The 288358-nt window shown below is 42.1% G+C and overlaps 10 protein-coding genes across 23 annotated transcripts in view; 2 read left to right on the top strand and 8 right to left on the bottom strand.

Annotated features, from left to right (window-relative positions):
- The window catches only part of slc24a2 (solute carrier family 24 member 2), a 20035-nt gene extending 4765 nt beyond the window's left edge, over positions 1 to 15270 (bottom strand). Inside the window, exons 1-8 of the mRNA XM_061829783.1 lie at positions 15138 to 15270; positions 11624 to 12735; positions 5764 to 5802; positions 5562 to 5673; positions 4894 to 4980; positions 4212 to 4288; positions 3995 to 4135; positions 54 to 143 (exon numbers count right to left, since the gene is read on the bottom strand). Coding sequence (XP_061685767.1) covers positions 54 to 143; positions 3995 to 4135; positions 4212 to 4288; positions 4894 to 4980; positions 5562 to 5673; positions 5764 to 5802; positions 11624 to 12526 — 1449 coding nt within the window. The 5' untranslated portion in view covers positions 12527 to 12735; positions 15138 to 15270. The remainder of the gene's footprint in view (positions 1 to 53; positions 144 to 3994; positions 4136 to 4211; positions 4289 to 4893; positions 4981 to 5561; positions 5674 to 5763; positions 5803 to 11623; positions 12736 to 15137) is intronic.
- Positions 15271 to 18625: 3355 nt separating this feature from the next.
- Positions 18626 to 24988, bottom strand: LOC133506019 (sialic acid synthase-like). Its single transcript, XM_061829708.1, has 6 exons — positions 24718 to 24988; positions 24361 to 24576; positions 24175 to 24274; positions 20899 to 21053; positions 20549 to 20815; positions 18626 to 19164 (listed from the first exon to the last, which is right to left on the bottom strand). The coding sequence occupies exons 1-6, from the start codon at positions 24847 to 24849 to the stop codon at positions 18949 to 18951; spliced, it is 1086 nt and encodes a 361-aa protein (XP_061685692.1). The 5' UTR covers positions 24850 to 24988; the 3' UTR covers positions 18626 to 18948.
- Positions 24989 to 25086: 98 nt separating this feature from the next.
- Positions 25087 to 36523, top strand: LOC133506021 (uncharacterized). 3 transcript variants are annotated; one of them, XM_061829713.1, is made up of 7 exons: positions 25087 to 25219; positions 25527 to 25736; positions 26623 to 26756; positions 26848 to 27116; positions 27224 to 27391; positions 28700 to 28865; positions 36387 to 36523. In XM_061829713.1, the coding sequence occupies exons 1-6, from the start codon at positions 25157 to 25159 to the stop codon at positions 28825 to 28827; spliced, it is 972 nt and encodes a 323-aa protein (XP_061685697.1). In that variant the 5' UTR covers positions 25087 to 25156; the 3' UTR covers positions 28828 to 28865; positions 36387 to 36523. The 3 variants fall into 3 exon arrangements, with proteins under 3 accessions (XP_061685697.1, XP_061685698.1, XP_061685694.1); XM_061829714.1 differs by lacking the exons at positions 28700 to 28865; positions 36387 to 36523 and adding an exon at positions 27472 to 27604; XM_061829710.1 differs by lacking the exon at positions 36387 to 36523 and having other exon boundaries at positions 27224 to 28837.
- Positions 36128 to 40200, bottom strand: LOC133506020 (sialic acid synthase-like). Its single transcript, XM_061829709.1, has 6 exons — positions 39337 to 40200; positions 38797 to 39012; positions 38383 to 38482; positions 37937 to 38091; positions 37582 to 37848; positions 36128 to 36516 (listed from the first exon to the last, which is right to left on the bottom strand). The coding sequence occupies exons 1-6, from the start codon at positions 39466 to 39468 to the stop codon at positions 36325 to 36327; spliced, it is 1062 nt and encodes a 353-aa protein (XP_061685693.1). The 5' UTR covers positions 39469 to 40200; the 3' UTR covers positions 36128 to 36324.
- Positions 40201 to 84205: 44005 nt separating this feature from the next.
- Positions 84206 to 98791, bottom strand: clta (clathrin, light chain A). 2 transcript variants are annotated; one of them, XM_061830415.1, is made up of 6 exons: positions 98490 to 98791; positions 97615 to 97643; positions 96283 to 96400; positions 92974 to 93085; positions 91519 to 91572; positions 84206 to 85161 (listed from the first exon to the last, which is right to left on the bottom strand). In XM_061830415.1, the coding sequence occupies exons 1-6, from the start codon at positions 98665 to 98667 to the stop codon at positions 84990 to 84992; spliced, it is 663 nt and encodes a 220-aa protein (XP_061686399.1). In that variant the 5' UTR covers positions 98668 to 98791; the 3' UTR covers positions 84206 to 84989. The 2 variants fall into 2 exon arrangements, with proteins under 2 accessions (XP_061686399.1, XP_061686401.1); XM_061830417.1 differs by lacking the exon at positions 91519 to 91572 and having other exon boundaries at positions 98490 to 98787.
- Positions 98792 to 101515: 2724 nt separating this feature from the next.
- gne (glucosamine (UDP-N-acetyl)-2-epimerase/N-acetylmannosamine kinase) lies at positions 101516 to 131943 on the bottom strand. 3 transcript variants are annotated; one of them, XM_061829626.1, is made up of 14 exons: positions 131826 to 131943; positions 123536 to 123604; positions 123015 to 123163; positions 122045 to 122291; positions 121134 to 121338; positions 120877 to 121029; positions 120364 to 120576; positions 120182 to 120269; positions 115690 to 115900; positions 112555 to 112684; positions 112255 to 112476; positions 110553 to 110735; positions 103889 to 104005; positions 101516 to 103587 (listed from the first exon to the last, which is right to left on the bottom strand). In XM_061829626.1, exons 2-14 carry the CDS (start codon positions 123587 to 123589, stop codon positions 103352 to 103354), a joined length of 2208 nt encoding a protein of 735 aa, XP_061685610.1. In that variant the 5' UTR covers positions 123590 to 123604; positions 131826 to 131943; the 3' UTR covers positions 101516 to 103351. The 3 variants fall into 3 exon arrangements, with proteins under 3 accessions (XP_061685610.1, XP_061685609.1, XP_061685611.1); XM_061829625.1 differs by having other exon boundaries at positions 131767 to 131900; XM_061829627.1 differs by having other exon boundaries at positions 103452 to 103587; positions 103856 to 104005; positions 131767 to 131900.
- cplx2a (complexin 2a) lies at positions 131117 to 186832 on the top strand. Of its 3 annotated transcripts, none has more exons than XM_061829630.1 (5): positions 131117 to 131213; positions 162765 to 162892; positions 163873 to 163966; positions 177276 to 177454; positions 185314 to 186832. In XM_061829630.1, exons 3-5 carry the CDS (start codon positions 163936 to 163938, stop codon positions 185503 to 185505), a joined length of 402 nt encoding a protein of 133 aa, XP_061685614.1. In that variant the 5' UTR covers positions 131117 to 131213; positions 162765 to 162892; positions 163873 to 163935; the 3' UTR covers positions 185506 to 186832. The 3 variants fall into 3 exon arrangements, with proteins under 3 accessions (XP_061685614.1, XP_061685612.1, XP_061685613.1); XM_061829628.1 differs by lacking the exon at positions 131117 to 131213 and adding an exon at positions 132026 to 132231; XM_061829629.1 differs by lacking the exon at positions 131117 to 131213 and adding an exon at positions 132050 to 133243.
- A 540-nt stretch (positions 186833 to 187372) lies between these two features.
- tmod1 (tropomodulin 1) lies at positions 187373 to 218269 on the bottom strand. Of its 2 annotated transcripts, none has more exons than XM_061830740.1 (13): positions 217966 to 218269; positions 214598 to 214629; positions 214422 to 214511; positions 213730 to 213864; positions 206462 to 206618; positions 201499 to 201615; positions 199299 to 199388; positions 197908 to 198038; positions 197681 to 197788; positions 194978 to 195121; positions 194322 to 194466; positions 193354 to 193461; positions 187373 to 190006 (listed from the first exon to the last, which is right to left on the bottom strand). In XM_061830740.1, exons 4-12 carry the CDS (start codon positions 213850 to 213852, stop codon positions 193358 to 193360), a joined length of 1119 nt encoding a protein of 372 aa, XP_061686724.1. In that variant the 5' UTR covers positions 213853 to 213864; positions 214422 to 214511; positions 214598 to 214629; positions 217966 to 218269; the 3' UTR covers positions 187373 to 190006; positions 193354 to 193357. The 2 variants fall into 2 exon arrangements, with proteins under 2 accessions (XP_061686724.1, XP_061686723.1); XM_061830739.1 differs by having other exon boundaries at positions 193362 to 193461.
- Positions 218270 to 223127: 4858 nt separating this feature from the next.
- tdrd7a (tudor domain containing 7 a) lies at positions 223128 to 269336 on the bottom strand. 5 transcript variants are annotated; one of them, XM_061829876.1, is made up of 24 exons: positions 269190 to 269334; positions 266939 to 267078; positions 266761 to 266858; positions 262767 to 262971; positions 261200 to 261344; positions 260999 to 261110; positions 260765 to 260839; positions 260051 to 260085; positions 256048 to 256088; positions 255481 to 255657; positions 254647 to 255336; positions 254297 to 254493; positions 247987 to 248176; positions 247683 to 247794; positions 246926 to 247137; positions 244987 to 245121; positions 244695 to 244778; positions 235348 to 235482; positions 232009 to 232119; positions 230069 to 230228; positions 229826 to 229947; positions 227977 to 228167; positions 227734 to 227894; positions 223128 to 224436 (listed from the first exon to the last, which is right to left on the bottom strand). In XM_061829876.1, the coding sequence occupies exons 3-24, from the start codon at positions 266838 to 266840 to the stop codon at positions 224201 to 224203; spliced, it is 3606 nt and encodes a 1201-aa protein (XP_061685860.1). In that variant the 5' UTR covers positions 266841 to 266858; positions 266939 to 267078; positions 269190 to 269334; the 3' UTR covers positions 223128 to 224200. The 5 variants fall into 5 exon arrangements, 4 of the variants coding, with proteins under 4 accessions (XP_061685860.1, XP_061685859.1, XP_061685861.1 ...); XM_061829875.1 differs by having other exon boundaries at positions 266939 to 266993; positions 269190 to 269264; XM_061829877.1 differs by lacking the exon at positions 269190 to 269334 and adding an exon at positions 268767 to 269095 and having other exon boundaries at positions 266939 to 266993.
- Positions 269337 to 269606: 270 nt separating this feature from the next.
- Positions 269607 to 287314, bottom strand: stra6l (STRA6-like). Of its 2 annotated transcripts, none has more exons than XM_061829879.1 (18): positions 287177 to 287314; positions 286149 to 286221; positions 279018 to 279118; positions 278236 to 278366; positions 278041 to 278161; positions 277901 to 277946; positions 277688 to 277813; positions 277439 to 277512; positions 275962 to 276070; positions 275725 to 275878; positions 272861 to 272936; positions 272686 to 272767; positions 272555 to 272603; positions 272358 to 272475; positions 271535 to 271654; positions 270938 to 271101; positions 270369 to 270512; positions 269607 to 270282 (listed from the first exon to the last, which is right to left on the bottom strand). In XM_061829879.1, the coding sequence occupies exons 1-18, from the start codon at positions 287215 to 287217 to the stop codon at positions 270044 to 270046; spliced, it is 1968 nt and encodes a 655-aa protein (XP_061685863.1). In that variant the 5' UTR covers positions 287218 to 287314; the 3' UTR covers positions 269607 to 270043. The 2 variants fall into 2 exon arrangements, with proteins under 2 accessions (XP_061685863.1, XP_061685864.1); XM_061829880.1 differs by having other exon boundaries at positions 279018 to 279085.
- Between the last annotated feature and the right edge of the window lie 1044 nt (positions 287315 to 288358).

Here is a 288358-nt window from a genome sequence, read left to right as displayed (position 1 = left end):
TCTAAAATAGACAGGGTAGAATAAGAAAAAGTGTGCGTGTGTGTGTTGGTTACCTGATGAGCCCACCACACCATCAAGTAGGAGAAGAAAGCAATCCAAGAGATGGAGCCAAGGAAGGTAATGGGGAAGAACCTTTCTGAGGACTGAAACAACATAGAGGATATTATTGTTCAGTTGTAGTACATGACATATATACATATATAATAAGGTATTACTTAAATGTGCATGGAAGTACACAACTTTAAGCGTTCAAATTTGACATACAGTATGTGATACAAGAGAACATTATGACTTATTGCAATGCTTCTCGAACTTTTTGAAACAAGTACCAAAAAAAAAAAAAAAAGCTATCTAAGTATCACCAAACGCATAAGTACTGGTATCGTTTTAATGTTTGTTTGTATTGCATGTTTTAAATGTTGGAAATTTAATTTTCAATGCATGCATCATAACATGGTACTCAGACACCAATTTGGTAATAAATTTGCATTCATTCTTCAAATTTGTATCTTTTTGCTGTATTAAATTGCTATCGAGTTTAAAAATTAAAAATGAACTATTATACAGTACATACACATACAATCAACAGATGTTTTATACACCAGAACCCTACATAGTGTGTATTATGATTCATCATTATGTGGTTACTTATGACTGTCAATATTATCACAGTTCCTACATTAATAACACTACATCATTAAACTACATGCATTATTTACAATTTACAAACATGCAACATCTAAATCTGTTTTTCTCACTTAAATTAGATGTAAAAATATGAATGCCTCCTCCGTGCTGATAGTTGTTTTTGTTTCTACTTTGTCATTAGAACTACATTATTAACAATGTTTGTGTTACTTTTGCTGTTGAGAAAATTTTCCCCTCACAGGATGAAGAAAGTATTGATTTACAACCCCAATACCAATTAACTTGGGATGTTGTGTTAAACCAATACAAACAGAATAGAATGATTTACAAGTCATGTGCAACTTATATTTTATTGAAAAGACTACAGACATTTCTTGTTCAAACTGATAAAACTTTATTGTTTTTATCAAATAATCATTAATTTAGAACTTTATGGCTGCAACAGATTCCCAAAAAGCTGTGAAAGCTGGCAAAGAAGACTGATAAAGTTAAGGAATGCTCATAAAACGCCCTTTTGGAACATCCCACAGGTGACGAGGCTAAGTGGGAACTGGTCGGTGCCATGATTGGCTATAAAAGGAGCTTCCCTGAATTCTTAAGTCATTCACAGGAAAAGATGGGGCGAGGTTCACCTCTTTGTGAACAACTGCATGAGAAAATAGTCAAACATTTTAGGGAGGAATTTAGGGATTTTATCATCTATGGTCCATAATATAAACAAAAGTTTTAGAGATTCTGTAGAAATCACTGCATGTAAGCGACAAGGCTGAAAACCAACATGAAATGCCCATGACATTGCATCCCTCAGGTGGCACTGCATCAAAAAAAACGACAACAACACCAATGTACAGTATAATACTACGTGGGCTCACTTCAGAAAGCCAATGTCAGTAAATACAGCGCTACATCCGTAAGTGCAATTTAAAGCCCCACTGACATGAAATGCGTGATTTTTAGTATGATTTTATTTATTTTTTTAAAAAGGCAGCTGGAATGGACCCATCTGTTTTTTCACCACAAAACATGATTTGGATGTATATGGCTTTTTGTACCTCCCGCCATGAAAATCCTCTCAAGGGATTTGTTTTTGAAGAAGAAGCAGGAAGTGACGTTAACAGCTGCAGCAGATTCAGGCAGGCTCGTGTGTTTATACTAGTTTTACCTGCTGGGACGTAGTTGTTCCTTCGTGTTAGCCAAAATGCCGTCTCGTTGTATTGCTGAATATTGTTCGTACACTCGGGAGGATGGATTTACTTTTCATATGTTTCCACGAGACCCGGTTCGTCATTAAAAAATGGATTGCACAGGTGCAAAGGACAAGAGCTTTGTGGGTTCCAAATGACAGGTGTGTATAGAGCGACTAAAAAAAAAAAAAAAAAAATAGTTGGGGGCGGGGCGTAATCCTCTCAGAACGTGACAAAAGATCCGCGTACATAAGTCAGGGGTGGTAAATGTGTCGATGTGCCCATCGGCGCCTCGTCCGCCGAGGACAGCGGCCCGGGGGCTCATACATACTGTCGGGGAGTCTGTTGTTAGTTAGAAGTGATCGGCATATCATCAAAATATAGTTCAAAACGATAGGGTAATATTGCCCCGGTCACTTCACTCGATTGTGAGATGTTCTCTTCTTCGCAAAGACCTTCCGTGTCAGAACAGGCGACGGAAAAATCAGAAAATCTCTGTCGTTCCTCTCCCATAGCAGGTGCCACTACGTGTTTTCAATGGCGACTGTACAAGTGTGACAGCTGTAGCAGGCAATACATCTACCACTTGGATGTCGAGTGAGACTTCCACAACTTTACGCATGGATGCCACGCTCTCCGCGCATATTTATTTTTTCGTATCGACATTGAAGTGAATAATCTTGTGTATTTTTCATTACAATCTCTATTTTACAATGTATGTAGGGATGTCAGTGGGGCTTTAAAACTCTACTATGCAACGCAAAAGCCATTTATCAAGCACACACAGAAACACTGCTGGCTTCTTTGGGCCTGAGCTCATCTCAGATGGACTGATGCAAAGCGGAAAAGTGTTCTGTGGTCCACATTTCAAAATGTTTTTGGAAATGGTGGACGTCATGTCCTTGGGACCAAAGAGGAAAAGAACCATCCGGACTGTTATGGAAGCAAAGTTCAAAAGCCAGCATCTGTGATGTGCAACTTACACATCTGTGAACCACGGTCCGATTTTGCACTTTATAATGCATCACATATTTTGAATGGGAGTGAGATTTGGATTGCCAACAGGCTAGTGCAATACTTACAATCATTTACTATGAAACCACGCAGATCTAACACATGCAGAATAGCATTGTCTTGCTGAAATATACTACGACATCCCTGAAAAAGATATCACTTGGATGGCAGCATATGTTGGTCCAAAACATTTACATACTTTTCAGCTTTAATGACAAGTTCACGGATGTGCAAGTTACCAATGCCATGGGTCATATGGGTGACAGATGGTGACTTTTTAATCTTGTGCTGACCTCGATGGTCCTTTTCCTCTTTGGGCCAGATGGCACGATGTCCGTAATTTCCAAATTTGAAATGTGGATTCCTCAGGCCCCAGCACACTTTTCCACTCTGCATCAGTCCATCTTGGATGAGCTGAGGCCCAGAGAAGCTGGTGGCGTTTCTGGGTGATGGGTGATATGGCTTTCATTTTGGATGGTAGAGTTTTAACTTGCATTTGTAGATGTAGCAATGTGTTTTTGTGCCTGCATGGCAATATCCTTTACATAATGATACTGTTTTGAATGCAGTGCCGCCTGAAGGATCCAAGGTCATGGGAATTCAATGTTGGTTTTTGGCCTTGTTGCTTATGTGCACAGATTTCTCCAGATTCTCAGAATCTTTTGACAGTATGGGTGAAATGTTTAAATTACTTTCAATTGTAGTTTGAGGAACGTTGTCTTTAAACTGTTCAACTATTTTCTCACACACTTGTTGACAAAGTGGTACACCGGGCCCTTGCTTGTAAACAAACAAGGCCTTTTGAGGATGCTCCTTTCATACCCAATCATAACACCCGGCTTTTTCAAATTAACATGTTCACCTGTTCAATGTTCCAAACAGGTGTTTTTTTTTTTAGCTTTTCTCAACTTTTCAATTTTTTTTTTGTGTCTGCCCAATACTTTAGGAACGTGTTTCAGGCCTCGAATCTAAAATGAGTGAATATTTGCAAAGCAAAGGAAACCAAACCAATAGTCAGCTTGACCATCAAATATATTTGTAGTGTATTTTATAAAATCATCGTATTGTTTTAATTTGTCTTTTACAACAGTATTTATCAATCAATGCATCTATGCTGTGCCTAGGTCTGCATGCAAGTGTATTGTCACCTCTCTCCTGACATCAGGCAGTGTGAGCCAGAGAGGAAAGACAATGGGTAGGATGAAGAGGTAGGTGAGGCGTTTCCTGGTGGTGTCAGGCCAGGCCAGGCTCAGAGGCTGATCTTCGTCTTCCTCCTCCTCCTCGCCACCCTAATGGAGAGCTCACTTCATTATTCATTATTATTCATTATAAGATCCAAACTGTAGCGAGGCGCAAAAGTCATACCTCGTCTCCAACGACACCATTCATTGGAGGAGTGACTTCCACTGCCACCTTTGTACTCGTGGCAATGTTTTTGATTACTTGATGAAGAACACAGAGAGACATGATGGAATAGAACATGTGAAATAAATCATTGTAAGTCCAGAAGAAGTGCCATATTTAGATAAATACTGTACATTGGTAGTCAAGTGTACAAACAATGAATCAGGTCAAAGCGCTAACGTTATCCACTGCAATAAGTCAGACTGTGGCCATGTCACACTAGACTAGACGCAACCAACCAAAGTAAACTTTCATTTTCATTATTCACTCATTTTTTACAGTGCTTAATTTAGGTAACTGGAGCTCAGTCCACTTTGGAACTTCATTTTATTTCATGTATCAAATACAAAGACGGGTGGTTACCGCATCCGCCTCACAGTTCTGAGTTTGGGGTTTTGAATCTGGCCTCTGACTTTCCGGTGTGTAGTTTGCATGTTGTCCCTGTGCTTGTGTGGGTTTTCTCCAGGTACTGGGGCTTCCTTCCACTTCCCAACATCATCTCTCTCAGGTCAATTTAAGACTCTAAATTGTACGCTGGTTACCAGTCCAGCGTGTACCCCACCTCTCGCCCAAAGTCAGCTGGTATTCCATCCAGGACACCCGCATCCCAAGTGACAACAAAAGTATACAAAATGCAACTTACCAACACCGTTGGCACTGACAGTTTGATCTTCTTTACATTTCTGTTTTGCCATTTTGTGAAGGATTGATGCCTTCTCCTTGAATCGTCCTGAGACCGGTACAAGAGAGTTGTTTTGTGATTGCATTTTTGCATTATTGGAAACGTTTTATTTATTAATTTAATATTTATTTTGGGGTGAGGGGGGTAAGGAAAGAATACAGTAACTGTCTTTTGTTTAAAAATTCTTAAAATACTTCTTATAATGCAGTATTTTGAGGCATTGATTTTCCAACCTATTATTGTTGTATGTGCACCTGTGTAAAAGTACATTGGACCATATAGAGAGTTGTTCCAAATCCTACAGTGATGAAATAACTCATACACACTATAATGCCTGTGGTATTTGATGTATTTTTTTTCCTGTTTGCAGCCATATGAGAGGCAGCCCATAAATAACATAAGGTACGTTATGGCTTTTGCACAAGCCATTCCCCCCATTTGTTAGAAGTGTAAATTCACGTTTTTGAATGAGCATTCGTATCTTTCTAAAAGCAGAATTTCTGAAGCTGCTTGAAAATATCCTGTGAGGGAGTGTTCCTAACATTGTGGTATGTAATTATCTCCATGTACTAAAAACACTTTTCAAAACCTGGAATTTTTTCTTGTTCAAATGTTTGAGTGATGCGCACCTTCATTGCTCAGCGGATCCAGCGTGTGTATCATGAGTTGGAAGATGCTGTTTCTCATCAATGAGTTGTGCAGTGAAGCGCAGCTCCCTTCCCTCTGTAATCTTGGCTTGGCCTATTAAATGTAAACATGAACCATTTAGAATATTCTTTTGAAAAATAAAAACATCAAATAATAACTTTGCACACACCAAACCAGACTCACCATCAGTTTGTTCTCATCATCCGCGGGCGGAGTGTTGACCTGCCAAAAGAAACACATAGGGACAATAATGTTTCTGTTTTGTTTCCTCTAAAATAGTTTCATAATTCCTTCCATAATTCCTGCTTATCCTCACAAGGGTCGCGGGAGTGCTGGAGCCTATCCCAGCTGTCGTCGGGCAGGAGGCGGGGGTTGCCAGCCAATTGAACGGTACATAGAAACAAATCCATAAACAGAAAATAATTTTTGTAGGTCTTGACAGTCGTCACCACTTCGGGCCCATTGTGGCACTTTTTCATTTGTGAGTCAAATTGAAGTGAAATTGCCTTTGCGTGCATTTTAAATTTCAACCCTTGCAATATTTTATTTAAATTAATTTTGCCACAGTCCTGTTACCTATATATATGTTTTTTGTTCATTCTTAAATCACTGTAATACTCCGAGTGTCAACATGCTCTTAGCATTACAGTAATGTCATCCTAAAAAGTATCTTCTGTTACTTTCAGTCTTGTTGCTGCGATAAGGGGTTTCAGTACAAAAAACAATGTAAACATTTTGAAACAAAAATAAATAAATAAATAAATAAATAGATAAATAAATAAATAAATAAATAAAGAAGTAAATAAAACAACCAAAATAATTACAAGCAATTTAATATGTGCATGATCAGATTTAGAGTTGGAAAGAAAAAAAAAAAACAAAATAAAAAATTAAGTTTATTTGAGAGTGTTACAACAAGCAACCACAACCATCTGCTCTCACATTCACGCCAATGGATAATTTAATTGTCAATGAACCTATAACGCATGTTTTGGGTATGTGCGAAGAAATCAGAGTACCTGGATTAAACCCGGGCAGGCACAGGCAAGGAAAATATGCAAACTCCACACAGCTAAACCCCCGATTTTATCCCAACTGTGAGAAAGATGCCTTAAATATGTGTGGCTGGTACTGGCAGTCTTCATGAGTCCTTGATACCTTGAAATAAGGCTGGTATCGGTGCAGTGCCAATGCCTGGTATCACTGCATTTGACTAGGTTACTGATCAAGTACGTAGGTATTTTCCAAGTGAGGTACAACAACTTGTGTTGGTGTTGTCGGAACAGAACTCTATTATAAACCGTGGATCCGTTGAACATTTTTTAATATATATTTACATGAAATTTAGGAAATTTTCAAATGTCCCGGCGGCACGGTGGGTCAGCTGGAAAGCGTTGGCTTCACAGTTCTGAGGTCCCACCTCTGTGGAGTTTGCATGTTCTCCCCGTGCCTGCGTGGGTTTTCTCCAGGCACTCCGGTTTCCTCCCACATCCCAAAAACATGCGACATTAATTGGACACTCTAATTTGCCCCTAGTTGTGATTGTGAGTGTGTCTGTTTGTCTCGATGTGCCCTGTGATTGGCTGGCAACCAGTTCAGGGTGTACCTTGGCTCCTGGCCGTTGACAGCTGGGATAGGCTCCAGTGCTCCCTGCGAAAGTTGTGAGGATAAGCGGCTAAGAAAATAGATGGATGGATGGATGGATGGATGGATGGATGGATCAAATGTCCCTTAAAATAGCACCTAATTTGTCAGAAATTTATTATTATTATTATTAGATGGCAGAAGGTTAAAATCAACCTGTGTATCTACAGTACCTGTTACCACAAATGCAACATAAAAGGTCATGGCTTCCTCGAAGTATAATGGTCTCTGTGTTCTGTATTCCATAATGAGCAAGTCGATTTGTGAGTAAATCAAGATGAAATCATCATCATTTCATTATTCAAACTTTTTGCGATTGTTTTGTTTGCTGGTGAACCATGAGATCATTCTAATGTCAAATGTGTGCCTAGTCCCTATAAAGGATAGCAAAGACTGGCGCACAAAGCCTGATGTGATAATATTTGTGTGTGCCCAAGTGTAATGTTGATTTATTGAAATAATGTCCGTGTTGCGCATTTTGTGGGAGTGTGAGAGAGAACTACGGGATATGTGTTTGCTGTCGTCACTGCAGGTAAGAAGATGTTAAAGGGATCAGAAAGGATTGGTGTCTTCCGTGCTATCGGGAAGAAAACCACCAGATTCCCGCTTCCTTTTTGACACAGAAACTGAAGTAAATGTTTTGGTTCAATCTCCTAAAAGCATCTCCAAAGAACATAACTTCAGGACGTTATAACTGGAATTGAAGAGAGGTCTTCTTGTCCTCCCCCCTCTGTGTTCGGCAGTTACTCCTGCTACCGTTAGAGCACATGTGACTATTATTAGTGGCTCTAATGGGATTCAAGAGTATTAACCTGTGGGATTATTTAGCAGTGACCATTACATGAGGACCGCTGGACATCGAGTGCCTTGCAACGAAAATGGAAAAGCTCTTTTTGGTGGTTATGTTACGTAGTCAAAAGTAAAGCCGATTCCCAGAAGGCAGTAAAAGCCACAGATCATTTCAATGTGCTCAAAACTTTAAAATATACTATAAAATACGGAATAAGAGTAGATAGGATCATAACAGACATTTTCTGAGTGTGACAATATTATAAATTATCACCACACAAATCATGAAAAACAAGACTAGACCCCCAAAACACACACACACAAAACAAAACAAAACCCAAAAAAAGCAGGCCATGCTACTTGGGTGCAGTTTTTTTTTTTTTTTAATCAGCCACTGTTAGATGATCACTGGAGGGGAGAGTTTGGCAGAGTAATCCTGCAAATCATCAGATGAAAGCATCCATCCATCCATTTTCTGAGCTGCTTATCCTCACAAAGGTCATGGGAGTGCTGGACCCAATCCGAACTATCATCGGGCAGGAGGCGGGGTACACCCTGAAATGGTTGCCAGTCATTCGCAGGGCACATGGAGACAGACAACTGTCGCACTCACAATCACGCCTCAGGGCAATTTAGAGTCTCCAATAAATGCATGATTTTGAGTTATGGGAGGAAACCGGCGTGCCCAGAGAAAACCCACGCAAGCACGGGGAGAACATGCAAGCTCCACACAGGTGGGGCCAAGATTTGAACCACAGTCCTCAGAACTGTAAGGCCAACAGCCTAATAGGTTGTGCCACTGTGCCCCCAGTTGAAAGCATCAATTGGCATTAATTACAACCATAATGATGTTTGTATCAATGTATTTTTTTGTCCGCCTTTGTTTGACCTTGTACAACGTCACACAGTACGATGACACTACATAATTTGGACTTTCAATGCGAAATGATTGGAAAAGTGGATGTCAAGTGATTAGATCCCTGAGTGTGTTATTTCAAGGTCAATCCACAGACAGCAAAAAGCCACGTGCAGAACAGACCCAGTCATATCGCCACAGATGAACAAAAGTGAAGAACCATCTTCACAATGTCATCAAGAAGACAAGATGTGGTGAAGAAGCAAGTGATGATGTGAGAGACATACTTAAATTAAAATTTAAATTGCAAAGGAAAATTCAAGTTGAGGAAATGTGGCATCTTTTACAATACTTTTAACACAATGCCTACTGATTAGTTGAACCCAAGTGAGGATGTTTTGCTGTTACATCACTCCCATTCTGAGAGCTCACTGGTTTTGAGCACCTGGTTTCTAAAAGTAGACACTAAAGATGAAGTCTTATGTCAGAACGAAGAGCCCATGGCCTGTCTCTGTGTGTCTGGTACTGTTTTCCGAGTGACACAGGTGGAAGCATAAGACCGACACTTACATCCTTGCACAGACGAATTCACTTGAGTTGGACTCAATTACTTAATTACTTAATTACTGAGCAGTGTATCAACACCTCGTGTGTCCCCGGTTCATCAGCCTGTTTGGCCCCAACGTTGGCATCAATGGAAACATGTGAAGAAAAAAAAAACAAGCTGTTCACACTTTCTGTTCATGACTCTTAGATGTATTTGATTCACGTTTTATAAAACAAAAGTGCCTCAAAACGTAAATCCTTGATCTGTTTCTAAATACATTAAAAACCTCTGAAGATAATTGCTGATAATGTGCAAAGACGGAGAACAGTGTTGTATAGTATTGTTGAGATATGTTTTAAAACTATTGTCATGACATCTAGAGGTTGGGGCCTACACATTCCCTCCCCCACTGTTTAAAGATCAACTGCCCTTATTCCATGTACTGGCCGCTTTTACACAATTCTCCCACTTCTACCAGTCGCGTGGATTTAGCCAGTATGCCCACAACTCAAAATAACATCTTCACTGGAGTGCAATGTGTTTTGTGCTATGTGAGCTACGTCTCTGCAGTAGTAAGACAGTGGCAAACTGCACAGGATGCACTGTAACCCCCAACCCCCCGGATTCTCCCCGAGCCAGAAAGACAATGGTTAGAATACGTGGCGGAAACCCACCAGTCACACGCATTGCGGGTGATGAGGAAGAAATGTGGGTACCGGGTTGCAGCCCTCGTCAGTCTACAGTGCTGCGTGCACCATGGATGATTCCCCCAGACCCATTTCTCAACGAGACACAGTTAACGAGTCCCTCGTCAAATAACAGCCTGCTGAATTTCTTGGAAACAAAGAGGCAGAATGACTCTGCAACCCGTGAAATGTATCGCTCCTCTCACAGGCAGAGGAGCAGCATATTTGAGATAGAGGTAGAGTGTTGACAGCTAGAGGTGGGATTTTCAAAGAACCAAATGACATGCACACAGCCCCTGGAAGCTCAAGAATGTTTCAATTGTTGATCATTTGGGAACCTGATTTCGCATGCTTTGCGATATATATATATATATATTTTTTTTAGCCATTATTGATTTTCCAGCTTTTTCACGGTACTTTTTTCTTTTGGTGTATTGAATTCACAAGATATAATTTTGGCCCGTTTCAAGGCACTTTAAACTAAAAGTACAGATTAATACTCGAAACCTGGGCGGCATGGTGGAGCGACTGGTTAGAGCATCTGCTTCACAGTTCTGAGGACTGCAGTTCAAATCCCGGTCCTGGTCTACGTGCCCTGCGATTGGCTGGCAACCAAGTCAAGGTGTACCCAACCTCCTGTCCAAAGATAGCTGGGATAGGTTCCAGGACTCCACTGACCCTCAGAAAATGGATGGATGGACTACAAACCAATTCATGTAATTCGTGTCATGGATTGGTGACCATGTAATAAGGTAACGTATGGATGGATTTCAAGATAACCAGAAAGGTTTATAGGATGGATAAATAAGATACAGTGGATGTTAAATGAGTGCAGTGATGGATTTATGGATTTAGGGATGACTAAACTGATGGATGGTTTTGGGGGTCAGAGGAATGACAGATGGATTGACGCACAGTCTGTTGTAATGCATGGAGTGGTGGATCCAGAGAAACGGATGAATAGTTCAAAGGGTTGCATCCGGGATAAAAAAAAATGTATAGAGGGAGAGCTGCAAAGGTGGATAGATAGAATTAGGGGGAGAATTGAAGAATGAGTGAACGGATTGATGGATAGATGATGGGATAAAGGGACTGACAGGTGGATTTAGGGGCATTTGGTTCGATAAATGAAGAGATGATGGATGGATGATGGATAGATGGCTGAAGAGAGATGGAAGGATTAAGGGAGTGACAGATGGATTCAGAACAGGTAGTTTGATGAAAGTACAGTTTCATGGGTGGAAATATGTATGGACAAGTGATGGAACAGATTGATAGTAGGCTAGAGGCAGGGATGGATGGATTGGTGGATGAATCAATGCACATACAGAAGACTGGATGAAAGAAGTGATGGACAGATAGTAGGCTGGGCCAATGGATGGAATAATAAACTGATTAATGACAATCAAACAGATATAGGTGGTGGGATAAATGGGTGGATGGATTAATTGTTGGTTGGACAGTTAGATAGCTGGTAGCCTTGAATTGATGTGTGGGTGATGGTTGAATGAATGGACATACCTTGGGTGCAGTCTCCATTATGTCCACCTGGTTGGTGCCCAGCTGTCTTTTGATGATCATTTCTACTTTGGCGTTAAACTTCATGAACGTCACATAAGTGGCGTAGCACATGAGGAGGCCAATACTTTCCGTCAGTGTGATTTGATTATCCAGAAAGAAATAGATGAGCATGAGCAAGCCAACAATGTAGAAGGAGACGTCTCTGAACAGAGGCCACCAGGTGAGGTTCAGCACCTCTTTGGAGAAGAGGGCGCACATCCCGATCACAAACAGGATGTTAAAGACGGCGGAGCCAACAATGGTGCCAATGCCCACGTTACTGTGGGATATGAAGACTCCTATGACGGAGGTGAACAGCTCTGGAGCTGAGCCACCTGCTGCCATAAAGGTGGCTCCTGCTACATCATCAGAGATCTCCAGCTTTTCGGTAATGACAGTCAGGGCCGGGACAAAGAATTCATCACACACAATGGCTAAGGCTATAAACATGTACAACATGCCAAACATGTGAAACACCACAAAGCCTTGGCGTCTGTCCTCGATGCTAAAGTAGTCTGTTGGGTAGTCCCCGTGATTCATCTCGATTTCTGATGTTTGCTGAGCCCCGGGGTCGGAGACATTCTGGTGCTCCAGGAGAGTTCTTTGGGGCATCTCTCCATCTCTTGAACCCTCAGATTCTGATTCACTGGGCACCCCCGTGGTGACAAGAGACAAGGCACTGCTTGAACACACTGTGCATACCACCACCAGGCTGAAGACAAAGCCAAGAATTCGCCCAGGCCGCAGTTTTCTCTTCACACTCTGGTAGTGGTGCCTCATGCAGCTGCGAGGAGGTCTGAGGAGGAGAAAGGAGCTGGACGAATCCATGATGTTGTGACTTCTTCTTGGTAGAAAAGACTCCATCTTCTTTTGTTGTCAGGCAGAGAGCAAGTATCTACAATCCCCCCCACCCAAAGATAGGTTGGTGGTGTGTTGGCTTCAAGGGTGGGGGTCTGACAGGCCACACCGGTTCACCGATCGGTTTGCATGTTGCGTCTCCCTTTAAACCCAATGGTGGCCCTTCAGTCGGATTCCAGGGTCTAGCCCATTTAAAGGCTTCCTCATATTAATCCCTGGACATACAGAGACACAAACAAAATATTTGAATTCTATTGTTAAGAGAGTTCCCAATACAGTAATATATACAGTGGAAACCAGATGTTTACATGCACTATATAAAAAGAAAATTTTTTTCTGTCTAAAATGAGTAAACGTTTTTGTTTTTAAAGTAATAAGAATCAACCAAATTATTTCTATTTGCTCAGTGCCAGAATAATGAGAGAATTATGTTTTTTTTAAAAGACAAATTTTCATTACTTTCTTCAAAAGCAGAAGTTAATATTCATTGCATTAGTATTTGATACTATTTTCTTCGAACGTTTTGACTTGGTACAAAGGTTTTGTATATCCTTCCACAAGGTTCTTAATATATTTGGCAGAAATTTTGGCCCATTCTGCCTGACAGAACTGGATTAACACAGTCAGGTTTGTAGGCCACTTTGCTCCTTACACATGCTTTGTCAGATAGGCCGATACATTTTCAATAAGGTTGAGAACAGTGCTTTGCAAGGGCCACTTCAATACATTGACTTTGTTATCCTCAAGTCACTTGTTGCCAGTTTTTGCGTCATGGTCCATTGGAAGGTCCATTTGTGCACAAGGTTTAACTTCCTAGATGAAGTATTGAGATATTCGTATTTCCAGATTGTTCTTTCTTTACGATGCCATCTATTTTGTGAAGTGCACCAGGTCTCCGGAGCAAAATCACACGTTGCTCAAAGATGTAATGGTGTTGTCAGTCTAGCAAGCTTTTCTCTATTTCCTCCCAATGTAACAATGTTCAATTTTAGTTTCATTTGACCACAGGATATTTCTCCAAAACTGTACATCTTTGTAACAGTGTGCACAGTTTTTTTTTTCTTTTTTTCTAGTATGTTTTCGTTTGGAGTACAATAATGGCTTTTTCCAGGCAGAGTGGGTTTTTCAGCCTATGTCGGTACAATCTTCATTTCACTGTGGATAATGATACACTGTGAGCATCTTAAGCCAGCTTCTTCCTCAGGTGTTCTTTTTCTTTTTTCTTGGATTGAGATCCACATATCAAACCAAAGGATGTTCATCTTTTGGACATAAAACTCGGTGCCTTCCAGAGTAGTATGACAGACATTCCCATTGTGTTTCTACGAGGGTTTAATTGAACAAACAAACATGGCACCTTCAAACTGTGCCCGAGGATGAACCAAACTTGTCCAAGTCAACAATTCTCTTTGCGATTTCTTTTGAGTTTCCTATGATCTTACACAAACGGGGAATGTGTTTCAGGCGTGCCGAGTTCACATACATCCATAACTGTGTCTCTAATAAACTAAAATATTGTAAATAAATAGCTGGGTTTTCCCAAAGTGTTTCAATGCACAGTAATATTACTATATGTAAACCTCTGATTTGAAGAAAGTAATGCAAAAATCCCCGAGAACACACACAACTACGTCAGTCATTATCATGGAGCTAAGTGAGATGACCAAAATGTTAGAAAGACTTCTCCAAATGTATGTGGTTGCCCACCAAAGCAACTACGTTTTCACAATAATAAGGATAATGGTAAGTTACTGTAATACCTCTTTGACAATGTCAAATCTGAGCATTATACGGGCTAAGAGCAATTTTGTGGTGCTTGATTTGCTGTCGGTCCCATTTTGTGTATGAAATAGGGGGTAAAAATACAGATCTAAAATACTGCATAAAATGTTCAATCAAACATAGTCTATTTTAAAGGGTTATTGTGATTACTAAATACTCAAAAGTAAACTGCATTTGCAATAAAATTAGTTCAAGGTGGCACTGAACTTTTGAAGCTTAGATGTGTTTCAAATTAAAAACCAGAGAGTTGTCATGACTACAAAATCACAAAGCTTGAATGGAAAAGACAGTAATAGATTTTTTCTCCCAAACATAATAAAATGGAGGTAAACTGAGAGTGCATTTTCAATGCCAATTTTGGGCATTGAGTGTTCATTTTTGGCCTGCTTGCATTCAGGTGGGGTTAAAAATGACCATATTCTGTGACTGCAGCAGCCTTCTTAACATTGTGGTGTGAACCTGTCAGCATCTTCTGACATTAGTGAAAGCTTATTAGGAGGCTGACTAATCCCTGATAAGACATACTTAGATAAGCCACAGAGCCATCACACTGCTGGTGCCGTGCTAAGTTAAAAAGCAGACATCGACACAGATCAAATGTTAATTTTAGGGCACAAACTAAAAATAATGTGTAAGGATAACAAGCTGGGAATTTTTTTAACCCCCTTAACTATTCAGCAGTCAGCATCTTACCAAAACACCAACATTTTTTATTAAAAGAAATGCCAGTCTCGAAATCACGGAAGTATATCAGACCAACAGCGAATACAATATTAAAAAATGAAGAGCACACAAATATGCAGAAAAGAAACTGTACCTACGTGGAAATCCTCACCTGAGTTGGAGGTTGCTCAGCCAGGTGGCCTGAAGATGTAATAATATTCCACTCAATTCACTCCCCAAGAAAATATGTTCCTATTGATTATTTCATCCAAAGGTGCCAAAGGGTAATTGTCCGTGAGTTCTTCCTCCCTGAGAAGAAGTTCCAAAGCGAGCAAGCCAAATGCCGAATCCTAAGTGCTCGTCCCTCCCTCCATCCCTCCCCCCCTCCTTGTCTGTTCCTCCCCCTTCGATGCTGCTTTTCTCCTTTCTGTATCTCCCATGTCCTACCCTTTCCTCCCGTTCTACATTCAAGCGAAATCCAACGTTGGTCCCGTCTCTCCACCCACCAACCCTTCCCACCTCCTCCCACCACCACCACCGCCACCGTGGCCTCTCTTCATCCTCACACCCAAGTCGATGGGTGTTGTCACCCTCAACGAGCTTACGGTGTGATAAAGCTGTGGCCTATCGTGCCATCAGATGACAGGCAATGCCCTGGAAAACCATCCCAAGTACTCTAGTGTACTCTGATGCAACAGGGGAGTTCAACTGGTACAATGCACAATTTTACTGAGAGCGGGGGTCGGTCATCAAACTTTTTGAAACTGAAAGCTATTTCTTGGTTATGGATGAATGCAAAAGGCTACCACCACTTTTAACAACACATTTGTTTAAATTACCTTCAAATGATCACCTGAGCACCTTTCTTAGAAAACCATAATGTCCCATTACCGGTGAGCCCATTTAGACATTTTGCCCTGGTGCTCTACCATGTTGGTGACCCCTGATTTAGAGCAGAGGTCAAATAAGATTATGCAGATCTTGAATTACACAAGCAAGAGGGGGGAAAAAAACATCATGGAATCACAGCCTTGGGGAGTAAGAAATTAAAAACCTAAATAGAAGAAGAAGAAGAAAAAAAAATATATATATATATATATGCAGCTAAACATAATGGATGAAGTATTCATACAATTAAAAAAAAAAAAAACATTTTAAATACAAAAAAAAGTGAATGTTGAATGTTGCATGCTTTTGTCCCCAAAACACAGAATACTGTAGGATTTAAATAATCTGGTCTTTTGTTTTATCTTCCACTGTTCCTATCCGATTAAACAGGAGCATTCTAGCCTCTCACTTTCACTCACCAGCAAATGTTGCTGTGGAGGGCTTAGAGGAAGATTGGCTCTACCTGAGCCTCCCAGGACAGCTGTAAAAATCCTGTACCATCTGGGAACACATTTACCGTAAGTAGGAGAGGACAAACCCATTTATCCTCACCTCACTACTGTGTGTATTCTCATGCTGGAGAATAATGACGTCACTGTCTGCGGTGACTTTTTATTTGATGAATGATGTTTGAAGAGAGTACAGTGCTCTATTCGGGCCACAGTTGCTAAATTAAAGCCTATGCAGAGTCCTGTCCGGGCTAAAGGTGTTACATAACCCAGCAAACTAAGCCAACCTTTCTTCAAAGAAGCCCAAGTTATAATGGATCAGCTGCATGACCTGAAATAAAAAAATAAGTCTCTTTCCATGCAAGAGAAATCACACGTCACCCTGCGCAGCACAAAAATGATGCAAGCTTTTAATTTATCCTGTTTAAATAGATCTGTCATTGCTGGAGTCACCTTTAAAATGGCTCCTTTTAATTACTGCAAATAATTTGAAAAAAGATCTATGTGGAAACCATCAGACAACAAGACCACAAGAAAATGAATTCAATGCATCATTGAGAATTTTAGGATGAGGGAGTGCTCACTTTGGTTGGCACAATGCATTGCATTGCAAAAAAAATAAACCCACCTTCCATATCAGTGGTAAATGCAGGCCTTCACTTTCAATAGATTTGTTTCCATAATTCATTCATCCATCCATTTTCTGAGGGGCTTATCCTGACAAAGGTTGCGGGAGTGCTGGAGCTTATTCCAGTGGTCATTGGGCAGGAAGCAGGGTACACCCTGAACTGGTTGTCAGCCAATTGCAGGGCACATACACACAACAATCGCACTCATAGGAGTGCCCGGAGAAAATCCACGCAGGCACGGGGGAAACGTGCAAACTCCAAACAGGCGGGGCGGGGATTTGAACCCCAGTCCTCAGAACTGTGTGGCCAACACCCTACAGGTGCTCCACCGTGTCACTTTTTCCAAAATTAATTCATGTAATTGACTAATGTAAATATTAGACAAATAAAATGCTGTTTTAGAATCATGACTTTATTTATTCAAGGAAAAAAAGGTTACCTGTTCCTGTGTGAAAAATTAGTGTCCCCTCTGCACATAGTTGGTTGGGCCATTCTCAGCAACAACAAGCCAAATCAAGTGATTTCTCTAACTGGCAATGAGTCTCACATCTCTGAGGAGATATTTTGGCCCACTCTTCCTTGAAGAATTGTTTGAATTCAGCCCCACAACTTAGTGAAGATAAATGATGCCTCAACTGAACGGGTCTGGAATTAATCAGGCTTGGCTGTGATCAGTAGAAAATTAAAAAGTGTGATGCGTCACAATTCATTATGACTTAACAATGCCAGAAATTATTTTCACACAAGGCCATGTAACTTTGAATTTTTTTTTTTCTCAATACTAAATGAAATCACTATTTAAAAGCAGCATTTTACGCTCACTTGTCTTATATAATCTATTTGCATTTGACGATCTTAAACTTTAAAGTAGGGTTAGCAGGGTGTTTCAGCTGGAAAGCGTTGGCCTCAGTTTTGAGGTCCCAGGTTCAATGACCTGTGTGGAGTTTGCATGCTCTCTCCGTGCCTGCGTGGGTTTTCTCCGGGCTCTCCGCTTTCCTCCCACATCCCAAAAACATGGAAAATTAAAGGGCCGCCCGCTATCATGAAATGGATGATTTTTAGTATGTTATTAATGAAAAAACGGCAGCCGACATTGACCCATGCGTTTTTTTCACCACGTGTTTTCAATGGCGATGTTCAGGGTGATGTCACGGACAGGGATGCACCCAATATGGCGACCACTTGGATGTCGTCAAATGACACTTGCGCAACTTTTCACATGGATGACGCGCTCTCCGCTCATATTTATTTTTTCGTATAGACGTTGAAGTGAATAATGTTATATGTAATTTTCATTACGTCTATTTTAGAATGCTTATTGGGATGACACTTGACCTTTAATTGGACACCCTAAATTACCCCTAGGTGTGATTGTGAGTGCGGCTCTTTGTCTCGATGTGCCCTGCGTTTGGCTGGCAAGCAGTTCAGGGTGTACCCCGCTTCATGCCCGTTAACAGCTGCGATAGGCTCCAGCACTCCCCGCAACCCTCATGAGGATAAGCGGCTAAGAAATTGAATGGATTGTTGTTAATACAGGTCAGTGCTTTCGTGTTTAGGCCAGTAGAAGATCTTGCTGGTCCTGACCTTACAGAAGTTGTTTGTTCCACAAATTAGGTAACAGCGGTAGGAGGCCAGGTTCTTGGTGGAAAACGAGTAATCTTGGTAGACACCCAAAGATTCAGTGACTTCTTTTATGTGCATCTTTTAATCTTTATTTGGCACAAACAAATAGACATTGCATTATACAAAAAAAAGGCAATGCAACATTTTAGTGCATCTTGTTGATAATTAGCAGCATCCTTCACAATCTGTGACATTAGCTTCTATTCATTGCAGTTGTTGATTAGTTTTTCTTCAGTCTAATTGTGTGGAAAACACCCACCCTACACTTGTGCCAGAAAACACTTCTCGCTTCCTTCCCCTAATTAGTGCAACTATCCAAAAGCAAATCACCCACCAAATTACACATGATCAAAGTCCTCACCATTCAAGTGTTTCTCCATCGCAAATCTCTCATCTAGCCAGAGCACTTGGCCTTCTTGCCATAGCTGTCCACCACCTCTGGTAAGACACTCTCATCTTCACTTATATCCGCTGTGATAGACTTGCCAACCAACTGGAATATGTCCTCAGCCGCCACACCCATGGGCTCGGCCACCTTCACTGCCAACATGTCCAGACTGAGGACGGTTCCTTTGGTGAGCTTCATCTTGGCCACCACCGACTTCCCCAGCTGGAGAAAAGGAATCATGTCTTGACTGATTGCATTCTCAATGTTGTTTGCACTCATGTGCAACAGTTATCAACAGAAAGTCTTTGTCATGTTTTAATGGCAAATGTCTTATCAGGGTCAGGGAGCACTGGAACTTATCCCAGTTAACTTAGGGTGAATCACACCCTGAACTGGTCGCCAGTCTTTCATAGGGCACATCTAGACACAGACAACTGTTTGAACTCACATTCATACAGTCACTTGTGTGGAAACTGAACCCATGCTAGACACAGCAAAGTCAAGAGAGTGTACCAATACACCATCAGTGACAAGTCTGAATTCAATATTGTGCAAGGTTCTGGGGAATTCAATTTAGCCCTTCTACTAAATGTTCAGGATGTGCAATTGATTCAGTTTCCTTAATTCAAATTAGTGTTACACCAAATGTATTACCAAACTGAGGTAGTTTGATCACATGGTACCTTTTTTTTTTTTTTTTTTTAAAATCATACCACGATGTTTGGGGGTTTTCTCCAGGTACTCCGGTTTCCTCTCACATCCCAAAAACATGCAACATTAATTGTACACTCTAAATTGACCCTAGGTGTGATTGTGAGTGCGTCTGTTTGTCTCGATGTGCCCTGCGATTGGGTGGCAACCAGTTCAGTGTGTACCCTGGCTCCTGCCCGTTGACACCTGGGATAGGCTCCAGTACTCCCTGTGAACCTTGTGAGGATAAGCAGCTAAGAAAATGGATGGATGCATCAAATGTCCCTTAAAATAGCACCTAATTTGTCAGAAGTGTATTATTATTATTATTAGATGGCAGAAGGTTAAAATCAACCTGTGTATCTGCAGTACCCGTTTCCATTGATGCAACATAAAAGGTCATGGGTTCCTTGAAGTATAATCGTCTCTGTGTTCTGTATTCCATAATGAGCAAGTCGATTTGTGAGTAAATCAAGACGAAATCATCATTTCATGATTCAAACTTTTTGCGACTATTTTGTTTGCTGGTGAACCATGAGATCCTTCTAATGTCAAATGTTTGCCTTGTCTCTATAAAGGATAGCAAAGACTGGTGCACAAAACCTGATGTGATAATATTTGTGTGTGCCCAAGTGTAATGTGTATTTATTGAAATAATGTCAGTGTTGCGCATTTTAAATATTACACAATCAGTTGTCCACATAACATCCCATTATAAATTCAAATTATAGTCACACATAAATTCAAGTATAAATATAGCACCAATCCGAACGTAGACACACTTTCAAATCTTATTCGATGAAAAAATGTCCTAACTTTTGACTCTAGTATTTGACTCATGAACAGTCATTTAACTGATGTATTTCTCTTTTAATGCTATCACGCCCCAATGTCCTGCAGAGTGAAAATATCGCACCTTGTCACGGCACGGCTTCTCACAAGGTAGCATCTTCTTGAGGCCACTTCCCAGTGCTCTCTCCACCAACCGGATGGAGCGAACCAGCTCGGACAGTTCAGAAGGCTCCAGAGATGCCTCGTGGTCACTTCCCTTCCAAGTCTTGTCCAGTGTGATGTGACGCTCTACGACTTTTGCCCCAATTGCAACAGCTGCCACTGAAATACTGATTCCAGACTCATGGCCAGAATACCCGATTGGGATATCGGGGAATTCCTTCTGGTACTCCTGTTGATGACGAGTGATCATCAGATAAACTATGCATCTACAATATCATTTTATCAGGTTATAGTCATTTCTGTTGCATTTACTGTGATCACTCTGAGGTTAACATCCTCAGGCTCAAGCGGGTAGGCACTAGTACACTGCAGGATGGCAAAATTTTGATTGTGTTCCTTCACAGTCTTGTACACACGACGCATCGTCTCGATGGACTGCATCCCACTGGAAACCACCATTGGACGTCCTGGCACACGCATAAGAAGTGGATCAACATAATGTTAAGTCATATGAAAGTGAACTTATTTGATGGATTTCTTCAGATCATGGCTATCTTCTTAATTGGGGCTTCTTCTTCTTTTCCTTTCGGCTTGTCCCGTTAAGGGTCGCCACAACATGTCATCTTTTTTCCATCTAAGCCTATCTCCTGCATCTTCCTCTCTAACCCCAACTGCCCTCATGTCTTCCCTCACCACATCCATAAACCTTCTCTCTGGTCTTCCTCTCGCTCTTTTGCCTGGCAGCTCCATCCTCAGCACCCTTCCACCAATGTACTCACTCTCTTGCCTCTGAACATTTCCAAACCATCGAAGTCTGCTCTCTCTAACCTTGTCTCCAAAACATCCAACTTTGGCTGTCCCTCTAATGAGCTAATTTCTAATCCTATCCAACCTGCTCACTCCAAGCGAGAACCTCAACATCCTCATGTCTGCTACCTCCAGTTCTCCTTCCTGTTGTTTCTTCAGTGCCACCGTCTCTAATCCATACACCTTGGCCAGCCTCACCACTGTTTTATAAAATTTGCCCTTCATCCTAGCGGCGACACTTCTGTCACATAAAACACCAGACACCAACCGCCAACTGTTCCACGCCGCTTGGACTTCACTTCTTTACCACACTCTCCATTGCTTTGTATGGTTGACCCCAAGTATTTGAAGTCGTCCACCCTCACCATCTCTTCTCCCTAAAGCGTCACTCTTCATCCTCGGCCCCTCAAATTCATACACATATTTGGTTTTACTTCAGCTAATCTTCATTTCTCTTCTTTCCAGTGCGTGCTTCACCTGCTCCCTGCTTTCACTGCAGATCACAATATCATCTACGAACATTATAGTCCAAGGGGATTCCAGTCTAACCTCATCTATCAGCCTATCCATTACCACCACAAACAGGAAGGGGCTCAGGGCAGATCCCTGATGCAGTCCCACCTCCACCTTAAATTCCTCTGACACACCTACGGCACATCTCACCGCTGTTCTGCTGCCCTCATACATGTCCTGGACCATCATAACATATTTCTCTGCCACACCAGACTTGGGCATGCAGTACCACAGTTCCTCTCTTGGTACTCTTGTCATTGGCTTTCTCGAGGTCTACAAAGACAAAATGTAGCTCCTTCTGACCTTTTCTGTACTTTTCCACAAGCATCCTCGAGGCAAATAATGCATCTGTGGTACTCTTTCTAGGCATAAAACCATATTGTTGTTCGCAGATACTTACTTCTGTCCCGAGTCTACCCTCCACTACTCTTTCCCATAACTTCATTGTGCGGCTCATCATCTTTATTCCTCTGTAGTTTCCACAGTTCTGAAAATCACCTTTGTTCTTATTCTTGTTCTTTTTTGTCGTCCACCTACATGATCTGAATTTCTACCTACGCCTTGCAGATTAACATTTCCAGGTGCGGGTGTAGGAAGCTCGGGCCACTGCCTAACCGTTAAGGAATTCGTATGATGAACGCTCATATATGTTTGGCACAGTTTTACGCCAGATGACTTTCCTGACACAACCCTCAGCATTAATCCAGGCTTGGAAACGGGCAACAGGTAACACAATATTGTGCTTCTCAACGAGCTGCAGATAATCAAAAAGAAGAAGCAAACAAATAAACAAAGTCAGCACATGAGATACACAATTCACTTACTACCTCATCTATGTTAAAGTTAATGTCAAATGAAAGCAATCACAATATACACACAAAGGACATGGCCATTTAAAGGATACGTGGATGGTAGGGATTCAAACCACAGTGGCCCTAACTCTAGTAGTTGAAGGTTGAGATGGTTGATGTTTGGTCCTCGTTGTATACTCTACGTAGGTAATGTCGTTAGCACGCTAAGCTAACGTGGGCCGAGCAGCTTCAATGCAAACGATACGGCACCAATTTGGGTACTAATATGTACTAAGATAAGACTTGTAAAATTTCCTATAAGTCCATACGGCCCCCGACGTACAAGTTATGAAGTTACTCACATTCGACGTTTCTTCAACATCCGCGAATTGATCACAGACCTGTGTGTCATCCCCTAAAATCGGTGTTTCTGAACGTCTATTAACTCCCAAACAAACAAAATGTCAAAAGTATAAATAATGAAATAATGATGAGATGGCGGCACTGTGGCGCAGCTGTAAAGCGTTGGCCTCACAGTTCTGAGGTCCAGGGTTCAATCGTGGCTCTCTCTGTGTGGAATTTGCATGTTCTCACCGTGCCTGCGTGGGTTTTCTTCGGCCACTCCGGTTTCCTCGCACATCGCAAAAACAAGCATTAATTGGACGTCTAAATTGCCTGTAGGTGTGAATGCAAGTGTGACTGTTGTCTGAGTCTTTGTGCCCTGCGATTGGCTGGCAAATAGTTCCTGCCCGTTGACAGCTAGGATAGGCTCCAGCACTACTGCAACCCTCATTAGGATAAGCAGATAAGAAAATGGATGGATGGATGCATAATGATGATATCATCTAAATTTACTCAAAAATGAACTTGGTATTTATGTGCCATGACTTATTCTGTTGTATGAATGGCAACAGCTCAGTAGTGTCATTATGTAGCTTCTCCCATCTAGTGGATGAGCATTTAATGGTTCTGTCTGTGAGTGTATGTTGCTGGCATACATAGACAAAAAAAATGTTACGGAAAATAAATGTCTCCCTCAAATAGATTCCTTCATCTTCCCTTCAGAAAAACAACAACAATGTTGAACAATAGAATTATTGAGTCTTTTGTTCACGTGTGGAGATTTAGGAATTCACTTTTGAGCCTTTATGAATGCTGCCAACCAAGACGGCAGCATCTACCAAAGCATTTAAACAGTCTTTTAGATGAAAGAAACGGTGTGGACCTGGGTGTTGAACTAGTTTTCAGCATTGATGACACAACAGTACCTGCAATGTCAATTAGTCTTCCAATAGGCTCTGACATGTTATTGCACCACAATGTTGTGCACATATCATTCACGCAGCCAATTCCCAAACTGCAAATTCACTTAAAAGGAAATTCTCATTTCAAATGTGTAAAAATTAATTCTGCAACCGATTAAAAAAAAAATCCCACAATCACAAGTTGAGGAAATGCTGTAATTTGATTTTCCCACCTTTCTTAGCAGTCTTTTCCAGGTAAGGGAAGTTGTTGGTGTCTCCTGAGCCCACTTTGAAGAAAGGCACATTTAACTCATGCAGGAACTCTACTGCCATCTAAGATGTGCAAATATTTAAGATGAAATGTATTCATTGTATATTTATTCGAAATGTAAGACTTGTATTTAAATTAAGTGCACTACCTCATCCATCCCTGAGGCAGTGAAGAAGATGCCCACTTCTTTGGCATACTTCTGCAGCTCCCTGTACTGCTCATGGCTGAACTCCAGGTGGCGCTTGTGTTCACCATATGTTTCCCCCCACGAGTTTTTGGTTTTGTAAGGACGCTCTAAGGCACGTTTGTTGAACTTGTACTCCAGCTCACTCTTTTGAAACTTGGCGCAATCGGCACCGCAGTCCTGTCAAAGTGCAAGTATAAAATGTCGTTTATATTTACAAGGATATGAATCTAGCTAAGCGTAACATCTACAAGCACTACAACAAACCTCACAATGACGGTGACACCAAATCAGCTAGCATATCCACGTAACATTGATTACCTTTGCCATTTTGATCATTTTCTTAGCGAGCTCGATGTCTCCCTGATGGTTTTGTCCAATTTCAGCGATAATGAAGCACGGGTGGCCGACTCCGATCATCCTACCGGGACAAAGTTCAAATTTTAAAGGCATGTTGCCGAGAGAATAGAGAGGAATGTTAGTACTGTTGAATGAAATTGATCGGAGTGGAGAGACGAGTTGCTGTTCCCAAGAAATCAGGAAGACCAACCCGGAACAGTTACTGTGATGCACATCCCGGAAGCGTCTGGACTTCCGGGATATTTCCGGGATGTGAGGTGAGCGAGTTTTCTTTTCCTAAGATGATCAGGGTAAAACGGCATTGAGTGCACGACACGCGACACCATCGCTGGGAAGAGGTACAAGTTGTAGGGAGTATTTCGCGCCATTAGGACACGCTGTCATTATTCACTGCAACATCATGCCGCGGTGTTTACACTGCAAGCAGACAGAAAGTGGGAACACCAATTGTCAACCTTTGGAGGTAAGGACTACACTTAATGCTCTAAGAATATTAACGTTCAAATAGATACGTTTACATTGTGATAGCTAATTAACTGGATGCACTTTGCTATGCATATGGCCGTTTGCGAAAATGCATGTTTTCTTCAGAAACCAAATATAGTTTCCTTGCAGGATTTAGGTATTATTGTGCCATGATTGAAGTGTGTCAAATAGAAACTATGATTTAATTGTGTTTGATGGGCTATGGATGGTCGTAGAGATGGATGTTTAATCTATTGAGGTAATGTTCGTGTTGTAACTTTAGCTATTCTTTTTTTTTCTTCCAGAAACTGCTACCTGAGGGCTATGAACATTTAGTCTGCACGTATCAAAACATTGCTGAAGGACAATTTAGGGCCCAAATTAAATTAAGAATTACTACCGAAGACGAGGTACACAAATGGCTGGAAGATTTCCAATCATCCTCCCTGCTGACATGGAGGAAGTCTAAAACATATCCACAGCACTTACACACAGGAGGTCAGAACGCCTACAGGGTAAGTTTTGCCTTAAACTATGAACATACCTGCATGTATTTCTCTCGCCGATGTAATCATTTAGGGCAATTAAACATCCTTGGAAATCACAGATTCATCGAGGCTCCCACATCAAATAAGTACATAGGTTACAGCTATTATTGATATACTGTTATTACATACAATCAGGTTTCAATAATTTAAATCCAATAAAGTACTTGTAGAAAAATGTTTTAATAGAGACTTCACAATTGTATATTGTATATTTATGTGGGTTTGCACAGATAATATTACCCTTCATATAATTTACCTTGTTTGATACATTATGGCTGTTGACTGAAAAATACAATTGAGCTGTTCAACAGAAGGGAAATGAATTTTTTTTTTACATTTTACAAATTGGCAACCATGCTGCAGTAAATAGTGGGGGGAATTACTTTTGAATGCATCAACCTTTTCTCAATAAATATGTTTCCAATCATACTATTCACACAATATTAGTATTATATTAGTAAAACACTTCAAGAGTGAGAGGGGCCCGCATATGTCTTTATGTATGGATCATTTCCTAATTAGACGTATTTATGACAACAATATGTTCAGATATGGGCTAAATATGCATGACCTCAGGGATCTCCATATATTTGCATAAAGGGGAATCCTACATTTTCGTCAGTGAGTCAGAGTGATGTCAGAGCAGTGATCTGACAGTCATGCCAAAACAGTTGGCGTGACGGACACACAGACACACAAGCTCTGCACGTTTTAAACAGCGACCTTCGGTCACGACGAATGGTGCAGTTTTGAGGTGGAAACATCATGGCATGTAGGCGTTTCTCATCACATGTCCCTAGTGCGCAGCCAGTTTGTTTAAATGTACATTCATTGTAATTCCCTTGTGTCTAAGGTGGATTTGAGATGTCATCACAAATGTGGTTCAAATTCGAAAGCTGTTCCAAAAAAGACCAAAAACACATCATGTTGTGCCACGATGTACTTGGTCCTGAAACGGGAAATGCATAGTAAAAACAGATTGTCGAGGTAAGATGGGGAACTGAAACTAGGCACTGAAAAGGTCTAACACTTGGAAAATGTTTGTTTACTGATCTATGCATTATGTGTTCTCATGTAGGTCTCAGGATCCTCACATCAAGGATGGCTACCTATTTAATATCAATCTCAGACATGAGCACAATCACCGACTGTTTTGCTCTGCTTCTATGAAGAGGCGAGACGTCTCATCGGAGACCATCGACAAACTTAAACTGCTCTTTGAGAGTGGCCATTCCCCTTCCGCAGCACTGGAAACGATCAAGCATGACCTACAGGATCAGGAAGGCAACGATTCTCAGGGGGAGAGCATAGATGAGGCCCCTTCAACTGGCAGCTCTAAAACCTCAGGTCAGTGACAATGGTATGCCAATATGTTATAGTGATGTTCCTTTTTTTTTTTATAACAATCAAGGCTATTGATCAGATATAATTGGTGTTCTGTGTTTTTCCCAAAGGCACATCATCTGGAGAAGGCCTGAAGGCAGGTTTGCAGCAGTTCTACAGAACAATGACAAAAAAACTGGAACATGACCCTGAAAACTTCACAGCTCCAATTCGTGCCTTTCTGGAAATCAGCAGCAAAATGAATGATAGCGCCATCATATCCGCTCTGCATTGTTTTGGTAAGGTGCCACAGGTCAAATCTGTCATGATATCGGCAGTCTTCAAAAATGATAGGCGTACAACCAACTGCCATTGCCAGAAGAAAGGCAGCAGTCGATGGGAGACGAGCTTTGATTCCTGGGCGACCCCCCAAATCCTCAAGAGAGGAGCATCAGGATACAAAGGAGAATCGGAAGAAAAGTGCACCTCATTCCCTGGCCAAATGTGTAGATGACAACACATGTCTTGGTGGTCATCACTAATGTTACTGGCTTCCATTTTCTTGAGCTTTTGTATTTGTTCAGAAAGTTCATAAAGTTGCCTAATAGCACATGATTACCTGAAAGAAGAGGTGCTCCTAACTTTTGAAGCAGCTCAGGTCCTGTTTGGAGGCCCTGTTTTAAAAACAAACGCTCAAAATCATTTGATAATAAACATCTTGTATTGTGAAAACTGCATTCTGGCGATAATTGTGGTGGTGGTGGTAGTGATGATGATGATGATAATAATGAAATGAGATCTACACTATTTAAACTAGCTACACATGCAGTGTGTATATTATGTGGTGTGGTTGTAGTCTATATTCCATTATCCTCAAAGACATTACTCATGCACTGTGCATAAGTATGGCCAATTAATTTACATGATTGCATGATTACATGTATGTGGCCTATGAGATCTAGGAAAATATAAAAAATATTTGTATTGGACATTCATGAAACGGTTAAAAGGACATTTCAGAGTGTTATAAGGAAACAGTACAATGATTAAGCAGAATTTGTTATGGGCTGATACATTCATGATATGAAAGACAACAAAGTGCATTATTAGGTTTTGGGCTGTGAGTGATTCTAGCCTATTATCCAGCGATTTTTGTTCTTAAAGTAATTGCAGTAGCAGCTGTGTACCTTTCATGACAGAAACGCATCTAAGTGTATTTTGGGGTTTACAGTGATTATAATCATTCTAACTGCAATGATGCATTTTGATGTGTTTGCTGTCATGAAAGGTGCTATTGTACTGCTGCTACTACTATTACTACTAATAATAATCATAATAAAATTTGCCAGAAAATATATATTTTTTCTCTACTGTTACTCTAGCTACTATTACTATAAAATAAGGCAAAAATAAATATATGACGAATTTATTGATTATTATTAGTAGTAGTAGTAGTAGTAATAGTAGTAGCAGCAGTGGTAGTATAGCACCTTGCGTGACAGCAAACACAACTCAAAGTGCGGCAGCATTAATGCGTTTAGGGCTGTGATAATCATATTATCCATTGGTTTGTAATAGCGCGGATAATCAATATGATTTTCTTTCAGCCACCGAAGGAGGCGCACTCGAGGTAAAAGCGAGGTACTTTGCAGGGACCAATCAAATGGCTCGGGGGCGCGGTTTTCCCCTGATCGTCCTAGGAAAAGAAAACTCGCGTGCGGTGAGCTGGAGATGATCAACGACCGGAAGCGTTTTGCCGCCACACTTCGACGGGTGAGTATGTACACTCAGGAATGACCGCCAGCCAAACGCTGGCCACTGTAGACAGCCAACCGTTCACGCTTACATTAACAACAATGACAATAACGTGCATGTTTTGGAATGTGGGAGGCAGCACACGACCTGGATCTTCGTCCTCATGTTCTTCCCCCATAGATGACTGAGACGTTCAGCTGAAGTCGGGAGTGGGTTCTTGTTTGTTTAAGCGGGTTGCGGGTTCCAGTCTAACAGGTCTTCATGGCCATTCTTTTAACGCTGGTGGAAAACCACACACAGAGTAAGGCTTGTTTATTTAAGCAGCGTCATTTGAACAGCTGTTTTGTCTTGATGAGACCACCTTAAGCAAATCTATATAACAGCACGTCTGAAGTACAGAGTGTGATTTCCACGCCATCGAGACTTCCCAAGGTGACGTTTCTTGAATGCAGATTTGTCACCAATCGTTCAATTAATGTTAACTGGGCTCCCAGTTTAGTTTAATGTAATGTAATGTGATAAGTGAGTGTTCGGTTAAATCTGCAAAAGTTCATTTCTTATTAAATTCCCCATTTATAAATCTTACTCATTCCTCATGCTCCCAAAAAACTAGTAATTCAAGCCAAAGTGTGAAGGCAGCATGAATTTGCAGAGGACAGCAGTGTAGAGTTGCAGTCATGTATATTAGAAGCAAAGCAAATTTATTTGTACAGCGCATTTCATATACAAGGTAACTCAATGCGTTTTGCATGTTTAAAAGCCTTTAAGTACATAAAAAACACATTTGAAAAAGTACAATTAAAATAGCTTTTCGTGCAAGAAATATCATTGAAAAGTGGAAGTACTCAAAAACGCATGAGAAAAAATTTGAAATCACTCACACTTGGGGCTGACGTCACCTCTGTTGGCAATTTATTCCACTTTTTGCAGCATAACGGCTGAATGCTGCTTCACCATGTTTGCTTTAGACTCTGGACTCCATTATTAAACCTGCGTCACTCGACCTCTGAGCCCTACTTGGTTAGTATTCCATTAGCATTTCTTTCATGTAATCAAGACCGAAAGCATTTAGTGATTTATAGACCAGTCACTTTAACTTTAAAATCTATTCTAAAACTGAATGCAAGCCGGTGTAAAAACTTTAGAATTGGAGTTATATGACCACTTGGTTCTGGTCACAACCTGAGTTGCAACATGCTGAATGGGCTGCCGTTATTTAATGTTCTTTTTGGGGAGCCGAGTCAGAAGACCATTACAATGGTCAAGTCTACTTAAAATAAAAGCATCGGTAAGCTTCTTGTGGTGTGTTTAAAATATGCAAGCCTTCATTCTCGACATGTTCTTCAGATGGTAAAAGCAGTTTTAGTATTTGATTAGTTATGACTGTTGAAGGTCAGGTCGGAATCATATCAGAACACAAAGGTTTCAGACTTGGTCTTTTTTTTTTTTTTTTTTTTTTTTAAGATAATGCATTCAGGTATTAACTAATAGCAATTCTCTTTATTGCCAAAAAGGATTGTCTCAGGTTTATTGTGGTTTAGTTGGAAGAAAATTTGGGCTCATCCAGGTATTTATTTGCTTTAGACAGTGGCACAAGACCTCAATTGAACTGTAGTTATCTGGAGACACAACTACATATAACCGTCATCTGCATAGTTATGATAGAACTAAAGTTCTGTGAAATTTGACCTCAGGATAGCATATACAGGCTGAACAGGATGGGTCCTACAACTGACCCTTGAGGAACCCCATATGTCATTGCCATTTGTTCAGTTTGAGCAGCTTTTGCTTCCGGTCCTCAAACTGGTAGCAGTTTAAATAGGAGGCTCTGGCCAGGCCGATAGTAATTCAATAAATCCTGCTGAATTTGAACTGAATGTTGTGAATACTTGACGTGGGACGCTCCTGGCGATGACTTCAGTGGACTAAAATCACCATCTGTGCAATCTTAGTACCCACGTCTTGCAAATCCTACGTATCGTATACAACGAGGATTGTGAGTTCACAAGAAGTTGGGCGAGTGGAAACGTCAACTTAAACTTGCTTATCGGCCTAGTAATCCTTAGCTTAGCTTGCTAACAACAAGACGCGTTTGTGATCTATTCGTTGATTTTGAAGAAACATCAAACATGGATTCAACCAACTACTAGAGTGAGAGGCATTGTGGTTTGAATGTCTTCCATCCCCATATCCTTTATATTTTCACACAGGTAGTATGTGATTTGTGTACTTTGTGTGCTGACTGTGTTTATGTGATTGCTTTCATTTGACCTTAACTTTAACATAGCTTAGGTAGTATGTGAATTGTGTATCTTATGTGCTGACTTTGTTTATTTCATTGCTTCTTCTTTTTGACTATCTGCAGCCCGTTCAGCAGCACAATATTGTGCTACCTGTAGCCCAGTCCAATGCAGATGTGCCAATGCAGAAGTGGCGTAAAACTGTGCCAAACATATTAGCGTTCATCACACGAATTCCATAACGGTTAGGTCGTGGCCCGGGCTTCCTACGCCCGCCAATGAAAATGTTAATCTGCAAGGCGTAGGTAGAAATTTAGATAATGTAGGTCGAAAAACAAAAAAAGAGGAGGAATACAGCTTCGTCGACAGAAAAAGAAGAGGAATGCACAGACCATACAACTGTGTGGAGGGACTTTGAATGTTGGGACAATGACAGGAAAAGCTCAGGAGTTAGTTGATATGATGATTAGGAGAAAGGTTGATATATTGTGCATCCAAGAAAGCAAGTGGAAAGGGTGTAAGGCTAGAAGTTTAGGAGCAGGGTTTAAATTATTTTATCATGGAGTAGATGGGAAGAAAAATGGAGTTTGGGTTATTTTAAAGGAAGAGCTGGCTAAAAATGTCCTGGAGGTGAAAAGAGTATCAGATCGAGTGATGATGATGAAATTTGAAATTGATGTAGTTATGAAGTTATGTGTATAAGTTATGTATAATGTGGTTAGCGGCTATGCCCCACAGGTAGGATGTGACCTTGAGATGAAAGAATTTTTGGTAGGAACTAGACAAAGTAGTCCTGAGCATCCCAGAGGGTGAGGGAGTTGTGATTGGTACAGATTTCAATGGACATTTTGGCGAAGGAAAGAGGGGCGATGAAGAAGTCATGGATAAGTGCGGCATCCAGCAGAGGAACTTTGAGGGTCAGATGGTGGTGGACTTTGCAAAAAGGATGGCGTTAGCAGTGGTGAACACTTATTTCCAGAAGAGAGAGGAACATAGCGTGACCTCCAAGAGTGAAGGTAGATTATATCTTGTGCAGACAGGCAGGAGAGTACTTGGGGTGTCTTCTGATAGGAAAGCGGAGAAGGAGACTTGGTGGTGGCCCCCAAAATACAGGAAGTCATCCAAGGAAAGAGATTAGTGAAGAAGAAGTGGGACAATGGAGAGTACTGAGGAGAGGCGTAAGAAATACATTGAGATGCGTCATAGGGAAAAGGTAGCGGTGCTAAACAGCTAAAGGCTAAACAAGGCACATGACGACATGTACACCAGGTTGGATACAAAAGAAGGAGGAAACAATCTCTACAGATTGGCCAGGTAGAGGGCTATAGATGGGAAGGATGTGCAGCAAGTCAAGGTGATCAAGAATAGCGATGGAAATATGTTGACTGGTGCCAGTAGTGTGGTAAGTAGATGGAAAGAGTACTTTGACAAGTTAATGAATGAAGAAAATGGGAGAGAAGGTAGTGTAGAAGAGGCAAGTGTGAATGACTGGGAATTGGCAATGATTAGTCAGGGGAAAGATAGAAGGGGACTGAATAGAATGAAAAATGTTAAGACAGTTGGTCCCACATACCAGTGGAGGTATGGAAGCAATTTGGTGACGTGGCTGTGGAGTTTTTGACCAACTTATTCAATAGAATACTAGCGGGAGAGAAAATGCCAGAAGAATGGAGGAAAAGTGTGCTACTCCCCATTTGTAAGAACGAAGGCAATGTTCAGAACTGTGGAAACTACAGAGGAATAAAGATGATGAGCCACACAATGACATTATGGGAAAGAGTAGTGGAGGCCAGACTCAGGACGGAAGTAAGTATCCGCGAGCAACAGTATGGTTTCATGCCTAGAAAGAGTACCACAGATGTATTATTTGCCTTAAGGATGCTTGTGGAAAAGTACAGTAAAGGTCAGAAGGAGCTACATTGTATCTTTGTAGACCGAGAGAAAGCCAATGACAGAGTACCAAGAGAGGAACTATGGTACTGCATGCGCAAGTCTGATGTGGCGGAGGAATATGTATGAGGGCAGCAGAACAGCAGTGAGATATGCCGTAGATGTGTCAGAAGAATTTAAGGTGGCGGTGGGACTGTATCAGGGTTCTGCGCTGAGCCCCTTCATGTTTGCGGTTGTAATGGATAGGCTGACAGATGAGGTTAGACTGGAATCCCCTTGGACCATAATGTTCGCATATGATATTCTGATCTGCAGTGAAAGCAGGAAGCAGGCGGAGGAACAATTAAAAACATGGAGGTACACACTGGAAGGGAAAGGAATGAAGATTAGCCAAAGTAAAACAGAATATATGTGCGTGAATGAGAATGGCGGAGGATGAAGAGTGAAGCTCCAGGGAGAGAGATAACAAGGGTGGAAGACTTCAAATACTTGGGGTCAACCATACAGAGTAATTAAGAGTGTGGTATAGAGGTGAAGTCCAAGCGGCGTGGAACAGTTGGCGAAAGGTGTCTGGTGTTCTATGTGACAGAAGTGTCGCCGCTAGGATGAAGGACAAAGTTTATAAAACAGTGGTGAGCTGTACATGGTGTACGGATTAGAGACGGTGGCACTGAAGAAACAACAGGAAGCAGAACTGGAGGTAGCAGACATGAAGATGTTGAGGTTCTCGCTCGGAGTGATCAGGTTGGATAGGATTAAAAATGAGCTCACGAGAGGTACAGCCAAAGTTGCATGTTTTGGAGAAAAGGTTTGAGAGAGCAGACTTCGATGGTGTGGACATGTCCAGAGGCAAGAGAGTGAGTATATTGGTAGAAGGGTGCTGAGGATGGAGCTGCCAGGCAAAAGAGCGAGAGGAAGACCAAAGAAAAGGTTGATGGATGTGGTGAGAGGGAGGACTGTGCGTGTTAGAGAGGAAGATGCACGAGATAGGCTTAGTTGGAAAAAGATGACTGACACGCTGTGGCGACCCCTAACGGGACAAGTCGAAAGAAAAAGATTTGTTGAGATTGAGCAATTCAGCATTTTTGGTTACAAAGTAGCTCCTTTCCTGCAGGTAGTACCTAAACCATTTGTTGAACGTTCTGTTTAATCCAACCCACATTTCCAACAGGTTTAGGAGTATATTATGATCTACAGTATCAAAAGCTGTACTGAGATCAATAAGGACCAAAATTGACACCTTTCCTGAGTCTGTCTTCAACCTTACATCATTCAGCACTTTGATAAGAGTAGATACTATACTGTGAGGAGTTTGGAAACCTGATTGAAATGTGTCAAAAAGTCCGTTTAAATTCAAGAAATTGCTGAGTTGATTAAAAATAATTTTGTCAACAATTTGAGAGGGATTAGAGATGGGTCTATAATTTGATAACACAGAAGCGTCCAGTTTTTTTAGAAGAGGCTTAACAGCAGCTACTTTCAGGGCTTTAGGAAACGCGCCAGACTGAAGTGAGCCATCAGTTATTTGTTGCAAATCACCTAGCACAGATTTCACAATAGTTTTGACAAAGTCAGATGGTTTTGAGTCAAGACCGCTCGTTGATGGTTTCAGCTACTGAAGAATTTTCGCTAGCTTTTTGGTCAACTGTATCAAATTCTGACATGGTAATAGAGCTTTCCCTGGGTGGCTTCAGATGGAGTATCATTGTATCATTTTGCTTATTTGTGCTGATATTTAACCTGATGGATTGTATTATTTCACAAAAATAACAGGCAAACTCATCATATTTATCATTTATTACTCAAAGTTAACATGCTCTGTTGTGGGGACTGGTGTAAGCATGTCATGTTAGTTTGGCATACATTGAAACTCATTCTATCTGCATACATAAATAAAATACAAGCATCTGTCTATTATTGTACAATCTGATGTAAACGTACTACACAGCATCTTTCACCTAATAAATATAGACTACGGATGTCCCGCCCGAAGTTTTGTCCGATAATAATTGACTAATTTTGTATTATGGAATCCAATAAAATGATTGACCGAGTGATAACAATATCATACTGAGAACAATAATCAGGTAGGTATGAGAAAAACTGACCAGTTATTAACCAGAGGGTTGCATAAAATAACTGCTGTGCACGTCTTGACCTCTGAGGGGCAGTGTGTTGCATGCAATGGGATACACAGTAACAAAGAAACTAGAACTCATGATCGAATATTATTACACCTCCATTTTCACAGTTTGAAGAATGTATTCCAGAATATCGTTATTTGGCCTCTTTGTTTGTTCACCAATATTCAGTATTTTGGGAAATATAAGTGCCGCAAGTCTGATGCAAAATTTTCATGAGCTCATCAGTGGTGTTTTTCATTCATTGTTAGTTTTGAGTTAGCGTTTTTTTCTGAGCAAAAATGAAGAAATTAAGTCTGTGATGTATTTGAACATCCAGCAGGTGTAATTATTTTATGTAAGTTTGGATTTACAATGAACTGAACCTGGAGTGTCAAATTACTTTCAGGAAGCACATTCAAATGCGCAAACATACACGATATACATAAACATTTCCCTCCATTCACTTACTCAAATAATCTCAGTGAGTTCATCCAAAAATATGTATGTGTCTGTACACATAATAACATAAAACAAGGGGGTGTCAAAGTCCTTTTTTTGATGCGCCACATTGGAGTTACGGACTCCCTCAGAGGCAGTCATGCATCTATAATTGGCTAAATATATCATTACGTATACAGTAGAACCCTTATTTTCGTATACTCTATTTTTTAGAGGATTCTGTTTATACCTCATTTTCTCCAAAAGCTTGTCCTGTTTTTTGGGGGGGGTTTTTTCACATCCGCTTGGTTTTCAGACAGTTGAACACAGTCCGAACACCTAACATATCGGTCTGCCTGCATCAATTCCCCCTCTTCTCGGTGTATTATTAAAAAAGAAAATGATTTGAAATTTTGGCCACGGGACAAATGTATTTACATGGACCACATGAAGTCATGCGGCCATGAGTGTGACACCTGTGAATGTTTACTCATCCATCTCTTCTCTTTTTCTCCTATCTTGGTCATGGTCGCAGGGTATAAAAGTCCATCTGTTCTGTCTTCTGGGAAATAAGGGCACAGTAGCAGACTTTTTTTGTTTTCAATCTTCATTTAATGCATACAAATGATCAAACCAGCAATGAATTTGTATAGTGAGCAATGATCATAATCATGAAGCAAATTTGTATAATCCATTCTCCTTTTTGTGAAATTGGGAATTAACTTTTGACTCCTGGGCAATCAATACAATAATGTGTGTTCGTCTGTAGCTCGTTTTTGACAATCGCTACAGGCCGTCCACCACCTCTGGGATGACGCTCTCATCTTCACCCACGTCTTCTTTTACAGACTTGCCAACCAGCCGGTAGATGTCTTCAGCCGCGACACCCATGGGCTCGGCCACCTTCACTGCCAACATGTCCAGACTCAGGACGGTTCCTTTGGGGATCTTCACCTTGGCCACCACAGACTTCCCCAGCTGGAGAAAAAGGAGCAGGTAATAATTTTTTCCTTTTGTAGGCGAACGAATGTTACTCTTTTAGCAACCTAGTATTCATCAAGTAAAAGACTGTGGAGACAGACCAAAAATTACAGATGTAATGTTCTTGTTGGTTTCGGAGTATTATCAATGGTGTTCACTGTGTTCTTACAAGAAAGCATTGATATTCAAGGTTAAGGATGTCCCTTTGCTTGTACATTTTTTCATCAATATAATTAAAGCTCTGCTGAAAAAACAAGAGGATAAAACTGTGTAGGCATGACGACTCAAATAGAGAAAATGGCATTCAAGTAGTTATTGGTTGACTGCAGAGGCGAAGCAAGCTGAGTGAAGGTGTGTGGGACGTGTCGCTGTTCTACCCTGCCAATGTTGAATAGCCACATGCTCAAAAAAAGGCAATAACATTGGGAAAAGTGGACCAATTTTTTCTTCCACATGTGGCTGTTGCGGAAAAACCTTTAGAAGAGTCACCTTTTATTGTCACGAGCAAGCACACAAAATGCCCTGAGTCCAAGGGATGTTGGCACATGATCCAGTCGGGGTCTTGAAACTAGCTCCTCCACGGTGGAAGATGATGATGATCTTAACTAACTTATTGTAGCTATTTAATCCTTTCCAATTTATCCGTACTGTTTTCCCCTTCAGGTTTGTTGGTTGCTTCTTCCTTTTACTCTGTTTCTAGTTGGAGTGCTTGAGAGTTGTAATTACTGCTGTGTGTTCTTTTTTTTGTTTAATTCTGATTTCTCTTCACGATATGTCACTAAGCTGCTAATTCAGTTCTATTGACAATTCCATTAACATTGTACACATTGGCTCCTTCTCCCAACTCGAATCCCTCTCCAAGGGTCTGTTTGAGGGTTTTTTTTTTTTTTTTTGGAAAGCCTCGCTTGCATCGCTTACTGCTTCCACATATGGTTGGTTTCAATGTTTGAAGTGCATAGTTCTACACATGCTCAATTTGTCAAGTGCCATGAGCTCACTTCTGTTGGGAATTGGCACTACAAAATAAAATACATAATATTTATTGAGCTAACAATGTCTCACCTTTCTATGGAATGGCACCTCGCAGGGCAGCCTCTTCTTGACGCCACTTCCCAGTGCCGTCTCCACGAGTCGGATGGAACGAATCATCTCAGCCAGTTCAGCGGGCTCCAGAGACCCTGCGTGGTCACTTCCCCTCCAGGTCTTTTCGAGTGTGACGTGACGCTCTATGACCTTAGCCCCAAGGGCAACAGCTGCCACTGAAATACTGATTCCAGGCTCGTGGCCAGAATAACCAATTGGGATATCGGGAAATTCTTTCTGGAATTCCTGTGAAAACAAGTGGTCATAAGATAAAGCATGCTTCTACCGCGTCGTTTCATCATATTGTAGTATTTTTCTCGCCCTCTCTATTTACTGTGATCACTCTGAGGTTGACATCCTTAGGCTCAAGAGGGTAAGTGCTGGTACACTGCAGGATGACAAAGTATTGGTTGTGCTCTTTCACCGTCTTGTACACCCGACGCATCGTCTCGATGGATTGCATCCCACTGGACACCACCATGGGACGTCCTGACACACAAAAGAGAGGTTTGTCTAATATGCATAGAATAGAACGTTCTGTGTGATTTTAGCGTTGGGCTGATTTTGCACCACCTGGATCAGTTTACAATCCACATGTATTAAGTCACATACCAAAATGCTTAAATAAAACACTATACTCACAAGATGTGCTAAATGTATTCATGTATATTCATGGTTCTGTGAACTCAGCTTGTGACGGCTTAAGAAGCTACAAAAGCTCTGAAAGCCAGCGTCAGAGATGTAAACTGCAGCACCTTGAAATCTAAGCAAAGCAATCACCTTTCTTGGCAGCCTTTTCCAGGTAGGGGAAGTTGTTAGTGTCTCCTGAGCCCACTTTGAAGAAAGGCACTTTTATCTCATGGAGGAACTCGACTGCCATCTACAAGTGCAATTGTTCAGGTGAAACTTCATTTTCAAACCTTGTGCCACTTTAAAGAAATAATTCTGTTGACCATAATTATATATTCAGACCAATGAAAAGATTTTAAAAATGAAAGAGGTAGGACAGGAAGAAGCATAGTGTATTAAGACCTGCCCTCTTTTGTAGGAATACAAATAAGTGAAGTTTCCCACAGAAATTTCTTATTTATATATGAATAAAAATGCAATGTTATTTTGTCATCAGCTTTATTCAATTGTCGAGGTAACTTGTAAGTCTCAAAAGCTGCAAGTCGATGGCTGCAATTGCGCTACCTCATCCATCCCTGAGGCAGTGAAGAAGATGCCCACTTCCTTGGCATACTTCTGCAGCTCCCTGAACTGCTCATGGCTGAACTCCAGGTGGCGCTTGTGTTCACCATATGTTTCCCCCCACGAGTTTTTAGTCTTGTAAGGACGCTCTAAAGCACGTTTGTTAAACTTGTACTCCAGCTCACTCTTCTGGAACTTGGCGCAATCGGCACCGCAGTCCTGTCAAAAGTAAGTACAAGTACGTTTGGAATAGAGGAGACATGGTTTCTTTTGTTAGGTTTTTTTTTGTTTTTTACATTCACAATACTTATAATGATTATAGCATCATTTTTTTCTTTATTTTTTTTTAATTATGCTCAGCAGGCTTGGTTCCTGATCATATAGTATCAGAGATGAAATAACTTGTCCTCTCCGTAATGTATAAAGCTACAAAAATCAACTACATATTATTTTAAAATGATACATTGCCAATTATGTTACTTGTTGCAATCGACAGTGAAAGATGTATGGTAAAATGAAAACAGAAAATGAGTCACTTATTACCTTTGCCATTTTGATCATTTTCTTGGCTATCTCAATGTCTCCCTGGTGGTTTTGTCCAATTTCAGCGATAACAAAACATGGATGATCCCCTCCGATCATCCTACCTGGGCACAGCTCAAACATTAAAGGCATGTTGTTCTTACCGAACGAGTTTGAGGCCAAGCCTGAGACAGAGACGGGTTATCTCGAAACGAATTCGAGATGTTCCTTTGCCGAAGGAGGACGCAATGCGTAGTAATTCCCTATTTAAACCTGCAATGGGCGTAGCTATGATTTCCTTTCGGAGGTGTGTGTGTGTGTGTGGGGGGGGGGGTGTTAAGTTCCCCGGTTTTGTTTTCACAAACAGCTTTTTCGATCAGAATAGTTTCTGTCGTTGTCACGCTCATGGATTATTGGATAAAATCCGCAACGCAAAAATGGAGAAGCTCGGGCAGTATTACCCAAACCTCAAATGGGATGATATATAAATAATTACATCAAAAACACAAATGGGATGATAAGATTTTCAGAGTTTGAGGTAGGCATAAGTCATCCATACTCATTTTAGTGACAACTGAAGGCAGTTTTCAGACACTGAGCAACGTTAATCTTTTTCTCCTTTATGAGGGTTTAGCCACCACAAAATTTGTAAGATCAGCGTACTTGTTTCTAAATGGAATGTATTAAAATGATTCAACTTAAATCTTGTCACTTGCCACCATCTTATCTGCTCCGCTGTGTTTGAACTTTTGGCTTTATCAGTTTTTTTTCACAAGTGCTGTGGTGCTTTGATTATCCTCAGGTATCATGTTATTGGACATAAACTGTACTTTGCCTCACGATCGAGTACAATGCAACTGTAGATTTCTTACTCGTCTTCTAGAGCCACCCAGTCAGCAGCATTCCTGAGCTCGTATTGTATTTGTATTTTGTCTTTACATACATGCACTGGTCAGTTAGCAGCTTCCTCTTTCATTCATTTCAGTGAATAAAGCTTATTGTGTAATCCATCCATTCATTTTCTTTGCCGCTTATCCTCACAAGGGTCGCGGAGCGTATCCCAGCTGTGAATGAGCAGGAGGCGAGGTACACCCTGAACAACTTGTCAGCCAATCTCAGGGCACATTGAGACAAACAGCTGCAGTCACAATCACACCTAGGGGCAATTTAGAGTGTCCAATTAATGTTGTATGTTTTTGGGATGTAGGAGGAGACCCACACAGACATAGGGAGAACATGCAAACTCCACACTGGCGGGTCTGGGATTGAACCTGGGACCTCAGAAGGCCAACACTTTCCACCTGAGTGACCATGCCACCTTTATTGTGTAATGCCCTGTGCAAGCGTTGTTAGTGTACGTGCATTCAAAAATTTGTGACAGGTGGAGCAACTCGAATTTGACATGAGTTTGAATGTGATTGGTTACTCTTGGTTAACATAAGCACAACCTACGTATAAGAGGGGGTGTGTCCTTGTAAAACCAGATAGATTTGGAAAAAAAAAAAAAAAAACTTTAGGGGCTCGTATTGGTGCCACACCAAAAACAAAAAAAGGTCGCTACCACATTATAATATGGTTAATTATACCTTATAACGTGAATCATTTCACGTTATAATATAATTCATTTCACATAACATGAAATGTTTCATGTTATAACAAGATATGCTCTACATTTTAACGTGGTTTGTTTCATGTTATACTGTAGCTTCATTTCATGTTATAACATAGAAAATTATAAAATGTCAACCCTCATCAAAAAAAGGCAATTACTTCCGGTTCGGGTGGGCAGAGACCTTTTAGCGTTACATATCAAACATATACAGTCCTGTATATCTACCCAGGTCTTCTATAATACTTCTTCCATACTAAAAAAAAAAAAAAAAGATTTAAGATTGAAAAAGAAGATGTACGTTCATCGGGCTTTGACAAATTGGCTATACCAGGGACCTGAACCAGAAGTTATTGCTTCGAATTATTGTTTCTCCAGGATGGATAGCTCGGCTCATTAAAAAGGTTTGAGTAACTTCTATTTCATGCTTGGGTTGAGACATGGAGAGATTTTGGAGGTATTGAGCTCAGTGGAGAGCTTTGTAATAAGTGTGCGCACTCCCAGATGTCATTTAAAATGCATGAGACTGTTCAGGAGGAGGAATCAGTCCAACCCCCTGGAAGTAGAGTAATTTCTAATTGATGAGCTGGAGGGGCATGGAAGGCTCCACTGGTACAAACTACGCCATCTCCACTGCATCCAAGCCAGATATGTTGTGATCCAGAGCACCGTGAGTCATCTGCTTAAGTTTTTAGACCCCCGCGGTGTTGCGCAAAGGCGGAGAAAGCGCTTGACCCAATGTACGGGCCTAATTTTTTGCGGCACGTTGACTCGTACGACAAACTAAAGCCTTTTAGTCTTTCCATCAATGGAGCCATTTATGGCTTTTCAAGGGTCATTGTTTGGGTCCAAGTCAACAGATGATTTGCAGTGACGTCACCCCTAACACCTGTATGTTTACAACACCATCTTGGACGGCAATATTGTGTCTGCATATCATGGCAGACTCGTCATCGTCAGACCTAAACTTGACAGTTTTATCAGATATTGTACAACAGTTGGGCAGTTGTCACAACGATATAAAGAAAACATACAAGCAATCGTGTCAATCCTAATTGACCCCTCCGTGGATATTGCGCAATCCGCATCACTGACCAATCAGAGGCCAGAGATCTGCATAGACCAAAGCCTGTTTTTGCTCCCGCCATTTTCTCTGACAACATTGAATGGTCTAGTATAGGTTTAGTTTGCGTTTTATCGCGTATTTGGGTTATTTAACAAAAAATATGGTTAAGAGGTGAAGTCACGGACTTTGTAATCGTGACGACAGGTATCCTGAAAGGCTAGTTGGTGGAGTTCGATTCGTACCCTTTCCAAAACCGAAGACCCAGTACGAAAAATGCCTTTGATGGATCAAACTTTGTGGAAGACCGCATCATCAACTAAATCCATCTAATATCAACCGGAACACATGTTTGCACGAAGGTATGCCCTATATTTGATTTTCAATACATGTCTCGTATAAATCAATTCGAAGTTCTCCGCTAGCATAAAACTGCTGCGTGTGAACGATTGACACACTTATTCTTTGTTGAACGATATTTAGCGACGATCGGACTGCACAAACGTATTGATTTCTTGCTGCCTCGCGGCCAGAAGCTTAACCAGACGGTGTTTGCACTGTGGTGTTTACATAATTCACCCGCGGGACCTCGAGCTGGGGTGCGGGGTTCCGCACGGACTGTTTTTGTTGTTGCGCTTCCGGAGAAAAGGGGAACAGAGTTCCCGCCGTTTTGCGAGTAGTGTTTTTGATGTCAAACAATAAAGCAAGTTCTGTTCCTGTGTCCGACACTCCGCCTCCGACTCCTTTTCTCCGGCGCTACACTGGTGACCCCGACGTCAGTCCCGGCGTTTTCGAGACTGAAACGAACATGGCAACCGCCAACCTCAAATTGCCGGAGTTTTGGGAGACGTCCGCGGCAGCGTGGTTCGCAAAGACGGAGGCTCAGTTCGCCCTCCGCGGGATCTCAGATGATTCCACGCGTTACTACCACGTTGTCTCAGCACTCGGGAGCTCAACGGCGGCCAGAGCAGGGAACTTCATCACCTCTCCCCCGGCCCGAGATAAGTATGCTGGGATCAAGGCTCACCTTCTCAAGGTTTTTGAGAGCGTGCCCAACGTCTCTTGGCTATTAATGGACTAGGGGACAGCAAACCTTCCGAACTCATGGAAATGATGCTAAACCTGCTGGGCACGGAAGAGCCCAATTTCATTGTCATGGAACTGTTTCTCAGGCATATGCCACCGCATGTTCAGACGGCGCTCGCGAACAGTACTGTCACTGAGCCCCGGGCCCTGGCCGAGGAGGCCGACCGTTTCTTCTTGGCAACCCAGCGCTTCTCCCCTGAGACGCTGGCCGCGACGCGCAGTTACTCACCTCTGGGCGCGGGGGCGGCATCCAGCAGGGGCCCCATTGCCACCGACTGTCGTGCTGGCACAGGCTTGTCCTACTTCCATGCCCGTTTCGGTGCAAAAGCGAAGAGGTGCCGCGCCCCTTGCAACTACGACGTGTCGGGAAATTCCAAAGCCGACGCTTCGCAGCGGCTGTGAGCGTGGGGGCGAAGAGCCGGCTGCTGTTCGTCTAGGACATCCTTTCCGGGCGCAAATTCCTTTGTGACACCGGCGCCCAGAGGAGCGTCCTGACGGCCTCTGCGGAGGACGCCGCTGGCGGGACTCATGGGCCACCCCTAGTGTACGCTAATGGCTCCCCTATCCGCTCTTATGGCATAAGGACTGTGGACTTGTGTTTCGGGAGTCAGTGCTTCAGATGGGACTTTGTCACTGCCGATATCTCGTTCCCTCCCCTCTGTGCTGATTTTTTTTTTTTGTGCCCACGGGCTGCTGGTGGATGTTAAGAGGGGCCGTCTGGTGGATGCACTGACGTTTTCCACGGTCGCCTGCATCCGCAATGAGGCGACTTATGGTGGTCTCTCCAGTTCGCTATTGGACGGCACCAAGTACCAACTCCTCCTTGGTGAGTTCCCTGGCTTGACACTGCTCACTTTCTCCTCTGCCACGACTAAACATAAACATGGGGTCGAGCACCACATTGAGACCAAGGGCCCCCCGATTCAAGCGAGGGCCCGACGGCTTGACCCCGAGAAGCTAGCAGTCGCTAAGTCCGAGTTTGCCAACATGGAGCGTCTGGGCATCGTCCGCCGCTCGGATAGCCCGTGGGCCTCGCCACGACACATCGTCCCGAAACCGAGTGGCGGGTGGCGACCGTGTGGTGACTACCGCCGCCTTAACGATGCCACTACGCCCGACCGCTACCCTGTTCCACACATTCAGGACTTCTCAGCCCACCTGGCAGGCAAAATCTTGTTCTCCAAGGTCGACCTGGTGCGCGGGTATCACCAGGTTCCCGTGCACCCCTCAGACGTTCCCAAGACAGCTGTAATCACTCCGTTTGGACTGTTCGAGTTTCTGAGGATGCCGTTTAGTCTTAAAAACGCGGCACAATCTTTCCAGCGTTTAACGGATTCTGTCCTCAGGGACTTGCCATTTGTGTTCGTCTATTTGGATGACATCCTTGTCGCCAGCTCCTCGGAGGATGAACATCTGATGCACCTCCTCGAACTCTTCGCAAGACTTGAGCAGCATGGCCTGATCATCAACCCGGCGAAGTGTGTTTTCGGGGTGCCCTCTATCCAGTTCCTCGGGCACCTCATAGACAAGAACGGCGCCGCCCCCCTTGCGGCAAAGATGGAGGCTGTCTCCGCATTCCCCCGACCTCGCTCGGCTCGGGGCCTCCGGGAGTTCCTGGGGATGGTGACTTTCTACCACCGGTTCATCCGCCGGGCGGCCCACATCATGCGCCCGCTCTATGAGACTCTTAAAGACAAGGCCCCCAACCGGGACGTTGAATGGACTGCCGAGAGGATGGAAGCCTTCGAGGCTACGAAGGCCGCGCTGAGTCGTGCCGCTATGCTGGCCCACCCAACCCACAGGGCCCCTGTCGCTCTCACTACCGATGCATCGGACTACGCTGTTGGAGCCGTATTCGAACAGTGGGTCGGCGGCGCCTGGCAACCGCTTGCCTTTTTCAGCCGTCAGCTGGTCCCCAGGGAGCGCAAATACAGCTAGTTCGATAGAGAGCTCCTCGGCCTCTGGCTGGCGATCCGCCACTTCCGCTCCCTATTGGAAGGCCGTGAGTTCACGGCATATGTGGACCATAAACCCCTCACTTTCGCCATGTCCAAGGTGGCCGAGCCGTGGTCCGCCCGCCAGCAACACCAACTGTCATTCATCTCTGAGTACACTACGGACATCCAACACATCGCCGTAAAATCGAATGTGGTCGCGGACTGCCTCTCCAGGGCGATCGTCGGCACTGTGCATTTGTCCCGACTACTCCCGCATGAACGCAGACCAGGCCAGGGACCATGGGGTGCAGGCCCTCAAGACTTCTGACACGGGTTTGCGCCTGGAAGAAGTCGCGGTTGGTGACTCGGGCGTCAGGTTGCTGTGCGACCTCTCGGCTGACCAGCCTCGGCCGCTGGTCCCTGCAAACTGGCAAAGAGCTGTTTTCGAGGCGGTCCACAACCTCTCCCACCCCGAAAGGAAACAGTCCGTGAGGCTGGTGGCCCAGAAGTTCGTGTGGCGCGGTCTCAAGAAAGATGTGCAGGCCTGGGTCGACTCGTGCGTGGCCTGTCAGCGGGCTAAGGTGCATCGCCACACAAAAGCCCCCTTGGAGCCCTTCGCTGTCCCCGAGAGGAGGTTCGACCACGTCAACGTCGACTTGGTAGGTCCACTTCCTCCCTCGCACGGATTCACCTACTTGCTCACCATGGTGGACAGGACGACCCGCTGGCCCGAAGCCGTTCCCCTCTCCTCAACGACAACGTCGTCAGACGTGGCCCGGGCATTCATCGGCACGTGGGTTGCACGCTTCGGGACACCGTGCGAGCTTTCCTCAGATCGTGGCCCTCAGTTTACCTCTGAACTCTGGAACGCAGTCGGTGAGAGTTTGGGGGTCAAGCTGCACCGCACTACCGCCTATCACCCCCAGGCGAACGGTCTTTGCGAGCGGTTCCACCGCTCCATGAAAGCAGCCCTGCGTGCCGGCTTGACGGACGGCAACTGGTTGGATAAGCTCCCGTGGGTCATGCTCGGCCTCAGGTGCGCCCCCAAGGAGGACCTGTTGTCCTCATCCGCCGAACTCGTCTATGGCCAGCCACTGCGGGTCCCCGGCGAATTCATCCCGGACGCCACAGCGCCCTGGTCCGCAGCCAGGCAACGGTCCTCCCTGCTGGAGGCCGCAAAAGGGTTTGCGCCGGTTCCCACGTCGCAACATGGCACCCCAGCTGCCCGGCTGCCCCGTCACCTGCGCTCTGCGGATTTTGTGTTTGTTCGTCATGACGCCCACCGTGGACCTCTCCGCCCCCCATACGACGGGCCGTTCAGGGTCCTGGAGCACGGGGATAAGAGCCTGCTCGTGGACATTGGCAGCAGACCCGAGACTGTTTCCGTGGACTGGGTCAAACCCGCGCACCTGGACATTGCCCAGCCTTTGGGGTTGGCCCTCCCCCCGCGCCGGGGTCGTCCCCCTTTGCCCTGTCCCCCTACGCCTGCCGGGGTGCCCTTGACCCCACCTGAGCCCTTGTCCCGTGACTCAATGGACACTGTGGCCCCGCCCCCCTCGGCCCCTACAGTGCACACCCGCCGGGGTCGGGTCATCATCCCTCCACGGCACAAGGATTTTGACTATGGGTGAATTCTGGGGGGGCTTGTGTGGTGTTTACATAATTCACCCGCGGGACCTCGAGCTGGGGTGCGGGGTTCCGCACGGACTGTTTTTGTTGTTGCGGTTCCGGAGAAAAGGGGAACAGAGTTCCCGCCGTTTTGCGAGTAGTGTTTTTGATGTCGAACAATAAAGCAAGTTCTGTTCCTGTGTCCAACACTCCGCCTCCGACTCCTTTTCTCCGGCACTACAGCACGAAGATATGCCCTAAATTTGATTTTTAATACACGTCTCGTATAAATGAATGAGACGTTCTCCGCTGGCATAACACTGCTACGTGTGAATAATTGACACACTTATTCTTTGTTGAGCGATATTTAGCGATGATCGGACTGCACAAACGTATTGATTTCTTGCTGGCTCGCGGCCGAAGGCACCGACCACCCTACAGCCACAGCTCCCACGTGATGCCGTCGGCATGGAACATGGTCCACTCGACTCCATGCCCTCTCTGTCCTGTGTCCATTGATAATAAAACAATTATGAATTTTATGAATCCAACTCTTTACCAGCTGATCCACCATGCCACAAGATATATAAATATATACACACACATCCATCCATTTTCTTGGTTTTGTTTTTCATCCCTGATTCTTGAATTGAAAAGCTTGTATGAAGTTTCCAAAGTATCTTGACAGACACAATAAACAGCCCAATTTAATATTTCCAATTTATAGTGATAGAATTGCATGAAATCTGAATCTTTCGGCGCTCATGTTTGATTAAACAAAAGCCACTTGCTGGTTCCCTCGGCATAAAGAGAGTAAAAAGTTCCACACGAGCAAGAACAACAGTGATGACTAACTCATCCGAGATCTTATCGCCTTGGTACAATACTGAAATTCTCACCGCTTGCGTGTCAAGGACACAGAAATGTCAACATAACAGTTGAATGTGGCATTGCTGAATAAACTTTTACGGCGTTAAAACAAATTAAATACAATCAAATCATGGGTTTGTACGGATCAGTTATCTCTGAATTGAAATAAATCTCATTATTTGGGCACTAGACAAATAAAAACACTTAAAATTATGTCAGGGGGTCTCTTCAATGTCCCTCAATGTCCATTAAAATGACAGGTCACGATTAAGAGTGTTGTTTCCTAGGTGAAAATATGTTAATTGATTGTTATACATAAAGTACTTGGAAAAAAATGGAAAATAGTGTAAGCGATTGTGCATCTTTATTCAACAACCAGACCACACTGCTCAGAGGTCCTTTCTCAAGTCACACATGGATGCATTCTATTCTTTCCTTTCTTGACTTATCTGTCATCATCACTGCATGTTGTTTTAAGTGGAGCCCAGAAGTACAACCTGAACTTGAGATGCCACCGGCGATGATGGCCTACACGGTTAACCAAACCTGTTTTCAGAGAGCAGCCCCTGAGAGCGAGGAGCTCAGATACATGCCACATGATTCTGAAATCATTAGTAGGAACCTCAACAACACTCCCACTCTGTTTGCTGCTGTTAACAAGATTACAGACCCCCGCCCCCAACCCCCAACAAATCAGATAGCGCCAGAACTTGTAACTTCTTCTTCTTCTTCTTTTCCTTTCGGCTTGTCCCGTTAGGGGTCGCCACAGCGTGTCATCTTTTGCCATCTTAGCCTATCTCCTGCATCTTCCTCTCTAACCCCAACTGCCCTCATGTCTTCCCTCACCACATCCATAAACCTTCTCTTTGGTCTTCCTCTCGCTCTTTTGCCTGGCAGCTCCATCCTCAGCATCCTTCTACCAATATACTCACTCTCTCGCCTCTGAACATGTCCAAACCATCGAAGTCTGCTCTCTCGAATCTTGTCTCCAAAACATCCAGCTTTGGCTGTCCCTCTAATGAGCTCATTTCTAATCCTATCCAACCTGCTCACTCCGAGCAAGAACCTCAATATCTTCATTTCTGCCACCTCCATTTCTGCTTCCTGTTGTTTCTTCAGTGCCACCGTGTCTAATCCGTACATCATGGCCGGCCTCACCACTGTTTTGTAAACTTTGCCCTTCATCCTAGCAGACACTCTTCTGTCACATAACACACCAGACACCTTTCGCCACCTGTTCCAACCTGCTTGGACCCGTTTCTTCACTTCCTGACCACACTCTCCATTGCTCTGTATTGTTGACCCCAAGTATTTGAAGTCGTCCACCCTCGCTATCTCTTCTCCCTGTAGCCTCACTCTTCCCCCTCCACTTTTCTCATTCACGCACATATATTCTGTTTTACTTCGGCTAATCTTCATTCCTCTCCTTTCCAGTGCATGTCTCCATCTTTCCAATTGTTCCTCTGCATGCTCCCTGCTTTCACTGCATATGACAATATCATCTGCGAACATCATGGTCCAAGGGGATTCCAGTCTAACCTCATCTGTCAGCCTATCCATTACCACTGCAAATAGGAAGGGGCTCAGAGCTGATCCCTGATGCAGTCCCACCGCCACCTTAAATTCCTCTGTCACACCTAAGGCACACCTCACCATTGTTCTGCTACCATCATACATGTCCTGTACTATTTTAACATACTTCTCTGCCACACCAGACTTACGCATGCAGTACCACAGTTCCTCTCTTGGTACTCTGTCATAGGCTTTCTCTAGATCCACAAAGACACAATGTAGCTCCTTCTGACCTTCTCTGTACTTTTCCACGAGCATCCTCAAGGCAAATAATGCATCTGTGGTACTCTTTCTAGGCATGAAACCATACTGTTGCTCGCAGATACTTACTTCTGTCCTGAGTCTAGCCTCCAGTACTCTTTCCCATAACTTCATTGTGTGGCTCATCAACTTTATTCCTCTATAGTTCCCACAGCTCTGAACATCCCCTTTGTTCTTAAAAATGGGAACTAGAACACTTTTCCTCCATTCTTCAGGCATCTTTTCGCCCGCTAGTATTCTGTTGAATAAGTTGGTCAAAAACTCCACAGCCATCTCTCCAAATTGCTTCCATACCTCTACCGGTATGTCATCAGGACCAACTGCCTTTCCATTTTTCATCCTTTGTAGTGCCTTTCTGACTTCCCCCTTAGTAATCATTTCCACTTCCTGGTCCTTCACTCTTGCCTCTTCAACTCTTCCTTCTCTCTCATTTTCTTCATTCATCAACTTCTCAAAGTATTCTTTCCATCTATTTAGTACACTACCGGCACCAGTCAACACATTTCCATCTCTATCCTTAATCACCCTGACCTGCTGCACATCCTTCCCATCTCTATCCCTCTGTCTGGCCAACCTGTAGAGATCCTTTTCTCCTTCTTTCGTGTCCAACCTGGTGTACATGTCTTCATATGCCTCTTGTTTAGCCTTTGCCACCTCTACCTTTGCCCTACGTCGCATCTCGATGTACTCCTTTCGCCTCTCGTCAGTCCTCTCAGTATCCCACTTCTTCTTCGCTAATCTCTTTCCTTGTATGACTCCCTGTATTTTGGGGTTCCACCACCAAGTCTACTTCTCCCCTTTCCTACCAGATGACACACCAAGTACTCTCCTGCCTGTCTCTCTGATCACCTTGGCTGTCGTCGTCCAGTCTTCCGGGAGCTTCGGTTGTCCATCGAGAGCCTGTCTCACCTCTTTCCGGAAGGCCGCACAACATTCTTCCTTTCTCAGCTTCCACCACATGGTTCTCTGCTCTACCTTTGTCTTCTTAATCTTCCTACCCACCACCAGAATCATCCTACATACTACCATCCTATGCTGTCGAGCTACACTCTCCCCTACCACTACTTTACAGTCAGTAACCTCCTTCAGATTACATCGTCGGCACAAAATATAATCTACCTGCGTGGTTCTACCTCCGCTCTTGTAGGTCACTATATGTTCCTCCCTCTTCTGGAAATAAGTGTTCACTACAGCCATCTCCATCCTTTTTGCAAAGTCCACCACCATCTGCCCTTCAAAGTTCCTTTCATGGATGCCGTACTTACCCATCACTTCTTCATCGCCCCTGTTTCCTTTACCAATATGTCCATTACAATCTGCACCAATCACAACTCTCTCGCTGTCTGGGATGCTCAGAACTACTTCATCTAGTTCCTTCCAGAATTTCTCTTTCAACTCTAGGTCACATCCTACCTGTGGTGCATAGCCGCTAACCACATTATACATAACACCCTCAATTTCAAATTTTAGTCTCATCACTCGATCTGATACTCTTTTCACCTCCAAGACATTCTTAGCCAGCTCTTCCTTTAAAATAACCCCTACTCCATTTCTCTTCCCATCTACTCCGTGGTAGAATAATTTAAACCCTGCTCCCAAACTTCTAGCCTTACTACCTTTCCACCTGCTCTCTTGGATGCACAGAATATCAACCTTTCTCCTAATCATCATGTCAACCAACTCCTGTGCTTTTCCTGTCATAGTCCCAACATTCAAAGTCCCTACACTCAGTTGTAGGCTCTGTGCATTCCTCTTTTTCTTCTGACGCTGGATCCGGTTTCCTCCTCTTCTTTGTCTTCGACCCACAGTAGCTGAATTTCCACCGACGCCCTGCAGGTTAGCAGTGCCGGGGGCGGGCGTTGTTAACCCGGGCCACGACCGATCCGGTATGGGATTCTTTAGATGAACGCTCATATTTGTTTGGCACAGTTTTTACGCCGGATGCCCTTCCTGACGCAACCCTCTGCATTTATCCGGGCTTGGGACCGGCCTACAGATTGCACTGGTTTGTGCCCCCATAGGGCTGCATTTGAACTTGTAACAGCTGATGAAATTACCTTGTATTTAAGTGAGAAAAATACAATCCAGGAAGTCAAACGTCAGCACAAATCAGCAAAATGACAAAACAGTTCTACATCTGAAGCCACCCAGGGAAAACTCCATTAACTCAGCGGAATTGACCCCTCCGTGGATATCGCGCAATCCGCGTCACTGACCAATCAGAGGCCAGAGATCTGCATAGACCAAAGCCCGTTTTTGCTCCCGCCATTTTCTCTGACAACATTGAATGGTCCAGTATAGGTTTAGTTAGCGTTTTATCGCATATTTGGGTTATTTAACAAAAAATATCGTTAAGAGGTGTAGTCACGGACTTTGTAATCGTGACGACAGGTATCCTGAAAGGCGAGTTGGTGGAGTTCGATTCGTACCCTTCCCAAAACCGAAGACCCAGTACGAAAAATGCCTTTGATGGGTCAAACTTTGTGGAAGACCGCATCATCAACTAAATCCATCTAATATCAACCGGAACACATGTTTGCACGAAGGTATGCCCTATATTTGATTTTCAATACATGTCTCGTATAAATGAATTCGAAGTTCTTCGCTAGCATAACACTGCTGCGTGTGAACAATTGACACACTTATTCTTTGTTGAGCGATATGTAGCGATGATCGGACTGCACAAACGTATTGATTTCTTGCTGGCTCGCGGCCAGAAGCTTAACCAGACGGTGTTTGCACGAAGATATGCCCTAAATTTGATTTTTAATACATCGTATAAATTAATGAGACGTTCTCCGCTAGCATAACATTGCTACGTGTGAATGATTGAATGAAATCAGAAGCATGGCGTCTCTCTCAGTTAAGAATGTATTTGTCACGGACGAGACTCGGGGGTGGACCCAAATGCACGACTCAGGTGAGAGGTAAGCAGTGCGGAATAAGCCTTTATTCGTTCCAATGTCGGTTACCAGGGAGTCAGTCCAAACAAGCAGCAAGATCAGTAACGGCAGGCTTACGGGGTAGGTCGGGAGACAGGCGTTGGTCGGTACACGGGAGGTAGACGTCAGGAGTACGGTAGTGCGGGAACGAGGCATGAGAGGCAACGATCTAGCAGAGTCTCTGTCGTCCCCCAGGTCCTATATGTACTGGGTCTAATCGGAGGTCATGAGGCGCAGGTGTGACCCTTCCGATTAGACGGCCACGCCCAGCCCTGGCTGGAATCCAGGATCATGACAGTATTGTATTTAGAATCTATAATATATCGTTGATTTGAATGAAATCAGAAGCATGGAGTCTGTCTCAGTTCAGAATGTATTGTATTTAGAATCTATAATATATCGTTGATTTGAATGAAATCAGAAGCATGGAGTCTGTCTCAGTTCAGAATGTATTGTATTGTATTTGCCATTTTTACTGTTTGTCTTACGTGAGCGCACGTGGCGTGATGTCACTTCAGGAGGCGTGGTTAAGTGCCCTGTACGGAGGGGTCAATTGCATGCCTTTACATAATTTTACTAGTTTTATTGATTTAATTTGGAAGCCAGATCTACATTATATGGACTGATTTCGTCTGACTTCACACACCTTCTGGTTTAGAAAACGGTCGCCATTTTGGTTGGGTGAGTAAGGAAACCGTAGCTAAGCAGTAATTAGTTCAGAAAGGCATATGAATGGGGTGCACTGCTATGTTATCGGTTGCTCAAACAAAGGTGGGCGTTGTAAAGCGTCTTTCTTTCGACTGCCAGCTGTGATCCAGAACCAGTGGAAGAAAACTGAGCAGTTATCAACCAAACTGTGACAACTGTGGCTGTCTTGTATCAGCTTAGCCGATCTAACAGCCAAATAATTCCCTCATGTCAGAGTTTGCTTGGAGCATTTTATTCTTGGTAGGTATTGGATTCATTTTAGAATTTCATACCTAGTTAGCAATAACCAAGTTCTGTGAAGAAGAAGTATTCTTTAGGGTCAAGGGCTACATAATACTTGTGTGTGAATCCTGAATGGCTCTCAAAATCTGTATTTTCTGTCAGCCCATGAAAGCAACTAAAACTGAATTGAATTCCCACGAGTACTCTATAATAGATCTATCTCTATAATAGAATCTGTAATATATATCCTATCTATTATAAATCTCTATAACAGATCCGTCTTAATTGTTATTTCATTGTTTCACATATTCATTTTGCACTTGCTTTTCTTATCCCTCCAAAGTGATGGTGATGTGCACGTTTGCAAAAATGAAAGTAATTATAATCATCTACACCTCTTTCGTTGTATTATCAAAATAATTTAACAACGTTGACTGTAATCACGCCAATGACTACTTTAAACAGCATTCATTCAGAAATGAAGTAGCCTCAGCCTATATATTTACAGTGCCTTGTGAAAGTATTTGGCCCCCTTGAACTTTTCAACCTTTCGCCACATTTCAGGCTTCAAATATAAAGATATATATATATATATATATATATATATATATATATATATTTTTTTTTTTTTTTTTTTTCAAGAATCAACAACAAGTGGGACACAATGCAAAACGATATGTTTGGCATAAAAGCAACACAGCTCATCACCCTGAACACACCATCCCCACTGTCAAACATGGTGGTGGCAGCCTCATGGGTTGGGCCTGCTTTTCTTCAGCAGAGACAGGGAAGATGGTTAAAATTGTGGGAAGGAGCCAAACACAAGACCATTCTGGAAGAAAACCTGTTGGAGTCTGCAAAAGACCTGAGACTGGGATGGAGATTTATGTTCCGACAGGACAATGATCCAAAACATAAAGCCAAATCTACAATGGAATGGTTCACAAATAAATGGATCCAGGTGTTAGAATGGCTAAGTCAAAGTCCAGACCTGAATTCATTTAAGAATCTGTGGGCAGTGCTGAAGACTGGTGTTCACAAACACTCTCCATCCAACCTCACTGAGCTCGAGCTGTTTTGCAAGGAAAAATGGGCAAGAATTTCAATCTCTCGATGTGCAAAATTGAGAGCTGCAGCAAAAGGTGGCACTACAAAGTATTAACGTAAGGGGGTCTAATAATATAGTACACCCCACTTTTCAGGTTATGTGTTAAAAAGTTTAAAATATCCAATCAATTGTCACGACCCATCGATACGGAGGGACGACCCAAATGCAGGACTCAGGAGATGCAGAGGTAATTCGGGAAAAACGTTTATTGTTCCAAGGCCGGGGATGAGGCAGACAGTCAGGTGCAGCAGCGGTAGTCAGGATGTCAGGCGTAGAGGGCAGGTCCGTGGGCAGGCAGGAGTCGGTACACGGGAGATCGATCAAAGAAGGCATAAGTGTCAAAGGAGTCAGGTCCGGCAGGACCATGACAGAACACCCCACCCCCCAAAGGCACAGCTCCCAGACATGCCTAAACGAAAGAAACACGGACAAAAAAATTTACAAATCCAGGCGCGGGAGGAAGGGGGTCCAGAGAAGGGCATCCCCCCAAACCCCAGTCTGTCTGGTGGCCATCCAGGCCACCAAACGTGAGGCGTCCGGCTGGACAGGTCCGGAAGACGACCCGGACGCCAGGCACCAGGATTCCCACGGAGCAATTCAGGTTGGCGGCCTCGGGGAGGAACCCAACGGCGAAGCAGGAACCAGAGCAAGGCATGCAACTGCTTCGGGCGAAGACCTCCCACGTCGTGGTTGCGAGATGACCAGGGATTGGTCGCCGCTGAGGCTAGGCCAGGAGGCAGCCATGGACTGGTCACCAACGAGGCTCGACCATGAGGCCAGGTCATGAAGCAGCTGGGAACCAGCAGGAGCGAAGAGGATTACGGAGAGAAGGACCAAAGCCATAACCGCCACAATCACTATCACTGCCATCCCGAAGCCTTTCCAGTTCCGGGGTGGCCCATCAAAACTCCCCAGCTCCTGTCGCCGTCGAGACAGGTGCGTGGGACGACCGCGGACCGGTCACTGAACGAAGACGACTCGGGAGCTGGGGCAAACTGACTGGGATTAAAGATCGGGCGAAGAGATTCATAGTCGAAATAATCTGAGTCATAGTCAGGCACCTGGTCATATAAATCAAGGTCCTCCTCATAGTCCGAAAAATCAGAGTCCAAAAGAATATGAGGTGCTGGACGGGTCGTGGTCGGGACGTATTCATAGCGTGTGATACAGAAGAGGAGGACATCATGGAGCCTACCTGGATCGGACAGGCTTGGTCCTCCGGCAGTCGGTCTACCTTGCGTCGGTCCCGGCGACGCTGGGTCTTTCCTGCTAGGTCCTGTTTTGGCCAGATCGTTCTGTCACGACCCATTGAGACGGAGGGAGGACCCAAATGGAGGACTCAGGAGAATTTGGGAAAAACGTCGGGGATCAGGCAGACAGTCAAGTAGCGCAGCGGTAACGAAGACGTCAGGCGGAGAGAGCAGGTCCGCGGGCAGGCAGGAGTCGGTACACGGGAGATCAATCAAAGAAGGCAGAAGTGTCAATGGAGTCAGGCTTACGGGTTCGGTCGGAGAACAGGCGGAGGTCAGATTCTGTATCTGTTGAGCACAACACCTATAACAAAGTCAGGAGATAGAGGGTCATCACTCTTGTCAATTAAAATGTATAAAAGAATGAGGAAAAAAACATTTTATTCAATGTAATAAATTGACCCTTGATTATAAGTATTGCAGCTCCTAGTCTCCTATAGATCTATTTGGAGCCAGTGTCATTGAAAACGGCTACCCCGGTCACGGCTACCCGTCCCCTCACCACCACCACCAACATACATACTGTATGTATAGAACATGTACCTGCCAGAAATGAAATGCTTGCTGCACAGTCGAGAGTAGGCGCCCAGTTGTCCCTCTTCATGGAAGATAGCCATCTGTCGCACCTTTCTTTGTTGGCTGGGAAAAGCTAAAAGTGTATACCAGACCCCTTTTTCTGTCTGTTCTTACAACCATAAGCCACACAAAAAATACCACGGTAAAAAGGCGGTAACACGCTTATAAGCAAGTCAATATTCACAAAAAGATCACTTAAAAAACACGAGTTGTATTGTAGTTCTGCCGTCCAGAATGGAGTCGTAAACCAAAGTCTCATGACGTCACGTGCAAACTATCTATTCAACAATCAGCAACCCCAAGATCATCGCTTGTTATTTCATATCTGAAGTTGAGAAAAGGATGGGGATACCTGCCAAAATTCACACAGATTTGGGGACAGAAAAAGTCACAGTGGCAGAGACCCCTTCACTAGAATAGGGATAAGGACCACCACATCGAGAACTGCTTCATTTCTGGCCAGAGTCATCACAATCAGAGGATTGAAAGCTGGTGGGCCTTTTTGAGAAAGTATCACGCTCACTTCTGGATGAACCATCTTTAGGATCTCAAAGACAATGGTTTTCGTGAAACTTCCTGGACAAACAGCTTGTATTGTTTACTTGCCTGAACGTCATTGAGGGTGGTATCATGTATATAAGTTAAATAATTATCCATCTATCTCATTGCTGTATGTTTATATAGCTCTCTCTCTCACTCTCTCTCTCTCCCCATCCCCCTGCTCCTTTTATATCCCCTTTCCCTTTTAAAAATGTAAATATTCACATACATAGGGTAGGTCCTTCCATTTTTTTCTGACCTTTAGCTTGTTTTTACCTTCCAATTCTGTTTGTCTGTATTCATTCCTCTCCCGAGTACCCATACTGTATGTACAGTACTGTATTTCTTTTGAGCTGTTTTGTATCCTCTGCCTCATTGGAACATTATTTTTTTCTTTTAAATTCAATTTTCTATTTTTAAAAGAAAGGCAATCTCTCCTTCCTGTCTTCCTGCCTCCTTCACTATCAAAAAGACAGTACAGTCAGCAGTATGTTTTAAAGTGTGTCTTCTGCTCACATTTAGTCAGGACTGTATAAATCCCTCATGCCCTCAGTTAAACACTGGATTGTAATTAGATGTTTGAAGCATGCCATCAGTTAACCTTAAGTGAACCTTGCTGTTACTGGAGACCAGGATGTAGGCAATGTGCCAGTTATTACCATCTTAAATTGGTTTAGTCATTATGATGCAGATATCCATGTTAACATGAAAAAATGGAAATGGGAAAACATAAAAAGGAAATGCAGCCCAATGGGGGCACGAACCAGTGCAATCTGTAGGCCGGTCCCAAGCAGGGGTTGCGCCAGGAAGAGCATCCGGCGTAAAAACTGTGCCAAACAAATATGAGGATTCATCTAAAGAATCCCATACCGGATCGGTCGTGGCCCGGGTTAACAACACCCCCCCCCCCCCCCCGGCACTGCTAACCTGCAGGGCGTCGGTGAAAATTCAGCGACTTTGGGTCGAAGAAAAACAGGAGGAAACAGGATCCGTCGTCAGAAGAGAAACGGGAATGCACAGAGCCTATAACTGAATGTAGGGACTTTGAATGTTGGGACTATGACAGGAAAAGCTCAGGAGTTGGTTGGCATTATTAGGAGAAAGGTTGATATACTGTGCATCCAAGAGAGCAGGTGGAAAGGTATAAGGGCTAGAAGTTTAGGAGCAGGGTTTAAATTATTCTACCACAGAGTAGATGGGAAGAGAAATGGAGTAGGGGTTATTTTAAAGGAAGAGCTGGCTAAGAATGTCTTGGAGGTGAAAAGAGTATCAGATCGAGTGATGAGACTAAAATTTGAAATTCCGGGTGTTATGTATAATGTGATTAGGGGCTATGCCCCACAGGTAGGATGTGACCTAGAATTGAAAGAGAAATTCTGGAAGGAACTAGATGAAGTAGTTCTGAGCATCCCAGACAACGAGAGAGTTGTGATTGGTGGAGATTGTAATGGACATATCGGTAAAGGAAACAGGGGCGATGAAGAAGTGATGGGTAAGTACGGCATCCAGGAAAGGAACTTTGAGGTAAAGATGGTGGTAGACTTTGCAAAAAGGATGGAGATGGCTGGAGTGAACACTTATTTCCAGAAGAGGTAGGAACACATAGTGACCGACAAGAGCGAAGGTAGAAGCACGCAGGTGGATTATATGTTGTGCCGACGATGTAATCTGAAGAAGATTACTGACTGTAAAGTAGTGGAAGGGGAGAGTGTAGCTCGACACCATAGGATGGTGGTGTGTAGGATGACTCTGGAAGTGGGTATGAAGATTAAGAAGGCAAAGTTAAAGCAGAGAACCATGTGGTGGAAGCTGTCAATGGAAGAATGTTGTGCGGCCTTTCGGAAAGAGGTGAGACAGGCTCTCGATGGACAGCAGAAGCTCCCGGAAGACTGGACTACGACAGCCAAGGTAATCAGAGAGACAGGCAGGAGAGTACTTGGTGTGTCTTTTGGTAGGAAAGGGGTGAAGGAGACTTGGTGGTGGAACCCCAAATACAGGGAGTTATACAAGGAAAGAGATTAGCAAAGAAGAAGTGGGATACTGAGAGGACTGAGGAGAGGCGAAAGGAGTACATTGAGATGCGACGTAGGGCAAAGGTAGAGGTGGCAGAGGCTAAACAAGAGGCATTAGAAGACATGTACATCAGGTTGGACATGAAAGAAGGAGAAAAGGATCTCTACAGGTTGGCCAGACAGAGGGATAGAGATGGGAAGGATTTGCAGCAGGCAAGGGTGATGAAGGATAGAGATGGAAATGTGTTGACTGGTGCCAGTAGTGTGCTAAATAGATGGAAAGAATACTTTGAGAAGTTGATGAATGACAAAAATGAGAGAGAAGGAAGCGTTGAAGAGGCAAGTGTGAAGGACCAGGAAGTGGCAATGATTACTAAGTGGGAAGTCAGAAAGGCACTACAAAGGATGAAAAATGGAAAGACAGTTGGTCCTGATGACATACCGGTCGAGGTATGGAAGCAATTTGGAGGGATGGCTGTGGAGTTTTTGACCAACTTATTCAACAGAATACTAGCGGGCGAAAAGATGCCTGAAGAATGGAGGAAAAGTGTTCTAGTTCCCATTTTTAAGAACAAAGGCGATGTTCAGAGCTGTGAGAATTATAGAGGAATAAAGTTGATGAGCCACACAATGAAGTTATGGGAAAGAGTAGTGGAGGCTAGACTCAGGACAGAAGTAAGTATCTGCGAGCAACAGTACAGTACAGTTTTGTTTCATGCTTAGAAAGAGTACCACAGATGCATTATTTGCCTCGAGGATGCTAGTGTAAAAGTACAGAGAAGGTCAGAAGGAGCTACATTGTGTCTTTGTGGATCTAGAGAAAGCCTATGACAGAGTACCAAGAGAGGAACTGTGGTACTGCATGCGTAAGTCTGGTGTGGCAGAGAAGTATGTTAAAATAGGACAGGACATGTATGGTGGCAGCAGAACAATGGTGAGATGTGCCTTAGGTGTGACAGAAGAATTTAAGGTGGAGGTGGGACTGCATCAGGGATCCAATCTGAGCCCCTTCCTGTTTCCAGTGGTAATGGATAGGCTGACAAATGAGGTTAGACTGGAATCCCCTTGGACCATGATGTTCGCAGATGATATTGTGATATGCAGTGAAACCAGGGAGCATGCAGAAGAACAATTAGAAAGATGGAGACGTGCGGGAAAGGAGAGGAATGAAGATTAGCCAAAGTAAAACAGAATATATGTGCGTGAAAGAGAAAGGTGGAGGGGGAAGAGTGAAGCTACAGGGAGAAGAGATAGCAAAGGTGGAGGACTTGAAATATTTTGGGTCAACAATCCAGAGCAATCGTGAGTGTGGTAAGGAAGTGAAGAAACTGGTCCAAGCAGGTTGGAACAGCTGCCTGAAGGTGTCTGGTGTGTTATGTGAGAGAAGAGTCTCTGCTAGGATGAAGGGCAAAGTTTACAAAACAGTGGTGAGGGCGGCCATGATGTACAGATTAGAAACGGTGGAACTGAAGAAACAACAGGAAGCAGAACTGGAGGTGGCAGAAATGAAGATATTGAGGTTCTTGCTCGGAGTGAGCAGGTTGGATAGGATTAGAAATGAGCTCATTAGAGGGACAGCCAAAGTTGGATGTTTTGGAGACAAGATTCGAGAGAGCAGACTTCCATGGTTTGGAAATGTTCAGAGGCAAGAGAGTGAGTATATTGTTGGAAGGGTGCTGAGGATGGAGCTGCCAGGCAAAAGAGCGAGAGGAAGACCAGAGAGAAGGTTTATGGATGTGGTGAGGGAAGACATGAGGGCAGTTGGGGTTAGAGAGGAAGAGGCAGGAGATCTGCTAAAATGAAAAAAGATGACACGCTGTGGCGACTCCTAACGGGACAAGCCGAAAGGAAAAGAAGAAAAAGAAGAAGAGGATGTTAACATGAAGAACTGGGAGAGAATAAGATTATACACAAACACACACACAACAGGTGCAAATCTATTTCAATATATACAGTGGCTTGTGAAAGTATTTGCCCCCCTTGAACTTTTCAACATTTCGACACTTTTCAGGCTTCAAACATATGCTGATCAAACGCTGATAAAACGTTACTGGTACCATGATCTCTGTCTGGGTCTTGAGCAGACAAGAGAACAGTACCATCAGAAAGTCTCTTGTAACTGCTATATACTCATACAGTGCCTTGTGAAAGTATTTGCCCCCCTTGAACTTTTCAACCTTTCGCCACCTTTCAGGCTTCAAACATAAAGATATAAACTTACATTTTTTTCCTCAAAAATCAACAACAAGCGGGACACAATCATGAAGTAAAATGAAGTTTATTGGATATTTTAAGCATTTTTAACCAATAAAAACCAGAAAAGTGGGGTGTGCAATATTAATTAATTGCATTAACACTTTGTAGCACCACCTTTGGCTGAAATTGGGATATGACTCTTATCAGTTTTGCACATTGAGAGACTGAAATTCTTCCCGATTCTTCCTTGGAAAACAGCTCAAGCTCAGTAGTGTTTGATGGAGAGCGTTTGTGAAAAGCAGTCTTCAGCTCTGCCCATGGATTCTCGGTTGGATTCAGGCCTGGAGTTTAACTTGTCCATTCTAACACCTTCTTCTTTTCCTTTCTGCTTGTCCCGTTAGGCATCTCCACAGCGTGTCATCTTTTTTCCATCAAAACCTATCTTGTGCATCTTCCTCTCTAACACCCACTGTCCTCATGTCTTCCCACACAACATCTATCAACCTTTTCTTTGGTCTTCCTCTCGCTCTTTTGCCTGGCAGCTCCATCCTCAGCACACTTCTACTAATATACTCACTTTCTCGGCTCTGAACATGCAGTCCAAACTATGGAAGTCTGCTCTCTGTAACCTCGTCTCCAAAACATCCAACTTTGGCTGTCCCTCCTAATGAGCTCATTTCTAATCCTATACAACCTGCTCACTCCGAGCGAGAACCTCAACATCTTCATTTCTGCTACCTCCAGTTCTGCTTCCTGTTGTTTCTTGAGTTCCACCATCTCTAATCCGTACATCATGGCCGACCTCACCACTGTTTCGTAAACTTTGCCCTTCATCCTCGAAGAGACTCTTCTGTCCCAAAGAACACCAGACACCTTCCGCCAGCTGTTCCACCCTGCTTGGAACCAATTCTTCACTTCCTTACCACGCACACCATTGCTCTGTATTGTTAACCCCAAGTATTTGAAGTTATCCACCCTCGCTATCTCTTCTCCCTGGAACTGCACTCATCCCCCTCCGCCCCTCTCATTCATGCACATATATTCTGTTTTACTTCGGCTAATCTTCACTTCTCTCCTCTCCAGTGTGTGCCTCCATCTTTCCAATTGTTCCTCTGCCTGCTCCCTGCTTTCACTGCAGATCACAATATAATCTGCGAACATCATGGTTCAAAGGGATTCCAGTCTAACCTCTATTGTCAGCCTATCCATTACTACAGAAAACAGGAAGGGGCTCAGAGCTGATCCCTGATGCAGTCCCACCTCTACCTTAAATTCTTCTGTCACACCTACGGCACACCTCACCACTGTTCTGCTGCCCTCATACATGTCCTGGACCATCATAACATATTTCTCTGCCACACCAGACTTGGGCATGCAGTACCACAGTTCCTCTCTTGGTACTCTGTCATAGGCTTTCTCTAGGTCTACAAAAACACAATGTAGCTCCTTTCGACCTTCTCTGTACTTTTCCACGAGCATCCTCAAAGCAAGTAATGAATTTATGGTACTCTTTCTAGGCATGAAACAAAACTGTTTCTTGCAGATACTTACTTCTGTCCTCAGTCTAGCCTCCATTACTCTTTCCAGTAACTTCATTGTGTGGCTCATCAACTTTATTCCTCTGTGGTTTCCACAGCTCTAAACATCGTCTTTGTTCTTAAAAATGGGAACTAGCACACCTTTCCTCCATTCTTCTGGTATCATCTCTCCCGCTAGTATTCTATTGAATAAGTTGGTTCGAAAACTCCACTGCCACCTCTTCAAATTGTTTCCATACCTCGACCGGTATGTCATCAGGACCAACTGTCTTTCCATTTTTCATTATCTTTTGTGCTTTTCTAACTTCCTCGTTACTAATCATTGCCACTTCCTGGTCCTTCACACTTACCTCTATCCTATTCTAATTTCTATCTCATTTTCTTCATTCTTGAACTTCTTTTCGGTATTCTTTCCATCTATTTAGCACACCGCTTTCACCAGTCAACACATTTCCATTTCTATCCTTAATCACCCTTACCTGCTGCACATCCTTCCCATCTCTATCCCTCTGTCTGGCCAACCTGTAGAGATGCTTTTCTCCTTCTTTCATGTCCAACCTGATGTACATGTCTTCGAATGTCTCTTGTTTAGCCTTCGCCACCTCTACCTTTGCTCTATGTCACATCTCAATGTATTCCTTTCACCTCTCCTCGGTCCTCTCTGTGTCCCACTTCTTCTTTCCTAATTTGTTTCCTTGGATGACTTCCTGTATTTTGGGGTTCCACCACAAAGTCTCCTTCTCCCCTTTCCTGCCAAAAGACACCCCAAATACTCTCCTGCCTGCCTCTCTGAATACCTTGGCAGTACTATTCCAGTCTTTTGGGAGCTCTTCCTGTCCATCTCGTCTTTCTCAGCTCTTTCCGAAAGGCCACACAGCATTCTTCCTTTCTCAACTTCCACCACTTGATTCTGTGCTCTACGTTTGTCTTCTTAATCTTCCTACCAGAGTCATCCTACACAACACCATCCTATGCTGCCGAGCTGCACTCTCCTCTCCCATTACCTTACAGTCAGTAACCTCCTTCAGATTACATCATCTGCACAAAATATAATACACCTCCGTGCTTCTACCTCCGCTCTTGTAGGTCACTCTATGTTCCCGTCTCTTGTGGAAATAAGTGTTCAGTACTGCCATTTCCATCGTTTTTGCAAAATCCAACACCATCTGACCCTCAAAGTTTCTTTGCTGGATGCCGTTACTTACCCATCACTTCTTCATCGTCCCTGTTTTCATCGCTAACGTGCATTGAAATCTGCACCAATCACAACTCTCTCTGTGTCTGGGATGCTCAGAACTACTTCGTCTAGTTCCTTCCAGAAGTTCTCTTTCAACTCGCGGTCACTACCTGTGGGGAAAAGCCGCTAATCACATTATACATAATAGCCTCAATTTCAAACTTCAGCCTCATCACTTGATTTGATACTCTTTTGACCTCCAAGACATTTTTAGCCACCTATTCCTTTAAAACAACCCCGACTCCATTTCGCTTCCCATCTACTCCATGGTAAAATAATTTAAACCCTGCTCCAAAACTTCTCGCCTCACTCCCTTTCCACTTGCTCTCTTGGATGCACAGTATATCAACCTTTCTCCTGATCATCATGTCAATTAACTCCTGAGCTTTTCCTGTCATTGTCCCAACATTCAAAGTTCCTACATACAGTTGTAGGGTCTGTGCATTCCTCAGAGCCTCCTTGTTTAGCTGCCACCAGTTCGGGAACCATTCTCACACATGGATACATTTATTTGTGAACCATTCCATTGTAGATTTGGTTGTATGTTTTGGATCATTGTCCTGTTGGAAGATAAATCTCCATCCCAGTCTCAGGTCTTCTGCAGACTCCAACAGGTTTTCTTTCAGAATGGTCCTGTATTTGGCTCCATTCATCTTCCCCTCAATTTTAACCATCTTCCCTATCCCTGTTGAAGAAAAGCAGGCTAAAACTATGAGATTGCCACCACCATGTTTGACAGTGGGGATGGTGTGTTCAGGATGATGAGCTGTGTTGCTTTTACGTCAAACATATCGTTTTGCATTGTGGCCAAAAAGTTTGATATTGGTTTCATCTGACCAGAGTACCTTCTTCCACACATTAGGTCTGTCTCCCAGGTGGCTTGTGGCAAACTTTCAACAATATTTTTTCTGGATAACTTTGACAAATGGGTTTCTTCATGACACTCTTCCATAAAGGCCAGATTTGTGCAGTGTACAACTGATTGTTGTCCTATGGACAGACTCTCCACCTCAGCTGTAGATCTCTGCAGTTCAACCAGGGTGATCATGGACCTCTTGGCTGCATCACTGATCAGTCTTCTACTTGGTCGAGGTCAAAGTTTAGAAGGATGGCCAGGTCTTGGTAGATTTACAGTGGTCTGATCCTCCTTCCATTTCAATATGATTGCTTGTACAGTGCTCCTTGAGATATTCAAAGCTTGGTAAATCTTTTTGTATCCAAATCGGGCTTTAAACTTCTCCACAACAGTGTCTCTGACCTGCCTGGTGTATTCCTTGGTCTTCATGATGCTCTCTGGTCTTTAAACAAAACCCTGAGACTACTACAGCAGGTGCGTTTATACGGAGACTTGATTACACACAAGTGGATTCTACTTATTATCATCAGTCAACATTGGATCATTCAGAGATCCTCACTAAATTTCTGGAGTGAGTTTGCTGGACTAAAAGTAATAGGGCACTGTTCAGGTTTTTATTTGTTCAAAAAGTATAAAATATCCAATCAATTTTGTTACACTTCACGATTTTGTCCCACTTGTTGTGTATACTTGATAAAAAAATAATAATTTTATGTCTTTGTTTGAAGCCTGCAATGTGGCGAAAGGTTGAATAGTTCAAGGCAGCCGAATACTTTCACAACACACTGTATTTTGTTCCTTGTTCTGTAAATGTTTGACACACACACGCACACACCACAAGGTGCTTTCAGTGTATTGCATTGTGATGTTCTGAATCCAGTATATGGACAACTTACAGTACTTCCGCATTCGCCAACCCAGGTGAAAGCACTCCCTTCTCGCTCAGGTAAGAGGAGAATGGGGGACCATATAAATCAAAAAATACGAATAATGTTTCTGTAGGTGAAATGCATGTGGTGTTGGTTTTTGGGCACTCAACAATTGAAGTTTACAGGTGTGTGTGTGTACTCCTATGCAGTATATTATTCCATCCATCCATCCATCCATCCATCCATCCATCCATCCATCCATCCATCCATCCATCCATCCATCCATCCATCCATCCATTCCTTTCTGAGCCACATATACTCACAAGGGTCTTGGGAGTTCTGGAGCCTATCCCAGCTGTCATCAGGCAGGAGGAAGGGTACACCCTGAACTGCAGTCACTGTGATTTTACAGGTGCGTATGCGCCCGCGCTCCATCGCACCTGCAAATCTCCACAGTCAAGCACGAAAAATCACGTCCGTAAAATTTGTTACGAGTAGAAATACATAGATATTGAAAGACGTCGCTTATTTTCTGTAGTCTTGAGCAATGTTCCGTCTAAGCTACGCAATTGTGCACTTGAAGCACACACTCAGCGCACATGAAAACCGATCCACCGCAGTGAACCACAGCCTGACGTGTTTTTTTTTTTTTTTTTTTTTTTTTTAACACAGAAGCACACGGTCTTTAACAATGAGGTGCTGCTCAGCCTACTTCGACTTCCGAGATTACAGTGAAGAAAATAAGTATTTGTACACCCTGCTATATTGCAAGTTCTCCCACTTAGAAATCATGGAGGGGTCTGAAATTTTCGTTGTAGGTGCATGTCCACTGTGAGAGAGATCATTTAAACAGAAAAATCCAGCATTTTTTTTAAATGATTTATTTGTGTGATACAGCTGCAAATGAGAATTTGAACACCTGAGAAAACCAATGTTAATATTTGGTACAGTAGCCTTTGTTTGCAATTACAGCGGTGAAATGTTTCATGTAGTTGTTCACCATGTTTACACACACTGCAGGAGGGATTTTGGCTAACTCCCCCACACAGATCTTCTCTAGATCAGCTTGCTCCAAATATTTTCTATTGGGTTTAGGTCTGGAGACTGGCTAGGCCACGCCAGAACCTTGACATGCTTCTTACGAAGCCACTACTTGGTTTTCCTGGCTGTGTGCTTCGGGTCATTGTCATGTTGAAAGACCCAGCCACGACCCATCTTCAATGCTCTGACTGAGGGAAAGAGATTGTTCCCCAAAATCTCACAAAACATGGCCGTAGTCATTCTCTCTTTAATACAGTGCAGTCGTCCTGTCCCATGTGAAGGAAAACACCCCCAAAGTATAATGGTACCACCCCCATGCTTCACAGTAGGGATGGTGTTCTTGGAATGGAACTTATGATTCGTCTTCCTTCAAACACGGTTAGTGGAATTATGACCAAAAAGTTCAATATTGGTCTTATCTGACCACAAAACTTTCTCCCATGACTCCTTTGTATAATCCAAATGGTCATTGGCAAACTTAATTCGGGCCTTGACATGTGCTGGTTTAAGCAGGGGAACCTTCCCATGAATGCATGATTTCAAACCATGACATCTTAATGTATTACCAACTTTGGAAACGGTGATCCCCAACCCATTCCCGCCGCTGGTCGAACGCGAGAAACATGGCCGCGGTCATTCTCTCTTTAATACAGTGCAGTCGTCCTGTCCCATGTGGAGAAAAACACCCCCAAAGTATAATGGACCACCCCCATGCTTCCCAGTAGGGATGGTGTTCTTGGAATGGAACTTATGATTCGTCTTCCTTCAAACTTGGTGAGTGGAATTATGACCAAAAAGTTAAATATTGGGCTTATCTAACCACAAAACCTTCCTGACTCCTTTGTATAATCCAAATGGTCATTGGCAAACTTAATACAGGCCTTGACATGTGCTGGTTTAAGCAGGCGAACCTTCCCATGCATGCATGATTTCAAACCATGACATCTTAATGTATTCCCAACTTTGGAAACGGTGGTGCCAGCTCTTTTCAGGTCATTGACCAAGTCCTGTTGTGTAGTCCTGGGTTGATTCCTCACCTTTCTAAAGATCATTGAGACCCCATGAGGTGATATCTTGCATGGGCCTCCACTCCGATTCAGATTGACTGTCATGTTTAGCTTCTTCCATTTTTTTAATGATTTTTCCAACAGTGGACCTTTTTTCACAAAGCTGCTTGGCAATTTCTCCGTAGCCCTTTCCATCTGTCTCGAATTATACAATTTTGTCTCTGGTGTCTTTGGACAGCTCTTTGGTCTTGGCCATGTTACAAGTTAGAGTCTTACTGATTGTATGGGGTGGACAAGTGTCTTTATGCAGGTAACGACCTCACACAGCTCTATTGCACCTCATAACCAAATACTGTACGATGCAGCATTGAGATACAAACGGAATCAGTTCAGCGACTATGCTCTGATCTCAAAACACTCGTATCTCTATTCAAATGTTTCCAAATACAATGAATCCATTTTGAGAAAACACGAGTTTCAAATTGTAAAATATACAAGAGTCATAAAAACAAAATACAAGGAAATGTAAAACTGTTAACTGGTTTTCTGACATTAAATCAAGCCAAAACTCCCACACAGACACACCCTCAAAAACTGGTTTCATATGATTTCCTGTCTTGTCTCTCTCTCTCTCTTTCTCTTTCGCTCCTGCCACCACACAGCAGTTGTTTCTCAATTTTGGGCTCTCGAGGTAAAGCATAATCTTGACTGATGGGTGGCCTGTATCCCAAAAAACCTGCGAATCGGCACGAGACACTACTGTGACTGGTACTAGACATTAAAAGCGGATTAGAGGTTGGCAGAAAATATGTACCTTTACATAAATCTCCCAATTTCTGGAAGCTGATTCCAAAAGCCAAATCCATGGTGAAATTGGGTCTGAATGATGAGAAAACTGAAACGGCAAAGGTCCACTAGAATGCAAAGCATACTACAGCGTGACTCAACTCTGGTGGTGAAGTGTTATGACATGCGTGTACGTTTACGCTAATAAAACGGGCATGCCCGTATTATTAGTAATGATTTGACTGTGACTGCTGATGAAGTAATTGTGAAGTGCAAAACACTTTGATGGCCCAAACTTACAGTGACATTAGCTGATTACATTCAATCACTTTTCAATCATTTTACTTACTTTTTCAAATATATTCATGCATCCATTTTCTGAGCCGCTTCTCCTTGCAAGCATCATGTGACTTGATCAAATTTAAATAAATACAGATTTTATTCTTTGTTCTGTAAATGTTTGACACAGACACACAGCACCTCCAAATCCGAGACTATGGTCCTCAGTCAGAAAACCCTAGCGTGCCCCCTCCGCGTCGTGGATGAGATCCTTCCCCAAGTGGACGAGTTCAAGTATCTTGGGGTCTTGTTCACGAGTGGAGGAAGAATGGAGTGGGAGATCGAGAGATGGATCGGTGTAGTGTCCGCAGTGATGCGGACTTTGTTTCAGTCTGCTGTGGTAAAGAGAGAGCTTAGTTGAAAGGTGAAGCTCTCAATTTACAAGTCGAGCTACGTTCCTACCCTCACCTATGGGCACGAACAATGGGTCGTTACTAACAGAACAAGATCCCAGACACAAGCGGCCGAAATGAGTTTCCTCCGCAGGGTGTCCGGGCTCTCCCTTAGAGATAGGGTGAGAGGCTCGGTCATCTGGGAAGTGCTCAGTGTCAAGTCGCTGCTCCTCCGCATTGAGAGGAGCCAGATGAGGTTGCTGGGGCATCTCATCTGAATGCCTCCTAGATGGCTCCCTGGTGAGGTGTTCTGGGCATGTCCCACCGGAAAGAGTCCCAGGGGACGACCCAGGACACGCTGGAGAGACTATGTCTCTCGGCTGGCTTGGAAACGCCTTGGGATTCCTCCGGAAATGGTGGAAGAAGTGGCTGGGGAAAGGGAAGTCTGGGTATCCCTGCTGAAGCTACTTCCCCCACGACCTGACCCGGAAAAGCGGTAGAAAATGGATGGAGAATGTTGATTGTTAAATGACATTGATTAACAGGAGAGTGGAATTTGGTGGGGCAAAAAGCCCGATAGGACTCTTAAGCTTGACGGCATCCTTCACCGCTGGTCTCCACCAACAGCTTCAGGAATTATCACCACGAGAGGCACCGACCACCCTACAGCCGCAGCTCCCACGTGATGCCGTCGGCATGGAACATGGTCCACTCGACTCCATGCCCTCTCTGTCCTGTGTCCATTGATAATAAAACAATTATGAATTTTATGAATCCAACTCTTTACCAGCTGATCCACCATGCCACAAGATATATAAATATATACACACACATCCATCCATTTTCTTGGTTTTGTTTTTCATCCCTGATTCTTGAATTGAAAAGCTTGTATGAAGTTTCCAAAGTATCTTGACAGACACAATAAACAGCCCAATTTAATATTTCCAATTTATAGTGATAGAATTGCATGAAATCTGAATCTTTCGGCGCTCATGTTTGATTAAACAAAAGCCACTTGCTGGTTCCCTCGGCATAAAGAGAGTAAAAAGTTCCACACGAGCAAGAACAACAGTGATGACTAACTCATCCGAGATCTTATCGCCTTGGTACAATACTGAAATTCTCACCGCTTGCGTGTCAAGGACACAAGAAATGTCAACATAACAGTTGAATGTGGCATTGCTGAATAAACTTTTACGGCGTTAAAACAAATTAAATACAATCAAATCATGGGTTTGTACGGATCAGTTATCTCTGAATTGAAATAAATCTCATTATTTGGGCACTAGACAAATAAAAACACTTAAAATTATGTCAGGGGGTCTCTTCAATGTCCCTCAATGTCCATTAAAATGACAGGTCACGATTAAGAGTGTTGTTTCCTAGGTGAAAATATGTTAATTGATTGTTATACATAAAGTACTTGGAAAAAAATGGAAAATAGTGTAAGCGATTGTGCATCTTTATTCAACAGCCAGACCACACTGCTCAGAGGTCCTTTCTCAAGTCACACATGGATGCATTCTATTCTTTCCTTTCTTGACTTATCTGTCATCATCACTGCATGTTGTTTTAAGTGGAGCCCAGAAGTACAACCTGAACTTGAGATGCCACCGGCAATGATGGCCTACACGGTTAACCAAACCTGTTTTCAGAGAGCAGCCCCTGAGAGCGAGGAGCTCAGATACATGCCACATGATTCTGAAATCATTAGTAGGAACCTCAACAACACTCCCACTCTGTTTGCTGCTGTTAACAAGATTACAGACCCCCGCCCCCAACCCCAACAAATCAGATAGCGCCAGAACTTGTAACTTCTTCTTCTTCTTCTTCTTCTTTTCCTTTCGGCTTGTCCCGTTAGGGGTCGCCACAGCGTGTCATCTTTTGCCATCTTAGCCTATCTCCTGCATCTTCCTCTCTAACCCCAACTGCCCTCATGTCTTCCCTCACCACATCCATAAACCTTCTCTTTGGTCTTCCTCTCGCTCTTTTGCCTGGCAGCTCCATCCTCAGCACCCTTCCAACAATATACTCACTCTCTTGCCTCCGAACATTTCCAAACCATGGAAGTCTGCTCTCTCGAATCTTGTCTCCAAAACATCCAACTTTGGCTGTCCCTCTAATGAGCTCATTTCTAATCCTATCCAACCTGCTCACTCCGAGCAAGAACCTCAATATCTTCATTTCTGCCACCTCCAGTTCTGCTTCCTGTTGTTTCTTCAGTTCCACCGTTTCTAATCTGTACATCATGGCCGGCCTCACCACTGTTTTGTAAACTTTGCCCTTCATCCTAGCAGACACTCTTCTGTCACATAACACACCAGACACCTTTCGCCAGCTGTTCCAACCTGCTTGGACCCGTTTCTTCACTTCCTGACCACACTCTCCATTGCTCTGTATTGTTGACCCCAAGTATTTGAAGTCGTCCACCCTCGCTATCTCTTCTCCCTGTAGCCTCACTCTTCCCCCTCCACTTTTCTCATTCACGCACATATATTCTGTTTTACTTCGGCTAATCTTCATTCCTCTCCTTTCCAGTGCATGTCTCCATCTTTCCAATTGTTCCTCTGCATGCTCCCTGCTTTCACTGCATATGACAATATCATCTGCGAACATCATGGTCCAAGGGGATTCCAGTCTAACCTCATCTGTCAGCCTATCCATTACCACTGCAAATAGGAAGGGGCTCAGAGCTGATCCCTGATGCAGTCCCACCGCCACCTTAAATTCCTCTGTCACACCTAAGGCACACCTCACCATTGTTCTGCTGCCATCATACATGTCCTGTACTATTTTAACATACTTCTCTGCCACACCAGACTTACGCATGCAGTACCACAGTTCCTCTCTTGGTACTCTGTCATAGGCTTTCTCTAGATCCACAAAGACACAATGTAGCTCCTTCTGACCTTCTCTGTACTTTTACACTAGCATCCTCGAGGCAAATAATGCATCTGTGGTACTCTTTCTAAATGAAACAAAAACTGTACTGTACTGTTGCTCGCAGATACTTACTTCTGTCCTGAGTCTAGCCTCCAGTACTCTTTCCCATAACTTCATTGTGTGGCTCATCAACTTTATTCCTCTATAGTTCCCACAGCTCTGAACATCCCCTTTGTTGTTCTAAAATGGGAACTAGAACACTTTTCCTCCATTCTTCAGGCATCTTTTCGCCCGCTAGTATTCTGTTGAATAAGTTGGTCAAAAACTCCACAGCCATCTCTCCAAATTGCTTCCATACCTCTACCGGTATGTCATCAGGACCAACTGCCTTCCATTTTTCATCCTTTGTAGTGCCTTTCTGACTTCCCCCTTAGTAATCATTTCCACTTCCTGGTCCTTCACTCTTGCCTCTTCAACTCTTCCTTCTCTCTCATTTTCTTCATTCATCAACTTCTCAAAGTATTCTTTCCATCTATTTAGTACACTACCGGCACCAGTCAACACATTTCCATCTCTATCCTTAATCACCCTGACCTGCTGCACATCCTTCCCATCTCTATCCCTCTGTCTGGCCAACCTGTAGAGATCCTTTTCTCCTTCTTTCGTGTCCAACCTGGTGTACATGTCTTCATATGCCTCTTGTTTAGCCTTTGCCACCTCTACCTTTGCCCTACGTCGCATCTCGATGTACTCCTTTCGCCTCTCCTCAGTCCTCTCAGTATCCCACTTCTTCTTCGCTAATCTCTTTCCTTGTATGACTCCCTGTATTTTGGGGTTCCACCACCAAGTCTCCTTCTCCCCTTTCCTACCAGATGACACACCAAGTACTCTCCTGCCTGTCTCTCTGATCACCTTGGCTGTCGTCGTCCAGTCTTCCGGGAGCTTCGGTTGTCCATCGAGAGCCTGTCTCACCTCTTTCCGGAAGGCCGCACAACATTCTTCCTTTCTCAGCTTCCACCACATGGTTCTCTGCTCTACCTTTGTCTTCTTAATCTTCCTACCCACCACCAGAATCATCCTACATACTACCATCCTATGCTGTCGAGCTACACTCTCCCCTACCACTACTTTACAGTCAGTAACCTCCTTCAGATTACATCGTCGGCACAAAATATAATCTACCTGCGTGGTTCTACCTCCGCTCTTGTAGGTCACTATATGTTCCTCCCTCTTCTGGAAATAAGTGTTCACTACAGCCATCTCCATCCTTTTTGCAAAGTCCACCACCATCTGCCCTTCAAAGTTCCTTTCATGGATGCCGTACTTACCCATCACTTCTTCATCGCCCCTGTTTCCTTTACCAATATGTCCATTACAATCTGCACCAATCACAACTCTCTCGCTGTCTGGGATGCTCAGAACTACTTCATCTAGTTCCTTCCAGAATTTCTCTTTCAACTCTAGGTCACATCCTACCTGTGGTGCATAGCCGCTAACCACATTATACATAACACCCTCAATTTCAAATTTTAGTCTCATCACTCGATCTGATACTCTTTTCACCTCCAAGACATTTTAGCCAGCTCTTCCTTAAAATAACCCCTACTCCATTTCTCTTCTACTCCATAATTTCCTCTCCCCTACTACTCAGTCTCTGGTCATAACTCCTTTCCATCCCTCATCCACAGAACTTCTATCACTAATTTACTCTTCTCTGTATGCATCAATTCATATCATTTCTCCTAACTCATGTCATCCAACTCCTGTGCTTTTCCTGTCATAGTCCCAACATCAAAGTCCCTACACTCAGTTGTAGGCTCTGTGCATTCCTCTTTTTCTTCTGACGCTGGATCCGGTTTCCTCCTCTTCTTTGTCTTCGACCCACAGTAGCTGAATTTCCACCGACGCCCTGCAGGTTAGCAGTGCCGGGGGCGGGCGTTGTTAACCCGGGCCACGACCGATCCGGTATGGGATTCTTTAGATGAACGCTCATATTTGTTTGGCACAGTTTTTACGCCGGATGCCCTTCCTGACGCAACCCTCTGCATTTATCCGGGCTTGGGACCGGCCTACAGATTGCACTGGTTTGTGCCCCCATAGGGCTGCATTTGAACTTGTAACAGCTGATGAAATTACCTTGTATTTAAGTGAGAAAAATACAATCCAGGAAGTCAAACGTCAGCACAAATCAGCAAAATGACAAAACAGTTCTACATCTGAAGCCACCCAGGGAAAACTCCATTAACTCAGCGGAATTGACCCCTCCGTGGATATCGCGCAATCCGCGTCACTGACCAATCAGAGGCCAGAGATCTGCATAGACCAAAGCCCGTTTTTGCTCCCGCCATTTTCTCTGACAACATTGAATGGTCCAGTATAGGTTTAGTTAGCGTTTTATCGCATATTTGGGTTATTTAACAAAAAATATCGTTAAGAGGTGTAGTCACGGACTTTGTAATCGTGACGACAGGTATCCTGAAAGGCGAGTTGGTGGAGTTCGATTCGTACCCTTCCCAAAACCGAAGACCCAGTACGAAAAATGCCTTTGATGGGTCAAACTTTGTGGAAGACCGCATCATCAACTAAATCCATCTAATATCAACCGGAACACATGTTTGCACGAAGGTATGCCCTATATTTGATTTTCAATACATGTCTCGTATAAATGAATTCGAAGTTCTTCGCTAGCATAACACTGCTGCGTGTGAACAATTGACACACTTATTCTTTGTTGAGCGATATTTAGCGATGATCGGACTGCACAAACGTATTGATTTCTTGCTGGCTCGCGGCCAGAAGCTTAACCAGACGGTGTTTGCACGAAGATATGCCCTAAATTTGATTTTTATACACGTCTCGTATAAATGAATGAGCGTTCTCCGCTGGCATAACACTGCTACGTGTGAACGATTGACACACTTATTCTTTGTTGAGCGATATTTAGCGATGATCGGACTGCACAAACGTATTGATTTCTTGCTGGCTCGCGGCCAGAAGCTTAACCAGACGGTGTTTGCACGAAGATATGCCCTAAATTTGATTTTTAATACACGTCTCGTATAAATGAATTCGAAGTTCTTCGCTAGCATAACACTGCTGCGTGTGAACAATTGACACACTTATTCTTTGTTGAGCGATATTTAGCGATGATCGGACTGCACAAACGTATTGATTTCTTGCTGGCTCGCGGCCAGAAGCTTAACCAGACTGTGTTTGCACGAAGATATGCCCTAAATTTGATTTTTAATACACGTCTTGTATAAATGAATGAGACGTTTTCCGCTAGCATAACATTGCTACGTGTGAACGATTGACACACTTATTCTTTGTTGAGCGATATTTAGCGATCTTCGGACTGCACAAACGTATTGATTTCTTGCTAGCTCGTGGCCAGAAGCTTAACCAGACGGTGTTTGCACGAAGATATGCCCTAAATTTGATTTTTAATACACGTCTCGTATAAATGAATGAGACGTTCTCCGCTAGCATAACATTGCTCCGTGTGAATGATTGAATGAAATCAGAAGCATGGCGTCTCTCTCAGTTAAGAATGTATTCTATTTAGAATCTATAATATATCGTTGATTTGAATGAAATCAGAAGCATTGAGTCTGTCTCAGTTCAGAATGTATTGTATTGTATTTGCCATTTTTACTGTTTGTCTTATGTCAGCGCACGTGGCGTGACGTCACTTCAGGAGGCGTGGTTAAGTGCCCTGTACGGAGGGGTCAATTTGATACAGGCGACCAAAAAACTGTTGAGAAAACTGTTCAGCAACTCAAACCATCAACGAGCTGTCTTGACTCAATACCGTCTGAATTTTTCCAAACTATTGTGAACTCAGTGCTAGCTGATTTGCAACAAATAATCGATTGCTCACTTCCGTCTGATGTGTTTCCCTAAGCTCTTAAAGTAGCTGCTGTTATGCCTCCTCTAAAAAAAAAAAAAAAAAAAAAAAAAAAACTGGACCTTTCTATGTTAGTAAGATCTAAACCCATCTCAAATCTATGATGGGCAAAATTGTTGAGATTTTTTTTTTTTTTTTTGATCAACTCAGCAATTCCTTGAATTTAAATGGACTTTTTTGGACACATTTCAATTAGGTTTCCGAACTCATCACAGGACAGAAACTGCTCTTATCAAAATGCTAAAAGATGTAAGATAATATAAATTTGCTTTGCTTTTTTCTACGTACAAGTGTCATAAGCAATCTCCACATATATATTGAGGGGCGTGTTTCTTTTGGGATAATCACTGACATCATGTACGTAAAAAATTCAAGTGAACATGAGAGGGGAAAGATTTTTTTTTAAAGGTCAAGTGTCATCCCTATAAACATTCTAAAATAGATATTGTAATAAAAAATATATATGATATTCACTTCAATGTCTATACGAAAAAATAAATATGAGTGGAGAGCACGTCATCCATGCGTAAAGTTGCAGAAGTGTCATCCAAGTGGTCACCATATTGGCTGCGTCCCCTGTCCATGACGTCACCCGGATATTCGCCATTGAAAACACGCGGTGGACCCTACTATGGGAGACGAACAGACCCCTTCTGATACGGAAGCTCTTTTCGAAAAGGAGAAGACCACACAACCGAGAAGTTACCGGGTTAATATTACACTATTGTTTCGAGCCATATTCAGATGACATGCGATCACGGCCAAACCGCCTCCCGCCCGATCCACTTCCGCGGCGGAGATGAGCTATCGCGGCTCATCGCAGCAGGCCGGTGTGGCTCATTTTCGGCGGCAAGGTGGCTTATCATGGAGCCGAGCTGCTTTAGGGCGTTGTTCATATTTTTTTAGTAGCTGTATACACACCTACCTGTCATTTGGAACCCACGTGGCTCTTGTCCTCTGCACCCGTGCAATCCATTTTTCACGACAAACTGGGTCTCTTGACAAATTACGAATGGTAAATCCATCCTCCCGAGTGTTCAAGCAATGTCCAGCAATGCAACGAGCCGACATTTTGGCTAACACGAAGGAACAACGAGCTACCTTCCCCCAGGTAAAACTAATAGAACAAACAAGTCCACATGATGGCGGTCCCGCCATGTAGGTCACTTCCTGCTTCTTCTTGAAAACAAATCCCTCGAGAGGATTTTCATGGCGGAAGTTACAAAAACTTGTATATGTCAAAATCATTCTTTTGTGGTGAAATAAACGCATGGATGACGTTTTTTCATTTATAACATCCTAAAAATCATCCATTTCATGACACTTGACCTTTAAGGATGTGCAACTTTTTATTCTGACTCTTAAGTGTAAAATTGGCTTGGAAAACCAGAGACTAACCGATTTTTCAGCTCTTGTTTCTGTCTTTAATAAGCCAAAGACATTTTAATAAATTTCAATGGGATCTTTTTAAAATAGCTGATCAGCTTTTAGAATTTCTTACCAACAGAGTTTAAACTGGGCCTGTCATGAAATGGATGATTTTTCGTATATTATTAATGAAAAACCCACAGCCAATATGGTCCCATGTGTTTTTTTCACCACAAAACATGATTTTGACGTATACAGCTTTTTGTAACTCCGTCCATGAAAATCCTCTCAAGGATTTGTTTTCGAAAAGAACCAGGAAGTGATGTAAAGGACAGACCCGCCCTCAAGTGGACTCGTTTGTTTCCATTAGTTTTACCTCCGGGAAGCTAGGTCATTGTTCCTTCGTGTTAGTCAAAATGCCGGCTCATTGCATTGCTGTACATTGTTTGAACACTCTGGAGAATGGAATTACCCTTCATAAATTTGAAAGAGACCTTGTTTGTTGTGAAAAATGGATTGCACGGGTGCAGAGGACGAGAGCTTTGTGGATTCCAAATAACAGGTAGGTGTGTATACAGCTACTAAAAAAAAAAAATTGTTTATGGCGGACCACATAATCGGTGTCTCTCATAACGTAGCAAAAGATCCGCGCATGAGATGTGTCGATGTGCGCATACAGCTGCTAAAAAAATAAAAATGTTTAGGGCGAACCACGTAATCGGTCTCTCTCATAACATAACAAAAGATCTGCGTGTGAAATGTGTCGATGTGCGCGTGGCCCAGCCAACAATGTCTCACTCAGCCTCGTCTCGATAGTGTTCATCGCGTACTGCGGCGACTTTGAACAAACTCCAAAAAGCAGCATAGCTCGGCTCCACCTCCTCCTCATATGCCACCGCAAAATCAGCCACACCGGCTGAGGTGCCTCGTTCGGTGGTCACAGCTTCTGCGAAGCCCGCGCGTCGGGTTTTGCGATGGGGGCAGCCCTGAAGAACCCAGCCGAGAATGAGTTACTCAGTCGCGTGCGCGCATAAAGCGCCCCGGCTCGACTGTGTTGCTCAGTACTGCGGCGTCTGTGAACACCCCCCTGAAGCAGCACCGCTTGGCTCTGTCATAAGCCTGACCTGCCGCCTGCGATGAGCTGCGATGGCTCATCTCCCCCGCGAAAGTGGATCGGACGGGGATGCGGTTTGGCCGTGATCGCATATCATCTGAATATGGCTGGAAACAATAGTGTAATATTGCCCCGGTACCTTCACTCGGTTGTGTGGTGTTGTCAGAAGGGGCGTCGGAAAAATCTGAATATCTCTGTTGTTCGGCTTCCATAGTAGCAGGCACTGTGCGTTTTCAACAACAGAAGTGACGATGACGTCAAGGACAGAGGACTCGACTAATATGGCGACCACTTGGATGTCGAGGGACACTCAACTGCGCAACTTTGTGCATGGATGACGCAAGATCCGCTCACATTTATTTTTTCGTATGGACATTGAAGTGAATACTGTTATATGTATTTTTCATTACCATATCTATTTTAGAATGTTTATAGGGATGACAGTCCCACTTTAAGCACCAGGCTTCCGTGTGCAGGTTCGCCCAAACATTGTATCCCATCTCATCAACATTACTTTTCATAATGTACGAGTACATTGCAGTCAGAGGAGGCTTTCTGATGGTACTGCTCTCCTGTGTCTGCTCAAGACCCAGACAGAGATCAAGGTACCAGTAACGTTTTATCAGCATTTGTCCAATGGTGTGACAGTAACCCTCTGGATCTCAATTTTAGAACAAGTCAGAATCAGATTTAATGGTCAAGTGTGTAAAAACAGCAAGTGACTGTTGTTCAATCATAAAAAGAAAACGGCAATGTGTTGGATCCATTGTAAATGTTTGACAAGAACACGGATGTGGTTGGATAGCAAGTTCAACAAAAGAGTTATTGCGGTTCTTCAACTCCTTTCAAGACACTGATACATTTTTATCTTAATCAGAACACCTTTTTACCTTTTCTTTTATCTCCTGGTTCAGTTGGACAAAAGAAAAATGCCTAAACAACATTGTCTTAAGTGTGCTCCAAGATCATTTGAGTGAAGCAGAGAGAAACAGGGAGCTGAAAAAAGCCACAAGTTTATGACAAGCTGTGTTCACCATGTCTTTTATGACCTTGTGAGGTGAACACACACATACACATGGCGGACTCAAAGGTACCAACTACTTTGCAATCTCACTACGAACACAAAGTCGTCAGTGACATATTTGTCTCTGAAATGTAATGGAGATGGGGGGAAAAAAGTACCGTCATGAAAGAATATACTGGAGTAAATTAAAGGCAATCAAAATTTGTATCCAAGTGTTAATTTCCAGCACTGGCTGTGATTTATTCATTTGTGTTTTCAGTTTGTTCAGTTTATTACTGCTAATTATTTTAATTATATTATTATTAATAATAATAATTATCAGCTCATCATTTTAAAGAAAATACATAATAAACACAAATATACATGAGTATGTAGTCATTCTCACAAAATGTGTGTTCTATTTGCGGCAACTGGTTAGAGTGTTGGCCTCACAGTTCTGAGGTCCCGGGTTCATTCCCGGCCCTGTCATGATCCTGCCCCTTCAGCACGAGCGGTGCGGCTGCGCTAATTGGGAGGCACACACCTGTGCCTCATGCGGCCTGATCATCCCCCGTATATATAGGACCCGGTGACGACTGGTCCTCTGCCAGTTCGTTGAGCTTTATGTCCCGTTCCAGCACTCTCGTATCCCTGACTGAACCTGTGTGTACCGACCTCCGTCCGTTCTCTGACCAACCTTGTAAGCCTGACTCCTTGACACTTCTGCCTGCGTTGATTGTTTCCCCGTGTACCGACTCCTGCCTGTCCGCTCATCTGTTGTCTTCGCCCGACGTCACAACTACCGCTGCTGCACCGGACTGCCTGCTGGATCCCCGACCTCTGCGTACAATAAACGTGTCTCTTCTTGAACTACCTTGCGTCTTCCGAGTTCCTGCATTTGGGTCCTACCTCTCGTTCCGATGGGACGTGACAGAAAGCTCAACGAACTGGCAGAGGACCAGTCGTCACCGGGTCCTATATATACGGGGGATGATCAGGCCGCATGAGGCACAGGTGTGTGCCTCCCAATCAGCACAGCCGCACAGCTCGTGCTGAAGCGGCAGGATCATGACAGGCCCCGCCTGTGTGGAGTTTACATGTATTCCCCGTGCCTGCATGGGTTTTCTCTGGGCACTCTGGTTTTCTCCCACATCCCAAAAACATGCGACATTAATTGAGCACTCTAAATTGCCCCTAGGTGTGATTGTGAGTGGGCCTGCTGTTTGTCTCTATGTGCCCTGTGATTGGCTGGCAACCCATTCAGGGTGTACCCTGCCTCTTGCCCGATGATAGCTGGGATAGGCTCCAGCACTTCCGTGACCCGTGTGAGGATAAGCAGCTCAGTAAATGGATGGATGTGTTCTACCTAGCAATTTAATGTACTCTTTCTGCTGTAACAAATAAAGCACATATTGCAGGCACCCAGCACATATTTTTTTCCAAGTGTTTTTGCCCAAGCTGCCTTTAAAAAAAATAAAAATAAAAAATGGCTGAGCTATGGCCCAGGCCCACTACAGAAGTGACTTTACAAGGGCTATTTAACTCTTAACTTCACAGAGCCCAGTGCCTTGTGGGTGGCCCCTCAACGTTCACCCAGTGGGCCGTAACTGTCCTCGGGTGCAATGAAGGTGGCTGCCCAGTGAGTTGCAGCGGCGGGCCTTCCGGCAAGCAGTTTATCAAGATGTACTCAGCTTAATAATAATAATACAACATAAAAAGAAAAAGGGGGAAAACAATGGCTCAGTCTTTCTGTGGGATGCAGTGCTAAATGGCCTACAGTCCAGTACTATTCCTTAGCCTAGAGGTCATTGCCTACAAAAATTGTTTGTTGGATTGTTATATCAGCAAAAGTACTACAAGCCTACAAGCCGCAACTTTTTTTTCACACGCTTTCAACCCTGCGGTTTATGCAGTGACGCAACTAATTTACGCATTTTTTTTCCTAACGGCTGGAAGGGGGCACTCGAGTGGAAAAGGTAAGAATGAGACCGCTGGGATACAGGTCCCGAGGAAGTGACTTTTTAAGGCCCTGTTAGCGCTGCACTAGTGTTAGCGTGTTGCTGCTGTGTGTCAGTGATATTTACCGGTAAGTTTTATTTTAACCGGCCCTGTTAGCGTTAGCACTACCGTTAAACTCTTTCTGTGTACCGTCTTTCTTTGTAAGTATCTCGTGTTTCAATGTGGGCACTTGCGGCTTTTACACAGCTGCGGCATACGTATGTACTAAAAGGTATTTCGTTTGCAAATATACTCGGTGAGGCTTGTAACCAGGTGCTCGCTGTATGCCGGGAATCACGGTACTTCATGGGTCTCCCCTCCCCCCTTCTATCCAGTGCATACTGACCAAAACAGAAATGTTGTTGTATAAAAGGAAGTCCTCACCTCTTGTGTGCCACCACTGCAACATGGCGGCTGCAAGACTTTGTTCCATTGCTGGTTGTTGAGTTTCCAAAGGCCATAGAAAAAAATAGTTGGAACTTACTACTACTTACTTACTTACTACACCTATGTGTCCAATCCTTTCTGCCAAGTTTGAAGTAAAACACACCAGTTCGAAGGGATCAGCACAGTTTAGAATGCTTGGAGGCAATGATAGGTGACCACGATTCTTTCACTGCCAATTGACTTTCCCTAGCCACTGGTCAGGTGTTCCTTTTTCTCTTGGAAACCCAAAGGAACACTCGCTACTGCCTGAACCACTCGCACAACCAAATGCCATATAAGAAATAACTAAATCATACAACAAACATGAGGAGTGTAACAACAGCACACACCACCAAATGAATAGATAGAGCCAAGGTACCAAGGCACATTCTGGACCATATTTGTATATTAACTGCTGTTTACAGTGAGGAAAATAAGCATTTGAACACCCTGCCATATTTCAAGTTCTTCCACTTAGATATCATAGAGGGGTCTTACATTTTCATCATAGGTGCATCTCGACTCTCAGAGAGATAATCTAAAAAGAAAAATCCAGAAATCATTGATTTTTGATTTGATTTCATGATTTTTTTAAACAATTTATCTGTGTGATACAGCTGCAAATGAGTATTTGAACACCTGAGAAAACCAATGTAAATATTTGGTACAGTAGCTTTTGTTTGTAATTATAGAGATCAAATGTTTCCTGTAGTTGTTCACCAGGTCTGCACACACTGCAGGAGGGATTTTGGCCCAGTCCTCCACACAGATCTTCTCTAGATCAGGCAGGTTTCTGGACTGTTGCTCAAAAATACGGCGTTTCAGCTCCCTCCAAAGATTTTCTATTGGGTTTAAGTCTGGAGACTGACTAGGCCACGCCTGAACCTTTATATGCTTCTTACGGAGCCGTTCCTTGGTTTTCCTGGCCGTGTGCTTCGAGTCATTGTCATGTTGAAAGACCGAGCCACGACCCTTCGTCAATGCTCTGGCTGAGGGAAAGAGGTTGTTCCCCAAAATCTCAGCAGGGGAACCTTCCGTGCCATGCATGATTACAAACCATGACGTCTTAGTGTATTACCAACAGTCACCTTGGAAACGGTGGTCCCAGCTCTTTTCAGGTCATTGACAAAGTCCTGTCGTGTGTTCCTGGGCTGATTCCTCACCTTTCTAAGTATCATTGAGACCCCATGAGGTGATATTTTGCATGGGGCTCCATTACGATTGAGATTAACCGTCATGTTTAGCTTCTTCCATTTTCTAATGATTGCTCCGACAGTGGACCTTTTTTCACTAAGCTGCTTGGCAATTTCTCCGTAGCCCTTTCCAGTTGTGTGGAGTTGTACAATTTTGTCTCTGATGTCTTTGGACAGCTCTTTGGTCTTGGCCATGTTACAAGTTTGAGTCTTACTGATTGTATGGGGTGTAGAGGTGTCTTTATGCAATTAACGACCTCACACAGGTGCATCTGATTCAGGATAATACATGGAGTGAAGGTGGACTTTTAAAGGGGGACGAACAGGTCTTTGAGGGTGTAAGAGATGTTCCTAGAAAAACAGCTAAGACAAGCCTGAGGACAGTAGAGAGTGAACTCAAACCAACCAAGATTGTCTTTCTCACAAGGGACAGATAAGAAAGAAACACTGTGTGAGTGAGTTCCCTCAGACTGCCAAAGTGGTCGTCCCTGTCTGCTCTTTTTATTGCATTCTCAGGTCAAAGGGTTACATGGTTACACATTGAAAATGCTGACACAGATGGTTACACCAACAGCACATAGACACTAATGTACATGTTTCTTCAAGACTGCAAGTGTGTCCTGATAAACCCACAAGAGATAATGCATGGTCTTGTTTAAAGACATGTTTATGGCATTTGGGGGTATCCTCTTGTGGTAGAGGGGCGTTATCTCCTCCCAGTGTTGAGGAGTATCTGCTTAAGATCAGAAGGGAAACATGCTTAGGTTAGGATGGAGACATCGCTTCCCAGTGTTCAGGAGTATCAGCTTGAGGTCGGCAGGGGGGCATCGCCTCCCAGGTGTCACTGGGTCACACTTCAAGACATGCATGCAGCTCACAAAGAGAACAATTCATACTAAGACTAACAGAAACAAGCGCATTTTAAAACAATCCTAACCTCAACTATAGTAGTAATGATTTACCTTACGCTGTGGCGACCCCGAAAGGGACAAGCCGAAAGAAACTTACTTTTTTATCATGATAACTACCATAGTAATAAATTCCTTATCAGAGGGTCACAATTCTAGCTGATAGGTGTTCAATTTCAAAGTGGGAGAACCTGCAATATCGCAGAGGGTGTTCAAATATTTTCTTCACGGTATCTGCTATCATCACTTCACAATGCTGAAGTGGTTAGGAAATGGGAGGGATGGGAAGGGGAGAGCCAGCAAACTCCAAACATTAATGTCAGAACAGAGAATTGAACCCCAAACTGTGAGGCAGACATGATCGCCACTATAGTTGTTGCTTCAAAATTCAACAAGACAAGACACTGACTTGCAAACACTTCAAACAAGAACTACCTGACGTGCCAGGTATAGCAGTTGGAGTACAATAAAACATTCACTTCAAAGGCAATCATTTCAAAATGAAAGGAGAGTCGAAAAACAGGATGACAGTTTTGATTCACTGTTTACTGACATTGAAACAAGTGGGCAATGGACATGCTTGTTCATACAACAGCTGACAATTTAGTTCTTCAAACTGTCAAATTTTACAACATGTAGGTCTTATGTTCTGTGTATATATAGTGCCTTTGTTATATTTACATAGTGGAACACGGACAGTGTGTGCGCGCGCACACACACACACACACGTCTGAATTATGTACTCGACCATTTTCACAAAAAGATGCATAGATTGAATACAACAAGCTGACACTACACAGACACTTGAAACCTTTTTTTTTTTTTTTTTTAAATTTGGTCCTTAAACAGAAAGAAAAACAATCTTTGCAAACTTCCAAGTATGGCTAATGACAACATGATGTGATATTAAAAAAAGGTGTCTAAAACCACCAACCTTACAAGGGCCATGAAGTTTGAGGGGTTACAGCACAGTATGATGGGATTGGTATCATTTGCTGGCTATATGAACCCAAACAAGGACTTGCATTTAAATTGTACGTGGACACAAAAAAATACGCTGTGACAAATCAGTGCTTTGATGTTCCATGGCTATTCTTAACAGGTCTGTCAGAAGTAGAATACAGTACCCCTCCACTAAAGGGGGGGGGAAGGAGAAAAAAAAAAAAAAAAAAAAAAAAAAAAAAGATGTACACTAAAAGGGTATGGACAGAAGGAAGGAATGCCACCTTTTCTTCAGAATACAAATGTTGGTCATCAGCTGTTGGTTGCATTTGCATTGATGATCATTTTGGATTGGATAAATTGCAGCCTAGCGCACAAGCGGGGCCTGCTTCAGGGAAATGAGGACGGAGCGCATGCGCGACACGTCTTTGGCTTGCTTGCTGGACTTGGGGTTGAAGTCACACAGGCGAGCCACCCGCTCCCATTCCGTGCCGGGATTGTTCTCATCCATGTCTGAAATCATGGCCTCCTCAGCCGCCCTGCACCCAACGGGGGGAGGGGGGAAATAGAAACTTGTCAAAAGGCAGAAAAGGTGATATAAAGATGAGAACAAAAATATTTAACAGGCTCTGAAAGATACTCCTCTGCTGATAACCAGGTTGCAAAAGTCCCAATGGGAATGTGGGCATTGATTTGCCAGCGATATTAAATGTAGCTAAGCTTTTGTCTTGGAGCTATGATGAGACTATTCATTCATCTGAAAGTAGATGTTTGTAGTTAGGCTCAGCAAGAGTATTTACAATTTTTTTGGTTCATTTAAATATGTGCCAGATGTAGGTAAAACCAAACTTTTTTTCGTTTTACTGAATAGAATGGTATGCGTAACTGTCAGAAGAGTAACGTATGGTTAAAGTATGTTTATTTGTATGTATAAAAACAACACTCCTCCAATGCAAGCACCCGTCATGCAGAAATGAATATTTCTGATTCAATCAATTGGTTCAGCAGAGGCTACTAGAGAGCATAATGCACAGATTTTTAGCATTCTGCTTAGAAAGACAGATATAACAATTATAATCACCCCAATACTCTTCCTTTACACAACACAGCATTTAGTTGTATTTGTAATTGGGTACAATAGAAAGGTTTGTCTTAAAAACTGATGAAACATCCAAAAAGAAAAAGTGGCACTTGTAGGTGTGGAAAAGCTATTCTGTGGCTGCATGATTGTAATTTCTAGACATTGCAGGAGCTAGTTATAGAGATGACACTCATCACTATAGCTGGCCGATTAAAACGAAACACTGTTGCCAAGTGTTTTGTTTGGCGCTTTTAACCAAATCCACACACAGTGGAAGCAATACAGGGCCTTAGCCATGCATGGAGCAGGAGGGCAGGTGTGTGTTTGGAGAGGTGGCATAAACATTTAGTTGGATTTGAGATGTACACAAATTTTAAAAATCATTTCAAGTGTTCCCAAACTAAAACACACGGTACGAACATTAACTATTAAGCACAGCAAGGGAAAACTGGAGTTGCGTTTTTGAATCGGTGCCACAATATTATCGAACATTAAGGTACAAACGGATATAAACCTTAAGCCTGACCCACATACAAATACTGGACTTACATCAACCTCCTAGGTCAACTAAGGGCTACAACACATTACATAAAGCAAAAAATGGGGATGAGGAGCAAATCAAACTTCACAGTCACAACGAACACAATTCACATCACCAAAGGGGCAATATACACAACACATGAAAAAGTATTGGCTCCCTTTGCAAATTCTTAAATTCCAGCATGGTTTCCTGCCTTTAATGTTTAAGATCAAACAAATGTAAATACCCGCAAAAAATAACCTAAAATCAAGAAAATCCTGTTTTAAAATTCTTTTACTTGGAGGGAAAAATATATTAAAAGCTACCTTGTGCTAAATCATCATTTAACTGTGGCTTATCGGATTTTCTTAGTTCATATTAAAAGTTCCATATTTAGACCTCCATAGATTGACTAAAAAGGATTTTGTATACAAGTGTCAAATTCCATTTGAAAATAAATCCTAATCCAAATTTGGTTTAAGACTAACGCCTTTTCTCTGACTGGTTGCTTCCATGTAGAAAACCCACCAATAAGAGCACGTTATATTGACAGCGCTGGCTTGGGAGTGGAAAGGGAAGGTGGATATATAGACTGATTATCTGATTTCATGCCCCTCAGCAGAGAGAAAAAAAAAGGTCCTTTGGTAAATATGGGACTTCAATTGACCAAAACCATGCCTGACTACCTCCAGACTTATTCAAATCAATAATTAATTTCAACAAAACTTGTCTGACAAAATGAAGTCTGCTACAAGATCTAAAAATGAATAACTTGCTGTGATTGATGGAACCATGAAATGTAATTTTGACCAGAAAATCTTGAAAGAGAATGTCCGTCAGTTTGTGACCTCAAGTTGAAGCGCACTTGGGTTCTGCAGCAGGATAATTATCCAAAAACACACCAGGTAGTTCGGATGAACTTAAAAAAATGGCTTTGGAGTGGCCTAGTCCAAGTCCAAACTTGAATCCAATTGAAATCCTTTTGCACGACCTTAAAGAGGCCATGCATGCATGCTGCTGTTGAATTTAAAAAAATTCTGAAAAAAAGAATGGGCAAAAACCTCTCTACAGTACAGGTGTCAAACTCAAGGCCTAGGGGCCAGATCCAGCTCGCCACATTATTTTATGTGCCTCTCAAAGGCAATTCTAGTCTGTCAACTTCCATGAGTCTTGTGTGAAAATTTGCAGTAAAATTTCAAATCGTCATGTATCATAAATGATAATGACTTTGAGATATTACAAGCATTTTTGTGTTGCCAAACATGAATAGTTAAAAAAAAAAAACATTACCTTCAATTTTTAAATCCAACACGAGCTGTTAAATTTCATGTGTAATATGATGAGACAATTAAATATTGTTCTGGCTTCACAGTCATAACAGTCCTTTGAGGCCGAACCAGTTATTAGGTTTTTGGGGGCCATTAATTAAAAGGGCAAGGTAGTTTTGATTATTTTGTATTCTCTTTATAAACGCTGCTTCTAATGTTTACATGTTAGCTCCATTTACATTTAATAATTTTTAAACAAAGTAAGGAAACTATGCAAATACAATAAGAATTTCAGAAGGGGGCCAATACTTTATCACAGTGCCGCACAAAAATATTGAACCGGGAATATACAGTACGGGGCTAATACACCAAGTTTAATCAAATCCCACGCTATAAGCACGATGAATTTAAATGGACATTTGGTTTTGTTACTTAACTGGTCGAGGCGGTAGCAAGGATGGTTAATGTGTGTGCTTTAAAGGTGCATTGGAAAAGAAAGGAGGGAGAAATAGTTTCACAGGTCAGAATTTAGAAGAGAAAAAAGGGAGGGAGCCAAAATGAAAGACAACCCAAAAATGACCAATGTAGATGTTTTAAGCCAACATGCAAAAAGTGCTGTTTTTTCCCAGCTGTTCTAAAGTTACTACATGATCAGTGAGCAGCCTTCAGTTTGTTTGTTGGAAGCTCATCTTTGTCTTCCGTTTGTTTGCTACACAAAAAGACACAGTGGTTTCCTGGATGGAGGGGAACTGATTAAAAAGGCAGGTCAAAGCAAAACACTAAAATGAGTAAATCTATAGTGTTGTTTAACACTACTTGTGCAAATTTGGTGGATACCTGATTTCAAAAATTGTTATTGGAGACTGATAATCCTGTGTACTTACCGGTAAATGGCCTTGAGGTGCACATACTACTAAAAAAAAATACCATACATTTGTGCTGCAAAAGCTAGTAAATATTTAAAAAAAAAAAATTGCAATGACAAATTACAGCCAACTGGCAATTGGTCAGAGGTATATTAGATTAAAAGGTGAGGATGCACACCACAATGCAGGCTGAAGAGTGCTGAAAACGACAGAGTCAAAGCAAAGGCTGCACAGGTCAAATGACTGTTTGGCATGTTCTATTTGAAGCAGTTGTGGATACATTGTGTAAAACTCTTCAGAATGATGTCCAATACTGATATTATTTTGTTTAATATTGTAACGGTTGTTGCGTTGTCATGACATATAGGTTGGATGCGCAGATGTGAGCGTCAATATTCCACTCGGGTCGCTTACGTAATAGCCACATATGAAAACACTGGAACTGTACCGTTCACACAGAGATTAAACATTCTGATATATGGTCCATTTTTTTCCAGGGACGAGTAGAAAAAACAAATTGTCCTGCAGTGTGAACACACCTCAAGTCTCACGTTAAAGTTAAGACAGGAATGGCACAATCATCTGATATTCTTGGTACATGCAACTAATTTATTTCCATTTGGACACATACTGGCCTGGAAAATGAAAAAAACAAGTTGCATGTTCTGAACTACAAACCAATTGTAAAATTGTCATTTACAACAAGCAGTAGGTTTTCTCACGATTTGATGTGAGAGATTTAAGTTCTCTAATTGGTGTTATTTAGCTAAGCAACTGTTTAAACATTGATTACGTATGTATGGCCATGCGCAAACGATTACGATTAAAGATTATCGCTTCCTAAGGGCAAATAGACTGAAATGTTAGATTTTGTCCACTGCATGACTCAGTCTGTTTTTCTATCCTTATAATTTCCTATCCAGAATATGTGCAATGCATTTTAGCATTCAGGTATAAGCACTTTATCGTGGTTTGTATGACTGGCGAAGACGGCCGTGACAAAGTAACTTGAAACGCCTACAACTTTATTGCATTTCTCAGTAAGCGGTCATACTTCTGTACAGTATTTTAAAAAAATATATATTTTTGCCCTTTTTAAAAGCTTTTCATGATTTAAAGCATACAGAGTTACCTTGTGTATGAAATCCGGTACAGATAGGAATTTGCTTTGGCCTGCGCCCGACAATATTTTATTATTTTCTAACAGTGTCACTGCAGATCACAATAGTCGATGGTTAGGTTCAATTCTTTTCATATATCATATTTGTATAACAGGGATTTGCATGCATTTAACTTTTGTCAGAAGAAATCAGATATGAAGAAAATAAATTTTTAGCAAGTTCAGCTTCAAACAATCATGGAATCAAACCCTAGTCATGATCGTGAACGTAGCATACACAGTAAACGCGCTAACCTGTTTTCCGGGCATGGTCACATTCTGTATATTGAGAACAGAACTCTTTTACAATGCTGACTTTGAGCCATTTTAGTGTTCCGCATCTTTCCCAACAATAGTTTGAAACTGGACACCTGGAGCCAGGATTCAGACCACCAACCCTTCACTCATTGGACAATCCGCTTTACCAACTGAGCCAAAGCAAACGAATAATGAGAACATTGGATCTTTTGTGGCTCTCCAAATTAAAAAGATGACAGTACGGAAGATGTAACTCACCCAATTAAAACAAAAAGAACTAAACCAACCCTTTTTTTGGGGTGGGGGGCATATTTTGCTGCACTAGTCAAAAAGACAATACATTGGTTAATTTTACAGTTGTAGAATAAGAATTAAAATGGGTCAATTCATCAGTGTACAGGGGCAACCATGTCATTGTCAGCCACAGATCAGAAGTGACGTTAAAACTACTGTACCCTCTGAACTACTTTACCTGATGCATCTCAGTATACCTGGTTTATTTAAAATGGAAACTGAAATTGTAACAGTCAACATCAAAAAAGGTACATGTACAGATTTATTTTTACCTATAATAATTCCTTTGAATTGTAGCCTGCCAGCCATCACCAACCTACTGGGTACTTGCTTCCATTTGCAGCTAATGCTTACAATTGGCACCGTATTGGCATCAAAGTGACAATTAGTGATGGAGCGTGATTTTGCAATGATATTGTTTTAACGGTGGCAACAGTGTATTATGTCAACATAGTTACATTTGAATAGTTTGACTTCCTTTCACTGCGATTGGCTGGCAACCCGTTCAGGGTGTACCCCGCGTTCTGCCTGGTGATTGCTGGGATAGGCTCCAGCACTTACTGTGACCCTTGTGAGGATAAGCGGCTCAGAAAATGTATGGATAGATTTCCTTTCAATACATCTGCAACAGAAGTGTGATTATTTCAAATTTCTGCATTATAAATGGCTTAGACTAAGGCAAATGTCAATATTTTTGTCCTAAATTTGATTACGTATATCTGCAACAGAATTGCTTACGGCCATGCTACCCTGAGAACGTCCGATCTCGTCAGATCTCAGAAGCTTAGCGGGTTTGGCCCTGGTTAGTGCTTGGATGGGAGACACCCTGGGAATACCAGGTGCTATAAAGCTTCTCTCCCCAGCTAAAATGCAGATGGTTGCGTCTGGATGGACATCCGGTATAAAACTGTGCCTAACAAATAAGCGTTCATCTGAGATGCCACGCTGTGGCGACCCCTAACGGGACAAGCTGAAAGGAAAAGAAGAAGATAGTGAAATACCAACTTAAACATTTCTTTTTGGTGGGGGGAAGAATAAATACTACGTATATTTAAGTAAACAGCATCAGATGAAGAGTTTGACTAATATAACAACTGCTTCAGAACATGCTAAAAAAAGACGACAGTATATACTAAACTAATAGTTAAAATAAGAACCACCAGGGCTTTATTTCCTAGGGCCTTTGGCTAAACTAAAACAATTGCTTTGCAAGTATCAAAGTGAATGAATGAATGATTACTTGCACCCACAATTGCATGCAGTAAGTAGCCTCAATGACAAGTGCAATGATGCTGAGCTATAATGGATGGGATAGACTGATGGAAAACTACTATGTCCTCATTCATGAGATGAATATGACACCACATGGCAGTGTTTTGGGTGAAAATGGAGGGAGGGGGGAAAAAAAAAGCACAAATAAAAACAAAGGGTGTTAGCTGGAGCAACATACACATAACCAATGAGTTCAGAGAAGGGCTGCTTGTAGAAGTCTTCGTCGAGCACCCTGGACAAACATCCGGCCACGCGACAGAGCAGCAAAAGGGCAGAGAGAAAAGAGAGCAATAAAATGGAGAAGAGGATGGAAACAAGTATTGCAGTACAATCAAGATGTGGCATAATGATCTTGTGCTTTGAAATTCATGTTGATTAGAATGTGACTCAGAGACACTACACTCAATGTGATTGGCCATATATCTCATTTGTGTTAAGACATAGGTTTCTCTGGTTTCTGGTAGCGCAAATTTTGTCAGATCTCAGCCCAACATCGCTATCTTCCTCTGTCAAACAAGAAGTGGAGTCTCTCACAATTTGAAAATTGTTTCGTGTTAACAGGTAAAACCAGAAAAGCGGGCAAATGTTTGACTGAAGAATATACATTGCCCCACACTCATGATCCGGTCCAGTCAGTATGGTTGGTATACATTTTCAAAGTATAGGACCGTACAGAACTTCTTTTTTTTTTTTTTGCCACAATCATAAGGAATTTAGAAGACTCATTGAGAAATTAGCAATTTCACTGGTTTGGTAGAAACCGCCTGAGGGTGTGATCATATTTATGGTTAGAAAGTGAACAGAAAGAGCGATGTATGGAGCAATACTACTTCAAACTAGAAAAAGATGTTTGTTGTGAACACTATATCATATACAGTCAATTCATAATTTCCAGGGGTGAGGGATCAAGATGTGGACCAAATTGCAAACATGTGAAAAAAGTACACAACTTTCTATTGGTACTTCCATAGGTTGAACCCTAAATATACTTCAATGTCAAAACACTAACATACTTTAAAAATCATAGTAAAATCCATTGGTGCCTTGAGATAGGAGTTTAATGTTCCTTGACCACGCTTGTTTCTCCACACATTTCAAAGCATCTTTCCCAAATGAAGAAGTGACTTTCTGCTTCTCCCCTCATTTTTAAAACTATTTTTTTTCCACAAGAAAAAATTGCACTCCACAGTACCATGCGATATGAAAACACACCAGTGACATTGTCCACAGAACCTGAAAACATGGGAATTGTGATCACAAAACACAATTGTACCTCATGCATTGTGGTTCCTTGTTCTGTGCTCAATTGGCAAACCAATTCAATTGCTCGACTGATACTATTGTCCAACTGCAAGGAGACAAATGTGACAGGAGGATGGCTGTATTTGAGGTGTGCTGTCTCCATCGAATGGTAAGACTCTGAAGTGCACTCAAATTGGAAAAAAAAAAAAAAACTTGTATCTCAAGGCACCAATGCATTGTTTTAGAAAAAAATATATATCATCATAATTGCTTATAGTTACGGAAGGTAGGCTACTCAAACACATCTTGCAATTTTTTAGGGGATGAATGTATACAGTTCAGTTATGATTATCAAACTTTCCTAGTAGGAAGAAATCTTTGAACCAAGTACCTGTTATTGGCTTTGGTTTTCTCCAGTTGCTCATTTTGTCTGGCATGCCACTCCTCCAGTTCCACCTTGGCCTTGGTCTTCCATTCAGACTCCTGCTTGCGAGAGTTTTCATCTGGCCAAGAAGTAAAGAACAGAGATCAAATTTAGCGACGGGATTTAACCAGATATTTACCAAATCAATACAACAAACCCAGCCCTGAAACAATGAGTCCAAGCAATTTGTCATCACAAATATGATACAGTAACCTTCAGATTTCTTGGTTCGGAGTGCTTCAATATTGCAGATTCTTTTATAAATGTGGTTACTATAATAGACTGTTTGTACAATATTTTTCTTGTCCAATGCTCGCTCTCTCTCTCTCAATAGTTTGTTTCAACCTACCACCAAAGCAATAATTTTTTAAGAGTATATATTTTTTTCTCAAACATGTTTATGCCATTGATATAATGATATTAGTGCATAATTAAGAACTGTAGACATCTTATTTAGTTCTGCCCCAGGATTCAAACATGAGTAAAACATTCTTTCTTTTAAAGTAATCGTAAAAATGTTGGGCTGCATTTCACAATAGGGTAAGAACGATGAGTTCCTGCAACGCATCGCGAAATACGGATACAGTAATAACAGTTCTTGGAACATGGTCCTGCTATTGTGGAGATTTGTATTGCTGTTGTTACTCTATTTTCAACACACTTTGTACAATTTTTGCCACAAAAGTGAATTTCACGAGAAACAGTATTGTTTTCTTTTTAGAACATAATTACCATCTTTTAATAGCAATTGAGTTATCACTGACAACCATATCCATCATGACTGCAAACAGGATCAGGATCAGTGATCAGTTGATCAGGGCTGATCACTGATAAGAGTGTCACCTCCATCTTTAAAGTCCTCTGTCAACACTTACAGTACACTTCATCACTCCTACACATCCTGTAATATTGTAAAATCCTTCAGCATGGAGTACCACAGCCCGTCTTTGGGTATTGTCATCAGCTCTATCTAGAGCAGGGGTGCCCAGACTTTTTTTACCCCAAGATCTACTTCTCAAGCATCCAGCCTCTCATGATCGACAGGGGTGGGCTGACATTTTTTTTGTTTTACAATGACCAATGATGAAATAGAATGACCAAGTCACAAAGATATACCCACTACAAAAATGCAAAACATTTATTTTAAAGTATATTGAGGATTCTTTATGTGTAAATGTATGTTTGTGTGCCTTGCATAGCTGCATGAACCAATATTACGCAACAATTAACTTTAAACATTTTTTGTAACTATCTGAGTTCACGATGATAACTAAAGACCAATACGAATGAAAACGCACACCTGGGCTATGTCACTCACGTCAGTGGACTCGTCCAACTGCAGTGAGAAACACAATCTCTGATGTCCTTCCACACATCAGCCATGGCTTCACAGCGCCGTGTAACTGTACTCCTTTACAGCTGCAGAGATTTTATTGAAGATAATATTTCCGCCTTATTTTTAAAAGATTGGAACAATGAGTCAGCTGTGCCTCATCTCTCCGTCCTGGAAGGACTTCTTGTTATTAACGATGATGTGACGAACCCGGAATGGATGGCGGCTTTCGCTGTTGGTGTGTGAAAAGTGACTGCTATGCGGCCAATTGGGATTTTAGTTCGTTCACTTTTCTCATTCTCAGCTTGCTTTTCGGCAGAATGTCGGTGTCATATTTTCCATAAACAGTTCGAAGATGCCGTTCCACATTTCACTACACTGGTAGATGAGGCAAACGCATTTTGAAAATGACATTGTTAAAAAAATTGTCCGGCTCCCATTCTGTATGAAAGTGATACGTTTTTGTCTTCTTTACTGCAGCATTCATACTCATGTTTAAGATTTCCTAAGAGAGAGCTTAAAATAGGGGGGGAACTCACTGACAGTGTCTTTTCCTGTACTGTCGTTTGCACATGAGTGGTGAGTTAAAGTAAAAAAAAAAAAAATAAAATAAAAAAAAAAAATAAATAAATAAAAAATTCCAGCAAATTTTTTTTTTCTTGTCTCAGCATGCCGTCACAATCGACTGAAACTGCCTTGATGCATTGAGCATCCCTGATCTAGAGCTACAAAGACAATGTAGCTCTGCCAGACCTTCTCTGTATTTCATCAATACCCTCAGAGGAATTCATGCATCCGTGGTACCCTTTTTGGGCATAAATTCATACTGTGGCTTGCAAACACTCACTCCTATCCGAGGTCTAGCCTCCAATACTCATTCCTATAACTTCATTGTGTGGCTCAACAACTTTAATCCTATATAGTTCCCCACTTAAAAATGGGCACCCGCACAATTTTCCGCTATTTCTCAGCCAGCATCTTAGCCGCTATAACTCAGTTTAAAAAGCTGGTCAAAAACACCACAGACCTCTCCTAGATGCTTCTGTAACTCCACAGAACCAACTTCTTTTTCATTTTTCACACTGAAAAGTCATGTCATTATCGAAGCCACTTAACCTCACAAAGGTTGCAGGAAAGCTGGACCCTATCCCAGCTAGCTTCGGGTGAAACCCAGACTACACCCTGAACTGGTCGCCAGTCAGTTGCAGGGCAGATAGACACTATCACTAAGCGGGAATCAATCCCATGCTGCCCGCTCCAAAGGCAGGCATGTGTACCACTACACCAGTGCCATAATGAAAAGTCAAACCAGATAATCAAGACAATAACGCCACCTTCTGGTTTGACAAAGCTTTCAACACAATTGGGTATGACGAGTAAGTCGCGTTCAACTTCACATTCCTGTGCCAGCATTACAAATATCCTTACATTCTAGGAACAACATATCTTTGTTATCCATCTCTGATCTGACTTCCCAAGAAGGAAAATTACCAGGTGCCCATGCCAGGTCATTCTGTTTAAATAGAATGACAGCACAGGAAAATGAAGAATTGTGAAGGCACTTTGAAAAACAATAACATGAAGTACATTGTGCAAAAATTAATCAGGATACTGACGTAGTTTGTTACATGCTCTGCATGTCACTCAAATCTTTGGCCAAGCTTCCTCTACCTCTATCATTTGTTTACAATCCAATAGTTTTCACACACAGAAAAGTCTAACAAGGTCTGATTAAGGTGTTTATTGGCATTTTAAAGCCTGGTTACAATCTATTAAATGCAATTTTTAGTTTTTGTCTCGTGTAAAAATTGACAGGTTGGCATCGAGGGATAGCGTGTCATTTGTTGCAATGTTTTAAGTTTTCCACTGACTGACAAGTTAAACATCTAGGCTGGAATTAACAGTGGTTGGTATAAATAATTGCGCTCTTCTTCTGGGCTTACCAAGCATCTCAAGTCTCTCTCTTTGCTCCTCCCTCCATTTGCGAAGACTTTCAGGTTCAGCCTGCAGGCGGTCTGCATTGGAAATTGCTGCATATGCATCAGACGGGCCGTTGCTTTCCTAAGAAACATGATATACTTGGTACTGACAAACAATAGTTTCGTACAATTCTAACCACTTCAGCAAAGACGTCAGAGTTCCACTCCTATTTCTTGCAATTTCTGTCCCTAGCACCAGTCCATTTTTCAGTCTACATTATTGGCTCTCTCGAAAAACACTATCAATGCCATTTATTGTTCTTCCCTTACAGACCAAAGAAGTCCTGACAGTGCAAAATTCAGCAATGTTGCAATGACAGCAAAGGAAAGGGAAATTGAGAAAGTTCTAGCAGCCAGATATAGTTAAAACAAAGTTCATGAAAGTATGTACGTATGTCTAAGTTTTACTTCATGAATGCAAACTTTACATTGAGAACGACAAAGGGTTTTAAATGCAATCGCTTGGCCTGCCACGATAATCACTATATTGGACATTGTTTTTCCCGACTCGATAAATTGTCATTGTTGTGGTGAGCCCACAGAGTTGGAGGGCTGTGTCATTAGCAGTTAATGGGTTCATAGAAGGCCAGCGAACCGGTACACTCTTTATAGTATTGGCTCCATCCTATAAGCCACAGCCTAGCTCCATAGGCTGAGAGTAGATTTACATAACCATGACAAAAAGTTTAGTTTTTTTTCATGAGCTATCAAGTTACCGTGCTAGCTAAGCAGTTAGCTGGTTGAGCCAAACAACTCATTCCTTAGGTGCATTGATATCTAAAGCATCAGCACTTTTCTCCGGCTTGCTCTGAGTTAGTTCACAATCAACACAAACATGAGAACGTTAACTGTTTCTTTAGCATTAGATTAGTGACTTCGATTGAAGATATCATCAGGCGGCAAGGTGGGCAAGGTTCGCATGTTCTCCCCGTGCCAATGTGGGTTTTCTCCGGGAGCTCCTGAAATGACCTGTCATTCATTTTAACAAAAAGTAACACTTGTTCACCACCACCGCCTTTGACCACAAGCACATCTTTGTGCCCATTCTTTGTTAGTTTCGGCTGCATTGTTGGTTTTTGCCACTTCTTTGGGGTGAGCGTACTGGTGGCATTGAAACAGGGAACCAAATTTTTTTAAATTTGAACAATTCCAGGCAAACTGGAACGTTAGTCCCAGATCCAATCAGTTCTCCATGCCAAACTCTAATGACAAACCAAAAAGTTGTGTTAAAAGAAAAACATTTTAAAAAAATATATAACGGAGACAATCTTTGAAAATAATGTAAAGACTAGTTACCCCATGGAACTCTCCATTGACAGCACCATCTACAAAAACAGGAAATATTTTGTTAGAAACCAAGCAGACATATGCAGGTAGACACAATTTACTTCTCACGTAGATGAATGTCAGTACAGCTAAGAAATATGATCAGCAAAGTAGACAGACATACGATCAAATGAATTCCTGTCTTTTGGCTCACTTCAATCTAGAAATATATTTTCTTTCACGGATGTGACCATTATGAGCTAGCAATATCGGTATAAGTTCAACAACATTATGAAATTTAGGATTTTATGACTAGACTGTATAAAATGTATTTCAGAAACATCTTTATTGTGAATACAGACGTCAAGTTTATCCCTCAAACATACAGCAAACTCTGAAGCAATGGAAGATATGAGGATTACCTGTCGTTTTGGAATAATTCATTTTGTAAAGAAAAGTAGATATGCTCTCGCACATTCTTTTTAAGAAAAAAAAATCCAATAAACCTATATTTTTAAAGCCAATCTTGACCGCTATAAAGGCGGTATTGTCGTCAGACTTAAGCAGGCAAACAGTTAAGTCCAGTTTATTTGTACATCCCTTAATCACCAAGAGTCTCAAAGGGCTTCACAGGCCCACAGTTGGCAATGATTGACGAAGGTCCCACGAAATAATTCATTTCGTTCCCCACTTAAGATGTGACAAGTACACAAGGCTGTTACGAAAATAATACAGTATTAAAGTCATGTTTAACGCCTCTCATTCTTAGCGGTTGTGTGTTGTCAAGGGAAGAGTGTCAGGTTAGCTTGACACGGCTAATGCTTTAAGGGCAGGACCGCATTAAATCAGTTTTTATCGAGGACGTGAGAACAAACCGTCCCGGGTTTATGGGGGTATTCACCCACCGCTGGAATCTGCCAACGATGAAGGGACCTCGCCACTGTCCAGGATGCTGAAGCCTTCGTCGTTTTCGATCCCCGCGATTTCGCTTTCTTGTTGGGCCAAAAAAGCCGCAGCGGGATCCTCGTCTGAGCCCACGCCGTTTCCAGTAGCAGGTGAGTTGAGCATGTCAAAATCATCCATGGTGTCTTTATATCTGTTGGAAATTTACAAACATTCAAGAGTGTAGATATTGACCAAAGAGCAATTAGCTGAGAGGGAAGGACAGGCAAGGAAAAAAACGCAGGTTACAGACAAACGGAAATGAACGAATAGCAAATGAAAAACCGTGAAATCTGACTGATTGTACTAAAAGCCAATCGGAGGGCCGATGCCTGAACGAGTAACCAATCAAATACGAATGCCCACCCAGATTCAGTCCTCGTGACCCGTGCGCGCTGTCACAACTGATTAAAAAAAAGAAAAAGAGAAAAAGAAAACCTTTTTAATACTGTCAAATCTAGAAATTACATGTTATTTAAACACATTATTTGGATATTTTACTATCCTGCTAAACTGCCAGCCTATTGGTATGAAATTTGTAACTCAAATTCTATAGATTTATAGCTTCCTACATTATTTAGCATTTTAAATAACAGTCAATTTATTTCAGGACTTCATTAGATTTGTGTGTGGGAGGCCCCGTAGCTCAGTGGGGAGAGCACACTGGTTTGGGAAAGCAGCGATTGTGGGTTCTATCCCACTGGGGCCTCCACTCCCTGAGAAGGGTTGCGTGGGCATCCAGCGTAAAAATTGTGCCAAACATATATGTGCGTTCATCTGAGATGATACGCTGTGGCGACCCCGAAAGGGACAAGCTGAAAGTAACCTCCATTAGATTTGTGTGTGTGTTCTTGTTACTACATTTAAAATACAAATATGTAGCACAGAAACACTGTGTGAAAGGGACTTGTAATAAGGCACCTCAGATACGCTCTAGATGTATCTCTTTCTTTATACTCAAGGACAGGCGTAATTGCAACATCTGTGGTTTCTTGCCAATGAATAACTAGGGGTCGAGACCCCGACCAACAGTAGGGTAGTATTACTTTAGAATAATGTGACTCAAGTAAAAGGAAAAAGTTCTCCTTCAAATATACTTATTTTTCTTTCAGCTTGTCCCGTGAGGGGTCGCCACAGCGTGTCATCTTTTTTCCAGCTAAGCCTATCTCGTGCATTTTCTTCTCTAACACCCACTGTCCTCATGTCCTCCCTCACAACATCCATGAATCTTTTCTTTGGTCTCCCTATACATCCACCTTTTCTTTGGTCTCCCTCTCGCTCTTTTGCCTGGGAGCTCCATCCTCAGCGCCCTCCTACCAATATACTCACTCTCTCGCCTCTGAACATGTCCAAACCATAAGTCTGCTCTCGCTAACCTTGTCTCCCAAAACATCCAACTTTGGCTGCCCCTCTAATGAGCTCATTTCTAATCCGATCAAACATGTTCACTCCAAGCGAGAACCTCTTCATTTCTGCTACCTCCAGTTCTGCTTCCTGTTGTGTCTTCAGTGCCACCGTCCCTAATCCGTACATCATGACTGGCCTCACCACTGTTTTATAAATTTTGCCCTTCATCCTAGCAGAGACTCTTTTGTGTCAGACTTCTTCTCTAATCTCTTTCCTTGTATGTATCCTGTATTTTGGGGTTCCAACACCAAGTCTCCTTCTTCCCTTTGCTACCAGAAGGCACCCCAAGTACCCTCCTGCTTGCCTCTCTGAGTAGCTTTGCAGTAGTATTCCATTCTTCCGGGAGCTCTTCCTGTCCATCTAGAGGCTTTCTCACCTCTTTCCGAAAGGCCACATGACATTCTTCCTTCCTCAACTTTCACAAACTGATTCTCTGCTCTACCTTTGTCTTCTTAATCTTCCTACCCGCTACCAGTCATCCTAAGCACCACCATCCTATGCTGTCGAGCTACACTCTCCCCCACCACTACCTTACAGTCAGTAACCTCCTTCCAGTTACATCGTCTGCACAAAATTTAATCCACCTGCATGCTCCTACCTCCGCTCTCGTAGGTCACTCTATGTTCCTGTCTCCTCTGGAAATAAGTGTTCACCACTGCTAATGCCATGCTTTTTGCGAAGTCCACCACCATCTGACCCTCAAAGTTCCTCTGCTGGATGCCGCACTTATCCATGACTTCTTCATCGCCCCTCTTTCCTTCGCCAACATGCCCATTGAAATCTGCACCAATCACAACTCTCTCTCTGGGTTGCTCAGGACTACTTCCTTCCAAAAATTATTTTTCTACTCATGGTCACATTCTACTTGTGGGGCATAGCCACTTATCACATTATACACAATACCCTAAATTTCAAATTTTAACCTCATCACTTGATCTGATACTCGTGTCACTTCCAAGACATTCTTAGCCAGCTCTTCCTTTAAAATAACCCCTACTCCATTTCTCTTCCCTTGTCCTCCATGGTAAAATAATTTAAACCCTGATCCCAAGCTTCTAGCCTTACTCCCTTTCCACCTGCTCTCTTGGATGCACAGAATATCAACCTTTCTCCTAATCATCATGTCAACTAACTCCTGAGCTTTTCCTATCACAGTCCCAACATTCAAAGTCCCTACACAAAGTTGTCCTCCAAATATACTAGAGTAATAATTTTTTTTTTTTGGCCTTTGTCTGATACTGCTTGTTACTGACAAACTTATTGTTCACAGTAAAATATGTAGAAAATATTACAGAAATAGTCTTTATTTCATATAAAATTATGGTATGCCATGGTCATTGTTGTACCTCCACAAAAAAGGGCAAGACTAAATTGGGCTGATGCGACAAACCAGTGATACTAGTACAAAAGTTAGTGTAGATAATGTAACACTGGTTAATTATTTATCTGCCCCAACTGAGTCATATTGTTCAGATGGCAGGCACATGAGTCAAGGTTAATATTTCAAGCTATATCTGCAATTCACTATCAGGTTTCAAAATGTGCTCTCAGATGACCAAAGAGAAAACACACCACACACATCTCACAAATAGTATTCTCTTTATTTAACGGTGTACATACATATGTGCGTGCGTACAGAAACTAGGACATGACAGATGTGATACAATGGCCGTATTGTATAGCATGGGAACCCAATTGTGGTTCATGAGCTGCTAATTGTTCCTTCAAGTCACACACTATGATGTGAATGAGGCAACATTGTTAAAAAGCTACCTTAAGAGGTAGAAAGGTGCTTTAAATGTAACCGCTTTGTTGTGTATTCACTTGGACCATTATAAACCAATAGAAAAAAACAAAAGTGAAATTCTAAACAATAGTACATCAAATGTATACCACTACATCAGTCCTTCATAATAGCAGCAAAAACAATACATTTCCGACACTACAGTGTTCAGCCTATAATTCAGTAATTCAATTATTTCAATTTTAGGTAAATTATCACAAGTCTTTGAGACCACTAATGGAAGCCCGATTTTCCCCATCCTGGTTTTCAAAAATTAACAGCAGTGAATGCGGAATGTATGACGTTATATAGCAATAGTCACCATTAGTAAGCGATAAACAACATTTGTAGAAAGGTTAAAGAAGAATAAATATAGAAACATGGTGTCTCGCTAAAATTTGGTCATGAGTGAAACAAGCCTTTTAATGGATTAATTATTTTACACCAGCAAATTACGACCTGGTGTATGTTCCAATGCTATATTTCTATTAAAAAAAAAAACAATTTTACTTGCTTTTCTTTTTCACCAGGCTAATTTGATCAGATTTGATCTGATTGAAGATTGCACAATGGATTTATGAAGTGGGAATGTCGCCAACCTCTGGCTCAGGATGAATGAATTGTCAACAGTTGGAGAATGAGTTCCATTTTACATTAAAAAAAAGCTCAAAACATTTTCAATTCATATAAAAAAAAATGTAGATGGGTTTGGTTAAGGGATGGAACTTCAACATTATTTGCAATTAATATATTACAAAGGCGGCGGCAGGGTGGGCAGCGATAAAGCCTTGCCCTCACAGTTCTGAGGACAGGGGTTCAAATCCGGCCCCGCCTGTGTGGAGTAAGGATGTTCTCCCCGTGCCTGCGTGGGTTTTCTCCGGGCACTCCAATTCCCTCCCACATCCCAAAAACATTAATTGGACACTCTAAATTGCCCGTAGGTGTGATTGTGAGTGCGGCTGTTATCTGTCTTCATGTGCCCTGTGAATGACTAGCAACCAGTTCAGGGTGTACCGTCTCTTACCCGATGACACCCGGGATGGGCTCCAGCACTCCCCGCCACCCTTGTGAGGATAAGCGGCTAAGAAAATTAACGGATGGAAATTATAAAGAAATTCATCCATTCAATTCCGCTTATCCCACTCAATCTCCCGACATCCTTGGTCTTTTGTTTTTTTGCAGGCCACACACATGCTGGCTTACCTTACCTGTAGGAACACAGCTCAAAAGGGATGTGTCATTTGTACCTCTTCATATCTATGAAATGGCATTGCCAGGACTGATGGGAGGGAAACTCTATTAAAAAAAAAAAAAACTTCCTGATGAAAGCCTTGATCAGCGTGGTTTTGTAAAAAATTACAAAAAACAGTTTTCATAGCGTCAAAGCCCTTCAACCCTCCAACATGTGATCCAATTTTTCAACAGCCACAAATAAACTATTTTAAAGTCATAATGTTTTAAAAAAAAAAAAAAAATCCTAAAATTAAACCATGTTGAATTTAGGACAATTGAGTCTAATTAATTATACATTCATATTTTCAACAGAGTCCCATCCTCAGATTGCTTATATATTAAGATGACCTTTTCTTGATGGCAAAATACTTCATGATCAGAGACACACAATATGTGTATCCTTTAATATGTCCTTTTTGTAGCATAGTCCAACACCATGCTTGCAGCTCCTAGTAAAGCAGGTTCTTCCAAATCTGACGTGACCACCTTAGTGCTCTGAGCAGGTATGAGGGCTCTACTAGAGATAAGTCGCATCACTGGTTCTTGGTATATCGAAGCTAAGACACCAGACAGGATCACAAGTGAGGGGTTGATTGTGTGCAGGATGTTGATGATGCCCATGCCTAGTGCCATGGAGGCTGCAAAGAGAAATAGATATATAATAAATAAATGAGAAATTAGTGAACAACTGCAACTGTACTGCACAGTATATTAACATCTTGCTGAAAACACACTCCTAATCTAAAAAATGTTGACTTTCCAGGAAATGGTTTATTTTGCCTTCACATTCTAATATTACTCATTATTCGATGCAAGACAAAGATAAAGCAAATGTTGGCTATTGTGTTGTAAATAAACTATAGTGTGGTTACTTTACATATAGGAGAATATTCCAGTTGTTCGTACTGCTTGTTTAAGTGTGATCATTTAGGTTCTGACCCTTGTTGAGAATGGCTACAGCTTTGGTATTTCCCAGTCTTGCTGCACTGATGAGGTGAGCTGCAGTGATTGGCTCAGAGAGCTTTATATCCAATCCCTCCACTTTCAGAAGTTCATCTGAAATAAACAGATGTGAATGTTATGCAGGAGTCTAATGCCACACAATTTCACCCAGATCTGATCTGCACACGACATTTAGAAGGAATTAAAATATGAAAATAAAAACGTTTCCAAATGTTTACATTGCTGTCAAACTCATGGCATGTTTCGATTTGACATGTTAGTTGTGGGCGGCACGGTGGGCAAATGGTTAACATATCTGCTCTCACAGTTCTGAGGACCGGGGTTCAAATATGGCCTCACCTGTGTGGAGTTTGCATTTTTTTTCCAGGTGCTCCGCTTTCCTCCTACATCCCAACAACATGCACTGTAGGTTAATTGAGAACTCGAAATTGCCTGAATGTGAGTGTGAAAGGTTATTTGTTTATATGTGCTAAGCCAAGGGTGCCCAGACTTTATTACCCCAAGGTCTACTTTTCAAGCAGCCAGCCTCACGCGAGCTACCAACGAGGGGGGGGAATGATGATGATGATGATGATGCTCCCAAACCGTTTTAAGGTTAATGTTATGTTGCCTCCTATATTTAAAATACAGAATTAGCTTTTTGTGCACTGTATCGTCCGTGCTTTCATCCTGGATCAGGGTGTGCCAAGGTGGAAATTTTAAAATTACACACCATCTCATCCTGCACTTTCTACTTTGGTTTGAGACCAGATGTTTCCCACTCAGAAAAGCGAAAATCTCATCCAGTTTAACCACTTTTTCCTTGATTATTCACATACTCCGACAGTCATTGCATCTTAAAACAACAGCATTTCTTCTTGAACTTTCTCCATTAATATCGATAGTAAACATGAGCAGCATGTCGAGCTCGTCTTTGCTCTACTTGCCCAGACTGTGTTGCTAACTAAAGCAGCAGTGGTGGACGCTGTCATTATAAAACACATTGATGGGCTGATTAAGTACTGTAACATTTGTAATCATGAGTGTACGTCTTGAAGAGCGGGGGGTCAGGGGGTGGGTGTAAGGTAAAGTAGGAAACAGAGTGCGGCGGAGCAACGGTAGTTGTTCGAGAAAGGTCCGTGTGCTGCCTAAAGAAACCAGTGGCTTCCTCTTTTCATTTTTCACAGTACGTATGTGAATTGTGCCAATGGGGCCCTATGTAGGCACAAGCCATTGCAATCTGTAGGCCGGTCCCCAAGCACGGATAAATCCAGAGGGTTGCGTCAGGAAGGCGTAAAACTGTGCTAAACAAATATGAGCATTCATTTAAAGAATCCCATACCAGATTGGTGGTGGCCTGGGTTAACAACACCCACCCCTGGCACCGCTAACCTGCCGGGCGTCGGTGGAAATACAGCTACTGTGGGTCGAAGACAAAAAAGGAGGAGGAAACTGGATTCGTCGTCGTCAGTAGAGGAACACACAGAGCCTCCACCTGAGTGTAGGGACTTTGAATGTTGGGACTATGACAGAAAAAGCTCAGGAGTTGGTTGACATGATGATTAAGAGAAAGGTTGATATACTGTGCATCCAAGAAAGCAGGTGGAAAGGTAGAAAGGCTAGAAGTTTAGGAGCAGGGTTTAAATTATTCTACCACAGAGTAGATGGGAAGATAAATTGAATAGGGATTATTTTAAAGGAAGGCCAGGCTAAGAATATCTTGGTGGTGAAAAGAGTATCAGATCGAGCGATGAGACTAAAATTTGAAATTGAGGGTGTTATGTATAATGTGGTTAGCGTCTATGGCCCACAGGTAGGATGTGACCTAGAGTTAGTTGAAAGAGAAATTCTGGAAGGAACTAGATGAAGTAGTTCTGAGCATCCCAGGCAGAGAGAGATTGGTGCAGATTATAATGGACATGTTGGTGAAGGAAACAGGGGTGATGAAGACATGATTGGTAAGTACGGCATCCAGGAAAGGAACATTGAGGGACAGATGGTGATGGACTTTGCAAAAAGAATGGAATTGGCTGTCGTGAACACTTTTTTTTTCCCAGAAGAGGCAGAAACAGAGAGTGACCCACAAGAGCGGAGGTAGAAGCAAGCAGGTGGATTATATTTTGTGCAGACGATGTAATCTGAAGGAGTTTACTGACTGTAAGGTTGTGGTATGGGAGAGTGTATCTTGACAGCATAGGATGGTAGTGTGTAGGATGACTCTGGTGGTGGGTAGGAATATTAAGAAAACAAAGGTAGAGCAGAAAACCATGTGGTGGAAACTGAGAAAGAAAAAATGTTGTGCGGCCTTTTGGAAAGAGGTGAGACAGGCTCTCGATGGATAGGAGAAGCTCCTGGAAGACTGGACTACTACAGCCAAGGTGATCAGAGAGACAAGCAGGAGAGTACTTGGTGTCTTCTTGTAGGAAAGGGGAGAAGGAGACTTGGTGGCGGACCCCCAAAATACAGGACGTCATACAAGGAAAGAGATTAACGAAGAAGTGGGACATTGAGAGGACTGAGGAGAGGCGATTACTATCCTATTACTATTACTACAATGGACCGATACAAAGTCCACATCACTCCAGACGCTGCACCGATTTGTCTGTCGATCTCCCGCTCCATTCTTCCCTCACTCATGAACAAGACCAAGATACTTGAACTCCTGCACTTGGGGCAGGATCTCATCCCCGACCCGGAGAGGGCACGCCACCCTTTTCTGAGGACCATGATCTCAGATTTGAAGGTGCTGGCTCATCCCAGCTGCTTCACACTCAGCTGCAAACCGCTCTCGTGAGAGCTGGAGATTACGGCTTGATGAAGCCAACAGAACCACATCATCTGCAAAGAGCAGAGATGAGATATTGAGACCACCAAACTGGACACACTAGCCCTCAGGTGTGCCTAGAAATTCTCTCCATGAAAGTTGTGAACAAAATCGGTGATAATTGGCATCCTTGCCGGAGTCCAACTCTCACCTGAAACGAGTCCGACTTATTGCCGGCAATGCGTAACAAACTGACAGTGGTCGTACAGGGACCGAACAGTTCGTATCAGGGGGGTTTGGTACCCCATACTCCCGAAGAACCCCCCACAGGACTCCCCGAGGGACACGGTCGAATGCCTTGTCCAAGTCCACAAAACACATGTAGACTGGTTGGGTGAACTCATTCATTCTCGAGGATCCTGCCGTGGGTGTAGAGCTTGTCCACTGTTCCATGGCCAGGACGAAAACCACATTGCTCCTCCTGAATCCGAGATTCAACTTACCAACGGTCGGACCCTCCTCTCCAGTACCCCTGAATAGACCTGACCAGGGAGGCTGAGGAGTGTGATCCCCTTATAGTTGGAACACACCCTCCGGTCACCCTTCTTGAAAAGGGGGGCCACCACCCTATTCTGCCAATCCAGAGGCACTGTACCCGATGTCCACGCGATGTTGCAGAGGCGTGTCAACCAGGACAGCCCCACAACATCCTCCCAATCACGCCCTTCCAGGTCTCACTTGTCTTTGCTTATGTGGGCAATGAAGTCCCTCAGCAGAGTGATGGAGTCCCCAGAGGGTGCGCACTCCACCACTCCCTCTTAGGCTTCCAAAACAACAGTCAGGACCCGTCCCCCTACGTGCAGGCGGAGGGAGGCTACCCTCTTATCCACCAGGGTAAACCCCAACGTACAGGCCCCGAGCCAGGGGGCTATAAGTATACCCACACCTGCTCAGTGTCTCTTCCCGTGGGCAACTCCAGAGTCCAACCCCTCTCAAGAGGAGTGGTGCCAGTGCCCAAGCGGTGTGTAGAGGAGAGTCCGTCGATATCTAGTCGGAACTTCTTGACCTCACGCATCAACTCAGGCTCCTTCCCTGCCAAAGAAGTGACATTCATGTTCCTAGAGCTAGTTTCTGTAGCCGGGGATCGGATCACCAAGGTCCCCACCTTTGGCCACCGCCCAGCTCACATCGCACCCGACCCCTATGGCCCCTCTCACGGTTGGTGAGTCCATGGGAAGGGGTTCCATGTTACCATTTTGGGCTGTGCCTGGCCGAGCCCCTTGGGTGCAGGCCAGGCGCTCGCCTTCGAGCCCCGGTGACCCGCGTTCAGGCAAGGGAAACCAAGAAGAGGAGAGGCCGTCGATATCTAGTCGGAACTTCTTGACCTAACGCATCAACTCAGGCTCCTTCCCTGCCAAAGAGGTGACATTCATGTTCCTAGAGCTAGTTTCTGTAGCCGGGGATCGGATCGCCAAGGTCCCCACCTTTGGCCACCGCCCATCTCACATCGCACCCGACCCCTATGTCCCCTCTCACAGGTGATGAGTCCATGGGAAGGGGTTCCATGTTACCATTTTGGGCAGTGCCTGGCCGAGCCCCTTGGGTGCAGGCCAGGTGCTCGCTTTTGAGCCCCGGTGACCCGCGTTCATGCAAGGGAAACCAAGATCCAATTTTTGTACTCGTCATGGGGATTTTGGAGTCGTACTTTCTGTTGTCCCTCACCTAGGACATTTTTGTCTTGGGTGACCGTACCAGGGGCGTGAAGCCCAGACCACTTAGCTCCTAGGATCATCGGGACACACAAACCCCTCCACCATGATAATGTGACGGCTCGAGGAGGGGTACCAGCAACTGAACAACTCAAATCATGTGTTTTCTGTAACTGGCAATGAGTTGTTGGTTTGTTTTGGATCGTTATCCTGCTCCAGAGCCCAAGTGGGCTTCAGCTGGAGGTCACAAACTGAGGGCTGAACATTGTTGTAAAAGGAGTTTCTGTTAAAGAACAGGATTTATGGTTCAATCAATCGTACAAAGTTTCTCAGCTCCTGAAGGAGCAAGGCAGGCAAAGATCATCACATTACCACCACACTGTTTGACAGTTGGTATGATATTCTTTTTTCAGAATGTTGTGCCAGATTTGTACCAGATGTAATTATAAAAACAACTTCCAAAAATCTCAACTTTCATTTCATTTGGCATAAAATTTTCCCCCAAAAGTCTTGGGAATCATTCAGATGTTTTTGTTGCAAAAGTAAGATGGGCTTTCGTTCTTTCTGGTCAGCAAGGATTTTCGCCTTGGAACTTCTGGAACAACCTCACTAGTCCTACAAAACCATTTGTTTGGCAATGAACAGAAAAACACTTCCAAATCAGGAGACGCTTCATATTCAACAACACAATGACCCAAAACACACTACCAACACAAAAAAGGGCTTCATCAGTAGGAAAACATGGAAGGTCTTAGACTAATCAACCATAACCCAATAGAGCATGCATTTTACCTCCTGAAGTAGAGACTGAATGAAGAGAGAAACTCAAACAAACCAACTGAAATAAGGTGGTGTAAAGACCTGGAAAAGCATTTCAAATGAAGACTGGAAATGTGTGGTGAAGTCAATATGTCACAGGCTTAATGGAGCTATTGCAAGTCGGAGTTATGCCACCAAATATTCCAAGTTATTCACTTTAAATTAATTTAATAACATTTGTTCCAATTCTTTTGCTCACTCGAAAAGTGGTTGGCTTCAAACAAAAGGTGCTACAGTATGTCCTGAGCTGTTCAACACACATAGATATAAATACCATGAAATGAAAGCTAGGATTCTGAACTTCTGTCTCATATTCATCTTTTGATCTGAAACACAACTGTCATTACTACAAAGGAATTGACCCTGCCATTCCAAAACCTTTGGTTGAGACTGTATGTGCCATACGATTGGCTGGTGCCCAGTCCAAGGTGTATACTCGTCCAGGGTCAACCGGGATAGGTCCCAGCCTACTCGTGACCCTGGTGAGGATAAGCTGTATGGAAAATGGATTCATTAATTTGGACCTCCAATTAAAAGATCCTGATGATACTAGTGTTGTACATTTCCGTTTATTTCTGATTATATATATTAGGGGTAATGGTGAGTAGGACTGTATGATTTGAAGAGGTCTTCATAAAAGCCTGTGGGAAAACGCACAGAAAGTACTAAAGCCTATTGAGAAGTTTGGCCGGCAAGAAATTTGTATTTATTTTTTGTACCTCCTGCTTTCGCCTCTTTGCCCCACCTGTACTGTGAACCTTCCTGCAATACCATGCACTTTCCTACAATATTGCAAGAATTTTTTGTACCATGAGATCAACACTCTGATAAAAATGAACCATGAGATTTAGATATTTCATTCCTGATAATGTTGTTTTTGTCTCTTTTGTGTTACAAGCCCTGAGCCCAAACCCAATAAGCCTTGACTAGCATTTACATGAGGTAGAAAGTTGTCTATCACAGTCCATAACATTCTGACTCTTCAGTATTTGTCAGACTACATAATCCAGTAAATTGGTAAAAGAACCTGTATAAAGTTAGACATATAAAAACAGAAAATTGGTTATGTTTAGGGATCTAAATAACTTTGGATATCTTTTTATTTCTGTGTAAGAGAAACATTGTCTGAGTAATGGCATCATCTGTCTAACTTAAAAAAAAAAATGCAATCTACAGTAAATGGTCTTTTTTTGTTGGGGGATGTTCACACACCAGGTTGAAGTTACGGTGAGTATATCAAACCCATTTTTTTTTTTTTTGGACAAGTTCAATTACGACCAAGTAATTATGCTATTAAGACGACCCAATGCTAAATATTTAGTCAGCCTCACCACATTCCCAGATATGATACAATAAAAGTGTCACTCACCATCATGAATTTTTTTTGCCTCTCTCTGCAAGGCCAGGCCAGAAGCATACGCCTCAATGCATCCTCGGTTTCCACATGAGCACTCCGGGCCTTCTAACGACACCATGATGTGACCCAGTTCAGCGCCGCAGAAAGTGCTGCCATGGATCAGCTCGTTATGCTGGATAATCCCTCCTCCAATACCTTTTAGAGTCAAAAGTTGCATAGCTATAAATATTAGGAGTGTACTGATTCATTTTAGCAATAGTTTGATTCGTATTACGATTCGTGGCTCCTGATTTGATTCAAGGACAATATTTATTTAAAATGATACGATCTGAAACTAATCAGTCGCTAGAAATCAATTCAGAAACTTTTTAACCAAAAATACGAGTGTGACTGTGAAATAAATACGTGCATTCTGGACAATGGAGGTGGAACTTAGATCGATACGTGTAGATACATTTTCTTTCTTGTAGGGAAAACTGGTAAAATGTAGTTATGATCATTAAATATGAAGATTTTCCTTATATACTTTCTTTTTATGTCCTATTATGCACTGTATGTGTTTTTTTTGTTTAAGTGCTGAATAAAAACTGATTATTGTTTTGTGATAAAACAGCAACGTATTTGTATTATTTCAGCCATCATTTTATGGCTGAGCCACCCCCCCCAGAAAACAGATTTTTAAATGGTGTTGGGATCATGAGGGGGTCCAATGACTCCATTGTAAAGTGTCCTTAGCCAGACCAAGCTGTTTGGGAATACCTGTTCTAAACCGTTAAATATGAATGGTTAGAAATGAAGCAATAAGAGATTTTCATATTGAGGAAGCATTATCAAGATAGAGGTGAATAAATGAACAAAGCTGCTCTTTGGAAGACAATGTGAGACTGAAACAGCATTCAGCAGTTGACATCCTCATTGGTTCTCCACTTGTTCGCCCAAGTTTCCCCTCAAGGGTACTCTTCTATCGTTGCTAGCAGCTAGCAAGCTTAGCTAGGCCGCTTGAAAGGTTTCAAAGTGCATGGCTATTTCCTGTAACCCACACAAAGTCATTCTCATTTCTTTTAAGATTTCTCAACTATCATCCACCAGACAGACTGGGGAACTAAAAAAAAATGCTAAAAGTGCACACACACTAGGGGCACGACAGCAAGCAGTGACTAGATATGGGGAATAAAAAAGGAAGCAGAGATGAAGAAAGTAGCCTTGACATTGCTAAATGAAAAAAAAAAAAAAAAAAAAAAAAAGTCAAACCAATGACGTAGAAGAAACACTAGACTGCGCACAGGCCCTTTTCACGTGGGAAACTTCCGGTCAATGATGGATGCAGATTGCGCAGTCCAGTTTTATTCCATGTCATTGAGTCAAACAAAGTAAAAGGAAGGTCAAGTATATTTTTTTGCAAACGGAGGTCATTCAGTATATGTACATGTACAGTGGAAATACATATACATTTAATGGAAAATTAACCAATGAAAATCATAATTGCTTTTGAATTGTGATTCAGCAATTATTGACTCATGAAACAGGCGTACGTAAAAATGATGGTGCTGTTTACTTATTTTGTTGCACAACCTTTTGAGCCAGTCACTGCAATAACATTGTTTTTGTAACTTTCAATAAGACCTCTACATCTCTCAGCAAGTATTTTGGCCCATTGTTTTGAACAAACCTCATCCTCTTACTTTACCTGAAACAATTCGTCTGAGCAACCCACCTGTTCCTGTGATGACAGTGACAAAGTTCTCTACTCCTTTACCATGACCAAACATCTTTTCGGCCAGGGCTGCACAGTTTCCGTCATTGTCCACCCAGACAGGCAAGTGAAAAGTATCAGAGATGGGTGTCCTCAAATCCACAGAGGTCCACTCCTGGATTAGCTTTGTGGAGTCCAGTACCATACCCTCTTGTGGGTTCACTCGGCCGCCAGTTGACACTCCTATGTAATATGATGTAAATGTTTGAGAAAATAAGGAATGAGTTATTTGCAGTAGTGCTGTGTGTTGTAATTCCATACCAACACCCAGTATCCTACAGTTGAGAGAAACTGCATCTTGCATGCCCTTTTCACACATTTTCAAAATCAGCTGCATTCTGGACTCAAAGGTTTTTGGATTTGGTTGAGTGTATTTCTTCACTATATAACCCTAGATGGAACAAGGGACAGTAAATTATAGGCAGAAAGAGAGGGGTGGTGGAAGGGAACAAGCAAAATATATTTTCAATCTGATCATTTAACCCATACAAATCCATGAGAATATAGTGGATTATAAAATTAGTACGTAGTGGTGGTTGATACAGATGACCGTCGGCATAATTTTCAAGTTAACAACTGTCAGAATATAATTCAAAAGTTTTTGAGAAAAACTAATGAAACTATTTTTTGAAAAATAAAAACTTAAAACGCACTGTTCCAAATCACTACACGCAACAGTTGACATGTTTTAAAGGACTGAAAATAATTATTTATTGAATTTGCATTCAGAGGTCTTTTTTTACTGAAATGTTCTTGCAAAATATAGGTAAGGTAAATATACCGTAAGTCAAGTTCCATTTTGACATCAGACTTGAGAATTTGTGAATGAGTTTGAGTTTCTGCTTCGGTTTCTGTGAGATGGTGTATTGTCATACTACATACTGTACATGATTATGATTTAATTTTAATGAAACCACAGTTATTATTTGGGTAGCATGAAAAGCTCTCTACCTAGCATGTTTTCAGACAAATACAACACCGTCATTTCTTGTGTATAATGTGCATTCTTTTCCCACCCACAAATTTCAAGTCAGCAGTATAGTAATACAAAGGTATTTCTTCACAGTGTTGATCATATGTTTTAGAACACCCATTAGTTAATTAGTTTAATGCCTTGTGATCCATAGGTTTTCATTATATTTACGTTCTTATTAAAAATTTCTTTCTTTCGGCTTGTCCCGTTAGGGCTTGCCACAGCGTGTCATCTCAGATGAACGATCATATTTGTTTGGCACAGTTTTTACGCTGGATGCCCTTCCGAACGCAAACCCTTTTGGGGAGTGGAGGCCCCAGTGAGAAACGAACTCAAGACCCCTGGTTTACCAAACCAATGCTCTAAAATGATTTTATATAGTTTTTAGATATTGATATTCTGCTGCCTTCTTGTGTTTAGTTTTGATACTGCAGATTTATGGGGGCTTTTTCCACTGTGTTGGAAAATCTCAAGTTTTATTTATACCAAATAATAATCCATCCATTTTCTTAGCCACTTATCCTCATAAGGGTCGAGGGAAGTGTTGGAGCCTATCCCAGCTGTCAAGGGGCAGGGGCGGGGTACACCCTAAACTAGTTGCCAACCAATGGCAGGGCACAGTGAGACAGACAGATGCAGTCACAATCACACCTCGGGGCAATTTAGAGAGTCCAATTCATGTTGCTTGTTTTTGGGATGTGAGACGAAACCGGAGTGCCTGGAGAAAACCCACGCAGGTACGGGGAGAACATACAAACGCCACACAGGAGGGTCAGGGATTGAACCCGGGACGTCAGAACTGTGAGGCCAACGCTTTCCAGCTGAACCACCGTGCAGCCACCAAATAATAATGATTCTATTAATTTTATACAAACTTCACAGGCTTTATTATGATTGTGTTGTGACTACTAGCTCCCTCCCGGTCACACTGTGCCTAATACCGGTTTCTAGGTACGTTATATTATGACTGCTCGCGCAGGTGGGCAAAGTTAATTATTTGCTTTCCTTCCGTCTCCCTCACTTTGATATGACGAAGTGGCTTTTTATCTGGACTTCAATAAGGCGTGAGAATTTCCAAGACTTGCACCTTTGTACCGACGTAAAACCTCTCTTTTTTTGTCATAAAAACCTCACAAAGACATGATTGCTTCCTCACTTATTCTTTCAGAAAAAGATTTTTCCAAAATAATTGGTGTCAGCAGTGGGACTCTTTAGGATTGATTCCTGATGCAGAGATCAAAATTAATTCAACATTGGTTTGAAAACAATCAGTCCAACAGTGCAACCCACCATTTAATGTGTTAGCTGCCCCAACGGTGACACAGATGTATTCTATTGTTTATCACACCAAAATGACTTGACTGAAGTTCCACATGGTTCAGGCAGAGGTTCAGCCAAAGAGGGAGCACATCGAATTTCCACACATCGTAGTACCTCCTTTACATAATTTAATCTTAATGCAAGTTTTTCCAATAAGATTACTGGGCATTTATTTTAACACAGTTAAATCACACCTTTGTTTGCCACTGCTGTTGGGCACTAGCAGGTTCTTCTGTGTTGCTTTTCGCCCCGTTTTACTTAAAGGTCAGCGGACTGTGGGTATTGAAACTGCAAACCCGGAGAATCGAAGGTTAGTTCGATTTCTAATTAGTTTTTGAAACATGATGCCCACCACTAGACGCATGACACCCGAAAGGATATTATACACAGGCGTTGGCTTCACAGTTGTGAGGTTTAAGGTTCAATCCAAACTTTGTGTGTGTGGAGTTTGCATGTTCTCCTTGTGCCTGCATGGGTTTTCTCCGGGAACTCCGGCTTCTACCCACATCCCAAAAACATCCAACATTAATTGGACACTCTAAATTGCCCCTTGGTGTGATTGTGAGTTCGACTGTTGTCTGTCTCCATGTGCGCTGCGATTGGCTGGCAACCAGTTCAAGGTGTACCCAGTCTCCAGCCCGATGACAGCTGGGTGAGGCTCCAGCACTCCCGTGACCCTTGTGATGATAAGCGGCTCAGAAAATGGATGGATGGATATTATACACAAGAAATTGCAGTGTCAAAATGTAATGCGTTTTTTATTAAAATAGCTTTTGATTGCATAAAATACATGACCTAAGAATGTAAATACAATAACTGACTATTTTCAGTTCATCAAAACGTGTCAAATGTTTTGAAACTGTTGTGTGTAATAATTTGAAACAGTGCATTTTTCATTTTTTAATTTTCAAAAAAATACTGTAATCAATAGGAGTTATGTTGAAAAACATCTGAATTACACTCTTGACTTTGGATGTCTTTACAATTATGCCGACTGTCATTTGTGTCAACTGTTTAGGGAAACCAGGCAAAAATATAATTTATTTATTAACTTAGAACACAGTGTTTTCTCTAAGTATTCAGATGAGATCTACGCAACTTACCTGAGAGCAGACAATTGCTACTCTGAGGTTGGTACCACCAAGATCCACTGCCAAAGCACTTTGTTTCTCCAGGATATGATCAATATCTTGGGAAATGGAATCTTTCACCCGGGGGAAGCAGAATGTCTTCTGAAGGGGCTTATTCAAATCAATGGATTGTAAGAACTTGAGAATGCGAGGGACAGCGTTTCCATCACCATAGATCTTGGAACTGGAAAGCATTGTGAAGAGAGGTCAGACAATGCAGACAGCAGGCCTAAACATTCAACATCTCTGAAATGAGCCATTACCTTAAACAGCTAGACAGACAACTTACTTATAGAAAGATAGTGTGGCATTTATTTCAACTTAGGTTTATGTTACCTAATATATTTCCTTGCCCTATTATGCTGTTTTGACACCGAAACATCATATTCTTAAAAATAGTCCTTCCTTTTCTATGGTTAATAATTACATCTCTGCCATATACATATTCAAACGTTTCTATATACACACAAAACATCTACGCATAGAGTGGAACCTTGATAAAATGAACTATTAAGTAACTGATATCATGGTGGCCATGTAACAATGGCTTTGTCTATCGTTATTTTTCATGAATAATGTAATCCCCCCCTCCATTTAAAGGTCTACTGACACGAAAAGCAAGATTTTTAGTATTTTAATTTAAAAAAAAAAAAAAAAAAGGCTGCCGGAATGGACCAATGTATTTTTTCATCACACAACATGATTTTGATGAATATGGCGTTTTGTAACTCCTGTCATGAAACTCCTCTCAAGGGATTTGTTTTGGAGAAGCAGCAGGAAGTGACATTTTTAGCAAACGCCCACTTAGGCGGGCTTGTGTGTTTATACCAGTTTTACCTGCGGGAAGATAGCTCTTTGTTACTTTGTGTTAGCCAAAATGACGGCTCGTTGTATTGCTGGATATTGCTCAAATACTCGGGATGGATTCACTCTTCACACTTTTCCAAAAGATCCGGTTAGTTGTGAAAAATGGATTGGACAGGTGCAAAGGACGTAATCCTTCAGAAGAGCGATGACAAAGCTCGAGGCGTCATCAGGGTGGCTCATTGCTCCGCTGCCGGGGAGGCTCATCCTCCATTCGTTGCCTTCGTTCGCGGCTGCGCCGTTCGTTGTCGTCTCTTGCTGGCGGTATTGTTTATCACCGCCGCGGAGGTGGATCGGGCGTTCCTCTCCCATAACAGGTGCCACTACGCGTTTTACATGGCAAATGTCCCAGTGACATGTCTGCTGATGACGATGCAGGCAATATGGCTACCACTTGGATGTCGAGTGAGACTTCCACAACATTGAGCATGGATGACACGCTCTCCGCTCATATTTATTTTTTCGTATAGACATTGAAATTAAATGTGTTTTTCATTACAATATCTATTTTAGAATGTTTATGTGCATGTCAGTGGCCCTTTAAAAATCAATTGTGCACATTGTACATTAGTTAAAGTAATACGCAGTAAAATATGGTACATGAGATAAGCCATGTCTTGCATGCTTTCTCTCAGGGTGTTGCATTATTGACACATGCAGCACTCATATCTAAATGTGTCATTGTTCTGGATGCAGTGGGTACGGAAAGTATTAAGACACCACTAGTGTATTTAACTCGTGTGACATCCATTTCTTCTGATCAGAGATGGTTGCACACTAGGGATGCCCAAACGTTTTTACCCCAAGATCTACTTTCAAGGAGCTAACCTCCTGCAATCTACCTACCCGGGCAGATTGGGGTGGGGGAATATTATTTATCTTTCAAGCTTTGTATTGCTGAGTAGTGCTTTCTTAGCTGCTTACACAGTAATATGAATTTGTTAAACACAGAGATCAGAATACAATGGGTTTTAATTCGTACATTTCCCAAAACCCTGTATTGAGCCAATCTTCTAAAAGAATGAGTTTTTAAAATACTGAAATATGTCCTCTCCTTATGTGTATACTTTCATGGGCAGGACTGTTCAGAGTTCTTCTTTTGCAACCATATCAGAAAGCACCATCCGAATAAAAATGCACAACTGGGGTGTGTCACTCACGTTTGTAAACTCATCCAGCTGCAGTGAGAAGCACTCACAGTCTGCGATGTACTTCCAAAGTTGCTTGATCAAATCCGTCTTTTTTTTTGTTGTGTGTCTCACGGTCATGCAATTGACCAACAATATCGCCCAGTCGATCGCCATCGACCAACAATATTGCCCAGTCGATCGCCATCGACACATTGAGCACCCCTGTAGTACGACTTCATTGGAATCTATCTTAATCCTGGTAGATAATACTTATTGGCTCACAGTGCATGTCAGCGCAAATAAGAATCATAAAGTCAAAACAATTGCTTCATTAGCTGAGAGACAAAATTGTGGTATGGGACAGATCTGCCCAAAAGGTACAAAAAAAAAAAAAAAAAAAAAATCATGTACTTAAAGTTCCTTAGTGCAACGTGGCTTCGATAATTCTTAAACAGAAGACTTTTGGGACCACCAGAACCCTTCCTAGAGCCGGACATCTGGAAAACTGAGCAATCCTGGGGAAGAAGAGCCTTGGTAAGAGAACTTCAGATGAAATTAAAGATCACTGGGGCTAAAGTCCAGAGTGGCAGTCGAGAGATGAGCGAAAGATCTAGAAAGTCAACCATCACTGGAGCCCTCCACCAGTCAGGCCCGCCAGAAGCCGATCTTCAGTGCAAGATATAGAGATGAAAGTGGACTTTCGTGAAAATTCCTGAAAATACAAATGCGAGCACTTGCCAAGGGAAATTTTTGAAAAAAATGGATGGTTGTGGTGCATTCTGCCGATATCTGTTAACAAAATTCAGACAAAAATTGAAAGTAAAATTTCCAAGTCCTGACCAAAAAAAAATTGGGCAGAAGCTCCCCAAGGGCCAAGGCCAGATTTTTTTGCCCTCCATACCCCTATCACTGGATGGCACAAAATCACATTTGTCATTAAAATATGCTTAAAATATCCCATCTTATCTCAAGACAAATGAATGAAGTGAACTATTCAGTGAAAAGACAACTAAAATTGTCCTTTTCCCCCACATTATACATATTATAGTATAGATATAGAATATACACGGAAATATATCCTACAATTTCTACACCCTACAGCAAAACATGTTAAAGAAGTTGATCTGTAGTAATTACTATTAATGTTTAAGTCTCAAACGTCAAACTTGTTACATCGCGTTGTACTGATACACTCAACCACATTGCTCACTAAGATATAGATCTAGTAATACAAATAGTATAATCAGTTGCCTTTAAAATTATATATATATATATATATATATATATATATATATATATTATATATATATATATATATATCACTCACACACTTGAAAAATGTACAGGTGTGGTCAGTCATGCTCGCAGATAAAGCTGCGGGTGTGATTAGGGATGCCCTTAAAATTACTTACTGGATTAATATAACATAACTGTAAATCAAAAATAAAATAAATATATAACTAAAATTTCAAACTCAGAAATAATAATTTCCAATTTCAACTGATATTAGTAGAACATGACATAAAACGTATTTAACATTTTTCATCAATAAAAATTCTTGATCTGACAAACTATCTGAATAAAATTTAATTGCATTGGCCTGTCATGGAATAAACACGAACAGTTTATACTCGCAATGTTTTGAAGATGCTGAAAGTTTAGTTCAACGAATCGGCGTTAGTGGCAACAAGCTTGCGATACATTGGCACAAACATTCCTGTCGGCATTTGTGACATCTTGTGTGTGTGTGTGGGGGGGGGGCACGCACCATGGGACTGCCGTAAATAGGAGGCCGGCTTCCTAGAAGGCGCCTTGATGTGCATGTGCTCGACGTATTGGCCAAACCTGAATCAAGTGACGGAGTGGATGACAGTCTGATGATGTTTTTTTTTTTTTACGCCGTCACACTGCCTCGCGATCGACACAATGAGCACCCCTAGTTTAACTGAATTTCCTTTGACATGCCTCATAATGTTGTGACTTTCAACGTAAACACACTCACTTAACGTGAAGCAGTTCTGAACATGTGCTTTCGTACATGCTCCGTGGGTTAACTTCCATTTCCTCTTTCCGGGTGAATAGCGGTGGTTGTGGAGCAGGGTCGTTTAGTTAACGTTTATGAAATAAACACGTAAATTAATGTCAAGACCACACAAAACAAGAGACGTCTTGAGAGAATGGGAGGGGCGTTACTCTTACTTGTGTTAGTGCCGCAACATGGGTCCGCTCGTGAAAGCAGAATTTATCAAGTGGCTGCAATATAATATGAAAAATTTTAAGGGGGTCTGAAAACTGTCCATACCCAGTACGTTTTATATATTTGATAAAAAGTATTGGAGCAGAACTTATCATTAAACCTTCCCCTCCAACGCTGACAGAGACAGTAAAGTGGTCTAAGTCTCTGACAAGCATTCTAAAAATTCTGTAACAAATATTGGACTGGAATGTTTTCAATGAAAATGTATTGTTACCAGGGGTATCTCTTTCCAAACTGCAGCTGCAGAGCATGGTAGATCTTATCATGCGAGTCGGCATCCCGAACATGAAGAACATTTTCACCTAGCAGAGGGAAGAAATAATACTGACAGCGTATTGTAATGTAAATGCTATGGCCAAATATGCACAGTAGGGGTCGCTGGAGGCTACTTCTTGCCTGTCTCTCTGCCTGTTTGTCTTGTTCCCAGGTTGATGACCGGCGTGCCAAAGGCCCCGGCCTCTCGCACACCACAGCTGCTGTTTCCAATCATGCAGCCGGCATGGGACACTAGTTGAATGAACTGCTCAAAGGGAATATGCTTCACTGCCCGGAAGTTGGGATGCTGCTCAATGCCCTTTTTTCTCATTACACGGACCATTTCTTTGCTTCCTGTATACAAGAGAAATATTAAAGTATGTCAAATTCTCGAATTATCCCTTAGCTATACCCATATCAGCATCCCGAGACGTACAGACGATTCCTATTTTGTCGAAAATATTTACTGAAGGCCCTTTACTGCTCCAGCATGACTGTGCCCGATAAATTAACCACTGTATGCTTCAAAGTGTGTAGAAGAACTTTAGTGAGACTCAACCTTTGACAAGTGATGTGGCAGGCTTGAATTGACCCAGAAAAAATGTACCAGTAAATACAATGTAAATATAATGAATAATATCCCACAATACTAACCAGCATCAATGTTGGGAAAGAGGATGAGGGTTCTTTTCTTGAAGGAGACAAGTGCATCCAACATGAGTCCATAGATCTTAATAGAATGCTGAATATCAGTGGTGACTGGGTGCTGTAAAGCCACAATGTAGTCATGATCCTGCACATTGTCGCCTGAGGAATGTACAATATTTTAAAAAAATAAATGAACTGAGTTGTTTTGTACATGACGTTCTACTGCTCTCTTACAACAGTTATATTAGGCCTTTCTGACATACCCAACCAGCTCTTGATGATATCCAAATAGTCTTGGTTATGAGGTGATAGCAGCTTATCATAGGAGGGACAGCCAGCCAGCAAGATACGAGAATGGTCTTCACACATGGATATGAGGTGTTGCTCTGCTCTTCGTGTGCAGCAGGCATGGTAATGGGCCAGTTTACTGATGGCGTGGCGGATTGAGTCATCAATTGTCCCGCTAACCTGGGAAATTAGCACAGAGGAGACTTGATGTTATGTACAGGTTTGTCAAACTCATGGCCCAGGGATCAGATCCCACCATCATTTTAAGCAGCCACAAAAACAAATCATGTTTGCTGCTGAAATATCAAAATGGCAACTTTCTTTACCTTTAATAATGTTTAGGGACTGCAAGCACAATTTGTTACCAATGACCCTTCACAAATAAAATAAGTCATTGTTCATTTTTTTGTGACTTCTGAATTCGAAACCAGTTATTCAGTTTGTTGCGCATCATGTATGTAATATCCAACCAAAATGGAATACTAGGAAAAATACTCAGAATTCTTTAGTTAACACACTGAGATCATTTTGTTTTGTAATAGAGTAAATAATATAAAATATTTTGTCAGTCTGCCAGCACTGCTAAAAATTACTTTTCAAATTTAGCAATGGTCACATCTTAAATTCAAAACAAAGTGGCTTTTTTTTGTAATTGTGCAGCACTGCTGGAAACAATCCCAGAAATACCATCACGGAATTTCCATGGACAAGGACACTATGTGGGTAGTGTACTTTGAAGGATTGTCACGGATTGGATGTCATTACAAATCTTCACTTATTTTAGACAAGGTGGGGATCAAACTTTACTCAAGTGTTAATATTTTTTTTTTCAAATAGCTTCAGTGGAGCAGTGGACGGGACGTAGCGAAAAAGGGTAGCATCTCACCTCTCCTCCTTCTAGGTGAAGTATTCTAATGTTCATCAGTGCTGCAGAAGTTGCAAGAGCCAGTGCATCAAAACGATCTCCATGGATAATGACAATATCCGGCCGTAGTCTTTGTAGGACATCTGGAAGTTTGACCAGAGCAAGCCCAACACTCTCCACCATGGCTGCCTCATCCTCCCCCCTTACAATTGTGTGCAGTTTGGAGCTGATGTCAAAGTCATCTTGCTCAATCATACGAAAAGTGTTCCTTTGACACAGTGAGTAGAAAAGAAAAGAAAAAATGATCAAAATTAAATGACTAGATTGTTCACTGGACCACCACATATTTGAAGCTCCTCCATTATTCATTGTCTTATCGTGATTTCCTGTAATCTAGAAAAAAATGTGATTTTTTAAAATATATATATGTTTGTGCCAAAATACTGGATACAGAATGTGTGACATTTTTTGTACAGTGTTATCTATTTAGTTGACACAACATTTAATGTCGGCTGTAACCACACAAAAAAAAAAAAAATACTAATGTAGCTGTCTGCTCAACAAAATTTACATAGCAGATATCTCATCTAGTCACAAAGCTAACAGTAGCTGTGTTTGATTTGTAATTGGCAGTGGGATAAAATCACAGCGCTCCGTATTAGATTTGTGATTGTCAGTCAGCAGGACAAAAATCACAACATCGTCTTCTCCCATGGCTGCTTTGGCTCATGATAATGATGCCAAACAGCGATTGAACATAGAATTAAAACCGGAAACAACTCAATAACAGCTCAGCGAACCACGGCTAATCCTATCCACGACTGCCAGTTCATCCAGTGTCCTGACAGAATAGGAGGGTTCTACTGTACTTATTAATTTGGTGGTTCTGTTAGCGTGATGTAGCTTTTACAATTGTTTGTGATTTTTTAAAGCACAGCCACATACCATGTACTTTAGTAGGTGTATCTGGACAGTTGCATGTGTATCTTACCCATAGTCATCAATAAGATGCGAACCAAGCACCACTACATCCAGGTCGTACTCATCAGGGTGGGATTTGATCCCAAACATGATCGGGGCCAGCTTCGAGTAGTCTGCCCTGTTGCATGTTGCCACACACACCCTTAGCCTCTCCTTACACTATACCAAAGCAAGTGTGACAGCAATAAACATCATATTAGTTATTAATGCATCAAAAGGTGAGGGTGAATGAATGAATGAGTTTTCATGCAATACGAGCATCTGTTGTAACATAATATAGGTCAAAGCGGCAATGACAGAGATACTGTCCTCCTAATTAGATGACGTCATGACAATGACTGGTTATTTCCAAAATGAGGTACTGTGCTGCTTGTTAACCATTTCTTTTGTGTAATGCCTAGATCAGACTACAAGACAATTTTTGTCTCTTGCACACTACTGTCATAAAATCTTTCCATATCTCGGGTAAGCACTTTGCTGTTTGAATGTGAAATTTGCTAGTCAATTATTCCAAATATGGCAAAGTCACACCTGATTGAGATTGTCCATCTTTTCCCTTTTCAGCTTTTCACTGCTTTGCATCATTTTGTAGTAAAGTTCCTAGAAAAAAAAATGTATCCTTGAATCTGTGTAAATTGTTCATGTGTTTTGAACATATTAATTTCACACTTAATCAGAATAATTATTCTTGACCAAGTTCTGTGTGTTAAAAAATTGGGAAGTTGTTCCTGTTGGAGCCACTGTATTACTACAGCAAACAAGACACTGTGACAAAATATACATTTAGGACATAAACACAAAAGTACAGGTAGCTAAGCAAGATACAGTAAAGTGTTTGGAAGTGTGGTATTACAATTCTTAAAAAAAACAAATGTGGAAATTATGCATAGAGTTATCAGGCAATGTGAAGATTCAAAAGCCCAAAGCTCAAACTGAGCTAGACTTTCGAAATGGATGGGGGGGGGGGGGGGGTTATATGTGACCTCCATTAAAGGGCTGTATGATATTGGGAGGGAAAAAGTAAATGAAAAAAAAAACCTGTGAGATATATATATAGCGGTGTAAATTAGACTTTATACCAATTTGATCGGCTTGATGGGTAAGAGCCTAGAATGAACATTTTATACTTATCTTTAATGTCATAATTTACCTTACGAAAATAATGACATCATTGATCAGCTCAGCAAAAGATATTCACTCCGTGTCGCAATCAAAAGCAAGTTACTTTAAACCTTGTAGGGTGTCTTATGACGTCATTTACGATCACTGGGCTTTATGAAATGAATGAGAGGATACACTCGTTACCACGGTCACAACAACAACAACAACAACATTTTGCGTAGTTTCCCCATTATCAAACAAATGTACAGTCCTCTCCAATTGTATTGGAACAGCAAAGTCAGTTCCATTATTTTTGTTGTACAGTGAAGACATCTGGGGTTGAGAGATCAAAAGATAAATAGACAAAAGTTCAGAATACCAGCTTTTATTTGATGGTATTTTCATCTTGATGTTAAACAACTCAGGACAAAGCACCTTTTGTTTGAAGCCACCCCCTTTTAAAGCGAGCAAAAGAATTGGAACAGACATGATCCAATTCAAGTGAATGACATTTAATACTTGTTGGCATAACCCTTACTTGCAATAGCAACGTCAACCCTGCAACCCACTGACTTCAACATTGTTACATTCGTCATTTAAAATGCTTTTCCAGGGCTTTACTGCAGCTTCTTTGAATTATTGTTTATTTCGGGGGGTTCTCCTTTCAATCTCCTCTTCAAGAGGTAAAATCCATACTCTATTGGGTTGACGTCCAGTGATTGACCTCTGCAGTCTAATACCTTGCACACTTTCCCCAGATGAAGTCCTTTGCTGTATTTGTAGTGTGTTGTAGGACAAGGTTTCAGGATGGCCTTGTCAAACTCTGACCTTGAATCTTATTCAAATGCAGTGGCATGACCTCAAAAAGACCACCCATGCTTCAGTGTTGCTGAATAACAACAACTCAGCAAGAAGGGGTGGGCCAAAATACCTCCACAGAGATGTGAAAGACTCTTTGCCAGTTATAGAAAGGCTTGATTGTTGCTGCTGAAGACGCCCTAACCTTTTTTTTTTTTTTTTTTATTTAGGTGGAATTACTTTTTCCACACAAGGTTAGGGATTGTTGCAGTTATTTTTTGTTAATAAATACAATCACCATCTAAAAACTGCATTTTATACATTTATATATTGAAGAATACTTTCCATTTGAACTGTTTAGTTTGTACTGTACAGTCACGTACACAGAAACTGCAAAAGAAATACTAACCCCGTTATAGACAATAGAACAGGTTCCACCGGCTCCACAGCCCCTGATAAGATTTGCCATAACAAAACATAGCGTTTAGGTTAACGTTCCAAGTAGTGATCGTTTGAGTAATAACCGGACAATGGTGTTAGGTGTGTAATGGCGTTAGGAGGTGCGTAACATGTTTCAACATCCCTTTGTAAGTTCTTACGTAGGTCATGTGTATCAAAAGCCATAGTTATCCAAACGATGATGTCATTTTGTATATCAACTAGGGATGTGAATCAAAAACAGAAACTGTGAGAGGTGGTAAATGCTCAAGCGATTTTCTCTATATTAGTGGATTTCTACACATTTGAGGTTTCAAAATCACATACTTTATCAAGACTCAAATTTAGAGATTTTGCTCAATAAATAAATAAATAAATATATACATACATACATACACACACACATATATATTTATTTATGTATTTGGGAAATTCTAGAAAATGGCGGCAGGGTGGACAACTGGTTAACACATCTGCCTCACAGTTCTGAGGACAGGGATTCTGCCCTGTGTGGAGCTAGCATGTTGTCCCCGTGCCTGCATGCTCCAAGAACCTCCCACATCCCCAAAACATGCATGGTAGGTTAATTGAAGTTTATATGTGCCCTTTGATTGGTTAACAACGAGTACAGGGTGTACCCTGCTTCTAACCCAACGAGAGCTCGGATAGGCTCCAGTACGCCTGCGGAACACTGTTCTCTTGATCTCAGGGAAATAATTACTCGAAGTAATTCAAGTAAATATAGCGAAGCAAATATAGTGATTAACTTCTGATTTTTAAACAACAGCATCAACACCAATAATAATGAAAAAAAAACTAAATTACAATTCAAATTGGCAAAACCGTGGTTAGGGCGTTGACCTCATAGTTCTGAGGCCTGGGGTTTAAATCCCAGCCTGCATTTGTTGAGTTTGCGTGTTCTCCTGGTGCCTGCGTGGGTTTTTTCCAGGTACTTCGGTTTCCTCCCACATCCAAAAACATGCGTTAATTGGAGACTCAAAATTGCCCCCAAGTGTGATTGTGAGTGGGACTGTTGTCACTCTGTGTGCCCTGCGATTAGCTGGAAACCAGTTCAGGGTGTACCCCGACTCCTTCCCGACGACAGCCGGGATAGGCTCCAGCAGTCCCACGACTGTCGTGAGGATAAGCGGCTTAGAAAATGGATGGATAGCAACCATTACTTCCGTCATGTTGTGATGTTATGGATGTACACACAACAAAACCACGAGCGCTAGCAATAGCTTGGGAGAGTACATAATTTTCTTTGCATACTTCAAGCAAGCCTTACATCCAATCGTGTTGTCACTCCACAGTACCGAGTGTATGTAGTCAGATTTGACTTGACCAGATAAAAGCCCATTGATCATAAAAAAACGGGTTGTGGTGGTATCTGACGACCAGATTTCATTGCAGTAGTCTGACATAGTCCAATCGTGAAAGAGTAAATTTGTTTTGTAGTCTGATCCACACATGACATGTCAGCAGTCTTCTCTCTCCCATGGAGCCAATGTTGTTGTTTTTTTAAATAACTTTATTGGCTATTAGATATTTACATTTCTGTGTCAAAAGACATCAAAAAGTATACAAATACTACTCTATAAAAATTAACTGGCTTTTGGATCCAGATATCGTGTGTAGGACGGCGACACGGAGTAAATGTCTTTCATGGAGCCGATCAACGATGTCACTAATCGATTGATGAATTGTGACATCAAAAACGATCTGTCAATCAGCAAGAAATGTCAATTATCAGCAGATTGGATCGGGTCGGTAAAATCGGCATAGTGTAGCGAATTCCAACATTTTTTGAGCCAAGGCACATACTTTAAGTAGTATATAGTAAATGAACTGCTCATTTAAAATACATATTGCTCAGTCATTTGATCCTATCAGTGATCTTTTTGAAAAACTTGCTGATTAGTGCTTGGCCCCAAAAATCCCGATCGTCTAATAAACTTGATTATACTTTATATAATGACTAGCCTTGAATTTTATGGCTGCAACACGTTCCCAAAAAGCTGGGACAGGTGGAAAAAAAAGAGTGAGCAAGTTGAAGGATGCTCAACAAACACCAGTTTGGAACATCCCACATGTGAACAGTCTATACGGAAACAGGTGAGTGCCACCATTGGGTAAAAAAGGAGCTTGCCTGAACTGCTAAGTCTTTGAAAAGAAAGCAAAGACTGGGCGAAGTTCACCTCTTTGTGAACAAGTGGATGAGAAAAAAGTCAAGTAGATTAAGGACAATGTTCCCCATTGTAGAGTTGCAAGGAATTTAGAGATTTCATCATCTGCTGTGCATAATATCAAAACGTTTGGAGTATCTCGAGAAATCTCTGCATGTACGCGGCAAAACCCGAAAACTAACATTGAATGCCTGTGACCTTTGCTCACTGGATTTAAAAAAAAAAAACAAAAAAAAAAAATCAATGTGTAAATCAGTGTTTTTCAAACTTTTGTGGGCCTGTCCCTCTTTTTGGAGAAAAGTGAAAATTGTAAACACAGGGGGAGCCTGAAACAATTTGTACCCTCCTGTCATACGGCCCTCTCTCTCCCCAGTTTGAAAACTACTGGTGTAAATAAAGGATATCACCACATGGGCTGAGGAACACTTCTGAAAACCAATGTCAGTAAATAACTTTTGGCACTACATCTGTAATTTCAATTTAACTATCGACACATTCTTCTTTGGTCTTTAGTTTAATGAGAAAGATTCTAATCCAATCTAATGAGATGTTGAGGACAAGATCAATTTTTAACAGTCTTAAGATAAGGTGTTTGATTTTACAGCAAAATATTTTTACTAAATACGGGCTCAATACACAATCACTTTTGACTGAACACACTACTAAACAAATAATAGAGGTTTGTACATTTGCAACCACCTTCAAATCATATTAACTTTTACTTCAGCAAACACTCCAGTGTCCTTGGTGGCATTTGAATCAACAGAGAAAGTTTGTTTTCATCATGTTATGGCCACTGACAGATTAGCCACTAGTGAAAGAAACATGCACACTGAAATCTCACTCGAGAAAGAAAATAAAATTATCGACTTTGCCTTGACTATCTGTTGTGACTGGAGACAATCTGGACTGACATACCAGTTATAGTGGGGCAGTTTTTTTTTTTTTAAGTCCTCCAGGATAATCTACTTCACTAACACCTGGAGTGAACTGCCGTTATATCGTTCATCGTTTTCACCACATGGTATTTCGCAGATTTCTGAACTGTGGTTTTATTTAGTCATTTATTTTTACAGTATACAAGCAAGTCCCTATTTAGAGTTGCGCGACCAGTGTACTATAATGTGATGAAACATGAAGGCGCAGATTAAAAGCAATTGAGTGTCAAGATTCATCACATGAACACGCACAAAAAAAAAAAAAAAAAAAAAATTAACTAAGCATGTGATGGAGCCAGTCTCACATTCAGCAGGATATAATTTCTTAGCATTACAGAACTAGCAGCCAAGAACTTGGCATTGCAGTGTGAAGGAAGGTATGAACGCAAAAAGAAAAAAAAAAAAACGACAGGAGAGACAGAAGATTGAGATATTGAGAGATGGCAGAAAGGCAAACCCAAAAAAAAAAAAAAAAAAAAAAAAAATTTAAAAATACATTCGAGAGGAAACAGAAAATTTTTTTATAACTCACATGAGGGTTTTTACAAACAAAACCACAACGGTTTTCCATTCCTCCACAAAATGATTGTCCACCAGTCACCTTCTATCCTGTACTTCAACCTTTCAATCGAACTCTATTACTATTTAAACTTTTATCTTGGTAAGAAGAAATATGGGAGGTTGAAAGAACACACACAGAGAGAGAGCGAGAGAGAGAGAATATAGTCAGAGGAGAGGAATGGGTTGGGCTTATTTGAATTGTAGTGGGCTATTGGTTGAGTGAGTGGAAGAGAGGAAGACTACAATATTTTCATTCTCAGAATTGAGCATTACTAATGAAATGTAAACAGCACTTGTGTCAAATCAATTTGACGTATGATAACATTTAATAAATAAAAGCATCTGACAATAGATTTAGATTTTCCAGACATAAGCACCATTATAATAAAATAAAACGTATAATAATGTTTTGTAGTTTTGCCTCTTCCTTGATAATCTCCACCATGGAACCATTCTATTGTAAATTTGGCTTTATGTTTTGGGATCATGCTCCTGTTGGAAGATAAATCTCCGTCCCAGTCTCAGGTCTTTTGCCGATTCCGACAGGTTTTCTTCCAGAATAGTCCTGTATTTGGCTCCATTCATCTTCCCATCAATTTTAACCATCTTCCCTGTCCCTGCTGAAGAAAAACAGGCCCAAACCATGAAGCTGCCACCACCATGTTTGACAGTGGGGGATGGTGTGTTCAGGGTGATAAGCTCTGTTGCTTTTACACCAAATATATCGTTTTGTATTGTGGCCAAGAAGTTCGACTTTGGTTTCATCTGACCTGTCTCCGAGGTGGCTTGTGGCAAATTTTATACGAGACCTTTTATGGATATCTCTTAGAAATGGCTTTCTTCTTGCCACTCTCCCATAAGGCCAGATTTGTGCAGCGCACGACTGATTGTTGTCCTATGGACAGACTCTCCCACCTGAGCTGTAGATCTCTGCAGTTCAACCAGAGTGATCATGGACCTCTTGGCTGCATCCCCGATCAGGCTTCTCCTTGTTTGAGGTGAAAGTTTAGAGGGACAACTGGGTCTTGGTTGATTTGCAGTTGTCTGATACTCCTTCCGTTTCAATATGATTGCTTGCACAGTGCTCCTTGAGATGTTTAAAGCTTGGGGAATCTTTTGGTATCCAAATCCGGCTTCCCTGGTGAGTTCTTTGGTCTTCATACAACAAGTGTTTTCATTAGTCAGGAGGAACACATTTCAATCGACAGACGTGTATCAAATTTTCCACCTCGCTTACAAAAGTTGGATTGGAAAATGAACGAGTGTGGATTCTGGCACGTTTACGGTCGTAATATTGCAGAAAAACGGGGGAAAAAAACGTTTATCTATGCAATTTAAAAATTCCGTCTATAAACGGAAAAAATCACATGCCTGGTAACTGGAATTTGGGCTACTCAGAATCTTAATGTAAATATTCACAACATGTCCATGTCCAGTTACTAATTCTGTTACAGATCTTCTTTTCCTTTCAGCTTGTCCCGTTAGAGGTCACCACAGGTGTCATCTCAGATGACATGTTCTGTAGCCAGATGTGTCTTTGAGTGATATCATGCATCTCAGCATGTAGCTAAGGTCCTTGCTGAATGGTATAATAGAAACTTTGTAATAATCCATTGCCAGCTAGAACCGGTTGAGACAGAAACCTTTTGTCTAAGTGGGAAGCCTTGATGTGATGCCACAAGTTTGATACAGCTCATGGTCCGCCCTTCTGACAAGTTAAAGGATGTGTGCTTTCTGAGTACCTTCGCACTTGTGATCTGTTCTCTACAGCCATTGTCTGTAACTCATAAGTGCCTGGAATATTCTCTAAGGAATTTCTTAGAAGAAACTGTTCATCGTCTCCAGCCTTTATTTGGTTAACCAACATTCTCAGTATCCAAAATTAAACTAATATGGGGAGGAAAAAAAGCATCCGCCAACAGTAGTTCTGTTGCAGATATACGCAATCAAATTTAGCACATAAAAATTTAGCACATAAATATTGACGTAATTTGCCTTGGTTTAAGAAATTTATAATGCAGAAATTTGAAATAATCGCACTTCTGTTGCAGATGTATTGAAAGGAAATCCATCCATACATTTTCTGAACCGTCACAAGGGTGACGATAGTGCTGGACCCTATCCCAGTTATCACCGGCCAGGAGGCGGTGTACACCCTGAACGGGTTGCCAGCCAATCGCAGTAAAAGTAAGTCAAACTATTCAGATGTAACTATGACTCTTGAGGTTGTTATCTGAAATGTCGCTTCGGATAGTAACAATTTATAGTTTTTAAAATATTTAATCCTCTTATCATATAATTTCTGATCACGATGACCAGGGCTGTGACGCGACTCGAGCAGGAAGGTAACGATGCCTGTCCTTGCACCATTAAACAGTGCACACGTTTTATCACGTCCGGTGTATGCTGCTGCAGCAGCTCCCAAAAGGCGTTTCTGCCTCCTCGAAAAAGCCTCTATCGACTGATAAGATGCGCCTGTCATAACAACACAGTAGGACGAAGCCGCCATGCTACATTCAATGTTATTCTAGCACGTTAAACGAAATCATATCACGTTTGAGCTGCAAGTTAACCAAGCTTCATCTCCACCTAACGGACTAGCTGCGTCGCAGTTAGCTGGGCTCATTCACCACACCTATTATGTACATTCAGTGTTCAAGTTACGTTAAAGTGTAGCTGAAGTTCACAACCCAACACTAATGGCGGTCAATGAACAACAGTAAATGACGGCTAACGTTACCTTGAATTATCCGAAGAAAGGATTCACTAATTTGCGTGCTTGCCCCCCGGCGTATTCACCTTTTCCTGTAGTATTTTTCACCAGTATTTTGCGCTTTGCCAAGACGCAAAGCGTTGTCAAGATTCCCACGGAGGTTCTAGGCAGGACACGCCTCATTTTAACATGATTGGCTAAAACGTTTTGGAGTTTTTTTTTTTTTTTTTTGTCACGGTGAGGTTTTAAACCGGTGTAGTATCGATTGGTGTGAGTAAGGTTTCGTTGTAAATATAAACGCCGCCACACTTAACTCACACATTCTTATTTTCCCATCTGGAAGCAGTGGGTGTGGTCTCCATAGAAACGACAGCCATTCAGAGTGCAGCGACGCGTGTACCGAGGCCAGTGCGTCTCCCGCCCGGAAACTGCGTGGAAATCACAACGGACCTGGAAATTGCGAGTTATCCGATGTAACTTGAACGTCTTGTGGTAAAACGACCCTTTCATTCTTATTGGACCAATGGCGTAGAATAAAAACTGAATTGCGCGCAGACCGATTGCACTTGGTAATTTGGCTTCAACTTCCGGTCAGGGCAAAACATTGCTTTGGATACAATTTCACGTGAAAGTTGACGTCCTTTGACATCGTTACAATTGTACATTGTGAACCATAATAACATCGAATGTAGTTGGAATATGTGAGGTTTAGCTTTTCTTGGTGTCAATATGGTTATTTCTTGTTGCGCTGTTGGCTGTCAAAACCGTGCAGGCGGTCGCATAGATGTCACTTTTCCCGGAAAGTGTTTCAGTTTAACCTTCATAATTAATGATTATAATTATGAATGTGGAAAGTATATCATTACAGTGCAGATTAATGTGTTTGGAGCATTAGATTTACGTGTATAAGAGGCTTCTAACGCTGATTAATATATTTCAGTATCACAAGTGTATATCACAATCGTTACAATTATTTTATATCACAGTCACTGATATTTCAGTATCACTGGCATGTATCACAGCCTGATCACAATTCTTGGATATCACTGTCACTGATACAGTATATATTTCAGAATCACATTTTATCACAATTATTATGTATCCCAGGTTGTATAGGTCACTTGCACAACTTCAGAGTGCAAAGTGCATTGTGGGTAAGATTTTTGTTGTGTGTCGGCCATTTTAGGAGGTTGTAAAGAGTTCTTAAAGTTTGTCTACATACCTGCATCGGGTTCATTGTATCTGCACTCTCTATGGCGTTTTCCAAGTATTTCGAGGATCTGTCGGCTGAACTGAAACCCTACTACAGGCAGAAAATCAGTTTTTGTGAGGATCTGGACCCGTATAGTCAATCAAAGGCTGATTTTGCGACTGAAAAATGTTGGCAGAGAGTGGAATACCCGAACATTGTGAACTACTTGGAGGCTTACAATTACTTTGTAAGCAGGTGGATTCAGAGTGTCCTCTGCAAAAGGTTGTCTGAAGAAAAGGTTTTAATTGTTGAGTAAGTAACTTGTTGTGGTGTTTACATAATTCACCCGCGGGACCTCGAGTTGGGGTGACTGTTTTTGTTGTTGCTCTTCCCGAGTGGGCAGTTCACAGAGTTCCCGCCGTTATGTGAGTAGTATTTTGATGTCTGCCAATAAAACAAGTTTTGTTCCTATGTCCGACACTCTGCCACCGACTCCTTTTCTCCGGCGCTACACTGGTGACCCAGACGTCAGTCCCGGCGTTTTTCGAGACTGAAGCGAACATGGCAACTGCCATCCTCAAATTGCCGGAGTTTTGGGAGACGTCCGCGGCAGCGTGGTTTGCGCAGACGGAGGCTCAGTTCGCCCTCCGCGGGATCTCGGATGATTCCATGCGTTATGACCACGTTGTCTCAGCCCTCGGGAGCTCAACGGCGGCCAGAGCAGGGAACTTCATCACCTCTCCCCTGGCCCGAGATAAGTATGCTGGAATCAAGGTTCACTTTCTCAAGGTTTTTGAGCTTTCACGGCCGGAGCGTGCCCAACGTCTGTTGGCTGTTAATGGACTGGGGAATAGCAAACCTTCCGAACTCATGGAAATGATGCTAAACCTGCTGGGCATGGAAGAGCCCAATTTCATTTTCATGGAAGTGTTTCTCAGGCACATGCCACCGCATGTTCAGACTGCGCTCGCTAACAGTACAGCCACTGAACCCCGGGCCCTGTCCGAGGAGGCCGATCGTTTCTTCCTGGCCACCCAGCGCTTCTCCCCTGAGATGCTGGCCACGACGCGCAGTTACTCGCCTCCGGGCGCGGGGTTGGCATCCAGCAGGGGCCCCATCGCCACCGACGGCCGTGCTGGCACAGACTTGTGCTCCTTCCACACCCGTTTCGGTGCCAAAGCAAAGAGGTGCCGCGCCCCTTGCAACTACGATGCGTCGGGAAAAGCCAAAGCCAGCGCTCCGCGGCGGTTGTGAGCGTGGGGGCGAAGAGCCGGCTGCTGTTCGTCTAGGACATCCTTTCCGGGCGCAAATTCCTTTGTGACACCGGCGCCCAGAGGAGCGTCCTGACGGCCTCTGCGGAGGACGCCGCTGGCGGGACTCATGGGCCACCCCTAGTGTCCGCTAATGGCTCCCCTATCCGCTCTTATGGCATAAGGACTGTGGACTTGTGTTTCGGGAGTCAGTGCTTCAGATGGGACTTTGTCACTGCCGATATCTCGTTCCCTCCCCTCTGTGCTGATTTTTTTTTTTTTGTGCCCACGGGCTTCTGGTGGATGTTAAGAGGGGCCGTCTGGTGGAAGCACTGACTTTCTCCACGGTTGCCTGCGTCTGCAATGAGGCGACTTATGGGGGTCTCTCCAGTTCGCTCTCGGATGGCACCAAGTACCAGCTCCTCCTTGGTGAGTTCCCTGGCTTGACACGGCCCACTTTCTCCTCTGCCACGACTAAACATGGGGTCGAGCACCACATTAAGACCAAGGGCCCCCGATTCACGTGAGGGCCCGACGGCTTGACCCCGAGAAGCTAGCAGTCGCTAAGTCCGAGTTTGCCAACGTGGAGCGCCTGGGTATCGTCCGCTGCTCGGATAGCCCGTGGGCGTCGCCGCTACACATCGTCCCTAAACCGAGTGGTAGGTGGCGACCGTGTGGTGACTACCGCCGCCTTAACGACGCCACTACGCCCGACCGCTACCCTGTTCCACACATTCAGGACTTCTCGGCCCACCTGGCGGGCAAAATCCTGTTCTCCAAGGACGACCTGGTGCGCGGGTATCACCAGGTTCCCGTGCACCCCTCAGACGTTCCCAAGACGGCTGTAATCACACCGTTTGGACTGTTCGAGTTCCTGAGGATGCCGTTTGGTCTTAAAAACGAGGCACAATCTTTCCAACGTTAAATGGATTCTGTGCTCAGGGACTTACCATTTGTGTTCGTATATTTGGATGACATCCTCGTCGCCAGCTCCTCGGAGGATGAACATCTGATGCACCTCCGCGACCTCTTCGCAAGACTCGAGCAGCATGGCCTGATCATCAACCTGGCGAAGTGTGAGTGAGATCTGCATGCGAGATATTACTGAGCCACTTCGCTTGCCATTTGCTCGACATTTCTTCTCTTTAGGGTCCTTGGTGCGTAATTATTTTCGGAAATCGGAAAAACCGTCTGTTCCCTTCTTTGCTGAACTTTTTATAGCAGCCAATAACACAACACGTGTGCACCATTGTCTCAGAAGTCAAAAAGCATCTTATGTAATCTAATGTAACCAGCGAAATGAGACCTCCCAATATGGCGGCCAGAAAAAATTCAAAACTGATGTGATGTCACATGCAAGTCACCTATACTGTTGAATATAAAAGATCTTACAAACGTATCTCAATATGTGTATAAATGAGTGTAAGTGTACACTAAAGGTTACTGTCAGGTTTACCAATTAGACATTTATTAAACAGGACAAAAAGGAGGCAAAGACACCACTTCATGTTTGACAGCTTTCAAGTTCATAGAGAATGATCTCTATTAAAGTGTATCAACTGAATATGTGTTGTTGTGGGTGTTTTAACGGCGGGCTCGGTGCAGGTGGGCGTGTGTATTGATGTGTAAGTGAGATGGACTGCGCATGTGTGTTATGTGCTAAGAGCCAATAAAGCGACGATAACAGCGAATCAATGCTCCCTGTTATTACTACTCCCGCCATTGAGGTTCGGAGGTGCGATGCGAGAATGGAGTTAACCCCGAGGAGGATAACCTCGGCCCAGGAGAAGACTTATCCCCTGCGTCTCCCGACCTTGGTCAGGCAACCGGAGCAGGAACGGTTAACAGTGTGTATATATGTGTGGAATTTATTGATAATATTTCCAAGATTGTACATCCTGTTACACAAAAAGTGTCTGAAAAATTCCTTGTAATTTGTGGAATATATCAATTGAAATGCCTGCTATACTAAGATAAGACGTGGGCGTGGCAGATGACGTTTGGTAAGGCCTGTCCCTCCTATTGCATATGTATGTGTCAATGTATCTTCTAAACCTTCCTGGGCATGCTGCAAATGTTTAGAATATATTCATGTCTCTTGGGATCCAAAACATCCCAAGTATTTCTTTAGAATTATCGCATCGTTTTCCATAACATTGTGTGTATGTTTACCATGCTTTTTGCCCTGACCGGAAGTCAGAGCCTGTCGACCATGGTGGCGTCCATAATGGATTCAGAGTGCGCAGACTACTTTTTATTCTACGTCACTCGCATCATCAAACCACTAACCATAACAGTGACTGTTCTTAGGCCGCTATCGTATCGTGTCGACGTTTTTCAATACCATAGTCCCCAGTTTACGGATACTGGCGGATTGCTGAGTGGATTACGTTGACTAAATATTTCATAGTAGTAAAATCTCACACCACTCCCGAACACACTACAGCATTGAGAATACTGAAACAACAGTTGTGTCTCAACTGCAGTGTGTACGACTGTTTAGCGCTTCTCCCTCACAATTCTGAGGACTGAGGTTTAAATCCCAGCCTTTCCTGTTGAATGTTTCCCACCTGCTTCCGTGGCTTTACTCCAAGCACTGTAGTTTCCTTCCACATTCCCACAACATAGGTGTGAATGTAAATATAAGTTCAAATTGCTGTTTATTTGATGTGCCATGCGTTTCTCCCCGAACTACCTTGCATCGTCCGAGTCCTGCATTTGGGTCCTACTCCCGTTCCTATGGGTCATGACAGAACGATCTGGCTTAAACAGGACCCAGCAGGAAAGACCCGGGGTCGCGGGGACCGATGCAAGGTAGACCGTCTGCCGGAGGACCAAGCCTGCCCAATCCGGGTAGGCTCCCTGATGTCCTCCGCTTCCGTGTCTTACGCTCCGCCAGCGAGGTATGAATACGTCCCGAACACGACCCCTCCGGCTACTCATATTCTTCTAGACTCTGACTTTTCGGAATATGAGGAGGACCTTGATTTGTATGACCGGCTGCCTGAGTACGACTCCGATGATTTTGATTATGAATCTCTGCCCGGTCTTTCATCCCAGTCAGTTTGTTTCACCTCCCCGCGTTTCCAGCACCCGAGCGTCTATGCCCGTTAGGTCCAAGTACACCAATCCGTATGAGGGAACCCGCTTGGCCATCTACCCGGGACCTCTGCGTGGCGGCCAGGGGAGACGCCCCGGCCGGGCACTCCCTTGTGCCTCCCGCTGCGCGGCAACTAAGACACCTTCCTCCCACTCCTCGCCGGCAACGGCGAAACCGGCAGACCCGCAGCTGGTGGCAAAGCTTCCAGCCCAGAGGGAAGAGGAGCCGCCAAATCACGAGGCGTTCTGCCGCAAAATGCGGGCGCAGATGGAGCAGCAGAGCGCCAAATTGGCGGCTCTCACGGCCCAGGTCCGGCAAGGATTGGCGAATCAGCCGAGCTACGCTGATGTCGCAACTGCGACTGACTCGCTGCTGACGCAGGTTCACGTGGCAATTGGAACTGACCCGCTCCTGAGACACGCCCACGTCTCAGTTTTGACTGACTCTCTGCCAACTCTCGTTCACGTCGCCGTGGAAACAGACCCGCCACCTCGCCAAGCGCACGCTGCAGTGGAAACGGACCCGCCACCTTGCCAAGTGCACGTCGCAGTGGGAACGGATTCGCCACCTAGCCAAGCGCACGTAGCTGTGGAAAGGGATCCGCCTCCTCGCCATTCCCACGTCGAAGTTTTAGCTGGTCCGAGCAGAGCTCACGCGACAGTTGGAACTGACCCGCTCCCGAGACACACCCCCGTGTCAATTTCGACTGACTCTCTGCCGACTCTCGTTCACGTCGCCCTGGAAACGGATCCGCCACCACGCCCACGTTGCTGTTTCAACGAATGCACTGCAAGCTCACGTGGCAGTGGGGACTGACCCGATGCCGCCTCACGATACTGTCCAGGAGGTGGCGACGTCTCCGCAGCCGCTTCTCGTCCGTGCCCTGGAGTACCAGTGGCGACCGGCCCACGATCGCTCCCCGTTCCTGCTTCGTCGGCGACCGGCCCGCGGTCGTCCCCTGTTCCTGCTCCAACGGCGACGGGCATGTCCATATGTTCCCGTCCAGGAGGTGGCGATGGTGCCGCCGCCTTCTCACGTTGTTGTCCAGGAGGAGGTGGCACAGACGCCGCCTTCTCACGTTGCTGTCCAGGAGGATGTGGCACTGACGCCGCCTTCTCACGTTCCTGTCCAGGAGGAGGTGGCACTGACGCCGCCTTCTCACGTTCCTGTCCAGGAGGAGGTGGCACTGACGCCGCCTTCTCACGTTCCTGTCCAGGAGGAGGTGGCACTGACGCCGCCTTCTCACGTTCCTGTCCAGGAGGAGGTGGCACTGACGCCGCCTTCTCACGTTCCAGTCCAGGAGGAGGTGGCACTGACGCCGCCTTCTCACGTTCCAGTCCAGGAGGAGGTGGCACTGACGCCGCCTTTTCACGTTCCTGTCCAGGAGGAGGTGGCACTGACGCCGCCTTCTCACGTTCCTGTCCAGGAGGAGGTGGCACTGACGCCGCCTTTTCACGTTCCTGTCCAGGAGGAGGTGGCACTGACGCCGCCTTCTCACGTTCCTGTCCAGGAGGAGGTGGCACTGACGCCGCCTTCTCACGTTGCTGTCCAGGAGGAGGTGGCACTGACGCCGCCTTCTCACGTTGCTGTCCAGGAGGAGGTGGCACTGACGCCGCCTTCTCACGTTGCTGTCCAGGAGGAGGTGGCACTGACGCCGCCTTCTCACGTTACTGTCCAGGAGGAGGTGGCGATGTCGCCGCCGCCTTCTCACGTTCCTTTCCAGGAGTACCAGCAGCGACCGGTCCGGGCCGTCCCACGCCCTTGTCTCGACGGCAACAGGAGCTGGGGAGTTCTGTGGAGCCACCCTGGTGCTGAAGAGACTTCGGGATGGCTGTGATGGTGGCGGTTCTTCTCTGCATCATCCTCTTCGCTCCTGAGGGCTCCCAGCCGCTTCAGGACCTGGCCTCGTTGGTGACCAATCCACGGCTGCCTCCTGACCAAGCCTCGGTGGCAACCAGTCCCTGTTCGTCTCGCAACCACGGCATGGCAGGTTCTCGTCCGGAGCAGTTGCCTGCCTCGGCCTGGTTCCTGCTTCGCCGTTTGGTTCCTCACAGAGGTCGTCCGCCTGAATCGCCCCGTGGGGACCCTGGTGCTTGGCGTCCGGGTCGTCCTCCTGACCTGTCCACCCAGACGCCTTGCGTTTGGTGGGCCGGATGGCCACCAGACTGGGGTTTGGTGGGGGTGGGGGGGTCGTGGGTTAACAACCCCCTCCCCCGTCACCATTAACCTGCTGGGCGTCGGTGGAAATTCAGCTACTTTGGGTCGAAGACAAAGAAGAGGAGAAAATCAATTCGTTGGGAGAAGAAGAAGAGGAATGGACAGAGCCGACAAATGAGTGTAGGGACTTTGAATGTTGGGACTATGACAGGAAAAGCTCAGGAGTTGGTTGACATGAATATTTGGAGAAAGGTTGATATATTGTGCATCTAAGAGAGCAGGTGGAAAGCTAGTAAAGCTCGAAGTTTAGGAGCAGGGTTTAAATTATTTTACCATGGAGTAAATGTAAAAATAAATGGAGTAGGGGTTATTTTAAAGGCAGAGCTGGCTAAGAATGTCTTGGAGATGAAAAGAGTATCAGATCGAGTGATGAGGCTGAAATCTGAAATCGAGGGTATTACGTATAATGCAATTACCGGCTATGCTCCACAGGTAGGATCTGACCTAGACTTGAAAGAGAAATTCTGGAAGTAACTTGATGAAGTAGTTCTGAGCATCCCAGACAGAGAGAGAGTTGTCATTTGTGCAGATTGTAATGGACATGTTGGCGAAGGAAACAGGTGTGATGAAGAATTGATGGGTAAGTACGGCATCCAGCAAAGTAACTTTGAGGGATAGATGGTGGTGGACTTTGCAAAAAGGATGGAAATGACAGTAGTAAACACTTATTTCCAGAAGAGGCAGGGACATAGAGTGACCTACAAGAGTGGAGGTAGAAGCACGCAGGTGGATTATATTTTGTGCAGACGATGTAATCTGAAGGAGGTTACTGACTGTAAGGTAGTGGTGGGGGAAAGTGTAGCTTGACAGCATAGGATGGTGGTGTGTAGGATGACTCTGGTGGTGGGTAGGACGTTTAAGAAGACAACGGTAGAGCAGAGAACCACGTGTTGGAAGCTGAGGAAGGAAGAATGTTGTGCGGCCTTTTGGAAAGAGGTGAGACAGGCTCTTGATTGACAGGAAGAGCTCCCGGAAGACTGGACTACTACTACAGGCGAGGTGATCAGAGGGACAGACAGCAGAGTACTTGGTAGGAAAGGGAAGAAGAAGACTTGGTGGTGGAAATCCAAAATCCAGGAAGTCATACCAGGGAAGAGATTAGCGAAGAAGAAGTGGGACACTGAGAGGACTTAGGAAAGGCGAAAGAATACATTGAGATGCGACATAGGGCAAAGGTAGAGGTGGCGAAGGCTAAACAAGAGGCATATGATGACATGTACACCAGGTTGGACACAAAAGAAGGACAAAAGGATCTCTACAGGTTGGACAGACAGAGTGATAGAGATGGGAAGTTTTTTGCAGCAGGTAAGGGTGATTAAGGATAGAGATGGAAATGTGTTGACTGGTGCCAGCAGTGTGCTAAATAGATGGAAAGAATACTTTGAGAAGTTGACGAATGAAGAAAATGAGAGAGAATGAATAGTTGAAGAGGCAAGTGTGAAGTGGCAATGATTAGTAAGGGGGAATTCAGAAAGGCACTACAAAGGATGAAAAATGGAAAGCCAGTTGGCCCTGATGGCATACCGGTGGAGGTATGGAAGCAATTTGGAGAGATGGCTGTGGAATTTTTGACCAACTTATTAAAAAAAAATACTAGGGGGCGAAAAGATGCCTGAAGAATGGAGGAAAAGTCTGTTAGTTCCCATTTTTAAGAAAAAAAGGTGATGTTCAGAGCTGTGGAAACTATAGAGACTGGAATCTCCTTGGACTTCCCAGATGATATTGTGATATGCCGTGAAAGCAATTACAAAGATGGAGGTGTGCCCTGGAAAGGAGAGGAATGAAGATTAGCCAAAGTAAAACAGAATATAAGTGTGTGAATAAGAGGGTTGGAGGGGGAAGAGTGAGGTTCCAGGGAGAAGAGATCAGGAGGGTGGACAGCTTCAAATACTTGGGGTCAGCAATCCAGAGCAATGGTGAGTGTGGTAAGGAAGTGAGGAAACGGGTCAGAGCAGTTGGAACAGCTGGCGGAAGATGTGTGGTGTGTTATGTGACAGAAGAGTCTCGGCAAGGATGAAGGACATCCATCCATCCATCCATCCATCCATCCATCCATCCATCCATTTTCTTTGCCGCTTTTTCTCATGAGAGTCGCAGGAGTGCTGTCAACGGGCAGGAGGTACGGTACCCTGAACTGGTTGCCAGCCAACCACAGGGCACAGAGAGACAAACAGACACACTCACAATCACACCTTGTGGCAATTTAGAGTGTCCAATTAATGTTGCATGTTTTTGGGATGTGAGAGGAAACTCAAGTGCCCGGAGAAAACCCACGCAGGCATGGGGAGAATATGACAACTCCACAATGGCGGGGCCGGGATCGACCCCGGGTCCTCAGAACTGTGAGGCCGACGCTTTACCAGCTGATCCACTGTGCCGCCAGAATGAAGGGCAAAGTTTATAAAACAGTGGTGGGGGCGGCAATGATGTATGGATTAACGACGGTGGCACTGAAGAGACAACAGGAACCAGAACTGGATTTGGCAGAAATGAAGATGTTGAGGTTCTCGCGAGGAGTGAGCAGGTTGGATAGCATTAGAAATGAGCTCATTAGAGAGAGAGCCAAAGTTGGATGTTTTGGAGATAAGGTAGAGAGAGCGGACTTGGATGGTTTGGACATGTCCAGAGGCGAGAGAGTGAGTATATTTGTAGAAGGGTGCTGAGGATGGACCTGCCAGACAATAGAGTGAGAGGAGAACCACAGAAAAGGTTGATGGATGTTGTTAAGGAGGACATAAGGACAGTGGGAGTTAAAGAAGAAGATGCACGACATTGGCTTGGATGGAAAAAGATGGACAAGCCGAAAGGACTTTGTGTGATAGTAACCTTGACTCCAAAACATCCAACTTTGGCTGTCCCTCTAATCCTATCCAACTTGCTCACTCCGACCGAGAACCTAAACATCTTCATTTCTGCTATCTCCAGTTCTGCTTCCTGTTGTTTCTTCAGTTCCACCGTCTCGAATCCGTACATCATGGCCGGCCTCACCACTGTTTTATAAAGTTTGCCCTTCATCCTAGCGGAGACTCTTCTATCGCATAGAACACCAGACACTTTCTGCCAACTGTTCCACCCCACTTGGACCCATTTCTTCACTTCTTTACCACACTCTCCATTGCTCTGTATTGTTGACCCCAAGTATTTGAAGTCATCCACCCTCACTATCTCTTCTCCCTGTAGCTTCACTCCTCTACCCCTCACATTCATGCACATATATTCTGTTTTACTTTGGCTCATCTTCATTCCTCAACTTTCCAGTGCATACCTCCATCTTTCTAATTGTTCCTCCGCCTGCTCCCCGCTTTCATTGCAGATCACAATATCATCTGCGAACAAAAGTAACTCAAGTAACTTTTTGTAAGATGTGTTATACATACATGTCGTACAACACACCTGAAATAGCATTCCTCTGACGTGCAGTGCTATACATAATAGACTAAACAGTTAAAAATAACTGAATAAAATATAGAAAAACTGGTCTGTCCAAAATATGTTCATTGTGGCTTATGTTATCAACAATATAACCTATATGGACAATCTGGTTCAGTTAACAAGACCTGCAATTCCTATATCCATAAATGTGTGGTATTGACATTATGAGCAGCAATGTACACGGTTGAGGATTATGGACAGTGTATTAAATTATTGACATTTATCAACATTATAGCAGAATAATCAGTTGGGCAATGTACAGTACACTGTGCTGCAAGTGCAAACGGAATACAGAGCAGTATTACATACAGTATACATATAGTATATAGTGTACACTATAATACAGGGTGGTTTGTTCATGAGCTTAATTTATGGTCTATAGTCAAAGGTGGTGGGTTCCAGGGAAGGATTATTATTAATAATGGGGGCAAAGCAGAAGCGGGAGTTTGCTTTGGTCCAGCAGATTGAAGCGTGGAAGATTTTTTCCAGAACTGCAAGAAGACCTCCACCAGCGGATGATGTAAATTTGGCTTTGGAAAATATCACAAGTACTGTATCTGTCCAGTGAAGCTGGCACTTGGAGACCCTCGATATGCTGGCCAGTGGGATAATAATAGTAGTAATAATAATAATGTGTTCAATGAATTTATTTCTACAATGAGGGTGAGGTTTTGATGCTAACTGTTCACATATTTATGGATAGAGTATGGCTGACATATCCACTATGTCAGCAGAGCTGTTGTTTTTGTCTGCCCATGTGATCTGATCAAATTCACCAAAATTAAAATAGACCAGCAGTCTAGCCTATACTCCATCAGTAGTTAGATGGCATCTGAGCAGGAATAAATTTAGATTTTGGGTTTAGATTTAGTTTCTGTCATCAAAGTGCTTTCTGTCACTAAAATGTCACTCTGCCGGGTATATGTCAAAGGACACAGTCTTGCTGGATCAGTGGAACACCTAACTTGTTGCTGACCAATCTGCCAAATTGCCAAACCCAAGCACCGGGCCATGTGCTTTTTCTCAGGATAGTGCAGGATTTGATCTGCTGTCCAGGCAAATAGAGCCCTATGTTTGAATGCAACGACATCAAATAGGGGAAAAAAAGGTTACAACTGTCTGAGGGCCCTGACATTGTTTCTGAGAGTCCCATCTACCCCCTAGTTGAATCGAAAATTTATCCACTCCCTCCTATAAGGCAACCACCTTGCCCCTGCCACCTATCATCCCTTTCCCGTTGACCAAAAAAAAAAAAGTGACCTCAACACATTACAACAGTGACCTGGAAGTGCAAAACAACACACACACACACACACACACACACACACCACACACACACACACACACACACACTCACTCATTGTCCAGTAATTTTTAGAAGGAAAATTATCTGCCCACCCGGGCGGTCCTCCATGATGTGAGTTGTAAAGTGGCCCATAATCTTATGCTATGCCTCTCTGTGTGTGTACTTTTTAATATTGTGTGAGTGGTTTTGTGTGTATGTGTGTGGTTCAGGTGTCTGCTCAAAAGGTTATCCTTGAAATAAATTGTAAAACATCTCACATGTGCACACAAACTCTGGCTGCAGCCCCAGACCTGTTGTTCCTAATTTGTGTGCTGCAATGCAGCGTTAGGTTGCATAAGAACTAAACATTTCCTGGTGGTTCAGGATCCCTGAAGAGAGATTTGTATTTGCTGTGGGTGTGAGTGGGTGTGGAGATGATGGACAACTTTGAGACAGAAGTGGATGCACACAAGAAAATATAGTGTGTGTGTGTGTGTGTGTGTGTGTGTGTGTGTGTGTGTGTGTGTGTGTGAGCGTGTGTATACCTGCCTGCATCCGTGGGTGTGTCTGTGTGCGCATGTGAGCATGTCTTTGTGTGGTGCAATTGCGATGCTTGCTTACGTTAAAGATTTGTTTATCCTAATGCAGATCTGATAAAATGCATCATAACGTCATGGCTATGTGATTCCCTTTTATTTTAACTTCTGGCCAATGTATTTCTCTTGTTCCACTCATTTTAAACACAGTTTCTTGTGAGATTGTTGATGAACGAAAGAAAGAGGGATGAACTGTAGATGCTTCTTTTCAAGTAATTCCCTCAAAGCTTTGGTCCCAATGCTTTCCTTCACCAGTAGTTGCAGCATTTCCACTGCTGTATGCACTTTTACTCATTGTCCAGAGGGAGGCAGTGGTGCAGTCAGAGTCCTGTACTTGTGACCATCATAATGACTGCAATGCAAAGCAAGGTCTCTCTCAAGGGCACACATCATATCTGCAAAGTCAGACGAAAACAGGGAGAGACTGTGTTGGGGTTTTCTAATGGAGTAATCAATAGGAGGAGCAACGTTTTCACAACTCATGCACAAATAACACTATCTTCCTTTGTAGCAGCTACAACTGGATAAGAATGACAGAAATAATTAAATATCAAGATCAGAGGTAATTCAAGCACAGAACTTTCCTCTGAATGGTACACATCATGCTACATATGGCTGAATAATGATAAACAGAGAATTTCCGTGTTGCTTGCACCAAGAACAGTTGAGCCATCATAGCTCTCCTACTGCCTTACCTTTTTAAATTCATCAAATATGCATGGCCCTCTGAGTGTACATATACTGTAATGTATTCACAGAGCTTTGTTGAATAGGAAAGCTCCCCATCAGCAGTTTACGTGTACCGTGTGTGTGCATGGTACTAGGAAGTACACGTAAATCAATAACTACTAATTCAAGGTCCTCTAGAAGAAAATAGCTTTAACTGTGGACCTTATTGTTGTAGCACGGAGACTCCAGGTGAAGTTAGTTGTTAACTCACTAGGTTGTTCATCAACAATATATGCATTGCATATAATCTTGGTCTGGGTGTCAAATTATACGTACATTTTTTGGTGCAAATGGAGAACATTGTTACGTTCAGTATTTAATGGTTATAATAGAGTATACAGAAGTTTTTCCAATTATTCCAAAACCCAGGACCCCACGCCCCCATGTGAATTCATTTGCCAAATGTGACTTTTTGTCATTATATAATGCCCTTTGTTGGCATCTTATGCCTTGATGTGTGAACATTCCTTCCAGATATGAGGGTAAAACATAATGCTTCTCACTACTCTCTCACTTTTCCCTCCTCTTTTCTCTCTGGAGGCTGGCTTCCAGTACAGTATAATGCACACATGCTCACAATGAACATGAGTCATTGATGGCTACTCTAAGAAGCCTTGACAGCACAATATTCATAATACTCAATGGATGGATGAACCGCATATGCATATGTCTTCCTGACACATCAAGAATGCAGTGGTAGTGCCCATCTGTGTCAGCATGTATGTATTTGGTTCATTGAGCCACACTATGGTGCTGACCCATTGATCATCATTTACCTATTGATATGATCCACGGCACAGGCACTGCCAGAACACAACATCATATAGATCATATAAAAAGATAAGAGTTGGATAAAACCTTTCAAGAATGAATAATAATTATAATATTAATAAGAAACCATGACAATTTCAAATATGTTCACAAGATTATTAGACTACTTTAAACAATGGCTTGTTGCAGTGCAGTACATGTGACTCTGAAAGACACCCCCACCCATTGTAGCTCAAAGGGGCTTCTGTTTGGACCGGTATGCTCTGTCACGGGTTGCACTCTGTGGTGTAACTGCCTTCAGTTCAGTTGGTCTCTGGAGGTGGAAATGACACTTTGGTCTTGATTCGGTCACCACTGGTATTGTTGTTGTTGTTGTTTTTTTGCAGTAGATGTCTGCATCACCATAAGCAATGTAATGTAGCTTTGAATCAGTCACTGTTATTCAAACATGCTGCCTTTCGAAATGCGTAACATCAGCTGTTTTTATGTGATGTATAGAAAGGGTTAATCTACCAGTGAAATTCAGGAACATTATTGGATTTTCACTGCCAGAAAAAAAGCTATTTAGTCTGTTTCTATTTGAAAGCAAATGCCGAATGAATTGACAGTTACATTTAACTTGACCACTATTGACCACTACAATTGAAATACAGTAAAATACTAAAATAAAATAAAATAGAATACTTGGGGTCAACAACACAGAGCAATGGTGAGTGTGGTAAGGAAGTGGAGAAACGGGTCCAAGCGGGGTGGAACAGTTGGCGGAACGTGTCTGGTGTTCTATGTGACAGAAGAGTCTCCGCGAGGATGAAGGGCAAAGTTTATAAAACAGTGGTGAAGCCGGCCATGACGTACGGAGTAGAGACGGTGGCTCTGAAGAAACAACAGGAAGCAAAACTGGAGGTGGCAGAAATTAAGATGCTGAGATTCTCGTTTGTGTGAACAGGTTGGATAGGATTAGAAATGAGCTCATTAGAGATAGAGCCAAAGTTGGATGTTTTGGAGATAAGGTAGAGAGAGCGGACTTGGATGGTTTGGACATGTCCACAGGCGAGAGAGTGAGTATATTGGTAGAAGGGTGCTGAGGATGGAGCTGCCAAGCAAAAGAGCGAGAGGAAGACCAAAAAAAAAGTTTGATGGATGTTGTGAGGGAGGACATGAAACTGTGGGTGTTAGAGAGGAAGATGCACGAGATATAGCTTAGATGGAAAAAGATGACACGCTGTGGTGACCCCCAACTGGACAAGCCAAAAGAAAAAGAGGAAGAAGAAAAAGTAGTATATTGTTATGAATTATTCCTTCTTCTTCTTCTTTTCCTTTCGGCTTGTCCTGATTTTCCATTTCCTTTTCTTTGGTCTTCCTCTCGCTCTTTTGTCTGGCAGCTCCATCCTCAGCACCCTTCTACCAATATACTCACTCTCTCACATCTGAACATATCTAAACCATTGAAGTCTGCTCTCTCGAACCTTGTCAGCAAAACATCCAACTTTGGCTGTCCCTCTAATGAGCTCATTTCTAATCCTATCCAACCTGCTCACTCCGAGCGAGAACCTCAACATCTTCATTTCTGCTACCGCAAGTGATGCTTCCTGTTGTTTCTTCAGTGCCACTGTCTCAAATATGTACATCATGGCCGGCCTTACCACTGTTTTATAGACTTTACCCTTCATCCTAGCATTCTGTCACATAGAACACCAGACACCTTCCGCCAACTGTTCCACCCCGCTTGGACCCATTTCTTAACTTCCTTACCACACTCTCCATTGCTCTGTATTGTTGACCCCAAATAGTTGAAGTTCTCCACCCTTGCTATCTCTTCTACCTGGAGCTTCACTTTTCCCCCACCGCCCCTCTCGTTCATGCACATATACTCTGTTTTACTTCGGCTAATCTTCATTCCTCTCGTTTCCAGTACCTGCTCCCATCTTTCTAATTGGTCCCCCACCTGCTCCCTGCTTTCTCTGCAGATCACAATATCCTCTGCAAACATCATGGTCCAAGGGGATTCCAGTCTAACCTCATCTGTCAGCCTATCCATTACTACCACAAACAGGAAGGGGCTCAAAGCGGATCCTGATGCAGTCCCACCTCCACCTTAAATTCTTCTGTCACACCTTCGGCACATCTCACTGCCGTTCTGCTGTCTTCATACATGTCCTGTACTATTCTAACATATTTCTCCGCCACACCGAACTTGCGAATGTCGTACCACATTTCCTCTCTTGGTATTCTGTCATCGGCTTTCTCTAGGTCTACAAAGACACAATGTAGCTCCTTCTGACCTTATCTGTACTTTTCCACGAGCATCCTCAAGGCAAATAATGCATCTGTGGTACTCTTTCTAGGCATGAAGCCATACCGTTGCTCGCATTTACTCACTTCTGACCTGAGTCTTCCCTCCACTACTCTTTCCCATCACTTTATTGTGTGGCTCATCATCTTTTTATTCCTCTGTAGTTTCCACAGTTCTGAATATCCCCTTTGTTCCTAAAAATGGAGACTATTACACTTTTCCTCCATTCTTTTGGCATTTTCACTCCCATTAGTATTCTATTGAATAACTTGGTCAAAAACCCACAGCCACCTCTCCAAATTGCTTCCATACCTCCACTTTTATGTCATCAGGACCAACTGTCTTTCCATTTTTCATCCCTTTCAGTCCCTTTCTAACTTCCTCCTTACTAATTATTACCACTTCCTGGTCATTCATGCTTGCCTCTTCGACTCTTCCTTCTCTCCCATTTTCTTCATTCATTAACTTCTCAAAGTACTCTTTCCATCTACTTCGCACACTACTGGCACCAGTCAACATATTTCCATCGCTATCCTTAATCACCTTTACTTGCTGGACATCCTTCTCATCTCTGTCTGGCCAACCTGTAGAGATCCTTTTATCCTTCTTTCGTGTCTAACCTGGTGTACATGTCGTCATATGCCTCTTGTTTAGCCTTCGCCTCCTCTACCTTTGCCCTACGGCGCATTTCGATGTACTCCTTTCGCCTCTCCTCCGTCCTCTGCGTGTCCCACTTCTTCTTCACTAATCTCTTTCCTTGAATGACTTCCTGTATTTTGGGGTTCCACCACCAACTTTCCTCTACCCTTTCTACCAGAGAAGACCCCAAGTACTCTCCTGCCTGCCTCTCTGAAAACCTAGGCAGTACTATTCCAATCTTCTGGGAGCTCTTCCTGTTCATCTAGAGTCTGTCTCACCTCTTTCCGAAAGGCCACACAACATTCTTCCTTTCTCAACTTCCCCCACCTGATTCTCTGCTCTACCTTTGTCTTCTTAATCTTCCTATCTGCTGCCAGAGTGATCCTACACACCACCATCCTATGCTGTCGAGCAGCAGTCTTTCCCACCACTACCTTACAGTCAGTAACCTCCTTCAAATTACAACATCTGCACAAAATATAGTCCACCTGCATGCTTCTACCCCCACTCTTGTAGGTCACTCTGTGTTCCTCTCTCTTCTGGAAATAAGTGTCCACCACTGCCAAATCCATCCATCCACCATCTTACCCTCAAAGCTACTTTCCTGGATGCCATACTAACCCATCACTTCTTCATCGCCCATTTCCTTTGTCAACATGTGCATTAAAATCTGCACCAATCACAACTCTCGCTCTGACTGGGATGCTCAGGACTATTTCTTCTAGTTCCTTCCAGAATTTTTCTTTCAACTCGAGGTCACATCCAACCTGTGGGGCATAGCCGCGAATCACATTATACACAATACCCTCAATTTCAACTTTCATCCTCATCACTCGATCTGATACTCTTTTCACCTCCAATACATTGTTAGCCAGCTCTTCCTTTAGAATAACCCCTACTCCATTTCTCTTCCCATCTACTCCATGATAAAATTATTTAAACCCTGCTCCTAAACTTCTAGCTTTACTCCCTTTCCACTTTCTCTCCTGTATGCACAATGCATCAACTTTTTTCCTAATCATCATGTCAACTAACTTCTGAGCTTTTCCTGTCATAGTTCCAACATTCAAAGTCCCGACACACAGCTGTAGGCTCTGTGCATTCCTCTTTTTTTTCTGCTGACTAAGCCGCTTTCATCCTTTTTTTTTTTTTTTTTTTTTTTGCCTTCGATCAACATTATCTGAATTTCTACTTCCGCCTTGTAGATGAACAGTGCCGGGGGCGGCCATATTTAGCCCGTGCCACGACCGATCCATGATGGAATTTGTTTGATGAACACTCATATATGTTTAGCACAGTTTTACGCCAGATGTACTTCCTGACGCAACCCTCTGCATTTATCCGAGTTTGGGACAGGCCTACAGGTCGCACAATCTTGTGTTCCCCAAAGGGCTGCAGATAGTCAAAAAAGCAATCAAATAAACAAAGTCAACACATAAGGTACACAATTCACATACAACCTAATCTATGTTAAACTCCAGATAGAAGCAGTCAAATAAACAAAGTCAGCACATAAGTAACATAATTCACATACTACCTAGTCTATGTTAAAGTTGAAGTTAAAAAGGTATGTGGGTAAGAAGGTTTGAGTATGAAAAATCTAAATGATATGTAGATTTAAAGAATACGGGGATGAAAGAGATTCAAACCAATGGCTCTCACTCCAGTAGTTGCAGGATGAGTTGTCCTCACGATCTTCGTTGTACAAGTTGTGTTGGTTGAACAAGATTATGAAGTTACTCCCGTTGGATACTTCTTCCACAGAAACGGTTTGATCACAAACGCGTCTCATTGTAAGCAAAGGTAGACTGGGCCGAGGGGCAAGTTTAAGTCAGCCTTTCAACTTGTCCAACTTCTTCACTACTAGTACTCACGGACCTCGTTGTATATTATTCGAACATTTTGCAAGTCGTGTAAGGACTAGCGATTGATGTTTTCCTCCTTGGTAAATATTTGATTCCTGATGCGTCTTGTTGTTCGCAAGCGAGGCTAGGCTAAGGTAGGCTGCGCTGCTTCAAATGCAAACGCATACGGCTCCAATTTGAGTACTAAGATTTCACAGAATGATTCTTAGTCCACTGAAGTCTTCACCAGGGGCGTCCCACATTGAGTATTCACAACATTCAGTCCAGATTCAGCAGGATTTATTTATTGGACGATCGTGTTTGGTGTTTGCCACCAGGTCGGGGACCGGAAGCAGACTCAGTTATGAATTATTCTCATCAATTATTATTATTTGTTACCTATATTTCTTTAATTTATAGGAATTAAATATTATATTAAATGTTATATATTATATTTATAAAAATTAAATATTCCTATAAATTAAAAAATGATTTTTTTTTAGATCGTAATTTGATACACTGTTCCCACCATGTTTATTGTGCGTGAAGAATTCTGGGAATGATGATGTAGAATGACTGTTGTAAAATTGTCACGTTGCTGCTCTCTGCAGAGCTATGCTAGCCACTTGCAAACAGTTTTTACTGTCAGCAAAAAGAGATCAAATTGGCATAGTAGGCCACTTTGGGATGCAATTTTCAATCAGGATGAGATTCACAAAAAGGAGGTAAGCATCTGAAAAAGTTAAACTTGAGGAAACAGTCGGAGGATGTGGTAAGAAGAGCTGAGCAACTGCGGTAGTTCAAAGCCTTTGATCGCCCCCAACTCATGCGAGCGCTCACCGGTGTGTCTGGGCATAAATGACGGCTTTATTCTAATGTATTGTTGACAATCTTTCTTCACAAGGAGCCTAAGTGGCCCCGTGTGACAAGAAAAATCTGAGCAAAAAGACATGAAAGAGAGGAGCCACTGCCTGTGTACGTTGAGACCACATTCAGCAGCAGCAGGAGCAGCTGCTGTACACAAACTATCACTACCGGACAATGGATTATCAGTGAAAATTGTAAAATGGTTATGCTTCTAACATTATCCATTCATCCATTTTCTTAGCCGCTTGTCCTCACAAGTGTCACGGGCTATGGAGCCTATCCCAGCGATCAACGGGCAGGAGGCAGGGTACACCCTGAAGTTGTTGCCAGCCAAATAAAGGGCACATCGAGACAAACAGCCAGAACCGCAATCACACCTAGGGGCAATTTAGAGTGTCCAATTAATGTTGCAAGTTTTTGGGATGTGGGAGGAAACCGCATTGCCTGGAGAAAACCCACGCATGGATGAGGAGAACTTGTCAACTCTACACTGGCAGGGTACCTCAGAACTGTGAGGCCAACGCTTTCCAGCTGATTCACCGTGCTGCTTGCTTATAATATTAGTCTCAGTTATTAGTGAATGCATTTTTAACATTGTTCAAAATGAGTAAGATCATGGGTAGTGGCAGAAATGAAACAGAACTCTCTCCAACAGACTTTCAACAATAACTCTTTTTCTCATTCAGCATTGGCAGACGGTCGCTACAAATACAACACTGAATATGACCAACTGGTACTTCTTCACACCCGTCATCTTCATCATCATTTCTTGTTTTCCACACTCTCATTTCCCTGATTACACCGCGGCTGGAACCGAAATGTTTGAACAGCGATCATTGCATTGATGAACACTGCCCACAGCAGCTAAAAAGTCCAGACGTTTGGCACATCCCCATTGGAGGTCACTACCCAGAATGCACTAAGATGAAAAAACAATAGTGTCCTGTGTTGAATTACATTTTGTAAAAATATAGAAATCTGGAAATGATTATAGAAAGGTGTCTCTTATTGTTATGTTACTCAGAACGAAGGACATCATATGTACCAAACATATCGCAGTTCACTTTAAGGCAGTGTTTCTCAAATAGTGGGGCGTGCCCCCCTGGGGTAGTTGATTTTTTTTTATTGCACCAAGCAGTACAGTAAACGAAACCAAAAGAGACAATGTGATTTTTTTTTTTAACAGGGTTTCAGCTGTCAATTTGCTGAACAAAGTATTTATCCATTTGTAGTTTGGGGTGTACCACTAACTTGGAGGATAAATAGTTGGGTTTCCCACCAACACCCTGGTTAGTGGTGGCCCCATAGCTCAGTGGTTAGAGCTTTGGTTTGGTAAATCAGGGGTCGTGAGTTCGTTTCTCACTCGGCCCCCCACTCAAACAAGAGGGGTTGTGTCACGAAGAGCATCCGGCGTAAAAATGGTGCCAAACAAATATGAGCGTCCATCTGAGATGACACGCTGTGCCGACCTCTAACGGGACAAGGTGAAAGAAAGTTTACCGTGGTGAGTAGTGTCCTGACTAGATTTGTGCATCAACTGGCGAAGCTTGTTTGGATGAGTGGTGAGAAGTTTTCTAAGACAACCAGAACGGTCCATTTCTGATCTATTCAATGCGCTGAGATTGAAATAACCTGGATCAATGGAAATATTCATGGGAAATTCCAAGATATTCAGTACATGAAGGAAATAATCCGTTATTAAATTCAAGGGGGGTGGTGGCAAGCTCTCACCTTACATGACATGACTTTCCATCATCACACCCTATTCTGGACATTACTAACTAAGTGCAGTGGGGAAAGGAATCTTCGAAAATGGAAAAACAGAAAAATGTTAGTTGTGTAACTTCACCCTCGACGTGTGTGCAGGCACATTAGACACTCAGCTAAAGTGTTTTCAGACAAAAAGTCAAAATTTCCTTCAAGTCCTTTGATAGGTTTTACTATTACCTTTTAGTTCCTCTTCGTCCAGTAGTCTCTCACATTTCCACAACAGCAGGTGAAATTGTAATTGTTTATTATTAATATTACACTTATTATTCATTCCTTGACAGGTTGATATCCCAGATGTGTGACTGACTCCCCCTTTCTTTTAATATAGCAATTTGGTTATGTACATATCTAACCCATTAATGCAAACAGTCCAGAACACTTCCCCCCTGCTCCTGTGTGACTGCACAGTGGGTGTGAATGGTGTGGCTGCCCCATCCTGTCATCCCCTGCATTACTCTGTGACTGTACTACTGCACAGGATTTCTGAGGCACCATACAACCTTGGGTTCTTTCCAAGTCTCCTGAAAGTGAGATGCCTTCTACAGTGTTACTTGTATTTCAAAATTATGTGCAATTAGGACGTAGACGAGAGTTGTAGGTTTCAGGGAGATTTGTAATTCTTACACCTTGCAGGTGACTAAAGTGGAGGAAGGAGGTTAACAGTCATAACCCTGAATGTGTCGTCAAGATATAAACATTAAAGGTGCTGCTCTGATCACAGCTTAGAGAGAAGAAAAAAAACATTTATTCGTATCCTAGTGATTGGAATCCCCATTTTTTTTCAAGTCCTTCAATCAAGTGAGTGAAAATCCCAGTAAATCCTAACAACCCAGCACTTACACCCTTGTTTGCATAACATTTCATGTTTTTACAATGGAGGTTTTCCAGTTGTCATACTGAGCTGCTTCCTTTGCCACTCCTTCATCACGCTGGTGGTCATCAGGAAGGAAGTGATCTCTTGACACCACAATCTGGTTATCTTTGGTGCCACGCCCCAGTGAGAACCTCCTGTCTCCAACTGCAGTGGGAAAAAGTCATTTGAATTTACTATTAAGTAAATGAACATGAAAAGGGGTAAAAAGATGATAGTTTACCACATTTTAAGCACATACAACATAAAAGTAGGTATAGTTTTTTTAGTTTATAAATGTAATCATCAGTACAACAGCAGTACTCACAAGAGTACACAAGAGTACAGTTTGTCTGTAAAAGACAATGTTATGAATTCCATCCATCCATTTTCTGATCCTCTTATGCTCACAAGAGTCACAGGAGTGCTGGAGCCAATCCCAGCTGTCATCGGGCAAGAGGCAGGGTACACTTAGAACTTGTTGTCAGTCTATCGCAAGGCACATGGAGACAGAAAACACTCGCACTCATAATCACACCTATGGGCAATTTAGAGTCTCCAATCAATATATGTTTTTTGGGTGTGGGAGGTAACTAAAGTGTCTGGAGCAAACCCACCCAGGCAAAGGGGAGAACGTTCAAACTCCACATAGGGAGGGTCAGGGTTTGAACCCCAGTCCTCAGAACTTTGAGGCCATCGTGACGCCCAATACTAAACATTGAGAGATTTATTTATTTATTAGTAAATATATTATGCTTACAATTGAATGACTAGTCTATATCAAATATAAAATACATATTAGAAATAGAAATGGATAACTGTGCCATCTGCTGTAGCTGCTTCTTGAGTGGTGTGGAGACATGTTGGCATGTCTGCCGTTGCTATGATGTGATATATCAACAGGCATTAATTCATCATTTCTGAGGGATTCAAATGTCTACTTGTAATTTATTGTGGAAGATGAGTCTGCGCTTAAGATGAAGATAAGATCACCCCCAAATCCCTCTGTTTAAAAGAGGTCTTAAGCTTTTGTTTATTAATGTATTGACAAGGAAGATGCACGTCAACTAATTGTTTCCATAAACAGTTGCAGGTGAAAAATTGTTCAAACGAAGACGAGAATTCACCAGTCATGCTTTGTATTGTCCAACAAGTGATGCCCTGACCATTCAAAGTACACCATAAACCCTCTACGTCCCTTCGAAACAGAGCATCCGGGAGGTGATCCATGCTACTGCCTTACTCAGCTTTACTGTATATTTGGCATCCACAGTATTTCAATTTATTCTCTTGTGGTGCAACCCTGTGGTGTCACCTGTTGAGAGATGCTGAGAGTCTATAAATGACAAGATAAGCGCGATAGTTATCACCTTTGGAATGCATTAAACTCAGAGGCAGCCAGCAAGTCAGCCGGTCGGTTCTCCGCATGAAGAGCTGCCTTTACGCATTGCAGCACAGCAGCAGCACTGCTCTGCACGGGACCTCTGAGGGCCTTGCGGGCTGATGGACACGAACACACACACGTCCTATTACCTTCAATACAGTAGCTCCCTCCCCCTCTCGTCTTTATTCTCCCCCTCTGCCTCCACGTTTCCCTCCACCCTCTCCAGGGACTTGAGTGCTGCACGGACGATAGACAGCAGACTAATGCAAAAGCTAAATCACTCCTCCCCTCTGACTTCACAAAACAACATCACAGAGGTCACAGTGCTGAATTAATATGATAATACATGTCAAAGAGAGAAATCTTAAAAATATGTTCATGTCCAAATGCAGCTACTAATTTTAAATAAGGATGGTTTTGTCTTGCAGAAAAATTTACAAACTTATAATTTGTTTTTATCTTAATGTTTTTGTTTTATGTTATCAGACCAAAGTTACTTAGTGTTCTCATGAAATGTCTGACACACCTTCCTCATTGTCATAGATTGTCAGAAACACAAAACCTCCTACATGGTATAGGCACGTGCTAACGTCAGCCGTAACTTTGTAAAAAAAACAAATTTAAGTTCAACTGGCGTGACAAAGAGGGATTGTTCATACAAACAAACAAAAATAAACATGTATATCAACAGTCCTTAATGCAAAATGCTCTGATATGGTGTAGTGGTATTGTATTAGCACAAGTGAGGTTTCCATGTTAGGTGTTAATTACCTTCCCATTGGGGTCCGATGCAGTAAAGTGCCAAGAAAGTTCATATGAAGGACACAATGTTCAGCTGTCAACAGCAGAACTGATGCTTTTCCCAAAGCAATTCTTATTGACTACTTTCCTGTTGCATCGGCCAATGCAGCTACAGATGGCAAACTAAAAGTTCGGGGATGTTGTGAAATGCCTTATCCTCACTATTTCCTCTGTTTTTTTTTTTTTAAAGGTTGGATATTTTGGTACTGTATGCCGGTATCCGAGCATGAAAAAAAGGATGCTGACAAATTTCAAAAGCCCGTCTCTGAGAATCTACTCATGCACGAAGACAAACTGATGCCTTTTCACTTTAACTTGCCGGAGGAAATGACATTAAATTGCTAAATTAAATTGCTCTACCATGACGTAACGCTGCTGTCATGGTAGAGAGATGCAAGAAAAGACTGGTTGCGTGAGAAGAACAACTTCCACATAGGCAACTAATCAATAGAAAGACCATTTCTTCACTTCCTATGGCCAACAAAATTCATCAATTTATATATCCCACCATAAACTGTCATGCAAATAAAGTGGAACTTCAAAGGTTGAACACAATCTGGTTGACCTCAAATTTTAACATAACTGCAATATAACATTTATTAATTGCCTGTTTTGCAATTTTATGAAGCATATTATCCATCCATCTATTACCCGAGCCGCCCATCCTCACAAGGATCGCAGTTGTGCTGGAGCCTATCCCAGCTATCTTTGGGCAGGAGGTGGGACCAATCGAAGGGCACATTGAAACAAACATCCATTCGTACTTATGCTTAAATAAGTTGTCAACCACAGTAATATTAATCCATTGCAATAATAAAACAGGATTCTAAATTTACTGACAATATAATATAAACATAAATGTCATGTCCCTGTTACACATCCCACATCTGATTTTTCAACATCATTTGGTTTAGTGTAAAAGGAAATTGATCACTAATGGAAGATAAACACTGTCTTTGATAATGTGTGGGATTAAGTGTACTAGTCTGATCGTTCCCTAAAAAAAAAGCAAAACACACTGAGCTAATCCTAAACAAAGTGAGGTATACTCAGATGAAAAAGATGCTTTGATCACAAACTTATGAATGCTTATTTAACAGTCTGTTTGTGTCCATTTCCAAAAATTGGTGTAGATACAGGCAAATTGGTGTTTTCACTGTATGTCACTTGCTTTGTCACTCCTTACTAAACATTTCAGCAATAAAGATGAAATGAGTGTAATTTTTTTCATGATTACAGTTTTGTGATTGGTTATTTACGTCACACTTAAACATTCCCATATGATTATTTTTAGATGTGTCAAAAAGAGCAGCGCTTTGTGTGACAGCAGTACTATGTTAATTCTGACCTTTTTTGAATGGCAGCCAGTCCCTGTGGAAGTCTGCTGTTTATATTTTCCTTTAAAAATGGCTGATGGAGATTTAAATGGCAAGTCAGTTGCTCATAGCTTGACTTTTCTCATTTTGTACATAGAGCATTCAAAACACAGTTAGCATGTTGAGATGAGTTGAGTTGACAAATATATTCAACCTTAGCCGAAACACACCCTCAAGTAATCTGAATTCAATATTGAATGCACCAACCCTAATCAACTATCCATCCATCCATCCATTTTCTGAGCCCTCAACTGGTTTCCATCCAATCTCAGGGCACATAGAGACAAACATCACTCGCATTTACAATCACACCTATGGGCAATTTAGAGTCTCCCATTAATTCATATTTTGGAGATATGAGAGGAAACCGGAATGACTGGAGAAAATCCACGCAGGCACAGGGAGAACATGCAAACCCACAGAGGGAGGGCCGGAGTTTGAACCCCAATCCTCAGAACTGTGAGACCAACTCTCTAACCAGTTGCACCACCGTGCTGCCCCCAAATCAACTACTGAATACGTAATCCAGGGTTGTTGGAAGATTCAAAGGCAGAAATGAGTCCCTTCTTCGAATGTGGCTGGCAAAGGATAAGTGTGTTGCAGTAAGGTTTAACACAGAAAAAAATTAATGTTCAATTTTGAAAACATGATAGTGAATTGATATTATTGACCTCAAATGGAAAGCTTGTAAATTGTGGAGATGTCACAAGTGTGTGCGTGCGGGTGTGTGTGTGTGTGTGTGTGTGAACGCACTGCATGCTGCAGTTGTTTCAAAGCGTTTCCAGGCTATAAAAAAGGTGATGGATGTGTTGGTGCCTCAGTGGGTTGACTGGACACAGTCTCCTGCGTCTTGATTAATTGATGTGCAATGCAGCAGTTTAAGCTCCCCCTGGTCCTCTGTGTGCTCCCTGACTGTCCATTCCTATCGAGTCTGCCAATGTAACCAGGGGGAGGGGGGGGGGGTGCAAGGACGCTTTAAGCATTTGCTGGGGCAAGCTTTTTTAGGGGGCCATCCAGCAAAACACAGTTAGCAAAAAGGAGGTAAACACTTGGAAATAATATTAATAATGTATGTACTTTTTTTTTTTTTTACCACAGCTTCTTTTGAATGGAGAAAGCGGAATGCTAAAATTGTAACAAAGAACCACATGGCACGTGAGCGTTTGACCAGTTCCATAGGTAGCGATCAAGAATTGATTGGTATCTTTTTGGATTACTTATGACCTCAAAATTATATTCAAAAATTTGGATTTGGGTAAAAAAAAACTGTTTTCATTTTATGTATACACACTGTTTATTTGGGACTTCGTTTTTTCCCCTTTATCATTTTTCAACATGACTGTTTGTACATTTTACTGTAACTACAAACTTATGTTTGTAGATAATCCAAATGGACATTTTTGGATATGCAAGTAAGGAACTAAATGCACAATTAGAGTGTAACTGATGTCAATAAATTACAGGCTAATCTACTCTCAAATTTGCATACATTCATCAAAATTTCAAAAGATGACAGTGAATGAGTGGCAGTGTATCCAATTGACCCCTCCGTACAGAGCACTTTACCACGCCTCCTGAAGTGACGTCACGCCACGTGCGCTGACGTAAGACAGACAGTAAAAATGGCAAATACAATACAATACATTCTGAACTGAGACAGACTCCATGCTTCTGATTTCATTCAAATCAACGATATATTATAGATTCTAAATAGAATACATTCTTAACTGAGAGAGACGCCATGCTTCTGATTTCATTCAATCATTCACACGGAGCAATGTTATGCTAGCGGAGAACGTCTCATTCATTTATACGAGACGTGTATTAAAAATCAAATTTAGGGCATATCTTCGTGCAAACACAGTCTGGTTAAGCTTCTGGCCGCGAGCCAGCAAGAAATCAATACGTTTCTGCAGTCCGATCATCGCTAAATATCGCTCAACAAAGAATAAGTGTGTCAATCGTTCACACGTAGCTGTGTTATGCTAGCGGAGAACGTCTCATTCATTTATACGAGACGTGGATTAAAAATCTAATTTAGGGCATATCTTCGTGCAAACACAGTCTGGTTAAGCTTCTGGCCGCGAGCCAGCAAGAAATCAATACGTTTGTGCAGTCCGATCATAGCTAAATATCGCTCAACAAAGAATAAGTGTGTCAATCGTTCACACCTAGCTGTGTTATGCTAGCGGAGAACGTCTCATTCATGTATACGAGACGTGTATTAAAAATCAAATTTAGGGCATATGTTCGTGCAAACACAGTCTGGTTAACTTTCGGCCGCGAGCCAGCAAGAAATCAATACGTTTGTGCAGTCCGATCATCGCTAAGTATCGCTTAAGTGTGTCAATCGTTCACACATAGCTGTGTTATGCTAGGGGAGAACGTCTCATTCATTTATACGAGACGTGGATTAAAAATCAAATTTAAGGCATATCTTCGTGCAAACACAGTCTGGTTAAGCTTCTGGCCGCGAGGCAGCAAGAAATCAATACGTTTGTGCAGTCCGATCATCGCTAAATATCGCTCAACAAAGAATAAGTGTGTCAATTGTTCACACGCAGCAGTGTTATGCTAGCGATGAACTTCGAATTCATTTATACGAGACATGTATTGAAAATCAAATATAGGGCATACCTTCGTGCAAACATGTGTTCCGGTTGATATTAGATGGATTTAGTTGATGATGCGGTCTTCCACAAAGTTTGATCCATCAAAGGCATTTTTCGTACTGGGTCTTCGGTTTTGGAAAGGGTACGAATCGAACTCCACCAACTAGCCTTTCAGGATACCTGTCGTCACTATTACAAAGTCCGTGACTACACCTCTTAACCATATTTTTTGTTAAATAACCCAAATACGCGATAAAACGCTAACTAAACCTGTACTGGACCATTCAATGTTGTCTGAGAAAATGGCGGGAGCAAAAACGGGCTTTGTTTTATGCAGATCTCTGGCCTCTGATTGGTCAGTGACGTGGATTGCGCAATATCCACGGAGGGGTCAATTCATTCTAATAGGCAATATTTATGCAACAAACCCTGGGTTTAACACATTTTGCATTGGACATATAGTATAGCAATATGAGGTAAAGACACTGTTTATGAATCGGCTTTAAAAAAGAAAAAAAATGTTCCAGTGCATATATAACAGTGCTCAGTTGTCCATTTATTATATTATATTGTATTATATTATATTGCTTAGAAACTTGATAGAGTCATGGGAAAAAGGACCACAAAGAAAGGAATACATTGTTCCCCACTGTGTTTGACAACTTGTGTTTAAAAACAAACACACACAAAACAAAGGGTAAACAATTTTCCGGTATTTGTGTTTTTTCAAATTACACTTCAATTGATTTGAGAAGATTATTTGGCTGGCTGAAACCATAATTTCAAGGAAGACTCATGAATTTCAGGTGTATAATGATCTTATTAACAATACGTGACACCTTTCAAGCTTGACGGCGTTCACAACACTGATGGGCAGTTGTGCTGACAACTTGGTGAGCGCAGCAAAAAGTCGGGCAATTAAAAAAACTGATAAACTATTCTCCCCTAGAGTTTGCTGAGGCCAAATTAGTACTAGAGGTGGGGTGAGGAAGGTGGTCTCCAGGTGGCCAGTGAAGCAGTTACATTAAATATCTGTGTTGCTCTGTGTCTGCTAGGTGTGCAAATAGTCTGCTGATGCCAATATTTCCTGTCTATTTTGACTCCCTGCACATTTGCAAACAGTCAAGCGCGTTTCTCGAAGAGCTCATAGTGTTGCACCACCCCAACCCAAACCTCAAACAGAAGAATGCAAGACACAATTTTTGCTAGCAGGAGATACTGTAGTCCTATTAAAAAGACAACTTCTGCTGAAAATAGCCATGAGGTATGAGATCTTCCCCTTCAAAGAATGTGCATGGGAAAATAATTTGATTTTAATTTAAGTGTATGTAAATTGAAAGACCCCTGTTCGGATTTTGCAAATGGTCAGATAGATTTGTGTACATTGGGTGTGTGTGAAAATCGACAAAGATATTTACACTATGTATGTACATGAACGGACAGAGCTTTACATTAGGCATGTATGTGAGCGGATGAACATGTTTCCTTTGAGTGTTTGTGCCAAACTGATTTGAATATTTAAATGTGTATGTGAATGGATAAATTGGTGCTTACGTTAAACGTGCACGTAAAAGGCGGCCAGCAAGTGGCCCTTACATGCACGGAGCCTTGAGACAGAAATACCCTTTACCCGCAGTTTCCTGTGTGCATGTGAACTTTGATACCTGTATGTTCTCCGTTAAGACCAAATGTTATTGTTATTGTTTTTTCACGACACCCTTTTCCTTTCTACGAATGCATTTACCGTCTCTGCAAGAAATTGTAGTTCTTCACTTCTGATACGATGGCAATGAAACGGGCTATTTAAATAGAGCTCTAACGGTCATGCGCTGTCCCCCAGCCCCTTCCCCTCCCTCTGCATGCTCTCATCTGGTCCTGCAGGAGCTCCTTCTCTCTTCCTCCTCCTCCCCCGCTCCCCCTCATCCCTCCTCCGTCCTCCTCCGCTGCAGCCTGACTTCCACACAACCGGCATGTCCGCAATTTGAGACGCTCGATCTGTCCTTTTTCTTTTTTTTAGACGCAACAACTTGCATATTCTTTGTCTCCGATCGAGAAGAGGAAGCACTGGTTGTGGACCCACACCGCCTTTTCATCCCCCCGTCCTAATTTGGGCTAAGAAAGACTCGGACAAGGATCCATATCAAGGTAAAGGGTGAAACCAGTATTGGTGCACCGCGCGGGACAGGATGGGGACATGTTGGTGCACTTGCCAAAATATGCTCGTCGAATACCCACATTGAATCACTTGCAATACGTTTGGCTGAATGCTGAGTTAATAAGGGTTCACGTGAGGAGAGATTGATGCTACAGCAGACAATGCTGAAGAGGAGGCAAAGCAGGAAATGATTTGAGGAGGCTGCTGCAGATTAAGGCAACCGCACTGTCATTATGAGGAGAACAAGTTTTGCCATGCAGTGTAGCACCAGCAAAAGCTGCAAGATGCAGTCAAAGTGTCTCTTTGAAGAGTTATGTGGAAAATGTTGACAAATCTCAAATTATATCACATTAAGATCTCAGTTGTGACATCACTGGAAGTTCGAAACAAGGTGATTTTTATTTCATTAATTTCATTTCATTCACTTGCAAGAAAGATGACAACGCATTCTCTATATCGCACTTTTAAGATAAAACGCTGACGACAGCATAAGGGTTATCTTTCTGATACAAGACATGTCTTCTCTTGGTCACCTTGACCCTCTTTTTGCTCTTCCATTTTTTTTCACGGGTGCTTTTCGCCCCACATGACGATACATCACAGGTATAGTGTCAGAATGAATCCACTCAAGATGTGGAGGAGCGTGGTTGTAAATCAAGAGAAAAGTCGGAACATTGCACAGTGGAGGGTTGTCTCTAGTTTGATTTGCAACCTTTTTTTCCTCATAATTAAGTGATTCATAAAACACAATAAAGATGATCAACAATGAAAAATAATTTTTAAAAATGCACTTTTCCTCTTTATTTTCATGATGTCCTAAGTGGAGGTCATTCGCTCTCTCTTCTATGGATCGTCCTCCGCCTCCTCCTCCTCCTCCTCCTCCTTGTCCCATCAAACTCTTGTGCGTGACAGCCAGCGGAATAAATGTCGTAACAGTATTAGCTAAAAGTGTTTTGTGCCCCGGTTGCAGGTCCGTCCGTCCGTTCCGGATAACGTGACCCGCTGAAGGAAGAGAACACAGAACTGCCTCATCATGAATTTTGTAATGAAAGCTGCACTGGGAGGTGAGTAGGCTGCCAGGCGATGGCTTGATTTAACAGCACTGCAGTGTAGAGGACGTAAACGGGATGTTCAGTACAAGCAGGAACACAGCACCACCTCATGCAGTTCTAAAAGGACGGAGGACCCCTGAATCCATCCTGCACCAAACTACATTTGATCAGAATGGCTACCCATTAATAATATGTACAGAAAACATTTTCAACTAACAAAATGTGGATTTCTTCAGATGCATCTACAGTTTTCATATGGTTATTGGGCTTTGAGACTGTTCATCTTTTATTAGTTTTAAGGATTTAGCCATTTTAAGGCCAAAAAAGTGTAGACTCAATAATTAATTAATAATTATTGAGTATATATAAATAACCGATTAAGTAGTTTTGCCCCAGTATGTTAAAACGTCCTATATTACCGTTTTTTAATGGTATTTGGGATATTATATTAGCTCTATTTGGTCTATGGTACCTCAGTAAACATTGAAATATTAATTAAATTTTGTGTGTGTGTGTGTGTGTGTGTCGAGAGGCTTGAAATTAGGGTAAAATTTTTCAAGCTCATCTCTCAGATCCAAGCCTGCGCTATCAACATAAACGTGTGTGCTCTCACAAGAGGGTCTTCTACACAGAGGCAACCAATCAGAGGAAAGAGGGCGGTCTTAGCCAAATATGGACAACACAGACACAAAATTAGGTCAAATAGAAGTAGCTGTGAGAGGATTCTTTTCTGAAAAATAGTATGAATAAAACCCACAAGTCCATGTTAATAGAATCACTTTGTCGAGACTTAAACAGCAAAAATATGGAATTTTAACTACAGACAAATGTATTAGTCAATCCGGGTGGAGTTGGTTATGGAGAATGCGATGCACACAACTTTTTCAAAGGACCTTTTCCATTCTCGCAGGACACAAAGCAAATGCCGTAAAGGCAGAGATGGCCAGAAACATTTGCAAACTAAGCTCCTCAAAGGTGTTACATCTATTTCAATATAAAGACCTCATAGTTTGGGAGTTTGGCCATCTAAGGAGTGACTCTAACATGGATTTAGTATAAAAGTGTCAATTTAATGAAAAAAAAATACCTTGGTTTTGTCACGCCAGTCTCCAAATTGGCCCCTCATACAGCTATTCTCGTTTGGCCCAGTTTTGTATTGTATTTGTATTTCCATATTTGGCTAAGACTGCACCCTTTCCTCTGATTGGTTGCCTCTGACCCATTTGTGAGGCCACACGCATTTATGTTGAGAGCGCTGGTGCGGCGCTGAGAGATAGGCAGAGATGTTCGCTAATGACGTAGAAAAGCTTAAGAAATTCAAATGGCATTTTTACAAGCCTCTAGCCAGAAAAAAAAACAAAAACTTCTGGAACTCAGGAATCCGTGGATAGTTTCAATTTATTATAGATCCAATATTACATCCAAAATACAAGAAAACGTTGGTATGGGAAGTTACAGGACCTTTAATACCTTTAAGAGATGAAAGGAGTGGGACAATCACACTAATGTAGAATGTGAGCAATGTTCGACATCAGCGACGTCTTACTTCTCAAATGTTCTTCTGAATGAATGGAAAAAAGTTCCCTCAAATACGACACAAAATTTTCCCAGAAGAGCAGAAGCTTTGACCTGCATATAGGATTTCTTCCTTTTTTTCCCATTCCTGTAGTTGTAGGCCAAGTGTCATGCAGTATACTTTTCCCTGTATAGTGTATTATCTTCACTTAATATATTAATAATTTGCCCCCTAATTAGTCCTAAATCTGGTCATGTAATCCATCCTCCTTGACAGCTCCAGCTTTTAGAAGAGAGCAGCAAAGTGACACTGGCTGTTGTAATTCAGAAGCTGCACACGTAGCATTGATATGTGAACGATGCAGTGTTGTTGTTGTGCAGGTTGCAGAGGTGTCTTTGGGTTACAGTGAGGATGGGGAGATAAAAAAGAAGAGCTCCCACTGCTCATTGAGATTCCGAGGATGGAAGCGCTGCCTCATCTTGCTGTACTTTATACAGCAGCTGCGCTATACGAATCCCAAAATCAACTGCATTGCATCGGATCTTGCTCAGTAGTGGGTTGCAGTCTGCCGGACGCCCATTTAGGATTTTGCATGGCGTTGGGATATCTCATGGAATACAGTTAATAACTGCAAAATGTTTCTATATCCACATACAAGATACTGATTATTATTATAATAATAGTTGCAGGATTTGATTTGAGTCAGTCTTTTTGGACCAGAATGCAGTGACCCCTTTATGCAAAAACATCTGTGAATTTGCTGACAGTGTAGTGGATCACAAAAGGTCGCCGCTTGGGAGAGAAGCAGGTGATGAAGCAAAACAATTAGCCAGAAAATCAATCAGTTCAGCCTTCATCCCGACTCTCATAAGGTGTCAGTCAATGTGTCAGTAGCGGTGAAATATTCTTTAATCAATTATATTTTTCATGGGTTTGTGTCCATGAAGTCTCACATGTATGGAGAAAACACAAGGTTGGCAAGAGGAGCATCAACACAATCCAACTGGGTCACTGATCCAATTTGTTCAGGTTTCCAAACAATTTGTCCCAGAGGAATGAATTCAAATTGAAGCAACATGCTCCAGCTTCAAGCTTTGACCCTTAAAAAAAAAAAAAATCTTAATGGTACTGGCAATTTTAAGGTAACCATTTTAACACTGTCAACAGTAATACAAGTATAAAAATAGGTTAACATAATGGTAAAAATATTTAAACAATTAAAAAAAACAGTTTCAGCTTTAATAATGAAGACTGAAGGTTTTTTGATTGACTTAAAAAGTTATCTTAAAATCTAAAACCAACAAAACACCCTTTTGTGTCATTCAGTTGCTGCCAGTAGAATTTGTAATTTCCATAACATATTGTCGCACCATCTGATGGGGCACTGCCTCACTTTTCCCCAATACAAAATTGTTTTTGAAATGTTTGAATACGGGCGGCACGGTGGACCAACTGGTTAGAGTCTTGGTTCAAATCCCAGAACCTTAAATGGTTTGAAAATGGCGGCACGGTGGCACAGCTGTATAATGCTGGCATCGCAGTTCTGTGGACTGGGATTTGTGGAGTTTGCATGTTCTTCCCGTACCTGCATGGGTTTTCTCCGGGCACTCCAGTTTCCTCTCACATCCCTAAAAACATGCATTAATTCGAGACTCAAAATTGCCCTGAAATGTGATTGTGTACACAAATGGTTGTTTGTCTCTATGTGCCCTGCAATTGGCTGGCAACCAGTTCAGGGTGTACCCCACCTCCTGCCCGAAGATAGCTGGGATAGGCTCCAGCAACCGCAACCCTTGTGAGGATAAGCGGCTCGGATAATGGATGGATGGAAGCGCCATAGGAGCCTGCTGTTTGATCCTCATTATTACAGAAATATTTCCACAGTTGAAAGAATACAGTAAAGTAGCGCTTGAGGTGTACTGACTTAATTTCTGAATTACTGTACATCAAAATGACATTCACACAAATTAGGTTCACCTCGTATCCTGGAACCATCGCCTTGCGCTTGAGTTTCCACCACTCCCAAATACTTCACTGCTGACACAGCACTTCCTAACTCATCTTGAGTAAGTGTGACAGACTAAGGGGCTGTTAAATGAGGCAGACATTGGTTTGAGGGAATGAGTCTTCACAAAGTAAACTCACTATATAAGGAGAAAAGTGGGGTGTAAAGATGGATGATCTCGAGTTGAGCAAAATTTTGTTAATCTTGTTCTATTGAGTATATCAATAGTTCATCTTTAATGTGAGTTATGTGTTCCTGAATATAATTGCAATTCCTTCTTGATTACGACAGTAGTTGACCGCTATCAACTCACTATCAAAAACATCAACTCTTTTCAAGTAACATTTTAACATGCTTGATGGAAGTGTAAACCTAAGCTAACCACTGAAAACAATGGGATCATCTTACAAACAACAAAAAAAGTAGTGTGACTATAATTCAACTGTGACATACTTCATGGAATATACATTCCAACTGCATTTGAGGTTTTGTTGATGAATACCTGCTTACACAAAATTATGAATGGCATGCTTAACAAAAGAGACAAAAGCTGCTTCTGTCTAAGTTAAATAGAACATACTGCTATTAATATCTCAACGACCAACCCCTCTTCTTACATGAAACAGCTGTACAGTATTTATAACATGCTCGGTGTATTTGAAGCGAGAAAAAAGAGTGTCATTGGCGGTTAGATGAGACGAGAACACAGATTGAGATGTTTTTCTCTCACCTCAGAGTCCATCTGATGGCAATCTGATATGATTGGAAATCAAATCTTCATTGCTTGATTGACCTACAACTGTACCACACACACCGAGGCGCATCACTCCCCCCTACCACACACACATTCCGAGGTTATCAAATTCATCAAATTGACCTTGAGTTGCAATGTGTGTGTGTGCAGCATTTGAGTCAAACACACCAGTCAAAAGCTTTAAATCTCACATTAAATCATATTTAGCTTCGTTGGATTCCTTATATGTAACCTTATTTCAAAGTTCACATTGAATACTGTATACATATTGTGTACATATTAAATGCTGTACATACTGTACACTATTTGCCATATTAGTTCATACATTTAGCAAAGTTTACACAGTTAATAGATGTAAGTTTATAGAATTAGTTGCAGTAATAAGTATGTGACCTTGTTGTGGAATCACAATAGACGACCATAATTTTGCAAGACTACTACCACACAGTTATGTCTGCAAGTATTTTTTCCGAATACCAGCAGATTGCCTGGTGTGACCCACGCCTCATGAAAAAGACCTCTCAGAAGATCAACAATTACAAATTTTTAATGTGAAGCTGGAAAGGATGGAAAATGGATGTACCACTATCATTGAAGGAAAACTGAATTCACAAGTTCATCAAGACATTTTGCAGGAGAACTTAGAAGCACCTGTCTGTCAGTTATACCTCAACAGATGAAGAAGAAAATTCACAGCTGAATGGCTTCAACAGAACTCCTTTTGGAGTGGCCCAGTCAGAGTCCTGACCTCAACCCTGACTGAAATGCTGCGTCATGACCTCAAGAGAGCCGTTCACAAAAGACATCCTAAGAATATTGCTCAGCTGCAACCCTTTTATAAAGCGCAGTGGTCCAAAATTCCTCCCGACTGTTTTGTGCAGGTTTGATCTGCACCTCCAAAAATGGTTGCTTGGAGCTAGTTGCTGTCAAAGGAGACTCAACCAGTTATTAAATCTTGCTTTTCCCTCATACTGTGACGTTTACATGTTGTGTTCCCCAAATACACTGAAATATTTGATTGTTTGTATCACAGTATGAGAGCACTGTGTTTGACTATTGTGACTTAGGTGGAGATTGGATCACATTTTATGACAGGTTTATGGAGGAAACAAGGTGATTCCAAAAGGTTCACATCATTTTCTTGCAAATACAGTATGTAACATATCTGTAATTAGTATCAACAATGTGATATACTTAATCTAATTGCAATGCATACTTTTTCTTTAACTGTGAGAAGGGCTTGCATTTTGTACTTATACCAGCTTCTTTCAAGAAATGTAAACAATATTCAATTCAAAACACAGATGCAATGCAGTAGCCATAATATTTTCTCTCAAACTATTGGTTTAGCTGTAAAATGAGTTGTGGTAAGTTCATTTAAATCTATATCTGTATTTTTCCTCCTGTGGTTTTCTCTCCACTCCTGGAGATGATTTATGAAATAATTTTTCAGATTTGAAATCCTCAAGTGAATTGCTTTAATCTGACACTGTTCAGAGTTCATGCACTGAGAAGGGAGGGGGGCGGGGGCCAAAGGTTAGTCCTGTCTCCTCAAATTGAACAAATACCTTCAGAGGCAAAGGGTTAGCCCAGTATTTAAAAATCGGCTTCATAACTCGGCAAGGAGACCACTTCAAGTCTACTAATTTCACTGCCCATATGACGATTTCCCCCCTCATAAATCAAATCCTCTAATAATTTTCTGTTGTTTTGATCTACTGACTTAGTATAATGGGAGCTTGTTCTGAAACACACATATTACTGTTTGCTGCCGTTGGCACATAATTTGGATTCTGCAAAACGCTCAAAGGCTCTAAGTGCGACCTGCCAACTTTTGCATATTCACCGTTGCATTGACTTTAACAAAAAATCTGCACATTCTTGCTAACTCATAAATGGGCAAAGCTTCAATCAAAGAATTCTCTCAGCAAGAGCCCTGTGACGCAGGAGTGCTTTAATAGAACTGCATTGACAGGATGTTGCTGTATCTCTTGCAAATGGCACACCAGAGCTTAGCTCAAGGCTCAATATAACTCGGGCTTTTGTCTCCTAGGAACAGCTCCTTCTTTTTATCATCTTTTACAGCCAAGCTAAGACAATTTGAATGTTCTAATAAGCTTGCAGGGACGGGAAGTGATCAAATGCTGAAGTCATCGTGAGAGAATAATTGGACAATGAGGCTAAGCTGACTGTGAGTCACTACTTCATCTACAGCTACTGTATGTGTTGTTACAATATTAATGTACATGCAAATATATGGAGGCTCATTTTGCTAAATCCTCGAAAAGGTGCGCCAAGGTTTATTCCTTCTAATGTTAAAACATGACTGTAATCACGAATGTTTGGTTTCATTTTGCAGAGGCTCGAACAATTTGGTTGATTCAGTGGGTGTAGACGCAGGACACATCATCGTTACACTTTTAATCGCGCAAACAGTTCAACCGGGAAGGAAACTTGAGCCACTATTGTAAACGTAGCCTTTTTTTCTTTGACACCCTCACCATACTTACATTATCCACAAATACACGGACAGGCAAGTCAGATGGTCTGTCATGGTTGGGTGCATATTGCCATGTCAACTTCTTCTGGGCTGCTGAGACTACAATGCTGTACTTGCATCTTTCTGCTTCTTGATTTGTATCCTTTCTTTTTATAGCTGATTTCCAGTATGTTATTAATGTGAATGATGTCTTTTTTTTCTGATGTATCTATTCAAGTAGCTGCCTAATTATTTCAATGCCTACAGAATGCCGCCCCCCCGCCCCCCAAGTAAGGACATGCTATAATGTTGCTTGGCTTCCTAAGTATGTCACCATTTTACCAAGAGCATACATTCAGAAGCAGAACTAACATTGTGACTTGAGTGTACTAGTTAAATGCTACAAGCATTTATTATTTTTATTATTATTTTTTATTTGCCGGGGGGACCTCACGCAATATTGAAAACTTAAATCACTATACCCATAAATTCCCTAATAATCTGTGAGCGGATGCTGACAGAAGCAGATCCTGAGAACAAATGCCAAAGAAAGAAATTACTTGAGCCAATAAAGATGGTCAATACAGCAAATCATAATCACCAGAAAATATACAAATATGCCCTCTGATGGACTGAAAGCATCAGAACAATTTCATTACATGCTGAGTACGGAGGTACCACTAAGATTAATAGTTTTTTTTTTTATTTGAAAACAATTGATCTTAAATTGCCCCTAGGTGTAATTGTAAGTATGATTTTTGTGAGTGCGATTGTTGTCTGTCTCCATGTGCCCTGCGATTGGCTGCCAACCAGTTCAGGGTGTACCCTGCCTCCTGTCCGTTGATAGCTGTGATGGGCTACAGCACTCCTGTGAAGATTGTGAGGATAAGCAGCTCAGAATATGGACAGTTGGATGTCACTGATGGTATAGTGGTACACTCGCTTGACTTTGGTGCACGCCGCTTGGTTCAGTCCCCACTCAGTGAGTGTCGAGATGTGGCCTGTGACTGACTGGCAACCAATTTACTGTGTAGCTCATTACTGTATTATGTTAACATCAGAGTCTTACTGCTTCAAATGTCAGTGTCATCTTCTCTTTTCTTTCTCCCTTCTCTTTTGGACTTGCCAATACAATAAATGGCGGCTATACCCACAGGGACCAAAATGATAACAATAAATAATTGATGCCCCCCAACCCAAGAAAAAAAAAAAAATAATGGTTTATAGATGGCACAAGAAGCCAGTAAAGCTGTTCAAAAGGAGGGGACGATTAGGCATCAATACATGTACACAATCATGCACTCATGTTACATACACTGTAGACAGTAGTTAAATTGTTCAACACAATGATAACACTGACACGAGGCTCATCCATAGTATTATTAACTAGCCGACTCGTCAAGAAAAAAAAAAGGCACTTCCACACATGGTCAAAAAACATCCACACGAGTACTTTCCTTCTGGGTTACAGAATGTCCACAAGAAAAAGAGTTAGGGGATACTGACAAATTGGATGGCAAAATTGACTTAACTGTTATAGTACCTTTGCTGGGAAGCAAACAATGAATTAGTTTCATTTTTTGACAGTGCAAGGGGTGAATTCAAGGACCCCCCCCCTTAAAAAAATATAGGGAATGAAAACAACTTGACCACAGACAAAAAACACTCAGTGAATTGAAAACAATTTCCTCATCTGTTTTGAGTCTCCTACAGACAAAATAAGCCCACACATTTCCACGTTAGTCTCAAATCTATCTGCTGCCTTGCTCCTCATCTTGTCTTTTGTTTTCTATCCCTGCAATGTGCCACACTTCCTTTTCATTATGCTGATAGGGTGAAAATACCAATAATACCAGCGGCGGTACTCGTCTCGAGGATTACTCTGCCTTTCTTTTTCGCTTGCTTGTGTTCGTGCTTTCCGCGGATACCCCCCGTCCGCCCCTCCAGACTTCCCAACATAAAGCCCCCAAGGTCCCACTCTGCTCTTTCTTGCGTTCCAATGCCCACGTTCCTCATTAGTATTTTCTTGACTTTATTCTCTATCATCTTTCAATTGTCACTTCATTTTGGTCACGGTCTAGATTTTTTTTAATTCAAAAATTGCAACCTCCATTATCTGAGTAACGGGAACATCTTGGAAAATGTTTTTGACACATCCCCTTTTCCTCATTAAGATTTGCCTTTTCTCCTAAATACTGGTATTGTGTGTCTTTACTGAACAGCTTTCTTTTATAGCCTCACTTCTAATTAACTCCAGTCTTCTCCGAAACCAGCATTGTGTATGCTGTATATAATGCATCTCATTTGTGCTCCCATTTTTCGTGGGCTGGATGTGAAGACCTAAAACTTTTTCTACAAACACAAAAGGCCATTTCCCTAAAATATTGTTCACAAATCTGTTAGTGAGCATTTCTTTCCTCTGCCGTACACTGAATGCTCATTTCTTTACCATAAGCTGTCTCCCAAGGTGTTTCAGAGAATTTGGCAGTGCATCCAAAAAAACTCACAATGGCAGACCACATTTAACAACACCGAGCCAGGACCAGCATGTTCACCTCAAAGATCATCTGAGACCAGCCACCCGGACAACTGCTACAACAATCAGTTTGAATTTCTGCACAAACTGTCAGAAACCGTCTCTGCGAAGCTCATCTGCATGCTCGGTGTCCTCATCGGCGTCTCGACCGCTCACACTTGATGGTGTCTGGCGCCTTGGAGAGGTGTTCTCTTCGCAGATGAAGCCCGGTTTTCACTGTTTAGGGCAGATGGCAGACAGCGTGTGCGGCATCGCGTGGGTGAGAGGTTTGCCGATGTTGACGTTGGGGATCTAGTGGCCCTTGATGGTTGTGAGGTTATGGTACAGGCTTGCGTATGTCACGGGCAAGAACCACAGGTGCATTTTATTGATGGAATTTCAAATGCGCAGAGATATCATGATGAGATCCTGAGGCCCCTTGTTGTGCCGTTCATCCTCATGTCGCACCATGATAATGTGCGGCCACATGTTGCAAGTATCTGTTCACAGTTCCTGGAAGCTGAAAACATCCAAATTCTTGCATGGCCAGCATAATTCGCGGACATGTCACCCATTGAGCATGTTTGGGATGCACAAATGACAGCATGTTCGAGTTCGTGCCAATATCCAGCAACTATGCACAGCCATTGAAGAGTGGACCAGCATTCCCATAGGCCACAATATACAACCTGATCAACTCTATTCGAAGGAGATGTGTTGCACACAAATGGTGGTCATGGCAAATACATCCATCCATACATTTTCTTAGCCACTTATCCTCACAAGGGTTGCGGGAGTGCTGGAGCCTATCCCAGCTGCCAATGGGCAGGAGTCGGGGTACACCCTGAACTGGTTGCCAGCCAATCCCAGGGTACATCGAGACAAACAGCCGCTCTCACAATCACACCTAGGGGCAATTTAGAGTGTCCAATTAATGTTGCATGTTTTTGGGATGTAGAAGGAAACCGGAGTGCGCGGAGAAAACCCACACAGCCACGGGGAGAACATGCAAACTCCACACAGGCGGGGCCGGGATCGGACCCATGTCCTCAGAACTGTGAGGCCAACGCTTTACCAGCTGATTCCCCGTACCGCCCATGGCAAATGCAGTCTACAGTCAAATACATCTTCTTTTTCTTTCGGCCTGTCCCATTACGGGTCGCTACAGTGTGTCATCTTTTTCCATCTAAGTCTATCTCGTGCATCTTCCTCTGTAACACCCACTGTCGTCATGTTTTCCCTCACAACATCCATCAACCTTTTCTTTGTTCTTCCTCTCGCTCTTTTTGCCTGGCAGCTCCATCCTCAGCACCCTTCTACCAATATACTCACTTTCTTGCCTGTGAACATGTCCAAACCATCTAAGTCTGCTCTCTCTAACCGTGTCTCCAAAACATCCAACTTTGGCTGTCCCTCTAATGAGCTCATTTGTAATCCTATCCAACCTGCTCACTCCAAGCGAGAACCTCAACATCTTCATTTCTGGTACCTCAAGTTCTGCTTCCTGTTGTTTCTTCAGAGCCACCGTCTCTAATGCGTACATCATGGCCGGCCTCACCACTGTTTTATAAACTTTGCCCTTCATCCTAGCGGAGACTCTTTTGTCACATAGAATACCAGACCTTCCGCCAACTGTTCCATCCCGCTTGTACCCGTTTCTTCACTTCCTTACCACACTCACGCTCTCATTCTATCTCTTCTCCCTGGAGCTTCACTCTTCCTCCTCCGCCCCTCTCATTCATGCACATATATTCTATTTTACTTTGGCTAATCTTCATTCCTCTCCTTTCCAGGTGCTTACCTCCATTTTTCTAATTTTTCCCCCGCCTGCTCTCTGCTTTCACTGCAGATCACAATATCATCTGCGAACATCATGGTCCAAGAAGATTCCAGTCTAACCTCATCTGTCAGCCTATCCACTACTACTGCAAACAGGAAGGGGGTCAGTGCGGATCCCTGATGCAGTCCCACGTCCACCTTAAATTCTTTTGACACACATTCGACATATCTCACTGCTGTTCTGCTGCCCTCATACATGTTGTGTACTATTCTAACATATTTCTCCGCCACACCAGACTTGCGCATGCAGTACCACAATTCCTCTCTTGGTACTCTGTCATAGGCTTTCTCTAGGTCTACAAAAACACAATGTAGCTCCTTTGGACCTTCTCTGTACTTTTCCACAAGCATCCTCAAGGCAAACAATGCATCTGTGGTACTCTTTCTAGGCATGAAACCATACTGTTGCTCACAGATGCTTACTTTTGTCCTCATTCTAGCCTCCACTAATCTTTCCCATAACTTCATTGTATGGCTCATCATCTTTATTCTGCTGTAGCTTCCACAGTTCTGAATATCGCCTTTGTTCTTAAAAATGGGAACCAGCACACTTTTCCTCCATTCTTCTAGCATCTTCTCTCCTGCTAGTATTCTATTGAATAAGTTTGTCAAAAACTCCACAGCCACTTCACCAAATTGCTTCCATACCTTCACTGGTATGTCATCGGGACCAACTGTCTTTTCATTTTTCATTCTGTTCAATGCTTTCTGACTTTCCCCTTACTAATCATTGCCACTTCCTGGTCATTCACACTTGCCTCTTCTACTCTTCCTCCTCTCTCATTTTCTTCATTCATTAACTTCTCAAAGTACTCTTTCCATCTACTTAGCACACTACTGGCACCAGTCAACATATTTCCATCGCTATCCTTAATCACCTTTACTTGCTGGACATCCTTCTCATCTCAGTCTGGCCAACCTGTAGAGATCCTTTTATCCTTCTTTCGTATCTAACCTGGTGTACATGTCGTCATATGCCTCTTGTTTAGCTTCTGCCACCTCTACCTTTGTCCTATGATGCAGCTCAATGTATTCCTTTCGCCTCTCCTCAATGAAAACACAGTCAGCACATATGGTACACAATTCACATACTACCTATGTGAAAATATAAAGGATATGGCAAGTTAAAGGACACTTGGATGAAAGGGATTAAAACCACAATGGCCCTCACTCTAGTAGTTGAAGGTCGGGTTGGGTCCACATTTGATGTTTGGTCCTCGTTGTATACGCAACAAAGCTAATGTTGTTAGCCCAATGCAGATATTTTCATGGATGAGCTGGACCTTATCCCAAGTGACTTTGGGCAAACGGCGGAGAAAAACAGCCAATTTCAAATCATATGCACTGTAGTACATACACCTATTGTACAAACAACCATTCACATACACATACAATATTCACCTTGATGGACAATAGCAGAGTATGTAAATCTTCAGTGAATCTAACATGTATGTTTTTAGAATGTGCGATTACGTGGAAAAAGCCTCACAAGCGTGGGGAAAAATTTGCAGACGCCACATTGGAGCTAAGATTCCCGCCCAGAACTTTTTAACTGTGAGGCAGATGTGCCAACGACTAGGTAATCATGCAGCAAGACCCCAAAATTTTGGAGAAGAGAATATTAGTGTTATTACAAGTTTTAAAGGTAATTCTCAACAGTTTTTAACTCAGTTGGGAGAAATGACTTGTCATATTTAGAGGTAGCAAAGTATTTGGGTTTATGTGTTACAAAAACATCCAACTGTGATTTCAGTACTAACCGGAGTCACTCCAGCGCACATTTGCTTGGTGTGTAAGGGGGTGTATTTTATGCTGTGACATATTTACCAGCATTTTACTCTTCAGTTGATTTTTTTTTTTCTGGGCACAGCTGCAGCATCTCTCAGGATTCACAATGAAAGTCCATTTGAACTCTTTTTGTATATCACGTATTCATGATTTTATTTGTGTATTATATTGATACCATTTGTAGCTGCAGAATGTCCACTTTCAAACAACTGAAACATGGGGGAAATGTTAGAAAATGTACTTTGTATACATATTGAGCTTGAACTGACACAAATTCCATTGTCTAGCTTTTATTTATAAAATCTTTTCCTCAAACGTTTTGACTTCATCTCTTTGTATCACTCGTACACTCTCATCCCACAATTGGTCATGTGAGTGGATGGTGTCCCCTGACTGCCCCCAGTTGATGTATTTCCCTCCTCTAGGAGGTCCTCCCGATGTGGGCAAGATGCTGGGTGGGGAAGAAAAGGAGGAGGACCCGGATGCAGCAAAGAAAGAGGAGGAAAGGCAGGAGGCGCTAAGGCAGCAGGAGGAGGAGAGGAAGGCCAAATATGCCAAGATGGAGGCGGAGAGAGAGCAGATGAGACAAGGCATAAGGGATAAGGTACGACGGCAATTCATGTCCTGTCTTGTAACTTTCTGTCCAATCAAGTTCAACCATTTCAGTGCATAATGGAAATGAAGAACAACGGAACTGGTGCACTCGTAGGAGTCCTTTTGTCGCTCCTAGAAGTAAAATGCCATTTTAAGCGTTTTCCTGGTTTGGTTTGCATCATCTCTGTTAATGTGAGCTTCTAAAGGCTTCATGTATCACTTGCCAGCTTTTTCGGGTATTTTTAGAACAGACCAGGCCAAGGAAACAGATGATTGAAAAGCTATTTTTAATTGGCTTGTTTGCTTTGGTGTGAACTCCAACTTTCTGAGGCTGTGTACTAGTAATGCAGGATATAAGTACTACAGCCACAGCAAATACCTCAGCAGGAATGAAAAGGACAAAAGTGGTAAATAAACCAAATGAACAGCATAATTACTGCATATCAAACTAAATTTTGTGCACCTGGTATGAATATCTGCATTAATCTTATGGATAGTTAATATTCTATTGTCAACATAGTATATTTTCGCCATATTGCAGTTCATTATTTTGTATTATATAGCAGATTTTCATATGCATTTTTACAGTTTATAGTGCTAACTTGAATATCAAGTCCCCACATTTACAAATATGTTGAGTTCTGAGTCGTCCATTTTTTTAAATTGTGTGTCATGACCAGAACACAAGGCTGAACCCAAAATGCATGACTCCCAAGACCAGGTACAGTTCGGGAGATGTCTTTATTCAATCCACAGTTGGTACACAGGCAGGCAGTCCAATGAGGCAGCAGTAACAGAATCAGCGGGTGTAAGAGGAAGATCCAGAACAAAGCATGGTTCGGTACACGGAATAGCAAGGACGTTGACGAAGGGCTGCGGAAACGTGACTAAAAGTCCAACGATCTGGCAAAGACCAGACCACACGCATTGCAAAATACAGTGAAGAAAATAAGTATTTGAACACCCTGCTATATTGCAAGTTCTCCCACTTAGAAATCATGGAGGGGTCTGAAATTTTCATCGTAGGTGCATATCCACTGCGACAGAGAGATAATCTAAAAAGAAAAATCCAGAAATCACAATGTATGATTTTTTAACAATTTATTTGTGTGCTACAGCTGCAAATAAGTATTTGAACACCTGTCTATCAGCATGAATTCTGACCCTCAAAGACCTCTTAGTCCGCCTTAAAAACTCCACCTCCGCTCCATGAATTATCCTGAATCAGATGCACCTGTGTGTTGTCGTTAGCTGCATAAAGACACCTGTCCACCCCATACAATCAGTAAGACTCAAGCTTGTAACATGCCGAAGACCAAAGAGCTGTCCAAACACACCATATACAAAATTGTACAACTCCACACAGCTGGACAGGGCTACGGAGAAATTGCCAAGCAGCTTGGTGAAAAAGGGTCCACTATTGGAGCAATCATTAGAAAATGGAAGAAGCTAAACTGTCACGTCCCATCGGAACGAGATTAGGACCCAAATGCAGGACTCGGACGATGCCAGGTAGTTCAAGGAGAAACGTTTATTATATGCCGAGGTCGGGGATTGAGCAGGAAGTCCGGTGCAGCAGCGGTAGTTGGGACGTCGGGCGAAGAGAGCAGGTGAGCGGGCAGGCAGGAGTCGGTACACGGGAGAACAATCAACGCAGGCAGAAGTATCAAAGGAGTCAGGCTTACAAGGGTGGTCGGAGAACGGGCGAAGGTCGGTACACACAGGTTCGATCAGGGATACCGTTGGATTCTGGATGATGGCCCGAGGAAAGACTGACGGTGACCCCTATGAGTGAATAAAATTCTTTCCAGAAACGGGAGACGAACTGGGGGCCCCTGTTGGACACCACGTCAGTGGGCAGGCCACGTAATCTGAATATGTTGCTCATCATGACCTCAGCAGTCCGCTTTGCGGAGGGGAGTTTTGGTAGCGTGTAAGAACTGCGGCATGACCTCATGACGCTGGTAACCCTGTCACAAAGTCTAGCGAGATATGCAATCACGGATGACGTGTCACGGATAGAGGGCGTAACTCCCCAGCAGGGGACTGCCGGGAAGGCTTATGTGTGGCGCACATAGGACAGACATTGACGTACTCCCTGACGTCTTTCTAACTATTCGGCCACCAAAAGAGTTTTTGTAGCACAGACTGCGTCTTGGCTATGCCCGGGTGACATACGGTGCAGTTGGTGTGGGCCCAGTCAATGACACAACTCTGTAACGAAGATACGACGAACAGCTTGCCTTCGGGGCATCCTTCCAGGCTGCAAGAATCCCTAAGTGCGTCATTCACTGATGGTTCTATTTCCCAAGTAGCTTTGGGGAGATTGCGCGCCGGTTCAGATTCTATTTTCTCGCTATCATGAACTCGCGACAGCGCATCGGGTTTGCCATTCTTTGATACCGGTCGATTGGACACCACGAAGTGAAATCGTGTGAAGAAAAGAGCCCACCTGGATTGCCTGACATTAAGTCGTTTGGCGGATTTCAGGTATTCGACATTTTTGAGGTCTGTTTATACCACGAAAGGAACCTGAGCCCCCTCCAACCAGTGTCTCCATTCTGTCAACGCCGTTTTAACTGCTAAAAGGTCCCGGTCCCCAGTATCGTAATTACATTTCGGCGCGGTTAATTTTTTGGATTAGAAGGTGCAGGGGTGTATCCTCTCGTCGTTTGAACTCCTCTGTGTTAGTACCGGTCCTATACCTGAATCTGACGCATCCACCTCCACAACAAATTGCCGGTCGAGGTCCGGCAAAATGAGGGTAGGAGTGGAGGCAAAGCTGGCCTTGAGTTTCTGGAAGGCCGCCTGGCAACTTGGGTTCCACTCGAACGAACTGTAGGCTGGAGTGAGTGCATGTAACGGTGCCGTGACGGCACTAAAGTTCGCAATTAATTTTCTATAAAAGTTTGCGAACCCAATAAATCTCTGAACCTCCTTACGAGAGCTGGCCGTGGGCCAACGGAGAACGGCCTCCACCTTGCGGGGGTCCATACGGACCTCACCCACCGCCAAGACGAACCCCAAAAACGACACCGAGGTTTGGTGGAACTCGCATTTCTTTGCTTTGACATACAGACTGTTACACAGCAACTGCTGCAGAACCGCTCGAACTTGCTCGACATGGGTTGCTTCGTCTGGAGAGTTGATGAGGATGTCGTCTAAATACACAAAGACATACCGGTTGAGCATTTCACATAGCACATCGTTGACAAAGTTTTGGAAAAGTGCTGCCGCGTTATTGAGTCCAAAGGGCATCACTAAATCTTTGTAATGCCCAGTGGGCGTGTTGAATGCTTTTTTCCACTCCTCTCCTTCTCTTATCCACACCGTGTGGTAGGCACATCTCAAGTCCAACTTGGTAAAGAATTTGGCCCCCTTCAGGAGCTCAAAGGCTGTGGAAATGAGTGGGAGAGGGTACATGTTCAGTACCGGTAATACTGTTCAGTCCTTGGTAATCAATGCAGGGCCTTAGGGTTTTGTCCTTTTTTTATACGAAGAAGAAGCCTGCCTTGGCCGGCGAGGATGAAGGTCAGATGAGTCCTGTCGCAAGCGACTCCTCCACAAACTCCCTCATGGCTTGGTGTTCTGGACCTGAAACTGAATAGAGTCTTCCGAGAGGGGGTGAGGCGCTGGACAGCAAGTCTATTACACAATCATATGGCCGGTGTGGCGGAAGAGACTTGGCCTTAATTTTGGAAAACACTTCCTTAAGATCATGATAACGTGGAGGAACTCGATCTGCCTCCTCCTGCAGGGTCCGCGGATTGTCCGAAGCGACATCCGTGCCCTCCTTCCTCTGGAATGAGAGGCCAGTGAAGGGGCATTTCGCCCCACCAAGACTTAACTTGTCCGGTCGACCAGTCGATATCGGGGTTATGCAGCCTCAGCCATGCACTTCTCAAGGTATTGTTCTCCTCTGGGTCTCTAAAACATGAAAGCTGAGACGTTCTGAATGCGAATCCGGATATGTCATGGTGAGCGTCTGGGTGCGGTATGTTATTTTGCAGAGGAATGTGTCATTTGGCGTGTATGCGTTCCGGGTGTGTTATACTTTGAAGGTCCCGAGACCCATGTTGCTAATGAAATGAGAATTAAGAAGGTTGGCGTCTGACCCTGAATCGATGAAAGCCGTCGCCGTACGGGTCTGTCCGCCTGAACTTAAAACCCCACTGACACCAACTGCATGATTTTTAGTATGATTTTAATAATAATAAAAAAAAAAAAAACAGGCAGCCGGAATGGACCCATCTGTTCATTTACCACAAAACATGATTTTGACATATATGCCTTTTTGTAACTCCCACCATGAAAATCCTCTCAAGGGATTTGTTTTGGAGAAGAAGCAAGAAGTGACGTTAGCAGCAGGAGCACACTCAGGCAGGCTCGTGTGTTTATACTAGTTTTACCTGCTGGAAGTTAGCTCTTTGTTCCTCCGTGTTAGCCAAAATGCCAGCTCGTTGTATTGCTGGATATTGTTCGATCACTTGGGAGGATGGATTTACTCTTCATGTTTCCAAGAGACCCGGTTTGTTGTGAAAAATGGATTGCAGAGGTGCCAAGGACGAGAGCTTCTTGGGTTTCAACTGACAAATGACAGGTAGGTGTGTATAAAGCTACTCCCCCCCAAAAAAAATTAGTTGGGGAAGCGGACGTAATCCTCTCAGAATGTGCTAAATGTTGATGTGTGATTCGGCACCCCATCCGCCGATCATGGCTTCGGCCAGGGTGGCTCATCACGGTGCCGAGCTGGCCCGTATTGCGGCGCTGTTGTCGCTCATGGCTGAGTGCACCACCATCGGCGGAATTGTTTGTTCCCGTTGTTAACGTTGTTAATCGTCAACGAGGTCGGCGCCGTTGTTCATCCATCGGCATTGATCATCGTCATTGGCATCGGCAGCGTTGTTCATCTGTCGGTGTTGTTCATCGCTGACGGCAGCGGCGTTGAACAACGCCACTGACGACTAACTAACAACAGACTCCCTGACAGTATGACAGTATGTAGCGCACTCAGTCACGAGTGACTACAACGGTGTAAAGCAGCCCGGCTCAGCGCGGTGATGAGCCACCCTGGCCAAAGTCATGATCAGATCGTCGCAGCCGGGCAGTGGTGGCTTGTTGTGCCCGGGCCGCGGCGTTGTCGTCGCTCGCGGCTGAGTACGCTACATACTGTCATACTGTCAGGGAGCCTGTTGTTAGTTAGAAGTGATCTGCATGTCATGTAAATATGGCTTGACACGATAGGGTGATATTGCCCCGGTCACTTCACTTGATTATGAGATGTTCTCTTCTTCGAAAAGAGTGTCAGAAGGGGTGTTGGAAAAATCTGAAAATCTCTGTCGTTCCTCTCCTTTAGCAGGTGCCACTTTGTGCATGGATAAGACTCTCTCTGCTCATATTTATTTTTTCGTATAGACATTGAAGTGAATAATGTTATATATATTTTTCATTACAATATCTATTTTACAATGTATATAGGGATGTCTGTGGGGCTTCAAGGTTACACAAAGGAACGCTCGAGCGGGACAATCCGAGACGTGGTTAAGACTCACCGTCGTGGACGCTCTGAGTGCGTGTCCCGCTGGCTTAACCACGCAGCGAGCCACGGTGTGACCTGACCGCCCACAGTAGAAACAGTGTCCCTCCCGCAGTCGTCGTTGACGTTCTTCGGGTGACAGGCGGAGACGGTCCAGTTGCATGGGCTCCTCAGTATTGGCAGGCGCCTGTTGAAGAGCAGTGGATTCTCTGAGGCATGACTGGGAGTCCCTCCGCCGGGCGTTGTCCTGTTCCTGATTCACGAGCCTCCGGTCGATTTTCAGTGTGAGCGCTATGAGGGAGTCAAGGTCTGTTGGCAAGTCTGTTGGAATTAAGCGATCTCTGATAGCGGGTGACAGCCCCTGAACAAAAGCATCTAGGAGCGCCTTGTTGTTCCACTGGCTCTCAGCTGCCAAAATGCAGAATTCAATGGCATAGTCAGAGACTCTGCGTCGGCCCTGCTGTAATATGATTAATGAATTTGTTGCCTCACGTTCAGGGGTTGCATATTGAAAAACCTGCGCCATGGCTGTAACGAAGGACGCCCACGTTCAGCACGTGTCTGTGTCGCGGCTCCATTCAGCAGTCGCCCATGCTTCCACTCTTCCTGTCAAGTGAGAGATCACGAATGCAATCTTGATCTGGTCGGTGGGGAAGGCGATAGACTGTAATTCAAAATGCAGCTCACATTGAGTGATGAAGGGCTTTATATTGCCCGAGTCCCCTGAAAACCTCTCTGGACGGGAGAGCGGTGAGCAGATGGCCCTCTGAGCATCAGGAACCGGTGAGGGGGCTGGCTCGGGGGTATGGAGGACTGCCGCAGCAGCTGCCAATTCCAGACTGGTGTCAGCTCCTCTGGAAGAGGATTCTGGAAAAGATTCCACCCAGGTCATTATCTCCTACAGCTGGCGAGCAATCATCTGGAGGACTCCTTCTTCTTTGGCGAGATGTCGATTTTGGACCTGGAGGGCATTGCGCACCGAATCAGAGTCGGCTGGGTCAATGTTTTGGCCAGATCGTTTTGTCATGACCAGAACACGAGGCTGAACCCAAAATGCACGACTCACAAGACCAGGTACAGTTAAGGATATGTCTTTATTCAATCCACAGTCGGTACACGGGCAGGCAGCCCAATGAGGCAGCAGTAACGGAATCAGCAATCATAAGAGAAATGTCGACAACGTGGCAGGATTCGGTACACGGAATAGCAAGGACGTAGACGAAGGGTTGTGGGAACTTGACACGAGTCCAATGATCTGGAAAAGACCAGACCGCACGTATGGCAATATATATACGTGAGCCATAGTCACTAAGATGAAATGCAGGTGCGCCCATTTGCTGATTGGAGCAGGTGCACTCCGCATCGGGGACAGACACACCCATGACATGTGTTCCAGCCCAGAATTCAAGTTAGCTAGCTTCAGCTACACCACTGCTTAAGTGAAACAATCAAAAGTGTAGTGGGAAGTGTATGTATGTATGTACATCTGTTTGTACTGTATAGTGAATGGAACAGACAGTCACATACAAATACAAAATGAGAACTCTCATTAGGGCGCTCCTGTTATTCACAGCAAGACGAACTGGGCAAGTTTCTGATGTCAGTAATTAGACTACACCCCTTGAAGGTACATACTGTACATATACAGCACTGCCATTGTTCCAAAAAACTGTGACTGCACTTTCTTTCATTTCTTGCCACTCTTTTCTCATGTTTTATTGTTGTTGCTGTATGTATGTTTTTATACCTCGTGCCATACAATGCTACAAACCACAATTATAATTATTGGAATACCGTGTAAAACATACAGTAAATAATACATTGTCCATCTGTATTCAGTTGAGTACACTACAAAGAGACGAAATGTAATGCTCAAACTGATAACCCTTCATTTTTGTTTGCAAATATTCAGTCAATTTTGATTTGATGGCAGTTAACACATTCCAAAAGAAAAAAAACCTGTGACACGGTCATGTTTACTACTTTGTTACATCACATTTTCTTTTAATAACATTTGGGAACTGAGGACAGTAATTGCTAAAGCTTTGGAGGTGGAATTCTTTCCCATTAATGCTTGATGTACAACTTCAGCTGTTCATCAGTCGGGGGGCACTGTTGCTGTTGTTGTCTGTTTGTGGTTCATAATGTGCCCCACATTTTCGATGGGAGAAAGGTCTAGTACTCAGACTTTTATTAGAAAAGCCACACTATTGTAACGTGCACCAAATGTTCTCGTATTCCTTGTGGGTGTGGAACGATTCCCTCGCGACACTCACTGTATTGAGATTTCTAATTATCATCAACACTCGCATCTTGCCTGTTTTCCACACCAGTACGGCTTGAAAAAGCGCGAGGAGGCCGAGGCTGAGGCGGCAGCTGCCGCGGAGGAGCCTGCGGCGGGCAGCTTGACCCGACCAAAGAAGGCGGTGCCCGCTGGCTGTGGCGATGAAGAGGAGGAGGAGAGCATCATGGACACAGTGATGAAATACCTGCCGGGTCCTTTGCAGGATATGTTAAAGAAGTAACCAGTGCCAGATTTGGCTCAAGTCCTCAACAGGTTTGCTTCAATCCCAAAACTCACGCTCAGATTAGTATTGTAAATAATTGAAATTTGGTTTCTTCAAAGGAGTGCAGCGACTATTAAAAGATTTGAAAAGTGAATTGCAGATATTAGGCTAAGCTAGACTGTGTCACTGGCGCCAGGTGTGTGTGTGTGTGTTAGCTTGGAGCTAACATGGAGGAGATGAAGCGCAGACTGCAATTTGAAACTCTTTCCTCTTTCTCTGACTACTTTTAAACTCCTTTGAAGAGCTTGAAGCAACAACATGGCGTTCTCCTTCACCTCGCTGTTCACTTTAATTGTACATAAGCAATCTATATAACGAGCCTCAAGCGAGGCCAAACAATCAAATATATCCATTTATTATACTGTGTCTGTCTCTCAACTAGAAAATGTGATGACTTGATAAGCCATATCTAAAAGACAAAAGAAAAAAAGAGAATATTTAAAGACAACTTGTGCGTGCTTCGAAAACCTACTGTTGGTGTTTGTGTCAAATTTCCGTCAAAGCGTTTTGCACAGTGTTACACATTTTCTGTGAAATGTGTTGTCTTTCTCTCTTGGACGTGGAAGTGTGCGCCCTTCGTGTAGCGTAACAAATGTTTAATGTGTCTTGCATGCCATTTGTCTCAACAAGTGCGTGACTTTGTACAAGCTACTCTCTTTTTATCCTCGCCTTTGTTATGCAAAAAATATTAAGGCAATAATTCCCGAGTTTGTGTTTTTCCTCATGTCAGTGTAACCGTGAATAATAATAATAATAATAATAATAATAATAGCCTACTACGGTAATTAGAAATAAAGCATTTAGGACATTCAATCGACAGTTTGCAGGGGTTTCTTTTTTCGTTTAAATGTGGCTGTGTGGTGACTATGACAACAGACAAGCTTTTCAGCCATAAAACCGCCAACTGTAGTACGGTAATAATTATTAAATAACAAGGAGATAATAGCGAGTGATTTTAGACATCGGTCTTGAAAGTATGCCGCAACTCTGTTTTTGTTTCCCGTCTTAATTTGTGGATAAATGTGACACCCGTGCACTTTCTGGCATTGAAGGGACCACATGATAACAAAAGTAAAAGTGTTTTAAATGATATTTGATTTATCGCTGTACACGAGAATGAGCCGCTAAAGCGACATAGACTGTCATGAGCAATAAAGGATGATTATCTATGTTTCTGCCTGAGAATCAATAAAAACCTAAATATCTTCTACACAGAAGCGATGTTTTTATCGTCTTTCTTAATGATGATGTGAAGCTGATGACACGAGGGCAGGGGTGGAGCGAAATGTGAACATCAAACCCGGAGCTAAATGTTATGTAAAAAAATCCTTGCATTTGCTTTCAGCCTCCCTTTGAAAATACAAATAAAGCCAGTGATGGCCATTTTCCATTTGGTTGCTTCTGTTTCCAGGTCACGGGGTTTTTGCACAAAGAGACTTCTGGATAAGAACAATAACACAAATAATACCGTAACAGTTATTGTTGTTATTAGATTTGACGGTATAATTACCATTTGCTCCGTGACACCAATTAGAAGAGCATAATTTTATATTTTATTTACATTAATGAACATTAAAAATAACATCTAACCTATTATTATTAACATTATTAATATTAATGTCATAACAACTTTCATATATATATATATATATATATGCACACAATTTTTTTTTTTTTTACTTTTGGGTATCATGAGCGGGAGCACCAATGCATCGTAAGGTATTGATTCTGCATGGAGATTAATATAATGAATCATGCCACACGATGTCGCTGTTTCCGACGAAATAAAAACGAAAAACGGTGCTTATTTTATTTTCAAGGCACATTTATTTCAAAAACCACCATCCACACCAACATGTGAGCTATCTAACAAAAACACAGAATCAAAACAATGATCTAAATAAAATGGAGACAAGTGGACACACAAGGCTAAAAATGTCACTCAATTACAAATGTTTTCATCCATAATGGACATTTGTTATAAACGACATCCATCACCTGGCCATTTCTCCCAATCCTTCCAATAGAAATAAATATTTCATTTGAATTTCAGCAAGCAAGCTATTTGTCCCTGAACCCCTCCCTCTCCAGCCGGATGTGCATGCTGCCAAAAGCTCAGCGCTGTGTGCAGTGCTGCTGCTATCTAGTTTGTAATCAAAGACAATGTTTCCTGAAAAGAACATTTGAAGATCAAACCAGGATCAGTGCAATGACACACTTAAATGTCCAAAGAGTCCAATTAAATTCTCATCCGCATCTGCTTCAAAGCTTGTTTGAACATCATCTATTTAAACTTCTCCCCCAAATTAAATCCATCTGCCTGATCAGAATTCCATGTTTGTTTTGTGCCGTGGCCCAATTTGTGTTTTAGTGAAACATTCCAAACTTGGTTTTAGAGGTTTGTGTATGCCTGTGATAATCCGCCAGGCATCTGATTTCAAACCTTTTTTTTTAAACTTCTTGAAGAAACAATAAACAACACCATTGGCAGGTCTGTGCTACATTAAAAATAACAACAACAACAACAACAACACTGCCATCTACTCTATGTTTGGCAGAACTCCTCAAAGGTACAATTAAACAGAAGAGGGCAAAATTGCAGCAGTTTGCCAATTTCAAACAAGTGCAACTGATATTGATGGTCAAATTACTTTTTTCAGACCACTTAATATTGATATAAATCAATTGAAATGAAATGTACTGAGGTGGTTTTTGAAATCAACATTTTAAAAGACACAACTGAACCTCCAAAGTGGAATGGCATCCATTCTGTGACACTCGTTGACTTGTTGCTCTAAATTTAGCCCCCCCAATAAAAACCCCGAATACAATAACTACTGCTAATTTGTTCCAGGCTAAAATTGTCATCACCATAAAACCTTTATTAACCAGATAAGGTAACACATTAACATTCCATACAAGTACAACAAGAAGCTGAACATTGTATGAACCAGAAGAAAAAAAAAAACTACAGTCAAACTGAAGGTACCAGGATGTTGTTTACATCTGAATATTGACAGCTTGCCATGTTTTCTCAGTATTGCTGGAATTAAAAACTATTGTGTGTGTATTTGTCTTCATTTCATATGTAATTAATTGACAGTTAACTTGGCTGCTTGTAAAGTAAAAAAAAAGGGATTTTCAACAAGAATGTGACATTAGTTAGTTCGTGCTCATAATTAGCAATTACGGCTTTTGCAGCTTCACTTCATCATCTTATTAGTAAAGTGAACTTGTCTATGTAACTGATATTGAAATGAAATCTGATAATGTACTGAGCGAAAAGACACTTTTCTGTACGTCACAAGTTCAATTTCTGATTATATGATTATTGTTACACTCTTCCTTTCTGCAACTAGTACCCACAAAAAATTAAAATGTAGACATTTAGTACCAAATTTAGTATTTACTGTAATAGAGTTAGTTTAGCGACATTTAGACTGGATGTTTATAGCGCTGAAATCTCAAGTGATATCACACCAGTTTAAATTGTGTCTGACTTTAATATTATATCCTGTCCAGGGTGCTGAAGAATTTGACTTTGGGTGAGAGGTGGGTTACACCCTGGACTGGTCAGTAACAGGACCGTACAGTACAAGGTGCAAGGAGACTCAATCAGATTCCTATTCAAACCAAGCATGTCTCAACTGTGAGACATAAACTGTAACTTGGGTGTGTTGGCTTGCTTGAAGCTTATTTGCAATTTTTTTTTTCCGTCTGAACTTCAAATGATATCCTTGTTGGGATGTTCTACTTTGGAGGTTCCACTGTATATTGCAGTATGACGGTAAAGTCTTTAACACTCATCTTGTAAAAGTTCATAAATTGAAATTAGTTGTTGATGAACAAAATGAACATGGAATATGTCATTCATACACGACATCATTGTTTTTAATTTGAGTGTTTGACTGTTGTTGCTAGGAACTAACTAACATTGTAACGCCAATTAATGTGTGGGTAGCAATGTCCAAACAAGTCATTTACAACAAAAGAATAATAATACTACTAATAATAATTAAAATCAGTTCAACACGACAGTATAAATAGGGATTGCCAAAAGAGGCCGTTTCAAAAGCTGACAGTTGCTAGTAAAAGATCCAAGATGGCAGCATTACATGGTTTGTTTGCACAATTCAGAAATCCCCCAAGTATAAACATTTAATTGTCAATTATCTTTCATTTTTTGGCATGCACTGGATGTTCTGGTGGACGCAGAAAAAAAAAAAGTCCACAAAGAGTTGTCTCCGAACCCTGAAGTGCACTTATGTCAGAGATGATGTGCAAGGTCATCTGGAGAGGCTGTTTGATGTCAACTGGGGGTCAAAACAGGACCAGGTGGACTTTTAAAAGAGGGTGAACAGAAGGCAAAAACTGGAGGCTGAGGGATATGGGGAGGGGTCCTACACATTTGTCCGACATTTTGGGACGATGGGTCCTCCTTCAAGCCTTCTTTTTCTCACTGTGGATGGAGAGATGACAAGTGAGACAAGAACAACGAGAAACAAAAACGACAGAGGGTGAGAACAGATGGCAGCAGCCACTTACAGCAGGTGAAAGGGATTTTTGCTGCTACAGGGCTCACGTTCAATGTCAATATTACTTTTTAAGCTTGGCTTGCACGTTATTCAGAGATGCATGAATAATGTACAGTAAATACGCAACCGAATCATTTCATAACATCAGACACGGCTTCCATACCTGTTGTGAGTACGAGATCAAATGTCAAAACTTGGATTCGGCAATGCTTATTTATTCGTTATTTGTTGTCATGTTTTTTTCTAAAATGTATTTAGAATGACTATTGTAGAGAGTACAGGCTTGGAAAGCGCTGGAAACCACTTTTGCAAAAACAAAAGGTTCCGTTCCCCCCCATTATGGAAACAGAGAGGGAAAATTAACATTTTCAATTTCAATTGAAGCTTTAAATGTTTTTTTTTCACCTCCAATAAACAGTTTACCAATTTATTTGTGTATGTTTTATTATTTAAAAAAACATGCACAAAAAAAGCCCTCTGACAAAAAAAAAAACGTGCCTGTTTTTGTAATAAATTCAATTGCATACACTTACATCATTTAACTCTTTAAGTAGCAGGCCAATAATAAATGAGCCATTTTTGGTCCAAATTAAAACATCATTCCCAATCTTTTAAAGTACTTTATCTCAAATCTAAGCCTATTCAAGCCTTGAGAAGCATCAATAAGACCATGTAGCAGCATCTCTTCACCTTAAACTGAAGTTGAGCGATGCTGGTCTGAGAGGGAAGTGGGGGAAAAAAAGGAAGACAAAAAAAACCTGATCCAGGTCAATGAAACATGCAAAGAGGAAAAGTGCAACAGAGTGCGAGAGAGAGAGAGAGAGAGAGAGAGAGAGAGAGAGAGAGAGAGAGAGAGAGAGAGAAGAAGAAGAAAGGTCGTGCAACAATGTACTAAGTGAAGGATACCATCATTTTTGTGGGGCCCTATTTCGTGAGTTAACAATCCAATTGAAGCACAATTCAAAAGCAAAAGTCTGACTTTCAGTGGTTCATTTCCATTACTTTTTAAAAAATGTATCCACGTATGTCTCTGAGGGCTTTTTGTTACTTGTTCTGAATTTTTTCAGGGGTCATTTCTACAGTGTTTGACTTGAAATGTCCCCAACTGACCCTGCATCTCCATCAACCTCCATCCCGCCTCCATCTTTATTCACAGTCTCAACACCCTCCTACCCCCCGCAAGCTTGACCCAGTCCAGGTATATCACCAAAAACGCCTCTTCCCATCATATCACACACATGCTTCAGCAACCTCACTGGCTCCCGGTCAAATTTAGAATTCCGTTAGAACTCCTCATTTCCACCCTCAAGGCTATTCCTGAGCTTTCCAACTTTCTCCACATCAACACTCCAGCCCGCATCTTTCAGATCGTCGTCCTCCTTCTGTGTACTGTTTAACCTGCCCATCTCAGCGCCATGGGGGTCAGACCCTTCAGAGAGCCTTCAGCCACTCTGCATGCCAGCTTTGGAACTCCTTGGAAGCAGACCTCTGTCTGCAACTGAGTCTCTTTCAGCTCCTTTAAATCCAAACTCAAAAATGTTCAATGGACTATATTTTTATCTTTGTTTTATTTTCTCTTAATAATTCTGTTTCTCCTCTTTTTGTATTCATTATCAGTGACCATAAGGGTCTCGAAAGGTACTTACAAAAAAAATATATTTTTGCCATTGTTCAGGTAATATTATGTCCTCACTAAACACCGATTAAATATTCCTTCCTGAACAAGAAACCGACATAGAAAAAGATTGTGTCATACTTTTCTGTTGTTGATAATAGTTTCTTTCCTTTCCCTTCAATCTTTGTTTGAAGTGATCTTCTCACTCTACACAAACGACTGTACCTTGTGGCATCCGACTATCAAACTCCTGAAGTTCGCAGATGACACCACGGTCTTCGGCTTCATCAAAGACGGCGACAATTCTGCATAGCAACAGGAATTGGCGAGAGTGGTGCTTTGGTATGGTCGACTCAACTTGGCGTTGAACACTCAAAAGACTGTAGAGATGATTGTGGACTTCAGGAGGCATCCTTCACCAAAGCTGCCCCTGACCCTGTGCAACTGTCTTGTGTCATCCGTCAAGACCTTCAAGTTCTTGGCAAATACAGTCTCAGAGGACCTGAAGTGGGAGACGAACATCAACTCCATCCTCAAAAAAGCCCAGCGAAGGATGTACTTCTCACAGCTTCTGAGGAAGCACGGCCTATCACATGAGCTGCTGAGACAGTTCTACACAGCGGTCATCTAATCAGTACTGCGTACCCCCATCACCGCCGCAAAAATGGACAAACTCTGACCGCAACGGACAATGAAAACCGCTGAACGGATTGTTGGCACCACTCTACCCACTAATGAGGACTTGCACCCAATGTGAACTAGGTCCAGAGCAGGCAGGATCCTTTCGGACCCTCCACATCCTGGCCACCAGCTCTTTCAACTCTTTCCGTTGGGAAAGCGCTACTGATCAATCCAAGTCAAAACTCGCAGCCATTTGAACAGTTTTTTCCCTCTGGCAATTAAGTCATTTAATTCTTGATCAGCCAACCTATTATTTTTCTGCCTTTTTGTTGCCATGTTAGGGCACTCACTCACATCCTCCTGGTCCAGTCAGTATTAGTTATATATTTTGGAGACTATCGTACGATTCGTTACTTTAATCTGCTCCCTTTGCACAAATGGCATTGCACTGGTCTATATTGGGAACCGCGAACGGGTAAACGCACTCTGTATAAGTTTTACACAATGTGGGACGTTGACACACTTATCTCTTACCTGTTCTAAATGAAGAAGACTTTACATCTTGCACATCTGTGACTCTTATAAGGAATAGTTCTGATAAACAGAAATGTCTCTTGTTCTTTTTTCTTGTTATTTTGTTGTTCTTTGTTCTGAATGTCGTACCAGGGCAACACCGACTGCCGGAGAAAAATTCCTTGTGTGTTTTTACACACTTGGCCAATACAGCTGATTCTGATGCTGATATGGTCTGAGTTAAATTAACGTCACATCATGTTTTTGGAACCAAGAAGGGGTTGTGTTGTAAAAAGGTAAAGGGATGGTTTGTGTGATGCAGCAACATTAAAGAGTTGCTGCTTAGGTTTTCCTAGAAACTCAAAAGGCAAAAGATCATAATAGAGTCTTTTCTGATGAAAGTTGCGGCTGAAGCTTAGGAGCAGGCGACTTGAGGACAGCGCAGAAGGTGCTGAAAGGAGCTTAAAAGAAGGAGCGGAGACTTGAAAGGAGCTTGTCGGCAAAAAAAAAGCAAGACTGAACTTGTTTACTTAGTCTTTGACTTGAACTTTTTCCCAAAGGCCCGCTCCAGCTCGGGGACAGACAAAGTGAGCGTAAAGGAGCCATCGGATTCTGACCTGACAACCCGAGCTTCAAAATGACAGGAAGAGAAAAACAGTTATGGCAAGAAATATGGACCTTCTCATTGGAATCGTCGCACATGAAAGCAATAAAATTGGGAAATGCGTCACAACTGTGCTGATATGAAACGCTATAGAAGCTATAAAAGTTAAAGAAATGGGAAAATTTCATTCCAAATTCTTCTGCAATTACTAATGCAAAAGGGGGCTTATATTTAAATGTTTGAGCGGTGGTAATGTAGGGTCAATTTATCATGTTTGTTACATTCCTGTGTCAGCCAAAAAATTAGGTACACCTGCACAAATTACCCACAAGGGCCATACAACAAAATGTTTAGCATTACAAGGATAATGTTCATTTTGCATAACACGTCATGTTTGTAACACACTATTATAGTCACCTTATTTAGCGTGATCTCATAATATTCAAATCACACCTCAAATAAAATCATTTTAAACCACATCAACCATGATAAACTATGTCTTAAACATTAAGACCTCTCTAAAAGGATCGGCAAAACTGAAAACCCTTACTTTTGTCAAGAATTTCTGTTGGTTAGATACACAAGAACTTTGTCAGAGAACATTAACAATTTAGTAGCTTATAACTAATCAGGATGGGCATTTGACTTGCATGAACTAATTTGGGAGCTTTTTATAATATCCATTTGTGCATCAGTTTTAATGGGATTGTAGAATTATTGTTTTGAACTCTTGTGTGCCTGCACGTCTGCTCCCAAGTACTCCGCAACAGAAAAAAGCACAACTCAATTTGACGGTATTTTACTGTACACGATATCAATAGATTGCACACAGGGGACCGAATGTTGCTGTGGCTGTCAAGTTTGCATAAATGTGTGAATTGCCTACCAAGGTCATTGTTGTTCATCATGGCGTTGGAGCCTCGGAGACGAGGGCCCTGCTGGGTGAAATGGTAGCCAAACTTCAGCAACGTGGTGTTTTTCTCCAACATGCTGGCTATCTCCATCTCCACCTTATTGCCTAACGGCTGGCTCTGGAAACAAAAGATACAAATCATTTGGCCTTAAAGGAGCAGATTCCAAATCACGGCCAGTAATTTCATTTAATGATCAGCATCTCTGGTGAGTATAAGTAGTATTATTGAATAATGGTGCCACGGTGGAACAACTGGTTAGAGCGTTGCCCTCACAGTTCTGAGGACTGTGGTTCAAATGTGGAGTTTGCATGATCCTCCCGTGCCTGCATGGGTTTTCTCTGGGCACTGCGGTTTCCGCCCAAAACATGCAACATTAATTGGACACTCTAAATTGCCCCTAGCTGTGATTGTGAGTGCAACTTTTGTCTGTCTCCATGTGCCCTCCAGTTGGCTGGGAACCAGTTCAGAGTGTACCACGCCTTATGCCCAATGATAGTTGGGTTGGCCCCAGCAGTGCCGCGACCGTCGTGAGGTTAAGCAGCTCAAAAAATGGATGGATGGATTGATGGATGGATAATGATTCTGAAGCACTCCAGATGATGTGCACGGCACAGTTCCCGTTCAGTACCTGATTGTCAATCTTGAGCTCCAATAGTGTCGTGTTGTACTGCAGCGACTCGATGAGGGTGAGGATTCCAGTCCCTGTTATGAAGTTTGACTCAACATTCAGGCTTTTTAGTGTTGTGTTAACCTTGAGCATCTCCGCCAAAGCCTGATAAAATACACACAGCACACATGATTAATCTTCATTTTGTTCTTTTCTTTGGCAACATTCACCCCCGTAAGCTGTCGCCTCTTTCCAAATGTCAACATAACGCGTAAGCGTCAAAGCATGAACTCTGCTTGTGTTTTGCTTTTCCTAAGGTTTTGTGTGGGCTTTATCGTAATACTTATTCCAAAAAAAGGGGTGTTAAAAAAAGAGAATAGCTATGATTAATGTATTGCAGACCCCCCTCCAACGATAGCTGCTAGCTAGCCGCTGAATGGCAAGCTGTTAACTTGTATGGATTTTAGGTAACCATGTTACAATGTTAGTAACCTGACCTTGGCGTCCATATCCATTTTCCAAGCTGCTTATCCTCACATGTATTACACTATTTCTTATCGACAAATTTGGCTTGGAATCCAAACAAAAAGGAACTCACCAATATCTCAGAATAGTTCCTATTTTGCTTTATGTACACTATTTACTTTTCTTATTACTACTATTTAACTTTAATACACTTAAGTGTATGATATCAAACATTTTACTTTTCAATGATTTTAACTAAATCCTAGATATATTACAGTATTCTCAAAAAATTCAGGATATTCAGCTTTCAGGTGAATTTTCTGAATGGACTTAAAATGCATGATCTGTGTTTTTGTGGTTTGGATATTTAGTTAGGTTACATGTCATGTCTTTTTTTTTTGTGACCGTGTTCACGTCATCTTGCTTGTTAAAGTCCTTTTTCCAAGTTCTCATAAGCCTTGTTTCTTGTGTCTACCAATCAGTTCCCTCCAGCCATTTGTGTCTCGTTCAGGTGTGTCTCATTGTTTTCTCAATTAGGTTGCATTTACTTCTCTGGTTTCTTTCTGTTTCTTTCCTACTTACATTCTTGATTTCCTGGGACCTTGATTATTTCAATTTTTCCACGTGTTTTTTTTTAATTGGAATATCCTTTTGAGACTCCTCCACTGCTGCTTTGGCTCCCTGCTTCCCTGCACTTGGGTCCACTACCTTTTGCCACCAACTGACCCACTCAAACCTGCAAACTAAGATAGAAGGAACAGACCAAAAAAAATTTTGCTGGAAGAACAGGGCATCGCCCTGCATCCCGCAAGTCTGCCTACCAAGGTCCTCACCCTGTACACCCTATCGGGGTGTGTACCAGTCGTCCAAGTTATGAACAATACTCTACAATTTCTTGATTCTAATTTTTCTATTTTGAATGACTGCTAAATTAGTTAAGCTTCCTGGTGACACAAATTCTGACTTCTATATTTTTTCCTGATTTCATTCCAAAACACCTGCTTCTGTCTCTTACAATTTTTTTTCCTAAGTACCGGTCAGTATTTAACATGTTTTTGCTTTCCTGATTCATACGAGTCCACGCTGAAGTCACTTCTTGTTGTCCCAAATTTGGGCACCAGTTTGGCCATCTACTCTATTTAGGACCTCTGCATGGTGGCCAACAGAGGCACTGAAGTAAAGGTCAAGATGCATTTTTTTCTGCCCCTGCTAATGGCTACGTAATTTTTCACCCATTTCCACACCTTATTCCATGCCCGTCCTCTAAAGTCTTCATTCCAAGCCCATCTTGTCATGTCCCTGTTCCCATTCTCTTACCATGTCATGTCTTTCCGACCTTGTCTCCAAGTTCGCCGACAGTTTCTTCATCTCGTACCATGTCACATGTTCTTCATGAGCTGCTTTTCCTTTCCAAGTTTCAGAACGGCCTGGGCCTTCTCTGGCCCGGCCTTGCTTGGCATGTCCTTTGTTGCTTTTCCTTTCTACAACAGGCAACAATCGAAAGTGGGAGCGATATGGGCAGGATCAAGAAGAAGGCAAAATGCTCGTTTCTTGTCATGCCTCCCATGTCTTGCTGTGTTTTATCTTCTGGCAATATGAACAAAAAATGCCCACACCACCCCAGTCAACCGGATGTAGTGTTGCCAAAGGAGTGAGAAGCATTACAAACCAAAGGCAACAGAAAATAGAAGTAATGAAGAACCTACTAGAGAATTATCCAGTCAAATCATGGAGGGGTGACTTCGACACTTCCTCCTTCTCTATCGAGTCCCCCCAGTGACATTATACTGTAACATGACCAAAAATGGTAAATGATTCGCATTTAAGTTGCTTTAAGTTTATGAATTTTTTATTGTTTAAATGCAGGGTGTGCTTGTTTTTGCATGAATAGGAATTAAAATAGCAATTTACAATTTGGGGATTGGAGAGATTTGGAGGCTGGGAACATATTAAACAAATTTATATGATTTCCTGTGGGAAAATATGTTTTGGACGTTGAACGACTCGGTCTTTGAACACTTCACAGGAAGGAATTATTTCAGACCGAAAACATTTCTTAAAGTACATTAAATCCACAATGTTTAACAATTTGTGTATTAAGTTGTTCAAAACACATTTATTTTCATGTGGGTTGTGTTTTAACACCCACTTAAAATGTGTTGTGGCCTCACAGAGAGCTAATACCATATTTGATCTTCTGTATGAGTGAAACAGGGAAAGCATACAGTATTTCAAAGAGAAAAGGCAGTGTGTACTTACAAACGCTACAGGGTCATTGCTTCTGGTTCCAACGATACTGAACCTCTCCACCACAGTGTTCTCTATCAGAGCCTGAGCGTACGCCTTTAAAGTCGGAATGGGGATATTCTAAAAATAAAAATAAAAAAGTAGGAGTACATCGGAACATTACAGCTAACAAACTATCACGAAAACCCAAGTCTTCGAAGACCGCACATGACAATCCACGACCAGACACACTCTGATACCTTAATGTTGTTGAGGTTGACCTCCACAAGGTCCGGATCATTCCTTTTCATTCTCACGAGCGTGTCCTCCACGTCAGTTGAGTTTGGCTCCTCATCGGGAATTGGTTTGTACTGGGTGGACTGGATTACACCTACCACAGACTTAAAGTCACTACACAGTCTTTAATTAATTGGAACTCTCGAGCTGAAATGTCAACAATTGAACGAAAATTAAAAACTGAAATTGACAACCCCTCCAAAGCCTTTACGCATGTGAAACTATGGCAATCATTTCAACTTCATCCTTAAATATAGTATAAATGGCTCACAAATCTTATTTTTTATTTTTTTTAACCATACTTTAAGTGCAAGGGACACTGACGTGTACGTTGTCTCCACTCATAGATTAACAGCTTAAACAGTTGAACTGTGCCATGTCAACAACATATTAATGCCACATTAATGGCAATTACTAATTATTTCCTTTTTGCTGGGTTATGGTGCCATTTTGTGGCATTTTAGAGCCTAAAAACACCACAAATTTATGCAGACAAATGTGAATAGCTGTTTTTGTCATCGAATAATGGAGAACCAGTTCTCCAATATAGATAGATAGATAGATAGATAGATAGATAGATAGATAGATAGATAGATAGATAGATAGATAGATAGATAGATAGATAGATAGATAGATAGATAGATAGATAGATAGATAGATAGATAGATAGATAGATAGATAGATAGATAGATAGATAGATAGATAGATAGATAGATAGATAGATAGATAGATAGATAGATAGAGTAATTGGAGTCTCTATGCATTGACACAATTATATATTTGTCTTGAAGGTTGTGTAGATGCAAACAAAGCAGCACATTTGGAACTATGTATTTATGGTCATACTAAAGTTTCCCACAATTAGTTGTCATGCTGATGAATGAGCAACGGCATCAATCTGAAGTAAAAACTGTAATTATAGCAGTATAACTGTCTGGTGTTTAAAATGGGGCGTAAAATAGAAAAGATGTATTGTGGTACAATGTGGCATTTACGGAAAAGAAGCAATAAACAAGGAATCAATGACATATATGATGTACTGTAGAAATGTACAAAAGCAAATAAAAATGTCATTTCAAGTTCATCAACAGTATGTCTCAATTAGGGAATAAAATTGATGTGCATAGAAAATAGCTGATTATGTCTGGCACACACATCCTGAAAAATCTGTCTCTATGAGCTCATTTCAGTTGCCGGGGATCCAAGTAAACTTGCTTCATCTGTTCTCTCTCACAGAAATCTCTTTTCTTGAAAAGAACTACGTTATCCCCGGTGTTGAAGTTACAATTTTAGACAGACATGTAATTTTGTCTGAAACAATGGATCAAAATATGTGAATGTGCGTGTTACATACTGTTAAGGCCTTGCTTGTTGACGATGGTGCTGCTTGCCAGCGCTTCGTAGTACTGCTGGTTACTCATTAGGGTGTGCATGCCCAGGATGGCTGGCAGAGAGAAAAAAAAAGGACCACAGAAAGAACAGAGGTCAATAATAAATAGTGAGCAGAGACAAGTAAAAAACAACACGTACCTGTATATGCTACACAACATTTTTTATTCAACCAAAGTTGGACGAATAGAGGAAGCAAAGACAATTACAAAAAAGAACAAAACGTGTCGACGCGAACTACATTAATCTAAACACACTCGAAGGTGGATGGACGATGCGCGATACAAACGAGCATGAAAACCGCCATGCAAAAAGAGAGATAGGAAAGATATAGCTAATAGACATGCATAGTTAAAAGTAAGTCATCCATAAAGGCTCATTTTATAGTCTATGCTACAAACAGCACGGTACAATCCATGCTGATCTTAGCCTCTCGGAGTTGGTTGATGCAGCATTATGTGAAAAAAAAAAAAGCTGGGTATTCCAATTCACTTTTGCCTAAGCTGCATCGAATAAGAAATATGTGGTGAGATAGTGGCACGGTGGATCAGATGGAAAGCGGACCTCCTTGTGTGGAGTTTGCTTGTTTTCCCCGTGCCTGCATGGGTTTCCTCCCTCATCCCAAAAACATGGAACATTAATTGGACACTCTAAATTGCCCCTAGGTGTGATTGTGATTGAGGATGTTGTCTGTCTCCATGCGCCCTGCGATTGGCTGGCAACCAGTTCAGGGTGTACCCCGCCTCCTGCCCGTTGACAGCTGAGATAGGCTCCAGCAGTCCCAGAGACCCTTGTGAGGTTAAGTGGCTAAGAAAATGGATGGATGGATGGATGGATGGATGGATGGATGGATGGATGGATGGATATAAGTGATACAAAATTAGCATGTGTGTTAAGACCAAGAACTACTTGTTGGAACTAAAAGGTTAATGTGGTCCATTGTAGAATACAGTTTACCTATAAATCTGTCATAATATATACTGCACAGTAGTAACTGGTACACCTGGCACATTACACAATACAAGAACACACAAAATGATAATTCTGTTTTTAATCACGCTGAGGTAGTAGTGCAGTGTTGTAGAAGCACATTGCATAGTTTAGTTGCCTAATAACGTAGTATCATGATAGGGGCAAATACTGGATGTATAAACGCCAGTTTTTGCAGGACAAAAAAGATCCGGGCAGTAGTTTTCCATAGTAACAATGCCAAGCAGTTATTTTACTGTCATTTAATGACAATAATCAGGGCAGAGCCTGAGCAGCCTCTTATTTTTTTTCATGCGAACACATGCATGCAAAGTGCAGATACCCTGGATGGTGCTCAGCTAACAAAGATCCAGCAGAAGTGGAGGAAGTGAGGGGGTGCTGAAGCGAAAGGGTGGAGGGGTCATGGAGGGATCACTAAGCAGGAAAGGAGAGGAGTTAGCCGGAAGTGAAGATTCCCATCAGGTGCTAGTACAGAGGAGCTAGTGATGGGGGTTGTATTGATTAGTGAAATGGATGAATTTAAATAGCTTTATTAAACACAAAAAACTAAACGTAAGAGTGTGCTGGAGTGGTTCTCAACTGTTGTCATTCTAGGACCCACATTATTTCTATTGTTGGAAAGTCGCGACCCACTTTTTTTTTTTTTTTACAATATAGGCTTTGAAACATCCATTCATCTATCCATTTTCTTTGCTGCTTATCCTCACAAGGGTCGCGGGGAGTGCTGGAGCCTATCCCAGCTGTCAATGGGCAGGAGGCGGGGAAACCAGAGTGCCGGGAGAAAACCCACAAAGGCATGGGGAGAACATGCAAACTCCACACAGGCGGGGCCAGGGTCCTCAGAACTGTGAGGCCAATGCTTTACCAGCTGATTCACCATGCCGCTTTGAAACATATGGATATCATTTTTTTTTCTTAACAGAACCACTCATGTTTCCATGTTTAAAGTATATTTCATAGGTTAGGGTTAAGCTTATGAAGAAACACTGCAACATTTTTTAACAGGCTGAATTATTATGCAATAAATGTTTTACTACATGTCCGCGACCCACCCAAAATGCTCTGCGATCCACTTTGGGAGCCCACCCACCAGTTGAGAACCACTGTGCTAGACTATAAATGCACTACTGAATGCAGCTCTGTTTTGTTGACAGGACGTAAATGGAAGTTGTTACCTGCTATGTCACAAAGTTCAGCATCAGTTGCACTGGCAAGAGCTTCTTCAAGCTCAGGCTCCAAGGTCACATTCTCCATAATGGGGTCCACCATCTTTTTAGGGACCCAGGCCTTCCCTGCAAAAGGAAACTGTGCTCATATGTAGATCCACCATGTACCCTCATTTATACTCAGTCATTCCAAAGGACATTAGTCTTTATTGTTTACCCTAAAATCCACACGTTTGGAATATGGCAGCAGGTAGGAGTACGTGGTGGGTGTGGGTGTGGGGGTGACCCAAGCAAGCAAAAATATGCATGAGGAGCAAATACAAATAGACCTGAGCTAGTGTATGTTATGCACATTTTTCCGATTAAAAGAGCTGCATTGACAGTTATACCTATTTTTATTAGGGTTTTTTTTTTCCATCTTTGTGTAGCTAAATAAATCAATCACATTATTGCACACGATGAACTGTGCAGTGAGGATTACAAATGAGGATATAATGACAAATATACAATGTATTGACTCTGGCTGAAGCAAACGTAAACTTTCCGTAGCTGTGATTGTGAGTGTGACTGGCTATTTGTGTATATTGTATGTGCGCTGTGACTGAAAAGCGACCAGTCCAGGGTGTAGTCCATCATTAGCGCAGCTGGAATAGGCTCCATCGAACACATGAACAGGATAAACATTGGGAAATGGACAGCTGGATATTAACATTGACATAAAAGAAGCAAGGATGAACCCAACTGCTTCTTGGTCTTTTATCTTTTTGGCAGTAGCAGCAAAATGCTGTAGTTTGTGTAGTCCCATGATGTAACGCTAATGAATTGAAGACTTGGCGATAAAATGGGTGATGCTGGGATATAAATATACATATACGATGTATAAGGAGCTGTTGTATCCAAGCTGAGCCCTGTAAGCGTCCGTTTCACATCATTACTGACAGTAAGCGTAGACATTTGTGTACGTGTGCAGGCCACTCTGCCTAATGTCACCCTCCACTCTGTTGTGTTCAGCTGCTGCCACTTTGTGTTTGCACTACCATGTAAACACTGGCCGCTTGGCACTTGAAAGGTAAAATTAGACGGTTTCAGAGACTTCAATGGCGCGAGCTGTGAGTAGTGAGCTGGGTTGAGACGAGAAAATATAATTAGCAACAAGTGGAGTGTAAACACTGCAATTGGCTGTTGACCGATCTAGGACTTACGTCGCCTCTTGCCTAAAGTCTAGTTCACAAGCAACCCTAATCAGGACCTTATCCTGGTTGTTTTTTTTTCTTTTTTTTTTTTGTTCTTGAATGTTTATCTATATATGCCCTGCGACTGACTGGAATCCAGTTTCGTGTTTAGCCTGCTTCTGGCCTCAAGTCAACTATCGGCTGCGACAACTTCCGTCAGACTCGTGACCCTCATGGGAATGAGCGCCAAAGAAAATTGATCAATAGACAATAACTTGGCAGGCTGCTTCCTGGGACATGATGAATGACATAAATCAAAAGGACCATAAAATGTTTGACCTTTTTGTGTAACTGTACAAAAAGTGATCCTAGCAATACACTCCAAATCCAGCCTGCCAAAGATTGGTACAGAACTGCCCGAATCATACCAAAATAATGACTTGTCATGGTTGTGTCTGTTCTTGGTGCACCTGCGTCGCGTTTCCCTTTGCCCATGTCCTTGCTACTATGTGTACAGAACCCACCCTCGTTAACAACCCAGCCTTCACGCCTAGTGATTTTGGTACTGCTACTTCTTTGGATTGCCCATGTACCAACTGTGGATTGAATAAAGACTCTTCCAAAACTGTACCTGGTCTTGTGAGTCATGCATTTTGGGTTCAGCCTCATGTTCTGGTCATATATGTTTTTGTGTACCTAGTCAACATCCTGATTTTTTCTCCGGATGAAAAACCCCATGTCGGGCACGTTCGTGTAGTGTACAACAGTTATTGCATCATGACCTGTATGTCAAGGCTGAAAAGTGTGAGTTCCACCAACCCTGCGTGTCATTCTTAGGCTTTGTCTTGGTGGAGGGAGAGATAGGCATGGATCCCAGCAAGGTCGAGGCCATTCTTCATTGGCCAACTCCGACGACCCGCAAGGAGATGTTTATTGGGTTTGCCAACTTCTACCGCAAATTCAGCCCCAAGTTGCGGCCCCATTGCATACACTAACCTCACCCCGCAGTTGAGTTGTTTGTAACCCGGCCTGCCGGGCGGCCTTCTGCAAGCTCAAGGCCAGCTTTACCTCTGCTATGGTCCTCACCTCGCCCGATCCTGATGGGCATTTTTTTGGCGAGGTTGATGAGTCGGATTCAGGGATAGGGGAGGTACTCTCACAGAGAAGTCCCAAGGACGGAAGATTACACCCCTCCGCGTTCTCATCAAAAAAACTAACTGCAGCAGAACGAAATTATGACATTGGAGACCGCAAACTACTAGTAGTGAAGACGTTCGGTTCTGTGATATATTGAGTTGTACTCTGGCTGTTCTGTTTCTACTCTGCTTCAGCATTGAAGAGTTAGTGACTTGAAGGCTTACTTTTCAACCATTACCAAGCATTTTGCAGATCACAAAACCTGCTGATGTGTGAATAGTGAAAAGAAAGGGATTCGGAGGTAATTTGTTGAATCTACAATGTGCAGTGATGGTGAAACACCAAGAGTGTCAAGTAATGCACAATTTCCCTCTCTCCACACTATTTTCATTTTCCTTTGAAGAAGTGTATATTTTGTTGTTACTTTTTTAATTTACACATAAATAATACAGTTTTACTCACGTGTTAAGTGAGCAATGCGCTGTGGATCATCCCAACATGCGCCATCCCGAATCTCTAATCGAGGTTATGGACTGTCTCACTGAAGAATTCACAATATTTATCTTAAATAATATTTACAATGAAAAGCCAAAACTCTCAACTTAAATGTAGTCTGGACTCTGAGCTGGTCAGACGCTCTGCACGGCTGATGTCACATAATTAAGTGCTTCTCCCCGCCTTCATTTAACCAGAGTATTGCTAGTTGTGTAATCTTGTCACTTTTTCTTACTCTTCACATTAAAATTATGCTGGTGGGAGCAATGATGTTTGTGTGTGTGTTTGTATCCCTCCAATATCAAACCCCATTTTCTTTCATGGTTTCAAAACACACAATTGCCTTCCTGGATCACCTCCATCCATCCATCCATCCATCCATCCATCCATCCATCCATCCATCCATCCATCCATCCATCCATCCATCAGTTGGGAGTCTTAAGAGAAGTATATGGGAATAGTGTGCTTGTTCATGTTTATGTACTTATTGCACTGTGTTGTCATGTCAATTCTGCACTAAGTTGCTGATTTAAAGGAAATATTTAAGTTGATTCATTGTGATGTAACTGTAACTTGTGTGGTGTGCATTACCAAGTAAAAGGTACAGTTAAAGCCCAGGTGACGTGCCTGTAAACATTCTGAAATACTGTAGATATTGTAATGAAAAATACTTAAAACATTATTCACCTTCAATGTCTATACGAAAAAATAAATATGAGCGGAGAGCCTGTCATCCATGCGCAAAGTTGCGGAAGTCTCACTCGACATCCAAGTGATAGCCATATTGCCTGCAACGTCATCAGCAGATGTGACACTGGGACATACGCCATTGAAAACACGTAGTGCCACCCACTATGGGAGAGGAACAACAGATTTTCGGATTTTTCCGACGTCCCTTCTAACATGGAAGCTCTTTTCAAAAAAGAGAACATCTCACAGTCGAGTGAAGTGATCGGGGCAATATTACCCTATCATTTTGAACCATATTTAGATGATATGCAGATCACTTCCAAGAAACAACACACTCCCCAGAGTATGTACTATACAGTATGTAGCGTATTCAGCCGGGAGCTATGATAACACCGTAAACCGGCCCGGCCCAGCGTCGCGACGGGCCACCGTGGCAGTGCCGCGACAAGCCACCCCGGCTGAAGCCATGATTGGCGGACGCAGGCCGATGCGCACATCGACACATTTACCACCCCTGACTTACTTACGCAGATCTTTTGTTACGTTTTGAGAGGATTACGTCCCCCCCCCCCAACTTTTTTTTTTTTTTAGTAGCTCTATACACACCTTCCTGTCATTTGGAACTCACAAGGCTCTCGTCCTTTGTACCTGTGCAATCCATTTTTCATGACGGACCAGGTCTTTTGGAAAATTATAAAAAGTAAATCCACCCTCCCGAGTGTTCAAGCAATATCCAGCAATACAACGAGCTGGTATTTTGGCTAACACAAAGAACAAAGAGCTACATTCCCGCAGGTAAAACTGGTATAAACACATGAGGCCGCCTGAGTGTGTGTTCCTGCTGACAATGTCACTTCCTGCTTCTTCTCCAAAACAAATCCCTCGAGAGGATTTTCATGGCGGGAGTTACAAAAAGCCGTATGTTTCAAAATCATGTTGTGTGGTGAAAAAACACATGAGTCCATTCCGGCTGCCTTTTTTCCATCAAAAACATTAAAAATCATGCTTTTAATGTCAGTGGACCTTTAAGATACTGTTTTTGTTTGTTTTTTTGGGAGTAAGTACGTGATATTCCCGTCACTTGGCAGCTGCTCATCTGAGAATTGCCACAACAAAACCAACACCAGACAAAAAAAAAAGTTATCAACAAAGACAACACAGTGTCCATTATAGCTAAATCTAAGTGTTAACACTACAATCCCTGTTTTGCTATTTTGCTATTTTTCATATGTAAGCATCACCTTATGGCCTCCCTTATGACATGGCCTCCCAGTCAAATTCTAAAGATCAATGTGGCCCGTGGACCAAAAGTTTTGCCCAACCCTGTTCCAGAGTTCCATGTGTAACCTCTCTAACCCTTCATCACCCTTCTAATCATGGACACTTTGTGAGCTAGGCTTTTGATTTCAAGACACACTAAGAGGCATCTATTTTATTGAGAATAAAATTGGGAATAGAGGACAATGATCCAATGTTACCTCTCTTTTCCCCAGTGAAGGGCACAAGGTCTTCCCTGTCAGGATGTTCTTTGGCTTGTTTCTCCAGGTGGGCCAGCAGGTCGTCTCTCTGGAACGTTCCTGTCGGGGCTTTCTTGGTCTGGTCCTTTTGACGCATCCCCGCAGGCAACAGTGCATTCTAGTCAAAAATGGGAACGTATACGTCACTAAAACCATGAGTACCTTACATTGGGAAAAATTAATTTTTCAAGTTATGATGTTATACCATTAACTACTTATGTTACAGAAATTCTTTTTTGCTTGTAAACAAGTGGGTTCAGTCTCATTTAAATTTGAGGGGTTTAGCTAATGAAACTAAGGTGATTTTACACACTTACTATGTACTGTATGAGAAGGGTTGTTACATCTAAGGAATTTAAAAGATGATAAAGTGTTCTGGATCCTACAAACCCAATTCCAATGAAGTTGAGATGTTGTATTAAACATAAAAACAGAATAGAATGACTTGAAAACCATGTTCAACCAATATTGAATTAAATACACAACAGAGACAAGATATTTAATATCCAAACTGATAAACTTTATTTTTAATAAATAACCTACTGTACAACTCAATATTTTATGACTCTAACATGTTCCAAAAATGCTGGGACAGAGTCATGTTATGTCACCTTTTCTTTTAACAACATTCAATCAATGTTTGGGAACTGCAGACACTAATTGTTAAAGCTTTGTAGGTGGAATTATTTCCTATTCTCGCTCCATGTACATCTTACTTTGTTCAACAGTCCGGGGTCTCCGTTGTTGTATTTTATGCTTCATAATGAGGCACATATTTTCAATGGGAGACAGGTATGGAGTGCAGGCACAATTTTTACTCTGAAGCAAGGCTGTTGTAATATTTGCAGAATGTGCTTTGACGTTGTCTTGCTGAAATAAGCAGGGGCATCTATGAAAAAGACATTACTTATATGGCACCATATGTTTCTCCAAAATCTGATTATACATTTCAGGATTAATGGTGCCTTCACAGATGTGTAAGTTACCCATCCCGTTAGCACTGACACAGCCCCATACCATCATGGATGCTGGCTTTTGAACGTTAAAGAAAAAAATTGAAATGTGGACTCATTGGACCACAGACCTTTTTCTTTTCCACTTTGCATCACTTCATATTAGATGAGAAGCTGGTGGCGTTTCTGGGTATTGTTGATAAATGGCTTTTGCATAGTTGCATAGTTGAGTTTTAAACTGCGCTGCGCAGATGTAAAGCCAAACTCTATTTACTGACATTGGTTTTCTGTGGTGTTCCTGAGCTCAGGTGGTGGTACCGTTTCTACAATGATGTCGGTTTTTGTTGCAATGCTGCCTGAGGGATCGAAGCGTTTTCGGCCTTACTGGTGCTTACATGCAGTGATTTCTCCAGATTCATTGAAACGTTTGATAATATTATGGAATGCAGATGATGAAATCCCTAAATGTCTTGCAAGTGTATGTTGAGGAACATTATCCTTAACCTGTTCAGGTGAACCTCTTCCCATCTTTGCTTGTGAATAACTGAGCAATTTATACCCAGTTATGGCACTCACCTTTTATCTTGTCCTTGTAGTGCATTCAAATAAATAAAGGTTGAACATAATTAGCAAATTATTGTATTCTGTTTTTATTTATGTTTGACGCAACATCCCATTTTAATTGGAAATTGGTTTGTACTTCCCCAGACATGGTGAGCAGGGTGGCTTTGGACTTAATGCCACAGAGTCACCAGAGATGTATTGCAATCCAACACATGACTTGTATTTAAAAAAAAAAAAAATCTGCCCTCAAAGATTTGCCCATTTCAACTGACACTATATAAATAATTAATTTACAGGATCGATACTGTACATATATTTTCATGTTCCCTGTTTGAAGCTGTGTTACACTACATAGATCACAAAGAGGTGTTCCTTATATTTTATTGTCCTCAATTAAAGAGACGAAAATGCTGGGAATGTCACAGTAGCATTAACAATAATAAACTTTGAAATATGTCTCTTAGAGTGTTCAATCAAAAACATAATTTTCTTTGTGAAGTTTTTTTTTTTTAAATACACATTCGGACCTTGATAAAAAGAAACCCCAATATAATGGACACCTAGATAAAATTGACCGTGTCCAAAACTGTCCAAAAATAGATTTCCATTTGTCACTTTAGATACTCTTGACAAAGTCCGTCAGTTCCAGACCGCACTGTTCTTTACTGTCGCTTTGGCGCAATGTAGTCAGAGAATAGGATTGAAGTATTTCCAGGTCATAGATATGCAACATGACTACATCCAATTCATAAAGATGTGTCTCCCGTGGTGGCCCTGTTAAATGTGGGATTTTGATGTGGCGATCATGTCATGATGGTTCCATGCATTGTCTATTGTCCATGGAGCTGTGGCAGAGAGGGAGCAGCATGGCTCTGAGGAATATAAAACACAAGTCTTTGGAGTCTGGAACTTGCTATTTCTGTAATGTACTGAGTTTTTTGTGAAAGCTGTTTGCCTTTGGCAAAGGATTTGGAACTAAAAAGCATACTAATTCCTTGTAATTTATGAAAGTGACTCACATATGATTAGTGCTGTATGTCAACAATATCACCATCACCAAGCATGCAGGTGTGGAAAGTTTGGACAAGATGTGAAACATTTTCAAGTTTTTTTCCATTTATTTTCGAGTTTTTATTTTAAGTTAATACTTTACTGAGTGTTTTAGTCCATGAAAAAATACAAACCAAAAATTTCAATTCAAAGTAACGAACAAGCTCCGAGTAAATTGGATTCACTTGGCGTATCTAATGTTGTCTCTAGTGATTTTATTCTGTGTACTCGTGCATAAAAGTGAGTCGAGAAATTTCCCACAGCTTTGCTGCTCCCCATGTTATTTTTAACCTAAAGGCACATTCAAAATCAAGCTCTGACGAGCTCTACTTATAGCTTCATATCTTATCTTTGCTCTCAACGCTCTACTCATAAGTCATACAAGTCTTTTTAATCTGCCTTCAGCTTTCCACTGTACTTACCAAAAGAACAAATAATGTACAAATTCTCTATCAGTTTATTGCTTTGGGGGGGTCACAAATACTCTTACAACACGCAACAAAATAAGGGAAGCTAAGGCGTAGATCACACCGTCATAGCCAGGCTTCTCATATAACAGTTACATCACAAACAACATGTCTCTTACATTCAACTCCGCTGTGTTATTTTTAACAGTGAGAGGCTCACGTCGTCCTTTTTTTGTCTGACTACGTCTTCCCTCTCTTTCATTTCAGTCACGGCACCTGAGTACCTCATCTGGTAAGCATTCACACAGCAGCCACTGGGTTTAGTGGGATCCACTTCCCATCACAGAAGACACCAAAACATGATAACAACTCTTGTCCAAGGCTCAGATGCTGGCCACAGAAATTCCCACAGACACACTCCAATACCTTGTAAGTCTTCCAGAAAAATGGAAGCTGTTGCGTTATGACAGTCTCTAGATTTTCTTCTATTTTAGGTTCCTTCCGTATAAGTTAGTGCACCAGTGCGTATATGTACACTTTATAATATGAGGCACGTATACTGCATTAATTGTCATAGACAGCAACTAGTGTGCTCTGTTGAATGTCCCAAAGTTGTAGATTTTAGCTGCAACTGTTCAAGACAGCATAATGTGAGTGTAAGAATATTTTCATGCCCTTTTGTTTTCATGTTATTCGGTGAGTACTGATTCCTTGTTGATAATCGCAGAGTGCTTATCCCTGATTGATGGCCCTGGCTGATTGCCGATTGAATTAAGGGAACACCACCTGCTGCACTCATTCATCACTCCTGAGTCAATAAAGGACTCTTTGCCTTTAGTTCAGGCTGGATGGAGTCCTTAGACCCCTTGTTGTTATTATACCGCTGACTTTGGGTTGGACTGCAGACTCGTTAACAATATTCAAAATGTCTTTGTGTAACATGTACCAACAGATGGGATTTTTATAATTAATGTTTTCTCTTTCCGTATATTGAGGGACAGCTGAAGCTCTATTTGACAAACTAATACTGGTGGGGGCTTGTCCGTTACAGTGAAGCAAATTTTGTTTTGTAGCCATATGGATTCAAAAGTTTTGTTTTGCACTTGTACAAAATGCCTAGTAAAAAGTTACTGTGAATAAATATGAAAAAGATTGAAATGTTTGAAAACTTTTGATTTTTTTTTTCCTTACCATTCAGAGGTGCTTGTTGTCATAGTGACAAGCAGCAGGTTGAGGCAAGACTTTGTCATGAGCCATGAGGAAGTAGTGTGCTTCCGAATTCCAATCCATTGTCATAGATGAACAACTTGACAAGTGTACCAGACAAATAGAGACTCGTGTGTCATATTCCTCTATAACACTGTCACCATGTGGGTTCTCTCTGTGGATCTCTTTATGTGACAATAGATTGAACTTCTGACATCATGGCTGCCAGGTCAATAAAATACCTAGAAATGTTGGCACTTTCAACATGTCCACCATATGTCAATACATTGCCATTAATATAATGTTTACACATTCAGCATGACCGCCTCGTCAACAGAGGCACCTCTGTTTGGTGGATATAGTCATATTGTGTATCTGTGACCTGTAAATATGTGTGTCCCAATCGTTGCCTATACAGTAGAACCTCAATAAAATGGACCCCAAGATAGTGGATATGGGATAAGACAGACCATTGGAAGCGTACAATGTGTCCACAAATAGTTCCCTTTTTAAACTTCTGTTCCCATTAGTTACAGAGTCGTCCGTTTTTGTTTACATGCACTATAGTGCAATGCAGTCAGAGAATTTGCCTCACTTATTTCCGGGTCATAGATACTGTATACAATAAAACTAGACATGTCTATGTGATGGCCATGTTGAACATGGGGCATTGACGTGGCAGCCACATGACCATGTTGTAGATTGTGATTGTGCTGTAGAGCGTAGTGCAAGGAGAGACAGAGAGAGAGAGAGAGAGAGAGAGAGAGAGAGAGAGAGAGAGAGAGAGAGAGAGAGAGAGAGAGAGAGAGAGAGAGAGAGAGAGAGAACTCTGAGGAACACAAGCCATTAGAGTATGGATCATGCTATTTTTGCTAGAGTACATTTTTTTGTGTCAAGTCGCACACCTTAGGCAACAGATTTGGAACTTGGAAGCACACTAATTCCAGTAACTCACCTGTGATGAGTACTTTATCCAAACAATGTCACCATGATGAAGCACACCAGTGTGGTAAGTTTGGATAATATCTGAAACTTTTTTTTAAGATTTATTTAAAATAACTTTATACCCTGCGACTGGCTGCCGACCAGTTCAAGGTGTACCCCACCACTTGCCCGAAGATAGCTGAGAAATCGAGGATTCAACATATATTGTGGTGCTCTGCCCTTGTTCCCAGTATTAAGGGCATTTCTGGGGCATACCTCGGCCACTGGTGTATTTATTGTCTTTTGGTCAAAAGACAAACTTAATGTGCACTCTTGTTGCTGTAGAAATCAGATCACTTTGTTTTTGTATGTTACGACAGTCTTTAATCTCATCTTCAAGTGTGATTTTAATATTCGTCACATTCTAAAGAGTTACCACAGCAATCTCATTTGATTTTTTTTTTTTGTTTTTGTTTGGGGTGACTATACAAATAGTCAAAACAAATAGATGAAGATGCAACTGTGAGGATACTATCTATATAATTATTAAATTATATATTGGCCCTCAGAATTGTTTCCAACTTTAAAAAGAGTTGCCCAGGTCTTCCAGGAACAGGCGTAAGCAGCCATGTTCGTGTTTTTCAGACCAAAAGGGCGCTTTATTGTTCTGTAATTGGTTACCCTCGTAAACAGGCACACCAAGTTACGCAAGCACGCCCACTCTCCATGTTTGAGTCACAGGGTCCTGCTCCAAGGGCACGAGTTTCTGTGACGCATGTACACAGACATATGCGGCATTAACATAACGAAGGATAGCGTTACGAGCAGTCATCCTTCTCTTGCCCCCTTTTGGCATTCAGGAGACAAGCACTGAGGCTCTGACATCCAGAGAGCTCATGCCATGTGCTGCAATAAGCCAGGCAAAGACTGCAACTTGGATGGGTGTACACTCACTGTTCAACTTGACCTGCGTGCAAAAAGGATGTGATGTTTTCCCATATGCGTCACAGACTGAAATATGAGTATGAATGAAAAAAAGAAATATAAATCGGACAGCTCAGTTGTTCTAATTACAGCCACGTCAACACAAAACCTCTGCCGATACTGCATACCAAAGCCATTGTGCAAGATGTTCTAGAAGACACCTCCAAAGTGAGTATTTGTGGGGTTCATGTTGTACACAGATCATACAAGAAGTCAGCAATGCTTGTGGGGATGGGGTGGCTATGGGCAGAGAGTCACCAAAACCCAAATAGAAAAAGGGGTGATGATTCTTCATTATGGTTGGGAGGAGGGGAGGGGGGGCAGTGCCCAACCAGATGCTGCTTGCTTTTCTGTTTTTTTGTCTTTTAAAACATATTTGGGATTAACTTGGCACAAGTGATGTGGATGAAGGAAATTGTTTCAGATAAAAGTCAAATATGTCAAACACTGCAGTAACTCTGTTATACATGAGAGTTAACCCTGCTATCTCACATGTCATAGTTGGCAGACTCAGTAAATGGTGGATTTCCTTTTTATGGGTTTATTCAGCACACAGCCATGTCTCGATTTGGAATTCTGTGCTTTCAGTGCAGTACCACGGTGTGCCTCCACATGCTGAGCATCTCTGAGGTCTACTGGAAGAGATGCAGCTAGTACGGAATTCAGTACAAGAGGAGAACACCCTTTCAGTTACTATGCTATTTTGCACATCAAAATACCTTGGTACGGTACTGCTATTGGTACATGGTGCAACTCTTTTTTTTTTTTTTGTAATATCGTCTCTCTATTGCAGCTTTTCAGCTATTGGTGGTGGGTCTGGAACATATCCTCTGTGGAAAAACAAGGGTTCACTGTACTTGAACTTTTTTCATTTTATTACAACTCGTGTTTATGGGGGATCAAGGGCTGCAGTATTGCCTCAGTAGTTCCAGAGTACACCACAAAGAACAGCTCAATAACAACATAACTAATGGGCCTGCGGACCGCACGTGACAACATCTTAAACACTACGAGCCGTCATAATAACAGAGCTGTAGGTGATGCTAATATTTTAAAGTCCGCGTGCTTTCAAGTACCAGGCCTGCACGACTCCATAATTCTGTGGTGACACGAGCAGCACACTGGCAGAAAGTAAACTTACATCAGGGTCCAGCTCCACCAGTTCATCCTCCAACCGCTGCAGCTCTTCCTCTGAGAGCTTCATGAGCAGCTCGTCCTCGTCGATGTCCCTGTATTTCTCCATCTCCTTCCTCAACACCGACATGATGCCACACACCTGCAAAAACAACGGCAGTGTCACAATGACATTTTCCCAGGCCATTTTTTAAACTCTCGGACATTTCTGTCCGGACGTTTGGTTTCTTTTTTCCCAGTGTATCTTCTATCTTTAGTACAGAGAAGTAATTCCTTCAATTGCAAATTTATTGCGACAATTAGAGTGTGCCTGATGAGTTGGTAGGGCACTTGCAATTTTGCCATCTTGCTTGCCACACATCACTCGCTTGACAAATTCTGCCGAACAACAATTGACAAACGGGACAGGAAAATTAATATTACTGCTGTTGATCTACATTTCTGTGTCTGATGCTTGGACAGAGGATGGACTGGCAGACAGACAGCTCTGCCTACTCTACACCTCCCCTTGCTTCCTTGGCACCACAATTGCAGAAAAATGAAACTTTTGAATTGGATAGGACTGAGCATTGGTGAAAAAAAAGTCCAAAGTTTAGTACAGTGCAGTATTGTGATTTATAATGTAAAAGAAGCACTAAGCAAAGGGAGAAAGAGAGAGGGTGTGTGTGTGGGGGGGGGGGGATGCGGCTGTCATATTACCTGAGTAAAGGCTTCTGAATGAGAAATATTATATGCCAGATGAGCAACTGGGGGAACCTCACATCCGTTGTAAAGGCCGAACTATGACAGCTGTGAATGGAAACAAAGCAGTTCAAATAAATGTGCGCTTTGTTCATTGCTACTTAGCACAATGCAGAATGTAAAATGATAGTTACCTTAGTTACCAGCAGCTCAAGACTGTATCAACCTGCACAGAAGTAGAGTGAATATAGAGTTAAGGATTAAAAATCAAAGTAAGATATATCCATCCATCCATTTTCGTAGCTGCTTATCTTCACGAGTGGTGCAGGAGTGCTGGAGCCTATCTTAGCTGTCAACGGGCAGGAGGACCCTGACTGGTTGCCAGCCAATCGCAGGCCAAATGGAGACAGACAACAGTCGCACTCACAATCACACCTCGTGGCAATTTAGAGTGTCCATTTAATGTTTCATGTTTTTGGGATGTGGGAAGAAATTGGAGTGCCTGGAGAAAATTCACGCAGGCACGGCCAGAACATGCAAACTCCACACAGGCGGGGCTGGGATCGAACTTGGGACCTCAGCTGCTATATATATATATATATATATATATATATATATATATATATATATATATATATATATTTTTTTTTTTATGTTCAGATGTTGGGTATTCATCAAATTATTTCTCTTCGTCTCCATTCAAACCGTTTCAAAGCTAACATTAATAAGCTGATAATGTACGTGACATGTGTCACAATAGTAATTTTAAGTTTTTTCATCAGTGGAAGCACCTAACTGTATAAATTGTGTCTTATTATTATTACTTTATAATTATTAGAATTACAAGAAATATTGTTGAATTGTGAGGAAAGGTTTAACAAAAGGAACACCTTGCGATTAAAATTGAGAGGTGGTGTGTTTTTAATGACCTACCTCTTCTCACTCCATCTTCTTTTTTAATTTCTTCTCACACATCAAATTTAGTTGGAAACCTAACAGCGGTAAACATCCATCCATCCACTTTCTTTGCCGCTTATCCTCACGAGGGGCACGGGGAGTGCTGGAGCCTATGCCAGCCGTCAACGGGCAGGAGGCGGGGTACACCCTGAACTGGTTGCCAGCCAATCGCAGGGCACATAGAGACAAACAGCCTTAGCACTCACAATCACACCAAGGGGCAATTTAGAGTGTGAAATTAATGTTGGATGTTTTGGGGTGTGGGAGGAAACCGGAGTACCCGGAGAAAGCCCACGCAGGCACGGAGAGAACAACAGAAACTCCACACATGCGGGGCCAGGATTAAACCCAGGACCTCAGAACTTTGAGGCCAACGCCTTACCAACTGCCTCACCGTGCTGCCGCAGTAAACAACACGCAGTTCTCCCCAAACAAGTAAAAATAAGTCAAATATATCTGTGTGTATTTCCAAAGGTATTTTTTTTCTTTTCTTCTCAGGATCACTTGCTGTGGTTTTCAAGTTTCTGACAAACAATGTTGCGGTAACAACTCCCTAGATAAGAGGAGTACAAATAACTTCAATCAAGTTAATAAGTCAATATACAGTAATCCCTCTCTAGTTCACGGATCACTTATCACGGATTCAGTGCATCGTGGATTTCTGGATCACCCCCTCCCAAGAAAACAAAAAGCCAGTGACATGGATCAATGAAGCCAAAAATAAATACATGAAATTATATTTAAAAAAAAACGGCATCATACATTAATATAGCACTGTAGCGGGAAGGCGCATTGATAGGGTATATTGCGGCATCCCCAGCAAGACGAAAAAGACCTTCGAAGCAAAAAAAAAAAAAAAAACCCCATATACCTCTACTTTGCGACTTTTCACTTTTCGCAGGTGGGTCTGGTACCAATTAACCACGAAAAACAAGGGATTACTGTATAATGCCCCATTGCATGAAATTAAATTGGGCTAAACAAACAAACAAACTGTGTTCGATAACACTGCATGGAATATTTTCGATTTGATAATGAACATAGATCATGCAGAAAAGTGGGGGGGTTTGTTTTGCTTTGCCTAAGCACCCACCCTGACGAGACAAGGTTTCAAAAGCAAATACGGAGAAGTACCCTGAAATCCAAATAACGCCGTGCAAGAAGCTGAGCTGCTCTGAAGATAGCAAACAGACCTGGGACTGCTTTTATTGTGGCTTTCCCAAAGCTTCTGCTTTGTTACGGTGACACTGAGCGAGCAGAACATGGGCTAGAGCGCAAACTGCATGATTATTGACAGTGATTGCTAAAATATCAATAATATTGATTTATAATAAATCAAGAACACAGGTGAAATGATGCAGTTTCTGAAAGTACAGTAGTGTGCATTTAAGAAAATAAAACCAATGTTTATCAAACACAAAACATTGGGCTGTAAAGCTCGCTTAAGAGCTGCCAAAAAAGTCTTGACAGCTCATAATTCAATGAATAAAAACAGAGCAGACAGCAAGACTTGTTGTTAAACTCTTCAGCACACTCATCCTGCTCAGTGTTCTGAGACAGTCGCAGTACATGACGTCAGCGCCGTTAAACACATCACCTTCACACACAATTTACTGGATGTGTGAGTGGATGAGGGACATGTTATTACTGCAGCTTTGAAGTAAACATTGGAGTTTTGAGCAGTTCATTGTCGCAATCAAACCTCGCTAAATATGCTCATTCCATAGCTAATATTTAAAGAACAAATACAGTATGTTGTAAGTAACTGGCACATTTCACATCAAAATGTACTTCTTACTCATCTCAAAGAACCTGAATTGCAGCATCAAATGTCAGTAAGGAAATTTATCATATTTGTCGCAGTAAAGTACCACAAACTGATATGATCAATTACTTTCTCATTTTGATGTAACTCATCGACTTAATTCTATATTTTACAGCAGTTAACTTCTTGTTGCACTTGCATGAAGATTGTTTTAAAAAATGACAACACTTTGCTTTATTGTAGTGAGAGATAATCTTATTTTCAATGAAAAGTTGGCAATAAGTTCCTTTAACTGCAATAAAGTATTTGCAAATCCACTGATGGATCAAAAGTGAGCTGAAAAGTGTAACCTTGAATTTTGCAAAGGTCATACATCTCCAGTATGCTGTGCAGGCTACTAAATGTAGGTCACACTCCAACTGGTGGCCAACATGCCACCAGATAACTGTTGCATTTCACAGTACTTGTTAGCTGTTCCTAATTACGCAAGGCGTTTGTACTGATCTACTTTTTATACATAACTTCTACATAGTATTGAAACTCTAAAGTCAGAAGAACTCTTGTATGTTTTTTTATGTGCATTGACCTGGTCGGAAGATCGATCCACTGAGACACAATGAGAATTGCTGCAGTCTGACAATATCATTTAAGATTATTCATCAAAACAGATCATATGGGGGAGGGGGGGGGGGCATCTTTAAGAAGGGATGATAATCACATCCTTTCCATCCAAAACCATAGACTACATTGCCAAAATATTATCTTGTACAGTTAGTCTCTTTTAGTACTTTCCTCATGTTAGGTCCTCAACTATGAATCTAGCATGTAGTATTTACGTACCTCCGCCAGCGCTATTTATAGCCGGACGGTCCAGCCGGGTGACAGCAGCGCCGAATACTTTGACCAGATATGGTTTCCTCAGAGCGGCGTGCCCAAGCGTCGCAGGCTGCCGCTCGGCTTTTACACGGAGCGGGTATCGAACACAAGCCCGCTCCACGCGAGAGCGTCCATGCCCCCGCGGAACAACAACACCGGGAATTGGTGCAGAATGCAGCGAAGTGACGAAGTTGCCACCCCCTGTCGCCAAGTTCCCGTTGGCGCTTTGAGGAGGCTCAAAGTCATCTCCCGCAAAGGGCAAAGCGGAGAGGACCTCCTCCCACAATAAGCCACCCCCACTCAATTTGGGATACTACTGGAACAGTCCCCCAACCATCCCCCTCCCACTGGGCCCACGCAGGCTGTACTGTCACTCAATTAGTCGAGTCAATAATTACGCCGCGTCCCCGCTTTACGATGAAGTACCGCTCCAACCCAATATACAAGTCAGAACCATTGCACTCGTGTAGAAGTTGTATTAGTGACGTTTTACTTCAAGTCGTGGTGCAAAAGTCCCTCATTGATCCAAAGAAACAGACCCTGATGAGGATAAGCGGTGTACAGAACAGACAATTGAAGTCACTCCTTGGATAGGAAATTGTGGAAACGTTTTTTTTTTTTTTTTTTTTAAGTGCAATATTGAGACATTTCCTTCTTTTGTAGGAAGGACACATTTGGTGTCTATGTGTGTAAGTCAATGAATCAAATCACAAGAGTATTCCCTTTCCCATGACAACTGAGTGTAAAATATGTCCGTTAATTAATTTGTTGTTGTTGCCCACTGCCACAGAATTGTTCATGTTTATGTTTGAGAGGGAATGGGGTGGGGGTATGGGGGGGCAACGCCAATGAGGTCTCACTCTTGCACTATTTTTACTGCCCATTGAACACAGAGATAGTGCATTTCCAACAGCAATAAGCGAGGTTTGGAATTTTACTTTCTTGGCCCAAGCCGGCTCATCTTTTCCTGTTGGCCCTGGGTGCTTCTTTACTGTTGCCGGGGTCACAGCAGTTTTTGTCTGTCAACATCTCCCCATTGCTTCAGTGATGTAGTTAAGTAGGGCTGAGGTACCTTCCCATCGACTTTTCATGGGAGGTGTCACAAGCTCCTTTCAGAGCTCTGTGAGGAAGTGCTGTCATCCATCGTTGATGCCCGTGTAAAACGAGTCCATCCAATCCTCCACAGCGGCGACATTAGTTTATGCGCCAAACCACCGTGGGCTCCTTGGCGTCTGGCATTTGAAGGTGTGCTTCCCAATCATCTGTCATCAAAAGTATCTACTCATCCTTTGGTCTGGTTTTCGTAGACTACCGCTTCTGGTTTTTTTTTTTTTTTTTTTGGGTGGGGGTGGCAATAGGCCACTTTTAAGTCTTGGCCCATTGCCATCATTCTGACCATAATCAAAGCTATAGCGTCCATAATAGTTCTTCAGCTACTACAGTATACCACACTCACCAATTGCTTCATTTGTACTTATCCATCCATCAATACATCCATTTTCTTAGCCGCTTATCCTCACAAGGGTTGCAGGGAGTGCTGGAGCCTATCCCAGCTGTCAACAGTCAGGAGGCGGGGTGCTCCCTGAACTGGTTGCCAGCCAATCGCAGTGCACATAGAGACAGACAGTCACACTCACGATCACACCTCAGGGCAATTTTGAGTGTCCAATTAATATTGCATGTTTTGGGGATGTGGGAGGAAACCGGAGTGCCCGGAGGAAACCCACGCAGCCATGGGGAGAATATGCAAACCCCTCACAGAGAGGGCTGGGATTGAACTTGGGTCCTCAGAACTGTGAGGCCAATGCTTTCCAGCTGCTCCACTGTGCCGCCTACTCCTTATCATCTTACAAATTATTTTAATGTGGCTCCATTAACACTCTTGACAGCACACAGCCATTATGACAGATATGGGGAAACCCTGGCTTGCGGGCCACATCCGGCCCGCCGAAGATTGGTAGAGAATTAAGATAAGACGTGAATGATTGCGTTCATTCTATTTTCACTTGTAATGACAGGCATTCAACACTTGGTGGCACAGTCGGTGCGGTGTCTTGATTTAGCGGAGTGCAAGCAATTTCCTGTTATCGGCCTTTTTCTACTGGTCAGATCTGAACCCATCTACAACGTTCAAGACAAGAAAAGTCGACAGTGAGTGCCGGGTGTTTAAGAAAGAATGGACACCTAAATACTGAAGTCCGGTCCAAGGGAGTATGTCTTATTTGCCAAGAAATCGTTGCGGTTTTGAAAATAATACATCAGCCGTCACCTTTGTACACAAGGCAATGAACATCTTTTCAATGACGTCACCAGCCTTAGACCAATCGGATAAATTCACGATAGAAAAAAAACTTCATGCTTCACCTATCACCCGTGTTCTCTGACCTCTATGACCTCACAAGGTGGCGTAATCGGAAACCTGTCCACTACACCAGCAACCTGTCATCACAAGAACCCACGGCTACCGATGACAGCTGGGGAGCGAGTTTGCAGGCTCAGCAAAACACCTTTATTCGAGCAACCTCCATCCAAGAAGCAAGCACGAAGACAAAAGCCATCAAGCCTGTTTCTTAAAGAATGCATGATGGAGACAGCAAGCATTTTGTCCCGAGACCAAGAACAAATTTGAAATTATGAGTTTATCACGCAGGTCAGTGACTCGCCGTATTGGAGTAATTGACGAACACTTAACTGGCAAGTTAAACAAGAAAGCGGAGTCATTTACATTGTATTCATTGGCACTGGACAAAAGCAATGATATCAACTTTTAATTTTTATCAGAGGCGTTTTGGATTTGGAATCTCTGAAAGGAAAAATATATAGGATGTATTGAACAGCGTGTCAGCGGTCATACAGAAGTACAATTTACCCTGGAGAATGCTCGCTAACGTTACCACTGATGGATCATCAAATCTTACAGGAAAAAACGTTGGGATGCTCAAGAGAATTCAGGACAGGGTGAAAGAGGACAAACCTGAGCAGGTGGTGATTTTTTTTCTATACTCCATAATTCATGAGGAAGCACAGTCTAAATACGTGTTGCAGCTTGACCACGTAGTTAAACCAGTTGTGAAACTTGTTAACTTCTTTCGAGCGAGGGAACTTCACCGTTGTCAGTTTGTTCATTTTCTTTAAAAAAGTGATGGTGACCACGCGGACTTACTTTTACCATTCCAAGTTTAGGGAAAGTATGTCAACGCGTGTGGGAGCTCAAACATTTCATTTTTCGAGCTACTTGAGAATACTGACAATTGTTCTGAACCAAATGACACAGAGGGCTTTTGTGATTTAACTTTTGCTGTGGTCATACTGACACAAATGAGCAAGCTACTGTGAAGAAAATAAGTATTTGAACATACTGCTATATTGCAAGTTCTACCACTTAGAAATCATGGAGAGGTCTGAAAATTTCATCATAGGTGCATGTCCACTGTGAAAGAGATAAATCCAGAAATCACAATGTATGATTTTTTTTTTAACGATTTATTTGCCACAGAGTTTCAACTCCCTCCAAAGATTTTCTATTGAGTGTAGGTCTGGAGACTGGCTAGGCCACACCAGAACCTCGAGCCACTCCTTGGTTTTCCTGGCTGTGTGACCCATCTTCAGTGCTCTGATGGAGGGAAAGAGGTTGCCCCCCAAAATCTCCCAATACATGGCCGTGGTAATCCTCTCCTTAATACAGTGCAGTCGTCCTGTCCCATGTGCAAAAAAACACCCCCAAAGCATGATGCTACCACCCCCTTGCTTCACTGTAGGGATGGTGTTCTCGGGATGGAACTCATCATTCGTCTTCCTCCGAACACGGTTAGTGGAATTATGACCAAAAAGTTGCATTTTGCTCTCGTCTGACCACAAAATCTTCTCCCATGACTCCTCTGTATCATCCAAATGGTCATTGGCAAACTTAAGACGGACCTTGATATGTGCTGGTTTAACCCAGAGTAACCTTCTGTGCCATGCATAATTTCAAACCATGACATCTTAGTGTATTACCAACAGCCACTTTGGAAACGGTGGTCCCAGCTGTTTTCAGGTCATTGATCAAGTCCTGTCGTGTAGTCCTGGGCTGATCCCTCACCTTCTAAGGATTATTGAGACCCCACGAGGTGATATCTTGCATGAGGCTCCACTCCGATTGAGATTGACCGTCTTGTTTAGCTTCTTCCATTTTCTAATGATTGCTCCAACAGTTGACCTTTTTCCACCAAGGTGCTCGGCAATTTCTCCGTAGCCCTATAAAGCCGTGTGGAGCTGTGCAATTTTGTCTCTGGTGTCTCGGGACAGCTCTTTGGTCTTGGCCATGTTACAAGTTTGAGTCTTACTGATTTATACGGGGTGGACAGATTTCTTTATGCAGCTAACGACCTCACACAGGTGCATCTGATTCAGGATAATACATGGAGTGGAGGTGGACCTTTAAAGGCGGACTAACAGGTCTTTGAGGGTCAGAATTCTAGCTGATAGACAGGTTTTCAAATACTTATTTGCAGCTGTATCCAAACATGGATGGCAACCTGTTCAGGGTATTTCCTGCCTCATGCCCAGAGATAGCCGGCATAGGCTTCTGCACTCCCGCGACCCTTGTAAGGATGAGCGGCTCTGTAAAAATATGTATCCTAATAAAAATAACTCCATTCTAAATGCCCATGTCTACTATTAAAAGTCTGTGTTAGTACTGATTGCTGCAGCAAAATTCAAGGACGAGAGAAATTATTACTGTCCCCATTGTGGCCAACTTGCATTGGAGACCGGTCTACTTGAAATGTGATTTTCATGTCCTGTTCCTTACTCAAAAAATATTACACAGGTTAGTACCAGTTTAGCTCACAGACTTCATTGCACCACATATTCTATCTTGAAACCTGCATTTGCATAATGCAGGTCTTTTTGATATTCTGAGAGCCAAAAAGAAGCCCACATTCTCTTGAGCTTTTTTTTTTTTTTTTTTTTTAATTGGGGTTCCAGTACTTTGGAACCCTTTACTTTCAGATATTAAAGATGCTTCCTCGGTAGAAATGTTTAAATCCCGATTTGTAATGTATATCTAGTTTTTGGCATTGAGGTAATGTACATGCAAGGCCTATTTTACTGCCATTTGTCCAATCTCCTCTTGCCCCATCTACTGCTCAGGGAGAAGGCTAGGTGACACTGACAGAATCTGAGGCTGTTGCTGCTTGGGTTCTGCACTGAGCAACTGGACCATTTCCCCCAGTGATTGCCAAGTAAGATTCTGCTTTGACCCACCAGGCCAGGTCCGGAGGCAGACCCACCGAAGCCATATACCCTGTGGTGCCATTTCCATTTAAATGGAGTCTTATACCATCTTAATGAACATTAAACATCCATCCATCTTCTTTGCCGCTTATCCTCACAAGGGTCGCGGGAGTGCTGGAGCCTATCCCAACTGTCAACGGGCAGGAGGCGGGGTACACCCTGAACTGGTTGCCAGCTAATCGCAGGGCACAGAGAGTCAAACATCCACACTCACAATCACACCAAGGGGCAATTTAGAGTGTCCAATTAATGTTGCATGTTTTTGGGACGTGGGAGGAAACTGGAGTGCCGGGAGAAAACCTACGCAGGCACGGGGAGAATATGCAAACGCCACACAGGTGGGGCCGGGATTGAACCAGAGTCCTCAGAACTGTGAGGCCAACGCTTTCCAGCTGCCCCACCGTGCTGCAATATTAAACATCACCCGACTATTTGATAAATGTTGCCCACTGAACATCCGTTGCAACCTGGCCATACAGGAAGGCGGACCCCCCATCTGCAGTCGCTTTAAGGTTTCTTTTTCTTTTGTCCAAATAGGGTTTTTAGTTTTTCATTGCCTGATTGGGGGTGGGGTTGGATTCGATATCGTCAATAATTGACAACTGTGGGCCTGTGCATTTTTGTGTTTAACGGCGATACTGGATAAATAAACAACTTGGATCCCCAGTGCCTTGCCATGTTTCAATATTAGTCAAAAGATGCTTTATCTGCATTGGTTATGTCTGTTTATACAAGTGTGTCTGCATTTATTTTGGAGGATGGGAGGGGTGTGTTTTCGTATTCATCCTTCTATTTTATTTTGATCTCTGTGAAGAACTTTGAGTGGCATTTTTAATGTATGAAAAAAGGAAGCTAGAATTCGATCAAAACATGCGTTAAGCACTGCAAGACAAAAAAATAATGAACAAACATTTGTGAGCCTTTAAGCAGCACACAATTGCCGACTCCAAAAGTCTGCCATGAGGTTGTGGATCCAAAGGTCTTTGTCTTTGAGTTTGGTGTCCACTAAATACACAGTTATTTTGCGCTCCCACAGTTCTCCCTTGGCTCTTTCCGACTCATCTTGTACACTTTCGATCTGGGCCACAAGTGCTTGCTTCTCCACATGGTTCCTGAAGACTATGGATGCCTCCTCTGACCAGTGGCACTTTGGCACACCTGCAGGACAGAAAGTAAAAGTTGCTTGATAGATGATTGGACCTGGCATATAATGTGGTTGCACATGTTAAAAAGCCTCAACACATGCAGGGATGAGAATGACCAATTTGGAAAAACACTGAAAATGTCTGTCGATGGGGGGGATATTTTTTGCTCCTATCGGAACACAGAGTGCACAGCACTTTGCTGGCAATGTCCACTTTTTGTATGTGTTCCGTTAGACATGTTGATACCGTTTTCGGTCCTATCTGCACGGTTACACTTTTTTCAAGCCATGCCCGTCTGAAACAGTTTTTGATTCCAGCGTCCTTGTCAATTGCCCTCGCTTGATCTTCATCCTTTTTTTCTAAAACTTTCGCCATCGTAAAACTTTGAACACACCGTCGCTCAGTTCGCGCTAAGTCCTACACACCATTACTTAGCTAACAAGTTACAGTGCGATTTCTGAGAACCGAGAACACACGTACATGGCAATGGTGAAACTCGATTAACCACTAACACGATGGGATCGTTATACTGTATAACTCTGTTGTCCAATCAAGTAATCTGCCGCAAACAAGTTTTCATGTTTATGTCACAAAATGCAAATATTTACACTACCGAGCAAGTTAGAACGGCATATGATAGTCGTGCTTGTGCTGGCACGAAGCTGAACTTGCAGCTCGGAGCCCACCACCGAGAGGCAGGCACACGATAACCGACCCCTACCTGAGCAAGTTAGAACGGCATATGATAGTCGTGCTTGTGCTGGCACGAAGCTGAACTTGCAGCTCGGAGCCCACCACCGAGAGGCAGGCGCACGATACCCGACCCCTACCCCCCTGAAATTTTCCCAACGGATTTGCGCTTATCTCGAGAATGGTCATTTTGGTCTGAAAAAGTCATAAATCCGCCGATCGGCGTAAAACTCTCATCCCTGCACAAGCAATGTGTTTATATGTTAGGATACATTCTACTGCATCAAGCAGAGGTCGGACCAGATCATTGCTTTTATAAGTCATAAGGCCAAAGAAAAAGTGTAGTGTTTCTGTGATTTGCTACATTTCAGAACTAGGGTCAGTAGGTATTTGTTACTGTTTTTATTTTTTGTTTTTCACAAAATAACTTTACTCCGTCTCCAGCGCATGGTGCCGCCATTTTCTTGTCAGTACTCCGTCTCCAGTGCATGGTGCCGCCATTTTCTTGTCAGTTCTCGTTAATTTAGGCTTTCTCATGCATAAGATCAAAATTCATGAACACTTGGTCCAAAAAACATGAAACAATGTCAAAAATCAGACACGGCAAAACATGAAAACGTAACTTGACTTGATACGGCTCAGTAACGCTATGACATGGGACAAAGCCGTGACAATATAGCTGACACTCCTGAACACACATGCATAGACACACAACGATCTGGCAACAAGTAGCATGAAAAATAAGCCTTAAATACACAACGTAATCAGCGCGCACGAGGAAGTGGCACAAAGCCAAGCGGCCGCCTGCCGCGGCTGCTGACAAATACCCCACTTAACTGCGCAGCAACATGCGGCCCATGTGCCCGCAAAAGCGTGCGTAGAGAACCACCCCCCTGACATATTTATTTTTACGTGGTGTAAAAATGTTCGGGTCGGTTGGGATTTTTTTTTTTTTTATGCCTTAGTAAGCTTCTCGTCCAGAGTCAAGTCTCCAATTGAGACGGGAAAGTTCCGTGTCAATTCCCAGGCAGGGCCCAATTCAAGTCGCAAGTCTTACACTTTGAATTTCAAGTCCTTCTAAGCCATTTAGACAGACACACATACACACGCGCGCGCGCGCACACACACACACACACACACACACACACACTGTTCCCTCTTTATTCGAAGGGGGGCCCCTACCCCTGCAAATCCGTGAAAAATTAATGCAGTTTTAAAATGGCTATGAATAATTTGTACCATATTTTCACAACCATGAGGCACAGTTAAGTCTTGAAATTTCTCCAAAGTAAACAGGCTGTCTTATAATATGATTTATGTATGTATGAAATTTTCATCATAGGTGCATGTCCACTGTGAGAGAGATCATCTAAAAAGAAAAAAACAGAAATCACAATGTATGATTTTTTTAACAATTTATTTGTGTGATACAGCTGCAAATAAGTATATGAACACCAGAGAAAACCTATGTTAATATTTGGTACAGTACACTCATCATTCGTCTTCCTCCAAACACGTTTTGTGGAAATATGAGCAAAAAGTTCTATTTTGGTCTCATCTGACCGCAAAACTCTCTCCCATGACTCCTCTGTATCATCCAAATGGTCATTGGCAAACTTAAGGCGGGTCTTGACATGTGCTGGTTTAAGCAGGGGAACCTTCCGTGCCATGCATGATTTCAAACCATGACGTCTTAGTGTATTACCAACAGTCACCTTGGAAACGGTGGTCCCAGCTCTTTTCAGCCCATTGACCAAGTCCTGTCGTGTAGTCTTGGGATAATTCCTGAAATTTCTAAGGATCATTGAGACCCCATGAGGTCTACTTAGGAATTTCTCCGTAGCCCTTTCCAGCCGTGTGGAATTTTACAATTTTGTCTCTGGTGTCTCTGGACAGCTCTTTGGTCTTGGCCATGTTACAAGTTTGAGTCTTACTGATTGTATGGGGTGGACAGGTGTCTTCATGCAGCTAACGACCTCACACAGGTGCATCTGATTCAGGATAACACATGAAGTGGAGGTGGACTTTTAAAGGTGGACTAACAGGTCTTTGAGAGTCAGAATTCTTGTTGATAGGTGTTGAAATACTTATTTCCAGCTGAATCACACAAATAAATCGTTAAAAAAAAAATCATACATTGTGATTTCTGGATTTTTCTTTTTAGATTATCTCTCTCACAGTAGACATGGACCTACGATGAAAATTTCAGACCCCTCCATGATTTTTAAGTGGGATAACTTGCAATATAGCAGGGTGTTCAAATACTTATTTTCTTTACTGTAAATGTTGACAAGTGAGGCGAGGTGTAACAAGACACAATCCTATTGGTTGACGTGAAGAGGTGCTGTCAGAGAGTTAATATGTTACACTACTTGGCAGATATTCCAATAAACAAAAATTCAAACATACGAGACTTTTCATTTTGGAGTCATTTGGGTTTGCGTAGGGCCAAATCCAAGATTATGTCACACTTCATGACGTGCCGTTTCTGACAAAATATGTCGGCCTAAGTATGACAAATGAGGATGTGTGTGAGGGGATGGGGGGTATAATCTTACAGGATGATTACATATCCTGTCGTGGAAATGTGAATTTCACGAGCACAAAGTAAACAACTCACCTGCCAGTTGTGCAGTGATGGCCTGAAAAGGGAGCTGTCGAAATTCCTCAATCAAAGGTTGAAGGAAGGTCCTGCGAAGAACCTCGTATTTGCCGTGGTCCAACTCATAAATGGAGATCAAGTCATTGGACAGAACCCCCTTCACCACTGCACGGTACCAACTACATAGAGGGAGTCACAGATTAAGTACCAGTTGTAGAAGACGACAATTTCATCTACATGGTTGTGCATCACCTAACATACTTTTTGTCTATTTTGGCTGCATAGATGTCTCCTTTCTTTATTTCCATAACTGTGCTGGTCACCGTCTGATTGTAATAGAGTACCATCTCTCCCATCAACAAGACCAATTTATGCAGGCCCTGCCATGGTTGCAGTACAAAGTAACCAGGGTGGCAAGCTGATTGTATATAGACATCCATGTTCTGGCCAGGCTGAAAAATACAGCACAGAAAAAATGATTAAGAGATCCAGCGACTGGTTGACTGTACTAATTGATGATGCTGTCCTATTATGCTACAGGTCAGACATCTGTGTGGTCTCCAAAGACTGTGGCCCAGTGTTTCTCAACCTTGATTCCACCAATGCACATATTTCGAATCAGGAAAACCTTACAGCATTATTATCAAACGGAGCAGTGGAAGACTGGTTAGCACATTTGCCTCACAGCTCTGAGTTCCTGGACTCAATTCCGGCCTTGCCCGTTATGAAGTTTGCGTGTTCTCCCTGGTTTTCTCTCACATCACAAAAACATGCATGGAAGATTACTTGAAAAATCGAAATTCATTGTTTTATGCTGTATGTGCCCTGCGATTGGCTAGCAACCAGTTGAGACTGTACCCCGCCTCTCGCCCAAGGATACCTGGGATAGATTAAGGCACACCCGCAACCCAAGTGAGGACAAGCAGTACAGTACAGAAGATGGATGGATACTGCCCAATAAATAAACAAACAAATACATGAAACAATTATGTACAGTATACTGAAATAATGACTTTGTTGTGATTTATTAACAAATTTAATTACCCTGTGTAGTTGAATGCAAAGCTTACATATTTACGGGAATTAAAGATGCACACAAATGTGAAATAATTTGATAATTTTACGCTGCGTGCACAGTTTCTCAAAGGTGCAGATTCACTGTTAGCATAGTCTTTGTAAGATCAGAGGGGCACTGACTCTTAGGGTAGGGCCAATGACTGCCACTCGAGAACCTGGCAGTCATACTCCCATGGGGGAGGTGGGTTTTACACTTAGTTTCATGGCAGTGCTCCCGTGGGCAGATCCCCGGGCTGGATGGCAGCTTGGCATGGGGTTCCCCTCACCTACCCTCCTTTCCCAACAAAAATTCTCATCATTCTCCCATCCTCGGGCTGGACTAGGACTGACCACATTGAGTCCCTGGTGCCACCACCAATGTGGCCAATGTTATGGGTGCCGCGACGGTACCGGCGGACGACCCTTTGTACCTCAGCATGGGACGTGTCTTGTCCGCAGGGTTGCTCTCGGGCGGACCCATGGTCCATGTTCTCTCCTTGATTGATTGGTTGTCGTCCTTAGCCTCCGTGTTGTGGAAAACAGCAATTATAGGAGATTTCTATCAGGTTTATGCATGCACAAGGATGTGAATTCTCTTGCATGTGTCCATAAGCACACACCCATGGGATTCTTTCACTGGGTGTGGGACTACTCATGTATTGAAAGAAATAACTCATGTATATGCGAAGTGCTTATGTATCCCCCTACATATATTTTTGTTCCATAGATTCCTTATCTCATTCGCACCACATTTCAGTTGTATAGATTCATCCAGTTCGACAGATTGAATCAGACCTTAAATGTAGTTTAATTAAAGTACTAAGAAATCAAAGAGGAACCTCAAAAACATCACTGTGACACAGTAACACTGTTCAGGCATAAAAGGAATGCAGATCTTCAATTCTGCTTCATCAAACAGCCAAACAGGACCCAAAAAAAAAAAAAAGAGGAAATTCTTCTTAGGATCTAATCTTAATACATTACTTACTGGACATCCTTATTTCGACATGATTCCTTTGCCGAATATTGTACACAAACTCTTCCTCATACTCACCGGGGGGAGCTCGTGTGGTGGGGGCATCCTAGCGGTTCTATCTGCCGAAGAGGATTCACATAGTCCTGGATGAAGATGTGTTGGGGTGTTTAAAGCCAGTCTCATGACTGAGGCACTGCAATCTAGAGTTTGGAGAGAAACGTGTGCAAATAAACTGTTCAAATTGGTCGGAACAAAATAAGTTAATCGATTTGTACAGTTTGAAGGTTGGTGATATTCATGTGAGCATGTCAGTGTTCTCACCATCAGTGGCCATTAAAGACTTTTTGCTGTTGAGTGTCTGCCATCTGTCTGGATTGCTCAACTGATGGTTGATGCTCTGGTACATGTCTTCACAGTCAGCATCAACATGTAGATTTATGTGCAAGAGTCTACCACCTTTGTCCTCCTCTAACTTCAAAATCTAAAACAAGTAAAGAGAAGTCATAGTTGTGGAGATGTGGGCTACACTAGTCTTAGTTGTACTGGTGCAGCAAAAAGTTAAAAAGGAAAAAAAAAACAGTTTAGTCCAGTTTACTGTACTTCACATTCACATTGGCAAGGGTGCACAATAAAATGACAAAAAGCTATGCATTAAGTCACTGCAACACTTATTGTTTATTCCAAACAAAAATGTTGATTTTATTGTTTGCAATTTTTACTGGTGTACTGTTTTTTACTGGTTGTAATGTTTTTTTTTTTTTTTTTTTTCAAGGAATCTGACACGCCCCCTGAGCAACTTCGATAGTTTGGAAATATAAATTATCCAAACAATAACCGTTGGGTCAACTTTAACTAAAAAGTACAGATATTCAAAAGAGTTAAAATCAACCAGTATAATTTCTTTACATTGAAATACTGACACATGAGCATTCTTGGCTATGCTTGGTGGTATTGCACATTACGAGATCAGTCCCTCTGCATTATTTCCCCAAATTCCCCAATAGTTTAAAATTCATCTAAAAGTCCACCTTTCCGTATTGCGTGTCTGTGAGTTCAGTTGACTGCTGAAATAAACTATTATTTCTCTTAATGTAGCAAGCCTTTTAGATGATTGAGACTCAACATTTATTATGCGTTGAACCAAACCAATGTATGAAAGGGGAGTCCGCCCCCTTATGGGCACAATTTTTTTTTAATAAAGAACACTGTTAAATGGTGACCTCCGCCTACTTCTAACTGTGTAAATACTGGGCAATCATAATATTTTGAAAAGTGAGCGATCTACAGGGCCAGTGCTACAGATAGGCCTAATCGTATTAACAGTTGGCAATCATATAATATTTGAGAAATTTATGTCCAACTTACCATTGTAATTCGTGGTTTGGAATGTTCCTGGATATTTTTTGCTCCTATCGGAACACAGAGTGCACAGCACTTTGCTGGGAACGTCCACTTTTTGTATGTGTTCGGTTAGACATATTGATACAGTTTTCGTTCCTATCTGCACGGTTGCACTTTTTTGAAGCCATGCCCGTCTGAAACAGTTTTTTACCCCATGGTTTTTATCAATTTTACCTGGCACGATAGTCTTCTTTTTGGTCCAAGATTTTCGCCATACTGGCAAATGTGAAGATCGGTCGATAACATATGCGTACGTATCTCTATAAGTTATAACTATGCCGGAGTAAACAGAATGCTTCTCTATGAAATGTTGACATCAGAGTGATAATACAGACGAAATACCGCCAAAATGCTGCCGGAAATTGGAATGCTGTCATTATAAACACCAAATTTAATTTAAAACAGATAGCAATGCCGTAAACCGATAGCAATGGCGTTTTCCGCTATCACAACTGTGACGAATTTTACAACGAGCGTTGCCGATAGATGCTGGCAGCCAGCCTTGATCACAGCCATACCCAACCCTACCCCCCCAAATTTTCGCAACGGATTTACACGTTTCACAAAAATTACAATTTCAGCTGAAGAAACTCGGAATTCCGTGACTCCACGGAAAATTCTCCTCCCTGTAAACAGCAGGATCTAAATGATAGAGCTTTTACTTGATCAAACGAAACACACCAACAAAGCAATCACACAAAAACTTGGCTTCAGCCAAACAAATCACATGCGTGAACACAACATATTGGACACCCAACAAGTAGCATAATGGGCAGTCCCATTGCAATAACTGCCACGACATAAATACCACATATAACACTTGTATGCTTAATGCCAGCTAACAGGTACCAGTAAGTTACCTTCATTTTACAATTCTCAACCCCAAGGAGAGCATCCTTTAACCATGAAAGAACATCTGGGCTCCAGTCTCCCTCTGGGACAATCACATCAACCAGACGGCATCTGATGGCCTAAACAAATTGCACAAGAGCATCGTAAATGTTCACTACATATAAAATACTGTATTTCAAAACCGAGTATAATGCGCACCCGCAAAGTTGACCTAAAAAGAAAAAAAAAAAAACAAAAAAACAGGAAAACCATTCTACCAAAGTACAATGTGCACCACCAATTTGCTGCTATCCATTAGCTCAAAATATTAGGAATTATCTGTATTTATATTTTGCTAGGTTTTTACTTTGTTTGTACTTGTATTGTTTTTCAAAAAAAATGGACTGTACAAAAATCATTAATAATAATCATTGTGCATGTGCTGATGTAGCAGTAATATAATCTCTGGATAGGCCACGGGACATGCTTGTCCTGGTCCCTGTAATTGTCAGAACAGAATCCCTCAACCAACTAAAATAAATGCTCAAACATGGCACATTTTATTAATACTGTTGATAACACATATTACAGTTTTAAAATATAAACTATTTAACAATGTTTAACTTAAACATATTTTTGCATGAAATATTTGTGTATAAAACGTTTGTGCATAGTGCAGTTTATCCTCTATTTATTACACATCCTTAGCCAAGCCTTCAAAAGATGCATCCGAGTCATCTCCAATCCGAAAAAAGATCCATACTAGCTACCTTTGGTGCATGGCAGTGGAACTCATCATTGATGACTTGGTCCAGTTCCAGTGCCTTTTGCATTGCACCCTTAACATTCCATCTTGCTCCCACTGCATGTTATCATCTGTGACATCCATGGCGTTTGTGAAGAAACATTTTTTTGATTCCAAGAGTTTGGGTTGCGCAGCGCAGCTTCTCCCCCTCCATTCTGTACCAGCTTTCACTATAGTGTCAGGTGTCAAAACAACGTGAGCTCAAACTATGTAGAAAAGAGCATAATAGCCACATTTAGAAAAAGTGAGCATTTCTATTGTGTGTGCGCGTTCCTTTTTTTTTTTTTCATGCGTCCATGTTGTTCATACTACGTACTTTGAGCTCACGTTGTTTTGATACCCAGCTGAAGTCATTAACCTATCATAATTTTGCGCTACTTCCGGGTTGGCAGCATCATCAACACGAGTGATGACATGTTTCTTTAAAAAGCAGCTGCACAACTAGCCGTTGTAGTTTAAGTTAAAACAAACTCATGGGCAGTCGTTTCTGATATTTGATGTAATAGCAACAAGCATGCTACACAAACGATCATAAAATGCAGGCTCCCCGAGGTGCTCAGAGAGCTCAGGTTGGGGGCGCACATTACCGTGATATATATAAATGTGTAACAGAAGACATTGAATATCATATCGAAATGTATACATTTATACGGATTTTTTACCATTATGTACCTGTATACAACTATACAATGTGATTGTATTTTTTATTTTTCATCCATACCTAAATATAATGTGCTCTATTTACTATTTAAAAATATTTTTGGAAAAATATGCACATTTTTTGGGGGGAAAAATTACGGTACCTCTACTTACAAAATTAATTCATTCTGTAATGTGAACTTGTCATCAGTAGAAGCTCTTTTTACATGTAAACAGCCTAAAATCCATTCCAACCCCCCGCAAAAAAATAACCATTTAAAGTACATGATGTAAAGAATAATACAAATTTTGTTCATTTACCTTTAGCGTTGGGCGACTTGGGAAAAGAAAGGCTGAGTAAGAAGCAAAAAGCATCATGGGAGACGGAGGAGGAAGCAAACGTTTGCCAGCTGTGAGATAACATGCATACGAATGTACGCACGCACAGAACTTAATTCATGGTGAAGAAAAATGAATAAACTTGCAAAAAATAAACGAAAAACTCAAAAAGCTCTATTGCGCCACTTTCAAAACAAGGTACAGTAAGTTTATGTTTATTGGAATTTGCGAGCTGCGAATCTAGCGCCTATTTTTTCCTTTTGTATCCTGCATTTTCTTCGTAACTAGGGACGTTTTTCGAGGATGCATTTTGTAACCTGAATTTTCCTTTACGAGAGACATTCGTAAGTAGAGGTACCACTGGATAGTGTCACGCGCTCTAAACTGCATAGTTTCCCCTTGCCCATTCGCGGTTCACCATTCTTGGTCACGCATATACACAGATTTTGCTCCCCAAGGTTTTTTTTCTTTTAATTTACCTTATTTTCATACACGTAGAGGTCTTACATTTTCTTCTAAATAGACAAAACGCCACATAAGACATGGCACCTTATAATGAGTTCCAACATTTGTTCAAATGCTGTGTGGCTTCTCCAACAAAGTACACTTAAACAGAGATTACATCGTTAGCATGCATACAAACACGCGTTTTACCGTGTATGAAATCTACCATAAGATGGGCCCCACGACACAGTGAGGACCAAATGCAAATGCATCAAAAGCTTACATTGGCCCACATGCTGCCTGCCTGTGAAGGCAGGTCACTACTGATGATGATATACACACTCATGGTGAAAACTGTCGCACCACAGCAAGCAGAATATCATAACTACCAAATAATAAAACAAATAAAGGTGACTCATGAAATTGACAAAAAAAATTAACTTTAAACACTATTAGCATGCATCCAGCATGCTTGGCAGCTGTCCCAGCATACTGTGTGGCACTAAGGACCTCCATAGTGCCGCAAAGCATGCAGGGAGCATGTTAATGGTGTTTAAAGTGCATGTTTTGTGTCTATTTCTTGAGTCATTCTTCTGCTTTATTTACTAGTTTTGCTATTCTGTTTGGAATGGTGTGATCATTTTAGTTTCGATATGACACCATCAGTGTGTACAACATCATCAGTAATAATGGTCAGTGTGTGGGCCAATGTAAGCTTCTTCTGCTTACAGATTTAAATTGAAAATTTTCCTCACTGCCTCATGAGCACCATCATACGGTAACTTACATGCACATTAAAATGTGATGGCATGCTTGCTAACAGCGTAACCAGTGCGTTGAAGTGTACTTCGGTGAACAAGTCACACAACAGTTGTGCACAGAAGGGAAGCTGTCCAATTAAATTTAAGGCTTATAAGTGCATCTTATGATAACAAAAAATGGTACATATTTTATACCACATAGGTATAATAATACAGCATCCTTTATTCACAGATTTTCATTATTTGCGGGGGTGTAAGGAACGTAACCCCTGTGAATAACGGTAACAATGCATGAACATTTGGTAAGAATTTAACTTCTGTAGATAAAAGGTTTGACTAAATGTCATATAAGAGGAAGTTACCTCTCCAAAGAGACAAACCTGTGGCGGGATGAGGGTAAAGTCTTGGATAAAAATAATGGGTATCTCTCGAAGTTCAGTCACCTCAACAGTTGCTGGTACACCCAAATCAATTAAGACAACCTCAATGATCCTATTGTCATAAAGGTTGGTTATCTGAAAACAAGAGAGATGAGAAAATGCTCTTTCAAAATTCATTCCAGTAATATATATTTTTTCCGAGTCCAAAAAAAGCATTGAATTCAAAGGTTATTATTATCAACTAATGATTAACCTTAATCCAATCTATGGATATGTGGCCACGAAACAAAATGTTCCCACCCCGCTTTGCTTTTTCATGACAATGACCTTATGCAAAACACATTTTGTTCATTTTTCATTTTCCGTCACACTGTCTTGTGATCGATGCAATGAGAACCTCTGGTATAACTGAATTTCCTTTGACATGGCTCACGATTTTGATGACTTTCGACTTTAATGTACTCACAGTACGTGAAGTAGCTCTGAATATGCGCTTTCGGCATAACTTCCGTACATGCTCAGTACGGTTAACTTGGATTTCCTCTTTCCAGGTAAATAGAGGTTGGTTTGGAGCAATTTTGTTTAGTTAACGTTTATGAAATAAACAAATTAATGTCAAGACGTCTTGAGAGAATGCAAGGGGAGGGGCGTTACTGTTACTCGTGTTAGTGCCACAACATGGCTACGCTCGTAAAAGCAAAACAACGAACTCAAACACAATGTTGTCAACTAATATCCGGATTAATTTTTGGCAATATTTGCTCAAATTTCTGCAGGATTTTTCGCAAAAACTTGAAAATCTGGAATGCTGGGAAAATCTGGAGGACTTTCATCACTGTATTTATGCCAGTGACAGAACAGATTAATGGTCTTCTATTAGATGGCAGTAAGGACATACTAAATTAATTAGTGAATCAAATGTTTTTTTTTTGGTGTGCTATGAGATTTTTCAATTGCAAAATATGTGCTTTGACTCCAAAAAGGTTGGAATTCGCTGTTCTGGTCGGATCATGTGTTCAACAGAACGGCAGTATCTTTACACACAACCACAAGCGCTAGCACTAGCTCTCTAGACGACGTTTGTTGATGGCTTGCATTCTGTATCGTGTTAAAAGTACATCAACATACCTCAAGCACGCCTTAGACACCTGTCCTAAGCACTGCTAACTTTTTTTTACCTTATTTTCTTCTTATAATACAGTCGGCGCAATGCACATGTTGTCATCCCCGCGCTAACGAGTGTATCCGGGCGCATTGGAATTGATACAATCAGGCATGTGATGTGATGTGATGAAAAAAGACTGAAAAATAGGAGGCCTGGGGGCTGCAAGCATGATCAAAGGATGATAGTTTTATAAATTGTATTATGAATGAAATATTAATAAAAATGCTATAAATAAATGCTCTTCTCTTTTCAAAATGTACACAATATGATCGTTCATTATTTAGGTGCATACCTTTATCCCAAAAAATAAAAAATTCAAATACAAATTCAATTAAGTAAATTACTAGAAGTGAAAACTAAATAGAATTCAGATTTGGATTATGGCATGCAAGCGTGCTTTCATATTGTATCCATTCAAAAACATTTTCATTTCTTGATTTTGTAAATGATTGAAACGCATGAATTTGACTATTAATGTCATGTTCCGTTATCAGTAAATTATATACAGACATTTTTACAAGTAATTGCTTCTGAACTCTCACCACTAAGCCCGTGAGCGTTCCGTTTGACCACTGTGAGCAACAGACACTGTGGTCAGATCAGTGTCATCCATTGACGCTACATGACTCATTAAAGATTCAGATTGCAGCATTTACATTGCCATCAGAACATTTTTAAGAACAATTTTGTTTTTGCAAACCTACAATGAAAATGTCTGACAAAAAAAAATACATTGCTAACCAAACCAAGCCAACTATTAACTATAAATTTGAAAGGTCGCTTCCAACTTTTTCTTTTTTTTTTAACCCACAATGATATCCCTGTTTTTCTTGGTGTAAAGCTGAATTGTTGCTTGCAGAATATCTTTCGCAATGCATGTTGAAAGCTGAATGATGCTCACAAACAGGTTTAAAGTTAATGTTATGTTGCCTCCTATATTTAAAACACAGAATTAGCTTTTTGTGCAATGTATTGTCTGTGCTTTTATCCTTGATCAGGCTGTGCCAAGGTGGAATTTTAACATTAGACACCATCTCATCCTGTACTTTCTACTCTGGATTCAGACCAGACCTTTTTTTACTCAAAAAAAAAAAAAAAAAAAAAGAATCTCTTTCAGTTTCACCACTTTTTCTTCTATTATTCACATACCCCGACATTCATTAAAGCAACACTTTTTTTAAATTTCACCATTATTATTGACTGCACTGCCGATCCCACGCCTGTGTGGAGTTTGCATGTTCTCCCCGTGCCTCCGTGAGTTTTCTCTGGGCACTCCAGTTTCCTTCCACATCCCAAAAACATGCAATATTAATTGGACACTTTAAATTGCCCCTAGGTGTGATTGTGAGTGGGGATGTTTGACTCTCTGTGCCCTGCGATTGGCTGGCAACCAGTTCAGGATGTACCCCGCCTCCTGCCTGTTGATATCTGGGATAGGCTCCAGCACTCCCCGCGACCCTCGTGAGGATAAGCGGCAAAAAAAAATGGATGGATAGTCTACCCAAAAGAAAAGCAATTACAATGGAAACAAGGCATGGAAACATAAAAAGATCGGCGAAAGGAGTAACACAGACGAACACCGGTAAAGACTTTGGCTTCAATCGGTCGACCATATCAATTGACCCCTCCGTAGAAAGTCATCCGCGTCACTGACCAATCAGAGGCCAGAGATCTGCATAAATGTTGGCGTCCGCCATTACCTATGACAACGTTGCATGGTCCAGTATAGCTTTTGTTAGCGTTTTATCGCGTATTTGGGTTCTTTAACAATAGATAGAGGTGTAGTCACGGACTTTGTGATAGTGACGACAGGTATCCTGAAAGGCTAGTTGGTGGAGTTCAATTCGTACCCTTTCCAAAACCGAAGACCCAGTACGAAAAATGTCTTCGATGGATCAAACTTTGTGGAAGACGGCATGATCAACTGAATCCATCTAAAATCAACCGGAACAGAAGACCAAGTACGAAAAATGTCTTCGATGGATCAAACTTTGTGGAAGATCGTATGATCAACTGAATCCATCTAAAATCAACCGGACTTTGTTAGCATGAAGGTATGCCTTATATTTGATTTTCAATACATGTCTCATATAAATGAATTAGCAGTTCTTCGCTTGCATAACATAGCTACATTTGAATGATTGACACACTTGATCTGTGTTGAGCGATATTTTGCGATGATCTGACTGCACAAACGTGTCTTTGTTCGGCGGCTCCCAAGCTAAGCTAAACCGGACTTTGTTTGTTAGCACGAAGGTATGTCCTATATTTGATTTTCAATACATGTCTCATATGAATGAATTAGCAGTTCTTCACTTGCATAACATAGCTACGTGTGAATGATTGACACACTTGATCTGTGTTGAGCGATATTTTGCGATGATCTGACAGCACAAACGTGTCTCTGTTCGGCGGCTACCGAGCTAAGCTAAACCGGACTACCGAGTCCTTAAAGCCTTCGACGTGCACCGAGACACCAAGACTGAAGGAAGGATGTTTGAGGACACTATAAAGTAGTGATTGTCGTACTCGGTCGGGACTTACGTAGGTTCGGCACTAATTCAGGAATAATTATTGAGGGGAGCGCGTGACATTACACAAAGAAAACGAGAGAAACAACTCGTAAATCAAGCCTCGCCTTCTTTTCCTTCATACGGCGGTTCACAAACGGCTATACAGATTCACATACAGATTCTGCACACAAGTGTGATATGTAACACGAAAATAGTAAACTGTCAATGACGAATTCGTCTTTGGGTTATAATATATTATATTATGTGGCTTCTCGGTCTTCCTCTGACTCCGGAAAGATCTTGCGCTAATATCAATGGTTTCTCCGTTGATATGCATGTAAATACCATTGAAATACCCCTCGCTGAAATACTTGAAGCCCTGCTGTCTGCTTTTCAACGATATTTCACTATTCGCTAAGAATGTGAGTGAGAAATCAGCTGGTAAATCGGACAATTTCGCTCTAGTCTTTTCTTCCTGCGCCGCCATTTTTGCTAATTGTTTGTCTGAGGTTAGCACACGTGGGGTAACGTAACTTCAGGAGGCGTGGTTAAGTGCCCTGTACGGAGGGGTCAATTAAGAACAAAGGCCATATTTTAGCACACATGAAGGGTTTCGCACCTACGACGGATACAGTGATCACAACAACTTTTTTTCTGAAGGAAAAAAACAAAACAAAGCAACATTCGATCATTGCCGAGATGGAAAAATTACTTGGGTCATGGATCGAGGATCAGAATCAACGTTGGCTTAATATCAGCCTAATGTTCAATAAGGGAAAAGGCACTGCGTATTATTACTTTGAAAGAGCAGAAAGGCAAGGACGCTGAGGAGGAATTTACCGCTAACAAGGGCTACCTGCACATGCTTCCTTTGCAATAATTCAGCACAGCCTCCCTTCATTTTTCGTCATTCACCTCTCGCAGTCACGGTAAGTACAGCATCATATTGTTTTTTTTTAATTTTAATATACTTTAGTTTTTTCATACAAACCACCAACACCACCCATTTTCTGGGTCACGTGAGTGCTGGAGCCAATCCCAGCTGTCATTGTAAATTTTGACTAACAATGAAATCTGATTTATGCCGAAATTCAAGTTATGTCACTAGTGTAGGAATGGATCTCGGTCGTAGACAGAGGACTCCCTGTACCTCCCTCCTTCCTTAAATCCATTGTGGTTCCCTCAACATTGCATTTCCTTTGCTGCTGGTAGCACCGCTGTCTTTCTTTAGGCCAATGCCAAACAAAGTACTGGAAAAATGTTTCTTGTCTCGGCAACACCCTGCGAGCGTTCGGCATTGCTCGGCTACCGGGTCAATATGAGTTCAGCTTTGCTCGGGTGTTCAGACTCAGAGAATTGGGTCTAATGACGAGGCATTTTTATGCTGGTTTTCTGAATTGTACGACTCCCGGATCGTTCAAACTCTCAAGTTCCACTGTATTACTGAGGCAAAAACTCTACTCACCTGACTAATTATCAGCCCTTATCACTGATTAATGGAGATTATGATTATCTTTGAAGCCCTTCCAGCCAGCAAGACTTGAAAACGTACTCCAAATGATAATCCACGAGGAACAAACAAGTTTCTTAATTGAAGGTAGACGTTCCACAAATAATGCCAGACCACTTTTAAATTTAAGAAGCATGTCAGCGTAAAAATCCAAAGGTAATTATCATACATTATATCATCATATCACCTCACTTACACGGTGGTCCTACTGATGTTTAAAAATTACATAATCACTCCCACCACACTTCAGTTGTACAGCTGGGTCCACGGCTCATCCTTCCATGCTACCCTATATTGTCCTGTCCTTCCCTCACAGTGTGTAGCACAAGTGAGCCATACAACACTCAAATCCAATGTGTCATTCTACTAGTTACGTTCTACTTTCTCATCTTGTTTACAGCTTGTGCTTTTTTCAGCCCATTTAGTTACCTTTTCACACTACTTTTTTTCCTGCTACTCCCCTTTAAAAACTTTTTTGTTCGACTGGATGATTGCAAAACTCAATATTCATCAGAATACAGCAGCAATCGTAAACACAAAAAAAGAATAGAAACCAAAAGATTTTCAGATGCGTCCGGTATACAAAGTTGCTGGGGTAAATGCATTCAAATAAATACTGATGCAATTAGTTCTTAATGATTATGACTGTAGGGCAATGATTATGTTTAACAATTGAATAGTATGCAGAATACCTTTTTCCCCATTACAAAATATACTGTGATAACTGTCCCATGGAAATGTTGGCAATGTTTAAAATATGGAAATTCAAACAAACTGTTCTGATATTATCCATGGTTTGGCAGCTCTGCAGTCAGAGCCATGAATGCAGTTTTATTAAGTGATATACAGTGAAGAAATTAAGTGATATACAGCAAATAAAAATGTATTTGAACACCCGGCTATATTCCAAGTTATCCCACTTAGAAATCATGGGGGGGGTCTGAAATTTTCATCGTAGGTGCATGTCCACTGTGAGAGATAATCGAAAACAAAAACTCCAGAAATCAAAATGTATGATTTATTAACGATTTAGTTCTGTGATACAGCTGTAAATAAGTATTTGAACGACTGTTTATCAACTAGAATTAACTGTTTATTTCAAAGGTTAACTAGCAACTTCAGTACAATCACTTGAAACAAAATACTCAGTGTCACAGTCAACCTTGTGCCTAATTGGTTGATGGGTAAAAGAATCAACGTTTTACAGTATTTGGTTGTTACTTTCATTTTCAATATTCACTAGTCTCGTGTGCAGTTAACTTTCATGCCAAAATAGTGAGTTTCAGTGTGTACCCTTAAAAATAAAATAATCAAATGTTCATTTTAGTCGATGCTGTGGACTGCTAAGAAAACGTATGCTCATAATTTGGATATTTATTTAAACCATGCAAACTTTTTGGACCTATCCCCCTATGAGAATCAGAATCTTTTAGAACTGGAATTGAGACTGGAATCGCTCAAATTCAAATGATGCCCAACCCTACTAGTGATAGTAGTTAGGTACTGTACGCAGGGGACAGTTGTTCTGGAAGTGTGTGTGTTTCTTTCAGCTTGTCCCTTTCGGGGTCGCCACAGCATGTCATCTCAGATATATATATATGTTTGGCACAACTTTTACGCCGGATGCACTTCCTGACGCAACCCTTCTCAGGGAGTGGAGGCCCCAGTGGGATACGAACCCACAACCCCTGGTTTACCAAACCAGTCCTCTAACCACTGAGCTACGGGGCCTCACAGGGACAGTTGCTCTGGAAGTACAACCATCAAAACTACAGATGACTACAAAGTTAAATATTTTCAGGATTAATAACACGCACTTTCAATGCTATTTAGATCCTTAGTGCCACAAAGCATCCTTGGAGCCCTACAATGCTGTAGCGTCGCTGGGAGGCTGGAAGCGCTCCCAGCATGCTTTGCGACCCCCTTTACTATTAATTATTTGCATTGATTTGCAAGGCATTAAATAGATTTGTTTTTGCAGCCCCAAGAATTTGGTCATTCTCCAGGAACCAAAAGGTTGGTACAATCAGAATCAGCTTTATTGGCCAAGTATGTAAACAACACACAAGGAATTTGTCTCTGGTAGTTGGAGCCGCCCTAGTATAACAGTACGAAAAACAGTAGACAGTCAGTTGACAGGGAACATTTTCTTTTAATCCAGGTATGAAAAGGATCCAGAGTGTCATAGGATTTAGAGCAGTTAGAATACGCATTAGAGCAATAGCCCAGTGCAATGACCTTTGTGCAAAGGGTCTCAAGACTTCAAGGACTGTATGCACTGGAAAGTGACTTGTCGGATTGTCTATCGTATATAAGCAGGGTGTGACAACAAACTCGAGGCAGACAATTGGCAGCATGTTGTAGTGGAATTGTAAGTTAGCTGTTAAATAAATTAATTGCGGGAGATTGTTCGGTAGCGCTTACAGTGAAGAAAATAAGTATTTGAACACCCTACAAGTTCTCCCACTTAGAAATCATTGAGGGGTCTGAAATTTTCATCATAGATGCATGTCCACTGTGAGAGAGATAATCAAAAGAAAAATCCAGAAATCACAATGTATGACCTTTTTTTAATGATTTATTTGTGTGATACAGCTGCAAATAAGTATTTGAACACCCGTCTATCAGCTAGAATTCTGACACTCAAAGACCTGTTAGTCCGCCTTTAAAAGTTCACCATGCCTACACATATCCTAAATCAGATGCACCTGTGTGAGGTCGTTAGCTGCATAAAGACACCTGTCCACCCCATACAATCAGTAAGACTAACTTGTAATATGGCCAAGACCAAAGAGCTGTCTAAAGACACCAGAGACAAAATTGTACAACTCCAGACAGCTGGAAACGGCTACGGAGAAATTGCCAAGCAGCTTGGTGAAAAAAGGTTCACTGTTGGAGCAATCAATAGAAAATGGAAGCAACTAAACATGACAGTCGATCTTAATCGGCGTGGAGCCTCATGCAAGATATCACCTCATGGGGTCTCAATGATCTTTAGAAAGGTGAGGAATCAACCCAGGACTACACAACAGGACTTAGTCAATGACCTCAAAAGAGCTGGCACCACCGTTTCCAAAGTTGGTAATACACTAAGACGTCATGGTTTGAAATCATGCATGGCACGGAAGGTCCCCCTCCTTAAACCAGCACATGTCAAGGCCGTCTTAAGTTTGCCAATGACCATTTGAATGATTCAAAGGAGTCATGGGAGAAAGTTTTGTGGTCAGATCAGACGAAAATTTAACTTTTTGGTCATTATTCCAATAACCGTGTTTGGGGGAAGACGAATGATGAGTTCCATCCCAAGAACACCATCCCTACTGTGAAGTATGGGGGTGGGAGCATCATTCTTTGGGGGTGTTTTTCTGCACATGGGACAGGACGACTGCAGTGTATTAAGGAGAGGATGACCGCGGCCAAGCATTGTGAGATTTTGGGGAACAACCTCTTTCCTTCAGTCAGAGCATTGAAGATGGGTCGTGGCTGGGTCTTTCAACATGACAAGGACCTGAAGCACATAGCCAGGAAAATCAAGGAGTGGCTCCGTAAGAAGCATATCAAGGTTCTGGTGTGGCCTAGCCAGTCTCCAGGCCTAAAACCAATAGAAAATCTTTGGAGGGAGCTGAAACTCCGTGTTTCTCAGCGACAGCCCAGAAACCTCTCTGATCTAGAGAGGATCTGTGTGGAAGAGTGGGTCAAAATCCCCTCTGGAGTGTGTGTAAACCTCGTGAACTACAGGAAACGTTTAACCTCTGTAATTGCAAACAAAGGCTACTGTACCAATATTAACATTGGTTTTCTCAGGTGTTGGAATACTTATTTGTAGCTGTATAACACAAATCCTTTAAAAAAAAAAAAAAAAAATCATACATTTGTTATTTCTGGAGTTTTCTTTTTAGATTATCTCTTTCACAGTGGACATGCCACTACGATAAAAATTTCAGACCCCTCCATGATTTCTAAGTGGGAGAACTTGCAATATAGCAGGGTGTTCAAATACCTATTTTCTCACATAAGTCATTTGTTTCAGCATTCTGTTTTCATACATGGGTTCCTCAATTTAGGTTTTGGTCAATTTTGATTTAGGTGCATGATTAGAATCAATCACTCAATCACTGAGCTCTTACTGGAAAAAGAATGACAATAAAATGAGGCATACCTCTGCTCTGGACCATTTATCTTTGTAGCAGGTCAGACACATCTTACCATGGAAGGGTTTAGAAACCAAGTACTCAGACGTTATCTGATGAAAACAGATTTTTAAATGCACATACAGTACTGCAGATCATTTCAATAAGATGAACCATAGTGTCTGAGAGCAGATATTACTTTTAAAACCCTATTAATGGAGGCTCCAAATGAGTGTTATGGAGCCAACACTTTTGTTGCTAAATAAGATAGTTAACTACTCTCCAGGTACAATATGGGTTTTTTGGTGGAGGTTGAGCTACCTGGGAGATGAAAAACGCTTTTATTTTTTCCAACAACATGTTGAGTCTTGCGGTTCCTCTGCAGGGCAGCTGGCAGAAGACAATGCCATCTCCACACACATTTGTGACACATACACCCTGATAGGTAGAATTCACCTAAAGGAAAGAGATAAATGACAGTCACACAACACAGTAAGAAACACGAAAATGAGACCTTAGAGTCGGAAAGAAACTCAACCTTTTACAGCCCTCAAAAACTATTTCACATTCTTCATGCTATTGATGTAAATGCTGGTTGTGAACATACTGCATGAGTAGGCCTGTCATAATTACTCTCTCAACTTATTGTCCTTTTGAATAAAATGGAAATGATAGTTTTTTTTGGAATGAATAAACGGTCAGGGCGGCATGGTGGAGCAGCTGGAAAGCATTGGCCTCACATTTCTGAGGACCCAAGTTCAATCCGAGCCCTCTATGTGAGGGGTTTGCATGTTCTCCCCATGGCTGCGTGGGTTTTCTCTGGGCATTACGGTTTCCTCCCGCATCCCAAAAACATGCAACATTAATTGGACACTCTAAATTGCCCCTCGGTGTGATTGTGAGTGTGGCTGTTTGTCTCTATGTGCCCTGTGATTGGCTGGTAACCAGTTCAAGGTGTAACCTGCCTCATGCCCGTTGACAGCTGGGATTGGCTCCTGCACTCCCGCGACCCTTGTGAGGATAAGTGGCTAAGAAAATGGATGGATGGATGGATGAGCTAAAGAATCCCATAGCGGATCTGTTGTGATCAGGGTTAACAGTGTCCAGCCCCGGTATCCTTAAACTGCAGGATGTCGGAGGAAATTCAGCTACGAAGACTAAGAAGAGCAGGAAAGTGGATTCTACGGCAGAAGAATAGGAAAGCACACAGCCTACAATTGAGTGAGTGAGGTATTTTTAATGTTGGGACTATGACAGGGAAAGCTCAGGAGTTGGTTGACATGATTAGAAGAAAGGGTCATACGTTTTGCATCCAAGACAGCAGGTGGAAAGGCAGCAAGCAGAGAAGTTTAGGAGCAGGGTTTAAATTATTTTAGCATAGTGTATATGAGAAAAGAAATGGAGTCAATCGCGAGGCAGTTTTGGTTAATTGTGTGACGGCGTGCCCCCCCCCCCCAAAAAAAAAGACGTTAGACTATCATCCACCTCGTCGCTTGATTCAGGTGTGGCCAATATGTCAAACGCACATACATAATGGGTCAAATGAGTTTGATAACCCCTGGGTTAGTGTGATTAAGGAAAGAGATGGAAATGTGTTTGCGGGCCAGTAGTTTGCTAAAAATATGGAAAGAATACTTTAAGAGGTTTCTGTATTAAGAAAATAAGAGAAAAGGTAAAAGTAAAAGTGCCAAATGTGGTGGACCAGGAAGTGGTAATGATGAGTAAAGGGGAAGTTATAAAGAAACAAAAGAGGAAGAAAAGTGGAAAGGCAGTTGGTCCTGATGACATACTTTGGATGTATTTTGGAGAGGTGGCTGTGGAGTTTTTTGACCAACTTGTTCAACAGAATACTAGAAGATGCCTGAGGAATGGAGGGAAAGTGTGCTTGTTCAGAACAAAGGCAATGTACGTAGCCATGAGAACAAAAGAAAAAAGTTGGACGAGCCACACAATGAAGTTATGGGATAGAGTAGTGGAGGGTAGAGTGACTATGTGTTTGTGAGCAAAAGTATGGCTTCATGCCTAGACAGTCTTCCACAGATGCATTATTTGCCTTGAGGATCCTAATGAGAAAGTACATAGAAGGGCAGCCATTCTTTGTTTGTGGATCTAGAGAAAGCTTATGACAGAATACCAAGAGAAGAACTGTGGTACTGCATGAGGAAGTCAAGAGTGGCAGAGAAGTATATTAGAATAGAACAGGACAACCATGTGGGGAGCAGAAAAGTGCTGCGGTGTGCCATAGGTGTGTCACACTTACAGTTAAGGGGTTGTTCATGGTTTTGTCCTGCAGTTCCTTTAAGCAAACAGAGTTTATGTTGATGTCTTCATCTTGTGAGGTGTCATAGAGCAATGCCTCAGGCAAGTCATTGGGGTGAGGTGAACACAATATTTCCATCAGTAGAATCTTTCCGACCGCAAACTTCTCCAAAGTTGACAACACAGAGGGATGGGAACTGAATGCCTCTAAACCTGAGGAAAGATAGCAAACAGCAGCCAAGTGTCTTTCGGGCAAGTAAACCAGTTATATAATTACACTGAACAGCCAGACCATGACCATTTACACAATTTCATTTCCAACAAAAGAGCTGCAACAAATTTTACGTCTTTACAAATGTAATGTTTTTCTACTGGGACCGTCAGAGAGGTATTCATTTCACATATTTGTAGTTTGCAGGTTAGCACTGTGAGCATCATACTGAAAGCTTTAATATTTTCAACTCCCTTTTGTAGGTAAATGAGGTAGCAGGGCAGTTTTATGACAATAATTAAAGAAAAAAAAAGATTGCGATTAACTCTGACATTGTCAATGAAAATGTATCATTATCTGTACCGGCAGGATATGTGCACATGTAGTATACAGCTCTCATATTAGATATAGTCATACTGTGGTTGTGGTTGGTTGATTTCTATTAAAAAAAAAAAAAAAAACTCAATTTAAAGAGACATAGGTTCCTCCTTCCCTTGCCTGACATCAGATATACAATAGGATGTAAAATGTCATTTTGTGAGTGTACCTGCCAGCCTAATATTGGTGGCTTGGAAGGGCAGTGAAAGAAAGTCATTGTGCAAATCCAGGAGACTTTCTCTATGGGTCTCTAAACTGAAGCCATGGTCCAATAGGTAAACCTGATGGGAAGGAAAAAGAGCTTTTTCTTTGCAATGGCTTTACAATTGCTCCCCTAATTTGTTTATACAGTATGTACACTTTATAGAGACCACATGAAGTGGTTCTAAAATCTTGATCAGTCATTAATACAATTGACAGTGTAGTTCAAATCCCAGTAATAAAATAATCAAAAGGTCAACCAAACAGGTTACCGTGATATTGTTGTCAGTCACTTCAGTAACCTGAGCTCTAGTCAGTTCATTGTCATTCTCCCCTTTGGCTGCTACCAGCTGACGCACAACAAGCTTAGGGAGAGGCTGGATGGTTGAGTTTTTTTTATAGAAGGAAACCATAGCATTTTCCATTGCCTCCAGGGCTTCAGAATAGTCCTTGCCAACATACCTGTACAGGGGGAAACATAAAACATCTATGTTAAGATTACAGGTTAAACTGTTGGTTGGACTTTTGCATTGATGTTTTTTTAGATTTTAATTTAGTCTTCAAAGCAAAAAAAGAGCTGAGGACAGAAAGCTTCATATTGAGCTAAAACTTCAAAGGTCAACTAGCAACTTCAGTACAATCACTTGGAACAAAATTCTCAGTGTCACAGACCACCTTGTGCCTAATTGGTTGATAGGTAAAGGAATCAAAGTTTTATAGTATTTGGTTCTGTTACTTTCATTTTCAATATTCACTAGTCTCGTGTGCAGTTACCTTTCATGCCAAAATAGTGAGTTTCAGTGTGTACCCTTAAAAATAAAATAATCAAATGTTCATTTTAGTCAATGCTGTGGACTGCTAAGAAAACGTATGCTTATAATTTGGATATTTATTTAAACCATGCAAACTTTTTGGACCTATCCCCCTATGAGAATCAGAATCTTTTGGAACTGGAATTGAGACTGGAATCGCTCAAATTCAAATGATGCCCAACCCTACTAGTGATAGTAGTTACGTACTGTACGCAGGGGACAGATGCTCTGGAAGTACAACCATCAAAACTACAGATGGCTACAAAGAAGTTAAGTATAGATGACTACAAAGAAGTTAAATATTTTGAGGATTAATAAAAATAAAATGAAATAAAAATATATACAATCAGAACAGGCCCTTGGCCTGGACGGAATCCCTTTTGAAACATTTTTGCCAAAATACTTCCGCCTCTTACAGGAGCCCAAGTATTCACTTCAACTAGTCATCAGCATCAAAGACAATTTCACAAATAGACGATTCTATCAACTGGACAAAATCAAGAATATTCCCAATAAAAGCAAACAGGTTGACTCCTGCAGATCATATGATAGATTACCCTATTCTTATTGGAAATATTAAATATTTAGCAATTAATATCTCATCAACTCTTACAGCATTTACCAATCCAAATTACGCACCACTTCTGGGAAAAAAAACTGAGCTGACTTAACACTCTGCCAATGACTGCTAGTCGGGGACCTGACAGTCATAGTAACAGGGGGAGGTGAGTTTTTCCACTTAGTACCACGGCGGGGCTCCTGAGCTCGGGCTGTCAGATCCCACTATCCACACTCCTTCCCAACAAATCTGGGACATTCTCCCATCCTTTGGCTCGGACCAGGCAAATCGTGGGCCCTGGATGTTGTGGGGGAATTTCTCCTGGGGGGTATTGGGTCTCAAAGTCAGAGTGGCCAATTGTTGGAGCGCCTTGGACAGGCTAGCGGACCGTCCTGAGTACCTTGTTGTGAGACGTGTCCTGTCCACCGGGTTGCTATTGAGTGGACCTGTGGTCCCAGTCCTAGCCTGGATTGACTGGGTGGGGTCCTTAGCCTTCGTGTTGCAGGCACAGCAATTATAGGACATTCCTGTCAGACTTTATGCATGTACAACGGTGTGAATTAAGTTGCATGTGTCCATTGACACACACCCCTAGGATTATTTCACTGGGCATGGGACCACTCACTTATTGCGACAAATAACATATATGCAAATTGCTTGTGTATACCCCCATTTATATTCTTGCTCTATATATTTCTATAATTGACTTAAGTCAGTTCCACCACACTTCAGTATTTTCACCAGTTCACAACCCTTGTCCTGCATGCTTTTTCTCCTGTCCTATCTTGTCCCATCCTTCCCTTATATGGTGTACTGCTAAAGTTTCACGTAACATCCATATTTATTGTTTCCTTGTTGTGGATATGTAATGATTTACTTTATTCATTCTGTTTACAATTAGTGCTTTGTCTCCCTGCTCCTTCTGGAAACCCTTCTCTGTTCAACTGATGGACTCAATCGTTTATGATTTTCAATAAACTTTAATTAACCTACCAAGAAATCTTAGAGGAAGGTTAAAAACTCCATTGTGACACAGTTAAAAAAAATTCCGGCATTAAAGGGATGTATATTCTCCATTCTGCTTGATTGAACAGCCAAACAGGACACTAAGTAAATAGGTTTTCCTCCAATATTTCTAGGGTTCAACACGGGTTGTTAACTTTGTAACTTTGTTAATGCTTTATATCGGGGGTCACCAATCCTTTGAAAACTGAGCGTTTACATCTTCAGTACTAATAATTGATATGAGCTAACAGTTTGATAGAGATGAAGTAAAATGATCTTAAATCCTTATTAGGCACTGACTGAAATATTTTAAAATATTTCAAATATTCTAACTCAGTGTTGTTAGGATTAAAAAGAATTTTTTTTTCCCCAACAACAACAAAAAACTTTTCAAAGAAAAAAAAAAGCCATTCAAAAAATGAAGACATAAAAAATAATAAAAATAACAAAATAAATAAATCAACCTGAACAAATTACCATATTTGGTTGTTTGTCCAGGGCAGCACGGTGGAGCAACTGGTTAGAGCGTTGGCCTCACGCTTCTGAGGACCGGGCTTGAAATTCAGGCCCTGCCTGTGTGAGGTTTCTCTGGGGACTGCATTTTCCTCCCACATCACAACACCACCATGCATATTTGAAGGCTCAAAATTGCCCTTAGGTGTGATTGTGAGTGCGACTGTTGTCTGTCTCCATGTGGCCTGCGATTGGATGGCAACCAGTTCGGGGTGTACCCTGCCTCCTGCCTCATGATAGCTGGGATAGGCTCCAGCAATCCCGCGACCCGTTTGAGGATAAGCGGCTGAGAAAATAGATGGACGGGTTCCTTGTCCAGCAGTGGTAAACAAAATTGAACAAGTATATCTTGACAAAAAAAGAAAAACTCCTTTCAGGTATACATTACGTGTCACATTTAACACCACTAGGCCATTTTTTTTCCATGGTACCGACTGAAGCTGTTTGTTCATGCTCTTGCAAACCCTGCAGGCCACATTTGATCTAATAATGTGGACTTTGTTTCTGTTACAGTACTGGGAGGTCTGCCTCTTAGCATGTACGGGGCATAGAAGAGGGCCAGATAAAAATGGACAGCCTCAATTTGTGTGTGACTGGACTGGCTGAGGGACAACCAAAGTAGTGGTCAAGCTTTCAAGTGAAGATTATCTTATTATGGAGTTAAATGCAGCAGGCATCTGACCCCTGACACCCTTGAACACCTGGATTCAGAATATCTTCAGTGGCTGGCGTTTTGACGCAAGGCCTTTACAGCCCCGCTTGTACATTACGCAGGCCTTTGTGAGAGAGACATCAATTGCATATGCAGAAGCAGGTACTAGCTCCCTTTTGGACTTCATAGGGGTGTGGTAAAGGTGTACCAGCATGTCACTCTTATCAATACCCCATTGTTGGCAATATAACTCTTGTTGACAGCTGGACAGGTCACAAGCTTGTTCTTCTCAGTCTCACTGAGTGAGGAATTTGGCCCCACTCCTATGTCTGTTGACAGCAGAGTGACCACTTTGTTGTCCTTCCACGTGACCACCATCTGCCATCACATCTTGCAACATAGCCACAAGTTTCACAAGGGACCACATTTTTATCCATCTCTTTGCTGAACTTGAGTGAGGAATTTTTGTTTCTGCAGTCCCCATGTACCTGCATTTCTGGTCTTTGAGGGTTTCTACAAGTTCAAGGTTGGTAAAAAGTTCACAGCAATTATGGCTGAGGGGCCAAATATGGTACTAGTCAGGACAGTGACCATCTGCCTGGTCACACACAATTCTTATTGTTTTCCTGTTGCCAGGTGGCTGGTTGCATATTTACTGGTTCAGGTTCACCTCTGGGCTTGTGACGCTAGCTCCTCACTCATCGTCCTCAGTGTCAGTGTCCTAGAGTACCACCACTGCAGGCTGAATGCATTTCTTCTTGGCAGAGGGACTAATGTAACTTGGGCCTAAAATACCCTTGTTGTGGGTGGGTGGGACCTTATCTGGGTCTACCACATTTCCATCAGGGTTGTCTGACATGAGAGCAGTCACACTACTGTCGTAAAACATCCATGCTGAAACTTCCCATGGATTACACACAATATATCAATCATTTAAATGTCACAAACTAGAAAAAAAATACCATTGAAAATTGTTATTAGAAATAATAGTTTAGTGTCTCGGGCACATCTCCAAAAATGGACAAATGTAGCTTACTCTTGTTTTTCAGTCAACAAGTCATACGATCAAATATGGTGTCCATATTATTCATGTCAGAATTTAATTCATTTCACGAAGTCCTTAAGGGTCAAGTGTCGTCGAACGGATGACTTTTGGTATATTATTAATGAAAAACCCACAGCCAATATGGTCCCATGCGTTTTTTTCCACCACAAAACATGATTTTGACGTATACAGCTTTTTGTAACTCTCGCCATGAAAATCCTCTCAGGGATTTTGTTTTCGAGAAGAAGCAGAAAGTGACGTAAAGGACAGCGGCGCCCCCTTGTGGACTCGTTTGTTTCTATTAGTTTTACCTCCCGGAAGGTAGCTCATTGTTCCTTCGTGTTAGCCAAAATGCCGGCTCATTGCACTGCTGGACATTGCTTGAACACTCGGGAGAATGGAATTACCCTTCATCAGTTTGAAAGAGACCCTGTTCGTTGTGAAAAATGGATTGCACGGGTGCAGAGGACGAGAGCTTCGTGGGTTCCAAATAACAGGCAGGTGTGTATACAGCTACTAAAAAAAAAATAGTTTGGGGCGGACCACGTAATCGGTGTCTCTCATAACGTAGCAAAAGATCCGCGTGTGAAATGTGTTGATGTGCGCATACAGCTACAAAAAAAAAAAATAATAGTTTGGGGCGGACCACGTAATCGGTCTCTCTCATAACGTAACAAAAGATCCGCGTATGAAATGTGTCGATGTGCGCGTCGCCCAGACAACAATGTCTCACTCAGCCTGGTCTCGATAGTGTTCATCGCTTACAGCGGCGACTTTGAACATACCCCTAAAAGCAGCATAGCTCGGCTCCACCTCCTCCCTAATATGCCACTGGGCGCCGAAACTCAGGCACACCGCCTGAGGCGCCGCATTCGGCGGTCACAGCTTCTGCGAAGGCTGGGCGTCGGGCTTTGCGACGGGGGCGGCTCTGAAGAACCCAGCTGAGAATGCGTTACTTAGTCGCGTGCGCGCATAAAGCGCCCCGGCTCGACTGTGAGCACCCCCCTAAAGCAGCACCGCTCGGCTGTCATAAGCCACACCGGCTGGCTGCGATGAGCCGCGATGGCTCATCTCTGCCGCGGAAGTGGATCGGACGGGATGCAGTTTGGCCGTGATCGGATATCATCTGAATATGGCTCGAAACAATAGTGTAATATTGCCTTGAGGGCTCGAAACAATAGTGTAATATTGCCCTGGTAACTTCACTCGGTTGTGTGGTGTTGTCCTTTTCGAAAAGAGCTTCAGTGTCAGAAGGGGCGTCAGAAAAATCCGAATATCTGTTATTCTGCTTCAATAGTAACAGGCACTGCACGTTTTCAACGGAGGAAGTGACGATGACGTCAAGGACAGAAGATGCGACTAATATGGCAACCACTTGCATGTCAAGGGATATTCAATTGCGAATATGCAAAAAACTTTGTGCATGGATGACGCGCTCTCTGCTCACTTTTTTTTTTCTTTTCATATAGACATTGAAATGAATACTATGTATTTTGCATTACAATATCTATTTTAGAATGTTTATAGGGATGACAGTCCAACTTTAACAAACTCATGTCATTACTTAGTACAACTACTCAACTATAAAATCTGGGTTTCATCATCTTACTTATTCGTTATTTTCTTTTGTCGAAAAATGTGTAGAGAGTCAAGCAACATTTTAGCATTTTTTCCAAAAAAGGACAAAGGTGAATTCACATCAGGTCTCTTCTGATGGGTGATATTTCACAAGGCAGGATCTGTGATGAAGTGTCATGTCTTATAATTGGTCAAGTGAGGACCACAGGGTTCGAGACCTTACTATGGTCCAGCAAGGTGGCCATTTGTAGTGTGTAGAAATGGTCAAAAGTAGTCACTTGCCTGATAATGGGCTAATATCACTTTTTAAATATTAAGAAAAAGACATTCCTTTATGTGAATACAATCATGTAAATAATTTATTACAACCCTGTTGAGCATGTAATTGATATATTAAAGATAAGGATGTGAGACATACCTTATGGTGACTGCATTACTGGTTTTGGCATCAATAACCAACACAGAGGGATACTGCAATGAGGGATGAACTAAATTGGCTGGAATTCCAGGGCCAATAACGTCAATGCCAGATGGAAGGTGGTAGGTTCTGGTCTTCTGACTGCCTCTGCTGTCAGTTTCCTCCAGGTTTACTGTCATGGACTTATACAGGATGGCCTGATAACAACAAAAATACACAGACCTACATATGGTCAAAGTGCTCTCCAGACCAAATAGTTAAAAAAATAAAAAATAAAAAATAAAAAAAAAAATATCAGAAAATGAGAGAATACATGAACGTAGTGCTCAAAGGCCCTCTCAACCACTTACCTTGTTGCTGTTATTTGGAATAGGGTATTCCACTGTGCACAGGTCCGGAAGGAGAGAGAATCTATTCATAAAACGTTCAGGGAATGGGGTCTTGTATGTGTCCATGAAAAGTTTAGGTAACGCATGGACCCATAGCCCATTGCTATACTTTGATAGAAGCTCCTTTATTCTGTAACACACATCATCTGGCAAAAGGGCAGCACAGGACTTGACAGGACGAGAGCAAGAAACAGAGATCGAGAACAATGGAGACTTTTGTGATGGTAAATCTTCTAAGGAAATATTACAAGAAGAGTTTTTTTTTGAAGGAAATTTCTCTGTAGGATCCAAAGGTTGACCATTTGGTCTGAGGTTATGAGCAGTGACAACGTTAGGATTACTTGAAGTGACTGCAAAACGGTGGAACATCTTTTGTGGAGCAAACAAAGATGTGGCATCATCACTGGCCTGTGTAGCCAATCCGAGCGCAGAGTCGGATGGCGGTTTTATGGAGAAAACTGTAGGTTTTGGAACAGGGTTAACTGGAAAAGGCACTGAAGGAGACTTCTGTGAGGAAGTGAATGTAGATATAGTGCTCAAGTTGTTGGAGCATTTTGCAGGGCCATCAAGCAGGCCATTTCTGGGAGCAGTCAATGAAGGCAGAGGAGGGTAAACCAAGGAGTCCCCTTTGGTGCTGTATGATTTCTCTACCTGTGAAGATCAGAAGAGCAATAATAACATGCTGGAAAATACTTCACAATTACAACAAAATGAAAATTTTAGCAAAACGGACCACAAAGACAAATGTAACACTAAATACAGCTTAAGTAGCACAGGACTTTCTTACTCACTCACCACACAAATGTGTGTCCACTTTTCCAGATCTTTGAGAACCCGAGGATGGAGCTGCTGACTGAACAATTCACTGAAGACAGTTGGCAGTTTAGACATCCACAGCCCAAAGGGGTACTTCTTTAATAGCAGGTTTAACCTTCTTTGCACCACAATCTCATCATAGTCATACAGTCTTGACTGTGAGAAGGGAATTGCGAACAAAAATCACTTTTCTCGCAATTAAAAGGGTGAAACTTCAAAGAAAACTTTTCAATTATAATTGAATTCAACGTGTGACTTAATTTCTCCCTTCAGTGTACCTCTCTAACATTCAATCAAAATAGTATCGTGTAAAAGTAAAAATTGTCTGTTATGTTATGATCCATATGTACCCACTGCTGTGGCTTTGTAAGTGCACTGCAATCTGGTAAAGTTTTGTTCATTGGTCAAGTAAAATATATTAAATTCTAAATGTATACCAGTGTAATGTGAGTATACAAATTCCAAAACAGTTTTTTCCCCATCCTTTATTGTGGATGCAAAAATGTGAGTAGTAAAACCAATGCTAGTTCAGAGTATTTTCTGTACCTCAAAACAGTTTGTTCTGGAGACTTGTTCAGATGGATTTTCTGTGAAAGGTTAGGAATAAAATTAAAATAGTCATCTGAACACAATTTTTTTTTCTTGGAACAAAAAAAAATGTATTGCCATATTTTGTGAATAAAACAAAAACGTAACAAAGAAAAAAAAGAATGGTGATAAAGGCTGCAGACATTAACAGATGCTCGATCCAATGTGGTCGATAGTCGCGCTCCCTACTCCCTACTATTGTTTACGCTTTTGTTTTTCAGTCATCTTTGGACTCAAGTACACAAGAGATGACTTCCCAAACATCAGAGAGTCTTCCATAGAATTTTTTGAAACAACTCTCGCAAATTTGTTACAATTTGTTTCCCCCAGTTATTCACTGGGGCAGCGATGACAGCTTCTGCACTTCTGGGTATTCTAACTGCTCTAAATGCTATGAGACTTTGGATCCTTTTCACAGCTGAGTTAAAAGAAAAGGTTTGACACTGCCACAAAAAAAGGACAACCTACGGCTGCAAGGGACAATCAAAACTGGTGAACTGATTGTCAGCACCACCCTACCCACCCTTGAGGACTTGCACGGCACCTTAACTAGGACATGAGCGGGCAGGATCCTATCAGACCCTCCACATCCTGACTACCAGCTCTTCCAGCTCCTTCCCATAGATACAGTGAAGAAAATTAGTATTTGAACACCCTGCTATATTGCAAGTTCTCCCACTTACAAATCATGGAGGGGTCTGAAATTTTCACTGTAGGTGCATGTTCACTGTGAGGGAGATAATCTCTTCTTCCCCCCCATTCGGCTTGCCCCTTTAGGGGTCACCACTGCGTTTCATCTTTTTCCATCTAAGCCTATCTCGTGCATCTTCCTCTCGAACCCCCACTGTTCTCATGTCTTCCCTCACAACATCCATCAACCTTTTCTTTGGTCTTCCTCTCGCTCGTTTGCCTTGCAGCTCCATCCTAAGCACCCTCCTACCAATATACTCACTCTCTCACCTCTGGACATGTCCAAAGAATTGAAGTCTGCACTCTCAAACCTTGTCTCCAACACATCCAACTTTGGCCGTCCCTCTAATCCTATCCAACCTGCTCACTCCGAGCAAGAACGTCAACATCTTAATTTCTGCCCTTTCCAGTTATGGTACCTGTTGTCTCTTCAGTGCCACCGTCTCTAATCCGTACATCATGGACGGCCTCATCACAGTTTTGTAAAGTTTGCCCTTCATCCTAGCAGAGAATGTTCTGTCATATAACACACCAAACACCTTCCGCCATCTGTTCCAACCTGCTTGGACCCATTTCTTCACTTCCTTAACACACTCACCATTGCTCTGTTAACCCCAAGTATTTGAAGCCGTCCACCCTTGTTATCTCTTCTCCCGATAGCCTCACTATTCCCCCTCCACCCTTTTCATTGACACAAATATTCTGTTTTACTTTGGATAGTCTTCATTGCTCTCCTTTTCAGTGTTTGCCTCCATCTTTCCAATTGTTCTTCTAGCTGATCCTTGCTTTCACTGCATATCACAATATCATCTGCGAGCATCATGGTCCAAGGGGATTCCAGTCTCACCTCATCTCTCAGCCTATCCATTACAACAGCAAACAGGAAGGGGCTCAGAGCTGATCACTGATGCAGTCCCACCTTCACCTTAAATTCTTCTGTTACACCTACGGCACACCTCACCACTGTTCTGCTGCCCTTAGGCATGTTCTATACTTGTAAGTTTCTTTTGCTTGTCCCGTTAGGTGTCGCCACAGCGTGACATCAGAGATTAACGCTCATATTCGTTTGGCAGAGTTTTTACACTGGATGCCCTTCCTGACGCAACCCCTCTCCAGGAGTGGAGGCCCCAGTGGAATACAAACTCACGACCCTTGCTTTACCAAACAAATGCTCTAACCACTGAGCTATGGGGCCTCCATGTCCTGTACTCTTCTAACATATTTCTCCGCCACACCAGGCTTCCGGATGCAGTACCACTGTTTCTCTCTTGGTACTTATTCATATACTTTCTCTAGAGCCAAAAAGACACAATGTAGCTACTTCTGACCTTCTTTGTACCTTACAATTAGCATCCTCAAGGTAAATAATGCATCTGAACTACTCTTTCTAGGCATGAAACCATACTATTGTTAATAGTACTGACTTTGTGAGAGAGATAATCTAAAGAAAAATACAGAAACCACAATGTATGGTTTTTCTAACGATGTATTGTGTGATACAGCTGCAAATAAGTATTTGAACACCTGAAAAAAAACAATGTCATTATTTGGTACAGAAGCCTTTGTTTGCAGTTACAGAAGTCAAATGTTTCCTGTAGTTGTTCACTAGGTTTGCACAAACTTCAGGAAGGATTTTCTCAAGATCATACCGGTTTCTGGGCTGTTGCTGAGAAACACGGAGTAGCAGCTCCCTCCAAAGATTTTCTATTGGGTCTAGGTCTGGACACTGGCTAGGCCACACCAGAACCTTGATATGCTTCTTACGGAGCCACTCCTTGGTTTTCCTGGCTGTGTGCTTCGGCTCATTGTCATGTTGAAAGACCCAGCCACGACCGATCTTCAATGATCTGACTGAGGGAAAGAGGTTATTCCCCAAAATCTCACAATACATGGCCGCGGTCTACCTCTCCTTCATACAGTGCAGTCATCCTGTCCCATGTGCAGGAAAAACACCACCAAAGCATGATGCTACCACCCCCATGCTTCACAGTAGGGATGGTGTTCTTGGGTTGGAACTCACCGTTCGTCTTCCTCCAAACACGGTTAGTGGAATTACGACCAAAACGTTCTCACAATACATGGATTTCTCCTATGACTCCTGTATCATCCAAATGGTTATTGGCAAACTTAAGACGGACCTTGACATGTGCTGGGTTTAAGCAGGGTAACCTTCTGTGCCATGCATGAGTTCAAACCATGACGTCTTAGTGTATTACCAACAGTCACCTTGGAAACGGTGGTCCCAGCTCTTTTCAGGTCATTGATCAAATTCTGTCGTGTGGTCCTGGGCTGATTCCTCACCTTTCTAAGGATCATTGAGACCCCATGAGGTGATATCTTGCATGAGCCTCCAATCCGATTGAGATTGACCGTCATGTTTAGCTTCTTCTATTTTCTATTGATTGCTCCAACAGTGGACCTTTTTTCACCAAGCTGCTTGGCAATTTCTCCGTAGCCCTTTCCAGCCGTGTGGAGTTGTATAATTTTGTCTCTGGTCTCTTTGGACAGCTGTTTGGTCTAAGCCATGTTACAAGTTTGAGTCTTACTGATTATATGGGGTGGACAGATGTCTTTATGCAGCTAACGACCTCACACAGATGCATCTGATTTAGGATATGTGTAGGGGTGGTGGACTTTTAAAGGCGGACTAACAGGTCTTTGAGGGTCAGAATTCTAGCTGATAGACAGGTGTTCAAATACTTATTTGCAGCTGTATCACACAAATAAATCATTTTAAAAAAAGTCATACATTGTGATTTCTGGATTTTTCTTTGGATTATCTTTCTCACAGTGGACGTGCATCTATGATGAAAATTTCAGACTCCTCAATGATTTCTAAGTGGGAGAACTTGTAGGGTGTTCAAATACTTATTTTCTTCATTGTAAGCGCTACCCAACAATCTCCCGCAATTAATTTATTTAACAGCTAACTTACAATTCCACTACAACATGCTGCCAATTGTCTTCCTCGAGTTTGTTGTCACACCCTGCTTATATACGATAGACTATCGCACGACAAGTCACTTTCCAGTGCATACAGTACTTGAAGTCTTGAGACCCTTTGCACAAAGGTCATTGCACTGGGCTATTGCTCTAATGCGTATTCTAACTGCTCTAAATCCTATGACACTGGATCCTTTTCACAGCTGGATTAAATGACTGTCTACTGTTTTTCGTACTGTTGTACTAGGGCGGCTCCAACCACCAGAGACAAATTCTTTGTGTGTTGTTTACATACTTGGCCAATAAAGCTGATTCTGATTGTACCAACCTTTTGGTTCCTGGAGAATGACTACATTCTTGGGGCTGCAAAAACATAAATCTATTTAATGCCTTGCAAATTAATGCAAAAAAATAATAGTAAAGGGGGTCGCAAAGCATGCTAGGAGCGCTTCCAGCCTCCCAGCAACGCTACAGTATTGTAGGGCTCCAAGGATGCTTTGCGGCAATAATGATCTAAATAGCATTGAAAGTGCGTGGTTTGTCTAATATAGTTCTGTCATTGTTTTATTTTATTTGCTAGTTATGCTATTCAGTTTGCTGTGGTGTGATCATTTTAGTTTAGAGATGACATCATGATTGTGCATGACATGTTTACATATGACTTGCCTACACCTGACATTGTGTGGAGGAATATAACCTCGTTTTTCTGCAACTGTTCCTCACTGCTTTGTTAGCGCCTCAGTATAGTTTAAGATAGTGTATGTTTTACCAAGCCTACGCCCAATAATATGGTACACATTACATGTGTGTTAAATACAGATATAGCATGAGACTGTGCTTTTTAATATGGTATACCTTTTGGTCTGGAAAATACAGTAAGACCATTTCTGGGTGGTCGACCAGCCCCCCCAAAAAAATTCTAAATTGCAGTCTGAAAAAAATATAGCACTAAATCCAATACAAATTTTTTTTAGTATTTTGCACCGTGGCTTAGAACTATCAACAGATCAATACGGATGAAGAAGGACTGTTTCTATATCACCTGTCAGGGATAACAGATGGTTGAGGGGCAGAGTGTCTGTACTCCACTGGTGGGATGAAGCACTGGCCCCTCTGCCTGATAATTGTGGAGAACACTTGGTTATTAAGTATAAAAAAAAGCATTTGAAAAGGAAAAACAAATATGCCACATAAGAGACACCAATTAACACATTCCCTTAAAAAACAAAACAACTTTTGAATGCAGATGGCCCAAAAACAGCAGTACTGAATATACCTCATATCTCCTGAGGCACTGAAGCCTCTATAGCCACCATGGGGTAGAAATCGGCTTGTGGGCTTGAAAGTCCCACCAGCTGAAGGTTGCCTCAGAGAAGACATTGGGCACCCTACATGAATACAAGTACAAAGGGAGTTCAATTTTAAGTAGTAGAGTGCAACACCAGTTTTAGTGTTGTGTTCTATAGGTATGGCCTACCACGACGCATGTAAGGGTTAGAAGCTTTGCGTCTCATCCTGCAGTTAATGACTTGGGAACATCCTGATTTCATGGAACTCTTCTGTCGCGCCACCAGCTGGGCGATGTGTGCAGTCTCGCTACATATCGCAGCAAAGCATCTCAACTATAATTGGCAGAACAGTGGTTAGGGCATTGGCCTCATACTGTAATTCTGAGGACTGGGGTTCACATGCGGCCCTGGCTGTGTGGCGTTTGTATGTTCCCTCTGGCCTGCGTGTTTTCTCCAGGCACTACTGTTTCCTCCCACATCCCAAAAACAGGCACTAACTGGACACTCTAAATTGCCCTTAGGTATGATTGTGAGTGGGAATGGTTGGTTGTTTCTCTCTGCCCTGCGATTGGCTGGCAACCAGTTGAGGGCAAACCCTGTGTCCTGCTCCAAAATAGCTGGGATAGGCTGCGACACTACCGCGACCGCTTGTGAGGATAAGCGGCTTGGAAAATGAATGAATGAGTATTGAAATTACCAAAAATCTGAAAATGCTGATATTGTGTGACTGGGCGTGTGTGTATGCACAGTCAAAACTATAACAAGGCATCTGTAATTTACTGCATAATGTTCTCAAGTTATAAGTGAGTTGAAATATCTAGGTTTGGGCAGACCAAGTCCTGTCGTGTAGTCCTGGGTTTATTCCTGGTGTCTTTGGAAAGCTCTTTGGTCTTGGCCATGTTACACTTTTGAGTCTTACTGTTGGTATGGGGCGGACAGGTATTTTTATGCAGCTAATATCGCACACAGGTGCATCTGATTCAGGATAATACATGGAGTGGAGGTGGACATTTAAAGGCGAACGAACAGGTCTTTGTGGGTCAGAATTCTATCTGATAGACAGCTGTTCAAATACTTATTTGCAGCTGTATCACACAAATAAATAGTGAAAAAAATCATACATTGTGATTTCTGGATTTTTCTTAGATTATCTCTCTCACAGTTGACCTGCACCTACGATGAAAATTTCAGACCCCTCTATAATTTCTAAGTGGGAGAACTTGCAATATAGCAGGGTGTTCAAATACTTATTTTATTCACTGTACATGCTTTAGGAAGCTATAGATCCCCTACTGCTAGTTTTCAATGGATTGACAATAGATACCACCGTAAATTACGCTAGATTATAACAATACATCATGATGAAATAAAATGATTTAATTATATGAATACTTAGTTTTGAAATTGAATGTCTATTGACCTCTTTAAAAATGTCTGTTTCAGTGCAATGTTAATAAATGATGATGGCATTAGGTAACAACTACATACTCGGGTATAACAACTCAGTAAATTATTTTAAGGTCTTGAGACTCCATCTGTAATAACACCCGCAAGTTTATCTGTGGGCATGACTGATGGACCACACCCGTAACTTTATATCTGCGGGTATTACTGACCACACCCGTACATTTTTCAAATGTGAGTGACTAGAAACAACCGACCACACCCGTACATTTTTCAAATGTGGGTGACTAGAAACAACCCAATATAATTGCCATCAGGTATGCCTCATTGAAAAAAAAAAAAGGTACTTACATCTCCATTGTTGTAGTCTAGCCGCACCACCGAGGGTATGCTTCTGAGATAGTCTTCCAAATTGCTGAAGCCCAGTTTCTTCAGAGGGATATTCTCAAAACAGAGGGATCTATACTCCTCCTGCAGTCTGTGAATACTCACACCCTCCTTGCTGGACTGGAGTACAGCCCGCAACATTTTCTTGATAGACTCGCAGTCCGGCATCCTGGTTTAGATATTAAAAAATAGGATGGGACATTACAGTATCCAATATCACTTAAAGTAATTAGTCGGAAAATGGCTGTTGACTAGCGCACGGTGAACCCTGCCTATAATCCCATATCAGAGGGGGGTCTGCAGAGTACAGCTCATCCACAATGATGGAAGTCTAGATCAGAATTTATTTATTTATTACACTTGACTTGAGTATCTGCAGATACACAATCCCAATCCAATCGGAAAGTTCCTATTTGCGGTTCATTCGCTGTTGTCATCTATTGCCTTAATAATGTGTGCCACTGAGGTTATCCTTAGTAACCATCGCTATTAGTTTTAATTGGTGACTAACACACAACATCTAATAGGAATAGGAAGCTAAGCGGGGCTGGCCCTTGTTAGTACTTGGATGGGACATTGCATAGGAATACCAGGTGTTGTAAGCTTCTCTCCCCAGATAAATGCAGAGGGGTTGCGTCAGGAAGGGCATCTGGCGTAAAACTGTGCCAAAAAAATATGAGCTGACACGCTGTGGTGGTGACCCCTACCGGGACAAGCCGAAAAGGAAAAGAAGGAGACACAACAACGAGAACCGATGTTCTGATTTTTACTCAACAGTGCCATTGTGAAATGGGCTGTTTAATTCCTTACTTACTTCATCAACTTGCAGGGTAGTTGTTAGCTTTCAACCTAGCTCTTAGCTCGCAAACACAACAAAGATTTAACGATCCCTTAATGTCTCTGTTGTGTGAATGCAGACGCTGCACATGGAGCAAAGCTACGGAGTACGGGATGGAGCAAACACCGGCAAGAGGTTCCACCAGCATTCACCGAGCCCAGAATCTGCTCAATGTATAACCCGGCTCACTGAGTCCCAAAAAAGTAACCTTAACTTTATTTATCGAATAATAAAATCTATACACTAATTATCACCAGAGGCCTAGCTATAAATCTACTCCAGCTGTGGTTCAAACCAAGTAAACAAAACCTTTTTGGTATTCCAACATTTCAGTGGTGCTCCACAAGATAACACCACAAATTACATTGAAAAACCCATCCTAAATAAACGTACAAAAATCTTAAAATTTAAATATAAAAAATTCCACTTAGTGCAGTACGCCCCATCACTCGCTTGTAGAACCTACCACCTTTAGGTCCTTTCATGTGTAATCTTCAAGTTTACACATTGTAGCCGTTAGGAGGAAATATAGCTGACTCACAAAATATGCTACCTTCAGGTTGGCCTCACATTTTATACTGCCATCATATTGTTACGCACCATCAACACAACACAATCTCGATATGTTTAACTGCAAATTTCAGAAGCTGAAAAAAGCACAAGAAAATAAAAAATAAAAAAGGACATCTTTTTCACGCCACTACTTGAACCCACAACATTGCGACACTGTGTACGTTGGTGCCAATCCATTTGACAATATATTTGTACCTCAGAATTATCCTGACACTTTGAGACTTTAAAAAAAAATCGATTATCTACTCATAAGATTACTTGTAAATTACAATTGACCCCTCCGTGGATGTTGCGCAATCCGCTTCACTGACCAATCAGAGGCCAGAGATCTGCATAATCTCTGACTCAAATCTCAGACAACGCTGGCTGGATGGTCCAGAAAAGCTTCTGTTGGTGTTTTATCACGTATTTGGGTTCTTTAACAATAGATATGGTTAAGAGGTGTAGTCACGGACTTTATAATAGTGACGGCAGGTATCCTGAAAGGCTAGTTGGTGGAGTTCAATTCGTACCCTTTCCAAAACCGAAGACCCAGTACGAAAAATGTCTTTGATGGATCAAACTTTGTATAAGACCAATCATCAACTGAATCCATCTAAAATCAACCGGAACAGAAGACCGAGTACGAAAAATGTCTTTGATGGATAAAACTTTGAGGAAGACCGCATGATCAACTAAATCCATCAACCGGAACAGATATGTTTGCACGAAGGTAAACCCTAAATTTTATTTTCAATACATGTCTTATATAAATGAATTAGCAGTTCTTCGCTTGCATAACATAGCTAAGTGTGAATGATTGACACACTTGATCTTTGTTGAGCGATATTTTGCGATGATCCGACTGCACAAACGTGTCTCTGTTCGGCGCTCCCGAGCGAAGCTGAACCGGACTTTGTTTGCACGAAGGTATGCCGTATATTTGATTTTCAATACATGTCTCATATAAATGAATTAGCAGTTCTTCGCTTGCATAACATAGCTAAGTGTGAATGATTGACACACTTGATCTTTGTTGAGCGATATTTTGCGATGATCTGACTGCACAAACGTGTCTCTGTTCGGCGCTCCCGAGCGAAGCTGAACCGGACTTTGTTTGCACGAAGGTATGCCGTATATTTGATTTTCAATCCATGTCTCATATAAATGAATTAGCAGTTCTTCGCTTGCATAATATAGCTACGTGTGAATGATTGTCACACTTGATCTGTGTTGAGCGATATTTTGCGATGATGTGACTGCACAAACGTGTCCCATTGTTCGCAGCTAATTAGCTAAGCTAAACCGGACTAGCAGTCCTAAAAGCCTTCGACATGCACTGTGACACCAAGACTGAAGGAAGGATGTTTGAGGACACTCAAGTAGTGATTGTTGTACTCGGTCGGGACTTGCGTAGGTTCGGCATTAATTCAAGAATAATTATTGAGGGGAGCGCGTGATGTTACACAAAGAAAATGAGAGAAACAACTCGTAAATCAAGCCTTGCCTTCTTTTCCTTCATACGGCGGTTCACAAACGGCTATACAGATACATATACAGATTCTGCACACAAGTGTGATATGTAACACGAAAATGGGAAACTGTCAATGACGAATTCGTCTTTGGGTTATAATATATTATATTATGTGGCTTCTCGGTCTTCCTCTGACTCTGGAAAGATCTCGCGCTAATGTCAATGGTTTCTCCGTTGATATGCATGTAAATACCATTGAAATACCCCTCGCTGAAATACTTGAACCCTGCTGTCTGCTTTTCAACAATATTTCACTGTTTGCTAAGAATGCGAGTGAGAAATCAACCGGTAAATCAGACAGTTTCGCTCTATTCTTTTCTTGCTGCGCCGATATTTTTCCTAATTGTTTGTCTGACGTCAGCGCACGTGGCGTGACGTCACTTCAGGAGGCGCGGTTAAGTGCCCTGTACGGAGGGGTCAATTGGCACCGGTTTATAATCATGTGATCGGACTGGGTCAACCTACTAAAGACACTACTGAGCAAAAGAGGTATAGAGAACGTGTATGTGCGGCATAGAAATCAGTTTTATTATTCATGTATTCTACGTATCGTGAATGGCACAACTATTAAATGTTCTTCCAATAAATGGCAGAGGATACATAATTTAGCGGTGTATCCATGTTTTGTGAAATTTTTGTGTGGTTGTGTGCCATGAGATTTTATTGTATGGTGTTGCCTCGACTTACAAAATTAATCCGTTCCAGAAGTCGTTTTGTAACGTGAAACTTTCGGCAGTAGAAACGCATTTACATGCAAATAGCCTAATCCGTTCTAAGGCCCTAAACCCCATATCCCGCTGCCAAAAATAAGCATTCAATGTGTACATAATGTAAAGTTTTTGGTAATACACTAAGATGTTATGGTTTGAAATCATGCATGGCTGGCAAGGAAGGTTCCCCTGCTTAAACCAGCAAATGTCAAGGCCAGTCTTAGGTTTGCCAATGACCATTTGGATGATACATAGGAGTCATGGGAAAAGGTTTTGTAGTCAGATGAGACCAAAATTTAACTTTTTGGTCATAATTCCACTAACCGTGTTTGGAGAAAGACGAACGGTGAGTTCCAACCCAAGAACACCATCCCTACTGTGAAGCATAGGGGTGGTAGCATCATTCTTTGGTGGTGTTTTTCCTGCACATAGGACAGGATGACTGCACTGTATGAAGGAGAGGTAGACTGCGGCCATGTATTGTGAGATTTTGGGGAATAACCTCTTTCCCTCAGTCAGAGCACTGAAGAGGCTGGGTCTTTCAACACGTCAACGACCTGAAGCACACAGCCAGGAAAACAAAGGAGTGGCTCCGTAAGAAGCACATCAAGGTTCCGGTGTGGCCTAGCCAGTCTCCAGATCCTAAACCCAATAGAAAATCTTTGGAGGGAACTGAAACTCCGTGTTTCTCAGCGACAACCCAGAAAATTGTCTGATCTAGAGAAGATCTGTGAGGAGGAGTGGGCCAAAATCCCTCCCGCAAACCTGGTGAACAACTACAGGAAACGTTTGACCTCTGTAATTGGAAACAAAGGCTATGTACCAAATATTAACAGTGGTTTTCTCAAGTGTTCAAATACTTATTTGCAGCTGTAGCACACAAATAATTAAAAATCATGCACAATGAACCTTTAAGCTGTATACTGCACTGTATCGAACAGGAGAATGTGTCAGCCTTATCTTTGGATTTTGAATGACATGCAGTAACATAGTGCAATTTTTAAAATGTTTGAGTCGGTTATTTTGGTGGAAAAAAAAATACTAAATGAGGTCTTGAACTTAATGTTGGTTTGTGGGTCAGCAATTTCGTACCATTACGTGACGGTAATTTTTAGCATGCACTGGAGTGCGGGGTAATGCAATACAGGGAATTCTCTGTTTGAGACAGTCGCGACCTAAGATGTTTCGACTTCACGACACCCAAGTCTTGTCCTCCATCATAGCCCCAGCACCATAGTGTTTCTGCTTAGCTAATGCATTTTGCTTCGCCCACCTCTTTACACAGGGTTTTTTTTTTTTTACCGTGGAACCGAATCTTAACATCATTTAAAAAAAAAAAAACAGAGAAAGGATAAACACCGTCGGACATAAAGACTTGGGCTTCAGTTGGATGATTGCGGGGCGATTATTATTAAGGACAAAGCCCGTATTTTAGCGCACGTGAAGGGTTTCGCTCCTATGGAGGGATCATATGGTGATCTCCAAGAATTTTTTTTTTGTGAAGAAAAAAAAAAAAACTAAGCAACGTTCTTCGATCATTGCCGAGTTGGAAAGATTATCCGAATCAACGGTTAATAGCAGCCTCATGTTCATTAAGGGAGAAGGCATGGTAAATTTCCCAACTTTGAAAGAGCAGAAAGGAGAGAAAGCAGAGGAGGAATTTACCACTAGCAAAGGCTACCTGCACATGCTTGCTTAGCTTAGCGCCGCCTGACTTCATTCTTCACCATACCGGCTTCCCTTCCCTAATAATAAGTGAAGAATCTTGTATTATTTACTTTAACGTATTTTAGTTTTTTATATGGAGTGCCAACACCCATCCATTTCTGAGCTGCTTATGCTCACCAGGGTCACAGAAATGCTGAAGCCAATCCCAAGGGTTAATCGTAAATTTGGACTTTAAAGGTGAAATCCTACTTGAGTCGAAATTCGAGTTAAGTCACTACTGTGGGAACAGATCTCAGTCGTAGACCGAGGACTTCCCGTATGTAGATTTTTTTTTCCTTCAAACCAAGTCTTGTTGAAGAGAGGCTCTTTCAGTCATAAATTCAAGCAATAAATATACTGTATACTAGATACTGTACTGTGGCGGGACAAGCCGAAAGGAAAGGAAGAAGATTCTCTCCATGTACAAAAGGGCATTTTTGTTATGCAGGTGGTTAGGAAGGTTGCGGTCTTTGGGGCCCTGGCAGTCCTGAAAATTTGTGGCCTCCACCATTATTTAAATTGACCATCCCTGTGTTAACCACAAGCCAAGGCATTGTTTTTCTATTCGAGCTATATAACTTAAAAACTGTGGAATATGAACAAATTTGTCAACCATGACTTACCAACTTTTGCCACGTTGTGCTCCTGCTAGAAATAGCCCCCCATGTATGAACTTCATTTTAAGGTCTTTTTTTTCCCCTCAGTGCAAATATATCTGCTGTCTTGCAAACAATACGTATAAGAGTTTATCTCAACGGGGGGTTCGTGTTTAAATAAACTAAAATAAATAGTTAGAAGGAATCAAACGTGAAATCCAATTTATGATATCTGATTGAAAATAGTCGCAACATATGGCGGACAACTGTTGACCGGATGGAGTAACACGGTAACAGCTAACGATTAGCCACGGTAGCAAAGTACGGAAAAGAAAAATTATTCTCTTGTCGCGTAATACACCGGCTGTACTCATCGTGTTACACGACTGACAATCAAATGCATCTTCTACCGAACCAGCGTAATACGACAAATGTTTGTGCCAAAAATACCTTTTTTTCGTAGTCGTAGTAAACAGCGTGTACGCTGGTTTCTCTCCACCTCGCGTTCACAAACTAAGCGCGCTCTCGTCTACATGTCCATTGCCTGCCCGGAAGTTCGCCATGACGAAATACTGTAATGTTAGTTCCCATTGCTCATTTCTTTGTTCATAGTCATTATTTTTAAATATTCCATATATTTACATTTTATATTGAATTGGCTGGCAAACAATTTAGGGTGGACCAATGGTTGGATGGATGGATGTTTATCTTGATATTTTCCTGATTACTGATCCATCCATCCATCCATGCAACCATTTTCTGAATCAGTTATCTTCAATTGAGGAAAAAAAAGATGAGTGAAAATATGCAAACATTTTTCAGGTAAGAGTTCGGAAATCCTCAACAAACACATTATGCATTTTGCTGTTGTATTTATGCATTTATTTATTAGAAGAGAACATGTGCAAGAAGAAGAATTCAGTTTACAAAAGTAAACACAAATAATAATGAACGGGAAATATTGTAACTAAAAACATATAAGATATACAAGACAATGAGCCAGTCACATCTCAAGCACTCAGTTCAATTTCAAACATAACCGCAGGATGTGCTAAATTAACAAACCAAGGAAAATTAAGCACAAACCTGTGTACAAAAATGCAAAAACATCCCAAAATGACATACATTCAGGAATGCCGTTGTTAAACCTATTGTTTTTTTTTTAACATAATATTTTTTAAAAACTTTTATTTTGCATATGAAGTGCATACAAAGTGAAATTCACCTTTTTACAATATATCAAGGTGAATTTTGATGAGAGAGCTCCAAACATTGAGAAAATATATATTGGTGTCAAAGCTATTTTAGTTATCTGTTGTTGGTGCCACAGTGCTTGCTGGTAAGTGTACCATTGCTGCATTATGGCTCTGTGTTTGTGAAGTCATAAACCAAGCTTGCATTACTGTGTCCATTTGAAGAGGAGATGTGTCTAATGTTGCCATTGAGGAGAGGTGATGCTTCCTGTGCAGGATCAAATGAGGGTTCCTAAGGAGGGTATAAAGCAACGCCCATCGTCTCCTGGCCTGACTGTTTGTAGAATCGTCTGGAAAGAAGAAAGAAACTTGAGCAACAAAAAAATACCAAACACTTACGCAGGATAATAGTGTGCAGTGTTCAGTATTTGCAAACCAGATGATGTGTTGTTGAACGTGGAGTACAGAGACCGTGTGTGTTTCTCCAGAGTGGTGGAGACGAGCAGTTTGCAGAAACACACCATAACTGGATTGTTATGATAGTGGTCAGCAAAGATCATCCCAATCCATGTACTATAACCTGAAAAGCCCAGGAAATACCGTTAGATATGTACACTGTTTGTTTATGAAGAAATGTACTTTACATACAAAAATCACATATTGCCATTTCTTTCTTTTCTGAACACAGTAAGTATAAATGTAGTCTCTCCAAAACATCTACTTTCACAAAAGCATCTGATTTCATCAATACAGATGTATAGCACACTTTACACATCATATTTCTCATTTGGCTGAAACCAGTTTAAGTGTGAAATCTTGCCTCATGTAAGTCAGTCAGCCCTAGTTGCCCGTTGATGTACTGTTTAACCTGAGTGTACAGACTTGAAAGGAATGGCTTTCCTGTGATCTCACTGTAAATGACTCCAGTTTTCCAGTACTGTAATCTATTTTTTTAAAGTTGTCCAACATAGCTTATTTGAGGGCCATATTAGGGAGTAAAATCACCAGCATCCATTGTTTCATATCCTCTCTGCATTATTGTGCGGTCAATGCGGGACACCAGCCATGTTCCTAGCGTAATGCTGATCATCAGCCTCATGATGCAGTTGCTTATCCCCATGATCACGTTGTAGAAAAAGAAAAAGTAGTTGAAGCAGTGGAATGCTTTTCTGAAGCCAAAAGAGAAAGGAGCATAAACATATTTTGTGTCATTCATAGTCATGTTTCGTTACAGTTTGATATAGTTATATTCGGTCCTCATTTCTGCGCACCACTGAGGACATTTACACTCATATGTAAATAGTATCTTCCAGGACTTCCATTTTGGTAAATCTATTACATTTTTTTTTGTAAGAAATCAGAAAAAAATGTCCATCAACATCCCACCTGGGTAGATCAACTGCCCCGTATGCTAATTGTGCTTTGCTTTCATATTCACATGTAGACTTTGGAAAACTGTCCATAAGAAATTCCAGAAGATGCTAGGTAGGACACATTATCCTAATTTACAACCATAGACTGAGTTACGGTACATCTGGATTTTCCAACAACACAGGTTCACATGCAGTATTAAATTTTCAATATGAAACTATCTTTTCCCACCTGTTGTTGAGAGCCAGAGGTTTCTGTTTATCAGAGGGAGACAATTTATCCTGAAGGAAAAAAAACTGGACCAAAACTATCTGGACGATCACCATAGCTACCACTAAACCGATGGTTAGACTAGAAAGAGAAAGACAGAAGCCATATTGTAAGTGTTTAGCAGCTGAGTTCAGAGTCAACACGTTCAAATTCAACCGCATGTTAAATGGGAGTCTGCACACACCTGCCACCATTTAAAGTGCCTCAGATTAACCCAAAATAAAGGTCAGTACATTTTACCAACATTTTTTTCTTTTTGCTTTATATCAGAAGTCCAAAGTTTTGTACGAACACTGATATTTTGAACTAATAAATGAAAAAAAATCTCTCCACTTTGTAAAAGGCTGTAGTTTCAGATGAAGAAAAACAGCTATTGATCCTATCTCCAACATCCTTCACTGTAGGCACGGTATTCTTTTGGTAATGAGCAGTGTTGTTTTTGCAGCAAACATAACATTTGAAATTATGATTGCTTAGTTTCAGCGGACCATAAGACATACCCCCCAAATGTGTTAGGGAGATTTTGTGATGTCTGATGAAACAGATGAAAGGAAAAGCCTACTATAGGACTGAAATTTATTTGAGTTTAATCAGAGGTAATTATGTAAAACCATTACTTGAGTTGATTATTTAAAATTTCTCCTCAAAACATTACCCCAAAAATATTATATTGAGCAGTACAGGTTAGACGTTACATTAATGTTGGAATAGCTCTGAAATTATTTTTCTGTGTCTCTCTTTTAAAATCACACAAACACACATTTCCAAATGCACGTAATCTCACATTAGGATGCCCAGGTTGGACAGCATGGTCCAAATTTTGCCATGTTGTATTGGAATGACAATCGCATAAACCAACAACAGTGCAGCCAGGAAGTGAACAAAGTGAACCATTAGATAACCTGAAATATGGAAAAAGAAGAAACAAATCTTTGAAATAAATGAAAAAATATCTCAAAAGGAATTTAAATAAAATATTACCCCAGAGGGTAAAAGCAATTTGCCATCCAGAGTAGCGTGCGATAGAGGCCTGTATAAAATCCATAGAAAGTAGATCATTTGTAAAGTTGTACAACATACAGTTTGTCATAAGTGTGTTGTGTTGCACTCACCACACTGACAGCAGACTTAGGTGTGAGGAACTTCTCTGGAAGAAAACCTCTCTCTCCTCTCCAAAGTCTCTTTAAGTGTTTCCTGTGGAAAAAAACAAACAAACAAAACAGCGTGTTATGTATTTATAAATGTCTGATTTTGGACGGATGCTGTGCATTTTAAACATCCACTTACCTGTAACATATCAGTACATGGAAGGTGTAGGCGACTGAATTGAGGCTAGCAAAGATAGTAGTTGCTAACCATGTCTCTAGAATGAAAGAAAGCAATAGATTAATTTTTAGAGATTTTAAAGAGAAAAGGTGACTGAAAGATGACAAGTAATGTCTTGTTTTCCTATACCACAACATCCCGTTTCATACGACCAATTGGATTTTTCTGGTCAACTCAAATGTGACTAATTACACATTACCTTGGCAATGACAACATAAGTGCATCGCACCAATTGTATAATTGCTCAGGACAGGAAAGGACTTCATGTAATTCTTGCTTAAAGTGCTACTGACACGTTAAAGTCATGCTTTTTAGTACGTTTTTAATTTTAAAAAAAGGCAGCTCGAATGGACCCATCAGTTTTTTCACCACACGTCATGCATGATGTTGTCGTATATGGATTTTTGCATCTCCTGCCATGAAAATCCTTTCAAGGCATTTGTGTTGGAGAAAAACCAGGAATAGACGTTTTTTGCAGTAGCGGGGTTGAGTGTTTATATTGGTTTATACCTATTGTACTGGCGAAAAATTTGTTGGTTTTTTTCATCGTGTTAGGCAAAATGCCGGCTCGTCGTATTGCTGGATTTTGCTCGAACATTCGGGAGGATGGATTCACTCTTCACACATTTCCAAAACACCTGGTTTGTTGTGAAAAATGGATTGCACGAGTGCAAAGGACGATAGCTTTGTGGGTTTTAAATGACAGGTAGGTGTGTATAAAGCTATCAAAAAAAAAAAATGTGGGGGGCTAATTTCTCTCTCAGTTTATAGTATACGTTACGTGTGAATTTGGAATAAATGCCCTTGGTCAAACCGGCAACATATAACAAAGCATTTGTATTGCGTTTTAGACAATTTAATCACACACACAATACAATACAACACAAAACTAAATAATAAAATAGAAGTACAAAGACAGTTTAGGAGCGGGTAACATGAGTAGTTAATTAGCTAACTAGCCGTAGAGTCACCAAACTCGAACAACTTCTCCGAAAGCAACAATCATAAAAAGCTCTGTCCGCGTCCGGCAACGCAGTCCTTCTCTCAGAACGTAACAAAAGATGCGCGTCATAATAACTTCATAAAGGACGTAAGTCAGGGGTAAAAATATGTCGATGTGCGCGGCCGCGACGTTGTTGCTGCCCACCGGCGGCTGCGCTGTTATCCCGACTACTGCTCGTGGTTTTTTGTAAATAAGATGGTGTTGGACAGATTATCTAACCAGAGCAATGAAATCCAACCTTTTTGGAGCCAAGGAACATTTTATTGAGAAATCTCATGGCACACCAACATATAAAAATTGTCACAAAATGTATATTCACTAATTGCTCTATGTACTTACTGCCATCTAATAGAAGACCATTAAATTGTTTTGTCTGCCACTATGCCTCACTGGCATAAATGAACAAAGATATTATTTATTGTAAATGTATATTTTTTCAACAATTACGTACACAGAGGTCATTTAAATACTCATTGCTCCATCTTGAGATCAGAGATCGATTATTGTTTTTTAAATTTGCTGATCGGCCCCAAAAAATCCTGATTGTGTCCGGCCGACAAAATACTCTCACCATGAGAAACTCCAGAGTAGAAGAGAGTCCAACCCCTCTCAAGAGGACTGGTACCAGAGACCATGCTTTTTTTTTTTTTTTAAGCCGGAATTTATCGACTTCATACATTATGACGAGGTCATGTTTCAGGTCGCTACAGCCAGCTTCAGTAATCAGGAATCAGATAGCTAAGGTCTCCCCTGCCCATTCCAAGCCAACTTTCCACATGCCTGACCCCTCTGGCATTCTTCTACAGGAGTTAACTCCATGGGAAGGGGGAATCATAAAACCTCTTCGGGCTTTACCAGCTGGGACCCATAGGTACAGGCCCAGCCACTAGCCATCGAGCCCACCTCCAGGCCCGGCTCCAGAGGGGGGCCCCGGGGACTTGAGGCTGAGCTAGGGAAAACGGTATCCTTTTATTGTCATCGTCATAAAGGTCCTTTGCCCTGGGTGAGCCTATCAAGAGCATAAAGCCCTTGACAACTTAGCTCCTAGGATCATTGGGACCCACAAACCCCTCCAACACAATAAGATGATGGCTCAAAGAGGAGTGTATCAGATGTTCTTTTTTATATTTTGATTTGACTATTTGACTATGTGATATTCTGGGTTCAAAGCTCAGCTCTGGCTTTCTTGTGTGGGATTTGCATTTTCCCCAGGTCATTTTGTGGTTTGTCTCCAGGTATTCTGGGTTCTTCCCACCATGAAAAAACATTCATTTTAGGTTCATTAAAATATTATACTAAATACTGTAATACTAAAATATTCATTAGTATGAACATCACTGTAAACTGTTGTATAGATGGCTGGACGTTGGCTGGTGACCAGTCCAGGGTGCACCCTCAAAAGTCAACTGGGATAGGCTCTGTACCTTTTGACCTGAATGAGGAAAATGGATGGAGGGACAAAATGTTCAAGGCTTTTCATCAAAACTTAGAGTACTGTAAAAAATATGGATTTGTTTAACTGCCTTTTCTCCCCACAAGAGTCCTGATGACATGAGAAAATAGTAAATAAGAGGACAGATACAGAAAACAGATTACCACAAAATTGAAAACCAATTTACACTAAACTTGAGGTAGCACTGCTGTGACTGGTCAAATGTGCAGGACTTTATGTTCATATTTAACAGTTATACCCTGAAGGAGGTGTGAGTTCTTGTGCTTGACATTCTGGTGATATATCTGAATTGTAGAATATTTAAAACAAGAAATAGGTGGCTGACAGACTTTTGCATGGTACTAAATGTAGGACTTGTAGCCAACTCACTTCTCGAAACGTTGATGAACTCTTCCAGTTGTGGAATCATGGCTCCGAAAGCTTCGGTCTGATTACAGGATGTCACCAAGTGTTTGAGTGTATTCTTCCACCTGTCCACTTGGCCAAAAGCGATACTACTGAGACTATAGTCAGCCAGCGTCATCTAAAATCCAATGACAGATGGTATGCACCACTTCATACTAACTTTTTTCTCTGATTAAAACTCATTTGTTTTTGCTTTCTTACCGTATACAGGCCTATGAGGGATATGATGGCAGTTCCAATGATTCTGTTTGGGAACTTAAAGAAGGGATCCCACTCATATACTCTGTTCTGGAACCAGCTCAGGACCTCGCTACACCATAAGACGGTTAAATACATTATATACACGTGGGGTTCCAACTGTGAAGCCATTTTTAAATGTTGTGTGGTCTACAGTTTAGTCACTGGTACTAATTCTGTTGAAGATGACAACAATAATGATGCATATTTTTATGACAACAAAGACAAAAATCAAACGGAAAAAAAGTGTTTAGTTATTACTAAATGCACAAGGGGTTAAACAGTGACTAGAATTCTGCATTTCTGTTGCAATTTAAATCGTTAAATCACACATGGCTCCACGTGTGTTATACCACGTCACATGTGTCAAACTCAAGGCCCGAGGGCCAGATCCGGCCCGCTACATGATTTTATGTGGCCCGCGAAGTCAAATCTGAAGTGTCAACTTCCATGATTTTTGCTAAAATCATTACCAAAATTTCAAATGTCATATCATAAATGAAACCATTGAGATATTGCAAGCGTTTTTGTGTTACCAAACCTCTACTATAGTTGAAAAACCCATTACCCTTGATTTCTGATTCCCAAAGTGCAGGTAGTTCATACATTTCATGTGTAAATATGATGAAGCGATTAAAGAAGTCATCCAAGGAAAGAGATTAGCGAAGAAGTGAGACATGGAGAGGACTGAGGAGAGGCGGAAGGAATACATTGAGATGAGACGTCGGGCAAAGGTAGAGGTGGCGAAGGCTAAACAAGAGGCATATGACAACATGTACTTCAGGTTGGATACGAAAGAATGAGAAAAGGATTTCTACAGGTTGGACAGACAGAGGGATAGAGATGGGAAGGATGTGCAGCAAATAAAGGTGACTGAGGATAGCAATGGAAATATGTTGACTGGTGCCAAGTTTATAAAACAGTGGTGAGGCCAGCAATGATGCACGGATTAGAGACAGTAGCACTGAAGAGACAACAGGAAGCAGAACTGGAGGGAGCACAAATGAAGATGCCGAGGTTCTTGCTTGGAGTGAACAGGTTGGTTAGGATTAGAAATGAGCCCATTAGAGGGACAGCCAAAGTTGGATGCTTTGGAGACAAGGTTAGAGAGATGGTTTGGACATGTTCGAAGGCGAGAGTGTGAGTATATTGGTAGGAGGGTGCTGAGGATGGAGCTGCCAGGCAAAAGAGCGAGAGGAAGACCAAAGAAAAGTTTGATGGATGTTGTGAGGGAGGACATGAGTGAGGACAGTGGGTGTTGGGGAGGAAGATGCACGAGATAGGCTTAGATGGAAAAAGATGCCATGCTGTAGTGACCCCTAACTGGACAAGCTGAAAGGAAAAGAAGAAGACACACATAACAGAGGGAAACCGTAAATACAATGTGGCTCGCGAGAGAAATGAGTTTGACACCCCTGCGCTACGTTTTTTTTTTTTTTACCTGTGTGTACTTCTCTTCCTCAAAAGTCTTTTAACATGCTGCACTTGATGTTCCTCAGTCATTTCATCTGAGTCCTACATCACATTTTGAATATTAATACGCACTCTAATGCATTGACTGCAAAACATGACATTCATGGGAAAAAAAGTAAATGTGTAAAAATGTGAATATATGAAAACCCTATCAAGTCAAATTATTGTTCTTTGGGTTTTGATGGTACATCTTACATTATATACTGTGTGGTCTAACCTCCTGTTCCAGCTGCAGATGTATTCGAACATCTTTGATCAACATGTAGATAAATCGCCCCAAAAGAAAAATGAGAGAGAGGATACACGGCCACAGGACAATTATCTTCTGATATTTCCCCAATATCTGTTAAAATACATTTATATGTTAATTTTATGATATAAAAAGTAAATACAAAAAAACGTCAGATGGCACATGACAGTGCTCACGAACCTTTCCACCAGGACATGTGAATGTGTCCCACACTGTAATGATAAGCCTGAAAACAAACAAATAGCCACATTTGTATTTTGACTGTTTGATAGTGTGTTTGTCCATTTTAAAACATACCCCCAATCTGAATGAATATTTACCAACACAAAGAGTAGATAATTCCTAGCACAGCTCCAGCTGTTCTGAAGGGCGTTGACAGACAGGCAAAGAAAGGAAAGTTCACAAGTCCCACCTCCAAAGCTCCAACCAGATAAACTACAGCTGAAATCAATAAACAGGCCATCAGTTTATGTATGAACAACAGAGCAGAACCAGGCGGTTGTACGTGTCGCTACCTCTGGCCCAGGGTGGGACTGTGAAAGGAATATAATGTTCGGAGAAGAGCAGCAGGACGCTATACGACACAGCACCGAAGGCGAACCCATATGACCAACGATTGCTCAGGCTGCCTATGGTGTCCAGAGGTCTGGCAAAGACACTAACACTCTTCATTGTTTTGCATTAGACAACAGAGTCAGGTTTTTCATTACAAGGAATTGGGATTGGTTAACATTGTGACATCAAGGGTTCTTTGGTTTCTGAATGCCAGAAAAATGTCATCAACGTTCCTAAAACTTTTGACAGTGTTCGTTTAAAGATTTCCAGTGGTCCAGAAACCCTATGGTTCTCCAAAAGTTCATATTTCTGGGGAAAATGAACTTGTGTCATAATGCGGTGTTTTAGACACTGTGAGTAAACTATGGCCCAAGACCTTTTGAGCGCAACTACAGTGTGGCCCATCTTTGTTTGCTGTGTTGCAGATTTTTAATTTTATAGTGTACATCTAGGCAAGATACCGTAATTTCCATTAGCAGGCCCATGGTGTTTCACTTTATGTTAGCATTAAGCTAGAAATCTTGTGTTGGACAAAATTACATGATGTGTTTGAACATTTTAGAGTTTAAATAACATCTTGAATTTTGTTTTGTGTCAATTTCTTCCAATGGAAGTTTAAAACGATCAGCTTAAACCAAGCACATTTTGCCTCTTATTTGAGGAAAGTGCGATCGAGAGAGAAAGAGAGAACAAGAATGCTTTAAAAAGTCTGTTTCAATTTTTCTTTATGTCACCAACTTACACAACAATGCCAAAACGTCCTTGCAGCAAAGGAAGTTTGTGGTCAATGCCCAAGGTTTTTGCTCTTTTCTGAAGAAATGACAGCACGAAGGCAATTAGCACCTGGAAGACAACAACCAACTCAATAAATAATAAATATTTTAACTTGAGCTAAAACTGAGGATGTATTTAAATAGCGGTTTTTACGTAAAAAAAGATGGTGTGATACAACTCACCCATTCTTTTTACCATCGAGATGACACTGAAATAATCAGAAAACCTCTGCAATTTTCATTACTTTCGCTCATAAAATTAATTTAAAAAATAGTTTGCAAATATTGGCACAGCTGTAAAGTGTTATCCTCACAGTTCTGAGGACTGGCGTTCAAATCCTGGCCCCGCCTGTGTGGAGTGTTCTCCCTGTGCCTGCGTAGGTTTTCTCCTGGCATACCAGTTTCCTCCCACATCCCCCAAAAAAAACATGCGTTAATTCGAGATTTTTTTAAATTGCCCCCGGGTGTCATTGTGAGTGCGCTTGTTTGTCTTGATGTGCCCTGCAATTGGCTGGCATCCAGTTCAGGGTGTACCCTGCCTCCTGTCTGTTAAGAGGTCGGATAAGCTCCAGCACACCTGCAACCCTCCTGAGGAAAAGCGGCGAAGAAACAAATATGAGCGTTCATCTAAAGAATCCCATACCGGATCGATCGTGGCCCGGGTTAACAACACCCGCCCACGGCACTGCTAACCTGCAGGGTGTTGGTGGAAATTCAGCTACTGTGGGTCGAAGACAAAGAAGAGGAGGAAACCGGATCCATCGTCAGAAGAAAAAGAGGAATGCACAGAGCCTACAACTGAGTGGAGGGACTTTGAATGTTGGGACTATAACAGGAAAAGCTCAGGAGTTAGTTGACATGATGATTAGGAGAAAGGTTGGTATTCTGTGCATCCAAGAGAGCAGGTGGATAGGTAGTATGGCTAGAAGTTTAGGAGCAGGGTTTAAATTATTCTACCACGGAGTAGATGGGAAGAGAAATGGAGTAGGGGTTATTTTAAAGGAAGAGCTGGCTAAGAATGTCTTGGAGGTGAAAAGAGTATCAGCTCGAGCGATGAGACTAAAATTTGAAATTGAGGGTGTTATGTATAATGTGGTTAGCGGCTATGCCCCACAGGTAGGATGTGACCTAGAGTTAGTTGAAAGAGAAATTCTGGAAGGAACTAGATGAAGTAGTTCTGAGCATCCCGGACAGCGAGAGAGTTGTGATTGGTGCAGATTCTAATGGACATATTGGTAAAGGAAACAGGGGCGATGAAGAAGTGATGGGTAAGTACGGCATCCAAGAAAGGAACTTTGAGGGACAGATGGTGGTGGACTTTGCAAAAAGGATGGAGATGGCTGTAGTGAACACTTATTTCCAGAAGAGGGAGGAACATATAGTGACCTACAAGAGTGGAGGTAGAAGCACGCAGGTGGATTTTATTTTGTGCAGACGATGTAATCTGAAGGAGATTACTGACTGTAAATTAGTGGTAGAGGAGAGTGTAGCTAGACAGCATAGGATGGTGGTGTTTAGGATGACTCTGGTGGTGGGTAGGAAGATTAAGAAGACAAAGGTAGAGCAGAGAACCATGTGGTGGAAGCTGAGAAAGGAAGAATGTTGTGCGGCCTTTCGGAAAGAGGTGAGACAGGCTCTCGATGGACAGCAGAAGCTCCCGGAAGACTGGACTATGACAAGGTAATCAGAGACAGGAAGAAGAGTACTTGGTGTGTCTTTTGGTAGGAAAGGGGAGAAGGAGACTTGGTGGTGGAAGCCCAAAATACAGGGAGTCATACAAGGAAAGAGATTAGCGAAGAAGAAGTGGGACACTGAGAGGATTGAGGAGAGGTGAAAGGAGTACATCGAGATGTGACGTAGGGCAAAGGCTCAACAAGAGGCATATGAAGACATGTACACCAGGTTAGACACGAAAGAAGGAGAAAAGGATCTCTACAGGTTGGCCAGACAGAGGGATAGCGATGGAAAGGATGTGCAGCAGGTAAGGGTGATTAAGGATAGAGATGGAAATGTGTTGACTGGTGCCAGCAGTGTGCTAAATAGATGGAAAGAATACTTTGAGAAGTTGATGAATGAAGAAAATGAGAGAGAAGGAATAGTTGAAGAGGCAAGTGTGAAGAACCAGGAAGTGGCAATGATTAGTAAGGGGGAATTCAGAAAGGCACTACAAAGGATGAAAAATGGAAAAGCAGTTGGCCCTGATGGAGGTATGGAAGCATTTTGGAGAGATGGCTGTGGAGTTTTTGACCAACTTATTCAATAGAATACTACCGGGAGAGAAGATCCCAAAAGAATGGAGGAAAAGTGTGCCAGTTCCCATATTTAAGAACAAAGGTGATGTTCAGAACTGTGGAAACTACAGAGGAATAAAGATGATGAGCCACACAATTAAGTTATGGGAAAGAGTAGTGGAGGCTAGACTCAGGACAGAAGTAAGTATCTGCGAGCAACGGTATGGTTTAATGCCTAGAAATAGGACCCCAGATGCATTATTTGCCCTGAGGATGCTCGTGGAAAAGTACAGAGAAGGTCAGAAGGAGCTGTCTTTGTAAACCTAGAGAAAGCCCATGACAGAGTACCAAGAGATGAACTGTGGTACTGCATGCGCAAGTCTAGTGTGGTGGAGAAATATGTTAGAATAGTACTGGACATGTATGAGGGGACCAGAACAGTGGTGAGATGTGCCGTAGGTGTGTGATAGAATACTAGCGGGTGAAAAAATGCCTGAAGAATGGAGGAAAAGTGTTCTAGTTCCCATTTTTAAGAACAAAGGGGATGCTCAGAGCTGTGGGAATTATAGAGGAAGAAAGTTGTTGAGCCACACAATGAAGTTATGGGAAAGAGCAGTGGAGGCTAGACTCAGGACAGAAGTAAGTATCTGCGAGCAAAAGTTTGGTTTGATGCCTAGAAAGAGTACCACAGATGCATTATTTGCCTTGAGGATCCTAGTGGAAAAGTACAGAGAAGGTCAGAAGGAGCTACATTGTGTCTTTGTTGATTTAGAGAAAGCCTATGACAGAGCACCAAGAGAGGAACTGTGGTACTGCATGCGTAAGTCTGGTGTTGCTGAGAAGTATGTTAAAATAGTACAGGACATGTATGATGGCAGTAGAACAATGGTGAGGTGTGCCTGAGGTGTGACAGAAGAATTTAAGGTGGAGGTGGGACTGCATCAGGGATCAGCTCTGAGCCCCTTCCTGTTTGCAGTGGGAAATAAATAGGCTGACAGATGAGGTTAGACTGGAATCCCCTTGGACCATGATGTTTGCAGATAATATTGTGATATGCAGTGAAAGCAGGGAGCATGCAGAGGCACAATTAGAAAGATGGAGAGAGGCACTGGAAAGGAGAGGAATGAAGATTAGCCAAAGTAAAACAGAATATATGTGCGTGAATGAGAAAGGTGGAGGGGGAAGAGTGAGGCTACAGGGAGAAGAGATAGCGAGGGTGGAGGACTTCAAATATTTTGGGTCAACAATCCAGAGCAATGGTGAGTGTGGTAAGGAAGTGACGAAACGGGTCCAAGCAGGTTGGAACAGCTGGCGGAAGGTGTCTGGTGTTCTTTGGGACAGAAGAGTTTCTTCGAGGATGAAGGGCAAAGTTTACAAAACAGTGGTGAGGTCGGCCATGATGTACGGATTAGAGACGGTGGAACTGAAGAAACAACAGGAAGCAGAACTGGAGGTCGCAGAAATGAATATGTTGAGGATCTCGCTCGGAGTGGGCAGGTTGGATAGGATTAGAAATGAGCTCATTAGAGGGACAGCCAAAGTTGGATGAGGAGACTTCGAAGGTTTGGACATGTTCAGAGGTGAGAGAGTGAGTATATTGGTGGAAGGGTGCTGAGGATGGAGCTGCCAGGCAAAAGAGCGAGAGGAAGACCAAAGAGAAGGTTTATGGATGTGGTGAGGGAAGACATGAGGACAGTTGGGGTTAGAGAGGAAGATCCAGAAGATAGGCTAAGATGGCAAAAGATGACACGCTGTGGCGACCCCTAACAGGACGAGCCGAACGGAAAAGAAGATCCGTTTTCCCCAAAACAATCATGATAAATGCTAATATTGCTGTTTTTGTAACACCTCTGAAATCATAAAAATAAGCCCTGCCCTTATATACACTTTTTAAAATATTGGATATTTTTGTTTTTTAATTATTACAGGTATCATTTTTCATTTATGTTTCCCTATTAAATCGTTTCTCTTTTCTCTTTGATATGGCTCCTTCCTGGTTTGAAATAAAGAATAAAGAGCTGCAAGACAATCCTGGTTTATATTGAGCCTTCTCTTCCCAATTATATTCAGTTTAGAAGGCAAAGCTATGGACGTAAAAATGTGCCACCAGGATTTGAACAAAAATATGCCACTGAAAATTTTATTTTGTCAAGTTCACATTGTTATTTCCATACAAAGCCAATTGAAAATGCTCCATATGCTCCATTTGGTCTCAGAGGGGTAAAATATTCCTTATCTCAAACCGATCAGAAGTACCTTTACTGTAACTTTACTCAATTCTTTGTCTCGAGCTAAATCCATGATGATATCAGTGTTTATGGAAGGCTTAAATATGACGACTCTCAAAAGAGCTTATATGTGACAAGATCTTGTTTTAAACTGCGTAATTTGTTTTTAATCAAGTACTTTTTTTCACATAAATGTACAAAAGCAATCCCAACTACTGTGCTGAATAGATGACAGACCTCTATTTTGATAAATGGCTTGATGTTCATAAAGTACGGATGTCACACAGCTATTATAAGGGGTGAACATCATGTATTTTCCCGATCAGAAAATATCAATAAATGTCTACTGTAATCAGTAGACCAGACATATTTGATTGGAATTATTTCAATCAAAAAAAAAAATAAGTAAACAAGTCTACCCAGCTACTGTGTGAATGGTCCCCCAAAGAGAAGCCCTTTGGCTGGCAATTAAATAGTCTATGTATTGATATTCCCTAAAGTTGACTACTGTACTGGCTGAATAATGCGCTACTGAACAGTTACCAGACCCGTGTTTCTGTTAAGTGGGGACAAAGATACACAACAAACATGAGTGGAGCACTGACATTTCAAATGTCTGCACCATGGGCGAGAGAGCTGTTTAGCTCCTGAGCTCACTCGCCCGGCAAACATACATTCATCCATTTTTTGTACCACTTATTGTCACTACGGTTGCAGGCGTGCTATCCCTGCTACAACCTTGAATTTGTTCCCACCAATCCACAGGGGAGACATCACCCAAAAATGGTGGTGTGAAAGATGACTGTAGTGGTGGGGAGGAAAATTAAGACAAAGGGAGAGGAGACAACCATGTAGCGGAAACTGAGAAAGGATGAGTGTCATGTAGCCTTTCGAGAAAAGGGAAGACAGGCTCATTTTTTGGTGGACAGGAGGATCTTCCAGAAAAGTGGCCCACGACAGCCACGATGATGAGAGAGACAGGAAGGAGTCTGTCAATTCACTGTGAGAGCTGTAAGCCAGCTCACCACAACAATGATAATTTACCAAGTCCAGAAAAACTATCGTGTTCATTTTATCAATCGAGAACTACGTGGATTTTGTAATTATCGTTCCTGGCCCATCTTAAACAAAGGGTTTAATACCATTGATACATTTTTCTTAATCTAAAGTACAACAGACACAGCAGGAAATACTGATAAATTTCCTTGACACATGAGACATTTGGTCACATAATGCCTGGTAGATTTCATAGGACACAATAATAAATCACCCCACTGGCCAGTTATAAATATGAGGTTTAAAATTGCCACACCCACTCAGCACTTTTGATTGGCAAACTGGCTGGAGGTGTTGTGTCCAAGAAGACTGAGCGCACACAGGAACAATAAGTCAGACAGAACTTTAAAGGGAAATTCCGGTGGTTTGGATTAACAATGTATCCAATAGGTTAAGGGTTGACATATTGGAGTCTATTGTATAGTCCATGTGTGGACTATCGTCACCTTAAAGGGGAAATCCAGTGTTTGCATTAACATTATATCCAACAGGTCATGTAACATGTACTCTATCTTAAAAATGTGATGTTCATCCTCTCTCATTTCATGGTATTTTGAGAAGATTTTTATTGACAATTACGAATTTTCAGGGGCGCCACTACTTTGGCAAGTCACATGACCTACATGCGCAGATGTGACTTATTACATGCCGAACCAAAGGCTCGATTACATGGGACACTATTGTGGCCAGTTCTGTTTTCTCTGATTTATCCTCATCTGATGAAGAAATAGCAGTATCGGGTGATTGGGAAGAGGGAGGAATACTTCCAAACAGATTTGAACCTGTGGCTGTAAATAATGTTGAATATTCGAATGGTTCTTGCAACGGGAAAGACGCGGAGTCTGACTACCGAGCTCCAGCGCGGGCCCCTCGTTTGCGGCCCAGCCGCTCGCCAGAGCTCGCCCGTGACCGGTCACTCCTCAGAACTCGCTCGGGGCCCACTACTGGAGCCTTTGGTGTGACATGTAATACGTCACCGCCGTGCACGTAGGTCATGTGACTTGCCAAAATGGCGGCGCCCCTGAAAATTCGTAATTGTCGATAAAAATCTTCTGAAAACACCATTACAAGAAAGGATTAACATCACATTTTCAAGATACAATACATATTACCTGAAGTATTGGAGACACTGTTAATCAAAAGAGTGCCAGGAGAAAACCTACACAGGCACTGGAACATGCAAAATCCACACAGGTAGGACTGAGATTTGATCCCCGGTCCGTAGAACTGCTAGGTCAACGCCCTAACCATGGTGCCGCAGGATTTAACCAGTCGCGCCACTGTGCTGCCTATTAAGAAAGTCTTTTGGATTTAATATAAAATGAAAATCAACACCATTTTCTGTATCTGGTGACACACTCTACAACGGAGAAGAGTAAAAAAAAAAACCTACATAGCAGGGATGCTGTTGCTGTGCTTTACCAAACCTAATGAACAAACAGTGCAAGTTTACTATATTGTAAAAATGCACTCATGTATGACTCGATATGATAAATATTACTTGTGTATACACGACTGACTTTTGTATCATCATAATTCTGCAGCCCAGTTTTTATGTTACTGTTTAAATGAAAGGACAACTTACTGCTGGAATAAGTGTGAGATGCAAAAAGAGATCAATTGATATTCCATTGTGACAGTCCTGAACTATGGTTTCCCTGGAGGAAAAAAGTAAGGAAAAATTAAATACAAAAACACATTTAGAAAGATAAGAATGTTAAGTCTTGAGGGGTACGTTAATGGGTGGTGGAACATTGGAGCGACTGTTTAGCGCATCTGCCTCACAGAACTGAGGACTGGGGTTCAACTCCCGGCCCCATTTGTGTTCGCACCATGCCTGCGCGGGCTTTCTCCGGGCACTCCAGTTTCCTCACGCATCCCAAAAACATGCAACATTAATTGGTCACTCTAAATTTCCCCAGGGTGTGATTCTGAGTGTAACACTTGTCTGTCTTTATGTGCCCTGCGATTGGGTGGAAACCAGTTCAGGTTGTACCCCACCTCGTGCCTGAAGATAGTTGGGATATGTTCCAGGACTTCCATGACCCGTATGAGGTTAAGCGGCTCAGATAATGGATGGATAGATGTTTATGGCTGTCTAACGGTACTTAGCATTAGTTTACAACCATGTTCCATCATTCTGGGAGTCCATCCATCCCTTTGCTCTGGGGCTTATCCTCACAAGAATTAAAAGGTGTGCTGCAGCCTATCCCAGCTATCTTTTGGCAGGAGGTGGGATACACCCTGAACTGGTTGCCAAACACTCGCAGGGCCCATAGAAAATAACAACCATTCACACTCACATTCACATTTACAGGCAATTTAGAGTCTTTAATCATCCTACCAAGCATGTTTTTGGGATGTGGGAGGAAACCGAGTTCCCGGAGAAAACCCATGCAGACTGGGCCAGGATTTGAACCTTGGTCCACAGAATTGTAAGGCAGATGCTCAAACCTCCCACCACATACTGTGAGTCATTTCTAGTATTTTGACCTGATAATGTTGCTTAACTATACACCGAGTGAACAACGTTCAACACTGTCACATGCACAAACTTTAAGTTTGGTTAAAAGGTAACAAAAGCAAACACAACTGAAGCCATGAAGTACTTACATATGTTCCAACTGGTTTGCAATAATGTTTAGATCGTCCATTTGGGATCAAAAAGTTGTTTCCTCAGCGCTTCCAATGAACACAACTGTGGATCAATCTCACTTCTGCATTTCCTGGTTTCACACATGTGACTCAGATTTGAACTTTGACCTCAGGACATAATCTTTCTCTCATACTTTCACTGTTGCTCTCTCTCTCTCTCTCTCTCTCTCTCCTCTCTCTCTCTCTCACACACCCACACGCACTTATACGCACGCACATACACACACGCACACACACACACATACTTCTTTATTGATAATTGTGTTACTCAGTACAAGGAGTGTAAACACAGAGTTCTTCCACTTAGATGGCCAATTGATCATTCACATGACTTGATTTCATAATAACAGAACTGTTGACACATTTGTTTCGGATGCTGTCAGATTCATCTGCTACCTTTTATTATTCATGATTATTATGGTCGTCGAACCATTTCCACTGCAGATATCCAGTTGCAAGTCAGTTCAGCAAGTCAGCAGGCATCATTCCGGGCAATTCAAACAGGGATTTTTACTGATCTGTAGACAGAAATAAGACCGTAATTCAACAATAAATGAACTCGTCTCTAGTTTTATTTTTCATCTTGGAAAAATCATATAAGATAAAACAATAACTGTCCGTGGGTGGTAGTAGGCCACTTAGAAGTTAAAAAGTAAAATATCAAAGGCACAATTGGAGACTCTAAATTGCCCTGAGGTGTGATTGTGAGTGAATGTTGTTTGTTTCTTTGTGTCCTGCGATTGGCGGGCAATCAGTTCAGGGTGTACCCCGCCACCTGCCCGAAGAACACTGGGATAGGTTCCAGCACCCCCGCGACACTTGTGAGTATAAGTGGCTCAGATAATGGATGGATGGATGTATAATTTTGTGTGGGATGATGTTACCAACCAATCAAAGTCTGTGAACCACTTTTCCAGCAGAAAGACATGCAACGTGAACATGTCCATGCGAGTGTTTTTGTGTGTTGCATGAGCTTGCGTGCACTCACTGGTTGTGGGCACAGAGAACACACACATTGGAGTAAGTCTTTCCATCGGTGCCACACACAGGAATGTACACTGTGGTGCAGAAAATTGGTTCATTGCCCGTGTTTGGACAGGATGGCTGAAAAGAGAAAGTCCCAAAACAAATAAATCATAA

This window comes from Syngnathoides biaculeatus, chromosome 9 (genome assembly GCF_019802595.1).
Source record: "Syngnathoides biaculeatus isolate LvHL_M chromosome 9, ASM1980259v1, whole genome shotgun sequence".
Lineage (NCBI taxonomy): Eukaryota > Metazoa > Chordata > Actinopteri > Syngnathiformes > Syngnathidae > Syngnathoides > Syngnathoides biaculeatus.
Note: the sequence above shows the minus strand (reverse complement) of the source record. Positions and strands in the feature narration are given on the sequence as shown.

Bases quoted from the DNA above. Each gene is read 5' to 3' on its own strand.
- LOC133506019 (XM_061829708.1), bottom strand. From the start codon at position 24,849: ATGCCTTTAAAATTTGAACTTTGTCCCGGTAGGATGATCGGAGTCGGC. The intron at 21,054-24,174 runs GTGGGAAAATCA...TGCGTGTGCCAG, and splicing joins GGAAAAGACTGCTAAGAAAG to GACGTCCAATGGTGGTTTCC. The intron at 19,165-20,548 runs GTGCGATATTTT...CCTTTTCTCCAG, and splicing joins AGAAGCCGTGCCGTGACAAG to CTGGGGAAGTCGGTGGTGGC.
- LOC133506021 (XM_061829710.1), top strand. From the start codon at position 25,157: ATGCCGCGGTGTTTACACTGCAAGCAGACAGAAAGTGGGAACACCAAT. The intron at 25,737-26,622 runs GTAAGTTTTGCC...CTTGTGTCTAAG, and splicing joins GAGGTCAGAACGCCTACAGG to GTGGATTTGAGATGTCATCA. The intron at 26,757-26,847 runs GTAAGATGGGGA...GTTCTCATGTAG, and splicing joins AGTAAAAACAGATTGTCGAG to GTCTCAGGATCCTCACATCA.
- LOC133506020 (XM_061829709.1), bottom strand. From the start codon at position 39,468: ATGCCTTTAATGTTTGAGCTGTGCCCAGGTAGGATGATCGGAGGGGAT. The intron at 37,849-37,936 runs GTAAATAGAGAG...TTGTTTTCACAG, and splicing joins TCAACCTCAGAGTGATCACA to GAATTCCAGAAAGAATTTCC. The intron at 36,517-37,581 runs GTGAGACATTGT...CTTTTTCTCCAG, and splicing joins AGGTGCCATTCCATAGAAAG to CTGGGGAAGTCTGTGGTGGC.
- clta (XM_061830415.1), bottom strand. From the start codon at position 98,667: ATGGATGATTTTGACATGCTCAACTCACCTGCTACTGGAAACGGCGTG. The intron at 93,086-96,282 runs GTAAGCCCAGAA...CTTCTTGGCCAG, and splicing joins AGAGAGACTTGAGATGCTTG to ATGAAAACTCTCGCAAGCAG. The intron at 91,573-92,973 runs GTACTTGGTTCA...ATGTTTGTCCAG, and splicing joins AAAACCAAAGCCAATAACAG to GGTGCTCGACGAAGACTTCT.
- gne (XM_061829626.1), bottom strand. From the start codon at position 123,589: ATGATGCAAAGCAGTGAAAAGCTGAAAAGGGAAAAGATGGACAATCTC. The intron at 123,164-123,535 runs GTGTGACTTTGC...GCTTTGGTATAG, and splicing joins AGATGGACAATCTCAATCAG to TGTAAGGAGAGGCTAAGGGT. The intron at 122,292-123,014 runs GTAAGATACACA...ACTGTGTCAAAG, and splicing joins CATCTTATTGATGACTATGG to GAACACTTTTCGTATGATTG.
- cplx2a (XM_061829630.1), top strand. From the start codon at position 163,936: ATGAATTTTGTAATGAAAGCTGCACTGGGAG. The intron at 163,967-177,275 runs GTGAGTAGGCTG...TCCCTCCTCTAG, and splicing joins AATGAAAGCTGCACTGGGAG to GAGGTCCTCCCGATGTGGGC. The intron at 177,455-185,313 runs GTACGACGGCAA...TTTCCACACCAG, and splicing joins GACAAGGCATAAGGGATAAG to TACGGCTTGAAAAAGCGCGA.
- tmod1 (XM_061830739.1), bottom strand. From the start codon at position 213,852: ATGTCGGTGTTGAGGAAGGAGATGGAGAAATACAGGGACATCGACGAG. The intron at 197,789-197,907 runs GTATCAGAGTGT...TTTTATTTTTAG, and splicing joins TCAACCTCAACAACATTAAG to AATATCCCCATTCCGACTTT. The intron at 193,462-194,321 runs GTAGGCAATTCA...GTCATTTTGAAG, and splicing joins GATGAACAACAATGACCTTG to CTCGGGTTGTCAGGTCAGAA.
- tdrd7a (XM_061829876.1), bottom strand. From the start codon at position 266,840: ATGATGCTACCACCCCTATGCTTCACAGTAGGGATGGTGTTCTTGGGT. The intron at 260,086-260,764 runs GTGATATAGAAA...ATGTTTTTGCAG, and splicing joins CCATCTGTTATCCCTGACAG to CCCCAAGAATGTAGTCATTC. The intron at 248,177-254,296 runs GTATGTCTCACA...CCCCCTGTACAG, and splicing joins AGTAATGCAGTCACCATAAG to GTATGTTGGCAAGGACTATT.
- stra6l (XM_061829879.1), bottom strand. From the start codon at position 287,217: ATGGACGATCTAAACATTATTGCAAACCAGTTGGAACATAT. The intron at 286,222-287,176 runs GTAAGTACTTCA...TTTTTCCTCCAG, and splicing joins GCAAACCAGTTGGAACATAT to GGAAACCATAGTTCAGGACT. The intron at 272,937-275,724 runs GTGAGTTGGCTA...CTTTCATTCTAG, and splicing joins GTTCATCAACGTTTCGAGAA to AGACATGGTTAGCAACTACT.